General features: G+C 46.5%; 3 protein-coding genes across 3 annotated transcripts; 2 read left to right on the top strand and 1 right to left on the bottom strand.

The window, feature by feature from the left end:
- Positions 1-41,309: 41,309 nt before the first annotated feature.
- On the bottom strand, positions 41,310-49,847 carry LOC115325632 (BEN domain-containing protein 5-like). Its single transcript, XM_040210883.1, has 4 exons — positions 49,730-49,847; positions 48,888-48,976; positions 44,074-44,299; positions 41,310-41,422 (listed from the first exon to the last, which is right to left on the bottom strand). The coding sequence occupies exons 2-4, from the start codon at positions 48,960-48,962 to the stop codon at positions 41,370-41,372; spliced, it is 354 nt and encodes a 117-aa protein (XP_040066817.1). The 5' UTR covers positions 48,963-48,976; positions 49,730-49,847; the 3' UTR covers positions 41,310-41,369.
- Positions 49,848-75,008: 25,161 nt separating this feature from the next.
- Positions 75,009-186,510, top strand: LOC120840366. The gene is made up of 2 exons (XM_040210861.1): positions 75,009-75,743; positions 186,367-186,510. The coding sequence occupies exons 1-2, from the start codon at positions 75,036-75,038 to the stop codon at positions 186,508-186,510; spliced, it is 852 nt and encodes a 283-aa protein (XP_040066795.1). The 5' UTR covers positions 75,009-75,035.
- A 737-nt stretch (positions 186,511-187,247) lies between these two features.
- Positions 187,248-253,769, top strand: LOC115325639 (centrosomal protein of 135 kDa-like). The gene is given in 3 exon segments (XM_042289220.1): positions 187,248-187,769; positions 187,771-188,844; positions 253,563-253,769. Coding segments are annotated over 3 exon segments (1,803 nt in total).
- Positions 253,770-288,358: the final 34,589 nt, after the last annotated feature.

The following is a 288,358-nucleotide window of genomic DNA, read 5'->3' as shown; positions in this document are numbered from 1 at the left end:
CGTTTTTCTAAGTACGTAATTTTTTTTGTATTTTTTTCTCGTTCATCAACTTGGTCAATTCTTTCCACATGTACACAAACAAAAACAATAAAAATACACAACGCAAGGTCTCCATACTTCTCCCTCCTTCTCGATACTCTCGTCAGCCGTGTAACTCCGTGCTCACGTTTCAAATATGGTTTCGGAGAACTTGGAACTTTTTTTTTATTATTTTTCAAAAGAGACGTTATTTTGCTAAAAAATATTCATCGGATGCTGTCCTGACACCATATTATATCGCCAAACAAGTATTAAAAAAAAACGAAAACATTTTTTAAGGTGTAATTGTTTGTTTTTTGTTAACGTTTTATAAGTTTTGGTCACTTTAATTGGCACAGCGGCGTTCGCACTGAACAGATCTATCTACGAGGTGACGGCCAGATCTCAATTTTATCTAGTTCAGAGAGTGCGTTCGACACTCCTGCAAGAATCAGCGATGAATGTTGGATTGTGCCTTCGGGCCGGAGTCTATCGACAGAACTTCGCTGACCGACTAACCGAAGCAAGAAAACTGGTTCGTGTTGCAATTTTTGAGGAGCTATCAAGGTTTGCCAAGCCTCATAGCACAGGCAGTTAATTTTTGCTGTTTCCACGAGGTGCTCAGGGCCGGCTTGCTATAACTCGCGTCTCAGCTGAGACTGTACGAAAGAAAGCAATGATGAGGCTTGCATACGAGCGGAGTGGCACGTGCAGCCAATTCTGAAGTCCTCCGCGCACCGCAGCCTAGCGAGTGTTTCATTCAAACAGCCTAAGCTAAGACGCTGATTGTATACTTTATTGACGTTTATAGGGCCCGTGCAACGATCTAGGAATGTTTTTCAATTTACACAAGTTTACTGGTAAAAGTAAAACCCAAGTATAATCGCACGCAATGTCACAGACCAAGGAACTCCTTTGTTGCGGTGTAATTTCAAGGACAAACTCGAGCGTTTTCTTTCCTCCTGTTCTTCGTAAAACTTGATGACGTAGCTGGGGGTTCTCAGTATCCCCCAGTGACGACACTTGAATGCGGCTCATAGGTTGGACCCGAGCATCGCGTGTTTACGCGGTTTGGGCTAGTGAAGATCGATAGCTCGACAAGCATTCCGGTAGTATCCCGTGTCCAATCACTGGAATGACGACAATAGCCGAACGTTAACAATGTCAAACTCCGCGCGTGTATTCACGCTTTGCCAACTCCAGCGCATGGTTATGACCAACATGGGCGGAATATAATCGTCTCCAGATTACGTGGCCACTTGTACTGGTTGCGAGTCGAGGGGGTGAACGCTACTCGTTTTTCTTAATATTTTTTCTGCAGCTTCTATTGCGTGGGGTGAAAACGAACGCGTGTTTCATCGATCCTAAACGTCAGAGATTCGTTCCAAGCGGCATTGCTCAAAGCATAAGAATAGTTTTGCCACTCCTTTAAAAGAAACTTTATGGCGTATTTACGCTCGCCGATGCTTTTATTTGCCCGAAATAGTCGGACGGGCTCTCTTTTTTTATGGTCAGATGGCTTTCAACCTATAGCCTGAAGCAAGAAATAGGGACTCTAATCAAAAGTTTAATAAACATTTACCCGACGCTTCGGGTGCCAGTTTGGTCCTTTGTTCAGGGGTTCCTTGTTCACCCGTGAAAAAAAAGATCGAACTGGTCCCGAAACGTCGGGTGAATGTTTATTAAATTTTTGGTTAAGATCCCTATTTTTCGCTTCACTTCCACTCTTAACCAGACAGAGGGCTACCGAACGTTCACCTTAAAACCTGTAGCCTACCTAATATATTCAACGTCGTAAGTTACCTGAGGCTCACATTGAATATTAAAATCATGAAAAAAAAAAAAAAACATGAAACCCTTTTTTGTGGCCTCCAAGAAGTGAAAATACGTCGTCGAAAGAATGTTGCTGAGAACACAGAAAGTACATCCATGTACTACGTCATGTTCAACATGGCGACGCGTACCGCGGGCTGAGCGACGCGATGGCGGCGCGAGACGGTCCAACAATGCGAGCGACGAGCGTGGGGCCACTACCATGGTGTCTGGAGCGCGTCTCCGACTGGTGTGTTTACCACGTCCAAAAAAATAGTCCACCGATTTTTGTCCGATAACGTCATAGAAGTGTCATGTTCTCGCCAGCGGTGATCCTGGCGGCGTCCCAACAGCTGCCATGTATGTGACAGACGACTGTTCTGCTGCAGGTCGCTCTCCAGTGTGGCAGTCCACGGAAGTTTCGTCGGCCAGAAGTTAGGACGCCGTGACGACAGCGACACTCGCGTTTGGTCGTGCTACTCGCAGCTTCTCGTTAGCATATCCATGATAAACAGCCAAGATCGCGACATGCAGCAGCCTAACACTTCGGCTTCTGTGACGTCATTTGTTGCCACTTTGGGACACTTTTGATGTATGCGCAACCACGGCCGAACTGGAAGTGCGCGCTCTCTATCTCTTCTTACGGCCTATGCAACCGCCCAGGAGTCAATGGCATTTTTTCTCCGTATGTAGTTCACTTGCTTGCCGCAAGGGGCGCAACCACCTCACCCCACTTTAGCCCACTCGAAGAGTCCCTTCGAGCTGCTTTGCGCTGGTGTTCGAGCTTCGTAGGTTGTTGTTTTAAAAAACGGTTTATTGAACTTCGCTCCGATTTAAGTCACTCTGCCGCGTACAATTATGCACGAAGTTCTACAACTACTCATTGCACCCTATCTGAAGATGTGCCAATCCTAAGTTGCCCAGAGGGCATTGACAACAGTCATTCAAAGCGCTTGGCTGGTTTAATTTGCAACAAGTTCCGCAGAATACTTCTGATTAACCATGCAAAGACTATCATGGACAGAAACGAAAAATCAGCTTGATATCTGCACAAGCCCTCGAGGAAGCCCTTAAGGCTATGCACTGTACGAAAATTGTACAGACTACTACACCCTCGTCTAGAGCAGCTGACCGACCTCATGTGCGGCCTATATGAAATTATGATGCAGACCACGGCAATCGATATATTGGGCCTCCTTACATTTCACGAGAGTGTACGAATTATTTATCATTTAAAGTTCCTCCACCTAGAAGGGGTTCATCTCCTCCTGTTCTTAAGCTGCATCAGTAGTCCTGGAGGTAAAGACGAGTATAGTTTTTCCGCAATTGCATTCGCTGTCTCTACTTACTACTTTTTACTCCCGAATATCTCGGAGATGTAGTTCAAATATTCGCCGTTGTGGGCTCTTCAGACGCGCATTAGATAGTGGCTGAGGGTCTAAACGTAAGGATCACGTGTCAAAGGCGATAAAAGTTTCGGCTGCAAGCTGCGACAGCGTTGAGATGCACTGTCAGACGCGCTTTGTGCAAACGGCAAAGGGTAGCCCAGGGGTGAGGTGACAGCGCCCCCGCGAATTGCGGCGATAGGTGGCCATTGCCCCAATTGCAAAGGCCGTAAGAAGAGAAACAGAGTGCGCGCTTCCAGTCCGGCCGTGGAGCGACATAGGATGCCAAAGACACCATACCACCACTCCGGAACTGCCGTTTGTAGTACAGGCTAGTCGATTTGAAAGCGCAGAACATTAGAGAATTGTAGTAGAGCGTTTCCGAAGCCCGCTAAGCACCCGGATAGCGTTCCGTAATCCGCCACTAGACCTTGAACTATGCAGAGAAGGCTGGCGGCGCGCATGCGCAGCTGCGGCGTTTTCTTCGGGGATACCGTAGCGGAGGAGAAAAACGATCTACTACAACTCCCTATTGAGGGGAAGAGATATATATGGGAAATAAACGCGCGAGAAACGGTAAAAGCAGTTTCGTCGTTGGCTCGCCCACACGTCGGAGAAGCGAAGAAAAAAATATAACGGGGTCGGGTGTAGCCGCGTTACTTACGGGAAATCCCTCCTTCTACATTTTCCCCTCCTCTTCGGTACCCACCGTACAGAAGTCGCTGCCATGAGCTTCCGTGCTCATGTTTCGGTTTTGGTTTTGAGCAGTTGAGAGTTTTCGCTTTGCTAAACATATACGCGACATTTTAGCAAAATGTGGTTTGTGTATAAAAAATATCCTGGCAAAAAATATAAAAATAAATATTTCGGCGGAAGGGCGTGCGTTTATAGCTGCGTTCACAAAAATGCGATCGTAGCGCATCGAATAAACCAGGGATTAATCGCACGCATACTGTCTTCCTACTTCTTCCTCTCGACCCATCCGCTCCGTATCAAAATATTAAAATCTTGATTCAATGCACTACGTTCATATACTTGTAAATGCAGCCCGTGTTTTCTTAAACTGAGAGTGTAGGCCATGCCATGAGCGCGAGAGTGCGAGGTCACGGCTTTGGAATATGCTTTAGGTATACAGGCGCGTCTCAATGTTAGAAGTGAGTATAAGGTGTAGCGCGGGCGAGCTCGCGCTTGTAGCTTTGGCTGCAGTATTTACTAGTGTGTGAACGAAGTATAGCGAGCCAACCCTGGTATTTCAACAACGACCTAAAACCACTGTCACACTATTCGAAATGACAGCCATGGTGTTCGCTGCGGACAGGTTTCAAGCATGTTGGATCAAGTTTAACCTCGTGCTGTTCAGTGTAATTTTTATTAGATGAAGTGTAGAATTTGTTTCTATATTCAAGGACCGGCTACTTCAAACTCAATAAATAACATGTGTATTACTGACTTCACAGCGCAGAAATATCCCACAAACATTAGCATTTAGGACAATCACACTGCGCCGAACTCGTAACTCCAGTTCGTATTTCCTCTTTGTTTTCTTCTTCCTGTGCGTCCGCGTATTGTCGAGTTTCCTAGGTTGGGGTGCCCACAACAGCTGTGAAATGAGCGATCAACTAGTCCAGGCTTCCATGCAGAAAAACGTCTTTATCTCGTGCATTCCTTTGGAGCCGTCCGCGCGTGTCTCGTGCCAGCCACGTCGCACGTGGGTCACTCAACAATCACCACATCTCCCTTTTTTCAAAGCAGGGTAATTTACAACACATACAAAAGAGCTAGCCAAATTTAAACACATCACAAAGTAATATAAAATTTAAACAAAACCTCTGGCCAATTTTAAACACATCACAGAGTAATTTACATTATGTACAAAGAACCTGGTGAAGTTTAAATCGCACATTATCTGTCGAACAACAACTCGGACAACAAACGTATATGGTGCAAAGTATTTGACAAAACCTCTGTTAAAGTTTAAATCCCACATCAATCTTCAAAACCCAGCTTGACAGGCTTACGCGCAATTCGTCCTGACCTAGTCACATAAGCTTGAGGTACCCTTGTTACTTCGCCTACTGCCGTCTAGACTTTTGTCCGAATTGTCGGTGTCTTCCCCATCTCCTACGGGAAAGTCGTATGAACCGCCGTTCTGGTGGGAGGAACCAGAAGGAAGAAAGTGTGAAGCGTTTCTGCTTCGTCTCAGCTCTCTTCCAGAATCTGTTTCCAGCAAGTAAGACCGAGGTTTGGCAGCTCGCGCTACCACTGTGGCTTCCGACTTCCTGTCGTTTACCCACACTTTATCTCCCACTTTCTGCCATCAGTCCTCAGTTTTGGCGCGACGTGGCCACTTCTGACACCATGTCCAGGTTCCTAGGTTGGAATGCCCACAACAGCTGTGCAATGAGCGACCATCCAGTCAAGGCTCGCAGGCAGAAAACGTCTTTATCTCGTGCATTCCTTTCGAGCCGTCCGCATGTGTCTCGTGCCAGCCACGTCGCACGTGGTTTACTCAACAATCACCAAACGTATGTTGTGTGTTTGTCCTTTCTACTATTGGGTGATATTTGTGCGCTGTCAAATCAGTAATAAGTTCAGCTAATTTGCCCTAGCTGCAGTTTTGATAAAAATCATGTATGAATGTTTCGGTCATGTCTACCGACATGTGATCTACCGAAAGGTTTTGTATGGATAATGTAAGAGGACTATCATACATGGAATAATCCTGCTTCAGACATGGCCGGCAGATGGTCTTTTGAATCATCTATTAGCAGTGCGACGGCTGCTTATGACATTCACAGCGCTCGGAAATGCTACGGTCTAGGTACTGAGGACCGTTCAAGGTCATTTGATAAATTGAATTGGTGACGCACTGCCTCTAAACTCTTGACACACTGCATCAGCGAGCGCTGATCCGCACCTCGACCGCTCAATCAATTATTCTGAAACGTCATGTCAGACATAAGGGACTATTCGTAAGTTATTTCTACCATCCCGCAGCGCTCTTCGCAACGGAGATGCCGCTAGTGCGCATGCGCGGCGCTAGCCTTGTCCGCAGAGTTCTGGGTCTCGTAAGGGGTTGCGCGCAGCGTTGCTTGACGGCAGAAAGAGGCAACGTAAACCCTATATATTAAATATGTTGTCCTCGCCCGGGACGGATTGATGTCGGCCAGGACCGGCGAGGACCGGTGAGGACCGTCGACGAGTAGGAGAAAACAAAAAACTGGCACGAGATACATAAAAAGACGAATGTGTTCAACTTGAGACTGGGTTCTAGGGCGCGCGTTTTCGCATTAGCTGAGGCACCCGCAGCAGCGAAACTCTTGTGTGCGGTACCCTAAACGAATTATTAGTACCATTCGACAATTACTAAAACAATCAAAACCGTTACCAAGAAACAACAAAGAAAAAACTCTGCTATTCGATACGCGTTCTCTGTCCTGAAAGAAATAGGTAGTGGACTTTGGCACGTTTAGTTCTCTATAAAGGTTTGGTTCTATATGTTTAAATTTTTGAATAATGACGGGGATGCCTTGTGGACTACAGGAAAGCATAGGTTCAAACTTAGAAATATTATGCCACATTATTAAAAAAAACAAAAAAAACTAAAAGTTTTTCTCACCCATCTGCAATCCCAGAGAGCACATCTGTATATGAGAAAGGCATACTTTTATCAATGAGGGTATAGCGCGAATTGTATTAACAGTTTTAAGCTGCGATGTTTCCTCTCTGAATTCTTATAAAGCAGATCATGGAAGAGTCAACAACCAACCCATACCACGGCTTATTTTTTTTAAATCTACAATTTGTATACTGTTTTCAGTTTTTTAAAACCAGATTTTGGCGAATGGCTACAGGTTGCGAATATTTAGACATATCCACTTTATCTAGATTGTAACAAAAATTACGAGGATTGCTTCTGGTGCGTCGCAAAATTAATTATGTGACTTTAAAAGAGTTAAAACTGATTACGAGGGAATTATAATGAGCCTTTCAGGAAATATATTTTGGTGTGCCTAAATTGCGTTTTAATTGTATACTTTGCGGATAAGTTATCTCTCGTCTGTGCTTACTGTCACAATGAAAGCCATTTTCAGATCTGCTACTATGAACAAACCATCAGCACATTATCGTTGTCGAACCTACTACATACCGTGTTTTATTTTAATTGAAACATACCAAAAGTGGGTTAGAGTCAGATAAGTCCCCCTTTTATCATATATTCATCAGGCCCAGCGTACTTTAGATAAGGGGATAATATGCAAGTAATTTAACTAATTAGATAAATCTTGTTCAATAGTAATTGGGTTGTGTGTACGTTTATACAGCCTAGAACTTGGTCTGCCTCACAGGGTCGACGAGTCTCCCAGCTGTAGATGAGAAATTTAGCCAGTGCGGTACAGCCGCTAGCCTGAGGTCTTTAACGTGCATCACGCAGTAGTGATACACGACCGCACGCCGGTGCAATGCTCATCCAGATCGAAACGGGCAGGGGTGGGGCTCGAACCCAAGATCCCTGGGCTCTGCAGCGCGAGCTTTCGCTCCACGTGCTCCGAGCTGGTGTGCGCTAGTCCACTCGGCCAATCGGAGCGCATCTCGGCTCCGACGGCACCGCACCCCGTGGAGAAATAGTGCAACCAATTTCTGCGGCGCTGTCATCCCGCGAAGCAGCAGAGGCTGGTTGCACTATCTCTCCATGGGGCGCGGTGCCGCCTTGGCCGAGATGCGCTCCGATAGCTTACCGAAACTTAAAAACCCGTCTAATTTGTGCGGTTTTTTCAGAAAGCCGAAAGATGCTTCGCGTCTTTCTATGGTTCTGCAGTTTGTTGATTTACTGTTTTTCGATGATGCTGAGCAATTTTCTAATGAACCATGTCCTTAAACACAAAATAAAAAAGTTAATTACGCAAAAATAATTAACAATTTAATTATCAAGGACTTTAATAATTTTTCTGAATAGGCCCCTGGCTCAGCACAAAAACGCCACGAGACTTTTTTTTTTTGTTGCGACGCGTAGCTTTCACAATATAGAATTTGTCCACCTTTCGTGAAACACCCTGTATATATATATATATATATATATATATATATATATATATAGATATATATATAATAAAATATTAATACTCACGCAACACCATTGCACCTATAGTGTACAAAGCCGTGAGAAAAATCATTGTAGGTTATTTCCTGTTTCTGGGGAGGCGTTCAACTGCTACATAAATGAAAATATATCCTTGGTATGCACGCAAATTAATCGTACTCCTTCGAGGTAATATCTTTAATTATATTTTATTTGTCATTTTTTAAGAGAGTGCGCGTTCTTCTGTCGGGTCACGCGAGGATCGTAATATCGAAGCGTGATTCATTATACCTTTTACTCAATACAATTTGAGCTTTTATGGCACTTTCATACCTACATTTGCTATTATCGGGGGCTCTCCAAGTGCGTGTTCCTGTTTAGTAATATTCGTCATCCATGAAAATATAAGTCCTTAACATAATTGAATGCAGCGGAACTATCTACAGGAAACAGGCGTTTATAGATCCTTTATGAGAAATTTCAAATATGATATATGAGAGCTTTATGTCCCAAACCAGCGAAAAACATCTGGAACGCTCCACACAGTGACGCAGAATTAATTTCGACCACATGGAGGTCATTTAGACGTGCAAGTGTAATATCCGTTAATCAAAGTTATGACATAAGCCTTTCTTCTTTTAATTATTAAAAAAAAAAAAAAAAAAACTTACACTTGCACCGAGAGCTAATTTGGCAAGTGTTTAATATTGTTATTATATTTTCAAATAAACTTGCATAGCCGTCCGGGACTATTGCAGGATCTGTGTAGGTTTTTTTTGATATTTTCTTGAACATGCCTATGATAACAAAACAAGTTACATCTGAACACTTATTCTCTAGTCCATAAAATCACTTTAGAACCAAAAGTATTTCTATGATATGTGGCACTGTATATATTGTGCTTGGTTGGTAAATAATTCGATCAATCCTGACATGATAAAGTGATATAGATGAAAACATATGTCTGTATGAAGGACCTGGGTTTTAGCAAAACATTATACTGGGTGAATATTTGATTTGGCATGAGGTTTCTGAAATTTAATTATGATAGAAATGTAACGCAACACACGTTAAGAGGGACTTTCGGTATTTTTTACAGTTGTTTTTATTTAATTAAACCGTGAACCGAATAAGGGGGCAATATTTTCATAGGTGGAGGACGCTAGCGGTGAAGTTTACCTTGGGTCCGACTATTAAACAACTGAAAGCGATATCTCTTTCTGCTGCGTATTCGACGTGGCACCACACCTTGCGCTTTAAGGGGTATTCACACGAGGGAGAAATCTCGGGGATTTCTCCCCGGCACGCGCGCATCACGAGATAAAAACACGAGGCTTTTGCACATCGCAAAGCCTGACGTTTTCGTCGTTGGATGCGCGTGCCAGGGAGAAATCCCCGGGATTTCTCCCTCGTGTGAATACCAACCAATAAGGCACTCCTGACCCGTTCGCGAGAACGTTTCAACAACGTACGAGGGTTTCTCAAAAACGCCGGCCACTCTAGCACTTTAAATTTTCAGAGGTGTTTGAAAAAACTTAGTTTTATCTTTCTCTATCATTTTAAACTAAGTTGATTTTGTTCTGCCACAAAAAGTTATGGAGATAGGAAATACATATTGGGGGGTCTTGCGCGGAATGAAAAAAAACAGCATTCACAAAGGATCTCGTGGGGTCGTTTGTTACTTAGGCGTTCTTTTCTTCTGTAAAACATTCAGATTGTTTTGAGAAGTTACAAATTATGAACAATAAAGCCACAAGCCTCTCAATAATTGTCTGGTGATTTAGTCGTTTTCAAGGTGGAGACGTTTTCATGTAGAAGGCCTCCTGTAAAAAGCGCCCAAAAAGGCAGCCCACGATGAAAATGAGTCGGCTGGGATTGTGAGGGTGAATTCATCGGTAGTGATCTCAGAGGTGTCGCGCTACGCGTAATAAAGAGGAAAGAGGGTATTACGTTGCGGTCAAGTTGGTCCGCCGGAGATTTGATGTGGGTACATTGTTGTGAAGAGTCCTTTCCTTTCGCAAGTGTATAAGGATACCTTCACGTTTTGACAAAAAAAAATATGTTCAACTAAACGCTGGTCGCTTGGTTTTCCTGATTAGCAAAATAAAATTCGATACATTCTTTCCCGTGCGTTCGACGTTTTCGCGAGCTGGTGTAAAATTAAGTAAGGAGCTCATTATTTTAATACCTTCGACACAGCGCACCATGGCAATTTTAAGCGGAGGAGTAGCGCTCTTCAAATAAGTTCGGGAAATACCTTTTTACCTAGCATTAACTTAATCCCAAATAAACTATAATTTACGTCGTGGAATAAAAAAAAAATAAAGGAACCCAAACTCAAAATGCGAAGAAAGCAGCTATACAAAATCACAACCATGAATGTAATACGGCTAATGTTTATTTTTGCAGGCGATTCAAAAGAAACCAACCTCCTACTATCCCAAGAGTACTCTCTGGTATGGGTATTTTTTATCTCGAACCTTCCTGGGTTAAAGACCACAATCTCCACAACAAAAAACCCACAACGAATCTCCCGAGAGCCTCATCGACTTTCCTCCTCACCCCTAGCTCCACCTTTTCGCTTCAAGAAGTCTATTTTGCTAATCTTCCTCTCCGTCTTTCTTTCTTGCCTCTTTTGGGGCGTAGTACGACGCCTCTGAGGTCAATACCGGCGAAAGTTACACCAAAGAACACGAAGAAACTATTGTGTGTGCATTTCACGTGAATTCGCAGAAATTTGACAGCAAAACGTTAGAGAGCGAAAACTCGGTCAAATGGGCTCCTCAACACTGACAGCAAAGCACAAGGAATCCCGTGTTATATTTAGCTGCCCGTGCCTTCAAAGATACAAGGAAAACAAGTCTACAGCTGGGAAGCAAGTCGTGACTGGTGGTGAGACCTGAATTTACAGCACTGGCTCTGATGCCAAGTTTTAATCTATGGTGCAGCTGAGAAAAGGAGCAACGAAACCGAAGAATATTTGCACCTCCACATCAACCGGCACAGCAATCTTTGCCATTTTTCAGATTCAAGGGAGTTGTAACCTCCACCCTCCCTCCCCCACTGAAGAGAGGAGAAATGTGAGCTCTGAAAGGTACATGGAAGTGTGCCTGCCAAAAGTTCTTAAAAGACTTCTCGGATTTAGCTCTAAAAAGTTTTATGGTAATAAAACCCGAGACTCAGGAACACAGAAGGGAACGAACACAACACAACGCCTAAGAAGGTACTGGGTCTTCACACGTCTGGAAGCACGTTGCACTTCATCCCTGACTATCGAGTTGTTCTGCCTTCCCCACACGTCCATTTCCTTCACCTGACGCACTGCGACTTTTTACTGATTCCCAAGCCGAAGAAGCTGCTCCGTGGAAAAATGTTTCAGACGAGAAAGACATGATTTCAGATGTTAAGCAGCCACCTTTCCCCGTGAAACCTGAAGATGTCCAGCGTTGTTTTCACCGATGGATTCATCAAATAAAAAGTCTCTTGAGGTGGCTGGTGGTTATGTTGAGAAAACTTCCCCTGTGGGTTGGATATGTCAGAGAACACGTTTCCTGAGATTTTAGTAACATTTCAGGGGTGTTAGGATGACGGATGGGTTTGTCTTTAGTACTCCCTTATCCCCCAGTCGATATCAACTCATGTACGTAAAAAGACAACATTAAAAAAATGTATTTCTAAGCTCCGAAAATTAGGAAGTCCGAAACTTGTCGCAATTTTATGTTATAAGTTTCACGTTTGTAAACGCTTTCGCACCTTTCGAACCCCTTGGCTCGATCTTCGAACTTCCAGTTAACAAAATGCTCGCAGCATCTCTAGTATACATACTCCGGGCACTTTAAATTGACTTTAAGGGAAGTAAAGTTTACTCAGAAATGTATGCTATTGGTATAGCTTGTTTTGGGGCATTCATAGCCCAGGGTGTACTCCAAGAAACGTTACAACTTTTTTTTTATCCGGAAAAATAAAGCATGCGTTGCCGAGAGCTCATTCTTCGTTCAAATATAACACTGGAGGCCAAATGCCAAAGGTACGGCACGAATGGACATTGTATTCCAAAGTGAAGTGATTTTCCAAAAATTTCAATGAGAAAATGGGGCCCATTTTTTCCGTTTTCGGTTTCTAGTGGCAAAGAGCTCCATGAATTTGAGAGCACAGTCGGCCGCCATTTTCCAACTAAAGTTTTCAGAAAACCGCTTATGCCTTTTGAATAAGATAACGGTTAGTGCTGAAACTTTAGAATATGGTTAGGACCTCTTGTGCTACATTAGGCTAAAGAGTGGGCGTTCTGCGATGTGTGGTTTAAGAATGGCAGTGAAAAAAAAAGAAAGAAACGTGTACGTATATATGGGGACACCTTGTAGTGTCTCAATACAATTAGGGATGTCTAGGTACGTGTACAAGTTTTGTATTTGCAAATGTACTCTCAGTACTGTCTACAAGAGCACCTTTTTACACTTAAAATACACTTTGACATAAATGAAGACTGCTTAAAAACCCGGTGTTCGGCGTCCAACGTTCATCGCCATTCCCCCCTTTTGTCGCGCCCTCCCCATGCCCTCCTTTTCGTCATCTTCCAACTCATAGCACCCTCATAACACCGCCACCCCGACAACATATGAACCTCGCCCCGAGGTGGTAAAAAACATATTTAGTCGGGTTGATAGGGAACCAGCCGATCAAAATGAACTACGTGAACTTTCCGGCTGAGCAGATGCCGAACCCGGTGAACGATGTCGTTGAGTCGCTTGACAACTTTGTAGTGGCCTTCAGGACTGGGCAGTGACCTTTGGTGCGGTGTGGCTGGTGCAGTCATACTCTGTCTTCAGGTTGGAGTATGCGACCCGAGAAGTTTCGGTTGCAGCGGGTTGTCGCACTTTCTCTGCTCAGGTGAAATTGTCTCCGTGCTAAATTGTGTAGGATATGTAGGTTATGCAGAATAACCCGCACAATCTCTCACACGTCCTATAGACCCGTAGTCCTCTCTCCACAGGGTGTGTTGGTCACCTAGAGACACCTGCACAATCTCCCGCATGTCCCAAAGACCACAGACCCACAGTCGTTTCACCGTAGGCTGTGTAGGTTAGATAAACCAACCCGCACAATCTGTCACACATCCCATAGACGTGATAGGGGCGCATCCACCCTCAAACTAATGTCTTCACATATTTACATATCTACAGGACGAACTAAAACGGAGTCGCTTGAAGCGATGTCGGGTGCTGAAATCCTGAAAGCTGGTCTTCGTTGACCCGCGCTGCGTGCCTCGTGCCGTTTTTATCTTCCTCTTCTGCGCTTCGCTGGAAGCTCCTACAGACCCATAGGCCTCTCCCCACAGGGTGTGTTGGTCACCTTCTAAAATCCGCACAATCTCCCATATTTTCCACAAACCCGCAGTCCCACAGGGTGTGTGGATTACTTAAAGCTACACGCACAATCTCCCACGCATCCCCTAAACCGACAGTCCTCTTGCCACGGAGATTTTGGGATACACACACAAATCTACAGGTGTCCCATAGAGACCTGTATGACCCCACTTAAATTATATGTGAGTACTCTGTGGGAATTCGGGCCAGGGTAGCAGACGCACAGACGTCGAGAATCATGGTGATGCACATTTGATGCCGCTGATTTGCTTCATCGGATCGTAACGTCGACTGCTGACAGAGTTAAAATAAAACGGTAGCGCCTCCTGAGAGGTCAAGTCAACCCCAAGCTGATCGCAGTCCTGCAACTTCAATACTTCGCTCCACAGAGGGGAAAGTCTCCAGCCTGTCGGCCACTTCTCCCAAAGATACAGAACCTTCGACAAAGGGAGTACGAAGAGTGCGCAAACGCCAAGACTGCGGCGGTCGCATAGCATGCGCCGAGCACCTGTACATTTTGGTGACATTGTGTATTACTCAATTCCTCAACGTCAGCTAATCGTCAAAAAACGCGGTTGCATGTCGCGTGGTATACAGAAATGATTTTCCTCTCAGGAGACACGACATATTCGAACCATTTATGACACTAGTATTTGATTCGTTTATGCGTTGGCGCAGCGCTGACTACATTTTGAACTTCATTGCGCGACTCCACAGGAACACTAATGAAAGAACAAAAAAGATACACGGGAGTCCCACGGAAACTGCCAGACCGAAACAAAACATATGATAACGCGGATAGCAGGTTTAATCCCTACGTTACACAACAAAGAAAATACTTGGAAAATGCAAAGTACCATAATTATGTGGTCGCCCAGTCTTGGATGTCACGTATGAGACATCTGATTCCATTTTTAAAATGGGTTTTAAATGAGTTAGCCGCTTCACTACGATATAATATTGCGACCAAGATCATTATTCATGCCACTGACAAGATTCCAGTAATTTAGTTTCGCTCAATTTCGGAGTGGAATATATGTTTAAAAATATATATCGAATTGATCCCTTTTCAACTGGTTACAGTCAATGTTTTTTTCGTTCCAGTCTCTCTGCAGTTTTGATTAGGCGGTGACACTTTTGGATCGGTTCAGTTCTAGTTCGGCTATAGACACTAGTTCGGTTCCGGTTTTCGGTTCAGTTTAATTCTAGATAGACACTCTGACTTTGCTGCATGGCAGGGGCGCCGAAAACCCGGTGTTCGGTTTATAATACGTTATAAACATGTTAAAACGCTTTATAAAGCGTTATAATGCGCGAAAGTAGTGGGTAGATGATATTGTTACGAATGATAATTGATGATGCAACGAATGACTGGAGGAAACCAAACGTTTAATGGGGCACACTTGTGCCCAAAACAAAATAGAATAATGCTAGCGTCGCAGGCATCTATGGTGGCGTTACAGCAGGACCGAGCGCGGAAGCGAGACTGACTCCGTCTCACCGCGTGGCGCCCCTTATGCACACGCGTGGGCTTCTGGAACAGTTGGCTTATAAGGTTCGGCTTGTTGAACTTGTGAGCCGGAATTTTCAAATACACAAGAACGCGACATTTTTAGAAATAACAAAAGGCTACGTCCGCTCCCAGGCACCAAATCTTGGCCCCTTTGCGTGGGAGCCAAGCACAATAACCATTCGGCAACAGGCGCGCTGACTACTTCGCTAGCTGCGCGCGTGGCATTACTTCACCCCTTAAAAAAGTTTATCTCCCCGACGCAACACAAAAGAAGACAAAGCAAAAACGAAAGTAAAGGTGAACTGAAGAGTAACCTGGAAAACGAAACGTCGACAGTAATTGAACATAGAACTCTATGAGGACAAACTACGTTAACCACCTCGGGTCGCGCCTGGCAGCGTAAAGAAAGGGGGTTCCTTCAGGCGCCACTTCGTAGTTCAAGTCCCCTAGGCGGCGGAGGATCTTATGGGGCGCAAAGTACCGCTCTAACAGCTTCTCACTTAGGCCGCTGCGACTGATTGGTGCTCCCACCCATACCCTGTCTCTGTGCTGGAAGTGAACGTACCAGAGACGGAGCTTGTAGCAGCCAGCATCGATACATTGCTGGTCTTGAATCCTGAGCCGGGCGATCTGGCGGACTTCTGCCCGTTAAGCAACCATTTAAGCGTCGTCGCTCCCGTCGGCAACTGGCTCATAGAGCAGCATCGCGTCGTGCATTGTCATTACCTTGTGACCGTGAACCAGCTGAAATGGTGTGACTCCAGTGGTCTTTTGAACCGCTGTGTTGCAGGCGAAGGTAACATACGGCCAAACTTCGTCCTACGTCTTGTACTCCACGTCAACGTACATTGACACCATGTCGGCGGCGGTTTTTTTTAGCCGCTCCTTCAGCCTACAGGTCTGGCGAGGGTACGCCTTCGTTCGACGGTGGCTGGTGTGGCTGAGGCAAAACATATCTTGCGTCTGCTGTGCCGGGAGCGATGATTAACCGTCTGTAATCAGGACAACGGCTCGTATGAGGCTGACAAAAGAAAGGAGGAAAGAACCGTCTGTTCTGATCTCAAAAGGAACAGATACACGAGCACGTTTTTCCAACGCGTTGCCCGTCGTCTAGCTCGAGATCACCGACATCCGCAACTACAAGCCTGTACGCAGCCACGCTCCACCTCGCGCATCCGCGTACGCTTCATGAAAGAGCCACTGACACCCCGAAGGTCGTATTTTTTTATTGTCTAAAACGATGCAATTTGTAGTCATACAAGCGCAAACAAATGCCCCATCGCGAAAAAAAACTCCCCCCCGCGCGCGCGCTTCTTTAATTTTGGCGTTTATATCTCCCGCCGCTCACCTCTTCTTTCGTTTGATCGGTGACGTCAAATATCAGGAAATTTAGAAGCTTTGTAGGCGGCTTTTCTATAACATTTAATAACGGCAATCGCAAAACATGTTTTTAACGCAATAGACCCTTTCAGGAATTCAGTCTGGCCACTTTGATCACTATCATCATCTGAAAAATGGCATATGTGCTATACTAATGGCAGCCTTCTGTTTACTGATGAAGGAAGTTGAAGGTGCGCCTAAGTAGATGATTCGAGGCCTATACATTCTAGACGCTATCGCGACGTCAATCAGGAAGTGGATGCAAGAGCTGCGTAGGCGTTCATTTCTAACTCGGGCCCAGTCAATCTATTTGTAGCACACACTCGGCTTCAAAGCCCATTAAAGCATAAAGCTTTATCAAGACATCTGTGTGGGTTGGCGCTTCGTTGTGACTGCCTGCATCTTTTTCGCCATCGACACTGAAAGAGATTGAAAAATAACTGTACAGTGAAGCGCGCATTGTCGTTTATTGTTGACTTGCGAAAGTGACGGTGCCCATAAAATACTACAGACCAGGATAGCTAGGTTCGACATTGTACATGTACCTTTTTTTAGTACACGGAAGTGACGTCATCACGTCTGATTGGTTGCAAACAAAAGTGACGTAATTTCCCTAGAAAAATGTGGGCGGAGTCGGCAAAACTGGGCGGAGTCGGCTACCGGACGTGACAACAAAATAACGTTTCGTTTTGTACCGAGTACGTTTCAAAAGGTACTTGCTCGGAACTAGGTGTCATTGGCAGCATGTGTTCGGCGGCGAGGCGTCGCCGTCTCGTCAATTCGTCTTTTTCTTTAATGGAGCTTTTTTTTTCGCCAGAAAGGCTGTATCGGGAACACCACGATGCATTCGAGCTCCCGGAGGAGATCTTTTGGAAGCAATACCGCCTGCCCAAGATCGTGGTGCGGTGGTTGTGCGACGAACTTCGCGAGGAACCGGAGGTGAGGAGAGTGCGTACCTCGTCATGACTGTGGAGCTTCAAGTGTTGTGTGCACTGCGCTTCTACGGCACGGGGAGCTTCCAAGGCATGGTGGCGAGCGACGAACACGTAGCGCGGGACCAAAAGACAGTCAGCGTTGCGGTCCGCGCCGTGTCCGTCGCTATCGTGCGTCGTCTCGGGGTCCAGCGTGGCTGGATCCACTTCCCCGAGACGCCGAGCGAGAGGTTCGACGCGGAGAAGGGCTTCAGGCTGCTCGGCAGGATACCCGGCGTCATCGGTTGCGTGGACGGGACCATGGTCTCCATCGTCGGCCCGTCCAAGAACGACCCCACCGTCACGAAGGCGGCGTACTGGTGCCGCAAGTACTTCTACGCCCTCAACGTGATGGTGGTAAGTACACTCATGTTACGTTGTCAAAACGCGCCCCAAATCTGTAGAAAAAAAAAAACGTATTGCCGATACGGTTTAAGTATGCCGTTTTATGACTGCGGGCTGTGGGGTCTCACGACTGCGCGAGCGTGTGCTCTACGTAGCATGTGAGCCGTGAGACGCTTCTCCCAAAAATAATACTTGTCTGTTAAGGCGTGCAAGCTTCCGTAAAAAAAAGCAAAAAAAAAAAAAAAACAAACATTATTTTTGTTTTAAGGTAGGTAGTTGTACCTTGCATCCAGGAAGGTGTGTTGACATGCATGTGTCAGACAAAATAACTTAAAAGGTTCTGAAATTGCGACTGCTTTGTGAACCATACGTAGAATCTACTACTTGTGGATTCAGGTAATTACGTGTCAATATCTCTCTCACTTTCAGGTGTGTGACGCCGACTGCCGGATAATGTGCATCGACCCACGGTATCCCGGGTCGGTGCACGACTCCTTCGTGTGGCGATTTTCCTGGCTCCGAAGCCAACTCGAGCAAGGGCAGGTGCCACGCGACGGCCGGTTCCTGCTTGGTGAGCATACTAAATTCATTCCTTACGCACACGGTGGCTCCCACTCCTTGAAAGCCACAGTACCACACGTACTGTGCTTGTTGTGAGGCACACAGACACAGTTGCTGGAACTCCTTGAAGTGAGACAACACCCAAAGTTTGGCCATTAATCTCTGTTTATGTCCACATAACTCTCACACTCTGCAGGCTACGAAAGCCACACTAGACCAATCTCACGACAGTGATAGACTATGCAAGGCATGCAAACGCAGTGCGAGTCGTTGTCCGGTTCGGCCCACTCACTGTTACTGTCTGCCTGTACCCTCTTGCTGGTTGGTTTTTGCATGAAGTTGGAGCTCTTTCGCCGATCCCTGAGGGCTCGCCTGGTCCCTTTGACGGTCGTCAGTTTGTACGGAATGGGATCAATTCCTCCTTGGCCACTTGGGGCTCGCCAAATCTGTCCTCGGGTCGTCTCTGTCCCACACACTGGATTCTTTTCCCTGACCCTTCTTCTTCGGTCTGCCTATATAGCTCCTCCTATTAGACCCTCCGTGTCCCAACAGGACCTGACTCCTTTCCAATCTAACCACCCCCTCTCTTTTCCCCATCTCCAACTCCCCCGAGGATTAGGAAAGAGGTTCGTCGAACTGGCGCCTTATCCCCTTGCTTGCCAAAGACAAGGCCAGCGTGTTCTGCTCTGCCCGTGCCTAAGGTCACGGCCACACTCCCAAAAGCAACAGAGCTTTTATCTGTCGGATGCAAGGGCCTAATAATGCACTTGCATACAACACAGCACCCCTAAGGAATCGTGCACACATCCCATACAACCCACCAGGAAAACATATAGTTACATGAAATAACAGGGAATTTGCAGGCACGCTGGTGCTACTTAAATATAATGTAAACTGATACTGTAGTGCAGAAATATTAACACACTTTTAAGTCACACTTAAGTTACATTATAATTGACATAGTTGCACACAGCTGTTTTCTTGCCTTTCATTTTAAAAAGTAAAGAATGTAATATGTTCCATCCTCTACATGTGCAGGTGACAGCGGCTACCCCTTGGAGCCTTGGCTCATCACCCCTGTCCCCGGGAACCACGCGACCTCCACCGCTTGCGGCCGGTTTAATAAGGCGCATTCCTCGATCAGGTCTGTTGTGGAGCGCTGCATCGGGCTGTTGAAAAACAGATTCCGGTGTCTGCATAGGCACCGGGCTCTGTATTACCACCCTTCAACAGCCACCGCCATTATTTCGGCATGTGCAGTGCTCCACAACATCTGCCTTGCATCGAGCGAGCCAGAACCGGAGTCAGACTCCGACCCTGAAGAGTCAGAGTTGGAGTCTGAGCCGAGCTCGGACGGTTCTGAGCCGAGCTCGGAGAGGTCAGCGTCGGCTCCCGAGAGGCTGGCTCCTGCCGGCCCTCCGGTCAGCCTTCCGGTCGGCCTCTCGGGCAGGGGGAAGGCTCTGAGGCAGCGCCTTGTCGCCCGGTTCGGAACCCGCCGCAGACGTGCCCGTGCGGAGCGCCACACGCAAGGAGTCCGCCGCCACGACGGTAGTCCCGACCACCAGGGACACCGTCGGGAAGCCCCTCAGCGCCCTCGCCGCGGTGGTGCCCAGCATGGACGCCGCCAGCGACAGGGAACCTCTCGCCACCACGACTGAGGTCCTGACCACCAACGACCCCGTCACATCCTTGCCCTCAGTGATGCCCTCCCCGTGGAAGCTGTAAAGTGCACACTTCGCTTCCTGCTCCACAGTCATGGCCGTCCACAAGCTACATACTCTCTTCAGCTCCTACACCTTGTGAAGTTCGTCGCACAGCCAGCGTGCTGCCTCCGGATACGTGTCGAGTGCATCGCGGTGATATCGATACAGCCTTTTTTTATTTTTATGAGCAGAAGGCACGAGACGCATTCGACAGTGACAGAAAAGGTTCGCAGGTGTAGTTGCCAGACCAACAGGTCATCTGGATTGCCCTTGCAAAGAACTCAGAAGTAATTTAGACTACCTCTAGAAAGAAATGCTTGCTTTTGCATAGATTGCTTTCTTAGCTGCTGATTGAACCAGGGATATTGTTGTCATGGACATTGATTCATTTTACAAATGCTTCAAAGCGTCTTGCCTTCTGCTCCATTTTATTATCTCTTTTATGGTACTTCATCAAAGTTAGGTGATTGTGAAAATAATCCCTGGAGAAGGGGAACAAGAGGGACAAGGGACAAACATAAATCTCCAAACACAGCTAGGTGACTGGTGAGCGACCGAAAAAATCCGCCTGGTCCGGGTATCGAACCCGGGACCTCTCCATTACAAGTGGAGCGCTCTACCAACTGAGCTAACCAGGGGTTAGACGTCAGTAGAGCAAACGGGTTTTATCAGCTGCCACCAGTCTAACACCAACAAGGGTGAAGCTTGCAATTTAATGTTATAATTATAATGCAATTAAATGCAAAGGGGCAAGCGAGCTGGACAATAATGAAGAAAATAATCCCTGGAGAAGGGGAACAAGAGGGACAAGGGACAAACATAAATCTCCAAACACAGCTAGGTGACTGGTGAGCGACCGAAAAAATCCGCCTGGTCCGGGTATCGAACCCGGGACCTCTCCATTACAAGTGGAGCGCTCTACCAACTGAGCTAACCAGGGGTTAGACGTCAGTAGAGCAAACGGGTTTTATCAGCTGCCACCAGTCTAACACCAACAAGGGTGAAGCTTGCAATTTAATGTTATAATTATAATGCAATTAAATGCAAAGGGGCAAGCGAGCTGGACAATAATGATGAAAATAATCCCTGGAGAAGGGGAACAAGAGGGACAAGGGACAAACATAAATCTCCAAACACAGCTAGGTGACTGGTGAGCGACCGAAAAAATCCGCCTGGTCCGGGTATCGAACCCGGGACCTCTCCATTACAAGTGGAGCGCTCTACCAACTGAGCTAACCAGGGGTTAGACGTCAGTAGAGCAAACGGGTTTTATCAGCTGCCACCAGTCTAACACCAACAAGGGTGAAGCTTGCAATTTAATGTTATAATTATAATGCAATTAAGTGCAAAGGGGCAAGCGAGCTGGACAATAATGATGAAAATAATCCCTGGAGAAGGGGAACAAGAGGGACAAGGGACAAACATAAATCTCCAAACACAGCTAGGTGACTGGTGAGCGACCGAAAAAATCCGCCTGGTCCGGGTATCGAACCCGGGACCTCTCCATTACAAGTGGAGCGCTCTACCAACTGAGCTAACCAGGGGTTAGACGTCAGTAGAGCAAACAGGTTTTATCAGCTGCCACCAGTCTAACACCAACAAGGGTGAAGCTTGCAATTTAATGTTATAATTATAATGCAATTAAATGCAAAGGGGCAAGCGAGCTGGACAATAATGATGAAAATAATCCCTGGACAAGGGGAACAAGAGGGACAAGGGACAAACATAAATCTCCAAACACAGCTAGGTGACTGGTGAGCGACCGAAGAAATCCGCCTGGTCCGGGTATCGAACCCGGGACCTCTCCATTACAAGTGGAGCGCTCTACCAACTGAGCTAACCAGGGGTTAGACGTCAGTAGAGCAAACGGGTTTTATCAGCTGCCACCAGTCTAACACCAACAAGGGTGAAGCTTGCAATTTAATGTTATAATTATAATGCAATTAAATGCAAAGGGGCAAGCGAGCTGGACAATAATGATGAAAATAATCCCTGGAGAAGGGGAACAAGAGGGACAAGGGACAAACATAAATCTCCAAACACAGCTAGGTGACTGGTGAGCGACCGAAAAAATCCGCCTGGTCCGGGTATCGAACCCGGGACCTCTCCATTACAAGTGGAGCGCTCTACCAACTGAGCTAACCAGGGGTTAGACGTCAGTAGAGCAAACGGGTTTTATCAGCTGCCACCAGTCTAACACCAACAAGGGTGAAGCTTGCAATTTAATGTTATAATTATAATGCAATTAAATGCAAAGGGGCAAGCGAGCTGGACAATAATGATGAAAATAATCCCTGGAGAAGGGGAACAAGAGGGATAAGGGACAAACATAAATCTCCAAACACAGCTAGGTGACTGGTGAGCGACCGAAAAAATCCGCCTGGTCCGGGTATCGAACCCGGGACCTCTCCATTACAAGTGGAGCGCTCTACCAACTGAGCTAACCAGGGGTTAGACGTCAGTAGAGCAAACGGGTTTTATCAGCTGCCACCAGTCTAACACCAACAAGGGTGAAGCTTGCAATTTAATGTTATAATTATAATGCAATTAAATGCAAAGGGGCAAGCGAGCTGGACAATAATGATGAAAATCATTATTGTCCAGCTCACCAGCTGTGTTTGGAGATTTATGTTTGTCCCTTGTCCCTCTTGTTCCCCTTCTCCAGGGATTATTTTCATCATTATTGTCCAGCTCGCTTGCCCCTTTGCATTTAATTGCATTATAATTAGGTGATTGTGTTATCTAAAGACAGTGCACATGTAGTTTGTTTTGAAAATTGCTTTATTTCTGAAAGAAAAACCTGTGACTTCATGAATAAAAGTGTGATAACATGGAATGTAATATTTCCTTCTTGGAAGTAAAACTGAGCATCGACTGGAACCATGTAAGCAATTGGGCAATCTTAAGTATATATCACAGATATCTTGTTGAACACTCTGGTCTTATTTGAGCACAATAGTTAAATTTCGAAAGGAAAAAAAAAATATATATATTCTCTGACTAGCATACCACCATATAAACACTTGACCAGTTTGAAAGAATTATCACAGATGTTTCGGCAAACATTCTTATTTGAGCACAGCAATAGCAAGTTCTCGAAAGATAAAAAAATTGTTTCTGACTAAAGCAGCCGTCACTCGCGCGCTCCCCGTTGGTTCCGCCGACCCCTCCGCTGCCCCCGGCACACCCGGCTCCTCGTGGTTTGACATTTTGGTTTGAAGAAGGCGCGTAGCGCACATCCCGCATAATATTGGAACAACTTTCTCTCCAATTAATTCTTAAATGTATTGCAAAAGGGTACAAAAAAGCGGTTTGTTTTAACAACGCCCAAAAGGTTTTGATTGTTTTTCAATACTTTTACCTGTACTAGAACAGATGCGACGGCCAGCGACGCACAGGATTGGTTGCCGTTCCTTCGCTAAACGCAGGAACTGCTCCCCGCGTCGTAGTAAATCCTACTTCGTATCCCGCGCGTAGGGACGCCTCAGGGAATGCGTAGCTACTTCCGCTCGTCGGTGGTTGGCTCCGGACGTCGCTGAAACGGGTGACGGGTGTCAAGTTTGCGATGACGTAGCGGCGTCAAAGTGGGCAGAGCCGCCACGTGAGTGTTGCTAGGATACGCTCCTCCTTTGCATTACGTCGCTTCCATGTACCTTTTCTCAAATGTCCAACCGTCGCTGGCCGTCGCATCTGTTCTAGTACAGGTAAAAGTATTGAAAAACAATCAAAACCTTTTGGGCGTTGTTAAAACAAACCGCTCTTTTGTACCCTTTTGCAATACATTTAAGAATTAATTGGAGAGAAAGTTGTTCCAATAATATGCGGGATGTGCGCTACGCGCCTTCTTCAAACCAAAATGTCGAACCACGAGGAGCCGGGTGTGCCGGGGGCAGCGGAGGGGTCGGCGGAACCAACGGGGAGCGCGCGAGTGACGGCTGCTTTAGTCAGAAACAATTTTTTTATCTTTCGGGAACTTGCTATTGCTGTGCTCAAATAAGAATGTTTGGCGCAACATCTGTGATAATTCTTTCAAAGTGGTCCAGTGTTTATATGGTGGTATACGCTAGTCAGAGAATATATATATATATTTTTTTCCTTTAGAAATTTAACTATTTTTGCTCAAATAAGACCAGAGTGTTCAACAAGATATCTGTGATATATACTTAAGATTGCCCAATTGCTTACATGGTTCCAGTCGATGCTCAGTTTTACTTCCAAGAATGAAATATTACATTCCATGTTATCACACTTTTATTCATGAAGTCACAGGTTTTTCTTTTAGAAATAAAGCAATTTTCAAAACGAACTACATGTGCACTGTCTTGAGATAACACAATCACCTAACTTTGATGAAGTACCATAAAACGAGATAATAAAATGGAGCAGAAGGCAAGACGCTTTGAAGCATTTGTAAAATGAAACAATGTCCATGACAACACAATATCCCTGGTTCAATCAGCAACTAAGAAAGCAATCTCTGCAAAAGCAAGCATTTCTTTCTAGAGGTAGTCTAAATTACTTCTGGGTTCTTTGCAGGGGCAATCCAGATGACCTGTTGGTCTGGCAACTAAACCTCCGAACCTTTTCGGTCACTGTCGACTGCGTCTCGTGCCTTCTGCTCATAAAAATAAAAAAAAGGCTGTATCGATTTCACCGCGATGCACTCGACACGTATCCGGAGGCAGCACGTTGGCTGTGCGACGAACTTCACAAGGTGTAGGAGCTGAAGAGAGTATGTAGCTTGTGGAAGGCCATGACTGTGGAGCACGAAGCGAAGTGTGCACTTTACGGCTTCCAAGGGGAGGGCTTCACTGAGGGCAAGGATGTGACGGGGTCCTTGGTGGTCAGGACCTCAGTCGTGGTAGCGAGAGGTTCCCTGTCGCTGGCGGCGTCCGTGCTGGGCACCACCGCAGCGAGGGCGCTGAGGGGCTTCCCGACGGTGTCCCTGGTGGTCGGGACTACCGTCGTGGCGGCGGACCCCTTGCGTGTGGCGCTCTGCACGGGCACGTCTGCGGCGGGTTCCGAACCGGGCGACAAGTCGCTGCCTCAGAGCCTTCCCCCTGTCCGAGAGGCCGACCGGAAGGCCGACCGGAGGGCCGGCAGGAGCCAGTCTCTCGGGAGCCGACGCTGACCTCTCCGAGCTCGGCTCAGAACCGTCCGAGCTCGGCTCAGACTCCAACTCTGACTCTTCAGGGTCGGAGTCTGACTCCGGTTCTGGCTCGCTCGATGCAAGGCAGATGTTGTGGAGCACTGCACATGCCGAAATAATGGCGGTGGCTGTTGAGGGGTGGTAATACAGAGCCCGGTGCCTTTGCAGACACCGGAATCTGTTTTTCAACAGCCCGATGCAGCGCTCCACAACAGACCTGATCGAGGAATGCGCCTTATTAAACCGGCCGCAAGCGGTGGAGGTCGCGTGGTTCCCGGGGACAGGGGTGATGAGCCAAGGCTCCAAGGGGTAGCCGCTGTCACCTGCACATGCAGAGGATGGAACATATTACATTCTTTACTTTTTAAAATAAAATGCAAGAAAACAGCTGTGTGCAACTATGTCAATTATAATGTAACTTAAGTGTGACTTAAAAGTGTGTTAATATTTCTGCACTACAGTATCAGTTTAAATTATGATTAATTAGCACTAGCTTGCCTGCGAACTCCCTGTTATTTCATGTAAGTTTGTGTTTTCCTGGTGGGTTGTATGGGATGTGTGCACGATTCCTTAGGGGTGCTGTGTTGTATGCAAGTGCATTATTAGGCCCTTGCATCCGACAGATAAAAGCTCTGTTGCTTTTGGGAGTGTGGCCGTGACCTTAGGCACGGACAGAGCAGAACACGCTGGCCGTGTCTTTGGCAAGCAAGGGGATAAGGCGCCAGTTCGACGAACCTCTTTCGTAATCCTCGGTGGAGTTGGAGATGGGGAAAAGAGAGGGGGTGGTTAGATTGGAAAGGAGTCAGGTCCTGTTGGGACGCGGAGGGTCTAGTAGGTGGAGCTATATAGGCAGACCGAAGAAGAAGGGTCAGGGAAAAGAATCCAGTGTGTGGGACAGAGACGACCCGAGGACAGATTTGGCGAGCCCCAAGTGGCCAAGGAGGAATTGATCCCATTCCGTACAAACTGACGACCGTCAAAGCGACCAGGCGAGCCCCCTGGTATCAGTGAAAGAGCTCCAACTTCATGCGAAAACCAACCAGCAAGAGGGTACAGGCAGACAGTAACAGTGAGTGGGCCGAACCGGACAGCGACTCGCACTGCGGTCGCATGCCTTGCATAGTCTATCACTGTCGTGAGACTGGTGTAGTGTGGCTTTCGTAGCCTGCAGAGTGTGAGAGTTATGTGGACATAAACAGAGATTAATGGCCAAACTTTGGGTGCTGTCTCACTTCAAGGAGTTCCAGCAACTGTGTCTGTGTGCCTCACAACAAGCACAGTACGTGTGGTACTGTGGCTTTCAAGCAGTGGGATCCACCGTGTGCGTAAGGAATGAACTTAGTATGCTCACCAAGCAGGAACCGGCCGTCGCGTGGCAGCTGCCCTTGCTCGAGTTGGTTTCGGAGCCAGGAAAATTGCCACACGAAGGAGTCGTGCACCGACCCGGGATACCGCGGGTCGATGCACATTATCCGGCAGTCGGCGTCACACACCTGAAATTGAGAGAGATATTGACATGTAATCACCTGAATCCACAAGTAGTAGATTGTACTTATGGTTCACAAAGCAGTCGCAATTTCAGAACCTTTAAGTTATTTTGTCTGACACATGCATGTCAACACACCTTCCTGGATGCAAGGTACAACTAACTACCTTAAAACAAAAATAATGTTTTTTTTTTTTTTTTTTTACGGAAGCTTGCACGTTTTGAAACCAAAAATAAGTATTATTTTTGGGAGAAGAGTCTCACGGCTCACATGCTACGTAGAGCACACGCTCGCGCAGTCGTGAGACCCCACAGCCCGCAGTCATAAAGCGGCATACTTAAACCGTATCGGCAATACGTTTTTTTTTTTTCGACAGATTTGGGGCGCGTTTTGACAACGTAACATGAGTGTACTTACCACCATCACGCTGAGGGCGTAGAAGTACTTGCGGCACCAGTACGCCGCCTTCGTGACGGTGGGGTCGTTCTCGGACGGGCCGACGATGGAGACCATGGTCCCGTCCACGCAACCGATGACACCGGGTATCCTGCCGAGCAGCCTGAAGCCCTTCTCCGCGTCGAACCTCTCGCTCGGCGTCTCGGGGAAGTGGATCCAGCCACGCTGGACCCCGAGACGACGCACGATAGCGACGGACACGGCGCGGGCCGCAACGCTGACTGTCTTTTGGTCGCGCGCTACGTGTTCGTCGCTCGCCACCATCCCTTGGAAGCTCCCCGTGCCGTAGAAGCACAGTGCACAAAACACTTGAAGCTCCACAGTCATGACCGTCCACGAGGTACGTACTCTCCTCACCTCCGGTTCCTCGCGAAGTTCGTCGCACAACCACCGCACTACGATCTTGGACAGGCGGTATTGCTTCCGAAAGATCTCCTCCGGGAGCTCGAATGCTTCGCGGTGTTCCCGATACAGCCTTTCGGGCGAAAAAAAAAGCTCTATTAAAGAAAAAGTCGAAGTGACGAGACGACGACGCCTCGCCGCCGAAAACATTCTGCCAATGACACCTAGTTCCGAGCAAGTACCTTTTGAAACGTACTCGGTACAAAACCAAACGTCATTTTGTTGTCACGTCCGGTAGCCGACTCCGCCCAGTTTTGCCGACTCCGCCCACATTTTTCTAGGGAAATTACGTCACTTTTGTTTCCAACCAATCAGACGTGATGACGTCACTTCCGTGTACTAAAAAAAGGTACATGTACAATGTCGAACCTAGCTATCCAGATGCCACTGAATTCCGGAAAGGGTCTATTGCGAACGCAATACGGCCCCTCTTTTTGAAATACCAAAAATCAGAGTTCAGCGTGATGTCGCTTCCTGGATTTGTATCCTCCCTCGGAAAACTTGGCGACGCTCGAGCAGAGGATGATCGGCGAGTCGGGGAAGAAACCGTTTTTTTTCCCGCGCCGGAGCCCTTCTGTCCCGCCTGCTCACCTCCTCCTCGCTTCGGGTCGCGGTGACGACGGTGCTTCGCTTCATAGCGGGGAGCGGAGGTTCGAAAGAAAGTCGAGTCGCAGGAGACCGCAAAATTCGACTCACTGCACTGGCGGGGATCGCGCGGGAACTTCAAACTCGGCATTTGGAAATTGTCTTTTAATTGGGGGGATCAGTGGCCGAGTGGGCTAAAGCGCACACCCAGCTCGACGCGCGTGGAGCGAAAGCTCGCGCTGCAGAACCCAGGGATCCTGGGTTCGAGCCCCACCCCTGCCGGTTTCGATCTGGAAGAGCATCGTACAGGCGTGCGGTCGTGTATCACTACTGCGTGGTGCAGGTTAAAGACCCCAGGCTAACGGTTGTACTGCACTGGCTAAATTGCTCATCTCCAGCCTCTGACTCGTCGCAACTTTAATGGCTGACCAACTACACGCTGTCTAAATATCCCTACAACCCCCCCCCCTCCCCCCAAAATATTATTGTATTTTAATCCACAAATACTGAATTCCCAAATTTTGAATTTGGAGAGTAATGTCCCGGCATCGTTTTCAATCATTTCAGATAATGAAAAAAAAAATATGATTTTGATGTGTCAGTGCCCCTTTAAAGGGGCGGTGCAACGATATTCAATTCGAGTGTTTTTCACTTTACACGAGCTTACTGGCGCAAGTGGGACTCAAGGATACTCGCACGCAACGCCACTGGCCAAGAAACTTCTTTGTTGAGGTGTAATTTCAAGGACAAGAACGATCATTTTCATTCGATCTCTCCTTTGCATAATTTGATGACATAACGTGGGGATCGCAGTATACACCAATGACGATATTTGAATGCGGTCCATAGATTGGATCCGAGCATTGCGTGGTCACTCGATTTGGGCTCGTGATAATTACTAGCTCGAGAAGCATTCGGGTAGTGGCCCGTGACCAATCGCTGCAATGACGACAATAGCCGAGCCATAACAATGTCTGGAACTCAGCGCGTGTCCCGTGCTTTGCGAACCCCAGCGCGTGGCTATCATTAACATTTGCGGCATTTAATCGGCTCATGATCACGTGGCCGCTTATTCTCGCTGCGAGTTGAGGGGGTGAACGCTGCTTGTTTTTCTTTATTTTTTCTGGGACTTCTATATATTGGGGTGAAAAGTGAAAGCCGTTTACCACTCCCTGTAACGCCGAATTGGAGCGCAGCTCTTGAGGAGGAGGAGGGAAGGGTACTGAGGGCCACGGTTTTTCGGGGGGCTCACGTGACATAGGGGAAAGGGTCACGTGACCCCTCCCCGGAGGGCACGTGACCTTGTTGGGGTCACGAAACCTCGGGGGGTCCCCGTAGAGGGGGGAGTCACGTGCCCCCCCCCCCCCCCGAGGTCAAGTGACCTCGGGAGGAGGTCACGTGACCTGGGGTGTCACGTGACCTCGGGGGGAGGGGTCACGTGACTCCCCAGGTCACGTGAACAAAATTTCCCGATTAGATTTAGCGGGGAAATTTTCCGCTAGATTTAGCGGGGAAATCTTTCCACTAGATTTAGCGGGGAAATTTTTCCGGTAGATTTAGCGGGCAAATTTTTTCGCAAGATTTAGCGGGGAAATTTACCCATAATGCACCGCGCGGTTACGCCGACGGCGACGGTGACGGCGACGCCGACGCCGCTGAAGCCGGGAATGGGTGCCTAACCCCCCATTCACACTGGAAGCGGATCCGCGTTCGCGAAGCGGTTGCGAAAGCGGTTGTATAAAGATCCAGTGCAATTGCACGCGCATTTGATGTCATCGTGTGCGCGTGCAATTGTACTGAATCCTTATACAACCGCGTTCGCAACCGCTTTGCGAACGCGGATCCGCTTCCAGTGTGAATGAGCCCTAAGAGCTGCGCTCTAAAACGAACGCGTGTTTGGTCGGTCATTAACGTCAGGGATCCGTTCTTAGCGGTATTTGCGCAAAGTACAAAAATTGTTGCATTGCCCCTTTAAAGGAACAAGCGAGGCGCTTGCACGCGTGCTAGCTAAAGAAGGAATCGGGGAGGCCCACAAGCCAATGTTCACTCTTGAGATACTCATGCCCCACCCAAAAATAGCCTTCCGAGAGAAAAGACGAAGGGCGTGGTTTATAATATTCCTTGTGCTTAATCTCTAGCAACTTACATCGGCGTGACAAAGAACTTTAACGAAGGAATACGCCAACACAAAAACGACGTTCGCAAGCTCAACCACAAGCGCAGCGCTGTCGCTGATCACTGCGAAGCCAAAGACTACTAGACTTATTTCGACAACACCAGCATTATCGACGCAGCGACTAACAACCGACATAGGCTTTTCATCGAGTCCTCGCACATTCAAACGACGCCAGGCAACATAAATAGGTGCCTTGGGGTTTTACCAGCAGTGTATGTAAACGGGCTTCGCCACATCCGTGAAAGAAGAAGATCGAGAAATACGCCACATCCCTGAAAGAAAAAGACCGAAAAACGGCGCTCCTCAACAGCCACAGTCACCCTTGACGAAGAACCAAGTCGGTTCAAAACGTAGGGCTCCTACATGTTTAGGAGTCGGTTGGTTGCCTATTTTAATTATTGTGTCTCCCAACCAAAGATTTCTCTCGAATGTTTAGTTTCAAATCTTCTTACGGCGTTCTTGCCAGATGGCAACGTGAATCTACGCCGCGCGATTTTTTCTTTTTTTTTGGTAGGGGGGGGGGGGATCAGGGCAAGCACCTTTGTTGCTCATGACGTGGCTACTGATCTTTAGTTCACTATATGCGAACTGTCACGTTGTAGGTTCAAGTGACAGGCCGGCGGTCTTGACTTGAAGCGCAGCTCGAAGTTGTCTCAGGTGTTTGTCGATATCCTGTGAAAATACAATACATCGTCGAGGTAGACGAGGAACCTATGCCATATCTAACCTTCCAGCCCAGTGTCCATGACCTTCTGGAAGCTGGCTAGTGCTGTACCAAGTCCAAACGGCGTCTCTTTGAACTCGTAAAGTCCATCGGGAGTGACAAAGGCAGTCTCCTCGCGGTCGCATTCGTCGACTTCAATCTGCCAGTAAGCACTCTTCAGGTTCCTCAACAAAAAACTTCGGGAGTGGCTCAGTCGGTCCAACGTTTAGTTGATGCGAGAGAGCAGATATACGTAATATTTAGTTAGTGTTCGGTTGATGATAGCCCAGGCAGAACCTCAGAGTCCCGTCCTTCTTCTCTACAAGGACGACTGAGGGCGTCCACAGACTTCTTGATGGTTGAATGATGTCGTTGCCCAGCCTTTCCTGCGGTTGATCTAAGATCACCTCCATTTTATTCAAAAAGCATTGGTACGGCGACTCGTGAACAAGTGTGCTTCGTCGTGAATAACGATGCTTTGCTTCTTTGTCGTTGTTTTTCGCACCTTTGACGCAGTGGCGAAACACTCGCCAAACTCGCACGGACCGTCAAGCAGCTTTTCTCGTCGAGTAGACGGAAGCTTCGGGTCAATGTAAAGTTCCGAGGGCAGCGTCCTCTTGTGCTGCGTTGGAGTCGGGTCTGCAGAAAGTGCAGCGACCGCGGCTGAGTTCCGGAGTTTGTCAATGTGGCCCACGGCGGTAGCTTTCTAAAGGTGTAGGGCTCTTGTCGAAAATTCGTAACCGGGACCTTGGCTCGCCCGTCTGAAAGTTCTGTTGCTCCCCTTACGCAACGAATACTCCATTCTTGAAGCAGCTTGACGCTTCCCTCGAGCACGCTTCCACCGCGGTTGAGGCTTCATTCACACGAACGCGGCTGTAATTTCACGTGGTTTGCGCGGACTGGGACCGCGGATGACATCGGTTTGGATTCCTCCGGTGGTCGAACAGGTTCTCGTAGTGTCAGCCGTTTTGCTCTGAGGTCTATGACGCCACCTACTTGGAGGGAAAGTCCATTCTGAGGATAACGCCCCTCGCACAATCTTCCTAACAACGAAGTTCACAGAGCACGTGTCACCGTGGATCTCGACGTGAGCAGTGCCTTTCCCGGCTTTTGTGATAAGGTGCCCTCCGGCGGGTCGTACTTCAGGGACATCCCACGGCGTTGTCACTTACCGAACGCGGCGTGAATGCCTCCCACTCAAGGCGGAGCAGTCTGCTCCGGTGTCCACCAGTGCCGACGCGTCGGAGCCGTCGATGATCACGTTGAGCCTGGTGGGCACCGTTGCAGAAGCGTCGCTCCCGTGGATGGCGTCGGTCGAGGGGCGGGTCCCCATCGTTTTTGGTGCTCTTTGCGTCGTCCGTCAACAGCAAATCCACCTCCAAGGGTTGCCGCGCTTAGTTTTTCTGGCGCGACAAAAGCGACAGTCTCTCACGTGGGGGTCGGTACATCGGCGAAGCTGGACGTCGTGGTGACGGCGACCAGTATCCGCGACGAGTGGCAGGCGTGTGAGACTAAGGTCGTCGAAGGTACTCTTTGATCTTTCGCGGTCACTCAACGTAGCGAAAACCTGGGTCGTTTAAATCGAAGTCGAGCAAGCCCTATTTGGTGGTAGTGGAAACGGCGGTAGATGTGGTCGGCTTTCCCGTTGTGGGCGTACAGGGGCTGCCGGTCGGCCGTTCGCCAGATGTTCTTCCCATAAGCAGCTTGTTCTGAGCAGGAGTGGGCCCGATCTTCTTGGCCTCGGGGATACCGTATTTACTCGAGTAATAGCCGCAGAGTTTATGAAGAAAACCCGAGGGTTCGCTTTTGCGCGAAGCATGCGGATTGCCAATCACCGCGATCGACAGCATGACTCCAGCGGTTTACAGGACAGAGATAACATCCTCTCGACGAGACGCCATCTATGAGGATCGCATTTGTATGGAGAATCGTGTTCTAGATTTGATTTTTCCCTATGTTATTTATGCGAAACGCGATGATTGTCTGTATATGTGCTTTGCGGGGAAGTAGAAGCAAGGGGCCTTGTTCATAAATAGTGCGGATATTACTCAAGTACATACGGTAGTGCGGCATCGGAGTGTTTCGTCGGAGTTGCGCTTTGGCTTGTCGGTTAGCTTGCAGCGGTTGTCGGGCCATGGAGACGTAGCTAAAACCACGGTTCTTCCGGCGTTGCTCATGTTGAAGAACACTTTAAGTGGAACCCCCCTTTGGACTTCCTCGCGCACAGCCTCGGCAGGGGAGAGGGTCACAGGACGACTAGCGTCTGGCAGCGACCTTCTGAGTTCCTCCCAGACGATGGCGCAAATACTTTTGCGGATATCCGGGGTAACAGGGGTGATGTCGCCGCTACGCAGGCTTGGTGCAGCGACGCCTGGATGTCACTGTATGGGGAAGAGCGAGATTGGAGGACGCGCTCATTGTGGATTGCCTCAGTGACGAAAACTTCGACGGTTGTCAGCGGGTGGCGGACGAGGCCTCCAAAAATATTGTCTCTCACCCCGCGTATGAGGACTCGCAACTTCTTGTCGTCAGTGGCTTGTGGGTCGGCACGGCTGCTCAGGGGTAAGAGATCTTCAACAAAGCTCGTAACGGTTTTGTAGGGGCCCGTATTTGCATTGGGAGAATGTTCTTGGCCCTCTCCCGTCTGCGTTGAGTGGTGAACATCCGCAGCCACTCGCTCCTGCAGACATCCCACAAATGTTACGCTGGCTCATAGTTCTGCAACCAGCGCTTAGCGCTGCTTTGTAATGCAAAGTAGAGGTTCTTCAGGCGCTGTTCTGTTTTCCAGTTGTTTGACGCGACAATCGGTCGTACTGGTTGTGCCGATCTTTCAGGTCATCGTGATTCCCGCTGTAAAACGGTGCCGCTGTCTGAGACGCAAAGGGCATATAAACGACGCAAAGGTCAGCTGGCGCCTTCTCCGTCCCGGTCCCCATTGTCAGCGTCTTTGTCTTCCTCCGCTGCTCTGAAAGTTGACCGTACTCTGAAAACTGGCCTTGGTTGCGGCGGCTGGCTCGTGTTTAGGGTTCGTCCGCGGGGACAAACTTTCCGGTACTTGAAAAAGATCAAGGCTTACAAACATTCTCAGTGGTACGTTTCACGGGCATGGAATGTGGTACCCAGCACCTCCACCAAATCTCACGAATGACAACAGATGAGGCAACGAATGAAGGAGACTAAATGTTGAATGGGGCGTAATTGTGCCCAAAACAAAAAATAATGCTAGCGTCGCCGGCATTAATGGCTAACCTCAGGATTGAGCACTGGAGCGGGACTGACTCCGGCGTGCCCCGTGGAGCCCCTTATGTACACGTGTGGGCTTCGGGAACAATCAGCGTAGGAGGTTAGGCACGTAGAATGTTTGAACCTCGAATAAACAAAATATTTTCGGATACACCGGAACGCGATATTAACAGAAATAACATAATATGTATGTCCACTCCCAGGCATCGAACCTCGGCCCCTTTGCGCGGGAACCAACCAAGTTAACCATTCTGCCAAGGGCGAGCTGCCCGCTTGGCTATCTGCGCGCGTGGAGACATCGCGAGAGGCAAAAGTTATAGCGCCATTAAAAGCGGGTTAGTGCAAATGTTTCCTGTTTTTTTTTTGGCAAAAGAAACAGCTTTATGCAAAAGGTATAGCCTACATCATTTATTTATTCATACATCATATCATGGAAGAGATACTCTTGTTGGATCGTGTTCTGGTTGCTTTCACGCGGCCTATCAATATAATGAAGCGGACTTAAGAGGACATCGCTGAACAGAAGCGGTGTCACGCAGTGGGCCTGGCAGCAACTGTTCCATCAAGATGCCTATGTATTTCGTCGTCTCGTTTCAGCTGCTGCTCACTCTCCTGGTCCCGTCACGGCCTACGCCAACCGGCGTAGGCCGTGACGTACTCTCATTGCTGGCACTCTCATTGGCGGCAACATTACACACTCTAAGAAAAAATGACTACCCTGGCGCTTTGCAGGTTTTGACTACCCCAAAAGGCGAGTTACTAACCTTTGGGCAAAGTGACGACCGGAAACTGCTGTGGAATGACAATCTTTCTGCAGGTGACGACACGCGGGTGGTCACTTTCGAATTCGATATTCACGTGCGGGCAGTCGTAAATGATATTAGTGACATAGTTATCTACAGAAAGAGTATAAATTATATTCTTCCTTAACTCTCGTGATCATTTAAGATTCGCCAAGATCACATATGTTGTTCAATTCGCGAAAATTGGTGGATAAACTTTTTGTCAGCGCGAGCAGCAACGATAGCCTCGACAGATGTGGACGGAGGTATGATGTAGTACCTGTGGCATCATAGCAAAAACGAACGACGTGGTTGTTTGCCGAACTGAGGTGAGGATATCTTTTTGCCGTATTTTATTGCAAAGAACATTAAAAAAATGATTAGTTGTATCTCTGATCGTGTTGAACCATTGAACACCGAGAACGAGAATCAGCAGGGTAAACATGCTCAGAGGTATGTTACTGTGTCCCCCGTACTGTTTTCATCAATCTGGGACTGGTTGAACTTCTGAGCTGCACTCGTCGTGATTGTGATTTCCTGGCTGTACGTATGAAGTGTGCGAACTTTCCAATTCAGTAGCAGGTTGAAATGCAGTGGAAGCGTAGTAAGTGGCTTTTAATATCGGGTGATTCAAGGAGTGGCCAGGCTCTTTAAATCGACCTCAAAATTCGGTTTCTTATCCTATCGCGTTCCGATTTCGTACAGCGTTGGACACAGGTGCTGCTTTTTTTCTATAAAATTTGAAAAGAGCGAGCTTACCTGAGGAACACGTAAAAAAGAAGAAAAAGGCATAATTCCTATGAAAAAGCATTGAAGCCACCGGTCTTCAAACCATTCGGCGCCCTGTGGTTTGAAGACCGGTGTCTTCGCTGCGTTTCCATAGGAGCTAAGCCTTTTTCTTTTTTTTTTTACTGTTTTCTCAAGTAAGCTCGCTCTCTGCGAATTTTATAGAAAAGCATGCACCACCTGCGGCCAACGCTGTACAAAATCGGAACGCGATAGGGTAAGAAACCGAATTTAGCGGTCCTTTTGAAGAGCGTGGCCGCTCCTTGATATCAGCCAGTCGATTGTTGCGTCGTCACGGGCGCTATTGGTGCTTTTACAAGCGCCAGAGCGAGCCCGAACTTGCGCCTTTTTTGCCGTTTGCGTTCTTCAGTTTTGATGTTCTGCTTAATGATTTATTCAACCTAAACCTAAAAGTCATTCACCTCTGCCTCGTCACCCGTCGGGGCACCCCATAGCGCTGCCGCTCTACCGGCCGTTCCTGGATGTCTCCTGCTGCCAAGTAGCAGCCGGATCTTCGAACCACCACCATCGTCGCGTCTCTACCAGAGGATCACTACAGTGCGGCGCGTGAGATACCGCTATATTTTGGTGCATCGGCCAAGCCTGTCAGCCCCTCCCATTTTTTCGACTGTTTAACTCGTTTCTGGGTACCAAAAGAGCCCCTGCGGTTTTTCGCAACGTTTTTGTGCTCGTGCTCTTTCAGTTTTTTTTAGGGCAGCTTCGGAGGTCTTTTGCAGTGTTCCAACACTTGTGTTCCTTCAGTTCTTTCAGGACAGTAAATAAGCCCCTCATGTTCTTCACAGTGTTCCGACGATCGTGATCGTTCAGTTTACCAATCTGTCTTCCAAGACGTGGCCTTTCAAATCTTCTGATATTTTCCCCTTGGCCGGTCGTTCTGCTGTACCCGGTTTTAAAGTTAATGGAATTTCATTGCATTGAAACATGCTGCTCTATACTCCGTTCACCCCCAAGCTGAGACAGAGCCATATATGTAAAAAGTTTGGCAATTCGTTGGGAAGATTAGGAGACACATGAGGAGGTGCCATTGGCCGAAAGCGGGCTGGGCGTGTTCCAGGGCGTGTTCACAAATTCGAATGTAGCCAATCAGAGGCTGGAAATAATACCCTGGCAGTGGTCACGAGAAACAAAATTAATATGTGCGTAGGAGTAACTCTCGGTGACTGAAAATATGGTGCACGTGATGTTTCAAACACGGTCAACTGAAATTATGGTGGAAGAGTGCCACTGCCGGAACGATCGACATAATCCGTGTGCCGCGGACCGGGAATCTACAGTCCGAGCAGCCACACTCTCCATGAGCAGAAAAAAGTTAGCGGCACATTTGTTTCTTACATTTTTCTGCATGATCATGATCGTAACATCGCGTGCACCCTATTTTCGGCCATGAAGGCTCACTACACTTCACACTTACGTGCTTATTAAAACCATACACCAACATATACCTATGATTGAAACAGTTTCTTGCTACTACCGCTAGGGATTCTTTTAGGCTTCTGGTTGGCCAAGAGAGAATGTCAAGCCCACTTTCTGCTTCTGGTACACGCCCAGGCTCTGCCCGCGCCTCCCATTGACCAAACTTTCCCTATACACGGCTCTGGGCTGAGACTGCAATGGGAACTACGAGCCCCCCGAACCAATGAGCCGCCTCCCTTTCATCGCCTGACTCAGTCCTTGGTGTGTGGGAATGAGCGGGTGCGTGATCACGTGGCGAAAGATTGATGTATGATGGAATATAGTCAGCGCACAAGATGGCCACCTAGCTCTGGCCTCTCAAGAAGTTGGTGTTTACAAGACGGCCCCTGTCTTCATTGGCCTCCTCGCTCGAAACCCTATGTCGAAGAACCAGCGTGCACCAGCTCGCGACACAAAGCTTCATCGACGGCTGCCCGTACGCCGAGGAGCTAGCATCTCCTCCGTTCAAGACGGGTGCTTTCGGTGGATCGCCGTGCTGTGAAATTAATTGTTCCTGTTTCGGGTTTTCTTCTAAGAAAACATTGGTATCTTAAATGCCTGTGACCTCTACAGCAGCCGTTAAGCCGATATTTTCCTCTGACTGTAACTATCTAAAATATGACTAACTTTCTTTGGATATGAAGTTTTTCAATATCATTTTTCATTGACTCCTTGTGTGTATCGAAAGATGAGTGTCATGTTCGGGTATTTTTATTATTGTAGTCTCCCTATAGCTACCGTTAAAAAAAATATTAAGAATGGGAAAGTAGTAGTTTTTTGTTCTTCTTTAATGGGGTACGGAAGCAAAATTTTAGCGCCTATTTCTTTGTGTAGACATGGACTGCTTCATGACAGCAGCTCACAAACAGCCGTCTTTCGTCTGTAAATGCAAGAAAAGCAATTTAAAAACAAATAAAACAATTTTCTAATACCACCTGGTAGTTGAGGTCACAGCTTTGTTGGAATGTCTCGCGTCACGGGCCCATCAGGAGGTACCAATCGGTGTGTTGCGTCCGATAGAGGCGTGCGGGAGCGAGCGGCGCTTGGCGCACCTCTCAGGTCTAGTCACTGATATCTACGTCTATTTGCTGGACCGCGTTTGCCCGCTCCGCGAATGCGGCCACTGCCGGCCAACTTTTTGGTAGAGTTATATTACCGCTAGCCAATGTACAGCTGATGCAGCCACTACCATCCATCTATGGCAGACAGCGCTGTGTCAAAAATAGTGGTAGTTTATATTCCGTTCTTCATTGAAATTGTTTGACAAAACATAATGTTAAAACCTGGCGTGAACGGTAGCTCGATCTTTGAGGACCCGGTGAAAGTTTCACCAAATCGCAGCACCGGAGAGAAGCAGCACAGCACGCGTCGAAAGTCGCATTGATAGAAACCTCAAAAGCAGACGCCGGTACGGCGTCTGCCTTCAATGTGAGCTACGCTGCTTTTTCTCGGTGCTGCGCTTTCGTAGAAGTTTCGCCGGTTCCTCAAATATAGGGCTACCGTTCACACCGAGTTTCAAGAATCTGCTTCGTCGAGCAACTTCAATCATGCACGAAATATCACCCACGGTAAAGTGTACTAGATCCACGGCTATTTTATGGCACCCTATTGAAAAATCCACCAGCCCGGTTCTGGTGTGTTTCTGACGTTTACATCAGAGCGGAAATTCAGACACGGGTCTTGGCGTGTTCTGATGCCTTGGTGTGTTCTATTGTCTTGGCGTGTTCTGGTGTCTTGGCGTGGTCTGGTGTGCTCTGGTGTCTTGGAGTGTTCTGGTGTCGAGGCATGTTACGTGTCTTGCCAAGTGTGTTCTAATGTGACCCGGCTGATCTAGTGTCCTCTGGGGTGACCCGGTCATGCATGCACGGTATGATTTAGATGTAGAAAGGACTGCTGCTGACAACAGCTAGCAAATCGTGCAAAAGGAACGCCTATTTTCAAAGGTTTAGGTGTTCATTCTGCCATGAAACAAAATTACAAAGACGGTAAAAAGAATGAAACTTACTATTTTATTTTCTTTGCAACACGCAACACTCGTGCACATTCCTTTGCACACAGGGCTGTCCATGGCTCTTTCATGGCGTTTTGGCCAGAACACTTGGATGAATCAGATGATGGCTTGGGCAAGTTGATAAAACCTACAGTGCGTAAAAGAAAACAAATACACGAGCAGCAAAAAGACAGGAAATAACTCGGTACATTATTTTATGTGTCTTTTTTCTGCTTATGTACAGTGTTTGCACGATTCTAAAGTACCCCCATTTCTAATGCGCAAGCATATTTACCTCCCGAATATTAAAAAGGTTTGTTGATGAAAATTTTACCACGCAGATAAAATAATGGAGATCGTATGCTACATGCCTATGGAACGTTTCATAGAACATACTTCCATAATAAGAAACAAAATATTACAAACTAGTCACCATCACAGTCCCAGCGTAATTCTTTGTTACCAACCAGAAACTCCAATGGAGTCGCTGCTCTCCATTCAGGGCGTTTAAAAATGTGCCATCAGTTTTAAAGCAGTTTTGTTTTCTCCAATCATGCATGCAGTCTCTGGAAAACAAAGGGAGTTATATAAATGTGCCTAATCCTTAAACATCCTACCACCAACCAATCACAGCTATTAGTTGCTGAGCAACTAATAGCTGTGATTGGTTAAACATGTGATTGGCTAAACATGCATTTGCAACATACTGATTGTCCAGTTTTTACGAAACTGCAAGGAATGTGTTAGTCATATTTCAAGCATACTACAGCGTATTTGCAAGATATCAAAGGCTTGAAATATATATAAACTAGCTAAGGGCCCGCTATATATGTATGGTGCGTGCCCCTGCTGAAGGAAGAGGCACATATTGGACCGAAGTTTAGAAATTGTTTCTTCAATTTCAGAAATAACAATTTTTCTAAAATTCTGTAATTTCTTGTCTGGGTTCTGAACTATGTAAAACAATAAAGTAATTATTTTTAATAATTTTAAACCGACCACCTCTGCAAGTTAATCAGTCTGAATATTGAGCATTTTGCCATTCCTTCAATATTGATGATTATTTTAAGAGAAAACTAACACAAATTATATACCAAAACAACTTTTAATCAAGACCTCTTGTGAAGTGCTAGTAATTTAAGCAATTTTAAGGCATTACGACCTTCCCACTTGCAGAGAAGTAAATGGCGGATAGCATCATTAGGGAGTTTCATCAGATTGTTTTTGAGCCTGATAACGATACCATAAAAATACAACGCATGCTCAAGGCCGTCGGAGAGGAGGTATCGTTATCGGGCTTATGGGAACTGTTTACTAAAACTCCCTATTTCAAGGAATTTTTAACACCGCTGCCCTACCGCAGATAGTTAAAAAGCCACGATCAAAACTATTTCAACGTACTATGTAGGGACACGTTGACTTGCTAAAACTGTGTTTAAATGATAGCCTTGTTTTGAAAATTTTCAGGAAAGAGAGTAACTTGTATACCCTAAGGTGCATTTTACACAATATTCAAGGTGGCACCAATTTTATATCACAAAATATGTTGAGAAATGCTCTTTTATATAATCATAATGCCTGCAAACTTTTACAACAGAATCCGTAATGGTCGATTTTAGGCTAGATCGTTTGGCGTGGAATGACCATGCATAGAAAGAACCGTACACGCGCGGAAATCAGATGCTAAGAATTAAAAACATAAAAGTAAAACGAAAATGTGATCACGAGAAAGGTTGTCTATGGAAGTGAGGATAGCCACCTTACACCAAAAAGTCTTAGTTTAGTTTTTCGAGTTGATTTTTGGGCCCAATTTTAAAATGTACATTATTAAAGGGGCCCCTATTTGTGTGAAAAGAGTAAAATTGTGCAAACACAGTTTTTGTTTTCCTTTATGCACTGTGGATTTTATCGCTTAGAGATTTTTCAATTACTTGACAGTCCTTGCACTGCACCCCTCTGCCTCCTCAGTTCACATGTCTTCTGCGACAGCCACAGCCGCACATTCTTCATAGATCCTGAAATCTCCTCCTTGCAGAGGCCCTTTGCCTCGGCATAATGCCTGTAAAATTTTGAGAAAAAAATCACTCATTAGTTCAATGCCAACAGAAGTTTTCAGCTTAACTGATGACAAAAAGTGCGACACCCATTGTGCAACATAGTTAGCAGACCAAATCATCCCAACAAGCACTTAAAGCTCATATCCAGCGAGCACTGCAACTTAGCCACACGGGCACCGGCGACCTCGACTGAAGACGCGCCCATTGTTTCTTTCTGATTTTGATGACCGAATGCTGTCACATTGCAGAAAAGTTGTTGTTGCCGCCCTTGTTCTACTACTGCTTCTGTAGTCCGACAGAGCAAATGCCCAACAAGTTGACTCAATGTTGATAAGCTAGTGGAGATATTGCTGCCGCACAGATGACGGTGAAGACAGGGTAGAGACTCCTTGAGCTTCCCTTTTTCCCCGATGATGCATAGCAGATCTTGTTGTAAGCCGACGTGGTCGCACTCACAGAGATGTGATTGGCCTAAGCCGCCTTGGAGCACCTTTTGGAGCAGCCAAAACAGTGTTTTGGAGCAGCATAAGTGGCCCTTGGAGCAGCCAAAACAGTGTTTTGGAACAGCAAAAGTGGCTTTAGCAGCAGCTAAAACAGTGTTTTGGGAACAGCAAAAGTGGATTTTGGAGCAGATATTCTTAGAAAAAAATAAAAATAATTGTTTTAAGTGCTGGACAGACGAAGGACATTTTGCTCGCCGCAATAAAGAAATTATAGTCAAGTTAGACCACCTGGGAGTCTTTCAACATGTAACTGAAATGCCTATGACATGACATATTTTGCAAAGCTTCAGTTAAATTATACATATATATGTACCCATAATAGTTAAATACGACCCAAACTGCACATATCAAAATTTATTTGAAAATGACCAGCGTAGTAGTAAAGAACACAGTTTTAGGTAGACTAGTTATAATGAATGAAAGCAGTCTCCAACTGATTGAATGAACGAAAGCAGCCTCCAACTGATTGCAATGCAATGCAAAATTGTCGCGCGAGCGGAGATGGCTCTTCGATCGAAACCATGCCACTCTGCTCCGTCGCCATGTGATTCCCAAAATTGTTTGCAAAATGTAACTGTCCAGCATACGACAAAAAACAGTCCAGCGCTTGCCAGGCCATCAGGCGAGGTACAAGCTAAACACAGAGAAAAAAAAAGAACCTGAGCACATCGATGCAAGCCATCGCGAGCCACGATCAAAAAGTTCTTCTGAACTCATGGCAAACAAGTGCGCTGTGCGGGTTCACAGTGCAGACATTGCCTTCTTTGCTTTAGCTCACTTTTTTTCACCAACTTTCTTTCGCGGCAGGTTTTTCACGTACCGGGGTCCCTCCCGAAAGAAGGCTCACCGAGAGAAACCTAGGCAATCAATATTTGACACATCAGTCTTTGAGCTAAAGATAGATTTTTGTAGTAATGCGTGATTTAAACAAGAACATGAATATTGATGAACTTGTGGCGGTACATAGTTTGTTTTTAGAAAGCGCCATAACTGCAGCGACGTGGGGACGGCATCACCTGACGTCGCGCGACCACGGTGACTAGCAGGCAGGGAACAAACATAGTTTTCCCACGGCTGTTGCTTTCAGGAGCGAGTACCTCAGCTCTCAAAGCAACTCCCGCCGCACAAAAACGTAATTTTGTTTCAAAGCATGACGGCATGGATGGTACCCGGCACGCTATAGCCTCGGAGCGTCTGCACACAAACATGTCTATCGCTGATTTAAAAAAAAAAAAACGCGAGACAACGATAGCGCGAAACGAGAGACAGCGGGAAAAACCACGCAAGACCGAACGACTGATGCAGGGTACTTTGTGTCGGGCGGCCGCTCGCGCCACCTAGCTCACGTGCGCTAATTTACGGTACTCAGTTTAGTTCCGGTTTTGAAAGGTGACCGAAATTTGTCCTTCGGCGCAGGCTTGGCGCAGATTACTCATATTTTGGCGAAATGTAGCAGGATGTAGCAGGGTTAGCCCCTTGGTGCATTTTGGCGCAATCGGCGCAGCAATCACATCACTGCACTTGGTTATGCTCGGCATGACTGTGTCAACCACCCTTTATGTTACATACAAGCCGTTCCACTTAAGTGAAAAAAGTATTAAAGAAAGCGAATTGCGTTAGGGGATATTAGCTTGCCTGAATTGACGGCCACGAAGAATAAGACTGCTTGTGCAATTAAGGGCCTATTTAACGGAGATATATTAATTACAGTCGTCGAGCAATTTTTGTACTTCATAAAGACCGAAAAAGCGTCCGAATAATAAAGCAGTTTAATCATCCTTAGATTACAAAACTTAGCTTTATTGAGTCTAATTGGACTTGAAAAAGTCGCGAAGAGTACCTTGTTTTATGTTCCGTCTGCAGGCAATCGCATCCGCCTGCATCCGCGCCAGCGTCATATCAAATACCATGTAAGCCAATACTGGCAACTCCCGCGGATCGCGGGCAAAAAGTGATCGCAGTGCCCCTGGCGAGCTCGGAGTCTCCGCTAGCAGACGAATTCTCCCCAATGCATTGGTTTTGCCTATCTCCGTGTCAGGTGAGCAATGAAAAAAAATTGTCACGGGTATTCGCTGCTTTGAATGTTAAAAAGTAGGTTCCATGGTATATGAAAAGCACCTGTAATGAACTTTTAAAAATGATGTGCTTACTTTTGAGTGCATCCACCTTGTGCGGTGTCAGCGGCTTCTGTGGGACCCTGTCCCCTCCCCCTGCGATACATCGATTGGAAAGCGTTCCCGTGAAGCTCCGTTGAACGAGCACCTCGGTGGACCATATGGCTACGGCTGCCCGCTTGACGAAGTGGGAGTCCTTCTGGAGGGCCATGAGCGTATCATAGGAGCTTTTCGAAATTGCCACCTCGTTCGAGAGATGTACCTGCAGATAACAACATGAGTGTCATGATTTGTTTAAAGAACCTGCCCAAGAAAGAAAATACAGTTAAACCTTGTTGGTGCGTTTTCGAGGGACTGCGGAAGACAAATATGATCTGGGAAATCTTAGCAAGTGATACCACTCTTATGAAGCATTTCGATGAGACAAGAAGCAACTCTCACACAACAAGCGGCAGTCAAGCTTCTTTTCGTCCGTTTCCTCAAATGAAGAGCCTACCGTAGAATGCTGTGCAACCACCCATACCACACTAAGCGCCCATACCAAAATTTGTAAGATCTGAGAAAATATGCATAGTACATTGATATGTAAAATTGATGACCAGACAAGCGCCCATCCCCCATTTTTTCGCGATTATCTCTAAATCTTGAGTGGGCGCTTGCCCGTATTTTACGGTATTTATAAAAAAAGAAATTTCCGAGCCACTACACCAACCCAGGTGCTCGGCTACATGAGTTGCTGCTCCTTGCACACGCGTGCAGAGCGGTGATGCTTGACGAGAGTGGCTAGGTGCAAGGGCTACATCGTAGAGGCAAGGTTAATATGATAACCAGCTGATATTCTCAGGAGACCCTGTTTGTCTTATCATAGCATCTGTGATCCTAGCATTTTGCCCTTCTCTACTTTTTAGCTTGATGCTCGCAAGATCACTGACATTGTGGCAATGGCATCACCACCACCACCATCATCATCAGCTGAAAATTCAGTTGATGCGGCGGACTGATGTTTTTGCGTTTCCTTTTTTCTCCCAAAACTATAGAATGGATTAGGTTGGCTAATGAGGGACGTGTTTAACGTTTATACAAGTTTGTTTGTGTTTCAATGTTTTTTGTTAGAATTTTATGGATCTTATGTCCTCACCCCTGCTATAATGCCGAACAGCGATGCAGGCCTCTATGGAAATAAAAAATAAATAAAATGACAACGTAGCCTGCACGTTCGACGTGCAAATTTCAGTCAAAGCAAATTGGGACACCGTGAAATAGCTTGTAGTTACAAGTCAAAACCTTTCTTTGCAGCGACGCCATAATTGCCAATGTGCACAAACTTGTTGGGACTCCATGCAAAAATAAACTAGTGTCGCTAGTATAAGCAAGGAAACCGAGGACATCAGAATGCATGCATCGGAGAAAAAGAAGGAAAGATGGACTGGCTGTTGTGAAAGCCCCCTTTGTTTTCCACCCATTTCCCTCAATTTGCCTCTCTGCACCATGCGTCTTGACTAGCTGGGCATGACCTTGGGCTCGGCTCGGGAAGGAGTCTAACTTTTGCAAAAGCAAGTTTATCTCTTTTTTCTTTCTCTTTCTGCTGGATCCGTGAGTACTATGGGTGTAAGATAGGGAACCCTTGCCGTGTCGCCTGCGTCAAGCTTCACAGCAGTAGCGTGTGCCAGCATAGCGAAGTTCACTGCGTTGCGCCAGTGTGCTAGGAGCAGCAGCTCATGCCGTAGAGCACACGATTGGCTTGATGGCTCAGATTTTCCTAATTTTAGCGAGGCAGCCCTTTTTAGTTATGGTTATGGATTGACCCCTTATAAAGTAATGTCTCATTAACATAGACCCCGATAGTGTAGACAAAACGTTTGGGACTGGTGGTTGCTTGCCATGCAATTGTTCCTCGTTAATATGAAAACTCGCAGGTCCAGACTATGGACGGCCACTTTGGGGATGGAATAGGTAAATACAGGCAACTTTGTCTCGTTACTATGAACAGGAGTTGATGAACACAAGGAAGAAAAAAGATTAGTGACCCACAGGTGTCCCAGTGTCTACCTGGAATTTACTTTTGTCTGTTCGTTGCCCGTTTTGTTATTTTTGGAGGCGGGTCAGCAACCGCAAGCCTAACAGAAAAAGAAAGAAAAGGTTATTGAATTCGAGAGGTTACGGCGTGTACCATGAATTTACTATTGTCCGTTGTCTGTCTTCAGATAAGACCTGCCGACCTCAAGGTGTCAGGGTTTTTTTTTTCAGGCTTTTTTCAAGTGGAGAAGTACCTATATCATTCCTTCCCGGGGTGACATTCATGATGAATCACATTCACTGTGCATAATACGCAAGGCTGGTCGCTTCCACGATTAGTTCAAAGGTGGAAAAGACGATGATGAAGCGTAAGCAGACAGGGCTACACCTGCGAGTTATGCTTGTTAGTTCTCTAACTTACTTTCACCAATGGCTGCACAGCGGCGCGCCGATCACCATCCACGGACTGTATAGCAACTCAGCAAACAGGTGTAGCGAGTTGTTTTAAAAAAGCTTGATCAATGGTGTATTGTTACATATGTTACCTGGGTGATTCCATGAGATCGAACCTGCATGTTCACTCAACATTTTTATCTTTTGTGGTTTTTTTTTTATATGTGATGTACACACAAATGCATCGCACAAAACTGAACTTTTTTTTCTCCAAAACGCGTCTTCAATACGAGAAAAAAATTTTTTTTCAAGATTGTGCAGAAGCCTTGCTTTCACCGCGGATTGCATTAGTTGCCACCTTTGTGGTCCTGTGGAAGGCAGGCAAAGAGCGGTAGGTGAGAAATGTTTTCTGTTTCATGTAACACACCAAAGTTTAAGTCAACTGTATGCAATTATTATGTGCTTTATGAATTAAGAAATATATAAAACATTCATAACTTTAGACCAGGTGCAACAAATACACTAACTTTCAGGCCTTCTACCTCAATGTGATGGCCTTAGCGACTTTGAAAACTAGACATAATATAGGCCAGACATCTAAATTATTCCTGCAAAATATGAACTTCCGATAAAAATATAAAGATAGAAAAAAGTTATTTTGAAAAAATACATTTTAAAATATGTTAATATTGAAAAAAAAAAGAATGGTCTTGATTTTTGTTAAAATTTGGGGTACAACTCTCCTTAGGCCAGGCAAAAACAGCATTGCGACCCAACTCGTCGGTCGCAATGCTGTTGCGACCGACGAGTTCCCCCGCTGACGACCAACGCCAGTGGCCACGAACCAGGCAGAGTCAAAGTTCACGTGCAGTGAAGCTCTGCATCTGTGCCTATCCTGGGCATACATGCACAAACACACAAATGTCCAGATGACATCACTGGCGCGCCAACACCAACTCTGCCACCGCGCATTCGAAAAGAGTCTAGCTGAACTGTCACAGTAATCCACCTTGATGCACCCAAAGTTGTGGATTCTCTAAATATTCTTCAAGGAGGAGGCGTTTATGAGCCATCATATTTAGGTCGTTGTAGCGCATCGACAACTGTTCGTGCTGGAGTTAGGCTGAAGTCTGCTTGAATCTCGTTTATTAGAAGTGTAGAGAATAAGGGCACAACGCCTCAGGTACGAGGGTATGGGGCGCTGATGTTACAGCGGAGCCAAGGGAAATGTGTATGTTTGCCCCATGGCAAACGTGAGCTCATATCTTACTCCTGACAGCGACAGCGAACCACCTATATTCCTCACTGGCAAACGTAAATAAGCCTCCTTGGCTTCGCCGTAACACAAGTGCCCCGTACCCTTGTACCTGAGGCGTCGTTCTTTTATTCCCTACAGTTTTAATAAACGAGACATGCGAAGTCCAAGTGTCGATTAAGGAGCGCAAACTTTTATGAGTGCCCGTAAACAACCACAAGAAACAACCACAAGAAAAAAAGTTAAAAACAAAAATTCTGGAAAAATAGTTTTTATTACAGCAAGCTACAACAAATAAATTTCTTATTTGTGGCAAAAATTTTTTGTACTCTTTCCAAAAAAAAAAGATACCAGCAGCGAGGTAAAGCGAAAAACGCCAGAGTCAAGGCGCTTTGCAACCGCCAATTTGACCACTCAGAACTTTTGTACCAAGCAAATGATGCAACATGTTTTTGTACATTCTTTTTGCCTGGCCTAAGCAGAGTTGTACCCCAAAGTTCTAAAAAAATCGAGACCGTTTTTTTTTTGCTTGTTTTTTCAATATACCCCAAGTTTTTTTCTAAAATGTTTTTTTTTTCTAAAATTTTTTTTTTTATGTTTCCATTTTTATTCGAAGTTCATATTTTGCAGGAATAATTTAGATGTCTTGGCCTATGTTATGTATAGTTTTCAAAGTCGCTAATGCCATACATATTCGGGTAGAAGGCCTGAAAATGAGTACTTGTCGTACCTGGTCTAAAGTTGTGAATTTTTTAATTCATAAAGCACATAATAATTGCATGCAATGGACATAAACTTTGGTGTGCAGTGGACATAAACAGGAAACATTTTTGGCGTACTACCCTTTGCCTGCCTTCCACAGGACCACAAAGGTGGCAACTAATGCAGTCCGCAGTGGGAGCACGGCCGTCGCACAATCTTGAAACATTTTTTAACTCGTAGTGAAAATGCCACATACAAAAAAAAACGGAAAAAATAAAAATGTTGAGTGGACCTGCAGGTTCGATCTCTCGAAGAATCAACCACCTATCATTTGTCAGATCAGTGCTGCACCTGCATGCTTTCTGCACTGAGTTCGCTCTGAAGAGATGGGGGTATCTGTCCGATAGTTACTAGAGGAAGTGCACTATGGAAGATTCCAGTCAGCAAACCCACATCATGCTGCTTGAATTTTAGATGCTCTCACCTTGCCGTCTCCTGTGACTGCACCAATTGCTCTCTCCACGGCAGGGGCCTCCTCCCGGCATACAGGAGGTCCCATGGCAGGTTGCAGCTCTGTCAATGGTCAAAAATACAGGGAAATATTTCCTAGCAAACTAAATCGAATCTCCACGTAATGCGGCAGTCTCACACTTGCCATCTTCATTTCTGGAGTTTAACTTTATTTTATTTATTGTTTTTTGGGCACTTAGAAAGGAGCTACCAGGCTGTCGTTTTACAGAAATGTTTCTAATATTGGTGGGTAAATTACGACCAAACTTTATTGACATAATTTACGCAATTAGAAAAGTAAAAATTGCTTACCAAATTGCAGATTTTTTCACTAATAAGGTCAGGATTACCTTTTTTATGCATTCAAACTGCCAGGGCTCTGAGCTCATTCTGTGTAGAGCACTTTTTTTGCAATTTCAATTTTAAAATAGACTTCAAAAAAAGTTTGAATTTTAAGTGTTCATAGATAATACATTTTTTTCGCCTTATTCTTCTACAGTCGAGCCCACTTATAACGATATCCAAGTGCCAAGAAAATACCATCGCTATAACCGATAATTGTTATAAGCGGGTTGAGAAAAAAAAGACAAAAGAGAGATCAAAACATTTTATTTGCAGGCAAGTAAGGTAGTGCAAGTGCAACTACTTGTTTGCAGAAAAGCCAGAGTATGTCAGCTTTGATTGATTCACGCGAAGCTGGCACACATCTTTTTCTAGAGCATCTAGATGTTCCACGTAGGTTAGCGGGAGGTCCTTCGCGAAAACAAAGTCCCGGAGGGACTGTATCATCCGCTGGGCATCCTGCGATGACAGTACCTGGATAGGCTCCTCAACCGCGTCGTCGGAGTCGTCGGTCTCACCGCTGTCAGCAGCACGTACACGCGCGACAATCGCCTCATCACTGAGGCACTCGGACGTTTCCACAACATCGTCTGTATGAAGAAAGTTGTCCAGACCCAATCTTGCGTAGAATGCGCCGCAGGCACATCGGCCATGACGCCCCGTCCGCAGTGAAACGTAAAACAAAGTCGGAGAAAGATAATCTAAGCAGTGAGCACACAACAGTCGAGTGAGCAAGCGAGTGGCGCCAGTGCGCCCAGTGCGCCAGTGGCGCGCGGACGAGGCCAAAGCGGCGGCTCCGGGTGGGGAGTTCGGAAGGAAAGCTGCTCCTCCTCTCGCTTCCTTCCTAGCAAGCGGCGCAGTCGAGTCGTTTTCTGAGGGGTGGAAGGGATGCGTGGCGCGGGGCACAGCATGCCGCGGAGAGCCAGCGGTGGCTGGCATTTTTGGCGCGCGCTGTAACCGGAATCAATCGCTATATCTGATATCGCAGCCCTGGAGCATCGTAATAAGCGGTTTATTTTACCATTGAAAGCATATAAAAGTGGACGGTGCTATCGTTATTCATCGTTATAACCGATATATTGTTATAAACGGTATCATTATAAGTGGACTCGACTGTTAACATATCATGCGGGCTGAAAAACTGGGTCCCATTTCCTCTTTTAAATTTCGTATTTGTAGAAGCTGCTACTAAAGCAGTTTCCACAAGATGCCATGGTGTGTGCAACTGAGAAAGGATAGATGAAAGCTATGTGGCAGCAACTCAATTGCATTTTCAAAAGCGATTGAGATTTACTGTACCTTCATGTCCCCGAGCTTGTTGGGAAAAGCGCTGGGTGGCAGCGGTAGCGGCGTGCCTCGTGTGAGCGGCGTGCCTCGTGTGAGCGGCGTGCCTCGTGTGAGCGGCGTGCCTCGTGTGAGCGGCGTGCCTCCTGTGTTGCGACGAGCTGGTTAAGCTCACAGACTGCAAGAGGAAGGGTCCATTATTTTTTTCCCATACATTTGTTCACGCTTCATCCTTCTAGAAAAATCTCATGTCATGTTAAAAAAAGAAAAAAAAAAGATCCAATGAGATTGGGCAGGTGATCCTTCCATTTGATTGAACTTTAGAATGAACCGATGATGAAACGATTGATGTGCTTAACTTTTTCCGATCTAAATGACATACAAAGCTTTGTACAATTTCATATTGCATTATGAGTGAGTCATTTCAAAGTGGAGTCTAAAGGCTCGTTCACACTCTTGCAACCGAGTACGACCGAGAGAGACCAGACCGGTCTTTAAAGGGGCCCTCCAACAGTATTTGAGCGTCGACTTTTTTTTGCGGTTTCTACACGCTAGTGGTCCCCGAAACCCAATGGACAACGAAAGAGTTTGAAAATATTAGCGCATCATATTTTAATTTGACAACTCGGAAACACCTCCTCCGACGGTGGCGCCGCGAGATGCCGAATGCGCGCGCAAAACGGCGCTCCCTTTCACTATACGTCACATTCTCTGGGTTTCGTGATTGGCGAGAGCCGTCCCAGGAATTTTGAAGTGAAATAAAGTATATCACACGTTATCCGTCATTATTTCTCAAACAAGTCATTCTTACAGAGCTAATAAAGTTGCAAAGTAAAGTTCAAAAAGGGCGAAAACAACGCCTTGCGCCTTGTCGCTCATGCGCGCCTCCCAGCGGCGTCCGCGACGTACCATCGCGAGCAGACGACAAGTGATCAGTGCAGACAACGTGCATCGTATTTTCACTTGTGCGCCCCCGGTCCCGGTCAACTAAAAGCAGTAAGAGGAGCGAGGGGAACCCTTATTTTCTTTTAGTGATGTGACAGACTTTTCACTGTTCGAGTGAAGTGCGGCGAAGCTCCCCAGTTTGTACCTCCTACTCGCCCGTCTCCCGCAACTCCGGTGGCGGAGTTGCGGGAGACGAGTCTTCCGCGGCTGTCGACGCGGACTGAGACAGAGACGCGGCGCTTGCGTGGAGTGTCCTCGTACGGCGCGACGCCCAGATCCGCCCTCAAAATCCGATAAGCCCTGTAAATTCATCGATGATGGCAACCCGATCCCAAAGCTACGATGGTTGCAACTAGGCCTAATGGCCGACAAGCGAACCGGGCCGACGGGGCCGACGGGCAATCAACCAAACTCGCGTCCAATTGGCCAACCGCTTTGCTCCAATCGCTGAACTGTTTCATTTTACGTCATGAAGCGCAATGTTTTGCTTATTAAAAGTTGTTTTCTGCAATATTTATTTTGCTAATAACTCGCAAGATATTGCAAATTTCTGTAATATTTTTTTTCCTCGGTGTTCCTGCTTTCATGGAGCTCCGTTTCAGCGCGAACTTCAAACCGGTCAAAAAATTGTTGGTGGGCCCCTTTAAGCCTCTTGCGACTTCTTAGGAGAGGATGCGCTGCAGCGGAGCTGGTCCTAAGAAGTCGCAAGAGGCTTAAAAACCGGTCTGGTCTTTCTCGGTCGCAAGAGTGTGAACTTAATGGATACAGAATCACACTAACTGAAGAAATGATATCGGGCTTCAGCCTTACTAGGTTTCCCAAAAACAAGGGGTACATTTTTCCCTAGTGGATTCGTCACGCACATCTTACACACCTCAAAACCCCTCACTCCGCACCTGGGAAGGGGCACTGAAATGACGCCAAGAACCTCTGTACAAAAACAACTCGCGTCTGATCGGAACTAAAGTCGGTCACACACATGAAACACAGATCTTAAATAATTACCAAGGAATATCCATTGGAACAGTCATACTAGCAAAGTCGAGGATGCGTGCTGCTGAAGAACAAGGCCTCGCTGCAGCTTGCTTGGTGCACCATTGGCGACAGTTGGCTGCACTAGAGCCTTTCAGAAATTAAATGTGGCAACTCCATACAGGATCATCACTACAACCTCTGATGGAGAAGAGCGAAAACGAGTGTGAGCTCCTTGTTTAAGCGTACTCGCTCAATGTGCCGGTTATTACGTTAAGCAGCCACAAACGTAGCTCTTAAGTGCTGATGGGAATGATTTCAAAACAAACATATCCACAATAAAAAATGCCTCGGCTATAAATAATAATTTAAAATTTTCCTTTTAGGAGATTTACTGTACCTTCCACTTCTTGGTCACAGTCAGAAAGATCCTGGGGCGGCGGCACCTCGGGTGGGCAATGCCGTTCCGTTGCCCGTGCTGTGCGACGCTGGTGGCACTCACAGTCTGCAAGAGTAAGACAGAGCGTACGAGCCATTGTAACTTTAAAGGCAATTTTTGAAACAAGAAGCCTGTTTTAGTGCACTTCATATCAGAATAGCTCATAGTTCAGAGCAGCACGAACATGATCGTATGAAGGTCATCAAGCGGCCGGTCGTTACAGTTATAGACCCATAAGTGAGATAATCAGTGGTCCACTCGAAAGCTGAGACACTAAGGGTGCGTGAAGAGTGGTCCGAATCAAATAGCGCACTGTCATCCATAGCCGTCGTGGTGCAAAAGAACTCCAAAACGTACCAGCACACTTTGCAGCGTTGAAGGTGGGATGGCGTAGTGTTAGTCAATTTGATCTATTTGTGCATCCAATGGGCAGCTCTGTTTGTATTGTATTATATTTTATTTTGTGTTCTATGGCGAATAGAATTTCTCGGAGTTTTTAAGAATGCACTGTACTATTTTTGGGAACAAAAACAATGAAATGAAAGATGTTTTGGTGAGTTTGTGCGTGACAAAACAAATGCAACTGGAATGTTTGTTTCATTTTAAGTTTATCTTTTTATGGCACCATACACTCAGCCGTGTCAATCTGCAAAGGTCTTATCCGTCGAAAATATTTAACCGCACAGGATATCCGAACTGCATGGATATTCCCCGCCCACAACATGAAATTCAACGAGTCTCATCAATCGAACAACATATATTGTGTGTACCCCACGGTGCCGCGTTATCCAAATAGGATTTGAGAAAGGTCTCAAATAACACAGAATGTCCAATATACAGTGTCGACAATAGTCAATTCACGACGATCGGACGGAATACGGCGTGTTTTGGGGCACGTGTAGAAGAGAGCTGCTTTTTTGCACAGCTTCAAAGCAAATGAACGAACGTGTCTATTCCGTCCCCACACCCCGGACCCGACCCTATCAGCTATTTTTCGCAGACCCGAAATATAGCCAGGAAAGCTTTGTGGAGATTATCTCAACGGAAATAATCCGCCAAGAACGTCGAACTGCATGCATCACGTGCCGCTTGTCGTTCGCTGTCTTCGTTCGTTTCCTGCGAAGGCCGAGCAGGCTACGAGCCCTGCTTTTCCCTGGTTCTCGCAGTGGAAGATAACACACAAAGGTTAAGCATCTTAAACAGGCAAATAAAGTAAAAGCTTTCAAGAAAGGCCGGCGAACTCCGAATGCACAATGCAGGTGGGGAGTCACGCTGACCGGGTTTCCACAGCTCAGGCGGGTGGCAGATATTTCTGGCTGATAGAGGTCGCTCGATTCGCAAAATGGCGGCGGCCAGAGAGCTCTATTTGCAAACGTCTATAGAAAACCGCCACAATTTACTTTTAGCATTGACCTAAGTGAAAGAACCAATCTGGGAGAGGCATAGCTGGACTATCCAGGCTTTTTATTCCATTATTTGGAAAGAATAAAATACTTTTCATTTTATTCTGACCTGCAATCTCATAGTTTTCTCATCTATAGCAACTGTTGTGCAATGTCTAACCTGCATCCAGCACTAAAGCATAGTGACATTTGAACCCTGTAGAGGGGAGAAAAGAGGGGACAGATATCACAAACCAGCACTGTGAAAGGCACGTAATGCTTTTTTGAGATTTGTGTTATCCGTCCCTTCTTTGCCCCGCTCTCCAGGGGCTAAAACGTCAGTAGTGAACCAGCTTGCCTGCACCCTTGCATTAAATGAAGCATATGTGTGATGCCAAATAATTAAAAGACAAAAGCTTTTCCTTGGGGCGTACCTCTTACTGAAAGACGCTCAAGCAGTTGTTCTTGCAGGCGCATGTTAAGCTTCCTGAGCCGGGAGTTCTCACGCTGGAGTTCTGCGAGCTCGTGCTTGGAGTGGCCTTCTTTCGAGATCTCTCGAACCAGTTCATCGGTCACAGAGGCCTTGGCAGCCATGCGTAGTCTTTTCAGTGGTTTCGAAAACTGAAATTGAAATGAATGGCTTGGTACCAATATGTTGAGGCAAATATAAATCGAGACATGTCATTCTTTCACAAAAAATCTGCTGCATGAATGCCAACTTTTTTGTTTTCTTTTCAAGCAGGGCACATGTTCTTTAGTCGAGACACAGAAAGGCTTAAAAAATATAGAACCTCATTTGATATGTAGTCCCGACTGTTACATTCACTAACACCGGTCCCCTATTAAAGGGGCCCTGCAATTACTTTTTTACTAAATTTGAATTTGCACCGAACCTTAGCGCACTGAACGTAGTAACTTAATCAAACTTTTATTTTCTTGAATTTCGCTTTATTATAAAAGTTATAGGCAAATTAAAATTACAAAAACAAGCAAAAAAAAAATAACCTTCTTCATGACGTCATTGGTTGCTTCGGTGGCCATGAACTAGAGGAGGGATAGTGAGCTTAGTGAGCGCTCACGGGCTGCCGCACTCCATGTTGACGGCGCGAGAGGATGCCACTAAAGCATGTTCTGGATAGGCTGTATACAGCGGGCAGCCAGAGGGGCTCTCATTGCATTTGCTGCGTGATTGAACACTAATTCGGCGTGACACTTCATTGGCCACAAACGACAGGAAACACGGGGTAAAGATCAGTTCAGAATGGGAGCCACTTCGTGCTGTCATACCACGAAATGGCCAAACCGCCAGACAAAGCTGCTCGCCGAAGGCCTTCGGAACGCTCGGAGCTGGTCGGATCCTCCAGTCCCTACAACCGCAGCGCCGCCGCATACATTCGGGACCTTTCCGTGTCGGCGCCTGCTCCCACTACTCCTTTCTAGTATGCGCCGCTTTTTCCAGCGCTTGGTGGCGGGTATGTCGATGGATCATTTCCTGTTTCCGTACTTTATAAACTGCATTTGTTTCTTCTCTGATCTAAAATACTGAACAAAAATTACTTTTATAAATAATTAAAACGGTTTGCGCAACTTATATTTTGTATTTCGACTAAAAAGAAGCTTTTTAGCGGCTCTGACCAGTAGTAAGCCAAGGACCAAAGACGTCACATATCGTGCCCTTTCGGTACCGCGGGTCGCCCCCGTCGGTGGAGGAGGTTTCCGCGTCGTCTGGTTAAAATATGACGCACTGATATTTAGTTACCCTCTCCGTGCCTGCTGGCTTGCCCGAAACCCAAGAGACGTGGAAACCGCAAAAAAGGTAGTCGGTTAAATATGATTGCAGGGCCCCTTTAAGGCAAATGTATTGGCTCACCACCTGTTACTTACAATTGCTTTCCCGGTTGTTACATCCAAAAGCTGTCACCTGGCACTGCTGACACAGCCAACATTGCGCTTTTGGGCCGCATGCAGCGGACTTTTAGTCTTGTACTGGCAACCTGCACCTCTCTGCTGGGTTCTTTTAAGTACTGAAGTGAATCCAGGGTCAAATTTGTTTGAATTCATATCAGCTATAATCCGATCACTCTAAGCTGACAGCACAGTGCAAGCTGCACGTTTGCTGGACCAATCAACGGTCTGCTTCTTATCGCTTGACCTCGCTTTCTGCCTGTGTGCATGTGGAGACGAGGTGATCTCGCGGTGCAAGGCCAACAGTTGACTGGTCCAACGAGCATGCAGCTACCACGGCACTAGAGTCTAGTTATCATTATCGCCGCTCCAAGTCTGTTTAGGGTAACTCAACCAGCTTCAAAATTTAAAGGTTTAAATGCGCCGGCCTCTAACGTGTGGTTTAGTTTTAGAACGTCAATGGCTTCGCTCTTGTCGGAATTATAGATGGAGCCAATAACAAGGCGGGGGGCTCAGTGCGCTGCCCGGTTCGATTTGGGGAGAGGAGCAGGAGCTGGGAAACTTGGTCGCTGCTAGACGTGAATGAGTGTAGTTGTCAGGTATTGTGTTGGAAACGATTTCTAGCAAAATGATCGTAATGGTCCCCTGAAAAATATATCAGTGAGGTTCTACTGTACTCATCAGCATAAACCTAAGCCTGCATAACCACTACTAGCTCTACCGAACTGTTTAATGAGCACCTACGGATTCCGATGACACCTTCCTCTTCTTCGTGGCTGAACGTTTCTCCCTGAGAAAGTGGTCCATTTCTTCTTTAGTCTCTAAAAGCAGCAAAAAGAATGCCCGAGTATGCATATTGCACGGTGGTTCAATTACCCTCATTTACCACGTTAAACCAGGTATGGGTATTCGTCGCAAGCTAACATCTGATGAATTCACAGAATGACGTTATAGCAACAACTATATTAGTATACTCATTAATTAACACAGGAGTGGTGAGGTATGTCCCAGCATTCTGAATTTGTGTGGCACGACTGGACAGCAGTGACACACTGTAAATGACATCACTTTCACAAGCTTGGTATTTCGGGATTGTTGCGAAATTTCGGGAATATTTCGCAGGCAGAAAATTTGGCGATTGGGAATGATATTTCGTGGATTCGTGTCCATCCAGTGACTTATTCATGTGTCCAATTTTTTGCCCTTTTCATAAAATCGCAAAATTCAGGAAAATTAACTATACGTCTGCAGTACTGACAAAAGCACTGGCACGAGGGTATGGTTCGGGCCAGTGCTAATAATAATGTTCTGATAACAAAAAATTATACTACAAGACTACGGTCTCGCACCGGTGGCTTTTTAACAGTGCTGCAAATGTTTGTGAGACGCAACATAGTTTACAGCCTCTCAATGCGAGTTTTATTAATGGCTGTGTCTACAGTGTCGCCCGACGGTCCTCCACTCGTGCCTGCAAGCGTCGTCCGAAAAAAAGTCAGACGGCACGTGTATCCCAGTATGCGGCTGTTAATTACAAAACTATTGACCTACTTGGCCCCGCCGTATACGCTGCTTCGCGCCGTCCAGCGGGGGAAGGGTGTCCCATACCATTCTGTTCAGCGAAATCTCATCAACAACATTCATTAGTTTTTTTTTCAATGTTAATAGCAAAAAAGAAGAGTAAAGCTATACGCACTATGTTGTGCACTTTGGCCAGAAAGGGCTACACGCACTATGCGAAAAGCTCATGCAATTCGGGTCAACCTTTTCGAACAGCGCGTGTATCACTGGTGAGCGCGTTCCTTCCCCTCCCCTCCCCCCGCTTGCATTCACGCCACTTCGCAGCGACAGTGTGCGGCTGCTAATTACAAAACTTAACCCTGTGGGGACCCTCTCCCTGGCTCCCCCGCGCTCCGTGACCTTCCCGGTCCCCGCCGCCGTATTGTCGGGCGCTCCTTCGTTCCCTGTGACCTTCCCGTTTACAGTCGCCGTCCTGTCGGGAGGGACGGAGCAACCGCCCCCTCACCCAGCGCTGACGTCGGAGGATCGGCTCGCAGCAAGGTTCCCGATTGGACGGTCGGCGGGACAAGGACTTGGGAAGGTCTTAAGAAGGGCAACGGAGACAAAGGAAGGGGTCTTTGGTTTGGGCGGCCGACTAGACAAGGGACCGGTCACGGAGGCGAGCTCGGACGGCGCCGGACGCTGGCTGCGGGCACTACGTTGAGTGTCGGACTCGACGAACGGACCGGACGGCGACCCTGGACGACAACGTCCCCATGACGCGGTGGGGACGACCACCGCTGGGACTCAGAAGCTGCTATGGCAGCGGACTCTCCCCCGGCCTCGCTGATGACCGTCCCCCGATCCCGAAACCCCCCCAGGCAATGAGTGAGTGAATAAACCCTTTTGCCGAGAGCGAAGTATTGCAGTGTCATATTCATCCGGAGACAGGGTCTGTGGGAATCGGAGCTAGAAGATGCCCGCAACCCATACACGCCGCTTCGAGGCTTCCATCCGGCAACCCAGGCCCCGCTGTCCCCACTTGCACCTCTGGAAAGGGAGTCCCATACCATTCAGTTATGCAAAATTTCGTCAACAACATTAATTTTTTTTTTGTCTTAAAGGGGTTTTGCAACAATGTTTTTGACTGGTTCTTAATTTGCACCGAATCTGAGCGCACTGAACGTAGTAACTTAAAGGGCAACTCCACTCAAAAAGTCGACCCTACCCAGGCAGCACAAAACGTCGTGGAAACGTCGAGAAAAAGTCCCGGACGTCCGTGACGTCCCGCATGACTTCGATCACGTTTTTTTGATGTTGAGGTGACGTCCTTATATAACGTTCCATTAGAGTCCAATCAGTGACGTTGTGACGACGTTTTATTTCAACTCAAACGTCGTCAACGTTCCCACGACGTCGATGCACGACGTTCTCACAACGTCCAACGCTCACGTTTCTTCGACGTTGAACTGAAGTTCATAAATGACGTCCCATTATCGTCCAGTCAGTGACGTGCTGGTGACGTCACGTTTCAACTTTAACATCGTCATCGTCGCCACGACGTCAAGACAAGACGTTTTAGCAACGTTGAACACTCACGTGTCTTCAAAGTTAAAATAAAGTCCAGGGTGACGTTACATTATTGCCCGTCAGCGACGTTTCAGCGACGTCGCGTTCACACCTAAATGTCGTAAACGTTATACAAGACATGCTGGCAACGTCAACCACTCACGTTTTGCTCGACGTTTTTAGATTTTCCAGCTCAATCTCCAGCCGCAGAATCACTGTGGTCAAGGTGATAGTGCTCAAGAGCCGCAAACAAAACTGAATTTTTGAGAGGTTGAAAAGTTTAATTATTGATACATTAATTTGCGTATTTCAAAATGCTATTAATTGCACATCGATGACGCTAAAGAGGGCATTTACAACACTCAATGTACACGGAAGAAAAAATAATATGAAAGCATGTTGGGAATATCATTCCTTTTAGATGTGCTTGTTATAATTTTGGTTTGTTTAAAAGATTGTTACGGTTTTAATTTGCGAAGCCCATGGCGTCTAGAACGGATTGAATTGTACCGTTCTTGCTTTTTGCACGCGCGTTGTCGTCTTCCATGGGTCCTGGGCCCTGGCACGCGCCTCAGGGGCGCCGCTACACTATCCCCTCTCCAGGTGATTTCAGGCCTGCATCCTTTCCTAGGAGCATCCATACTGCTCCGCGACCACCCGAGGTTGTTTTAAGGTTCGTCAATTTCTCTTCGTATTTTCTAACCCATGCTCACCTGCGCACAACCAAAAAATTCGCATCAACATCACAGTTCATCCATAATACCAACTTACAGCGCCTTAGCGCCTTCGGTAGATCGGGACGCAAAGTCTTGTCACGTGACTGTCAGTACAGATCTGGCTTTCGCTGCCACTGGTGACGTACCCAAACGAAAATCGCATGCCAGCACACACTATATCAGAGCAGAACTTCACCGCACACTTGCGCATTTTTGGAGTTGACTCAAAAAAATGCCCGGCAATGACGAAATCCGGTAGATACTGTCAACGGTTTGTGGAAATTGACATTCATGATGCCAACCCCTGAATGGCCCAGATGACGGTCCAAAAAGCGTTCAAGCCCAGTCCGCACTTACGTGCCGAAAAAAAAAAAACGCAAAAAAAAAAGAAAAAAAAAAAAAAAACAGCCGGCATGGCACGAGAGAGAGGGGAAAAGGCAGGCAGAGGAGATGCCAGTGGCATCTGCATAGAGCCTCATGCGATGCGTCGGGAAACTCGGCAAGAAGAGGGCGAGAGAGAAAAGTGGGGGAAGATAGTGACGACGAACAATTGACAAGCCTAAGTTCCGGGTGCACGTATTTTCTCAGTCGTTCCCAAAATATTTCACTGAATGTTCTGTTCTTCGAATCCGCCCAGAGAGAACAGCTCTGGGACCCAGTCCAGCTTTTTCCAAAAGCCATTCACTAGCACCGGCCGTCACGTCTACGGGTCTCCGAGGCAGGCTGCTTCGTCGCCGTGATTTCTTTTTTTCGAGTCTGCATACAGCATAAGTGCTGCGATTGGATGAGTCGTTCAAGACGCCCCCATGAAGAAGTCGAAGTCGGTGATCGCCATAAACGCCGTCGTATTCAGTCACGGCTCGAGGACCTTTTTCAAGGCCATAACGCTACACACGTTGAATCGTACTACTGCTCGGATCAAGGTGCCTGTGAGGATATGAATGACGCCCCCCAGAAAACAAGTGGCACTGCACATAACGGCGCGTCAAGTCCAGTCTCCGATCAAGACCCTTCAGACGCCGACGCCGATCCCAATCAAGAACGCCCAGCGGACGGCATCCCATTCCCGTGCACGCAGCGAGAGTACCAGCTACGCGCAATGGGACGGCTAAAGCACGCGTGTCAATGCATTAACCAGAAGCAGAACGAGGTAAGCGGCGGAACATTCCGCGCCGCGTGACATCGTCTCTTGCTCATTTATTTACGTGAATTTTTTTTTTTTTTTTTATATCTTTGAGGCTGGCAGATACAGGAACGTCTTTTGGGGGCGCTCCGTATTGCATCTCGTGTCTGAACCTGCTCAAATAAACAGTTCGTACCAAACCTGTGTTTTAGTTACTCCCTTCGTACTTGCATTGCATGATAGAAACTTGCCTTCGCAATAATACTAAAAAATACTTTTTTTTTTTTGGAGGGGGGGGGGGGGGGACACAACGTTTTCCCACGACGGCTAGGAAACGTAATTTGGAAAGGTTTCTCGACGTTCTGGGAACGTCGTTGGTAGTCCGGATGTCGTAAACACACGTATCATAAACGTCGAGGGAGGACGCATCGGCCCACTGAGACGTGCATGTGACGTGCAACAAACGTCATTTGGAACGTCCCCTCGACCTCCAGTGCACCTTTTCTCGCGGACATTTAAAGGTTTCATCGACGTCGAAGGAAGGTAACGTCCGGACCTTCGACGTTTTAGGACGCCACGTTACAGACGTCTTCGACGTTCTTTCGACGTTTTCTTCACGTTTATGTGCTGCTTGGGTATCTAAATGACTGATATCGCTTTAGGGGGTCAAAATACGGTCATACCCAAAATATCATGTCAAACCGACGCCGCATTACCAATTAAAACCAATATTGAAAATGTTCTCCCGGCTCGGTTAGCGGCCCGAAAGCGGGTGAGCAACGCTGGCACCGGGTGAGCTAGTGAAGCAACACTGGGCAATGACGTAGGTCTAGTCCTACGCTCTCGTATAGACCCTTTCAGGCAACATTTCATGGGCGCCGCCATCTTGACGTCACGTGACCCTGCCGCCATAGCCGCCCTTCAGTTTCTCGCCGTTCCTCCGCGTTGTGTGCTGCACCGGCCACTACCGGAGCTTTGTTTTCGCATCATTTTACGGTCCGCGTTGAAATCGTGTGTCTTCTTTAGGTCTTTTCGATATTTGGGGCTTTCATTTAATCATTTGATATCTATATTTCAACATAGCTCTTGCATTTTCTTATTTATGAAATGGAATCGGACAGCGAATGGATCGACGATACAGGATTATGGCTTCAGAGACCATGTAAGTTCATCCCATTCTAACGTTTTTCTCGCTAATAAAGGGCAGTCAACACCCATGCGACATATACAAATTTCAACTGACGCAGTAAGGCAGTCCAGTCGTGTTTCTCGCTGCATGTGCGCGCTCGTTTCCGTAGAGCCGACCCGCATGTAAGCGATTTTGCGTGCGATGAGACGAGCGACGGCGGGAACGACGAGAGTCAGCGACGAAGATTTCTCACTGCCGCCTGTTGCATCGCTCGGTTTTTTTGGGTTTCTAGAAAACGTCGCTCACCGTCTTGGTCGCTTGCTCCCGTCGCTTCCATGCGGTTTGCCTCGTCGCGCGTCTGCCTGAGTGACGGCGAAGCGGGTCACCGTCGCTTGTCTCGTTGCTCGCCGAATCGCTTGCATGCGGTTTATACTAAATATCAAAGCGCCAATGGTTCAATGCTGTGTGGATGGAAATTAATTGAGTATAAACCGCATGTAAGCGATTTGGCGAGCGACCAGATAAGCGACGGCGACCCGCTTCGCTCTCACTCAGTCAGTCGCGCGACGAGGCGAACCGCATGGAAGCGACGGAGCAAGCGACCAAGACGGTGAGCTACGTTTTCTAGAAATCCCAAAAGCAGGCGATACGACGGGCGACGGTAAAAAATCTCCGTCGTTCGTCTTGTCGCACGCTAAATCGCTTACATGCGGGTCGGCTTTACGGAAACCAGTGCGCACATGCAGCGAGAAGCACGACTGTGATAGCCTTACTGCGTCAGTTGCGATTTACATATGTCGCAATAATGTTGACTGCCCTTTATTAGCGACAAAAACGTGAGAATGGGAAGAACTTACATGGTCATTGAAGCCTCATAATTTTGTTTCGTCGACCCATTCGCTGTCCGATTCCATTCTATAAAAAGAAAATACAAGAGCTATGTCGAAATATAAATATCAAATGATTATATGAAAATCCTAAATATCGAAAAGACTTAAAGAAAATACGAGATTTCAACGCGGAACGTAAAACAACACAAAAACGAAGCTCCGGTAGTGGCTTGTACAGCACACAACGCGGAGCAACGGCGAGAAACTCGAGGTCGGCTATGGCGGCCCGGAAAGCGCGCGAAGGGCGCGCCGACTGGTGGCAGCTCGAGTAACTAACTCGCTGAAAGCGTCTATACGGACGCCGCGGACGCTTCGTTTCCCTGGCATTCTGCGATTCTGCTGACGGCAAGAGTGCTTACCACGTTATCCTGTGTTCTCTTATTTTTATTAGCGTCCAAGCAATTCATTTAACTCCAGCATTGCTTCCGTGACAGCGCGGAAGAGAGCGAAGCGGTACTGCTCGTTCACGCGCGTGTCGTGGAGCCGGAGAGACCCGCAGGACTCGCGTTGGGCAATGTCGACACGACTTGTAGTGCTGCGGGTTGCACCGACAATCCGGTGCGCAACCCGGAGCTGCGATTCCACCAGTTCCCAAGAGACCGGAAGAGACACAAGGTGTGGGTCGGTGCGGTTCGCCGGATAGACTTCGGAAGACCGCCGACTCCGAGCTCCAACGCGAAGCTTTGATCCCAGCACTTTACATGAGACATCTACACGGGATCTGCGGCTGCTGACTGTTGCGGGTTTCTCCACAAAATATGCGTCTTTAAAGAACGATGTGGTGTCGTCGCTGTTCGCGTACCGTCCGCCGGCTGCTCCGGCACAATCGGTCGGACGCAGCAGGTCGCGGCTGATTTAACTAGCGTGCACATAAAGGCACCTTAGCTTTCTCAACTTAGACCGCTTGTGGATACATCTGTCCATCTATCTCCCTTTACTTCTTTTTCTCTCGGTCCGCGAGCAAGAAACAAATACAGTCACGCTGCGCTGGCACTGACCGCGTCATATTTATGGCAGTCGGATTCGCTTTTCGGCCGGCAAATTTACAAATACACACTCAAACTTACTACTTTTGGTGCATATTAACAAAGTGAAGCGGCAAAAAAAGAAAATGCGTGACTTAACTTCTGTTTTGAAACTCCACGTGGGGCTGAGCCGACATTGTCGGTGCGTCGGCTCCGGCAATGTCGGCGCGGGACCAGAACTAGGTCATGCCGACGACGCGCCACTAATATCAGTGTTGCTAAGCTGCTTCAGCCGGTAGTTTCGGTTTCGCCGTGCCGCCGGAACGATATTTAGATTCGCGATATCTACAAAACTATACACACTACCGAAAAACAAATTATATCTCGTGATTCAGGGTCGCCGACTTCGACTAAACAGATCATAACCCAAAAAAGCGTAAAAATGGAGTGGAGTTGCCATTTAAAGAAACTTTCCTTTCCTCGAACTTCACTTTATTTTAAGTTAAAGGCAAATTAAAATTACAAAAACAAGCAAAATATAACCTCTTCATGATGTCGTAGGTCTTGACTTGAGTGGCCGTGAACTAGAGGAGGGGTAGTGAGCTCATGGAGCACCCACGGCTGCCGCCCTCCGTGTCGACGGCTGGAGAGGGTGCCACTAAAGCATGTTCTGGATAGGCTGTAGAAAGCGGGTGGCCAGGGCGGCTCGCATTGCATTTGCTGCGAGATTAAAGACTAATTGGGCATAACACTTCATTGACCACAAACAACCACAAACACGGGGTAGAAATCAGTTCAGAACGGGAGCCACTTCGCGCTGCCATACCGCCCAACGGCAAAACCGCAAGTCAACCCTTCTCGCCGAAGGCCTTTGGAACGCTCGGAACCGGTCGGATCCTCGAGCACGACCGCAGCGCCGCCGCATACATCCGGGACCTTTCTACGCTCGCCTCTTGTCGGTGCCTGATCCCTCTACACCTTTCTAGTACGCGCCGCCTTTTCCACTGCTTGGTGGCGGGTATGTCGACGGGTCATTTCTTGTTTCCGTATCACCTGCATTCATTTCTTTACTGATCTAAAACACTGAAAAAAGAAAAACTGCCTTCATAAATAATTAATACGGTTCGCACCACTTATATTTCGTATTTCGACTAAAAAGAAGCTTTTAGCGGATGACAAGTAGTAAGCCCAGGACCAAAGACGTCACATATCGCGCGCTTTTGGCACCGCAAGTCGCCCCCATAAGAGGGAGGTTTTTGCGTCGTCCGGTTAGAATATGACGCACTGATATTTAGTTACTCTCTCCATGCCCGCTGGCTTGCCCAAACCCCAAGAGACGTGGAAACTGCAGAAAAGGTAGACGATTATATACGATTGCTGAGTCCCATTAATTGTGAAAAGGAAATATCGTAAATATTGCCAAACGCAAAACAAAAACAAGAATGTTATAAAAAAAAAAGGTATGCACACACTGGGGATTGAACCGGGGCCCACTGCATATGAAGCAGACACCTTAGCCACTATGCTATGCCACTGCTTCACAAACTTGTGGTAAACATATGTTTTATATGAGTTTGCATAGTGCATATAGCCATTTCCGGTTGAAATGCACGACATAGTGCCTATAGCTTTCCTCAAAAGAGTAATGTTGCAAAGTATTGCCAAATGCCCCCAACAAAACAATGTTGGAGAAAAAAAAAAGTATGACAACACTGCGGATCGAACCCGAGTTCACTGCGTATGAGGCAGACATTTTACCACTAAGATACGCTGCAGCTTCAAAAAACAAATGTTGACAGGCCAAGAAAAAAAAAAATGTGGTTAATGTGGTTTTGACAATTTGCTTTACACAAGACTTTCAGATGGCACTTGAAGGCGCGAGTGGAGTGCCATCGGACAGCACTTGAACGCTCTGCAAAAGTGCTGTCGCTCAGCACAGGTGTCACAAAAGAAAATTTACACGGTCTTTTTTACCGCAATAATAAACTAGGCATCGCCGAACGCTCATTCTCCGCCCAAAGGTAGCGCTATAGGTCACAACCAGTTGCCAAAGTTTCAGCCCGATCCGATAAATTAATCAAAAGTTATAAGTGATTTTCTGAAAATTTCAATGGAAAAGGGAGCCCATTTTTGCCCGTTTTCGGTTTCTGGTGCCATAGAGCCCCATCTGTTTGAAAACTCCGTCGGCCGCCATTTTCCCATTGAAATTTTCAGAAAAGTACTTATAACTTTTGATTAAGTAATCAGATCGGGCTGAAACTTTGGCATCTGGTTGTGACCTCTAGTGCTACCTTTGAGCGGAGAATGAGCGCTCGGCGATGCCTAGTTTATTTTTGCGGTAAAAAAAAAAGTGTAAATTTGTAAGCAGTGAGAGAGTGCAGGCGAGCTGGTAATCAATCGACATCTTGTAAACCCTGAGATGGGGAACGATAAAAAAACGGACGAACACAACAAAATCTCTTTTGTGACACCCTGTACTCTAGACTAGAGCACTGCACGGGCCAGAATTTCTAGGCCCGGCCCAACCTGGCCCAGTAGACACGGCCCAAGCCCGGCCCAAGCCCAACAGAATGTTTTATTTCTAGGCCTGGCCCGACCCAACCGGGCCTGGTAGGGACATCGCCTGGGCCCGGTCCGAGCCCGATGGCAATTTAAAATATGAGCTCGAGCCCGGCCCGAGCCGGAAAACTGGGACCAAGTTTTGTTTACACAATAAATATGCCGACTTAAAAATTTCCACACATTGTAACCATTGGGTGTGCAGCACATGGACTGAACCTGCTCCTCAACGATATCATGCACCTGAAAGTTTTGGAAGAAATTTATGAGATGTCCAGGAAAATAATCAAATATGTGAAACATACTCACATAGTTGCTGCTGCGCTCCAACAAAAACAGGACTCAAGATACGCAAAAGAAATTTTACAACACTTAAATTGGCTAGTAAGACAAGAATGGGCGAAACACCCTCTCGTTGCATAGCCTTCTCAACAAGGAAGCACTGCAAGCGACTAATCATGAAAGATATCGGGGTGACCAAACCAATACGCTAGGCCATCTTGGATGAGGATGTGTATTGGAAAGACCTTCGCAGCTGCCTAGACTGTAATAACTTTGCACTTAGTTTTTTTATTCGATGAACTTAGAATTTTCTTTCTAACTTTCTAAATTGTTGATAACTTTGTTATCAACAATTTAGAATTTATGGAACACGACTGTCCAGGTACGGCCCGGGCCGGCCCGAGCTGGCGCGGCCAGAAAACGTTTTTGTTCAAGCCCGAGCCCGGCCCGGGCCCGAAAATATACGTGCTACCCGGCCCGAGTCATGCCCGCGGGCCGGGCCGGGCTCGGGCTTTCGCGCTGGCCCGAGCCCGTGCAGTGCTCTACTCTAGACACTACGTTTCTTAATACACTCACAGTATAACTTATGACAATATAACCGCCTGAGAGAACGCCATAGACGGGGGAAGGTAGAGAGGAGGTTCCAAGTTCCAACCAAACTGGCGTTATGAATGGCCCGCTTACCTGTCATGTGTAAAAGCTCTGCCTCGTAGTAACCACCACGCGTCCTGTCATCTCCTTCCCAGTAGACGCTGTATACATCTCCAGGGTTGAAGTCCTGTGCGTGCTCTGGATGGAACCTCTTGACGTTGCCGGATGTTGTAACTTTCTTTACTTTGTCGAAAAGAAACTTGACGTACACGAAGTACTCCATCTCGATCCTAGAGTGTGGGGACGCAGTAAAAGTGCGCAGCCTGGGGCGTAGTAAGATGCTGAAGCCCGAAAGCACAAAAATAGAAACAGGTTTAAACCAGAGCAACAGAGCCGACGAAGCGCCGAAACAGTCAAAAGGCAACGCACAAAAACAATAACAGGCTTTGCTGCTTTTCGTTAAGTCTCGCGGCATGATTCAACTGGCGCTGCAATCTAGCTGACGTTTAATATTTCGTACACAACGTTTGAGAGTCCAGACAATGCGAACACAACTGATATTTAGTAAAAAAAATACTATCTAATTAAAACAAGTTTCGTTGTGTAAAAAAGACAAAACATTTTTTGTTTTAATTTTTAGATAGAGTTTATTTTATTTTTGCTCGCTAAATTTAGCGTTTTGAATTGGCTAGCGGCAAGTAGCACTACTTTTGGCGGCATTTCGCATTTGCTAAATTTTTCTTTTTGTTGTCGTGTGAGCAGTGATTGTGTGTTCTGTTTTCGTGTTGTGCGTGAGAAAGGTGGTGTACTGTGAGGCCGTTGTGGCTTATCTGCATACGCTAAAAGACTCCATCAGCGGAACATTTTGTTTGATGCAGCATGCCTCCCAAAAAGCGCTACTGCTCCTATTTAGAACCCGGCGCGTCGTCAACAAAGGTGCCGCGCCAAACAACGTGGAGTCAGCGAGAGAGGAAATCTGCTTCAGGGGTAGGTTGCAGTCTTCTAAATCAACCTCAACCGCATGTAAGCAATGGCGAGCGACGGACCGAGCAACGGGCTGGGCATGCGGTTTGCCTCGGCACAGGGGCGGATTCAAAACTTCAAAACACAAAATTTTTTTTTGTGTGTGTATGTGGGGGGAATTTAAAGTAAGATAGGCTGTGTCTACGGTGCCTTCTGACGGCACTCCAATCGCGCCTACAAGTGCCGTCCGAAAGAGAGTCGGACGGCGCGTGTATCACTGGGGAGCTCGTTAACACACCCCCCCGCCTGCGTTCACGCCGCTTGGCGGCGATTGTGCGGCTGCTAATTACAAAACTATTGACCCATTTGGCCCCGTCGTACACGCCGCTTCGCGGCGTCCAGCCGGCAAACCAAGCCCCGCTGTACCCCATGGACCTCCGGAAACGAAGTCCCATACCATTTCGTTCAGCAAAATTTCGACGACTACATTATTTTATCCTGTGTTAATCGTAAAAAAAATTAATGTAAATATTGCCAAATGCGTAGGCAGAATAAAATGTTCGAGAAAATAAAAAAAAAAAAAAGTGAGCCTGCACTGGGGATCGAACCCTGGATTGCTTGGTTATGAGACAGACATCTTACCACTAAGCTGCACTACGCTTCGAAAAACTCGGTTTGAGATATCGTTTTCTACGAGAGTTTCGGACGGCACTTGAACGCTCTGCAAGAGTGCCGTCGGACGGTACTCTAGACACTATGAGTAAGATAAACAGGACTCCGGTTGCGCTTTTTGTTTTAGCCGCTGCAGAACCACACTGCGCCAACGGCCCCTGAATGTGCGCCGCTGCATCGACTTATTGGCTCCAAGCCGTGCTTAGAAACCGACGCTGCGGACATCAGTCTCGGTTGAAGCGACGGAGTGGTTCCCCAAGTTCAGAGTACAAGTGTGCCTGCTAGGGCGCGACCTACCCTATTTTGAATCCTCGTCCTTGAGTACCGAGCCTTCTACCACGTGGCAGGCCGGTAGTCGGTTTTATTTCGGGGGGGGGGGGGGGGGGGGGGCGGGGGCGGCCGCCCCCGTCACCCAACTTGGATCCGCCCCTGCCTCGACAAGCTACGGTCCGGCGACAGCGCGTCGTCGTCGCCTCTCTTGGTCTCTCTTCGTCGCTCACCCAGACATATCGCTCACATGCGGTTTATGCTCCCTCCGTGTGGGCGTTTCTTATTGGAGTGCGTTAGCACTATGCGGGGTCATTTCCCGAAATTGTGTGTGTCCGTCTAGGACTCTAGGTGAAGCCTCTTGCGGTTAACCCTGGCTCAGGCATGTAATTCCATAGAATCATGGGGTCCGGGTGATCCAAGGGTTTCGCGCACGCAAGGAATCATGGAATACAGGGTTAGTTTCTGGGGAAGGGTTAGAAGGCAAGGGGAGAGGAAAAAATCAAACTAGAAAGTGCCTGTGCACAGGGTATCACAAAAGAAAATTTACAGGGTTTTTTTACCGCAAAAATAAACTAGGCATCGCTGAACGCTCATTCTCCACCAAAAGGTAGTGCTAGAGGTGACAACTAGATCCCAAAGTTTCAGCCCAATTCGACGCCTTATTCAAAAGTTATGCGTGACACTCTGAAAATTTCAATGGGAAAATGGCGACCGACAAAGTTTTCGAATACATGGGGCTCTATGGCACCAGAAACCGAAAACGGGCAAAAATAAACTCCATTTCCCATTGAAATTTTCTGAAAATCACTTATAACTTTTGATTAATTTATCGGATCGGACTGAAACTTTGGCATCTGGTTGTGACCTCTAGCGCTACCTCTGGGCAAAGAATGAGCATTCGGCGATGCCTAGTTTATTTTTGAGGTAAAAAAAAACCTGTCAATTTTCTCTTGTGACACCCTGTACTTCCGAGTGAAGCCGGAGGCGTAGCTGAAAGAGCGCCAAGTGGAGAAAGGGTATCCTTGGAGAAGGGTATTCTTAGCGCATGTGCAGTGCAAGGGCGGAACGAGTGCTCATGCGTTTTAAACGCATTTGAAAAGAGATCCTCCAAATTTTGCTTGAAGCGTAAACCCAACTTTTTGGCCCGCATAAGGAAACTACGGATCACCGATTGCTAAAACTCTGCTAGAATGTAACCTTAGTGATCCGAGCAAGATGCCAAAGTTTCAGAGCATAGCGTCGATGAATTCAAGTTATTTATTTATTTGCGACGCCTACCAAAAGCCTAGGACGGTACAGCATCAAGCCAGAAAAGGTAAATCTAAAACACAACCTGATTACAATATACTATTTGTCACAAGGTCAATACTTCTTTTGAACAATTATAAGCAATTTCCTGAAGATCTCAATGAGGAAATGGGGTCGTGTCCCGATAGCGTCTCCTATTCATTTCCATGTACTCGCGAGCTCCGTCTGCCGCCATTTTTTCGTTAAAAATGTTCTATGGTTACTCATAACTTTTTAATTCAATCATGCTACGTTCCCAAACCTTGGCATCTTGCTTCAACCGCTAGGTTACATTCTGGCAGTTTCAGCATTGGACGATCCATAGTTTTTTTGTGCAAACCAAAAAGCAGGGCTTACTTTTCTCAATTGGACCCTGTAGAGTGCCTCCATGTTGCTGGCTGCGCCTCTCCCAGAGTTGAGCCATCTTTGTCGTGTGCTAGGTGCGTTGGCGTCTTTACGAGCAATTGACAAGGTTATTGGGTGTGATACTTGTGAAGACGGTAGCACAATGTTAAAGGGGTAGTGAAACGAAATTTTAGCGCCGATCTTGTTGCATAAATATGGGCTAGGGACAGGCACCACCTCGGAAATATAAATATTGCGCTGTAAAACACAGGAGAACTAATTTTAAACATAATTAAACGATTTCAAATTCTCATCTGGTGGATGGGGGGAAGTTCTCGTGACATCACTTGTGCCAAAATAGCAGCGCCGTTCTGCGGCAATACGGCGTGCCGGCAGAATTCGCCTAGGCCTGAACACATTTGCAAAGCCTTGGCGGAGAAAGCCAAAGCGTAGTTGGCCACAGTGAGCTCGTTCTCGTTGCGGCTCTTTGCACGACACGGCCCGAGCATGCTTCTGGCACGGCCGGTATTAGTTGCTGCGAGTCGCGAGCTGCAAGCCGACGATAAAAAGGATATGTTTGAACTACGAGGGTGTCAGCAAGAGCCACGCAAATGCCAAATACCTGTTCATACTCGGAGCGGACACGCGCGTTTGATCGAAGTGCTGGATTCGCTCTGTTAGACCGCGTTTCGGTAAGCGCTTCTGGAACGATCTTTTACGATTGCAACTCGATACTGACATGACACTCGGCAAAGAAAGGTTAGACCGACATCGCGTAGCTCCCACGAACTGCTATAGCTCGACACTGACGTAGCGTCGAGTCAGAATAAAAATGGCATACTAATAACAGAGTGTACATACCGAGTTGCCAAGGTAATCCGTATGGCTTTTATTTGAGTTCTATATCACACAAAACAAGGAGATAGAATCAATGAGAGTCCCTTTTCGACGACAGCGTTCGTCACCGCTGTCTCGGAAAACAAGGAGATCGAGATGACAAGGGGAAAATATTGACCTCTGAAATTTAGTTCAGGGATCAAACTACTCATCCGGTAAGGGTCCACAAGGGTCGCGCGGGCATATTCCATTCAGCAGGCCAGCCGGTCATGGACAGACGGTCTTGGCCAAGGACCGCCGGAGCCGAGCTCGCTCGGTCGGCAGAATCGTGGCTGTTGTAGCTCTTCTCGTGTGTTTGTGGATCCTGCGTTCTTGATCGTCGTGGTCTGTTTTAAGTACTGCTTCCTTTTTTCTTGCTGGTTGAAGTCGGGACGCACGAGAAGAGCACGAAGAAAAATAAATGTCCGTTGGTGGCCGATACCAAGTAACTGAGCGACGCTGTCGGCCTTGTTGATTTGATCGTAAAAAGTGCGTAAGACAGCTTCGGAGCTGTCGTAGGATTCTGTCGAAACCTGCGCAAAGGTTACGACAATTTCGTTTCGAGAGCACGGGGTTTCTCTCAAATTTGTCGTACGCACTTTTTTCGTCGTGAATTCGCTTTGAGAATCCGGCCTCAGAGCTGGTTTTGTCAGTGCTGCCGTGGTTGCCGACTTGCCGTGGTCCCGTGGTGCAGCGTGCATGCAGCCCTTGCACATCTCAAACGGCCACGTTGTCACAGGTCGTAAATCGTCGACGCGCCACCAAGTGGCAACGCTCGTAACCACAACATTCACGCCGTAGCCTTTCCCGTCTGGCACAAGTGACGTCACGAATGCGCCCAATATCCCAAGACGCATCGCGCTCTCCGATGGCCGATTTTTGAGCGCGCGCCCATTCGGGCCCATTAGGGTGAAAAATATAGCCATCCGTTCACAATACAAACGCGCGATTATGATTTATGAATATCATTGATCATATTGAACCTATTTCTGACCATAATAGGTGTATTTCAAGTTTCGCTTCAGTATCCCTTTAAGAAAGTGTAACACTAGCTTCCCATCAAGTATCTGCTTGTTTAACAATTTAAGATCGCATTCTAGACTGCATGTAACATAGACTTGTTGGCGACAGCCCGATTGACGGTTGCTTGCATTTGATTATGATCGAGGATTGCTTGTATGAAGAAACATGTTCTTATATAGTTGTGCCACGTAGTCCTTGTTGTACTTCTCTTTCAAGCGATACTGCCCAGTATCTTAATCGACCGCTCCCTTATAGCCTCATACGCACTGTTTTGCATACACCCAATATGCTGAGTGGGAGAGGATATGGCGGCCCCATGAGCAGATGACAGAAGACGGTGGCACTTGCCCCGCCAAACAATGTTTCCGCTCTTGCAGGCACAGCTAACAATATTGAGGTACTCTAGATTGAAAGACTTTTTAGCGACCAAAAACAAAACATTTCATTGAATGACACTTTAGCCAACAGCGGCATTCAAATTAGTGAACAGATCTATTCTTTGGTAGCCTACCTTGCCGAACTCTTGGCAGTAAACCCTAGGGCTTTGTATGGAAGCCTGGGTTGCTGCCGGCTGCAAACGGCCTATTCTCTAAAACGTTGTTTGCGAAAATTATACTTAATCGTTAAAGTGCAATTCGCTCATATAATATGGACCCGTTTCGCTGCTGAATATGCACTCATTGTTAAACTGTCTTTTGCTTCATATTTTTTCAGTGGAGTCCGGAGATAGAGGCCCAAGAAGATGCTGCCGAGAACAATGCTAGCCAAGAGCATGATCCAAGTCTGCAAACGGAGAGTACTACCTCTGACAGTCAGCTCCCTGGGCATGTGGAAGACATAAGCTTGTCAACTGAACAGGGTGCTCAGGAGGAATGTGATCTTGGCAGGTGTCCAGACATTTCTGACCCCGATGGGGATCTTTCAGAATTCATTAAGGTGAACTCTGAAACAACACTGCCTCACCAATCTGCCACTGTGCTACAGGCCATGCTACTCATCCTAACATTTGTTGCAGCTGCTGGCCTTCCATGGACTCAGGTTGATGGTTTGTTAAAGCTCATGAATGCAGTGTTAGGCCAAGAGGTGTTTCCTTCCACAAAGTATGGTTTCAGAAAGCTCTGGGAGCTTCAGCAGTCAAAGAGAGTGGAAGTCCATACTTACTGCCCAACATGTCATTTCTTGACAACAAGCTGTGGAATTGAGCATCAGCGCTGTGCCATCTGCGAAAAAGTACTGACTTTGGCACAGCTATTGAAGAAAGGAAGCTTTTTTGTAACGACGGACCTGAAGCAGCAACTCCTGCACTTGCTGAAACACACTGGGGAGCTGGTAGGCAAGAACCTAAAGCAACTTGCTTCTTCGCCTCATCAAGGACTATACCGGGATATCACAGATGGTGCGCTCTACAGGAAATGCCGCAGTGAAAATAAGATGACATGGAGTGACTTGACTGTAACTGTAAACAGTGACGGATCACCAGTTTTCAGGTCAAGTAAAGGGTCCTTGTGGCCAATACAAGTTTCATTGAATGAGTTACCTATCCCACATCGTTGGAAGAACATTCTAGTGGCCGCTGTGTGGTTCGCCAAAGAACATCCACCTGCTCACTTATACTTGAAGACCTTTGTGGAAAAGTTCAATGCGATTGGCACGCTGACATGGACTTCTGCTGGACAAATTGTGCAGTCGACGGTCAGTGTCCTGTGCTGCTGCGTTGACTCACCTGCACGGGCTGCTTTGCTTAATGCAAAACAGTACAACGGCTACTATGGGTGTTCGTGGTGTTTTCAGAGAGGGAAACTTGTTGACGGTGAGACTTCTTGCAGCCATACTACAAAGTGTTAGCTTGTTCATTTTTACATGAAACATAAGGCCAAAGCAATTGTTTGGTCTTAATTTTGTCCTCGATGAAGGCAACTTTATGGCTTTTAATTTAGCTGCCTGTCAAAGAAACATAATTCTCGTAGAACCTTGTCAGGCTGTAACCGCAGCTTTTTGCCCAGGCTTTCACCTTTTATAGTAAAGTCAAGAGGAAAAACTTATTGTCATGCTTCTGCTTTTCAGGGACAGTGAAATACACTTTCGAAGGCCCAGACATGGTAGAGAGATCCCACAGCACGGTGATCAGTGCAATGACTATTGCGGCTGCAAGGGGACGTCCTGTTGACGGCATAAAGGGACCATCAGCCTGTGCTAAGCTGCGCTCACTGGACATGGTGTGGGGTTTCCCCCCAGATTATTTGCATTGTGTTCTGGAAGGCGTAGTTTCACAACTGATGGATCTTTGGTTGTGTTCAACTGGACAGCGGTGGTATATTGGAAACAGGCTCAAAGAGCTCGATGAGCAAATCGTAAAGATTCACCCTCCAATCTCTTTCACAAGGCTTCCCAGACCACTTTCAGAACGATCATTTTGGAAAGCCACTGAATGGAAATACTGGCTTCTGTATTATGGAGTGCCGACCCTCCAAAATCTTCTTCCGCAAAGATACCTAACACATTTTTCTCTTCTTTCTCAAAGTGTGTTTATGCTGTTGAAGACGACTATTCAAGAGTGCGAGATTATCCTCGCTGAAAGATTACTCAAGCAGTTTGTAGAAGAAGTTGCTACACTGTATGGTGAAAATCACCTAACATTTAACATTCACCAGCTTGTTCACCTCGCTAAATCAGTGCGAATGACCGGACCGTTGTGGGTCACTTCTACATTTCCTTTCGAAGGGGGCAATGGTGAAATTTTAAAGCTTGTTTCTGCAGCCAAAGGTGTGCCTCAGCAAATAGCCGAACGCTACATCATGCGAGAGGTACTAAAGTCACTAACACGGATAGTGAAACTTCCACTTTTCTTGAAACGCCAGCAAGAATTAATTTTGGGTAAACGAGGAGAGCAGCACCAATCGCGTGTGTTGGGTGCACCTTTGCCACGCCCTGTGCTCGAAAATTGCATAAAGGTGCTAATAGAAGACACAGTAGGTCATGTAGCATTAGTTAGTGAGTACCTGAGGGCCCGGCTTAATGGAATCATTGTGCACAGTGCCCAGTACCGAAGGCCAGACAAGACTTGCTCTGAGTACCTTGAAGCCAGTGACGGCAAGCTTTGTAGAGTACTCAGAGTGTTTGCAGTGGAGGCTAGTGTCCTGTTGCTGTGCCAGGAATTGATTTGTGGAGAGAGTTTAATGCCTTTTTTGTGTGAAATTGAGCATCCCCCTACCAATGTTGGTCTGTGCTTGCTTCGTGAAGAAGACATTGCTTCACCGTGTGTGTTGGTGGAGCGAACCAGTAGGTTTTTTCTTGCAAAAATTCCAAATCTTTATGAAAAAGATTAATGAGGTATGCCCAGCACTTTTATGGTTAAGCTATACTTCGTTTCAGCTTCGGTCCGAGCGCGGCCGATGTTATGAGCCGAAGGACCAATCAAAAAGCGCAGCGTCATGGCATGCTCTTTGCGCTTAATAGGACTAGCCGGCGGAGGAGCACGCACAGAGACGGCGAATACCGGCTGGTCCTATCAACTGCAGGGAGCACGCCATGACGCTGTGCCTCTTTCGCTGTTTTATTGGCCCTTCGGCTCGGAACATTGGCCGCGCTCGGATCGAAGCTGAGACAAAGTATAGTTACAAAAGAATACATTCAATGAATATGTTGCTCATAAGGCTCAAGATTAAAGAAAAGCTTAGTTCACATCCTGTAACATTCAATGTAAAATACCAAAAGTACACCCACCCAAAATTTGGAGGTAATTCTGAACTGGAAGATGGCTGCTGTGGAAAGGTTACAGGCCATTTTTTCAAGTATTTCAAAAGTACTTGCTGGGTTCCTATTTTTCACACGTTTGAAAGTCCATAAGCATGTGACTGGTATTTTACAGTAGGATAAAAGATCAATATTGTGCACTGATATGTTGGCAAAAACAGATTCTTGCATTGTTTATGAAAACTATGGCTTGGTTATAAAATCAGTTAAAATATGCTTTTCCGAATTAAAAAAAAAATTAGCCTCGAAATTTTGATAGAAAAGTTTAAACTTTTCCATCAATATTTTGAGGCTAATTCACACAAATATTTGCAAGAAAACTTATGCAATCTCTTAATTTTTGGTTCTTAATTCCCCTTGGCTTATCTATTGAGAATATGTTTTTCAAGTAATAAACTTGATATATGAATTCAAACTCCTTGTCTTCAGTGGCTAAACAGCTTAGTCCTATGAGGTGGAGTTCTGATGCATGAGCTTTAAAAGGGCTGTGCAACCATTTTCTCACTTGCTAAATATTGTGCTGAAATCATCTTTGAGGCTCATAATGAGTAAAAAATGTGCTACTTCTCTATCCGCATACTAGCAGTAGCTCTAAAAATTAAAGTAAAATTATCCGTTTTCAACCCCTCAACTCGCACGCTGATCAAGCGGTCACATTTTCTGGTGCCACACTTTTATGCCTCTAATGTTCGTCATAGCCACGGACTTGGGTATGCAATGTAGAGGACGGGTGCTCTTCCTAGACATTGTTAAACTTCGGCAATTTCCGTCGTTGCAGTGAATGAACACGAGCACTAACCTAATTCTGTACACAGCCTTTCATTGTTCTCGAGTCCAAGCCGTGCGATGATGCCCTGTTCGTGCCCAATCCACGAGCAGCGTTTGGCTGGCGTGCTCTGGGGATGATTCCTAAAGTTTTTGCAAAGGCTATAGCTTATCTGATGGGTAAACGAGGTACCCCCCCTGTGGCCGTGGACTATGTCATCAAGTTCTGCTAAAGTGAGAAGAGATATGCCACTTTTATTTTTGAGATTACACAGCAACAATGGAAGTTGTGGGTCGGTGCCTTACGTACGGGTACAGTAAAACCTCGTTAATTCGGATCTCATGGGACCGGCAAAAATGTCCGAATTATCCGAAAGTCGAAACATTGAAAGGGCAAAGAGAACAGCGCGAAAACGTTTCCCTGTGACATACCTTTATTTTGAGAAGAAATCTGTTATTACCGCCTGCTTTCTGGACAATACTTGGGCGGAGACGGCGACTTTCCTTAGCGTGGTCGAGTGCTCCACCGCACTCGCACTGTCGGAGCTACGCATCCCGTGGACCGACAAGATAGCACAGCAAGGCCTCTTCTAGTTTCGGGTGCACCACCTTCCAAGGCCGCTTTCTTTTCGCGTTGAACTTCTCGCTCTCGATATCTGCCTCAATTTTCACGTACGTGGCCAAACTGCTTCTCTTGACGTAACTTTCCGTCACTTGTCGAGAGGCACCGTCCTTCAAGGCCCTCAGTGTTTTTACTTTCGTCGCTAAATTCTTAGCCTAGTACAGCGGCAACGGAAAACGAGTAGCACAACTGTCCAATAATCGGAGTGCCAAAATCGCGACACCCGGCGCTATTGTTCCCGAGCGCGCCGATAGCGAGAGTGCGAGTCGCGTTGCATTTTTCAACGCGGGGGTGGCCGGCGAAAAATTGAGGGATAAGATAGCTGTTAAAATGGCGGGCTTTAGGATCCCCGCGTTGAGGCACAAAACGTGACTGTCACTCGCTATCGGCACGCTCGGGAACAATAGCCCCACGTGTCAGGATTTTGCCATTCCGGTCGTCGCTCACTTGTGCTACCCTTTTTCCGTTGCAGCTATGCGTCTGCCGCTTCCATGCCAGGAGAGTAACGCGCTGAAGCACAGCAATACAGAGCAAAACTGGTGCGAAACACGGAGAACCGGAAGAGTGAAGAGCCATGGGATAACCGGAAAAATCACGTGTGCACCTCGGATGGATAGCGATTATACCCTTTGGAACGGACGGTAGCTAGGGCCAGATGCCGAATTTGTCCGAATTAACCGCACTGTGCACCGTTCCTTCCGAATTAATGAGCGTTTGCTGCCATTGACTAATACATACGTTTGACGGGACCGGATCGGCAGTTCAAATTATCTGAATTTCCGAATTAGTGGGGGCTGAATTAACAAGGTTTTACTGTACATGTTACACTGTCAGTGCACGATCGCGCGAATTCGTACATATTCAAACTGAATCAATTGCAACGCCCCTTCAATTAAGCACCTTACAAAATAAAATGTTGTATTTGAGCTCTATACATCCTATTAATTTTACAAAAAACATGTTTTCATTCAACTCCAGACATATATCCTTAATGTATGTCACCAGAGGCACCCTGGTGTGCATATCAGGTGAGTTTAGTGTGCCCTGGTGTGCACAGTAGACTGGTCTGTTGTGGTGTAGTGTGTACATCATGCCGTTCTAGTGTGCTGTGGTGTGCACATCAGACCAGCCTAGTGTGTTTTGATGTGCACATCAGACCACACTAGGATGGTGTGACGGTCACATCAAACCAGCCTGACGTGTTCTGGGGGGCACACCAGAATACATTAGTCTGGTTTGATGTGCGCACCAGACCACATCAGGCCGGCCTGATGTGCGCACCAGACCACATCAGGCCGGCCTGATGTGCGCACCAGAACACGACAGACCGGCCTGATGTTAACGCCAGAAAACACTAGGACACACCAAACCGGTCTGGTGGATTTTTCAATAGGGCAGCCTGCCTCCATAGCGTTGTCCGCCATATTACTATGATGGCTAGAGATAATATAACTCTAACAAAAAGGTGGCCGACCATGGCCGCATTCTTGTCCATAGGCGGACCTGGCCAAACGCGATCGAGCAAATAGACACAGAGATAGATCAGTGGGTCTAGTACACAGTACCGCGGGCATTCCCACTTGGCAGAATTGTAACGCGCTGACGATAAAGCTGGCACCACCTAGTGACGACGATCGTAATCACTGTACCCTTGGCCACCGGCAAATATCTCGAGATGTGTCGTGCCAACTCGATGGCTGATTTTGAAGTGCTTGCCAGAATCTGTCGGTTGAAACACAAAATATAGCCACCTGCTGAAAATACAAGCGTGTGATTATCGTTTACGGATATCATGGATAATATTTCGCTCATTTCGAAGTGTTCTGGGAATATTACAAGCTTTGATTCTGTACCCCCTCAATGTCTTTCTTGGGACTTTTAACAAAAAAAAAATATAAGGAAAGGAGAATCTAATAATTGGCTTTTACTAGATTGTTACGTCGTCACGGGCACTATTTGTACTATTATGAGCGCAAGTTGGAGCCTCAGCTTGCGCCTCTTTTGCCATTCTTGTTTTTCAGTTCTGATGTTCGGCTCGATATTTAATTAAACCTAAACCTAAAAGTCAATCACCTCTGCTTTGTTGCCGGTAGGGTTCGCGCTGACTGTGAACTCCGGCCACTACTTGTTTCCCATCAGGGTACCCCATCAACTGGCCGCCCTGCCAGCCCCTTTTGGATGTCTCCTGTTGCCAAGGAGCCGCCTGATCATTAAACCACCGAACCTCCAACATCCTTGCCTCACCGTCAAAAAATTACTAAAGGCAGGCCGGTCTACTTGTGGCTAAGCTGTGTCCAGAGTTGATCTGCCAGCTGTTGGTGCTGTCCTCTTGAGGTGCCTACAGTTGTCATTCGTATATCATCAAGTGAGCAGACAATTTCAGGAATCCACCATAGACCTAATGGCGCGCTCACACAGTCAGTCCCACACCAAAAGGGTGATTGCCTCCCACGTTTGAGGACGAGTCCAAATGCATGTAGACAAAAATCAATCTGGGATCTGATGTGGTAGCCAAATAACAGTTAAGAAGAACACTTCCTATCTTTTTCTGAGGTTCTGCAGCAGTGGAACTTCACAACAGTGGGGAAGTGCCCGGAAGCCTGGTTCCAAGACTGTGAGGTTGAACCTCATAAATTCCCCCTTGTCTCCACATACCGCATACTTGGATAACCCGATGAAGTGTGGGTGATACAAGGTGGTACGGGGGTGATGTACATGACCATTGTAAAAACTGTGTGAAAACAATACAATTAAACTGGGTCCGTTGTCAAACACAAGTGTCCATGGCTGTCCAAATCAATCAAAGATGTTGCACTGGGCTTCCACTGTGGTCTCTGCCGATGCTTCTATCCTCTTTGTGTCCGAGTGGACCGCGATCAGTATTATGTAGCCCCCCAGCAGTACGGTATAATATAAGCCATGTTCAGCGTTGCTTGGTATCCAATCAGCTGACCCAAACCTGCACAAAGGGCATTTAAGAGGACTGGGCACATGTTTCGCACCTTGGCACATGGTCTTAAATCTCTTTGTCAACACCGGGGTACCAGAAGATAGTGCGTGCCAAGCCTTTCATGACTGACCTGCCTGGATAGGTGTCATGGAGCGTAAGTATAATTAAGATTTTATTGGTCATAAGCATAGCCTCCTGTATCCTGATAACGCCTGCTCAATTGCCAGTTGCCAGCTGTAACCACGACGGTACGTCGCTTTCCTATAGAAGGCAGAAAATGTGAATGAAACAAAGCCTCTCTTGGTTCGTTCTTGTATTCTTGGTGCTGTTTTTGGCATTTTTCGTAGTGCCTGTGGGAAAGAACTTGCCAAGGCGGTCATTTTACGAGACCCCAAGCAACACCCGATATCATGGAAGGTTACTAAAGCTTATTGTGAGGAAAGACTGCGTCCCAAATTGGACCTCTTATATACTTAATAGAGTGCGGTAGGCACCTTTTTGTGACGTAAGTAAAGGAAGGCCTGTCTGGTCCTCCTTAGTGCATTCTGCTCATGCTCCACTCAAAGCCCAGCTTGGCTCAGGAGTCTCTGGTGTCAAAGCTGGATGAGCCCATGTACCCTTCCAGGTCCTGTTTTGGTGCTGCTTGACCTGCTCTCAGTGTTTATTTACGCACATCTTTCCCGCACTGCTCGAGGTGTATAGTGACGGGCACCTGATAACAGGCACAGTGCGTCATTATGAAACATGAGCCCCGGCATAGCTAACACTTTCAACAGTGCTTACGTGACTTCGTAGCGGTTGTTACCCCTGAGGACCCTGGCCGTTGCAATTCCTCTTCACCTTCTGAACTTTAAAGCAGAACCAATTATGCAGCAAATCCAAAATATACACTACCTTTCAGCATTTTAGTACCGCTTTTTGGCATCATTGTCGTTGTTGCAAATGCTTTGTTTGTTTGTAGTTGAGATGGTGATATCACAACACCTTCCTTGTCACTCATGGTGCTTGCAGTAACTTCGCAGAACACGAAAACATTCGAACTGAATACAACTCACACCGCAGTGGAATGACCATAATATGCGGTTGCCACTTCTGCTTGCGTCGGCCAGCTCACCACAATGCGACATCGGGACGGGTCATGTCACAGTGTCATAGGACGCCAGCTACAATTGATGTGGGAACCATCATACAATGCCTGTTTTTGTCGTGTAGGTGTTTTACATCTACTTTGCCAACTGATGCAGTGAAAAGAGTTTTTGTTGAAGGCTACCGAGTTGGCAGGTTAGAAACGCCTAAGCATTCAGCTAATTGGTGATTTCACTTGGCTATTCGTTTCAGTGTAATGTCTAATTTCGATTCTGTTCGTCCATAATCTATTTATTGGCTGGCTTGTTCGAAAAAAACTCAGTCGGTCTGCATAAGGAAGCCTCAAGAAAAAGCTCTGCTAAAGCAGCAGTAGCCTTGACGATTTTTCTTGAGACCGAGATAAGGATACCAAGTTTCATTTTGAGCAAGCCAGCACACTGCAGAGGAGGAATGACTCAGATTTAGCATGGAGTTATATTTTTCACATGAGCACATTTCATTTGTAGTTGAAAAAGAGGTGTCACTTATCTAGAAAGGCAAGTAAAACGAAAACATTTTTAGGTATTTCGGTTAAGAAAGCTGTGCACACTTACACTCAGCTTTCAGTATTTTGGGCACATTTTTCTTTGTAGCTTTGAGTTTATCTATGATAACTATTAGTTCACTTGTAGCATGTAAAATACATTGGTTTTGACTGACAACCGCGCTTCGGCATCTATCATATGTCTGAGCTGAGCCTTTATTTTTTTTCAGTTGAAGTGTATCTCTCGCTTGGATTGATCAGTATCTACTTCATGTACTGAATGCCTTTTTACAGAGTTGCGTTGCCACAGGAGACCTGTGCGCTTGTGAATGTTTGGTGAGTGGTGTCACCAATCACCATGAGCCCCGAGCCCAGCGTGGGTTCAGACCCCCTGCATGCCTGGCTGTGCTAGGTGTCCCCGTGTCTGGTGAAACTGGGTCCTGTCAGTGGAGCCAAGCCCGGGCTAGGTTTCCTTCAAAGGCCCCCCAGGTTAGGCAACACGCCACCCCAGCCGGTGCTACGCACAAACAGGCGTCCTGCGTTGGCTCGCCCAGGACGATCGGTCAGTCGCTTTGCTTCACCTCTCCTTTTTTCTGACGTTCTTCTCCATCCCTCTTTTCATTCTCTCATCTTTCTGGTGTAACAGAATTCTTTGAAAGTGAAGAGGAAATATATATCACATTTGTGCTGAAAACCACCAGGGTGTGACATGACGACACCAAATACTTTACTATAAAAATATCTCACCCCATGGGAATCCCATGGCCTTGGCACGAACAGGCTTTGCGTGGTTGGAAGGACTGGATGTGCAGCAGCCTCAGGTTTTTGCCTTTGAACAGGCCAATCTCACCAGCCAGTTTCGTTAAGCCGCCGCTGCCGCAATGCATCAAAGGAACTTTAGTGTTCCTGCATGTGTGAAAACCCCCCTGGAGCTTTGCATGGGACGAGACGACACGAGCCGTCTCGTGCACTGCCTCCTGTTAACTAAAGTTATCGCGGCATAACGCTTGCGTAGAATGCTTAGTGAGATCCGTCTATTGGGACGAATGATGGCAACAATAGATGATTGTTGCCATCTATGGTTAAAGACACCTGCAGCACTAGTCGAGACAGCTGCGTCTACTGTCTCGGCATACCCGGTATCTCGGTGTGCCCACGGCAGCCCTCTTCCTTGGTGCGGCATGACTGCTGTACTGTGTGGACGGTGTGATCCTCATGCATTCTCTCAGATGCGTTCTGTTAGACTCTTAGAAGAGCAACATTTGGCACTGTGGGTGCGCTGGCGTAAATCAAAGGCGACAAATGTATTTTTCCTGGTAAAGTATTTGGTGACACTGTCAACTGGCATGCTTGCAGCCAGGAGCAATGGCCGTGGTAAGGTGACTCGCATCCCAATTGGCACACGATGTCTCTGTCACATTTCCATGACTGCGTTGGATGTGCTCGCAAGAATGGGACATTTACAATAAGAATATTTCTATTAATTCAAGATAGATATTAAACATAATTTTAATGAATCTGTATATGCTTGTAGTTTAACCTCATTATCATTGCAAGGTCAGAAGGTTATTTGACAACACATTTTATTGGTGTATTTTTCTGTTTTTGTAATTTATGGTTCCAGGTGCATCAACAAAAGACATAGGCACAGTTGCATGTTATAACTCCAAAAGTTGGGGTCTATAGAGCATGAACTAAGTGTATTTTTGGATGGTGATCATACCAGAAATAGCATGTTGCTATTTCAGCGGTTGCTGCTCGTGAACTCAAGAGACTGTAGCTATTGGGACTTCAAGATGTAACGAGACAAGGTGTCAACAAGGTGTAAGGTTGGGAGAGTTGGTTGATGGTCATAATGAATGGATTAAAACAGCGCAAAAACGTCGAAGGACGCGTAAAAGGAAACACACAGATGTAACGAGATTTCAGCCGCTCGTCGGACCATGGCCTTGCGGTTGAATGCATCCTCAATCCTTTTGCGGTGCTGGCTTGTTGGTTTAGATTGTGAAACTTCCAAAATTCTGTTTCCCTTGTGATACGGAAATGTTGAAAACAATTTTTCGTGTGAAGCCAGCCTAAAACATCTCTGTTTGCTATATTGTTCCAGGTTTGTAACCCTGTTTTTTATATAGTGATTTAGAACCGCTGTGGGCAATACCGGAGCTCAACGCCGAGCACAGGACTTCTTGTGGCAAGCTCCAGCAAAAAGATGCAAAAGAGGGTTAGCAGACAAGGCCCATCATGTAATCAATGCCACCAACCCAACAACCCACTAGACCACGTATTGAATGCAATAAATCAGTTATCGTCATTAACCTGTCTCGACCACGACATGCCGGCAGCGGTGGGATCCAGTGCATCCCATCAAAGGAACAAAGGCTATGTAAATATGATAGGAGTCGAGTGAACATTGCAGTCTGCACTTCTGCTATTTGTATTGCAGCCACCAACAGCTTGTCAGCTACTCTTAAATAGACCGTTTTGAAAAGCGAGCACCATCTACACTATGTTCACCTTGCCGGACGAATCAGCCACCTCCCCTTATCACCCAGTGATGTGATTGCTGCGCCATTTGTGCCAAACTGCGCCAAAGTGCTTATTCTGCTACACTCGCTACATTTGAGAAAATGTGAGGAATTTGCGACAACATTGCACAATAACTTAATTAAATTAAATAATACTGAAAATATAACAGCTGCAGGCTTCGCTACCGGGGTGAATCGCTAGTGAAGGCTCGTAGCGGGTTTTCAGGACTTTTGATAATAGCCTCAAGTAACGTACTATTCAATTTGATTTCACGCCAAGCACTGACAGTACTCAGAAGTTTCGCAAGAAGTCTCGTGTTCGTGTTCTGTTCTGGTGGGTTAGTTAGCTTTGTTGAGTGCGCTTCTGACTGCATACTGGTATAATGCAGTGAAGCAACAATTGCAAACTAAGCGTCGCAATGTTACGTGTCTTGCTTTGCCGCAGCGCACCCTCGTACTGAAGGGAAAGGTACGCCTCCTGAACGAGATGGGGTGCAAGAACTCTTGTAGGTTTATTTTTTATACGTTTTTTTTTTTTTTGCCTGAATTAAGAATTGCATTTTTGTTATAACTCCCCTTAGAACTTGACGGATACATAAATCTAGGTCCTCTAAATGATTATATTTTAGCCTTTTTTTCAGTGGAATTTCGTACCTAAAATAACCATCCACGGCAGTTTGCGCTGTTCTTCATCCATCGTCCTCTTGTTACCGTATCTGGTGCTTCCACAAGCTCGTGTTTGTTCTCCTAATATTTGCCATCCCTCCTAGCATTTGCAGAGATATAAATAAAAATGAAGTGTGCGGTTATGCTCCAAAAGCTCTTTTTGCTTCTCCAAAAGGAACTTTTTGCTGCTCCAATAGTTGCTCTAAAATGGCTATGACCAATCACATCACTGCTCTTATCACCTGACCCAACCCTTTGGCGTGGATATGGCTGGGAGCGTGATGACTGGCAAAAGAGAGGAAAAGACTGGTATAACGAGGACGTAGCTTCCACCATATTCTCAGCTTAGAGGTGAACGGAGTATGGTAGCTGCAGCACCAAATATCGAAGTCTGCCATTCTTTGGACACACACTGTGGCCGATGTTGCTTGATGTTACAGAGGAAATCGCCTCAACCCAATTAACCTTATTCGAAATTGCTTGGTAGTCTGACAGCACTGAGAGCGTCACTATTTTAATGTTCGCAAGCGTTGTCGGTACCGAAGCACAGTGGAGGGCAGTGTGCAATGGCGCGGCAGCTCTGTTGTCCATCTTCTGACCATGGAACGTGAACGAACAGTTTAAACAACCTACCGCAACTGTCTGGTGAAACTTTCGGAGGCCTGTGCACACGCTGGCAACACCTCGCAGTGTGTAAGCTTTCACAGCAAAGGCGTAGGACTTGCTCCACTGCTTCAACGAGGTTGTTGCCAGCGTGCACAGGCCTCCTAGAGCTTCATGAGACAGTTGCGGTAGGTTGTTTAAACTGTTTGGCCACATTTCATGGCCAGAAGGCGGAAAACAGCTGCTGCGCTACCGTACACTGGTCATATGGCTCTCCCTGATGCCTCCACCGTGCTTTGGTACCGACGATACTTGCCAACATTAAATTGGCGACGCTCTCAGTGTTGTCAGATCACCAAACAATTTTTCATAAGGTCTGTTTAGTCTATTTGACTAGTTGCCATACTTTCTTCTAAACATGGTATATATCGAAAGTTTTTGGTGCAGTGATTCGTGGCAGGGTGGGTTCAAAAGTAACCGGAATGAATATCTGAAAGGGGGCTGTGTGTAGTACCAGCTTCCGCCGGTAGGAGCGCTTTGTCGGGGGTGGGTTTTTCTCTGACACACATGGAAGGAGGCGCAGAGGTGAGGTGGATGCTGCCGGGCCTCACCTATGCGGACGATATTGTACTGACGCCGGAGACGGTGGAGGACCTGCAGCGTCTAATTTGTAAATGTGAGACGGAGGCGGCTACGTTGGGCCTTCGTTTCAACGCCAAAAAGTCGGCAGTCCTTCAATTAGCCGGGTCCGATGAGGCTAAATTAAACAGTCTGGTGCTGAACGGCGAGCGAGCACAGGTACAGGAGTCGTACAAATACCTGGGAGTTGTAGTGGCCAACAAGCCGGAGTACTTGTCCGATCATTACACCCACCTCCGACAGGCAGCCGTGCGAGGTACGAATGTACTCCGAATACGTAATCTTTGGAGTTGCAATCGTTTTCTGGTGACTCGCGAACTCTGGAAGGCGGTTGTGGTGCCTGGACTAACCTTCGCCAACGCGGTTCTTTGTGTCCCTGGCACAGTGCGGGAAGTAATGGAACGTTGTCAACGAGAGGTCGGGAGGCAGGCTCTGGGCTGTCACGGAATGGTGGCCACCGAAGCGGTCCAGAGAGATCTTGGGTGGTCGTCGTTTGAGGCCAGGGAGGCGACCAGCAAGATAACCTACGACAGTCGTCTCCGTCTCATGGACCGCGGCCGGTGGGCCAAGAGACTCTTCGTCTGCACATATCTCACGGGAATGCAGACTGGCTGGAGGAAGCGGCTGTATCAGTTAGAGAAGAAATACGGCTTCTTTTCAACCCCTGTAACTATTACATCAGACAGGAAGTGGGAAATGGAGATTCGAAACACGGTGAGAGAGGAGGAGGCAGCTCGGTGGGCAGAAACGGCGAAGTCCAAGTCGACGCTATATATGTACAGTCGATATAAGCACAACATTTCGGCAGAGACTAGACTATACGACAACAGCCTGGGCAGCCGGCTCCTCTTTGAGTCACGCGCAGGAGGGCTGCGAACGCAGATGTATCGCCGTCGCTTCGACCAGACGGTGGAATCTGCAGCATGCCGTGTGTGTAGTCAGGCGGATGAGACAATTGAACACCTTGTGCTGTCGTGCACCGGTCTGCAACCAGTTCAACCGGCGGAGTGTGGACAGGCAACCCGGGAGCTCGCACTGGCAGAGGCACTCGGCTTTGGGTCTGCTTCCAGCTCAGTGGCAGACTCTGCGGGTGGGACTAACGGCAACAACAACACCGACGCTACACCGAGAACCAACGGAGGGTGGCGTGAGCAGGTGGAAGCCACGAAGCGAAGATTAGAGAACTGGTGGATGCTAGTTCACCAACGGGGATAACCGAATTCCCACTGGCTAGGTTCCAAACTCTACGGGACCGCCCGATTCAAAAGGGAACAGCCGCAAACCATCATCATCATCATCATCATCATCGGAGCGAGTTTTCAGACTGGCATCGCCTGCTATAAATAGTTTTCCCAAGCACTTCAAAATCATTTTTTTGCAATGTCTGATTTGAAGGAACAACATGCGGCTGGGAAATATTGCTTTAGGTAAAACTGTGCCGGCAACTCTTGTGATGCTTTAGAAAGCTTACAAAGAAGATGCTAATAAGAAATCGCAACTCTATGAGTGGTTTTCTCGCTTTAAGACTGGTGAATTATTGATCGATGGCCAACTTCGTTCTGGGCGACCCTCAACTGAGGAAAACACAGAAATATTTGAGCATTGTTCACTCCTAGATTTTTTCTCTAGGTGAATCTGTTAATGAGGTGTTTTACTAGGAAATTTTGCGAAACTTGCGAAACTCAGTAAGACGGAAATGCTCCAATAAGAGGGAAAGGGGGAATGATAGTTTCATCGCAACAATGACCCTGCAGACACTGTCCTCTCAGTGCAGCAATTTTTGATCAAAAATGGCCATGACACCGCTTCTCCACCTCCCGTATTCTCAGGACCTCGCCCCGTGTGACTTTTTTCTGTTAACCCATATAAAAAAGTCTTGAAAGGAAATCCTGTTATAAATGTGGAACGTCCTTCAAGTAAGGCATTGCGAAAATTGAGGAATGATTTTGAAGCGCTTGGGGAAAAAAATTACAACATGCCGCTAGATCCTGAGAAGACGACGGCGGTCGGCAAACTGACTTGGGAAGCGTGCCGCACATTACTGCAAGATGTGGATCCTGGTACTACGAATGCCTGGCCTCCTGAAATTTATTCCGGTTATTTTTGGATATTCCTCATACTTTTTTTTTGTTGTTCAAATTTTGGTTCTATGACCCAGTATCTTGCTTGGTGTAAATCATATCCCTTTTTGTGTTATACGTATTTTCAGGTATTTTTTTAAATTGGTGAAATGACTGTGATGTTGCATAGATTGATGATTTAATATGTTTGTAATGCATATATAACATTGTTTTTTTTTGTTAAATGTTCCCTGTTTTCATGTAGGTTTTCTGGTTAGTTTCATATTCAAAACTGCCAATAAGAAAGCTGCAAGGTTGTTCCTGGCTTCCGAAAGTATCATTACTATAATTATCATAATTTCAAAGTCCAGTGCTGGAAAAATACAGCTTTTTTTAGATTTCCATTTCCACAGTGCTTCAAAAGTACCTACAAGGTTGTTTTAAAAGTTTGATTTACTTTTTAGAGGAAAATATTTTCAATATAAAATTGTACTATCAGCTTTGAAAAATAAAAGAATACAAAACATTTCCACCTGAACACTTTGTCTTCATTATAGCCACTTTATATATATATATATATATATACATACATATATATATATATATATATATATATATATATATATATATATATATATGTATGTACATATACGGTATAGTTTTCCTTGTAATTCGCTAATGGTTTGAGATTAACCTTTGATATCAAGTTTCCCCATACTTGGAACGTGCCAACCTTTTTTGTCAACAGAAAACTGAAAGAGATAAAATAATTTGATATGGGTGTATATGTTCTCCGAATGCAGCAGAAGAACAAAAAAGAAACCTCGGCTATGCTAGTTGTTTTTGTTTCTTTTACAAGTACTTCAATCTTTTATTTTTTTATTTTTTTCACAAGTATAATTTAGGGGATTTTAAAGTGGATCCTTTAGAAGGACTCATCAGTCACTCCATCAACACGGGAAAGCATCCCGCCAGCGCTTTCCCGCTACAATTGTCACCTATTCTCAAGCGCTAAATTTAAGTGAAGAACGAATTAATTAAACAACACAAGACTAAGAATTGTTACCTTTAGCCGATTACTGACTAGGAATGCAGATAATGTTGTAATTTTTGCTGTTATTACAGGCGCGAAACGAGCATGGGGCAACACGGCTTTAGTAAGCTTATCGCTGCGTGAATCTGAAACCGAAACTTGATTGGGACCATGCCGTGCTGTGTTACTTTAGCCGATTACTTTCATATTATGTTGACCCTCGAAGCGCGAGATTAAGAGAGGTTGCCAATTTAAATACACAGAGCACCTATATACTAATAACACTTGCAGACACTATTTGTATTTATCTAGTAAACAGCGGGAGTTACTTGCCTAATCCTTGTCAGAAGATGGTAGGGCATATATACGATTAGGGTCGGTGGGGTGGTTAGAGCAGAGAGTCGCGGAGGTGTTGTGTTGCAGTTGCTTGCGCCTTGTTGTACTGTTGATATGAATGTGCCTGTACCAGTGTACGGTGTCGTGGTTGGTGTGTGTTGCCACGTGAGTTGTTGTGCCTGCAGTACGCAGTTCGGCTGTAGGAGTCGGTGAATGAGCTTTTTTTTTTAGTACCATCTAGCGGTTGCTACCACACTTCCTAGATGGCGCAAGCTGCCGCCTGATTCAATAAGCCAAGTGTTGTGCAGTCCTGTAGCTATTGATTACAAACAGCTGGCATGCGGTACACTGGGCTCCCTACGTGCCTCTCAGCTTGATAACAATCGTAATAGTTGTGCCACTCGGCCACCTAAATGATTGTTCTGTGTCGAAGAGCTGCGAAATGAAGGCAACAATGGATAACCACGTCGGTTGAGGTAGGCACAAACAATAATAGATTGGGAAAAAAGAAAGATAGCGGGGTGTTGGTGCCAGTTGCGGGGCGTTGATGTGAGATGAACGCCTCTCGTCGGCGTCGACGAAGGTGCCCAGAGATTTATCGCCGCATACGACAAGCATGCGTTGTCTTCAATAAAGTCAGCATGTCCATTCCTTGCGTTACGGCTTCTTTTTTGAGCGTTCTCTGTCGGCGGTAAAAATACAGTCAATCTAGCGGGCTGCCGTTGGGTGGGGTGCAATCGCGTCGATTCTAGCAAACACGCTGCTGTCCTTCCGGCTAATAGGTACGGTACCGGTGTCTAAGGACGGATGTTTAGAGTGTCTGATGGCGCTTGGAAGACGTCGAATAGGCTTAGGCGCCCTATTCTCCCACTCGGCCGAAAATCCGTGCTATTCGCTAGGCCTTAACACGAAATCCGAGCCTCGCTAACCTTCCGCCATGTTGTTTTGGGGGGTAGTCAAATTTGACTACCTGCTTTTTGACTACATTTGGAGTCGTCATTTTTACCCTAGGGGTTGTTATATTTGGGACAACTTTTTACCACCCCAAAGGTGGTAAAAGGTTTTTTAGAGTGCATAATCTACTTCCGTGGAACCTGCTGGAAAAACGTGCTTGTCATCAGAAGCCTACTGTTTGTGGGTTGTGCCAAAAGACCTATCCACTGCGGCACCGTTTCCTACGGTGCCGTTACGAATCAGCATATCTACATCTACTATCACTGCGACCTCAGCGCCACCGAGAAGAAGAGTGCCTGCTTCCGTCAACTTTGTCAGTGGGCCTGGCAGCAACTGTTTCGTCAACATGCCTAAGTTTTTCTTCGTTTTCTTTAAGGTTAGTAAATTTGAATATCTTGAATTCAATGGAGCAATGAATTGTGTTGTTTTCTGCTGTCGGGACCCAAGGCATGCTTTGAGCTGTATCTTGAAGGTACAGACCTGTACGAAATTGCCTGTGCATCTATTTCTACATATGTCGGCAGTGTTAGATTCAGGGGGCTCTTACTCCTTGGTGGCGATATTGAGTCTAACACTGGACCAATGACCAAATAACAGGAAGCTCTTCGAATCAAAGTTCTTGATATTTTAACGACACTTCAGGCAGGCCAAAATAACATCCTTCAGGAAGTTAGAGGCTTAAAATAAAACAAAGGGGCTCCGATGAATCAGTAAATCTGCTCACTATACGGGTCAACCAGTTAGACCTTTTCGCTACCAAATTTACCGGCGTTAACAGCATGGTGAGTTCGGCTCACTTGAAGAAGTCTGCCACCACTGAGATAGCTCAGCTAAGTACAGGCTGTGATGACGCTGAGAGCAGAGCGCGCCGAGCTAACTTTCGTTTCTTTGGCTTCCGCGATACTGAGAGAGAGATGGGTGCAATCCGAAAAGGCTGTCCTTGATGTATGCCTCGGAAGATTAGGTTTACAACTTCCCGCGTCATGTATCGATAGAACTCATCGCCTTGGCCAGTTCAATCAGCAAAGTGTCGCCCAATTTTTGTTAAAATGGCTTCTTAAAAATATAAAGATGTGATGCTTTCAAATGCCTATAAATTCAAGGGCACCAGCTTCTCAGTAAACGAATATTTTATCCCCTCGGTGAGTATCGCTCGGCGTAAACTGCTCCAGTTTTTGAGGACAGGGGGACAACCTTCTAAACGGCGGTTTTACAAGTTCCTAACTGGGAACAAAGCTATATCTATGTACCTGCCTGTGGCTCTGTTATTGAATTGAACTCCCGGGAGCCAGAGCACACTTCATTTGAACATAATACCGGAGCTTCCAACTTTCGTTTAACTTCTCTACCACACTTTAATTTGTCTCCACATAATGCCTATAATCCCAATCAAACTCCGCAATAACAAGAAGTGAGGGGTGGAAGCTGTGATGGGCATCACGTCTACTAGTATTATTCCTGTTATTTTTACTAACATTAGAAGCGTCATGAAAAAGAATGATGACTTATCTTCTATCATTAATTCTTCTAACGCTGACGTTGTTGTTCTTACTGAGACCAGGGGCGGATCCAAAACTCGATTTTGGGGGGGAGGGGGGCGGTGTAGGGAAGGTGCACGGGTGTGCACTGAAAAGCGAGCAGGGACGGTGTAGGAAAGGTTTAAAATTCTGCAAATGACCAAAATTGAATCAGAATAACCGCCTATGGAGATAGAAAAAAAAAGGCGGAAGTCGTGCAATTCGCGATTGCAGTGTGTGACCTTCGCACTGTAGACGAGCTCAATCCTCTTCGCTTTTTCTTTTCTTGAGGAAAGAAGTTATTTCCCGCCATTCTGCAAATTATCATAGAGCTGCTGTTCTGGTAGTTCTCCCTGCCCTGAATGAAAAGCGAGATTCGTAGAAGAATTAACATAGCTACACGTGCTGGCATATCAATAGAATCCAAATATAGATTCTAGTGGTTAACTATGCATATTTTGTGTTCGGTACGAACGGGTTCATTTAACTACACGATTTAACAGCAATTTTCAGGACCCTCTCCCGGTGATTCTTTATAGCTGATTTAACTCAATGAATGCATCATTTAATTCAATCGAGTGTGCACCTATCGGTGCAACGTCGGTGGAATTTTTGTTAATTTGCTCACGTTGGTGAGCTAAGCAAAAATTGATGTTTAGTTGATTTAATTTAATTATTGAAGACGACATCGCCGGACGAATTTTTTCTCCAAAAATCGCTGCACGTCGTTCAGCACCACTGGTGAATGGCATGTTTTATTTTAAAGTTACCGGGAAGGAACGCCGTATATAGTCCACACAGGTACAGGTACCGAAGTAGGGTTTATTTTTTACATGACGCTACTGCTATGTAGCAGTGCATTATAGGGTGGAATTCACACGGAGGCAGTAGGCTTCTGTACTCAGAAAACAAACTAAGATAATCACAGCCGTTAATATATCCAGAAATGTCAATTCACCATGAAACAACATGCGAAGGCAGGAACTACCAGTTCTGTTTACAAAACAAAGTCAAGCCTTCGTCGTCCACTGCTCCTGCTTCAGAAACGATCGATCACGCTTTCGTTCTTAATTGTGATGTCTGTGTGGATGTTCAACAAGGACAGGCCTGTCAAACAAGTCTCGCCGATCTCTGAACGCAGCCATGTTTTTAGTGAACGGAGCGTTGAAAACGACCGCTCTGCGCTGGCGACGCTCACGGGAAGCGTGGCTGGAAGCTACAATAATGTCTTGACGGATGGATGAACTTCATGGTCGCACATGCCGAGTGCGCCGATTGTAGTAGAAGTTGTAGTCGAATTGTGGTCCAAATGCCCATAGAGCACACACAGAAAATTTATGTGGGGTCCTAGAGGTCTTTTATGGGGCACCCATGGGGTTGTGTGGGTGTCCTAAAATCTACGTGGGGTCAGGCCTGTGGGCCTATGGGACATGTGGGTTACTGTGTGGGGTCCTTTGGGTAATCCACAAAGCCTTTAAGGGCTCCTTTAGGTAACCCACACAGCCTATTGGGGCTCTTTTGGGTAACCCACAAGCATGTGGGGGTTCTTTAGGTAACCCACAGTGTCCGTGGGGATATAACCAAGGCTTTTATGGGGAATGTAACAAATTCTGTGGGTTGCTGTAAGTTCCCCGCAGCCTGTGGGGATAGAGCCTAGGATCCTGTGGTACAAGTACGACATTGTGCGGGCTGCTGTAGGGATGCCTCACGCGAGTGGAGCGCTCTGTGTTGTTACACGGGACATGCACGAGGCCTATGGTAAGCCTGTGGATGTGCGCCTCAAGATATATTCTACAGAAGTCATGCAAAATATAACTTTTTCGTAAGCTTTTTTTTTTTTTTTAAATTACATCGCTCGAGTGCGCAGAACACTAGGCCGGAGACGTCGACCACGTGGGTGTTTCTTCGAAATGGGGCTTCTAAGGCTCACGCATTAATGCGTTATGTCAATATTGTTCCGAAGTTGTCAGTTCAGTGTTCTGTGCTCTGGCCTTATCAGTCTTGTGTGTTGTGTATTCTAGCGAAAAAGCGTGTGGCCAAAATGTACAGCAATATATGTATATGTTTAGGCAAGAGACAAACTAGATACGGGACATGACTTATGAGGACTCTTATAAAGTTTATTTTAGAGATGTCCAATGAACCGCAATCAAAACAAGACAAAAAGGTAGTGCACTGAGCAGTATACATGAACAAATGCAATCATCTTGCAGCGGAATAGTGATTAAGTCTTAAAGAAGGGCATGCTTTGAAATGACAAATTACGTAGACTGACTGAAAAACAAAAAGCAAGCAGTTTTTCTTGAGTAAAATGCATGTACCCAGGTAGCACACCGCGTCGGCCGGTATCCGGACTACGCCGGCCGGTCCTGTAACAGGATGGCGGCGCCCGGCTATGGGCGCCAGTAAGCTACCGGCCGCGGCCTGCGTCGGCGTTTCGTCTTAAGGCTCTGTTATACTCCGACGTAACGCGTGCGCGCGTGCGAGCACGTCACAGCGACGCCACGTCGGCGAAAACCCGCCGCGTAACCGGCGCGACCGGAGACGTTCGACCAAAACCTCCCAGAAGAGAAGGCCATAGCGCTCCGAGCGGGCACGTCAAAACGGCGGAGGAAGGAAGGCAAGGAGGTTAGAAGTAATAGGAGGGGGCACGTTGCGATATTGGTGAGGCCTAGTCATAAAAGTTTAAACGATTTTGTGCCCAGCGTGACCGCAGATCTCTCTGGCGAATGGTGCGCGTGACATGTCACGTGTGAGATGGATGGTTGATTGTAGAAGGACCCCTTGCAGGCTTGCGCGCGCTCCGTCCGGTAGATTTTATCAGATCGAAGTCTAGACTGTGGTGTATTCTAGTACCCCATAGCAAGACGAAGGAGAGCTACGGTCACGTGATGTGGTCACGTTGGCTTGGTAAGTGAGGAGAGTAAGGGGGAAAATGAGAAAGAGGCAAGGCGTCAGGGGAGCATGGCTTATGGAGGCTACGCGGCCGACGTCATGCCCTCTCCTACCCTTCTATTCCCCATGAAGGAAGGCCATGGCGCAACTACGTGGGAAAATGAAGCTGTCGACGCGTATCGGCGCATTAATGTTCGTGCGCGTTTATCCGACATTAATACACGTTTTAAAAGCGCAGTCTTGTACAATTTAATATACATATAATATAAACGTAATATACAATGCGTTATCAAGGTTGAAAGTACCAAATTTATATTTTTGATTATCCCCGTAACCGCGGGACTAAGCGCAGTCCCGCAGCTCCCCACAATTTTCGAATCAACCGGCTCCAAATTTCCGATGCGACATCTTCCCTCGTGCGGGCTCTGATTCTGGAAAATTTACTTTGCGTGTGAGCTGCTGACTGCATGCAAAGGTACGCTGAGACATTTCAGCAGGGAAAGGAACCGAAAAAGAAATCCATTCATCGCAGCTGGGAGGAAGCGCACACAAGGAAGAGATGGGTCGAGAATGTTAAGCCTCTCGTCCCACACTGCTGGTGCTGCTCTCGCGCGTGTGTGTGCGTGTGGTTTTGTCCTTCAAATCGTTTTTTTTGTCGTCACCGCAGCCTCGGGTAGATTTGTTTGTGTGTGTTCGCTTTATACTACGGCATTTACGTTTATTCACGAAACAAGTCCTGCTACGGTTTGACTGACGTGTGTGGCAACTAGTCAACGATGACACTGGCCGATGACCTCTCTTGACAGAGATAGACTTCTTGAAGTTCGTGTTAATATTTTTTTGTGACGGATCGTGTGGGACGTATGGATACGATCGACAGGTGAGGAACAACTTACTACCGGATTTCCTGGGGCGCTGGTGGACCACGTGGGACATCTAAGTTACCATCCAGGGCTTTAGAAGCAAGCCGCATCGGCGACCCTGTCAGTGGGCAGTTCGGCAGCAGCGCGGACACTATGCCTAACAGGCTGTTGTATTTCTTTGTTCAGGTACGTCTTGAAGCTAAAGAATGCTTCTGTTATCGTTCCGACAACCGTTTCTTACTGCTGCTGCCCTGCCCACACTTTTTGTTGCCGCATGTCGAGACTCGTGTCTTTTGTTTTCTGTCATTGCTTCGCTGCGGCGGCATAGAGTCAAATCCTGGTCCCATGAGCGCCGAACAATTGTCTCAATTTACACAAATGCTACAACTTGTAAACGAACTTAACGCAAGGTCGCAAAGATTCGAGGCAGGCCAAACGACTATAATAGGTTCCGTAGAAGAAATAAAGCAAAAACCAAAAATCGATCGAAGAATATGTCACAGATATTGAGAAAAGGCTTACGATTGTTGAAAATAAGGCAGGCGCTTTAGAGAAAGACTTGCACGTACTAAAGCAAGGAAACGACGACCAAAAGAAACTACATATCGTGCTACGATCAAGACTTGACGAAATGGAAGACCAATCAAGGCGAAACAACCTTCTTTTCTACGGGGTGCCCGACGAATGAGTAGAAAATGGGGTCAAGCTGAAGAAAAAATAAGAAAAGTTTTATCGGACTGTTTTGATAGGGGAAGAACTGACTCATCATCGTCTTTTACTCTCGAGCGTGCTCATAGGCTGGGTGAGTTTGCCGCAAACAAATGCGGGCCGATCCTTGTGAAGTTTGCTTTTTATAAAACAAAGGAACAAGTGCTGCAATTTAGGGCGAAACTTACCGCCGAATTCAGAAACCTCAATCAGACTACACTCAAACTGAAGGGCCCCTCCACTTCCTCGAGGAAGGCGCGAGGGCCGGCGCTTGCCAATCGCCACGGCGGATCCGTCCTCGCGATTGGCCAGCGCCGGCCCTCGTGCCTTCCTCGAGGAAGTGGAGGGGCCCTTCAGTTTGAGTGTAGTTTGAGTGAGGTTTCTGGAATTCGGCGGTTAGACTTGTTAATATAAGCGTTGGTGAGAATTTTTCTTTTACGACACGTTTGGCGCGGCGAAACTTAATTGAGTTTGGTAAATCGCAAGGTTCAACTTTCAAACTTAACTATGACAAATTGTTCATGAACGACAAATGCTATATCTATGATCACGAACTGGGCCGTGTCTCGGAACTAGCCCGTCCGCATGCCTCTCTTGATGCACAGCGTCACGTTTCGAGACCTGATGGTGCAACTGCCTCTGATTAGCAGTTACTGAGGTGCATTGGTCATCATGATGGTCTATGTAAAGTATCCGTCTTTTTTTTACTAACATACAAAGCCTAATAAAAAAGCTTGACGAATTATGTTACATGATCCATACTTGTGACGCCAGTATTGTTGTGCTGACCGAGACATGGCTTTCGGCAAAGATAAGAGACGCAGAGTTGTTTCTTGGTCAAAATCACTTCAATACATTTCGCCATGATAGGGAGCAACGAAGTGGCGGTGGTGTGTTAATCGGCGTTAGAGACTGCATCTCGTCATTCATCGCGAATATTAACAGTTCTCTGGAAATCATTTTTGTTTGTGCTACCATTCAACACCAAAGGATAATTCTAGGATGCTGTTATCGCCCGCCTTCATGTTCAGCTGACTTTGTTGATAAATTACATGGCGTATTAGATACAGTTGTAACACGTTTTCCTAACGCACCACTACTGTTATTAGGTGATTTTAACTACCCAAACATTGTATGGGGATTGAGTTGTCCTTATCCCGATCCTTTTTTCATTTGAGTGCGCTAATTTTTTGGGTGTTGCATCCGAATTTCATTTGTCTCAACAAGTCAACACGCCCACAAGAATAACGCCAACTACCCCAAATATTCTGCATCTCATTCTGACTTATGAGCCTAGTCTGATTGGTTCAATCTCTTATCTTCCTGGCTTTAGCGATCAGTCCCTACTACATTTTGTGCTGACTATTCTTTTAAATTGTGCTAGTAATAAGAAGAAAATGATTCGCGACTACAGCAAAGCGAAATTTGATTCTATCAATGATGATTTGTGTTATTTCTTAGATATATACTTCGGAAGGTTTTCGGAGCGCTCCGTTGAGACAAACTGGTCAATTTTTAAAGAAATGATTAACAAACTTAGTGAAAAGTACATTCCTTTAAAAACTATTATTGTTAATGCCAGTTCACCATGGTTTAACAGAGTACTCCTCAGATTGTCTAAAAAAAGAAACGCCTATTTAGAGCCGCCAAAGGTACGCTCTGTCCTGTTCGCTGGCAGAAATACGCAGACGCTCCTGCGTGTTATAATAATGCGATTAGTGATGCGAAGTCTAGGTTCTTTAACCAAGTCTTGCCATCTATGCTTGAAAATAACCCTCGTCAATTTTGGCATGTTATGTCCTGCCGTGATAGGCAGTCTGTTATTTCGCTTAAAGACGGTGATAACTTTGCTCAGGTCGATAAATCTTTATGTGCCTCTATTTTTAACGAAGTTTTCACTAAATCTTTTTCTGACCCCCTCAGCAACACTGATTCGTCTTATTGTGCAAGCAATTTTTCAATAATGGACTATGTGATCATTAATCCCGATGGTGTTTCAAAAATTATAATGGCCTTAAGTTGTCTTCAGCTACTGGCACAGACGATATCAACTCCAAATTTCTCAAAGAAACTAATCAGTACTCTTCCCTCGTACGCGCGAGAATATTTCAACAGTCCCTTGATATCGGGGTTTTACCAAATGACTGGAAAATTGGGAAAGTAATTCCTCTCCACAAGGCTGGTGACAAGCACTCCCCGTACAACTACAGGCCTATTTCACTAACCAGCATTCCTTGTAAAGTCTTCGAGCACATCATATACACGCAGCTAGTAAGCTTCCTTGAATCTAACTCCTTCTTCACCTCAGCTCAACATGGGTTCAGGAGAATGCTCTCATGTGAAACACAGCTACTTTCCATTACTAATGATTTTCATGTTGCTTCTCACCAGGGATCTCAGGTGGACTGCATATTTCTCAATTTTTCAAAAGCTTTCGGTAAGGTATCCCATAGACTTCTACTCCATAAATTAAGCAAACTTAACATCGACCCTAACGTGTTTAATTGACTGATAGCATTCTTAACGAATCATTCACAATTTGTAACCTGTAACGGTGTTAACTCTACCCTCACATCTGTTTCTTCTGGAGTACCTCAAGGGTCTGTTTTAGGTCCATTACTTTTCCTGATTTACATTAACAACCTGCCCAATGTTGTATCCTCCTCTGTAAGACTCCTTGCTGACGATTGTGCCATCTACCGTATAATATCTAATGACTCGGATTCCCGGCATTTACAGCATGATTTGGATTCTATTTTGAAATGGTGCGAGCTTTGGTCAATGGAACTTAACATTAAAAAATGTAAATTAATGCGCGTAACCCGCAAAGTTTTTTTTCCTACTACTTACAAACCGAATAACATACCATTAGAACCTGTGGACTCCTACAAGTATCAGGGTGTAATCCTTAGCTCTGATCTTTCCTGGAATCTGCATGCTACTTACGTGACTAATGACGCTAACCGCATGCTTGGTTATCTTGAACGGAACTTTTTTCTGGCCCCTTCATCCTTAAAGCTTTTTCTTTATAAAACTCTAGTACGCTCTAAACTTGAATATGCAGCTTTCATCTGGGATCCCAACACGACCTTCCTTAGTGACCTAATCGAATCCATTCAGAATAAATCCGCACGTTTTATACTAATTAATTATAACCGTACGCAAGTGTGACATCAATGAAGAACACTTTACTTTTACCCAGCCTCGCACATCGCCGTAAAAATTCTAACATTGTCTTTTTCACAAAATATTCCACCACAACCCGGTACTTAGAAATCAGCTATTAACCCCACCATCCCTCGTTTCAGCAAGTCTAGATCATCAACACAAAGGAGGAGTTCCATCTTGCCGTTATAACAAATATTTTAACTCATTTATCCCGAGAGTCTCAAAAGAACGGAACCAGTTACCCTTGCATCTATTCTTGATTGTGACCTTTTTCGCACAGGTGTTAGTAACAATATTTTTACTATTACATAACTCATGTTTCACTGTTGTTTTATGCTGTTTTTGCTTTGTTTGCTTTTCCCACTCCCCTCTGTAATGCCCTGGCCCTGAGGGTAGAATAAATAAATAAATAAATTAACTTATTTACGGGCTTTCTTCGTTATTTAAGACGCAAGTAAAGTGCTGCAGTCGATTTTTTTTTTAAATATCGTGATAGAATGGAGTTTTGTTCTTCGTCATTATCCGTTTGCTATTGCGTCGACATTTATAATTATGCGTGGTAATATTCTAGTTTTTACTGGAAGGTAAATAACACGTTTGTGGGATTATTGAAAGTGCGTTGTTTGTGCTTACGTGTTTATTTATACTAATGATATTTTGTTGCCTTTACCGTGTTTATATTATAATCTTAGCTGTATTAAGGTAATAGTATTATTGTATACAGAATAGGTTATATTTTGTTCGTAGGCACCTCGAGCCCATAGGGAGAAGTAAATTAGTTGACTGGAATTAGTAAGTAGTACCCCTGCCACACGGAAAAGTTAATATATCTTGATTAAATAATACGGGATTTAATCATCTCGCTGTTATGAGTGATTATATGAGCGTCGCAAGCTGATTTGTCGGCCCCATATTTTCATTCGATCGAAATTACATTACTTTTGCCTTGTGGCCGTGGTATGATGCAAGAATTCAGTGTCTGCACGCAATAACATCGCTAACATGATCGTGACATTCATCTAGCCGTGTCCGCGTTGACTTCGTCTACCTGATTTTTCAATGTGACCTGTTTTGCTGTGTCCAATTACTGCGTGTCTTGCCATTTGGTCAAAGTATTTCTGTGTAAAATGCGCATTCCTGCAGCAATAATTGCGTGAATCATTGTTTTCTCTTATACGCCTTCCTCGTACCATTTCATACCGATCACTTAGCGGTGTAATATTTTGCCCGGTAATGAAATGTTTTCGAGACCCGTTGCTATGTGCAGCTTTCAATTTAGCTAATAAGACACACTCATGTGACTAAAAGCACTTTACGACGATCGATCCACGCGCGTTGCTTTCGCTTCGCCGCGCGCCCCCGATGGCCTTCCCTCACGACGTCACGAGTAGAGCGCTACGGCCTTGTATTCTAGAAGGTGTTGGTTCGACGCTGCCTGACCGCCTCGACGCCAAAATGGAGCATGCCATATTCCGCGCTGGTAGGGTGCCTCGATCTCGAGGCACCGTACGCGCCCGCCGCGCCAGCGACGCCGGACCAGGATGCATCACGCGCTGGCTCCCGGCAGCCCTCACGCGGGAAGCGCGACGAATACAAGCAATAGCAGACGACGGGAGCACCACTCCGTGTGGCGTTATGTTTGAAGAATCGAACTCGGTCGTCGAGAAGCTGATCGAGAAAATTCGTTTTCACCCGTGTGTCTACGACACGGGGAAGCTTGAGTACCGTGACACGGAGAGGAAAGGCAATGCTTGGGAGGCTATTCGGGAGCTGTGCGGTCTCCCCGCAGGCAAGCTATTTCGTTGCTCCGTACATCACGTCTGTGCTTATTGCAGTGCTGTGTTCTGCTGCTGCAGCAGAAGCGATCATGTTTTGTAAATTTTGTTTAAAGGGGAAGCTTTCTATGAAAACGCTCCTCTCACCTTTCGTGGTGAACGTGGCGGTCGTGGCCGGATGAAAAGAGAGAGCGTTTAGACAACGGAGTTTCTTGGCTAGAAATAATACGTCGTGGTAGTTGAGGGCTGGGTGAGCGCGGGAAGCGACTTTGCGCTATCCCCTTGTGCTTATATAAATTGTAGACAAAATCTAATGTGCCCCAAACGAAAACGTATAGAGATGAAGAAAAGCGTGCGCGTAAGCGGCGGCTGACGAACGACGAGTGGGCCCGATTTGGACGTGCACCAACAGCGCAAGCGCGAGTTTTCGTCGTGCACGCTATCACTCAAACTTCGCGCTCAGGAAGCGCGAGAATTCTCGTCTGCTGTTCGAAACATAGAGGTTCGAAACCAAAAGGAGCCGGAAATGGCGCACTCTCGAAGGAAACGGGCCCTCGTAGACAGATTCTGCGCATGCGCCGCTCTTGTGGCCCACCGACGCGTGCCACGGGACTTACGTGACGTAGCCGACTCCGGTGAGCGTTCGCTGGCGCGCGCGTTACGTCGGAGTATAACCGAGCCTTTACTCACTAAGGCACTTAGGCAGAGGTTACAGTGACTGGCCGGAATTGTGGTTTTGCTGTCTTTGCTGGCCAGTATGTCCATGGAGGTTCCAGTAACTGGCCGGCATTGTTATTTTGCTGTCTTTGATGGCCAGTATTTACATGAAAGTTCAGTAACGGGCCGGCATCACTATTTTGCTGTCTTTGATGGCCAGTATTTACATGGGAGTTCAGTAACTTTCCCGAATCTGCGCTTTGCTCTTCAGGCTGGCGAGCCCCGCCGTGGAAGTTCCGTTTACTGACTGACATCTTCTTTTTTTTTTTTTTTTGCCGTTTTCATTATGCAGTCAGGTCATTGAGATTCTGACGAACTGCGGCATAAATAGCATAAATAGCGAGGGTAAATGTTTGCGTTGATAAATCATTTGTAAATGACTACCGACGCTGGCGTATTTGATCCCAGCATGGCAAGGGTGACGTGTTTTACTGCGAAAACGAGAAAAAAAAAACAATGCGGTGAAGAAAGAATGTTCAGGATATTGAGAATCTGAACACGTACGCCACGAAAAATAAATTTTACAACGCCGAACGATACTTTTTCAGGAATTTTGTTTCATTTAATGTCGTCCGGCGGTATACGCACGTGCTTGGCTCAGATAAAAAATAAAAACGGTTAAACAGAGCCTTCGAATGAAAAAAAAAAAAAAAAGACACGTGGCAGGAATGAGCACGCGCTTTGAGCTCCAAAAAACAATAATAAACAATACTCTCCAGAAACTAGAAAAAGTAAGAAATGTGGTTATTGCTTTCGACGCCACGAGAGGTACATAGCTCTCCTCAGATCATGTTATTGGTGATTTTGATTGACTGTGAAAGTATGCAATTTCAGGCACGAATCGACTAACTGCTGTGGTAGTTACGATCATCTAACAGAAATAGTTTATATGTTCACATATCCAGACGATCTGTCCCCCGATAGCTTATGTTATACGACATACCGCACCAGAAAAACAAAAATATAAAAACTTTTTTTCTAGCAGGAAAAAACTAGTAACACCAATGCGTTGTGGATGTTTACACTGCCGGGTTTTAGAATCTGACTTCTTGGCGCTACGAAACAAATGTTAATAACACCGAACGATACCGTTTCTGAAAGCTGGTTTAATTATCCGCACTGGTCTTGGTTGTCAGAAATAAAAACATGTCTAGGCCTAATAAAAAGTAAAACTGCGGTGTGCAACCTTGATTAGTAAAATCAGGATGTACCAAACAAAATTATATCCTACTTTCCGGAAGTCATAAAATAAGAGACGTGCTTAACACGTAGCGCGCTATGAGCTCAGGTAAATAACTGCCTTAAAATAGCGGTATTTTTGTTTCAATAGTGGGTAAGGATGACCACCTTCCGACAAACTTTGGCTGTATCACTGTGGCAGTTTGACCACTTATACATCTTCTCGTTTTGTTCTCAATATTATTACCTTCCTTACTTTGTTAAAAGGACTTGTGCTGTTTGCCTACTACGCTGACCCATCTATTAGCACGAAGGGAGCGAATTATCCCGGCAAAACAAGACGGCCACGGTTTGTGCATTGCACCATTTCAACCTTGGGCTCGCACTCCCTAGTTTCACAATCTGCGTGATTTCTACCCTAAAGTAGGTGGCCGGCGACTGCGAAAAACATAGCAAATATTTAAAACAATAAAAACAAACAAAAACATACTAAAATAAGTAAAAAACTTCACATTTCCGGGATTCGCACCACCGACCATATGGTCAGCAGCACCGCACGTTAACAAGGAAGGCCAAAAGCCCGACGGGAACCGTTTTTTAAGAAGTTATTTGTCTGCTCAATTCGTTCGGTTACATTGTGTGGTTAGTCTCGTATTTATTTTTTTCTGCTACCAGTTCAGGATCGTAGTTCTAATATTGTGGCAATGTTGACATGCTAAATACTTTATTATTGTTGTGTCTTCTAATAGTTTTTAATGCGCTTTGCTGATCGTTTCATTGCAACTGCGTAGAAGATACGCGAACATAGCCTCCGTAAAGTCGCTAGGCGTCCATAATAGCCAGCCGAATGCAATCCAACCCAATCCACAACCTTGTTTTGCACAGTTCGCGGGTCGTGGTGGCCGTGTGTGTTTCATATCTCTGCCTTAAGGTAAATTTACCGATTAGTCGTGATGCGTGGAGTTCACCTTAGTTTCAAATGCGTCCGAAAAAAAAGGAAGCGACTGTGAGCCGTGGAATGACATCGAATCTGCTCGACAGCCAAGATCGTGGCAAGGTCGTTCCAAAGTAAGTTCCTTTCTTTGTTCGTTAGGGCTAGATTATGCTTTCCTCCCTTCAGAATGCTTGATATTGTCTCTAGATCACTAGCTTTTACCATTATTACTAATTGTGCGCAAATGGTGTTATGCGAGGCCTTTTTCTTCTGTTTTCTTTTTTTTGCCCGATACAGAGCACTCCATCCTCGCGCTAATTATCGGTCACAGATGAGCGCTTAGGTTGCGTACTCGGTCCAGGTCCATCAATAGCGGCGGAAATTTTGGGGACATGGGGTAGGGCGGGCGGGCAGGAAAGGCGGAAAAGGAAAGGGGAGGGGGTTGATTGTCTCCCTCCATTGTATTGTTTACTGGTAAACTAGAATGTTTGAAAGAGCGCGGTGCCGCTCCATCGCCGAAGCTCTAGGCTTGACACTACGGGTGGACTCTGTGCCCCCATTTGCGTCCGGAGAGCTGGGCCAGGCAAAAGGCAGCGATTGATTGATCGAGCAGGCTCGTAGCTTCCGCCGTCCAGTTGTCTGCAAACGACTTCATTTTCGCGAGACGTAATCAGAGAAGAAGTTCCAAAAATTGGTGTCTAGCTAAATTCACCCCATGCTGATTAATGCATGGCATACCGCTCCCGATTGCAAAAATTTGTGCCCGCGAAATAATTTTTGACGCCACTTCTATGATTCTGGGGTAATTTACACGCATGTCCTTAATTAAGGTAGTGTCTCGCCAGTTTATGGGAGGTATATTTTGTTCAGTGTAAATATATAGTGTTCATACCTCACCCTATCCCTGTTTTTTTCCCCTTTGGTACTGCCTTTAGCGAAGTGTAGGTTGTAATTGTTTTGGTTATTGCATGGTTGTAAAAAGGTGGTAAACTGGTACCAATTGAACACCTTGAAAAGTGGTCCACAAAAAGTCAAAAAGTGTAACACATAGACCACATGCAAGTGCAGACTCTCAACTCGCATAAACAGAGAAGAAGGAAATAAAGAATGCGGAAGGAGCTCGAGCACAGGCCCAAGTGGAAAGCGCTAATTCACCCAGTAGCAAGAGCAGATTTTAGAAACATCATTTTCTTGTCAGTTAAGGTAACATATGAATGGCTAATACATTAAGACAGCTCAATCTCTCTCTAAAATTCCCGATGAACTGTCAGCTATCTATGCACTGTTTACACTGCGCGTGTAAGTCATCCTTAGAAAAAACGTGAATAATTAGCATATACTATGAAAAACATACAAGAGGATTATTTTAAGCCTTTATCATTCGTAGTATGGGCAACCAATGTGTCCGAACATTCGTTTCTTACATGAGCTACCAAGGAATTTTTTTTTGGTCTTGTGCATTTGGGTGAATTAGCACGTTCCACTTGGACCGGCTTAAACTTTTGCTAAAGGTCCTTCCGCAGTCTTTATTTTTTGCTTCTCTGATTTATGTTACTGGGGAGTCTGCACTTGCATTTGTAGTGTAAGTATTCCTCCCCTTCATTCCTTGTTTTTTCGGGTACTATTTTTAAGGTGTTCAGCTAGTATGAACTCATCACTTTACTGCATGGCAAGGCTGTTGTTAATTCTAGAGTGTCTGTAGAACTATCTATTTGACATCTTTGCCTCGCGCCCCGGTTCCTGAAGCTGAGTTCTCCGAGCACAGCCTGTCTGATTTCTCTGATCCTCTCTTCTTTTTTGTGTGTTCAATGGATTGAGTTGCTTGTGTGCACCTGGCTGTGTCCTACGTGTTCCTGTCCTTTTGTCTTTGTCTTTTTGTGTACTTTTTTCAAGTTGGTTCATGATATTTTTTATTGTGTATTCTACTCTGTGTTTTCATCATTATACTTAGTGCAGCCCTTGCCAAGCGGAAGTTGGCATTTACTTTCACCATCCTGATGCGAGTCCTGAGACGACACAGGATGACGGTCTCCTCTGCTGAAGTCCAGGCTTCATGGAAGACTGCCAGGGCTGTTTATGGTAAGGTGCTCTACATATTGGACAATACTATAGCAACTTATTGCTGCTAGTGTTCTTTTCAACACACTGTGTTTATGGGCTGGCCTTTAGAAATTCTGATGCCACTCGCTTGGAGTGAAAGCCTGTAGGGAAATTGCGCATTTCATTCGTAGGTGGGATGCAGAGTTGACAACAGAAGTGCCACTACTTGCATGCAGTGTTGCTATGTGTGTTGTATTTGTATTTTGTATTTGTTTATTTAGTGTTTCCAATACAGGCTAAATCCTTCCCATTGGTGTGCTTGTTAGTAGCAGCACGCGAACACAAACGAACGGCAAGAGTGGTGAACAGCGCCACTCTTCTCCTTCGCCACCGTGCCCATTGGTTTTCTGAGAAGTTTCCAGTATTGGTTTCTATGATATTTTATCATATATCGCACATGGACACAACTAGGGCACTGTACCTACAATTCAACACTCACAAAACTTGCGTGAATACACCCTGTAGCTGCTCGCACTTACAGAGTCATTTTAATTTTGCAAAAATAAATAATGACGTTGGCATATTTGCCGTGCCGAATTCTGCCACACCTCTTTCAAACTCTGATCTCCAAGAGCAGCGGACTTTTTGCGTAGATTATTGTACATCTCTCCCTTACATACGTCCGAAAACATTTTACTTGGTCTATCAACCCGTGTAGTCAGGGAGCTATGATCTGTAAAACTCTCCAGAACATTCCTGAGTCGCGAAGCTTTGCTGTAGATTTTTATGAAAAATATTCCGTGCTATTTCCTAACCACGAATACTTGACTACAGGAGCATGGTATGCATTCGACATACTCTCTTTGACAAGCTACAGCATCATAAATGTAACGTCCATGACCCTTACCATACCTATTAACTTTTTGGCTGACATTGTCATAGAAGCTGTGTATGGGCTGGACCAAACTGCAATCAACCTTGTGTTATGTGGCACTGCTCTCCATGTATACACAGAGCAGGAGTGCAGCCGCATCGCTCCAAGTTGGTGGGTGGTTGATTGAATCGTTATATTCTTGCCACCCCATTCTCAGCTTTCAGTGTAGCACCACGCACATCTTGTAGCAGTGCTGCACATTTTTCTGACGCATGTCATATATTTTTTATATTTTTCACAGAACAACTGGGTGCAGCATCAGCTCCTGTGACGCAGAGATTGTGCCACACAGGTGCAGCCTTGGGTGGTGCAGCTGTAATACCTGCAACCTCAGATGGAGCAGCTGGTAGAGTCGGACCTGCATCCGCTCAGGCAGCTGCTAAAGCACCCGCTGAGGTGAATTTCTTATCAGCTCCTTAGCTTCCCAGAACGTGATGTTGTAAGTTGATTTGGTAATTTTTTGCTTTATAGGAGATACGTCTGGATAGAAAGTATTTCTATGCTTGCACGATCTCTTTATGATGAAAGGGCCTTGTCTATTTGTCATTGACCATGTACATCTCAATAAATGTTGCTCAAAAAAGATCTCTCTTTCAGCACCATCGCCACAAATATTGTTTTTCGGTGTTGCATCACTTCACCAGCACTGGTGTAAGAACCAAATTTATAATGTATAGAAAAATATATCTAAGGTGACACCTCTTTGTAGAAAGTTTATACCTGCATCTCTAACATTCTGCTCAACATTTTGAGTGCATAGGGCAGAAAAACGTGGAGCATCCTATTCCCATTAATTTCCTTTGGCCCATACTATAGACCCTTTTCAGAAGTGTGTGCATGTTCAAGGCCGCCATTTTTTTAAACGCGGTCCCGAGTACGCATTGGAAACAAGCGCCGCGTCAGTGATTGGCGACGATAGACGTGAGTGCAACGTCAGCGTTACACGTGGACTTCGATCCAGTCACAGCTTTCGCGTCCAAGAAATGGCGACCGTCAATGTTGCTTGCTTAGGTTGTGAAAATGGTCTATTCTTCCTATGTTCACCAGGTACATGGGAATGAAACTAAAGCAATCTTGGAGGATAAAGTGGCTTATTTTTTTTTAAGGCGTCAGTGTTATAGTTCCAGCCACGCTCGAGGTTGCATATCAGTGGGCACATCTTCACATGTTCTCTATCCATTACGCCGACCGAAAAGTTCAGGAAGCGGGGTGGGGGACAGGGGAGGGGGGAGGGGGATTATGGGACATTACCTAAGGAGCTGGGCTAGTAGGCAAAAAGGGCTGAAAAGGGACGAGCGAAATCACAAGGCGTACGGTCAGCCAGTGAGCGCACTGTCAGGTTTTTCTGAGCCGGCCAAATAATCTTCGCCAGCAGCCGACGCTACAAGAGGGCTTGCCATCCAGTACCCCCTGCAGTTCGACAGCGCAGAATCAGGAGACGTAACAAAGGAGCTTGATAGCTCGAGCAGCATAGTAGTGTTGTATGGGCGCTCCAGGATGTTTGAAAATGACTTGATTAAAAAAAGGGGTTAAACTAACGAAAGCTTGCTTTAATCAATATGCACAAAGCAGCATTTCATGAAAAGAGGATCTCACCACCAAATACATGGGCTTCGCCTTCTCTTTTAAATTTTTTTATGGGTGCATTTCTACGACGGTTGATGTCAAGGCGACGTGGAAAGCCTGGGGTGACAACATAGTGAAGCAGGATATAAGGCCAAGCGTTGCTGTGAAGAACCTGGCCATTGCTCTGTGGGGGTTCAGTGTCCTTCTGCAGAGGACTGTGACCGAAGTGGCGTCGAATGCCAGTCTTAACATGGACGGTAGGATGCTTCTGACACCCAAGAAAGTGGCATTCCTAAGAGGCGAGCGCAAATTATCTCAACTAAGCACCTAGACAACCTAAGCAGTTATTTGAAAAATCTTCCCAATCAAGGCATTATCCTGGCAGTTAGTTGGTATTATACTGGGAGCTCACAATGTTTCGGTGGTCTTTAGATGTACCGCATAAGATTGACGGAATTAAGCACACAGGTGTAACGTAAAGATGGAGGCTTTAAGTAAAATTATGGGAAGATTAGGTAATCTCAGTAAAACACAAAAAGCTGTTTTTTTATAGTTTACGTGCAAACACCAGTTTTTTTGTGCCACTGGCCTTTAATTTGGCTATATGAAGTGAGCAATGCCGTAGGGCATTTCCTTTTTATTCCAAACATTTGCAGTTGCGATGCATTCCACAGTGGCCCTGAATAATATATGATGTCTTCACCAAAAAAAAAAGGCTCTGCAAAAATTTTTTTCTCAAGAAGAGAATTGTTGCAATTCGCAACAATTCTCTTCTTTCTTCTTCTTTTTGACTAAATGGGGTTTATGTCATGATCTTTGAAATGCTAAAGCCACCGCTTTCAGGAATGCCCTTTTAATGAATCATAGCGCAATATGCCCATTTATGTGGTCACTTCGCTGTGCCTATGGAACAGTGTGAACTCCCAGTAGGTATTGTGTAAAATTACAGTAGCTGTAACTACTTGTCATGCAGTGAAAAACAAAAGCAGGGTTATATTATGTGATGTATATTAGTACTCTCAATGACCGGTAGAATGTTTGAACGCTCTTAATCACTTTCTCTAAATTGAATTCAGAATCAGCATTGTACTTACTTTTTAATGGTTTGATCCTGGCTTGCTCAAACATTAGATAGGAGAGGGGCACCATATGTCGGGTCTCAAACACGCGGTCGGCATGGCGTTTGCTAGCGGCTCGCGCAGCCATGCATAAGTGTAAAAGCAATTATATTAAGGGTATAACCAGCACTTATTTCTAGGGATTTTGGTTGTGGAAAACGGTGACGTGGTGACGGTATCTTTCATGAGCCCAATACTTGTCAAAACCAGGAACTGGACGTAAAAAGCTTTCAAAAGACGATGATTGCTAATTGCTATACAGCCATACCCACTTATATGGAATTCGCAAAAAACTGTCTACCAGTTCGATATAGCAGGTAATTCTACATGAGATTGAATGATTCTCACAACAAACAAACACGACATTTAGAAATGTGTTTACTCTCGAAGAAGAGTCTGTACGTCATAAGGGACGCTCCACGTGGCTATTCAGTAGACGCTTCTTCGTTTTTCAAGGTCTCACCGGCTCATCCTCTCCCCACTTCCGGGCGGTCGACGCGGTTGCCCAAAAGAAAAAAGAGCCAGCGTTTTCTGCAAGCTGGCTTTCCCCCTATGGCGCGCGTATGTTGGGCGAAAGCCAGCTTGAAGGGCTAGACTGCGCTCTTGGCAGTTCGACCTATCTGGAGATGCCGCAATTTTCGTTCAATGTAACCGCATTTTTCGCTATGCATTTTTATTGCAGATATTAATTCGTTCGCAACGAGTTTGATACAAGGGATATTCTGATATAATCGGGTCTTACATCATACAGAATGTGCAATTTTAATTCGAACGTAACGTTTAAAAATAGGGCGCGAGAGTTGCGTGGATGCCTTTTTCACTGTGTATTTGTGGTGCTCGGCGGACAGAGATAAGGGGATAACCGTCACAATATGTTAAATAATGAACCAAGATTTGTGAATTAACTTCTTAATTATTGATTTTATAGGGCATGTCGCAATTGCAATTTTCAAGTGCATTATTATTAAAGGCTATTCCAAATGAAACAGTTCATAAAACTGATCGAGCATGGGATTTTAATGAGCATTTGTTTAAGCCTTTTGTCTACTGGTTGTGCTCCTTTAAATATTTCGTCATTGCATATTTTTCAGAATACCTAGTGATGAAGCTCCGTGGCCAAAAACATCATGGGGATGTCATTGCTGTAACGTCGAAGACAGCAAAAGAGAACCACATACTCGGGGAAAAAATAAACGACCGGCGAGAGCAAGAGAAATGAAAAGCCGTGCAGTAAATAAAGATAGAACCAGCCGGTTTTAGGCAATGATCTGCAGTGAAATACGGTGTCAGGCATGCATTCCCTCACAGGTTCCCACGCAGATTTCCCACAGAGCATGGGGTTATGAAACCCTATGGGTTACCCACACGGCTCCCAAAGGACTTTAGTCCAAAACAGCTCCTTTAGGATCTCTGCAGGACGCACACAGCTCCCGTAGACCCACACGCACTTTGCTGGGAACCATGAGGACATATACACTCACACAAACTTTGTGGGGACCCACACACCCAAACAATCTGTGCGGGGACCCATAGGGACTCAAACACCCAAACAATTTCTGTGGGAACCACACGGTTTCATAACCCCATGGGTCTGCGGGTCTTTAGAGAGGAGACGGTCGACCCGCCTTTGCTCCAGCGCTTCCACTTCGCCTTTCACAACCGCAGTTCAGCTCCGATGAGCTTCTTGGCAGTCGTCGCCTCGTGCCAGACGTACGAGCTGTATCGTTCAGGGAGAGAGAGAAAGAATTTTTTTTTTATTTTCTCTCCGAGTCCAGAGCTCCCTCGTTCAGCGAGACCAGCGATTTCTGTGATATAGTCCTCTTCTGTCGTGCTTCGCCGAAACGACGGTACAAAGACGAAAAGGCTTTGAACGCTAAGCGCTTCGTTTGACAATCTCGACTTGAAGTCCTCCAGCACTTTGTCTAGTAATGGCAATTAGACACACTGCTTATTGTAGTCCTCCGGGTTCGAAGTAGACACGTTAAACCTGTAGGTTTGTCTTATCGTGACTCGCGGTGGAAATATGTCCGCATCAAGCGCGTCTGCGAGCACTACAGCTTGTTCGTAAAGTGGCGCAAACGCCTCTTGGTCGTGGCTTCCTCAATCAGCAACGACTTGTACTGTATCTCCTAGAGCATTTCTTGACTCGTGGATGTCTACACACTTCTTCTGATATAGACGACTTAGTAGCAGAGTGCCCGCCAGCAGGTCCGACAAGGAAACAATGGACACTATGAACTCGTTATCACTAAGCGCGATGTGAAGCATGTTTCCCCTATTAGCGGTTTTCGTTTCTCGTCATTTGGCCACGACGTCAAGGGCCTTGCACACACTTGGTAGAGATTATCGAAATTGGATGACGTTGTCATGTCTGTCCACCCACCTCGTCTCGAAGTGTCCCTTCAGCTGGCTTCCAAGGTTGTCTTTAAGCACCTTGTTTCGCTTCGATGATGCCGTGAACAAAATAATTACTTTCTTCATGGTTCCTGCTGCGTTTCTGGCAGCTTGCACTCGTGATAACTTTGACAACAACAAGTTGAAGGCGTGGTTGAAACAGAGGCAGTGCACTGCATTCGGAGCTTGCTGCCTGATTTCGTTTACGGCACCACACAATTCCGACGTCATAACACTGCAGCCATCTGTTGCTATGCCGATACACCTCTCCAGGTCAAGCCCCAAGTTTCTCAACATTTTCACGATCTTTTCACCAAGAAATTTTCCGGTCAGGGCAGGCTCAGCAGTGCAAGAGTCCGAACCTTCAGCATCATCACGAGGGTCGACGAACTGAACGAAGTCCTCTCGTACTTTGTCTTTGTACACGTACCGCAATACGAGACTCAGCTGCGATGTGTGTGACAAGTCAGTTGTCTCGTCAAACATTACGTTGTAAATACCTGCCTCGTGTACTTGCTGCATGAGTATCACAAGTATCTCGTCTCCACAACACTCAATCAGTTCCTTCTGGGTCATCTTGCTGATGTATGTTGCTCTAGATTATGAACCCAGGAGGTGCTCATGAAGTGCGGTGTCACCGCTTGGTACCCGGAAGCGAAGGATCTCGCTGATATTCCCATCGTTGAAGGCCGATGAGCCTTTATTTTCACGTTGAAAAAGCGCGCCGTTGTCTCTGTGTCCCCGGAATGCTATGTTGACCCAAGAAAATAATCGACCGTACGATCGGAGCAAGTCTACGACAGTTTTCTTTCACTTGCTGCAGCAGCTGACTGCAAATCTGGTTCGCCCCATCGTTCTCGTGGTGGCGAATGCACGCGAGGAAGTCCTTCCCCGGCTGCACCGCTTCCTTGTGGTACTTGTTCTTTTGTACGGTAAGCGCGCCGTCTTTATCCAGTAGCTTGTCGAGCGACACAAGTGGCTTCGTGACCAGCCTTTGGAGTGGCATGTTTTTTGGAAGCCTCCTAGGCTCGCCGCGGTGAACAACGAGCAGTATTTGCAGTAGAGACCTTTTTGGTTATCTGAGAGCAAGAGCCACTTTAATTTCTTCAAATGTGAGTGGTTCACATATCGCTTCTCTTCTCTGCCGCTTTTCATGCGCACCGAGAACGGGAAAGTAATCCTCGGGAGGACTCCAATGGTGTTCTAATAAATGCCGTTTGGCGTGTTCGTCTAACTGCTTCCCAACGAAGTTCCTGATGTCGCACGATGTTGTCACCACGAAGCTACCGCTATGTACTGAACTGCCGTGTCCATCGCTGTGTTGGTCTTCTCCGCCGTTAGATGAGCTTGCAGGCACTGCACAGTGGTTCAAACTATCGCCCTCAATAGCTGCCGACGGACGACAGGACCCCGGTTGAAGAGCTCCAGACCGATCTGCTGGTGTCTCAAAGGTTGTAGATGACGGTGCTCCGTCGGTGTCGTCAATTCCAGTTAGAAAACGTTTCTTCGGGGCCATGCAGAGAAACCTGTCGATTGTCTGCAAATTTTTTCTCTTCGTGTTTGACTTGATCCTTAAATGCCTCCAAACGAAGGAATGCTGTTGTCAAATATTTGAATGCTGCAGCACTGAACATTAGTAGTAAAATTGCATGCTGGAGCTTTGGCGGTGTTCTTGTGTGCTTTTTGTATGAAGGGAAACGGAAATCTTCAGAAAATGGACACACCTTTTCGCGTCTAATCAAATCGAACAAAATCAAGCGACTATGGCATTAGGAATCTTACAAATCTTCAAGAACTGGCGAAGAAGGCAATGTGTGTGATCGACACGTTGATAGGGCGCCGCAATAAGAGTTCGTGTCAAGTGAATAGCAGTCACGTTGTGGTCTCGGTTTTATGTTTCACGCAACACCGGGGAAGTGGGACGAAACATGCTTCGGAAAGATCGGTTCCTACCCTGTACGCTGTGTGGCGGCCTTAAATGTGAGGCACACACACACACACACCGTCGCCGGGACTGGTAGTCTAAGTGAGACAGACCCAAGGGCTAAATAATAAAGATACGTTTCATAAACAGAAATGAAATGAGCTCACACTCGGTAACTACAGAGATTAAAAGGCAGCAATGACCACAATTGTCTAGCAACAGCGGAGGGTTTTAGTGGGTACTGTTTTCGTACAACGCTATTTGTTACGGGAGCTCGCGCTGCCACTTCGAAGCATTCTCTGAAGCGCGCGCCCGGATTGATAGCGGGTCTCTGAAAATAATATTAAACCGGCAAAAGTACTAACCTTTCGGCATCCACGATTCTGAGGCAGCGGGACGAGTCGCGTCACGGGTGCACAGTCCATTCTTAGTCGCCTAGGTGTTCTCTCCCTGGTTAGCTCGAGTATAGCATGCAGAGTTCATACAACGACCGATGACCACCCAATGACTCTTCTTTTCCAACAGTCCCACGACGAGTTGCTCCGCTTGGCGGAAAAGGACTCGCTGAAATGACGCCCCCTCCGGGACAAGGCAACGCACTGTCTTGCGATCCCGACCAGAGTCACGGCCGCCCGCTACCATTCATGGTGGCATTTAACTTCCAGCAATTTCTCCTTCCTTACGTAATGTCTCCTCTCTTTCTCTCTTCATCTTTCAAGCGCGCTTTTTTTCTTCCATAGTGCAACAAGGCAAGATACAGACCAACACACAAAGACTGCCCCCCCCCCCCCATTACAAGCCTGGGAAAAACCGCTATTTAAAAAAAAAAGATTGAAGAAAGGAATAAACAAAAACAGAGGAAAGTTGTCTCGATGTTCCGTTTCTCTTTTTGACTCAATTAAGAACGAAGAGTAAAGACCGCGGCAAACAAACTACGGGCACGCGACCCCTGGAAGGGGAACGACGGTCGCAAGAAACACCGACTCTGGCACCTCGGCCTGTTTTATGTAAAGGAAGCCTGGACACTAGCTTCCCAGCAAGTGCTTCGCAGCGGCACTTGTAAAAGAAATGTATTCTAGTCCCTTCGTCGGACACTGAACGCAAACCGGTCGTCGTTTGTGTCGCTTTGCAGAGCCGCAGAGGAGGCGGCGGTGTTTGAGATGATCGGGATGCGCGAAGACGGGGCGAGAGCGTCTAAAAAGAAACAAGACCTCGTTTTGTTTCTTCCGACGCACCCGTCTTCACCGCGAAGAGACAAAGCAGGGGACGCGGTGAACCTTGCTCGTGCGGAGGCGGACGGCTCATCTTTAATACGCGCGGCTATGAAGCACCTGCTCGGAGTCTGGCGGGCTAGCCTCGATGTCTCCTTTGCAGGTTTTTCTTCTTTTTCCTTTTGACAGTCATACTAACTAGTATACTAACTAACTAGTATACTCTTCTAAAGTAGCATAGACAGGACTCTGGTTGCGCCTTTTGTTTTACCCGCCGCAGAACCACACTGCGCCGACGGCCCCTATATCTGCGCCGCTGCGACGACTTATTGGCTGCAAACCGTGCTTTGAAACCGCCGCCGCGGACTACAGTCTCGGTTGAAGCGACGGAGTGGTTTTCCAAATTCAGAGTGCACGTGTGCTTGCTGGGGTGCGACCTACCCCATTTTGAAACCTTGTCCTTGAGTACCGAGCTCTCTACCATCTGGCAGGTTGATTGTCGGCTTTATTTCGGATGGAGTCCACCCATACCAGATTGACCTCCAAGGAGGGGGGCGGGGGGGGGGGGGGTGTCGATTTCGTTTGGGGGAGGCGGCCGCCCCTGTCGCCCCCCCCCCCCCCCTCCCTGGATCCGCGCCAGACTGAGACCTGGTTGTCCGGCAAGATTCGTAACAGCGAGTTTTTAAATTTTCTTAAATATTTTCATATATAGCGTCATGAGAGGAAAGAAGCGGTGGTGGCGTATTGATTGCGATACACCGTCATTTCATATCAACATGGTATCTGAATTGGAAATAGTGTGGGTTGGTCTCAACCTGAAAAGGAAGAAATACATTTTAGGTGCGTGTTATCGCCCTCGCTATAGAAGTGAAACTTTTGTTTCTAAATTTCACGCTGCAAGCACCACACTCACTGTTCACTTTCGAAAAGCTACAGTCATTTTTTTGGGCGATTTTAATTATCCTTCCATAGTTTGGTCAGATGTTTCTGCTCATCTTACTTCCTTCTCTTCCGAGTGCAAGGAATTCCTGAGCTTGTGTATTGATTTTAATTTCTCACGAATGGTTAACCAACCTACGTGTTTGCGGCCTCGGCGTGTTTTGTATTAGACCTCATCTTAACAACATCGCCCGAGCTCATCTCTTCGTTAACTCATTTGCCAGGTAGTACTAATCATTCCTTGTTGCATTTTCCCTTAGATCTACCTACGTGCTTTAGGTCGAAAGTAATTACGAGAATTTCTGATTATGCACGAGCTAATTAACCTTTGCCTTTTTCTTGATTTGTACTTGAATTGTTTTGATGAGCGCTCAGTTGAGAATAACTGTTGTTTATTTAAATGACAAGCTGCGTAGCTCATGAAAGTGCATGTGCCAATTTGCACTAACTCGGCCTCTCCTAAATCGCCTTGGTATAACGTGCTTTTAAAAAGGCTGGCAAACAAGAAAGAAACAATATTTAGTGCTGCGAAGCTATTGCACAACGAACAGCGATGATCAGGGTTCCGTACTGCACCTAGTGAGTATAAAAAACACTTCTAGATGCGAAATCCCATTATTCTAATAATACGTTACAATCCTTGTTGGTAAATAACCCGCGTCAATTTTGGAAGTTTATTAATCTCTCTTTTTCTTCCAATATAACGCTTTGGAGTGCTGACGGAGATTATTTACCTCATGATAAGTGTTATTTTGTTTTAAATGAATTGTTTACTAAATCTTTCGCTATTCCAATTAGTTCTTGTTTCCCTGTATTTACCCCCTGTAATTTTTTGAATATGTATCCTGTTGTTGCAAACAATGAAAAAACTGCTAGGTATATTGATAATCTAAAGATGTCTTCTGCGATAGGTACTGATAACATTAACACAAAATTTTTGAAAAACACTAAAACATATTCTAGCATTATCCTGTCCAAGATTTTTTCTCGCTCACTTCAACATGGTGTCTTGCCATTAGATTGGAAGGTGGGGAAGGTGGTTCCTGTACACAAAGGTGGCGATAAACAAAATCCATTTAACTACCGCCCCATCCCCGTAACGAGTATACCGTGCAAAATCCTTGAACACGTAATCTACTCTCAACTTGCAAACTTTCTCGATTCTAACTCTTTTGTTAACACAACATAACATGGTTTTCAGAAGCTTTACTCATGCAAAAACCAACTTACATTTACTCATAATCTCCATGTCACACTTGACCAGGGTTCCAGAACTAACTGCATATTCCTTGATATTACCAGAGCTTTTGTTAAAGTTCCTCACGCCCTTTTTCTTCATAAACATAGCTGCTTTAAACCTGCCCATACATTCTCGCGTGGATAGACGCCTTCCTAACTAACCGGCTTCCGTTTGTCCGCGACAACGTAACTAATTCTCCATACTCGCCTGCCAACTCCGGTGTCCCACAAGGTTCTGTACTTGGTCCACTACTATTTATTATTTACAGTAGTGATCTCCCTACGCGTGTCTCCTTTTCTATTAGCCTTTTTGCTGGCGACTGTGTTGTTTACAAAGAAATCCTTAGTAACTCCGACGTCTCTGCTCTCTAGACCTGTATTAACAAAGTAACCCAATGGTGCAACGACTGGCTTATGGAACCTATTATCTCTATATGTAAATCCACGTCTGTCTCTCGTAAAATTAACATTTTCCCATCCTACTTCATCAACAACTCTGCCTTCCTTCTAGTGTCCTCCTACAAATACCTCAGTGTTTACGTTTCAAATGATCTGTCCTGGAATATTAATGTCGACGATGTCATGAAAAACGCTAATCAATTATTAGGATACATCGAAACAAACTTTCTCCTTGCCCCTCTTTCATTAAATCTTTTAATTTATAAAACCTTAATTCACCCTAAACTTGAATGTGCCGCCTCAATCTGCAACCCTGGTATCACCCTTGCATCTGCCGCAGGATCCATTCAAAACCGCTCCGCCCGTTTTATACTTTCTAACTATCACCGCACACATAGCACCACTTTAATGAAAGCATCTCTATCCTTGCTCTCTCTTTCTCTTCGTCGAAAGATATCCCGTCTATGCTTGTTCCGCAAGACATGTTACTCTAACCCTGCTGACCGCCAAGCACTACTTACTGAACCATTTCACATATCATCACGCACCGATCATCAGTTAAATTTGCGATCCCTCATTGCAGCAAATCTAACTTTAATTCCTCCTTTTTGCCTCAAACCTCGATTGACTGGAACCGCCTTCCCGCGACCACTGTCAGAATCGCTGGAACAGATAAATTTAAGGTTGCCATTACTAACCTGTTACATGATGTTTAGTAGTAATTTTTTTGTGTTCTTGCCTTTTCATTGCAATTTGCTTTATTCCATTGCTAACGTGTTAAAGGAAGTTTAGTAGTTATTTTTGTATTTTTTGCCCTTTCATTGTTATTTCCTTTGCTCCATTTACTGTGCCCCACTCCTCTCTGTAATGCCTTCGGTGCCCTGGGAGACATAATAAATTAAATGAAATGAAAACTGAAGCTGAGCGCGGTCGTCGGTCAATGATACGCCTGAAAAGAGAGCACTGCGCTTGCCAAGAAAAAGATAAACTTGAGTGTCTCATACAGCTAAGACCAAAGGCTGAGTAAAGAAAGGATGTTTATCGCAGCATAATCAACGGCATTTGGCTCTTATAGAAGAAACCTCAAAATCTTATAGCACTTCGGCCTAACCTTGAACAAAACACCGCAAAAACAGTCTTTCTTCTTAATTTTTTTTCGCTCCATCATGTGTCACCCAGACGGCTGTTCTCTTCGCTTTTTGGCAAAAAAAAAAATTGGGTTGTGTGTGTGTTTATACAGCCTAGAACTTGGTCTGCTTCACAGGGACGACGAGTCTCCCAGCTGTAGATGAGAAATTTAGCCAGTGCGGTACAGCCGCTACGCTTTTTGGCAGAGGAGCATTGGTTGTGTTTTTATATAAAAAAATCCTATGGTGCATGAAATGCAGTGTTTACGAAGTCATAACTTTAATTTGGTTAGAAGACTACATAGTTTTGTACAGTATAGGCCACGTCACGTCTTGTCACATGACGTCAATTTTACCGCTAAATTTATCAAGGAATCGTCATTAGTGTATAGTTCACGTGACGTCAGGTCACGTGACATCAAATTTTGCCACTAGATCAAGCAGGGAAATTAAATTGGTGTATAGATCACGTGACATCAATTTTCCCGCTGAATACAACGAGGTAACTGAATTTGTGTACAGTGGCGTACCGACTTGTTTTTGAGTGGGGGGCAAACCAGACCTCCCCCTCCCTTCCCCCCTCCTTCTCCCCTCTCCCAGATATTTCACTAGACCCCCCTAAATTTCCTGGACACCCCCCTTGAATCTAAAAAAAAGGAAAAAATAAAATAAAATTGTTTTTTTCAGATTAAGTAGAAAACACCACCCGCCTTCCCCAACCCCCCCCCCCCCCCCCCCCCCGAGCCATTGGGACACCCCTTCTTGATTAGAATCCTGGGGAAACGCTTGCCCTCCCCCCTTCGCAGGGCCGGGGGCGGTGCCCCTGGGCATCCCTTGGGCGCCACCGGCCACTGTTTGCCCTGCCTGGTAGCAGTAATATGTACATTATTTAATGGTGAGGAACGGTTTTCTGCACGGCAATTCTTTCGTCCGATGGCGTCAGGAACCCACGCTCGAGCACATTGTTCGTGAACGAGCGCGCTCACACCCCGCGCCCGTTGCGTCACACATAACATCTCTCCAACCTCAGACGTAGTCACCATACCGGTCTGGGGGACGTATAGTCTTTGGTGGAATTATTCTACCTGGTTCTGTAGCTATAGATCCGCAATTCCCAGCTGCTGGGTCTTCCTGCAGAGGAGCGTCTTGTTGGGGTCGACAGACGTCAGGGCGGTCAAAACCGTCAATTTCCCACGCAGCGGGCAAAGTCGACGAAGATGAACGGCGTCGTATGTGGTTGAGGTACCTCCGGGTCCTTCGCCAAGCAGTTTCTATCAGCCAAGATCGGTAGCCAATCATTTTCACAAGTGTGCCGTCGATCCATTTGGGAGTTACCCTGAAGTTAACGATCCTTCCTTGAAGGCTTTGGATGCAGGCGTCTTTTCTTGCAGTTGTCATTATCGTTCTGGGGACGGCATCATCCTGTTTAAGTTTGTAGCCAGTTCGCGGCCGAACATCATGAAGGTTGGCGTTTTTTCGGTTGAATTAGATACCGTTGTATGTTGATTGTACAGTAGTCGCCACTCTCAATGACAGAAGTCCCTTCTTGTCCCTTGCCAATCCTTGTGTTAGTTCGTAGACCATCCGCTCAGCTTAGCCATTTGTAGCCGGCTGGTAGGGAGCAGTGGTAACGGCTTGAATTCCGTTTTTATGATAGAAGTCGGTCATTACGATACGCTTGACACGAAGAAAGATTCATTGTCGGACACTACATTCTTTGGTAGTAAGAATGTTGCAAATAGAGCTCGCAACTCTCGAATGACTGATGCGGATGTGGCAGAAGTCATGCAGCGCACCTCAAGCCGCTTTGTATATGTGTCTACAATGACGAGAAACATCTGCCCCTCCAAAGGACCCGCGAAGTCCAATTGTATGGTATCCCAGGGCTCAGACGGTTGATCTCACGTTGGCAAGGGTAAGTTGTGAAGAAGCGGTATGGACTCCTGACAGGCAGCACACTTGCCGACTGTTGATTCAATCTCTTTGTCGACGGCTGGCCACCAGAAGTGGCTGCGAGCTGTAAACTTCATGGACACAATTTCCTTGTGTCCTGCGTGGAGCAGATTCATTGGTTCGGTGCGTGCAACGGTTGGAATGACAAACGTGAACCCCCAGATCAGACATCCTCGCTGTGTCGACAACTCGGCAATTTTCTTTTTAAAAGGCAGGAACATCGCCTCTTTTATCTAATGGAGAGTTCCTCGCTGTACAGCTTGAAAAACTCGCGAAAGAACTGGGTTCACATGCGTCATTTGTGCTATTCTGCTGGCCGTAAGGGGTGAACCCATTGGCACCTCAATCATCAACACATCAAGTGGAGGACACGGTTCACCGTCGCTGTCGGGCAAGGGTACCCGACTTAACACACCCGCGTTCTGGTGCTTCTTTCCCGGTTTATAGACCAGCTGGTAGTCGTATGCCGATAGCTTAATGCACCAGCGTCGCATTCTTGGGGAGAGAACCTGAGGCACAGGCTTCTGGGAACTTAGGATACCGAGCAAGAGTTGATGATCAATGGCAATCACCACATTGCGCCCAGCGATATATTGGTGGAAATGTATGACTCCAAAGACCACAGCCAACCCCTCTCGGTCCAATTGTGAGTAGTTCCGCTCAGCCTCGCCCAGTGTCTTGGATGTGAACGCGAAGGGAGCTTTCATGCCTTCTTGATCCACCTGAGCCAGGACTGCTCCCACGCCGCACGGTGAAGCATCACAAGACAAAATAAGCTGCTTTGTGTGACCGTAGTGAGCCAGAGTTGTCTTGTCTAGTGGCAGCATCTTGAGGTTCTTTAAAGCAGCAGCATGCTGTTCTTCCTATATCCAGGGAACGTCCTTTTCCAGCAGCTTGTATAGTGCACAAGCCTCCATGGCTCTGTTTTCCAAGAATCGATCGTAAAATGCAAGCATTCCAAGAAATTACTGTAGGGTGGCTTTGGATGTCGGTTCGGGCAATTCCTTGATTGCCCTCAGCTTGTCATCTGTGGCCTGGATCCCCACTGAGGTGATTCGGTGTCCCAAGTAGGTGGCTTTTAGCGACACCAAAACGGCACTTGGCTTTCTGTAGTCGCAGGCCGGCTCCTTGAAGCCGGCAAAAGACGGAGTCTAGACGCTGAGAGTGCTACTTCGGTGTGGAGCCACAGACGACGACATCGTTCAGGTAGGCGCTATCTGGCTTCTGGTAACCCTGCCAGTATGGTATCTGTGCATCGCTGAAAAATTGCCGGTGCTGCTGACCCGCCAAACGGCAAGCGCTTGATCCGATAGAAACCCCTGATAGTGCTTATCGTTAGTATGTCAGCAGTGCTCTCGGTGACCTTGAGTTCCTGGTAAGCTTATACAAGATCTAACGTAAAAAAATATCTTGCCTCCATGGAGCTTTGCCAGTACTTCTAATATGGTTGGTAGACGGTACGCAGCCTTCCGTGTGACGGCGTTGATAGTGCTGCGGTAGTCAACGCATAGTCGAATTGTGCCGTCCTTTTTCCGGACCACCACGACAGGTGTGGCCCACTCTGAGTGTTGAGTTGGCTCCAGGACGGCTTGGTCTGTGAGGCGCTGTAATTCTGCTTCAACCGCTGGTTTTAGTGCAAACACCACTGTTCGTGCTTTTAGAAACTTGGGCATAGCAGTTTCTTGCAGCTCCAGACTCACGGCCGGGCCCTTGTACTGGTTCAAGTTCCTTCAAAAATTGGGGCGTGTTTTTTGATGATATCGATCAAGCTTTTGTCGTGCAAGATTTGATGAACACTGCTCAGTCTGATACCAAGAGGTTCAAACCAATTACGGCCAAGCAGAATGCAGCCAGGAGGCCCAGGACACTTCATCACGAGGAGCGGCAGCTTCACTCTGAAGCTCTTGTACTGCACCCACACGTGTACTGTTCCCAGAGATTCCAGACCTTCACCCGACCAGGTACGCAGGGCGACGTTATCACATGAGAACCGTGGCGGTTGCTTGGGCCATGCTGCGCGAAACGTTTCTTCGCTGATAAGTAAGCATGTCGCCCCGAGTCCACCTCAAATTGAAGAAGAACACGTTCCACATGGAGGCTCACCACGAGTTTTTTTGTTGCCGTCGGCCCACGTTTCAACGAGTTAATGTCGTACAGTGAGCTTAACTGGCTTGACCCTTGGGCAGCCGAGCCAGAAATCATCTGTGAGTCAACGGACGGCGCTCTTGTCAGAAGCCTTTTTTTTTTCTTCGTGAAAGCTTTTGCGATATGACCCACCTTCTTGCTGTTTCTGCAAGAAGGTGGGTCATACAGGGCGAGGTCCTGCAAGTTCTGCCGGGCGGAACTTGCAGGAACTTGGGCTGTGGAGCTATTCACACCGGTAACACGGCGCTGAAGATGTTGCGGTGGCCTCGTCGTGCCGTTGGTGTGTCAGACGTGATTTTTCTGTGTTGACTTCCTGGAAGTCTTGCTTGATCTGTCGCTGATGGTCCTTGGCGTTCTTTGCTCGTACGGCTATATTAAATGCCTTGAGAAACGTCAGGTCCCTTTCTGCCAAGAGGCATTGTTGCAGGTGTTCGTCCCGAAGCCCGCAAACAGAGCGATCGCCAAGCATAATGTCCATAAGGAGTATTCTCACGTTGACCGAGGTGGTAGTCACATCACTTGCTGCGGTTTCAGCCGATTCCACGGCGTTCGAACGGCTTGGTAGGTCAGCTGTAGAGGTGCTCTTCGCAGCCGGTTGTACCGTTAAAAAATTGCAACCTGCAGCAAGTTTTTTTAGTGCTGCAACGTATGCAGTCACGGTCGCATCCGGTAGCTGGTCTCTTCGTTAAAATCTGCACCGGCTGAAGAGCTCCGATGGGCGTGGATCGAAGTGAACTTGGAGCAAAGTGACAAGTTCCTCGAAGGAAAACTCACTTGGCGTCTTTGGTGCCACCAGTGCTTTCACTGTTTCAAATGTGGTCGGATCACACAGTGTCAGGAGCACGGCGCGCTTCTTTGGGTCGTCCCCGATGCCGTTTGCTTCGAATTAATATCGTAGCCGTTCCGCCCACGACGACCAGCCCTTTCCGGAGAACTCCTCCATGGAGCCGTGGGTAGCCATGTTTCCCGAGGCCACAGGTCCGTCGTCCTACTCGTCACCAGTTAATATGAACATCATTTCATACGGGGGAACGGTGTGCTGCCGGGCAGTCCTTTCGCCCGATGGCGTCAGGAACCCACGCTCGAGCACACTGCTCGTGAACGTGCGCGCTCACACCGCCCGCCCGTTGCGTCACACATAACAGGCAGCTGTATAAGGGGGGGGGGGGCAAAACATATGCCTTGCCCCCCCCCCCCCCCCCCCCCCCGGTTGGTACGCCCATGTTGGTGTATATGTCACGCGACGTCGATTTTTCCGCTAAAGTTAGCTAGGAAACTAAATTAATTTGTAGTTCCTGTGACGTGAAATCTCCCACTAAATTTAGCGGGAAAAGTGAATGCGTGAAATTCTCACGTGGTGTTAATTTCTCAGCTAAATTTTGCGGAAAATGCACGAACCGAAAGCCCGAACGCACTGGCAAAACTTTGCGGCTGGAAGGTAACATGAAAGCATTTCACGGTTTAAAAAAAATAGCGCAGAGTGCAGTCAGTACTGCGCGACTGCAGGAATATGCCTCGTTGATTTTTTCTGTTTTTTTGTGTCAAAACGTTTATTTTAGCTTCTACCTTGCTATCCCGTTGTTTGACGAAACTGAGTGACTATTCTAAAGTAAATGGGGGCAAAATATTTAGCACCGCAAAATAATCGGGCGATGCTCAAAGCATTTCATACAAACTTGCCTCGTTCCGAAAGCTTCTGGCATTCACCGCTGTGTGATATAACGAATTTTGTCTATTATATTTTGTTTCAACTTGCCGAAAGGCCTCCAAGGAGGGAACCGCGTGTAAATGGCCACCGTTGTCACCGAAGGAGACGTCCTCCAGTCCTGCTGCCGAAGGTGCTGTTGGGAACGTAATCGTCGTGTGAATACGTCGGCCACGAAGCCGCGACAAGCGAATCAATAGTTGATGTTAGCTGAATCCCCAAAAATGAAAAGCGAATTTATTGCCTATGTCAAAAAAAAGTAAAAAAAAAAAAAACCTCAACGATATGAGAACGAAGGAGCCAGCAATAGTCCACGGTTCGCGCGAAGACTCCACCACGTAACTTTAAGTGACAAACTTTAACTGCACCGTTGGTTTCAGTCACTCACCTTCTGAGCGGCGTCCTAAATTACTCGCTTTATTTATGACGAACGAACGTGGAATCCCTACACAACTTATTGCTCATGCCAGTCAGTGGAGACTAACTTCGACCCGTGTTCACGAGGGTATATGTCATAATGGCAGTGCCTTGCCCGATCTTACTGCCCAGCCGCACTTTGGATCACAATCAAGGCAGTGTCCCGCGGTTGAGCAGAGCAATTTCGAAGAGGGACCTTCAGCGAATTTTCAAATCATCGGCTCCTAGCGTAAAGAGATAATTCTTGCGAATCGTTTTCACCGTTGCACGTAGTTTTGCGTGACGGCTGACTCTCTAGTCAACTGTGGAAATCATAAAGATACTGTTTTCCTTCACCTTTGAGGGTGCGTAAACGAGTGACATGCTGGGGCGTCCGTGGTTTAGTGGGGAGTTGGCTTAGCCCCCAAGCTGAATGAACCACAGGGTTCAATCCCGGTCGCGAGTTCTCTTTGTTATATCTTATTGCCCCTACTTGGACGTTCCGGTACCGTTTAGGTTGCTCGTGTGTCTTGATTTTAAGTATATTTCACCCTACAAGTCTACAAAACCAACCGTGACGTTCTACATTGGGCCAGTCTTGTGTAGTAAGACATTAATATTCGGGCCCAGTTCATACTTCTATCTTAAAGCTACAAACAGCGCAACAAGACGAGAGAGTAAGAGAATGCCAAAGGCACGGCAAAACTAGCAGCATGCGTGCCACAAGGGCCCGCCGGCCGAAAGGGTGCCGTTGCGGCATCCTGCAGTGAGAAACCCATACTCTCCTCTGTTTCCCCGCAGGGGGCACCTGTGAAGGCAGGTGTTTGGAGAGTAGCGTCTCCACGGACCCCGAGCCATGCGGGTTCGCCCGCCCACGTCTGGCTGTGCGTGGTTTTCCCGTGTCCGGGGAAACGGGCATCCCGGTGGTTGAGCCGAGCCCGGGGTAGGGTTGGACCCTTCGGGGCCCCCCGGGTGAGGCAATACATCACTTCGGCCCCTGCTTCTCGTAGACGGGAGTCCTGGTAAGGCCCGGCCATGATGATTCAGCCTAGTCGCCTTTTGTTCTACTATCCCCTCCGATATTTCACTCCCACCTTTTTTTCGCAGTTCGCAAAGAAGCCACCGTTCCTTTAAAAACTACAGATAACACTCAAGCCTTCTCAAAGTTTCTAGTAATGCGCTGCGAATACGAACTTCCACTTGGAAAGCTCTCCCCATTCCTTGTGGCAAAAACCCTGGAATCATGTGTTGGAAAATCTTACAAAGCAAAGAAGCTTCACTCTGGAGACCTCCTTGTCGAGGTTGAAACTGAGCAACAAAGTAAAGCGCTCCTTGGACTTACTAGTATAGCTGATCACAAAGTCACAGTAACGCCACACCGATCTCTCAACACCATTTATTTATTTACATACCCTCAAGGCCCTGGGGGCGTTACAGAGGGGAGTGAGTGAAAAAAACAACAAGCGATGATGAGACACACAACGGCAAGTCATTGATGTATATGAGGAATAACAAAGGACCGAGAACGGAGCCTTGAGGGACGCCAGAAGTAACAGAAGACACTGAAGAATTAGAGTTATTTACATGAAAAAACTGCGAACGATTTGTAAGAAAACACTCAATCCAAGTTAGTATCTGAGGGTCGAGGTTGAGTTTGCTAAGCTTGAAGAGTAGTAGTTGGTGAGAAACTTTATCAAATGCTTTGCTGAAATCAAGAAAAATACAGTCAACCTGGGATCCATGATCAAGTAATGAAAATAAATCGTTAGTAAAGACGAGAAGTTGTATTTCGCAAGAAAGAAATTTACGAAAGCCATGCTGTGAGGACGAGAAAAAAGAATTGGATTTGAGATATTTAACAAGATGTGAATAAATAATATGCTCTAACATTTTACAAGGAGTACTGGTTATGGAAATGGGTCTATAGTTGTCGTGGCAGTGTTTGTCGCCTGATTTATGAAGTGGAACCACCTTGCCAGTTTTCCAATCTTCAGGAAGGACACCAGTAAGAATAGATTGCTCAAAAATCTTAGTAAGAAAAATTGCATTGTAAATTTTAGTATGCTTTAGAAACTTAGTGTTAATATTATCAATACCACATGACGAGGACACTTTGAGGTTGTCAATCAGCTTAACAATGCCATCAAAATCAAACACAAGCGGGTCCATTGGAAAGAAATCATGATTAGGGTAAGTAACAATAGAACAGTTTACGTCCCTAGAAAACGATTGAACAAACACCTCATTGACGATTTTCGCAGACTCATCGTCAGACATAACAATGCCATCAGAGTCATAAAGCAAAATAGCCTTGTCTTTCTTGCCATTAATAACACTCCAAAACATTTGACACTAGTTGATAACAGACGGGGCAAGGTTTGGCTGAAGAAAGTTTGTTTAGCGTCCTTAATTGCATTTTAGTATAAATTTTCTGGGTTGTGGTAAACCGTCCAGCTCTCAACAGTGTCTGCACGGTTAGCAGCGCGGAACAGGCGTTTCTTTTTATTTGAAAGTCTTTTCAAGGCATTATTAAACCATGGGGACGTGGAGCTATTAGTAAGAAAGCGACGTGGGACGAAAGAATTGATAAGGGAATTGACTTTATTTTTGAACATTGTCCAATTAACCTCGACAGAGCGTTCGGAAAAATTGGATAGGAAGAAGTCAAGAAATTGCGCTAACTCGCGGTTTATACCCTCAAAATCAGCTCTGCCATAACCAAGAAAAGAGTTATTCTTCGCTTTTGCAAAGGCAGATACAGGAGCGCTTAGGGGAAAGTGAAGTAAACAGTGATCGCTGATGGCAGGTAAATACGTAAGAGAGGATGCAAGATCAGGTGCGGTAGAAAGAATAAGGTCCAGCACGTTCTCAGAAGTTGCCGTAACACGAGTCGGCCTAGTGACTATCTGCGTTAACGAAAAATCGGAGCAGAGACTTCAAAACTCGGAACACGCAGCAGAATTTGAAGATATGGTAGGATATAGACCAGACCAGTCAATGTCGGGGAGATTAAAATCGCCCAAAAGAAACAAAGGCAAGGCAGAAAACCTTGTACAAATTGTATTCAGAGCATCCTGTAAATCTATAAAAACGTTTGCTGTGGCATTGGGAGGACGGTAGCACGCGCACAAAATAACCTGTTTATGGCTAAAACGCAAGCGCACGCCAATAAACTCAAGAGATGTAACAATGTTGATAAGACAAGACTCAATGCTATCATTTACCGCGATTATGACACCACCACCACGCCTAGATAGCCTATCGCATCGATAAAAAAAGAAACGCTTCTCGCAACAAAAAATTTCGCTGTCGCGTACAACACTAGATAGCCAAGTTTCAGTGAGTACAACAATGTCGGCGAGTGAAGAATCGATGGCTGAAGACAAGTCATCACGATTGCGAAGAACACTTCGAATGTTAGTGAAAAGCACTGAAAGATAACGACTAGGATTGTTCCGTATCAGGTTATGTTATTGTGATGACGTTGACAAATCAACCACAGGGTCAGCATTAACACGAAGGGAACTCGTGCTCGGCGTGATGAAATCGCGGACCTCACAAACGGCATCGCTGGCCGCAGAGTAAGAAAAACATTTGTCATCAAAAAACACTTTGTTATAGCGTAGACTAAAAGACTGTGTATTAGCCTTAGCAAATTCGAGCAGCTTTCTTCTAGCAAGACGAGTGGCAGGGGAAAAACCCTCTGCGACGGAAGTGGCACTACCGCGCAGTTTGCCTCTTGAGGAAAAAACATGGTCTTTCGTTTTGAATAATGACAATTTCACTAAAACTGGCCGACATTTACTGGGGTTAAAAACACGACCGAGCCTATGTGCACGGATGATACCCTCAGGGGGAACGATGATCTTCATTTCGTTTGCAATGATGTCACGCACTTTGCTTTCAGATACAGCCCAGGTCTCAGAGTTTGAGTCGGGAACACCGTAAAATATTAGATTATCTCTTCGAGACCTCTCCTCAAATTCATCAAGACGTGATAGCAGACTGGCGTTCTCGCGTGACAGGAAGGTTACAGCTTCTTTTACATCTGTCAACTCACGCTCCAAAATGTCTAAACTGGCTATCTTTGCTTCCACAGTACTAAGCCTCCCTTGAATATCGGTTACCATTAATTCAATTGACTCTTGCCCAGTCTTGATAGCTTGAATGTCCTCCATGATTCGGTTCTGTCCAGCTTCAAAATTTGCCTGACGAGCGTTTAAGCCTCTCAGTAAAACAAGCATCTCAGTCATCTCTTTTGTCTGAACTTCTTTCTTATCTGGGCCAGGATTAAGTTCAATATCACCAGACAGGAGAAGCTTCAGACCCGAAATACATTCGCAAGAACATAAAAACAGCACTTGTGGGCATGGGAACACCAGTAGACAGAGGTTGTTGGACTTTTTACAATGCAAAGAGGGAAACGGACCAACCTGTACGAAGAAAAAGCAGAAAGCGTTAGCTGACTGCATGACTGGTTGTTCCACATGCCCACTGAAGGGCCGAGGGGCGTGCCGGCAGTTTAAATCCAGTGACGATGTCAATGTCGATGCCGTTGGACTGCTGTGCTGTGCTGAGGCGACACGACGATTGGTAGTGCAGCAGAAACCCAAGGTTGCCGGGAGGAGTAGATGTCTGGTTGTGGCAGCACTGAAACCTGCGGCAAGCGCGCTCTCTCCAAGGCATACCACGGGCTTGATAGGGCCGGACAGCCGCGAAACATCGCCGTGAACTGTACGAAGAAAAAGCAGAAAGCGTTAGCTGACTGCATGACTGGCTGTTTCACATGCCCACTCTCGGATCCCAATCAAGATTCGGGGCGTGATCTCCGAAGATGATCTGTTGGAAAGTACTGAAGATGAAATCCTTGAAGGACTAAGCAATCAGGGTGTGGTTGCAGCGAGGCGTATTACCTTCGTCGAGATTACCAAGAGAAGCCTTCGAATCACCTTGTGCTTACATTTAACTCCACGACCCTCCCCCAGGCGGTCAAGGCTGGCTATCTCAACTGCAAGATTCGACCGTTTATCCCCAATCCGAGACGTTGCTTTAGCTGCCAGCGTTTCGGACATGGGGCAGCCACTTGCAGGGGACGGACAACCTGCGGAAAATGTTCAAGCAATGATCACCCTACTGACAACTGTGCAAGTGATGTTTCCTAATGCGTGAACTGTGCAGGTGCTCACCCTGCATACTCCCGCTCATGCCCAAACTTTGAAGAAGAAAAAAAAATACTAACACTGAAAACTAAAGAAAATCTGACCTACTTTGAAGCCCGAAAACGCCTCTCATTCCTACAGAGAGGCACCTACGCCGCTGCGGTCAGCAAGGGGGCTGCACCGACAACGGCTTTCGTGGGGACACAGGTCTGCCTTTTAGACCTTTCTGCCCCGCGCAAACCTCAAGCCCCCAAAGTCTCACCTGGAATCCCTCAAGAACAGAGGGATTCAACTCAAACCGCATCCTCAAAGGCGACGGCCCCGCGCCGAATGCCCGCACATCCTCGTGAGAGAAGTGTGACGACAAAGTCACAGTGCTTTGCCTCAACCTCGCATCGCGAGGTTGAGGCAATGGATGTCTAAAGCAGTCTGCCGGAGCCTCCACCTGCCCCGAAGGGTGATAAAATCTCGTCAAACATTGAGAACCCAAAGAAAAAGACTAAAGCGACCGGTCCAGAAGCTGGCACATAGCAAGTGCTAAGTCGTGGATGCTGTTTCAACTCCCCAAAATTTTCATTAACACTTCACACACTTCACAGCATCACTGTTCTTTGTCGCTCACCTGCATTACCTCACTCACTCTTAGGGATCAGTTGGGACAGAGGAATAATGGCGACTCCCTTGCCAGTGGCGTTGGCCCAAAGTCTCGACCCCTGGGAGGTAAGAGGGGGCAGTTCCTCAAGGATGAGCCAGAGGTCTATTGGCGACTTCCTCGCCTGGGACACTACCTCTATTTGTTTTTCCCCGAAGGTTTGGTCGGAACTGCCCTCCTGTTGACATCCACACCCATTCATGTCCTCTTTCGTTTTTTATTAAATTAGTTTTTAGATGTTTTCTTAGAACCCTAGTTTGTGAGTGGTGCATTACAGGTTTAGCTGCTTATGCGCTAAGGCTACGAACTTGAGGTCCTGAGTTTCATACTTGTAACCGACAATGACTCTTATTCAATGGAACTGCCGAGGTTTCCTACATAATTATAACGATGTTTGCTCCCTTTTGGAGGAATATCGTCCACTGGCAGTGTGTCTCCAGGAAACTCACCTGAAAAGGGGAGCCAGTCAAGTGTCCTTAGGCACTTTCATTGTTTCCGCAAGGATAGAGATCACTCGTCTTACTCTTCTGGCGGCGTGGCCATAGTAGTGCGAAAATCAGCTGCATGTGTTGAGGTTCCCGTGCAGACCGCCTTGGAAGCAGTGGCTGTTCGCATTCTGTCAGACCGCCTGATAACCCTTTGTTCACTTTACATTCCTCCAAACTTTCATTTTAGGTGTGAAGATCTTGAGTCACTCATCGCGCAACTCCCCCACCCATTCATTATTCTTGGCGATTTTAATGCACACAATCCTTTATGGGGCAGTACTAGACCCGATACTCGTGGATCAATTGTCGAACGGTTTATTTTATCTACAAATTTGGGTCTGTTTAACGAAAAGAAACTTACATATTTTAGTGCACCCACAAACTCGTTTACATCAATTGACCTCTCTCTAATTGAACCTATTTTATTTTCACTCTTTTCATGGCAGGTTACAGCTAACCCTTTAGGTAGTAACCACATGCCGATTGTTTTAAGAGGAAATAACCCAGGTGTGACCCTCCCCAGCCGAACTCCCCGCTGGAGATTTGAGAAGGCAAACTGGTCACAATTCAGCGAATTCTCACTGCTCGCATGCACATCTCTTGACAAGCTTTCAATTGATGAAGTGAACGAATACTTAACAAATTGTATCCTTCAGGCAGCCATAACGGGAATTCCCATGACCTCGGGACGCCTCCCACGCTGTCCCAAGCCTTGGTGGATTGAAGAATGCTCAGAATCACGAAAAAAACAAAACAAGGCATGGAGCATATTTCGACGGTATCCGACATCAAGCAATCATTTTCACTTTAAGCAAATGAAGGCCCGTGCACGGTGCATTCGCCGGCAATCGAAAAGAACAAGTTTCCAAGGGTATTCGACATCAATAAATAGCCACACATCCCCGAAACAGGTCTGGTACCGAATTAACAAAATCAGTGGATCTTATAGTGCTTTCACCATCCCCCTGTTATCCTGCAACGGAACCCGTCCAGAAAGTCGAGAGGAACAAGCCGATATTCTCGGGAAACATTTCCAGTTTGTTTCAAGTTACAGGCACTATTCACCATCATTTCTTCGGCTATAACAACAGAAAGAAGCCAGGACCATAAAGGCACATGGTGGTGCATGGGAGCCATACAATAGATTCTTCACCCTTATTGAACTAAAGATGGTCCTTCACAACGTGAAACCCTCGGCAACTGGTCCTGATAATATCCACTACTTCATGTTGAATCATCTCCACCCGTCTACACTTGATCTGGTTTTATAAATTTTCCACAGAATATGCGAGGAGGGACGTTTTTCATCAGCTTGGAGAACGGCTACAAATAACCCTCTACTTAAACCTGGAAAAAAATCGGATGCTGCTACTAGTTACAGGCCAATCGCATTGACGAGCTGCTTGTGTAAAACCCTCGAAAAAATGATTAATAGACGACTGATGCAGCACTTGGAAAAACATTGCATCCTGGATAAATACCAGTGCGGTTTCCGCTCGTCCCGCTCAACGCAGGATCAATTGGTTCGATTGGAGACAACTGTTCGAGAGGCCTTTGTCAATAGACAGTACTGCCTCTCTGTGTTTTTCGATCTCGATTAAGCATACGATATTGCCTGGCGGCATGGAATTTTGAGGGACTTGACTGACATTGGTATCCAGGGCCGCATGTTCCATGAAATTGAGAGCTATTTAGGTAGACGCACCTTCCGAGTAAGGCTGGTGTCTGTACACTCACGACTGTTTGTAGAGGAAAACGGTGTTCCACAGGGTGGTGTCCTATGTGTTATTATGTTTGCTATAGAAATATATTCTATCGCGCGTGTCGTACCACCATCAGTCCACTATTCGCAATATTTCGATGACCTCCAGATCGCTGTTCCTTCATGTAACCTTGCAATCTGTGAACGGCGTGTTCAACTGACTACTAATAATGTGAGAAGGTGGGCTGACAATAACGGATTTAAGTTTTCTACGGAGAAGACTGCTTGCGTTTGTTTTTCAAGAAAATGTGGTGTTTAGCCGACGCCTTCGTTGACCATATAGAGAGCACCAATTCAGATAAAAACGGAGTTTAAGCCTCTAGGGCTTATATTCGACTCCAAGCTCTCTTTTAGCCAGCATATCAAAACTCTAAAACAAAAATGCCATAAATCCCTGAACATTTTGATCGTTTTCTCCCACATGACTTGGGGCTCCGATCGACTGTGCCTTCTAAGAATCTATAGGTGGATTGTGCGGTCACGCCTTGATTATGGATGTTTGGTGTATGAATCAGCGAGTGCATCAACACTGAAAATGTTGGATCCAATCCATCATGTAGGGATCAGACTTGCCACTGGTGCGTTTCGTACATCCCGTGTGGTGAGCCTCCTTGCTGAAGCTAATGAAATGTCTCTAGAGAAAAGGCGAGATGTCCTAGGTCTATTGTATTCCCTTAGGATACGGTCGGTAGCACAACATCCGTGTCGGCAACTAGGCGAGGGAACACGTTTTGAACGAACCTTCCAAAGCAAGCCGGCTGTTAAGTGTCCCTCTTCATTGTGGAAAAAACTGCGGCCGCATCGGCTAGCATTCAGACAAACCCACCTGTTGCTCAGCTTTTGGGAACAGTGGCACCATGGGAACATGGTCTGCTCATCACAGACTTGGCACTTACTGAGTACACTAAGAAAAATACCCCACCAGAAGTCTTAAAATAGGAATTCTTTGAGCTACATAATACATATAAAGACTACACCAGCTTTTATACTGACGGCTCAAAAACCGATTCCTGTGTCGGCTGTTCCGCGATTGGACCATCACTTAAATGTGTGCGGAGGATTAATTCCAGTGCAACTATCTTGACTGCCGAGTTATACGGTTTACTATTGGCCACAGACTATATTATCAAAAATAGGCATACATACTCTGTAGTTTACACTGATTTACTAAGTGCTCTGAGAGCAACCTGATCTCTTGAGATAGCGAAAAACCCTGTAATAACTCAGCTACAGTAAAATTCTGTTGCTGCGGCTAGGGACAACAAATTGCAGAGAGTCTTTTGCTGGGTGCCTAGTCACGTGGGTATTCCCGGCAATAAAGCTGCTGATCGTGCCGCTTCCACATGTGCTACAAGGAAGGTTGATCTTCACGAGATACCCTACCAAAACTACAAAGCGACCATAAAGAAAAGTATCAAGTGTAAATGGCAAGAGGAATGGTCCCGCGAAACCAACAACAAACTTCATGTTGTGAAGCCGATGCTACAGGAGTGGGCGAGTGCCCGTCATAGGGACCGTTTTTTCGACGTAATCCTTTGTCAGTTACGAATTGGCCACACACATCTAGCACATGGGTATCTGCTTCGCCGAGAGGATCCACCTGCATGTGAACACTGCTCAGAGCCATTAACTGTAGTTCATATCCTTCTTGAGTGCCCCGAATATCACAGATACCGCCAATTCTACTTTGCCAGTGTTATTCAGCACAAATGCCTTTACACCTTGCTCTTTTGCTTGGAGATGAACCTTTTATAAATCATACAAATGTTTTTAAATTCTTAGAAAGCACTGGACTTTTACATCGACTTTAAACTTGCTTTGCAATTTTTAAATTTTTTATCCACGTTATTTATATACAGATTCATGCACATCCTTTTATTCTATCACTGGCCAGTAGAGCCCTCTTCCCTCTCTAGAAACCATTCATGAAATAGTCACAGACTTCGGCGCTCCATAGCCTTAGATGCTTTTGCGCCAATAAAACTCAATCAATCAATCTCCTCCGTTTTATAGTTACGGTGCGATAATAACGTGCCACACCTTATAAATACACCGAAATTATTGTTTTAAATATTTTAAATGGAACATTTAGTTACAACATAAACATTTTTCGAAAACGATTCCTAGCGCAAGATGTAATTTAAGTAGAGTTCTATTGCTAGTTAATCCCTGTTTTTCCGCTTTTATTGGTGAAAGAAATACTTGACGCGTGAAATTATTGTTGTAAATAGTTTCTCCCTGCCGCGGCAGTCTTTCATTTAACATTTGTTTCTGTGTGTTTAAGAAACAAAACGAAGTAAAAAAAAAGTCATTATGATTTTCATAAATTTCATGAAATCGCCTTTTACGCTTTGGTTTTAAACAATAACACACATGACCGCCAACGCCTTCGGCGACCTTCACGTCCAACCGCGCAATACTACGTTCCCACTACCGACACAACACGCCGACCTTTCATAACACACGCAAACGTAAGCGAAAGAAGCGGAGCGAGTTCGTTGAGAGGAGAATTCCTGGTCAAAGCGAACTCCTTTCGTTTGTTGCGCTTACGTTTGGCATGCGTTTTGAGAAATCGGCGGTTGCTTTCGTAATGTGAACGCAGCAAACTTCGTTGAGTTCATTCATTTTTATGAAAGCGAGTTTTTTTCGCGTTAACCGAAATGTTCAAAAGGAAGATCTTATCCGACGTAGTTGGCAGCAAAGAACTGTCGCCAGTTTTTTTCGCGTTAACCAAAATGTTAAAAAGAAAGATCTCATCCGTCGTAGTTGGCAGCAAAGAAGTGTCGCAAGTGCAGGGTGTGAAAAAAGATTTAAATGATTTTTTTTTTACCGCAAAAATAAACTAGACATCGATGAATGCTCATCCTCCGCCCAAAGGTAGCGCTGGAGGTCACAAGATGCCAAAGTTTTTAGCCCGAACGGACACCTTACTCAAAAGTTATAAGTAATTTTCTGAAAATCTACTGGAAAAAGTGAAGCCCATTTTTGCCCGTTTTCGATTGCTTGTGCTATAGAGCCCCATGTATTCGAAAACTCCGTCGGCCGCCATTTTCCCATTTAAATTTTCAGAAAATCGCTTATAACTTTTGAATAAGATATTGAATCGGGCTGAAACTTTGGCATCTGCAGGGTGTAACCTCTAGCGCAACCTTTGGGCGGAGAACGAGCGTTCGGCGATGCCTAGTTTATTTTGCGGTAAAACAAAAACCCTGTAAATGTTTTTGTGACATTCTGTACATGCGTTCGGAAGAGCTGTGTAGTGGTTATTTTCGGAGCGGCACTGGCGTAAGCTTAGCGTGTCGCGTATACTGGTTTGCTCGATCTGGTTGGCTAAATGTGTCAGCTCCCGTAACAGTGGCCCCCCTACTTTCAGAGGCGTGCAGCAGTCGTGATTGTGACCATGGTTTCCGTACTTTCGCTTAAAGCAATCCGGTGTTCGCCTTGCATCAGGTTTGTCCATGTATGTTTTTGTCATTTCGCTTTTGGAAGGCCCGTAGCTCTCATAAGCACAGCATGTACCTTGTTAAAGCCAATGGAAACTTTCAGGAAACCGTTACCGTATTCCGCGTACCGCACTACCGGATCCTTTCAAGCATGATTTTAAGCGCGAGCCTTGGTGATACAGTGACTACGGGGCCTTGTTTAAAAGCTTGCTTCAAATGCTCCGTTAATGGGGTACGTGCGCGGAGCACGGCAGTGGCGGATCCAAAGAGGGGGGGGGGGGGGGCGACCTTCCCCCTTCTCGGAGGGCAGTTTGACATAGGTGGACCCTCCGGTGCACACGAAACAATGGGAAAATAGCATACTTACAAATTTTCCGCCCAAATCCCCCCCCCCCCCCCCTCAAAAAAAAAAAAACAAAAAAAAAACGGAGCTCTGGATCCGCTTCTGGAGCACGGTAGCGGTTCGCTAAAGGTCCCAATATTTTAGGTCGCGTATTAATTGTGCACAATGACGCTCACCCACCTTTTTCGACGACACTATGCAAGGAAAAAAAAGAAAGCTAAAGGCAGCATAATTCTTATATTTAGTTAGGCATTTCGATCTCGTTTTACCGCATATCGACACACAATGACAGAGGCTTTCTGGAAGCTGAGGTCGTGCATGACGGAACGCTAGAAATCCGCTTTCGTGGTTGCGTATTGCGAGCCCCGGTACAGTTTTAAACAAAATCGAAATACCAGACGGACGCAAGCGATGGCGAACACGCTGCTTTCATGGCAGCGACTTGCGAACGTTGTATACGATGATAGACGGCGGTGGCTCGTGGCTCAGCCGACGGTACAGGAAGCTGCCACGCGTCTGCCCGCAGCACTAGCAGGCGTTGTAAGAGGCCACACTAAACGCACCGAAGGTCTCGACCAGTCGCGAGAGGGGACACTAGGTTTGCGAGCGTGATCGGCCAAGCAGCCAAGCCAATCGATTTGAAATGGGCGGTGCCGTTGATCTGAGGGTCGTGTTAGAACGAGCCCTGAATTCTATCAAAATGAATGTAGCGGTGTGAATATTGGACGAAAAAAAAATGTTTCCATGAAAATAATATAACAAAATACACGAGTCCATCTGGGCCTTTTCAAAATATTTATTATATATTAGCGCTCTTTTAAGAACACGTGATCTTTCAAGCTGCTTGAGTTCTCACGATCTATCGGGCATACTCGAGGTTTCTTGAACATCGGCTTCGTTTATGCATGATAATTTGGCGTCAGCTCTCGATCCGCTAGGTCATTTTATGCTTGCTCTCGATCTATCTAAAGCAACTGTCTCGAAACGCCATGCTAGTTTTACCATTCGTTGCCTGAACCATGACGAACGTTAATATTGTTATCATGAAAACCGTTAATGTGGACCCGCCACTCTGCTTTTTGATTATGCCAGGTCGCCGAGATCAAATGTCAAGGCAATGCAGTCTCAGGTTTCGGGCCAGTTGGTGGATTTGAAGTTTATTTCCGCTACAGAAACAGTGCGCTCGTGCGCTTGTCCTTGTTCTGAGTCTCGCACTTACAATAAAAGGGAGTAGGGCTTGCGCGCTCCAGCTGAGCGATGCGACAGATTGTGAAACTTAAAAGCACAAGCTGGCGCCAGAAAATTACTGAGATTTCAGGCGGTCACTACAATCTATATTAAAGCCAAACAAGCGATGAAAGCATGTGCCTTTTTGACGTCACGTAGCGACTTGTGGAGGGCGAGGTCGCTTTACACGGTTTTCACACGAAATTTGCGGGGCTAGAACGGCCGCGGTCAATCTCGTTTCGAAAAAAGTGAAAGTGCGTCTCGTCGCCTTTGAGCGTAACATTGGATCACTACGCCATTAAATCGTCGCCTTTCTTTGATGCCATATTTTGGTTCGGAACGGGAGGCGGAGATTTATCACAAACCATTCTTTCGGCGGCGAAGAAACCTCGCTGTCCTGCAGCAGCCACCCTACCAAGCGGCCAAAAATATCTTGGCGTCACGTGGTGTTAGGCAAACAGCGCGCGCCACGAGTCACCGCTCCTCTATGGAGACACAGAAAAAAGTCACGCTGGTTCTGCGAGCTATGCTCCTTTAAAATATGCCGGCGTCGAGATGCTGAGCCTTGCCATTACATCACTATCATCGCAACTACAGGGACATCCTGTAATTTTCCCCATTTTTGTGGTGCAACGCAGCGGAGCTTTTGATTCAACCAATTTGTCGTCCGACCAAGAAGTCTTGCTGTCCTCCGTCTAAACCAGGCTTGTGCGACGTGCGTCGTGCGGTGAACTGCCATTGACGTAGTGTGTCCATGCCCTAAGAAAATACGGTACTGTTTTCTGTCAGTGTTATTTTGCACTGTCCGTGTCATTGCACTCTATGTACTTGCGTTATAATTCGGTGTACTTGACTCTGTGTACATTCTTTTTAGGCACTGGATCCCCTAATTATGTATGAAACCCCCCTAGGTTGTTCAATGTCTCGTCACGTGACGTTTTGGGAGAGGTTCGGGGTAACGCAACCTGCAACCGCCATTCCCCGCCCCTGCACGTTTCGATCTGGATGAGCATCGCACCGGCCGAATTCCCGTCCTAACTGCTACTAGGAGCAGTCAGACAAGTTCCGTTCACTCCATGCGGGGCTAGGAGAGCGTTGTTCTAGGGATCCGACATTTGGGCCAGCCACCGCATCCAGAGAGATGCTCCAAAAGTCATTTAAAGTGAAGGCGAAAAGTTCGCCAGAAAAGTGTTAGAGATGCAAAAGCAAATTGCTGTGCGTATGTTTATACAGCCGGAAGTTGGTCAGCCTCATTGGGCCTTTGGTGTCTCAGCTGTAGATGAAAAATTTAGCCAGTGCGGTACATCCGCTAACCTGGGGTCTTTAACGTGCACCACGCAGTAGTGATACATGACCGCACATCGGTACGATGCTCATCCCGGTTGAAACGGACAGGGGCAAGGATTGAACACAGGATCCCTGGGTTCTGCAGCGAGAATTCGCTAATTTCTGGAGTATTACACGTGAATCTGAACATCGCGTTCGTTTTCCCCAAAGATAAACCAGAAAAACCTCTAACAAGTCGTTATGCCCTATCCATATATTACGGCCGCCAAGAGCGTGTCGCTCGTGTTTACAGCGCGTGCAATTACACGCTTTTCAGGTTTACACGTTTTGAAGCAGCCAACATTACTATTTTTTGTTTCAGCTTCGGTCCGAGCGCAGCCGGTGTTATGAGCCGAAAAGCCTATCAAATATCGCAAAAAGCGCAGCGTCACGGCGTGCTCTCAGTGTCTGATACGACTAGCCGGCGGAGGAGCACGCACAGAGACACGGCGAATATCGGCTGGTCCTATGAACTGTACAAGTCGTTAAGCTTAGCAGCGGTCTTCGCGACGGTAGCCTTCGCGGGTTGCCATAGGCTGCTGACTTAGGGAGCCTTCATGTGCGCTTTGCTAGGATGATGCCACCCTTTGTAATACCACTCGCCGACAAACCAGCAGCCATTTTGTTCCTCGGCGATAATCCGTGGGGCTTATAACCCTCCCGGAAACAAGCACCTTATCTCAGAAGTTCGGAGCAGCGTTGTGGAACCCACGGAGGGAGGATTAGTATTTCCCCCCTCGGATGGGATTACCGATGGACACAAAGGCCACTTTCCGGCGCACGGGGAAACAATGAGAGAAACAAAATGGCGGTGGAAGAGGGTGTGGAAAGGAAAACAGGCAGTTGGCATCACTCTATGCGAAGCGCACATGAAGGCACTCTATGCTGACTTCTAGCTGGCCAGTGTCGAGCGGCTGGCGCAGGTTTGCGTGCCCGGCTTGAAGACAAACCGGCCGAATTTCCAGCGACGCAGGGAGCCCAGCACCCCCGTGGTGAGGTCCAAAGGTTTGAGCCGATTTTGGCCGGGTGGCGGTCTTCGCGAAAGCCGGCCTTGAAGTCTCTCTTACGGTCAAACTTGTAACCAACCAGCGGTAGCAGACTTTCGATCGAAGACATGGTGTGTGCCACTGGTCAGGCTGGCTTTGTGACGATGGAACAAAACAGCAAAAACATGAAAGTATAAACCAACTTTATAGATTTTACTCGTCCCTAAAGGGTGGCGCTATTATCATATCTAGTTTGGTATCGGTGGATTTCGAGCGATTAGGGTTTCAAGGGTGATTTTCCCAACTGAGAGTTTTAGTAACGTTGCCAGCAGCTGTGCATGGGCGCCGCCATAACCGACCTACAATTTTGTTTCCTTTTATTACATTTACTTCACTTCATGACGACCCCGAAGAATGGGTCATTGACATTTTAGATTCTACAGTATCCTCCTTCCCCTCCCACCTCTCCCCCCCCCCCCCCCCCCGCCGTATTGGCCCTTGTAGGAGCTCGTCAACGACCACTCCACTGGATCGGTATCTTAGTAGGACAAGAGGTCAGCAATGGAGGCTCTCATCTTGCGCGTGTCACGTCTATATTCTTCAGCACTGACACCAGGCATGGCGTGTTTATCTCGCCTTTCTGCAAATAGCAGCAGTGCTCGTGCAGATGTTTGATAGGCGCTGAAGGTGAGAGAGCGCCGATATTCCGAACACTCTTAATATGATATCATTTTTCCGGAAGGGGACTTCACTGGGACTCTATATCTTTTTTTTACAACCCCCGCGCACAAAAAAACAACAAAAAATATCAATATTTGTGATTTTAAAGGAAAAATAAAGACGATTTAAGCAATTTTCTTTAAATGCAGAATGGCTTAGCTTCCTTTTAACTAGCGCACCTAAAGGATTTTGTTGGCAACGTTCCACGCAGGCTTCAGCGACAACGCCGAAAACTCGGTGAGCCAGAATAAGCGCGCGTCCTTGTTAAATTAGGGGCTGAACAAGGCCTCCGAAATGTCGCGCCTTAAGGAACAGCTTGGAACTGGATTTAAAAGAACGAAGCACACATTTCATTTTAGCAAACCTTCAGTACAAGCTGCGACGAACCTTTTTTGACCATCATCGACGACAGTGTACCCATGAAGTTCTGCAGAGAAGCAGCCAAAGACTGGACGAGAACATTATGAGCTCTGTCGAATGAGTTCTATGCTTTATGCGTCTTGCCGATCCCTGTGCTAGGGTGGGAATGAAGATGGACCTCATTAAGAGGTGTATGAGAAACGACATTTTTAAATTGGCTCGCTCGGAGCTCACCGGTAACCTTCGCCGCATTCATGCCTAAGGCGATGAACACTGAGCGAGCCCGAACCGTCATGCGAGTCGTTTTCGTCGAGTCACCCATGTCGACTTCAATACAACCGTCATACTACATCCCCGAATCCAGCGCTATGCGTTAGCTTTTAATCATTCTGAGCACAGGTCTACCACGAGAATCTTCTAGTTTCCTCAAATATTTACTGCTGTGTCACCTGTCATTTGTTCTTTTATTCTTCTAATATTTACTTACTTATTTTTATACTTATTTTTATCTGATTATATATTAGAAACACAACAGTGCTTACGATCTTGCTGTTATAAAAATGATCCATCTTTCCCGGCTTCGGGACTGCAATGATGAAGAGTGGCTGTTTGGGCTAGTTTCTTGGATATTTCATTGAACTTGTTGGCCATTTCATAAAACAGAACACAAAAGACTCGCGTGTATCCTGCCCTGCCCTCGTCCTCGTCTCTGCTGCGCACGTACAAGCCTTATGAAAGACAGCAATCATATGTCGATTTTGCGGCAAACGTTTTGAAGAAAGGAAGTTGTAGGAATGATGAAAAGGTTGGTGGCGCATTTCAGTTCATTCAATTTTATTATAATGAAAACCATTCTCCAAGTGGCTCAGGGGGTTTGTGTTGTCGCATTTCGGACGCAACAAGCCTGACAGTCTTGCGAGCCAAGAGACTGGGCTTACGGAGATATTTTCTTCATATTGTCCTCGACACAGCGCTGCAAGAAACAAAAAAAGAATACTATAATGCTGTAAAATTTTATCCATATCATGTTCAACGAGCATACTCCCGGTGTAAGAGGCCTTTTTCAAAAGTGCACTCAATACAGAGGTGCATTCGCACTGGTATTCAAATCGCAGTCGGGAAACGGATCTGCTCCTATTCGTCACCAAACGTGCGTGAAGTTGTTTAAGCAACGCGTTCCCAACCGTTTTGCGAATGCAGTTAAGCCGCCAGTGTGAATGCGGAGTACATATTAGCTGTGTCTCCGATTATCGGACTCTGGCATTTCAAGTGTGCCCACTTTTACTACATGGAGGTTGGAAGCTTCTGGAGGTGACATGACGTCAACAGAGGTGAAGCCAGAAGTGTGGAGAAACACGCCCCCAATGATGACCGAGACCATAGCTGTTTTGGTCACCCTCGGGTGGCCGGCGGGCATCCGAGGGTGACCAAAACCTTATCGTTGGGGGCGTGTCCCTGCACGCTTCTGGCTTCACCTCTGGTGACGTCATGTCGCCTCTCGAAGCCTCCTACCACCATGGTCTCGCATTGATCGTTCACAAGGCCAGCCAATTAATGTTGCTCGAAGGGACTTTCTCAAAGGGTCTAATGACTATTTCTGGGCGAATAAAAGGGATGTTAGTGCAACCAACAACATTCACACGTCAATGCCGCCGGCTATGTAGACATCAATATTTTTGCTTACAGAGATTGCTTGTATATCACTGGTCACGGATTAGTATTTTCTTCGAAACTTGATGGTGTTACAAATATAACTTCGACTCATTTAAATGACCATGGGCCAGGTTCTCCTATCGATTTTTAAGAGACGCGCACGCGTTAGCAATGCAGCATTTCAAACTTTTGTGTTCTGGTCGTATCTACGTAACTTCATCTTGTTTTCTCTGGATGATCGAACAAAAATACCTCCACTTGACCAGATTGCGGGCACGACCTTTTTCGAACGTGTCACATGCGCGAAAATAACTTTTGAAAAAAAAACTCGCAACCGTACTTCTTTTTATGTGAACGCAGCATGCGCTTTGTTTGCTCAAAGTCAGCTTAGGCTAAAACAAAAATATTCCTCAGTGTCCTGTAGTCAGTCATGAGCGTCTACATTTTGTGAATAGAAATCCCTTTTAGCTTATTGCAACATGTTTTATTTGTGTTAAAAAAAAACTCATCACTTCTAAAGCATGAAAGGCTTTTTAACAGAACCCCTCAATTACAACGGTGCGTCTGTCTCTAAGTCCTGCCATTCAATGCCCACATAATTTAGCCGGAAAACTAAACTGGGGTATAGGTCAGATGATGTCAATGGATGTCATGTGACCTGACGCTAAGTGACCTTTAAAACAACTAAGTCTCCCTCAAGTCTGCGGAAAATTGACGTCACCTGTCATCACGTCACGTGAACTCAACACAATTTTATTTCCGTTTTAATTTTGGGGGAAATGTATGTAACCTGGCCTGAAAACATTCCGTTTATCGCTACATTTGGCATGGAATTTTTACGTCACATGACCTTAGGTTACGTGAAACATCGATTCAATTTCTTAACTCAACCTAGTGGTAAAAATGAATACTTGTGAATTTAGTTGCCGTTCTAACTTTAGCGGCGAAATTGACGCCCCGGGACCTATGCCCTCGGTTTCCCACTCAGTGTACAAAAATAATAATGAAAATAATATTTTTTCACTATTCAAATCAAGTGTGATGTCTTCTGTTTTAGTTGTGTTTCGATAATTACCTAACCTTTAAACTTTAAAGGATTGCACCTTAGATGCCGCAGTTCATGCATTATATACTTCAAACTTTGAAGTTTGGTCGTTGTGAATTATATGTGTTATATATTATATTAGCCTCTCACAATTTACAGTCCAGAAGGTATCTAAGTTTCCTTGTTAAGTTGTGGTAATTTTCATTATAGAACTAAAAATGAAAGCCGTTTACAAATCCCTGTAACGCCGAATTTGAGCGCAGCTCTTGAGGAGGAGTAGGGAAGGGCAGTGAGGGGGGTCACGTCACCTGCGGCTAGTCACGTGACCCCGGGGGGTCACGTGATCTCGGGGAAGGGGGCCATGTGACCTCGGGGGGGGGGGGGGGGGGGGGTCACGGGACCTCGGGGGGTCACGTGATCTCGGGGGGGGGGTCATGTGACCTCGGGGGGGGGGGAGGTCACGTGACCTCGGGGGTCACGTGACCCCCCCCCCCCCGCCCGGTTACGCCGAAGCCGACGCCGACGCCGCTCAGGCTGGAAACGGGCCCCTAAGAGCTGCGCTCTGAAAATCGGTATTCATATTTCATCCTGACCTCGAAATACATCAAACAGAATGCAGTGATCTCATCACGTATTCCTATATATGTGTATGTAAACCCAGGCATCAATTGATTCTATTATACAATATTTTAGGTGGCTATAAGCAGCAATTCAATTTAAGTGTAAACGCAGAAAGATATGATCAAGCTCAGAAAGTAATCGGTATATGATGTGCTGGATCTGAGACAGGCAAGAGGGTTTATATAAAAGTTGGGGCCCTTTAGATACCGGACTCACCTCCTAAGCCACGGCTCCGGAACCACCTTCTGTTGTATTCGTTCTCGCAATACTATCATCATAATATCGAACGTCCTGAATAGTGTTTTGTGGTAGATAGGTATACATGTACACTATGTACACATGAGCTGAAGTGATGAATATAGTCCGTCAGAAACTATCCCGAAGCCAGACACGAGACAAACACGAGACAGAGGCGCGAGACAGAACTAGCCCAAAACCAGACATGAACTACCCAGAAAACAGAAACGTTTATACGCAACCTGACGTACGACACGTATACGTCAGACACAAATTATAATATGCCACTACCATCTGGAATATCCATCAAATGTACCTAACTAGCAATCTCGAAGCAGTTCAAGGCAGGGTTGCCCGTTACATCTTGTCTACCTATGATCCATCGTTTAGTGTCCCCGCCTTGAAAGGCCAACTAACCATGAAGGGAAGGTTAAGGCGCGAGTGAGCTGGTGGTGGTTAGACTTTTGACTAAAGAACCCGAGACGGGGACGGGAACGAACGCACAAACACAAAGTCTCAATTGTGTTTGCCCGTCTCTTCGTGTCCCAGCCTCGGGGTTTAAATCAAAAGTTTAACCGACTAACCATGTTCTCTTTGTAGCTCCCGAGGAAAGTATTTTAGCTCTGCCTTCTTTTTAAAATCTATTACCACATTCCATACCTTAACAATAGGTTCCTATCAACCCCCGACCGAACATCTTCGTGCCTTAATAACACATGTGCCATCAAGTGTATGTCAGGCTTTACGAAGGCATTTAATCGAACATTCCTACATCAGGCCATCAGCGACTGGAACCACCTCCCATCATTTATACTCACCGCTGTGGACCCGAGTAATTTTCTGTGTTGCTTTAAACTTCATTTCTTTGTTTTACCAGTTGTATTATTTCTGTAATTCTGAGCAGTCCTGACTCGTAAAGTTTTTCGAACCCGTTCGTAATTTTTATGTATTTGAGTGTTTTTATTGTATAAGTCTTGAATTTATATCCCCCTTCATGTAATGCCCTTCACGGGCCCTTAAAGAGTGAATAAATGAAATGAATTAAGAAGGTCTGGGCTCTGCATCTGGCGTTTCGTAGTTTGCCAGGTATTCACAAGAAGGAGAAACCTCCGGACGTAGCTGCGCGATGTCAGCCGGGGAGGGGCCTCCTCCTCTCCGATGCGGAGTCACTGTCGGAGTCAACGAGTGCTTGTACCGTCTGACAATTTCCACCGCTTTCCCGACGCGGAGCCCAAAGTCATTACACCGCCTCAGAAATGTGTCAAGTTGCGATCACTTAACGCAGAAAATGCGGAGAGGAGTGCCGGATTTTCTCTCGTGTAAATACAGCATAACTGGGGTACACAGCATATAGTACACCAACTAAGCAGGTGAGCAAGATACACTGATTATATAGATTATGTAAAACATGCCCGCCCACAGCTCTTGCCCTGACACACGGTAGGCGGTGGAAAAGTACAAGCTAGAACAAGGTGTGCTCTCGTTTAGCCGAGGGCCCCACGCCCCCTGCATCAGACTCGTAGTCGCAGGGTCGCCATACCGCCATCTGTTTGGCAGCATCAGAGAGTCCTAGCTGGTGCTCGAATAAGCAAGCCACTGCTCAGGTTATTCTGGTGCAAACTAAGTACACTGAGGGAGCTCTGTATCGTATGTCTGGAAAGGCCTTAAACTTGTAACTGACATTCGACACCCCAGGGTGCGTGGCTGCTTTCACTGCTCCTTGGCGCTGGTGGACGGGATTAATTGGCTGACACCGATCGGTAATTAACAGTGAATTATTCAAGTACTTGTAGGATCGAGTTAAGTATTGGGGTCGGGTTCTCACAGACTCAGTGCCAAGCGTTGTCTTTTGTGGACCCGCAAATACCACAGCTGCTGACTCGTTTGTGCCGAATTTCAAGCCAAGCTCTCTAGCTTGCTTAGTGAGCAGGTGTAGCAATGTTTGCACGTCCCCCATTGATGCCTCATTTAGAAGCACGTCGTCGGCGTAAGTCAGTCCCGACAATACCCACTGTCGCCATCTCCATACTGCAAGTGGAGTTGCGGAAAGCCGAGAAATGTAGCCTCTGTGTGTCTAATACTTTTGATATAAAAAAAAGCTAGAAATATTTTGCAAGAGTGCAAAGTTCACGTGAATACCTGCCAGCGAACTGAGGTGGCATGGTAGTGCCCTCTCTAACGTGGAACGTTTCATATCTCGCGCGTTTTCCCAAGACCTCGAAAATATTCACCACAAGATGACGATTATTATAATGAGCGCACGCTTAAATGTTTCAACACACGCTCTATAACTTTTATACTGAAGGCTTTGCGCCGAAATTCTTTTCAAAGAAGTTGTGTAGTAACTGTGAGTTAAATACCCAGATTTACCCATGGCAAAATTATATTGACTAGTTTAAGCGGACAGTGAACAAAACTGGCTGGTTTGACACACCACCTCTTTTTAGGCTTTGGTACGAGTTAGTTGAATCAACCTGTATATTGCGCTAATTATGGTAGGTTCTATGTAGTTCCGAATCTACTTAAGTTCACAGCACTTTTTTCACCAGAACTGTTGTGCCGCACCTACAGTCACGAAGAATGGCTCCTGTTCTAGAGACAATGTTATTGCAACCATCTGCAACTGGTCCCCGGAATCTTTCCAGAGGGCTTTTATGGCGGTTGCTGGTATTTCATCAAATCACTGGTAGGTGTTTCTCGTGATGTGAGACCCTGGCTGATCGTCTCGCAAAAAGAGTTTTACTAAATCGTATTGATGCCTCCTAAAATGATAGCCGCTAACGATACGCAAAGGCGACGCCCAGTGCTGGATGTTGTGAGCAGAGTTACGTGAACGAACTTCGTCAGCACGCACTTTCCTGGGGACGGAGATGTTCTACTGCACCCGTAGGCGATATCTTCACTACCAGGTGCTATGTAAGGGTTTATTCCATTCTCTTCGTTATCATGCCATGTCTCCTCGTCTAAGGAGGTTACTCTCAAATCTCTTCCGTTCTGAATTTCATGATAAAACCAAAACTGTCTGGGTGCGTATTTTTTTGTTTTACTTGCAGTGGCGTATATTATTGTGTCTTAAAAACTCTGAGCCATTTTTTTAATGAAACTCCTCTCGTCGGCTTGATGGCGGCTTGTACCCCCACGTGCAGGCAATACTTTTTTCTGTCGTCGCCCAGCATGATGTTTCACTGAACTTCGTCTGAATAGTCGCATTAGTTCTTCAAGATATTTTTTTTCGGGCAGCCCCTTATTTTAATGCTTTTTTGGGATACCTCTTCGACCCTCTTCTAGGAGTAAATCGGGGAAGTCGGTGCCGTTTGTTGGGTGAGGCTCGTCCTTTGGTATTTTTGACGTTGTCTCTTAGGCCTCTAAATCTATTAAAATGTTCGGGTTAATCAGGTTGTACATACAATCTAGTTTTGGCGGTGAGTAAATTTCTCTAACAATATTTTGTACTTAAAAGCTTGGGTGCCAACAGTAGAACCCGCAGAATTTCACTCCAGTGATTTTGAAGGCACAAACCACTGAATAATAAAAACGCATACATGCCTTGAACCTGTACCTCGTCCCACCCAACAAACAAGCCAAGAAGGGAGTTGTGCTCACTTTCTACGTCATGTACATGCCCCCGCGGATTTCTCCTCAGTGTGAATAATATTAAAGCATTTTTTTTCTTATTTCAAGCGCCAGCACAATATACGAGCAATGCTGATGTTTATTACCACTCCCCATCCCTCTCATCGTGATTGAAATTATTGCTGTCTCCTTCAACCTTGCTTCCAGTTGCGTAGGTATGCATTTCCCGTCGTCCACGAGGTTAGCTCTTGACTGGCGATCCGTCCTATTTGCTTCTTTCGCTTTCCCTTGTACAATCAGAATATTGAGCGAGTTTCTACTTATTACTGAGCATAAGCGTACTCCATTAGCACAAAATGTAATCGTAATGCTGTATCTCGTGCTCTTCGCATCTGCCTGCCCAAGAAAACGGTCAACTACACACTATATATATATATATATATATATATATATATATATATATATATATATATATATATATATATATATATATATACATATAAATGTATATGTGTATAGGGTGGTATAGGGTTTGGGCCTAAGCCATCCTATATATATCAGAGGTTTCAAAACGTTTGAAAAAAAAGTTTTTGCTTTGTTTTTTAGCAAGTAACTTTTTATTTGTTCATTTAAGTCCATCGTTTCGATTAGTAACTTACTGGGCATAAACAATAACCCCAATATAACGCTTTTTAGACGAGTACAATGCATTCCGAAGCATTTTACCATGTCTTGAAAAATCCTTCAATTCTGACGTGTACTCTGGTTTCGAATTCTTATCCAAGCGCATCTTGGGCCGTGTTCCAAAATTTACTCGATCTTACTCCAGGGTAACAGTTTTGTACCTTGGCGTTCCAAAACCTACCCGAGTCCAGCGTTCTTCAATCTGTTTTCACATGACACGACCCGCCGGAGTAACTCGGCTTCATTTGGGTAAGATTTGGAACACAGCCTTGGTGGCAGCTGTCCTGCCCACCGACGGCCAAAGCGCGGAACCAAGGCGAGACAATTTGCATTTCTTTGTTTCAGCTTAGGTCCGAGCGCGGCCGATGTTATGATCCGCGGGGCAAATCAAACAGCAAAAGACGCACAACGTCATGCCGTTGTGCCTCTTTCGCTGCAGTTCATATGACTAGACGGCATTCGCCGTCTCTCTGTGCGTGCTCTTCCGCTGCCGTTCATAGGACTAGACGGCATTCGCCGTCTCTCTGTGCGTGCTCTTCCGCCGGCTGGTCATACCAAGCGGAGAGAGCACGCCATGACGTTGCGCTTTTTGCTGTTTGGTTTGTCCTTCTGCTCATAACATCGTCCGCGCTCGGACATAAGGTGAAACGAAGCTCTCACCCAAACGACGACCGCCTCCCTTCCCACCTCGTACCCTCGTATAGTAAAGAAAAGTTTTCAAAGAACAAAGAACAGGTGATAAGGAACACCTTGCTGTTCAAAAGAACATGACATTGCAAGATTGAGCTTTGACTTTTGCGCCGGCCTTGGTTCCACGCTTCAGACGTCGGAGGGCAGGACAGCTGCCGTTAAGATGCGCTAAGATAAGAATCCGAAACAAAAGCACAAGTCAGAATTGAAGTTTTTTTCAAAACATTATAAAATGCTCGGCACGTTCCATACTTCTCTAAAACGGGTTAATATATGGGTGATTGATGATGCCTTGTAAGTTTCTTATTTAAACTGTGACGTTCGAATGAACAAAAAAAAAAAGGTTTGCTCTAAAAAAGTAAAAAAAAAAATGTTTTTTTAAACGCTATTAATTTTTCTGAATGGGCTCTTTGGCAGAAATCAAAACGGCATCAAACTCTTTTCTTTGAAATGCTTAGTTTTCACAGGAGCGATTTGGCCTGCGTTTTTTAAACACCCTGCAGGCATATATATATATATATATATATATATATATAAATATGTGGGTTTGTGTGCGTTTGTGTATATACAAGGTGATTGAAGCAGCAGCGGCGGCAGTGGCGGCACCGTGAACACGGCCTAAAAACAACGCTGTGTTCTTTCAGACTAACACGTGCCGGACCCTCCGCCACCGGGAGCCCAATCTCGGATCTGCTTCCGTGCAAGTCATCTTCCAATCCAGTCGAACCTAACGACGTCACCGGGTGATACCCATGAAAGCGTACTCATCGGTGGATCAAGCTGAGGGCATACAGCCTTCTACGTCATCCTCAAGCTCTTCTACCCTCCACAAGGTTGTGCTCGAACCCCGACGCTACAAAAAAAGATGTTTTCCGTCCGACGCCGGCACAGCAGCAGCGGCGGCACCGTGAAAATGGCCTAAAAACAACGCTTAGTACTTTCAGGTTGGTACACTCGTTTTTATTCGCCCATCTCTGTTTGCCGGTGCTGCTGCCATACAGCCATAGAGTGCGACTAGAACCACGAAAGACGCGTGTTTACCGTGTGGGAAGTCCCTTCGCATTGATGGACCTGTCGCGACCGGCTCTGAATGTTCCTATGGTTACCATTTAAGAACATGCAGCGGGATATCTGAAGCCACCTTCGAAAAGAATGGAGAAAGTGCTAGAGTAGAATTGAAATGCCCGACTTGCCGGAAGGGCAAGCAGAGGAGTCAATCTTTCAGGGAGACTAAACAATCGGAGACTGACATAACAAAGATGTTCGCTTCAACAAGTCAAAAACTCGAAATTCTCACAAATTTAAAAGTAACTGTAGAAAGTATCGAGCAGTATGTAAAGACGATGTGGGATGAGTACGACGAGGTCATGTCCCAACTGGCAACGCAAAATGCTGACATCAAAGACTTAAAAGCACGGGTCAGGAAACTTGAGGAGAGCAAAAATTATGTTTCCTAGTTGAAAGACAGACTGAATGACCTCGGGTGGAGGAGCAGGCGTCAAAATCTAAAATCTCATGGCATTCCATTAAATAATAATGAAGATTTGCTCGAGAAGATAAACGACGTAGCAGTTAAAATTTGTGTACCAGATCTCACAGAGCCGGAGGTGGTGTCAGCACACCGGCTCGCTCAGAAACTTGGAAAGGTTCCAGCAGTCATTGTTCGCTTTGCAAAACAGCAAACTCGAAATCAATAACTCGATAGAAAGACGAACTAAGAAAGCAGCGGTGTAAGATCTACATCCAAGAAAACATGACCCGGCAAAACAGGGAACTGCTTCGCGTCGCGAAAGACTGGGCGAGTGTCACATGTTCCAGTATGCATGACACAAAACCGGAAAGATTTTTTGCCGCGAAAGAGACAGAGATCGACCTTTTGTTGTTAAGAATCTAGAAGACCTTGCGAAGATTCGATAATTCAACATTCTTGTCTGTCTAGTGTGTTCATTCCGGTCATCTTGCGAAATAGCGACTGCCAACATTCTATTGCCGAGAGAACTTAAACTATTTTTGGGCGCTACATGCGTGTCCTCACTGAAATGTTTTCATATAAACACCAGATCTACCAAAAATAAATCTCCTGGTTTTGGTTTGGAGCTTTTTTGGATGAGCTGGATGTCTCTTTCGACATAACCATGTTATCGGAAACTTGATATAAATGTGATAGTCATGCTTTCAAAATTCCTGATTACAATACACATTTCGTAAATCCGCCATCTCAGCGCGGTGGTAAACTTGCCATGTTAATTCATAAATAATGAGTTACGAGCTTTTATCTCATTATTGCCTCTCTACCGATGACTATGAGGTACTGTCGATAATTATAGATGAACATGTTGTGTCAGTATTTTATCATCCCCCAGATGGAAACTTTTATGGAGTTTTGTGAATTTTCGGATGACTTTTTTGTATATAGAAGAAAAATAGTACAATGTAATTTGGGGAGGGGATTTTAATATTGACATGTTAAGCGATAATAGTTAAAAAAAGAATATTACTACGATTTTTCAAGTAAACGGTGCGTGAACGTTATTGATCAACCAACACGTACTACTATCACGTCAGAAACGTTGATTCCTTTATTCATTTCCAATCATGAGCTATGTAAAACAAAATCAGGTGTGATAGCTTCCGATAACAGTGGACACTTTGCCACTTTCTTTTGTTTAGATGAAAATATTAGTAAACGTAAATACCCTAATCTTCACACTCGAGTACCAAGAATTACCAACGACAGCCTAGATCGCTTCAGAGATAGTTTGAGCACTGCAGACTGGACTCAGGTCTTGAACAAAGCTGATGCGAATCAAGCTTATGACATATTTCTTCGAATTTTGAAGTCATTTTTATAATAAACACTTCCCTTGTGTAAACGTTAAGCGCTTCACGAGAGCTCGAAAACCATGGATAACATAAGAATTAATGGCGAAGATTCAGATAAAAACGAACTATGTCCATCTTTCATCAGAAGTAAAGACCCCGAGAAACTTAATATTTTCAGGGCATACACAAATAGTTTGAACAAGAAATTGGCGGAAGGAAAAATTATCAACTACCATATTTTTGTTTATTACGGTATCCCACCGGCACTGATGTGTACTGTGGAGAAAGCTAAACACTGTTTTGAGTTGCAACGCAACTCGATGTAACATGGAATCGATATTCCATAATGACGTCAAACTGACTGGTCGTTCTCTGGCTAATGTTTTCAATGATTTTTTATTAACTTAGGATGGAATCTAAACAAGGCCGATGCTTGTTCTTTTATCCATCGAAACGTAGATGAAACGATATATTTAAATTCGGTTACTGAAGAAGAGGTGGCCTCAGTATTTCCCACCGTCAACATAAGTCATAGCTGCGATGCCAATGGTATACAAATACGCCCAGTTCTGCACGTTCTGGACATCAGCGCTCACTATTTGGCATATATCTCTAATCTTTTTTTAGAAACCGCCATATTCCCCCCAAAAATGCAGATAGCTAAGGTGATTGCACTTCATAAGAAAGGGGATCGAAATGATAAGCAACTACGGGCCTGTGTCATTTCGCCCAGTGTTCTCGAAAGGTTTAGAAAAAATAATACATAATCGTCTAACCCTTTTTATAGAAAAGCATAACATCATTACAAAATCCCAGTTCGAGTTTAGAAAGAAACTGTCTACAGAACTAGCTTTACTGGACCTGGAAGCATGGATTTTAGGCAACATATAAAAGAAAGGAATGTAGTTCCAGGCTTCTTCATAGACTTTACAAGAGCATTTGATTATATTAACCACGATCTACTCATTCGATAACTTGAGATTTATGGTATCAGAGGACATGTAGCACTCCTAATTAAATCATACGTAGAAAGTCGCCAACAGTTCGTTAATATTAGCGGCCACTTATTCGATACAAAATCAATTAAATCTGGAGTACCAAAAGGCAGTATACTGGGGCCACTACTGTTCAATATATACATCAATGATATCGTTAACATAGCAGCAAACGTAAGTTTATCATTTACGCTGATAACACCAGCCTCTCTTTTCAGCTAAAAATTGCGATGAAATTTCTTGTCTTGCTAATAAACCATAAAAAGTCTAGAAACCTGGGCTAGTTTGAATAATCTTATCATAAAAAAGAAAACAAGTAAGGCGACCTTTTTCAACCCCAGAAATAGGAATGTCATCCTAACAGGCGACATTTTCTTAGACTAGTGTCCAATTGAAATAGCAAACACATTTAAAATTTTTGGGGTAATTTTCTCAAAGCACGTGTCTTGGACCGAACATGTGAACTATTTAATTTATGAACTTGCAAGAATAACTAATGTGTTATATAGACATCGTCATATTCTTTCTATTGGAGTTAAGTTGATTTTATATAACTCATTATTTTTATCTCACCTCAACTACTCTCTTCTAGTCTGGGGTACCACCACAAAAACTAATCTGCAAAAACTAGTTTCAGTGCATAAAATATTGCTAAGCGTCGCCATATGCAACGTGACATATAATTTCCATACTAACGAAATTTCTGTTGGGCTGGGTGCTCTGAATGTGTTTCAATACTATGATTTTAGACTGTGTGTAAAATATAAACAAGAATGTCAAGATATAAACAGCATTTTGATACGCTTAGCATCCCTCGGAAACAAACGTATAAAATATTGCACTCGCCATTTCCATTTCTGGGTCGTAGATGCATCTTGTACTGACTATGGTTTACAGATGATTCGAAAAACACTGCCAACGTTTCTGAACAAATTGATCCGGTCTAATTTTGATATAGAATCCTGTAGCATGTGTGATATTAGGAGACATTTTCTATCAAAGTAATTATGTGATTACACTGACTGCCTCGTAGGTGTTTTTCTTTATTGCTCTTTGCTTTGATATTAGCAGATATTTTTCTATCAAAGGAGTTATGATTCCCTCGTAGGTGTGCTTTGTTTGCTCTTTGCCTTTATTGTTTTTTTTTCGTTTATATATTTTTGTGTGTGCTTTCGCAACCGCTGTGTACCTGTGGGGGCTGAGGACCAGTCAAGCTGCTTATACAGCTTTATTCCTCAGCTCTCGCGATACGTAAATAGAGCTTTTAATATATACTCTATTACTTATTTCTTATAGACCTTAAGATGTTAGTTAGCCCCAATTGGCGCCCGGTGTCACCACTCTTGATGAGAACTTTAGCAAATAAAGTACTACCGCTTGTCTGTAGTCTCTAAAATGCATCACGTAGTAGTGATGCACGACCGCACGCCGGTACGATGCTCATCCAGATTTAAAAGGGCAGATGTGGGGACTGAACCCATGATTTCTAGGTTCTGCAGTGCAAACATTCACTTTACTTGCTCCTTACCTGGGTCCCTTAACACACCCAGACACCGATTCCCACAATGGATGCACTGAGTGGCCCTCCAGTTGTCACTAATGAGCAGGTATGTTTACTCACTCAAGTTATCATGACAATTTTTTCTATCCGGTAATTTTTAAGCTACTTTATATTTTGAAGGAGATTGTGAACGCTTCATTATCTTGGTCTTTTTCTCTGTTAACGTTTCTTTTCTTATTTTGGTTCTACAAGTCGACAAATATTTCAATATACCGCAAGCAATATGGAAATCTTGCCATCGTATTCTTATTCTGTCGATTTTTTTGTAACTAAAATTCTGATTGAGATTTTGTTTAGTATTTAGGACATATTAGTGTTTTCTTTTTTGTTGCTTTTTTTTAGAAAGATATTACGGAACTCTCTCGACGCGCCAAAGTGCTTCCTACTACTCTAATATGTGTTACATAATAATAAAAAAAAGCAAACTTAGTTCTACTCAAGTTACCTAAAACCCCACCCACCTACTTTGTCTCGCATTGTGGAGCTTTAGAGAACTATTGTTTTCGTGAACCTTGTGCAATAGCAGTAAGATATTGATAGTGTGAGAAATAATAGTTTCAGTTGCGGAATCGCCAAAAGGGATAGCGCGTCAAGTACGAAACCAAGGCAAGACCAACAGGCTTCCTAAAATGTCAAATTTGGGGGTTTTACGTGCCAAACCAACGACGGGCATCTGGCACGCCCCAGCGGAGGACTGAGGATTAATATGGACCACCTGGGGATCTTTTGACGTGCAACCGAAAGCTCGGTTACACGGCGTCTCCTCCGCAATAAACCTCCGTCAGATTGCGGGCACCTCGGCCGGGATTCGAGCCCGCCACATGGGGATGCGTAGACCAGCGCTCTCGCCTCCGAGCCACCGAGGCGGCTGCAGCAGGCTTTCTAAACCAAGTACAAGTCGAAAAGGGGAAAAAAGTATCACGACAATGGCGGACGTGGACGAACGTCTTTTTCTTTGCTTACCTTTTTCTCACAAACAGAATGTCCAGAGCCTTTTATACTGGGAGAGTTCGGCGGTTCTTTGGTCCAGCCGCCAGTCTGGCAGCACTGATCAAACAGTCTGGCAACTGTGCGCATCCGCCATGATGTGCCTTGCCGTCTAGCTTGATTGCACCTTTGCATTTAATTGCATTATAATTATAACCTTAAATTCCAAGCTTCACCCTTGTTTAGTGTAAGGCTGGTGGCGGCTGATAAAACCCGTTTGCCCTACTGACTCGAGCCGGCAGTCGGCTCGCTAGAGTCCATGGAGCGAGAGACGACGATGAAAATGATCGTTCTGCGCTGCGCTCTGCCAAACGTTAGATGAAAAAGAAATGGGGGGCTGCAGTGCCGTTGGGTGCTGGAACAACGCGAAAAAGGGGTTCAGGATGTACCGGTTCCCGCAAGGAAAAGAAAACCGCGCAAGCCACAAGATCTGGGAAACCAAGAAGGGCTGACTGGAAGCCGAGTTCTCAATTGTGCGAGGTAAGTTTATGATTGACGTATAATATATTTTTATTTCCCATTCTGGTTGGTACAAAAAGGGAGGACATCAGGACAAAAAGCTGCGGTTGCAGCTTGACGAGGTCTTGGCGCCCTAACACACTTTGGCGGGAAAGCAGCATTGGAAACACAACGAAAACACGAAAATGGACACTAAAACACAATAACAACTATTCACATTGTTGCACTCAGCTTGAATGCATCAAAACAAATATTTTTAAAGTTGAATAAAGTTTCATCACAGATACAAAAACTCCAGGCACAAGAGGTAAAAATTATGCTGTCTGTAATATGATTTTTGCCAACATCCGATTTGATGTCCCATAGATGCTGATACCATTGGCTTCGAGTTTATTAAGTAAAGATGGTAATGCGTATTTTAATGATGCAAAGCCGTAATTCGTACGAGGTATTGAAACGCTCCAAATTTCGCCATGACGTGTGACATATTTATGGTCTAGTTTTGCTAAGCCCGACACTGCGAAAAGGAAAGAAATGTTATGTTTTAATGCCATATTATACATCACCAGCAGGCGAAATTGGTACAAGTGGTCAATAGGAATGACGTTATGTTTAAGAAAAAGCTGATTAACTTAACAAAATGCTTGATTTTTCGACTTTCTCCTTACGCCAACAAAAGCGGAAACGGCAAAAAGTACACGCGTATTCATCGCATGTCAATGGGGACCCACTCGCCGGGAGGCACATCATGGCGGAAGCGGCGCCCGCTGAGTCAGCTAGACCTAGCGGGCCGTAAGCCCCTCCCACCCGCCGAACTCTCCCAGTATAAAAGGCTCTGAGAATGTCATGCTACAGAAGTTAATAAAGTCATTTTCCTAAATTTAAAATTGTATACAGTAAACGGCTTTTCCTAGCACAAAGCGTTTAACAGGCTTTGAAACTATTCTTAGCGTTGGTCCGAAGAGTGTCAAAAGCCCTGGACGTTTTCTGTTGTCTCGCGAGAGCTTCTTGTTCTTCAATAACAGCGCTTGCACACCAGCAAAGTTTCTAGGCCGTTTGATCTGGAAATATTTCGAGATTGTAGATGATTAATTACACAAGTCGCACGTTCAAATATCTTATTTTGTAGATTTAATGCCAAAAGAATTATTTAGATCCAGCCATAAAAAAACAAGAAAACTCTGACCAAACCACCCAAGAACCTGCCTAAAGCCCAAGGCCACGGATAACATCTATTGCACACTCAACTTTGGGTACAAGTGACAAATCCTCCCGTTGCATCCATTGTTGAGATGCCCCTGAAGATTAGCCTTTGTAAGCGCACTCCAGTTCTGGGCGGCTTCCTTTCTACTCCCTCTGTCGTTTTCTCTCTCTCTCTCTAAGCTGAACGCGTGGCAGACGGTGCGTACTCGCCGGACAAATGATCCGTATACGTTTTGTCGCCTGACTACACTCTTTGTGCATGGGTAACGGCAGAAGCGTCATCACCTGGTTGGACAGATGACAAATTTGCCGTTCTCCATCCCGGAATGCCCGCTATGGGGAAAAGAACACGACCGAATCGATTGGTGCTCGGGCTCCGACTGCCCGCACGTTCTTAATTTGCGCGTGACCCGCGTCACGGAGCTCGTGACCCGAGCTCCGTGCTGCGGCAATTGTTGCGGGCTCCTACAGGGCTCCCCCCCTGGTAGCATGGATCGTAGGAGAGAAAAACTAATTGATCCCATGCTGGCAAAAACAAAAAAAAGGAAGAAAAATAATGAGTAGATTCGGTTCTGACATTAAAGTACAAGAAAAGCTATATGGAGCTATGTGGCCCATTAGACGTGCTTTCTTGTGGGAGGGGTCGTGTTCGCTCGCAGAGACAGTAGGTGTTCTGTGGATAGAGACTGGCCCTTCAATTCTTGAAATGCAGGCTTGAGTCCGTCCATCGCTATGGTTTCTGTATGTCCGCTGACGTCTAGAGTCATGGTTTTCTCGGTGTGTTTGAGCACCTTGAAAGCTCCATCATAGGGCGGAGTCAGACTTTTCTTGCTGCCTTCTTTGCGGATGAAAACATGTGTGCATGTTTGGATCTCCTGGCTGACGAAAACTTTCTCAGAATCAGGATATCGAGGTAGTGTCGGTTGAAGCTCTCGGATGAGCTCTCGCAGGTTGTCCAAGTACGTTTGGGATGGGACATTTTGGGAATTTTTGTTGCTGTTGAAAAATTCACCAGGAAGTCAAAGTGTGGAGCCATAGACGAGTTCCGCTGCGGCGCATCCGAGGTCTAGTTTGAGCGCGGATCGAACGCCGAGGAGGACGAATGGTAGGTGATCGACCCAGTTGAGTCGCCCGTCTCGTGCCGTAATTGCTGCCTTGACTTGTCGGTGCAGTCTTTCTACCATGCCGTTAGCCGAGGGGTGGTAGGCGGTAGTATGCACATGGTGAACTCGTAGGAGCTGGGCTAGAGCGGCAAAAAGCGAGCACTGGAACTGCCGTCCCCGGTCCGTAGTGACGGTGGATGGACAGCCAAAGCGGGCGATCCAAACCTCAACAAACGCCCTGGCGACAGTCTCGGCAGTGATGTCGGGTAGGGGTATAGTTTCGGGCCACCTGGTATAGCGGTCAACGCAAGTCAAGATGTAAGTAAATCCCCGGCATGGGGGCAGTGGACCCACAATGTCAAGATGCACAAGGTCGAACCGTGCAGAATGAGAGCGCAACGGTACCAATGGAGTCACCGTGTACCGGCTCGCCTTAGAGAGCTGACATTGCAGACATGTTCGTGCCCAGCCACGTACATCCGCGTTGATGGTAGGCCAGATGTAGCGAGCTGTTATCAGGCGCTGTGTGGCTCGGATGCCTGGGTGACTGATGTTGTGGAGGAGGTCGAAAACCTTCCGACGAAAAGCTAGCGGAACAAGAGGTCGAGGAGTGCTGGTAGACATGTCGCAGAGGATGGTACCGTTAGAATGAGGGAGAGGAACTTCCCTGAGTACCAAGGACTTCAGCATGTCAGGATGGGCAAGCAACTCCGGATCATCCCGTTGTGCCGCAGCAATGCTCTCAAAATCGACAGCTCCACGACTTGCCGAGACAGCGTCGACACGGGAGAGGGCGTCCGCCGCTGAGTTGTCTTTGCCTTTTACGTGGCGAAGATCAACCGTGAACTCGGAAATGAAAGCAAGTTGTCGTATCTCTCGGGAGCAGTAGGCGGTGTGGTTGCCATGGAAAGCATACGTTAGAGGCTTATGGTCCGTGAGGATGCGAAACTCGTGACCCTCAAGGATATACCTGAAATGTTTGACAGCCAGGTACACTGCAAGAAGTTCACGTCCGAACGTGCTGTAACGTGTTTCGGCGGGCTTCAGTTTCTGGGAAAAAAATACAAGTGTTCGCTCCTCGCCGTCAAGCATCTGTTGCAGGACAGCGCCGGCAGCAGTGCTGGAGGCGTCAGTCATGAGACGGGTGGGGGCTCCAGGTTGTGGATAGAAAAGCAGGGCTGCATTGGCCAAGGCTTCTTTAACGATGGAAAAAGCAGACGCAGCTTCTGCGTTCCATGGAACTGTTGATGATGGCCCTTTCTTGGTTCTAAGAAGATCCGTCATGGGCTGAATCATTTCAGCACAGTGCGGAATGAATCTTCGATGGAAATCGATCAAGCACAGAAACTCGCGAAGCTTGCGAAGTGACGTGGGTTGGGGAAACTCGCGGATTGCCCGGACTTTGTCTGCGAGTGGTAAGATGCCCCTTGACGTAACGCGATGGCCCAGAAAGTCCAGCGCATCAACGCCGAAAACGCACTTCTTCGCGTTGATGACGAGACCGTACTCCTGCAGCCGCTCGAACAACAGTCGCAGGTGTTGCTCGTGTTCTTCCGCAGAGGTGCTGGCCACGAGGATATCGTCAACGTACGCGAAAATGAAGTGAAGTCCTCTGGTGACTTCGTTGATAAGGCGTTGGAACGTCTGCGTGGAGTTTCGCAGGCCGAAGGGCATCCTTACGTATTCGAAAAGTCCGAACGGAGTAGTGATGGCAGTCTTGGCCACGTCCGCTGGCTCTACGGGAATCTGGTGGTAGGCCTTTATCAGGTCTACCTTGCTGTAGATGTTGGTACCAGCAAGCCCAGGGGAGAAATCGTGAATGTTCGGCAAAGGGTACCGATCAGGTACCGTGCGTGCATTCAAGGCTCGATAATCTTCGCATGGTCTCCAGTCATTCGGGTCCTTTTTCGGGACCATATGTAGTAGCGACGCCCAGTTGCTGGAAGACGGACGGACGAATCCGAGCTCCAGCATATGTTCGAACTCTCGACGCGCGATGTTTAGTCGCTCGCCAAATAGGCGGCGAGGACGCGCGGAGATGGGCGGGCCACTGGTGATGATGTGATGTGTCACACCGTGCTTGGTTGGTACCTCCGTATTGCAGGGCCGGGTTATGGCAGGGTATTCTGTGAGGAGGGCTTCGTACCTCGACGTCGTCGCCAGGGGACGCATCGGGGAAGCGTTGAATGACGACAGGATACCCTGGATGGTCAAGGATGTGGTGGCATCGGTGAGGCTTCTGCCACGGATGTTGACGGCAAGGCCAAAGTTTGCCAGGAAGTCCGCTCCCACTATGGCTTCACGGAGATCCGCGACAACGAAGACCCACCGGAAAAGTCGCCTTAGTCCTATGTCGATGGTTAGGGATTTCTGGCCAAAAGTGGCCATTGCCGAGCTGTTGACGGCTCGTAGGGGCGCGGTATGTTCCACTTGCTGACGGTCAAGTCGTGACGCTCAGGCAAGACGCTCACCTCGGCCCCGGTGTCCACTAAGAAGCGGTGACCAGAGATTTGGTCAACAACGTAGAAAAGGCGGCTTGTGTGTTGGCCATCGTAACTCGCCGCTGCTAGTGCCGGGCCTCGGTGTTTTCCGACCAGGAGCATGGTTGATGGCAGTGTGTGGCCCGTTCCGCGTAACGCCGGTGGTACCAGCACAGGCCTCTGCTGCTTGACCGCGAGGCTCGTCGCGAGGATGAACGGGCGTGAGGTGAGGCTCGCCTGGATTGTCGAGGTCTTTCGTCTGACGCTTTCATGGCGGAAACAGCGCAGGAAAGCTCTGCTATGCTTGCCTTGATCTCGGCTACTGTTGCTTGCCAGGGCTGGGGCTCGTGAGGCTCGTGAGATGCCACAGCAGTAATAGAAGGGGCTGAATATTCAGCAGTCCGATCCGCCAGCATAGCAAGGCGATCTAGCGGCATATCGCCAGCAGCTGCAAGAACCATGCGCATTCCTTGCGGAAGTTTTTGAAGAAATAGCTCCCGCAGTATACGGTCTTGGGAATCGGTGGCTTGGGGACCCACAAACTGTCGCATTTGGTGGAGAAGTTGTGATGGGCGGCGATCTCCCAGCTCCTGGGCTGTCAGCAGCTGCTGGATTCGTGACCGCTCCGATGCCGTTGTTCGTTCGAGCAGAATGCTTTTTAAGTGATCGTATGCGTCCTCACGCGGTGGCTCCGTCAGCACGTCGTCGATTTCGTCGGCCACGTTTGGCGGGAGAGAGGCAACGACGTGGTAGAATCGTGAGAGCTGGGTAGTGATGCGCCGAAGATTAAACTGCGCCTCGACTTGGGTGAACCAAACTCGCGAATTCTTCGGCCAAAAAGGGGGAAGGCGCAAGTTGACCGCTGCGAGGTTGGCGTCAGAGGACTGAAGTGGCGCGCCGTCGCCAGTGTGAGCGTTGCCTTGATCCATGTTGGTTCAGGCTGCTAGAGAAGGCGACGGGGAGCCTTCAGATTCCGGGTCACCATTTATGGGGAAAAGAACACGACCGAATCGATTGGTGCTCGGGCTCCGACTGCCCGCACGTTTTTAATTTGCGCGTGACCCGCGTCATGGAGCTCGTGACCCGAGCTCCGTGCTGCGGCCATTGTTGCGGGCTCCTACACCCGCGAAGACTTGACCTAGTCTCGAGTGTATGCGGCCTGCGGGCCTGCTGTGAATTTCACTTGTGTGGTAAATGGTATCGCGTTCGAAAAGTCCCACCGGTATCGATTTTTTCAAAGAAGCTCAAGACATTCTCGTGAATCATTTAGTGTTCGGTTCGGCAAATGGCAGCGTGTGCTACATCATGTTGAATCTTCATGGGTCACTTCCTTCTAGTTTTTTTGTGTTTGAGTGGTTGTTCTGCAGTGCCTGTGTTGGCATATTTGTCGGATTACAACTTTCAAGTAAGGTATATTGAACTTAAGTGCGCTGCAACCTGCTTCGTGATCATTGTCTGTTCTTCTACGGGCACTCTTCCGGGTAACCTCTTGAATTAGGCAGTGCCTACCTCCTGGCAGGCGGGAGGATATTTTCCCCGAAATCTTACCGACAGCCGCCTGCCATTATCTGTCTAAAACAATGTCACAACCGCAGGTAGAATACAGACTTTTTTTATTCTACCATGCGCTTCATGGCCACCTTTTCATGGATACACGTTTCGTCGACATTGCTCGCGCGAATCGCACGCTGTAGGGGCACTTCGTCGAGCGTGTACTCCTAAGGCGCGTGCTCACAGACCCAGCCCACCCGTTCACGCCGCTTCTTTATGAGACTGCAGCGGCTTAATACAATATAAAAAAAAGCTATTCTGAGTTTCTTTTTCATAAAACATCGCGTGTTAATGAAACGATCTGTCGGTTAAACGTCGTTCGATGAACTGCTTTCACAGCCTGTGAGGGGTGACTGCCTGTGTAATTTCGGGGAAAAAATTCTGCCGGCTGCTGGGAGACTGGACACAATCTAAGAATTAACCCACTTTTTTTTTATTTGCAATCTTCTCAGTTCTACAACCGCTGAGTAGTAGCGTTCGCATATTACAAATTGCTTAGTTTGTATTTATTCAGAGAATAGGCTGTGTAATAAAATCCTAAATTTAAAAACAATCACTTGTGTTTGTTTACATTCCTTTTTGCAAACAGCTTGGCGAGTGCATTTGCAAAAGCTGGGCGAGTGAAAAGATGACCCAACATCACTAGCAATGACGGCCAACATTTGATCGGGTAGTGCTTACAGTATTGCCCAATATTACGCCGGTCTTTGTCAATGTGGGACCACCATTTGCTGGAACGATGGTTGAACAATGGCCCAACATTGGCACCAATGACTGGGCCGACGTTGGATTGGGTAGCGCTTCCAATGTTGTCCGATAGTGATGCCGGTCTTTGCCAACGTTAGGACAAAGTCGGACCAATATTCGTGTGCTTTCTTGGGCAGCACACCAACATGTGGGGTCCTGGCCAGGTGCCCAAGACCACACCAACTTGTGTGGCCTTGGGCAGGTGCCATAATCTGCCTTATCACCAGCTTCGTGTCTATAGTCATGTGACCATAAACTAAGACACGATTGGCCTAATACACCCCTAGCGTCTAGTCTGCTGTCTATGCCAGGTGAAGAGGGCAGTTCTATGAAGGTCAGCTTTTGAACTTCTGAAGGCTTTTGTCCAGCCCTACAGTTACCCAAAACGATGCAAGTATGAGGATACTATGTTTCCGTATAAGCCGAACTATAACTTGAAGCGAAGAACTAAGCGCAACTACTTTTTGCGCACGATACCCACAAATAAATAAATAAACGTATATAAATAAATTAATGTATTTTACCAATAAATTTTAAATTATATGTAAACTGTTAGGTTCGCGTTTTAAACTTTAATTTTTTTTCACGAAAGAGGTACACATAAAAGGCACCAGAGAGAGCACATCGTCCAACTTTCAACACACGATGAATCGCCGACGCTCGCAGACGGAAGGTTGCGATGCTTCGCGAACGGCTTTTGAAAGATGCTGCGTAGGGTGCGCCGGGTGTAGCGGCTGGTTTCGCAAGTATTCAAAGGGCGAAGGATTCGCGACGACAAAGTAGCGTCTTGCATCTTCAGTAGTCTAAAGGTGCTCGAGAGTCCCACGCTCACATTTCCGCAGAGCGAGCGCCGGCGGCCAGATCGAGCTGCTGTCGGCTCTCGCGTTGCGATTGCTGTGTCGTTGCTCTGCCTACACTGATGACATGTGCACTGGTAGTGGAAGCAGCCCTCCGAGACTTCATTCGAGTCCAATAGACGACTTCATAGCGCGATACACTGTCGTAACAAGAGTAGAACTCATTTCGGTAGCGGCGTAAGCAGCGCTTTATGTTCGTTGACGCCTGCGTGGAGAACGACGAAACATGCACAAAAATATTAAATGTAAAAAATAATCCCACAGAAAGAACTACAAACATGGCAGGGACACGGACAAAGTAGAACATGTTAACGCTACGAAATGCATATACTTACAAAATACACTGAATGTTTAATTGAGAGCTAAAAGAAAAGAAATAAACCTATCACTCTCAACGTGCACTGCCAAATGTCATAACAGGTTTACACCAATAAAATAAATAAATAGGGCCAGATGACCGAAATTAAATTTTTTGTAAAAGTCAATTCGAAAGAAAAACTGGGGAGCATCGAAACCATATTTTCAGGAACGGCTTGGAATTGAGTACGGGCAATTACTTTTTTATAAAGGATTATTCCTATTCTACAAATTCTATTGCTTCAAATATAAATTTGTTTTTCTTGGTTTCTGCTCTATCGATCTTCTGGAAGAAGACGACAGCGATCCAACTTCTTCATGAATATGTCGGATATGAGAATAAGAATATGGATAACAGTTCAGTGTTAAAATTTGTTTTTTGTTTTTCCTTTTTCCCTCTTCTTTTTTCTTCCCTCTCCTTCTTTCCTCTTCCCCTTTTTTATGCTGATTATTTCTGTTTATTTAGTTATGTGTTTCCTATGTTGAATATAGATATTAACCTGTATAACTTATAGAACCATGTTTACCATACTCGGCAGCTTATTTAGATACTGCTTAAGCTAAATTAATGGTGTTTTAACCTATATATTTCTTTAGATGTGAATATTCCAAAGCATCGTGTCCATCAAAAAAATAAACTTTTTCTTTCACTTTTCGTCTTCCATTCCCCCAACGCCAGGAAGGTAACAACTAGGTGAGAAAAGAGCCAATGATGTCTTTCTGTGTCTTGGATTGCGAACGAAATCTATATTATGTTTTATGATCTGACTTTTGCTTAAAATTTTAAACGGATTAAAATTGTCTATGGTATATCGTATAAAATTCCTTTAGTGGTGTTATATAAGTTCAACTGGTTAAAGTTATTAATTCATTTCTTGACAGTGTGTTAATATGAACGTTTCAGTAGAAATTTTATTTTAATGGTGTTTCATTTTTTTTGTCTCATGAACCATGACCATGTGGGTTTCTTTCCTGTGATTTTAAGAATGTGATTTGCATTCTTAATCTATGTTTATTTTGCATCTACCTACCACCCTTGCCATCTTGAACACATATTACCAATTATTAACTTATTAGCTCTTTAAATTAGTGCATTATATAGGATAAAAATTTCCCCTCTTTTTTCCCTCCCCTCCTCTTCCACCTTTTTTATCTTTGTCCTCTTTTACCTCTTTTCTCTTCGTCCCTTCCTCCCAATTCTTTCGCCGTATCTATTGTATTTTTGTAACGTTTATTTATGTATATTCATTATTTTAGACCTTTCCATTAGCTTAAATCATTTTGAGTATCATTTCCATTAGTATTTAGCTAACTTGATTCCCTTTCCATTAGTATTTAGCTAACTTGATTTAGATGTTTTGTTATTAATTGAACAAGAGAGTAAACCTTTGAGTTCGAGCGATTATTTTATATGTCACGAATCGGCTTCTCGATTTCTATTGTCATTTTTGTATTAGTTACATGCTCATAAAGATGTGCTCCCTATCAAAATGAAAGAAGCAGTTTTGTTACACCTTTCTTTTGTGCTTTGCCTTTTATAATTTCTAAGTAGAAGCCCAGTGATACAGATCAAGTCTGCTCCCTACTAGATGTCAATTGGGTCTTCTGTGGCATGCTTTTACAAAACTAATAGGAAGCCTAACACCCCGGAACTAGTCCGTGTCTTCCTCTCACATAAATTTAAGGTCTCCCTTTTTTGCATGAAATGAGCCCATTTTCGTTAGTTGCAGTTTTTGTAGATTTTATGGCTATTGTCATTGAGATAGGGTCGGGATGTCCTGTTTTTGTTTTAGCGCAGTGTCTTGTTTCACCGTAAAGGTTTCATCCGTTGTTGGACACTTTTAAAAAGTAGGATGTCCCGTTCTGTTTTGACTTAAAACGAAAGAAACACACAAGAGGAAAAACAGACGACACAGCTTTCGACTTGCAACGACAGATTTACTGGGGCGGCTCGCCGCTTAGAGCTCGACTTGAGGAGGTGTTAAGGAAAGGGGGGATGGGGATGAGGGGAGGTGTAAGAAACACAGGGAGACCGTTGCGGGGACGAACACAGCGGGGGGTCGGGAGTCTGGTCCACGGCGTGGTCTGGTCTGTGTCGCCTCTCTCGTGGATGACACCTTGCGTCGCCTCGTGCCGTCGGGGGCGCGGCGGAGAGCGGGGGAAGGGGGGGGGGAGGCATCGGAATTCCTTGGGGAAGTCGCAAGACGGACCAGAGCACCAGAGGGTCAAGCGAGAACAGAAGGCGAGAAGTAAGAACAGAGGGCGGCTTTCCGGGGTTGTTTTCGTTTGCTACTGTTTTTCCAAATCTTTAAGTTTTGGTGCCGCGTGGGCTGGGGGGCTCCCCACCCTCGCAGGAAGCTAATCTCTCTCTCCGAGAGGGAAAGGAAAGGGCTGCAAAGGTTTGTTGTCGCCGACTTGATGCTTACGGATTCTATTATTTCCCTTCCGAATCGAGATCGGTGTCCCCCTATGATTTTTGTTTGGGTGAAATGGGGTGTGCAAGAGGATCATTTTTTTGCGTAGACAACAACCGGATGCACGGAATCCTCGGGCGGGCTCATGATCTCCCTGTCGTGTTCACGGAGACGGTCGTTGATACATCGGCCCGTTTGACCGATGCACTCCGCTCCGCACGAAAGAGGGATCGTGTACACTTTTTCTCGCGCGCAGGACCGGAAGCACTGAGCGTGTTTTTTAGTGCAGGAGGGCGGAGGTTTGGGATTGCTGATGCGCTTGCACAATCCACCCAATTTGAATTTGCAAATGAAAAGAACCCGGGTGTCGAATTTGCGTGCGAGCGCACTCAAACGATGGGATGTGTTTCGCATTAAGGGAATGCATGCGGGGCGGGAGGAGAAAGATCTGGGTGGGGGATTGGGGGGCGGCTCCCGGACTGCACGATCAACTTTTTGATGTTGTTTTCAATCAAATCCGCGGAGGAGGAGAGAAGAGATTTCACGATGCCGGATTTTACTGTTTTCGAATGATGGCTAGTGAAAGGATTTTACTGTTTTCGAATGATGGCTGCATGCATTCCCTACGTGCACAACACATCCCATTGTTTGAGTGTGCTGGCACGCAAATTCGACACCCAGGGTTCTTTTCATCGGCAAATTCAAATTGAGTGGAATGTGCAAGCCCGTCAACAATCCCGAACCTCCGCCCTCCTTCACTAAAAAAACACGCCCAGTGCTTCCGCCCCTGCGCGCGAGAGAAAGTGTACACGATCCCTCTTTCGTGCGGAGCGGAGTACATCGGTCAAACGGGGAGGTATCAACGACCGTCTCCGTGAACACGCGAGGGAGATCACTAGCCCGCCCGAGGATTCCGTGCATCCAGTAGTTGTCTACGCAAAAAAATGATCCTCTTGCACACCCCATTTCACCCAAACAAAAAACATAGGGGGACACCGATCTCGATTAGGAAGATAAATAATAGAATCCGTAAGCATCAGGTCGGCGACAACAAACCTTTCCAGCCCTTCCCTTTCTCTCTCGGAGAGAGAGATTAGCTTCCTGCGAGGGTGGGAATCCCCCAGCCCACGCGGCACTAAAACTTAAATGTTTGGAAAAACAGTGGAAAACAAAAAGAATCCCGGAAAGCCGCCCTCCGTTCTTACTTCTCGCATTCTGTTCTCGCTTGACCCTCTTTTCCGTCTTGCACCTTCGCCAAGGAATTCCGATGACCCCCCCGCCCCCTTCCCCCGCTCTCCGCCGCGCCCCCGACGGCACAAGGCGACGCGAGGTGTCATCCACGAGAGAGGCGACACAGACCAGACCACGCCATGGACCAGACTCCCGACCGCCCGCTGTGTTCGTACCCAAACGGTCTCCCTGTGTTTCTTACTCATCGCTCATCCCCATCCCCCCTTTCCCCAACACCTCCCCAAGTCGAGCTCTGAGCGGCGAGCCGCCCCAGTAAATCTGTAGTTGCAAGTCGAAAGCTGTGTCGTCTGTTTCGTCCTCTTGTGTGTTTCTTTCGTTTTAAGTCAATGTAGATCACCAACACCATCAAGTCTTTAATCACCGTTCTGTTTGTTTATAACTTTTACCCATTTTGTTGTCTGCATTTGACTCGTTTCGTTTTACTTTTATATTTTTTTTCATTTATTAAATAAAAGAAAGTTGTATTTTAATACAGTATGAGATTTGAGAGCTCTTCTGCCAACTCTGTTATTTTTTTAACACAAATACCAGGAAGAAATATATATATATATATATATATATATATTGTGATGAAGAATCTCATCGTCGTCATCGGGAATTATCATACCTCCCCCATCATCGTCATCACCGATAGCTCGCGTGGCCTGTGCTCGCCACCGCGGGCCAGTTCAAATATAATCACCACTGAGAGCGGTCGTTGAGCTTCTGTCTTCCTGAGATTATTAAAGGAGGTGCGGAACGCACGACCTGATTCTAGGCTCGGATTTTCTTCAATCTGCTGAAGCTGTCACTTATTGCAAAGGCGTCAGTTTGGGCAATTCAAATAACCGCGAGTCTGATTCCATAATTGTTGAAACAAAATTACGGGCCTGTGATGATACTGTCATTCCCCCGCTAGCATCTTTCCTGATGAATTTTTCGAGCGAACCAAGCCTCTCGGGGAGTTTTCTAGTAACTCTTCTATCTACCATCTTGCTATCGCACGAGTTCATCGTACCCTATGCCCTACCTAAACTTACCGACGGTAAAGCAGTACTCCCGGTATGTAACGTTACACACCAGCCACTTATTTTCGTAAAAGACACAGTGGTCGCAAGTATCAAACCACATATTGTTTGGAACTTGCTTCGCGCGATAATTGGATAGCGCCCGAAGCGCTATCCAATTTTCTTCACCTGACTTTGGCTCCCCTCGTTGGAAACACGTCGACCTATGGAGAAAATGCTGGCCACTTCGTGGAACGAGCCTCGAAAATACATTTCAGCGACGGTGACACCATGGTGTCTTTCGACATGGTGTCCCTCTTCACGAGTGTCCCAGTTGCCCTTGCAGTTGCCGCAACCCGCGAAGCCCTAAAAAAAGACAGCTCCTTGACCACAAGAACCAACCTCACTGTAGAGGAGCTTTGCCGTCTGCTCGAGTTTTGTCTTGGCAGCACACACTTCACCTTCAAAGGGGAGCTTTTCAAACAGGTCACTGGCACTGCAATGGGCGGCCATCTCGGTCACAACGGCGAACCTCACGATGGAGACAATCGACCAAAAAGCGCTGATGTGCTGGTGAACCGACGGGGACAAGATCTGACGTTTGCGGTGTACCGAAATCCAACACACACCGGACGCTACCTCGATTTTGACTCCGACCATCCAACGAGTCATAAGGCTTGAGTGGTTTCGACCCTGCTGCTTAGGGCAACGACTATCTCCTCGTCGGAAACCGATAGAAAGAAAAAGAAGACCATAATTGAAGACCTAAAGAAAAATGGCTACTCTAGTAGCTTTATTGGGCGCATGGCCCGACGCCAAGGTCTCGCTAGACAAAACCAGATGCTAGTAGAAGAACGACAGCTCCATCGAGTCGTGCGCATCAGCGTTCCCTACGTAAAGGGAACCAGCGAAGCGCTCGCACGAGTACTGAGAAAGGAAGGTATTCTGGTGGCTCACAAGCCCACGTCCACACTGGGAAGGTTTATGCCAAGATCGAACGACCGTCTACCAAAAGAAAAAGCACAGGGCGTGGTTTACACCATTCCTTGCGCAGAGTGCCCGCAACCTACATCGGCGAGACGAACTTTGCCGAGCGTATCCGCCAGCACAAGAACGACGTGCGGAAGTTTGACAGTGAGCGCAGCGCCATCGCCGAACATTGCGATATTTAGACCATCGCATTGACTTCACGAACGCGTACGCGGTGGACACAGAGCTCAATTTTTGAAGGAGACTTTTCTTGGAATTGTGGCAGACCCAACACACGCTAGGAAACCTAAACAGGTCACTGGGCGCTCTGCCCTCTGTGTACGCGCATGGCCTCCGTGACCTGACGGAAAACCTAAAGACACGACCATCTCCATAACTAAAAAGTTATTTTACAATTTTTTTCAATTTCCTAACTCTCCTTTTTTAATTTTTTTTTTAATTTTTTTCCTTTTCTTTTTTTTTCTTTCTTTATTATTATTTTTTTTTTTGAAAGCGAAGAGGTTAGGAGCTGCTGCTGTGTCCAGGTGCCTTCAGTCACCCCTGAAGAAGAAACCGTGTTGGTTTTGAAACGTCGGGTTGCCTTTCAAATTTTGGTTGGAGATACATTTTCGGACTTTTACTCTCACCCAACCAGGCAGATATCTGTTGAATATGTTTACTTTCAAAGTTGCCTGTTATTACCAACCAAATACTTTTGAATGCCATTGACACTGACCTGGGAGACGTTCATTAAAAGCAATTAATTAATTTATTAACTCGTTTCCAATTGTGATTTGACGTTTACATGTTCTTCACAAGCACAACAAAGTCGGTAACACATACAATCAAAACGCCTCCCGGAGAAATAGTTCACCAACGCCCATGTCGCGTGTCTCCTTCAGAACGCCGTATTATTGACCAAGAGTTGTCAGAAATGCTGCGTAAGTGGATCATCCGTCAATCAACAGGCCCCTGGTCTTCACCAGTAGCTCTTGTAAGAAAGGAGGACGGCAGCATACGTATCTGCGTTGATTACCGTAGATTCACTCACTCGCAAGGACGTATACCCTTTGCCACGGATTGATGACACATTGGACACCCTTCAAGGAGCCGAATATTTTTCATCCCTGGATTTAAAGTCCGGTTAAGGTGTATCCACACGACGGACCAAATTGCTGTTTTCGTCCGCGGGCCGCGCATCACGTGATCTTACGTCACCGCTTTTCGAGGTCCGCCGGCGGTCGGCGGCCCGCGCTTGTGAGAAATGCCAAGCGCTTTTCTTGCCCGGACCTTGGCGGCGGACCGCGGCGTTTTTAGTATAATTGAGTGCTAAGTCTGGAAACAAGCTCACTTTTGTTGTTTAGATTGGAATCCAAATCCAAAGTAGTGTTCTTTTGGCGCCAACTGTTGACGACAAAGAAGACGAACCCTTTGTTGTGCGACGATGGCGGCATGGTGCTACGATGCAACTTTTTACTTCATCGCGCTCGTGGAGCGATTCCCCGCTGTGTGGGACAATAAATGCATGCCCTATTCAGTTCACCTATGTCCTCCTCGTCCTCAATAGTCAACGCCAGGGCCACCGCGGCCAAAAGTCACTTTCGTTCAACCTCCATCTTGGCTGCTTAAAAAGAGCCTCAAAGCAGCTCGCTGCATGCGTTTGGTGGAGCTGTGAGGTCGAGGGTTAGACCGGCCCGTTCACACTGTCGTCTGCTCTTTTGGTCCGCCGTGTGGATGCTCATTGCAGCCGGGCGGCCCGCGGGCCGCGCATCACGTGATCAATCGGTCCGCGGCCCGGTCCGTCGTGTGGATACACCTTTACTGGCAAATATCAATGAAGCAAGAAGACAAAGAAAAAAAGCAGGTTTGATTACAACTGGCGGTCTGTTCGAATTCAACGTGATGCATTTTGGCCTTTGCAATGCGCCGGGAACATTTGAGCGCGTGATAGATAACGTTCTTCGTGGCCTTAAATGGCACATACGCTTTGCTACCTTGATGACATTATTTTTTTCTCGTACGTTTAAGGACCATTTCCTTCGCCTGTCCGAAGTGTTAGTTTGTGTCACAAAAGCTAACCTCCTACTAAACACAAAAAAGTGCCGCTTCGCCCCTCGACAAATTGACATCCTTGGGCATCTAGTAGATAAAGATGGCATTCCCCCCGACCCAGACAAGCTCAAGGGAGTAAACGAATTCCCTGTTCCTCTTAATATTAAACAACTTCGATGTTTCCTAGGACTCTGTTCGTATTTTTGCCGTTTTATACCTCACTTCGCCCAACTGGCTGCCCCACTTACACGGCTGTTACAGGACAATGCACCATTCATCTGATCCCCTGAATGTCGAGACTCATTTCACTCTCTCAAAGCCACTCTCCCGTCCGATCCAATCCTGGGGCACTTCAGTGACTCTGCCCGTACAGAGTTGCACACCGACGCCAGTGTATATGGCCTTTGTGTTTGTTAAGTAACGGAGGATTTTGTTAGAAATAAGTAAGATTTGTTTTAGAAAAGTCTATCTTTCAACAGTTGCGTCGGCATCGTTTTTTTAGCTTTCTTTGTGAGTGTCGGCGTTTTGGAGGGAGCATTTGCGTGGGCAGTACGGCCGGGAGGAGGGAGCGGTTCCCCCGCGGTCTTTAAGAAACGTCTGGGGTTTCGGGATTCTGCTCGGAGAGATCCCTTCTTACAGCTGGTTGTGGCTTTTAGCCGAATGTGCCTGTGTATAGAGGGTTTTGCCGCTTAGTGTAAAATTGTCGCTTTTTGCCCGATGCAATAACTTGGCGGTTGGCGCCAGTCACACTGGGAAAATTGCAGAGAACAACTGTACCAGCAATTCAGGTTTGGCGCTTGGAGCGCCAGGATGACAGCTCGCCGACCATAGGATAACAGTGTACCACGTGTGAGTGGTGGAATTTGAAGTGAATGGTCCGTCTCTGGAGGGAAAGGAGGCCCCTACGTGTCTAGCAAGGGCTGCCGAAAGGATTCTCGGGGATTCGGCTTTTGCGATCAGGCAGATTCGGCTCTTTAGACTGTGGGACTAAAGTATGGGTTTTAATTTTGGGTGTTCTGTCATGTAAATTACTGTTGACTTGTTGCCGTTTTGTTTTTAAATAAATGTGGCCACACTGGCCATCGTAAACCAAAGAACGTCGTATTTTGTCCAGCGGGATCGAACAACTTTTAGTTTTTTTTTCTTATTCGACTTTCCGGGGGACTTGCATCGGGCGAATATCATTTTCTTATTCGACTTTCCGGGGGACTTGCATCGGGCGAATATCATCGTCGGTCGTCACCATCCTGACCGACCGGCCCCCCCTGCCCCCACGGAAAGTTGACTGGCGCAGTCGACAGGATCCGATGACTGCCCGCGACGGGCGGTGAGCGAAAACGACAGCATCAACAGAGGTAGGCGGAGCATACCTGTGCTCTACGCGACAAGTTTTTCGTCTGCTGGATTCAGGACAAGGGTCGCGTCTGCTCGACTGCGGACAAGGCTCGCTCCTGCTGTAGTGAGGACCGTGGCAATTTCTACGTGAGAAGCGCGGCGGGGTACAGCTAGCCAAAAGAGTCGTTGCGTCTGCTGGACCGCGGATAAGGCTCGCTCCTGCCGGAGTGAGGAGCGTGGCAATATCTACGCGAGAAGTCGGGGGGGGGGGGGGGAGGGGGGGTAGAGTTACCGAAAATTAGTGGTGGCAGCTGACAGGTGGTCCTGGGTGTCACCTACGTCGGAGAACAGGATAGCCTGTGGCTTCACCTGTGGACCGGCGAAGCATCTTCAGCGAGCAGTGCCAGAATATCGGGGCAAGCATCGAGAGGAGAGACATGATCGTCGCTGCAGTGCTGAACTTCGTTGTGGTGCCGGAAAATTGTGCGTTTTTTTGTGTGTGATATTGTTCTCTCTTCTTTTTGGGGAACCAAGAATAAACCGAGGCTTTCGAACGACGGGCACGATCGCCAGGCCGAGTGGGGACACTGCGGCAAGTGGGTGGCGGTGACTGGAGGAGCAGCTAATTGGATGTCGCCAGACAACAGTAGGTGAGTCACTTTCACGTTTTCTCCGAGGTTCACCATGACCAGAGAGAGCGTTGGCTCGCGGACCTGCCGCAGCGTTTACGAGCTCTTTGGAACGCGCAGGTGTGGCGAAACAGATTCAAGAGTAAATTAGGTAAAGCATTTTTGCTTCTGCTGGCTTTTTGGATTTGCTTGCCTGTAGCCACAGTTAATCTTTTTTCTGCTTTTTTATAAATACTGGTCATGGTGGAATTTGGAATGTGCGGGTTTAAGTCTCACCATGTTTTTTTTTTTTTTTTTTTTTGTCGTTCAACAGGTCTTTTTGCGAGGGGTATAGCTCCTTTGTTGTTCTTGTTGGATTCTACGGGCCTGTATCCGAAAGGGGAACAGATGTTGCGCGAACAGCAAGTGTACTTGCAACATCCTTGGTGGGGAGGTGGTAAGTAACGAAAGATTTTGTTAGAAATAAGTAAGATTTGTTTTAGAAAAGTCTATCTTTCTACAGTTGCGTCGGCATCGTTTTTTTTTTTTAGCTTTCTTTGTGAGTGTCGGCGTTTTGGAGGGAGCATTTGTGTGGGCAGAGCGGCCGGGATGTGGGATCGGTTCCCCCGCGGTCGTTAAGAAACATCTCGGGTTTGGGGAGTCTGCTCGGACAGATCCTTTCTTGCAGCTGGTTGTGCCTTTTAGCCGAATATGCCTGTATATAGAGGGTTTTGCCGCTTAGTGTAGAATTGTCGCTTTTTGCCCAATGCAATAAGTTAGCGGTTGGCACCAGTCAGACTGGGAAAGCTCAGAGAACAACTCTACAAGGAATTTAGGTTTGGCGGTTGGAGCGCCAGGATGACAGCTCGCGGACCATGGGATAACAGTGTACCACATGTGAGTGGTAGAATTTGAAGTGATTGGTCTGTCTCTGGAGGGAAAGGAGGCCCCTACGAGTCTAGAAAAGGGCTGCCGACAAGATTCTCCGGGATTCGGCTTTTGAGATCAGGCAGATTCGGCTCTTTAGACTGGGGGACTAAAGTATCGGTTTTAATTTTCGGAGTTTTGTCATGTAAATTACTGTTGACTTGTTGTCGTTTTGTTTTGAAATAAATGTGGCCACACTGGCCATCGTAAACCAACCAACGTCGTAATGCGTCCAGCGGGATCGAACAACTTTTCTTTTTGTTTTCTTTTTCGACTTTCCGGGGGACTTGCAGCGGGTGAATATCATCGTCGGTCGTCACCATCCTGACCGACCGGCTTCGTCTGTCCCCACGGAAAGTTCACTGTGTTGTTCTATTGCAGAGCGATCCCAACACACTAAAAGAATATGTTGTGGCCTATCCGAGCCGAATGCTCTCCGCCGCCGAACAGAATTACAGTATAACCGAGAAAGAATGCGTAGGTGTCGTTTGCGTTATTAACGAATTCCGGCCATATCTTTACGGTAGACATTTTACTATTTTGACCGATCACCACGCGTTACGTTGGCTTTCTTCCTTGAAAGTTCTCAATGGCAGACTTGGTCAATGGACGCTTGCGCTTCAGGAATACAATTATACAGTAGCATGCAAATCTGTCCGCACACATACAGACGCCGACAGCCTATCTCGATGTCCAGTAGACGAACCAGATGAACGGCTTGAAAACATGGATGACGTTTTTGATGCCTCAGCACTCCATTTCGACTCTATTACACATGAGCAATCCAAAGACCCATGGATCAAAGGCATCATTGACCACCTTAATAAACCGACTAACTACGTTCACAAAAAGTTGCGAAAAGAGTTAAAGACCTTCTCTCTCCAAGATAGTGTACTCTACCGGCATAACGTTCCCCCTTCAGGGAATTGCTGGCACCTCGTAGTTCCTCGCCAAATGCGCACTAACATTCTTCGATCATTTCATGATGACCCTACTTCACGACATATGGGGTTTAACGAAACGCACGCTTGCCTTAGGCAGCGCTACTTCTGGCCGCAGCTTCAGACAACTGTTTTTAATTATGTTCAGTCCTGCTTAAAATGCCAGCGTAAAAAACGTCCAACCACTGCCCTTGCTGGTTTGCTGCAACCATTAGTTTTCCCAGTGCGCCTTTCAAACGAGTAGGAATCGATTTGTTCGGTCCGTCCCCCTTTCCTCTCATGGTCATCGCAGGATAGTCACGGCCGTTGACCACTTAACTAGATAAGCCATGACTGCCGCGCTGACATCTGCGACATCTGAAGGAATTCCTCAATTATTTGTACACTCCATACTTCTACGTCATGTGGCGCCACAAGTCCTCTAAAGCGACCGAAAACGGCAGTTTCTTTCGAGTACACTTACAGCTATTGTGAAAACCTGTAACGTAATTTATAAAACAACATTATCATATCATCCACAGACAAGCGGTTTAACCGAAAGTTTTCACAAGACCCTTGCAGACATGATATCCATGTATGTTTCCTCTGACCATACGAACTGGGACACTGAACTCCCGTTCGTAACATTTGCCTATAATACTGCCCTTCAGTCTATCACGGGCTACTCTCTTTCTATTTAGTGTACGGACGCGAAGCATCATGCACCATGGACACCAACTTTCCTGTCGCTCCTTCAATCAACAATCAAAGTCAACTCCTAGAGAACTTCATCTTTCGGATGTGAAACGAAGCAAAGAATGAAATTTGTCGACTGTACAGATGGCGTGGTTTATCGCATTCCGTTGTCCTTTGGCAGGCACTACTTCGGGCAGACGGGGTGCTGCCTAAATGATCGGCTTCGCGAGCACAATAACAACGTGCAAAGAAAGAACGGTGGCTTTCTTTTTCCTTTACTTTTGTCGTTTTGTTGTCATTGTGACGATGGTTGAGACAATATATACCGGAACACGTTTTCAATAAAATTCAGTCGAAAGTTGCGCCTTGTTTTGTCCTCTTCTCTGCTTTTGTCCTCGGCTTTATTGCGCACAAGATTGTATAAGATGTCAAACCAAGTCGCCCAAACAACCACTCTTTATCAACAGGTCACCAAGGACCGCTATGATAAGCACCACACGAACACTTCTTACTCCCCTAGTGACCTTGAGTGGGTTTGGACACCAGCCCGACAACCTGGCCGAGTGGACAAGTTCCTCCACAAGTACATCGGTCCCTATCGAATCACCGAGAAAACAACACCTGTCTCCTACCTCGCCGAGCCCATTTCTTCCTCCTCGGATGGCCGCCGTCGACCTTCGAAAGTTCTACACGTAAACCGCTTGAAACCGTACCACCCACCTCTGCAATACCTCCCCCCCGCCCCCCCCCCCCCCCCCCCCCCGAGGATGGGGGTAATGTGACGAAGACCCTCATCGTCGTCATCGGGCGTCATCATATCTCCCCCATCATCGTCATCGCCGATAGCTGGCGTGGCCCGTGCTCGCCACCGCGCGCCAGTTATATATATATATATATATATATATATACCCATACCCACATTCATTTTTCTGTTTCATACTTCTTATTAAATTTTATCATTAATTAATTGAATCATCTCCTTTAAAAGGCCTATTTGTTTGTTAAATTGTTGTTAAATGTTATTCCAAGTTTGTTTTATGATCATTTGTATTTTGTCAGGTTGCAAATTGTGGTAAATTGATTGACATATCATACCACAGAAACATTGACTATGATTTTTAATATTAAATCGCTGAAAATAAAGTACAAAATACACTGGAAGAAACAGAAAATATTAAACCTAAAAAAACGGAAAATTAAGATGACGCCAACGCCGAGGTAAGGCAATACGAATGGAGAGCAGCCGGAAAAGCTTTAATAGTTCTATAGGCAGCTAAGGACGCTTTTCTGATCGCGGTTATAAGGCGCCCGCGAGGTATGCTCCATGAAGCTGGCTAAATAAAATTCTCGCCCCGAGCGAACGCATGAATCACTCTGTTCCACTTTCTTACCTCTAAAGTGCAAAGAAGGTCGCAGGTCAATGGCCTGGGCCAGGAATCTCAAATACGCGGGCCGCATGCGGCCTGCTGGGACGCGGCCAGTAGGCAACCGGCTACGAGTTCGGATCTCAAGTCTAGAGCGCTAGAAATCTCTTGAGCCATAGTGATCTCTTCTCGTCGATTCATATTCGCTCAAAAAGTAGCTATACTCTTTTAAAGTATTAACACAGTTTATAATTATGTATGTTAATTTACGCTTTGTTTTTGACTTTATTTTTTGCTTCCCACCTCTTCGCAGAGTACTACGATTCCGCTATTAGGCTGCAAGCACGAGGTTTTCTTTGAATGATGCATTTCGGCTGCGCGGACTCTCGATCAGCAGGAGCACCTGCCAAAGATAAAGCTCTTCTCCTTCTAAAATAATATCACCATTTAAAGACACGTATTTGTTCAGACGGTTCTAATCAAAATCGTTAGGAAGGCAAAAGCTGCCAAAAATATTGTTACGAAAGAACAAATGAGAAAACAAAGAATAAGTGGGGAAACTGAAACGCTTATTGGGGGCCAACTTGTGCCCAAAAATAAAAAGGAAACTGAAGATAACAGCTGAGCCTCACGGGCGGCGAAGTCAGCGTGAGAGCAGAGTCTAACGCTGGGGTGAAAAACTGACTCCGCTCACCCTGCGGAGTTCCTTATTTACCCTCGTGGGTTTCTAGATCATTCGGGCGTAGAACTTTTGATGCGCAGAACATTTGGAGCTCGATCAGACGAGAATGTTCTCAAACTTACGAGAAGGGCAAGTTGAAAAAGTAAATAAAAAGACTGGCTGGAATCGAACCCCGACTTTCTCCGTAGAAGGCACGCGCGATAACCGTTACGCCACGAGCGCGCTACCAACTTAGTCAGCTGAGCTCGCGGAATAATTTCCCCCTTTAAAAAAGTGCATCGTCCCGATGCAGCATAAAAAAATACACAAAAAAAAATGGTGGCAGAGTCGTCAGTTGCAGTTCAGAGTTCCCTCTTTGATGAGAGTCCAAAGTTCTCGTTCGTAATACTGCTTGAGCCGGACGACGTGCACCACCTCGGGTCTTGGCTGGCGTCTTGCAGATGGGCGCGTTCTGTCGAGTAGAACTTCGTAGTTCAGATCGCCGAGGCTTTGGACGATTTTGTAGGTTCCAAAGTAGAGTTTACGAAGGTTCTCGTTGATCCCGTTGCGCCGTATCAGTATCCACACCCATACCCGGTCTCCAGGTTGAAAGTGGACCTACCCGGGGACGAACGCTATAACGGCGTGCGTCGATTGGCTGTTGGTCAGAAATTTTGATTCTTGCCAGTTGGCGAGCTTCTTCCGCGCGTTGCGAGATCAGTTGAGCGTCATCGTTGCCATCGTCGGCCGGAACGTGAGACAGCATGGCGTCGAGCATTGTCGTAACAGTCCGCCCGTGTGCCAGTGGAAACGGTGTCATTCCCGTGGTTTCTTGAACCGCTGTGTTATGCGCAAACGTGATATACGACAACACATCATCCCACGTCTTGTGCTCTACGACGATGTACATGGAGATTATGTCGGCGATTGTCTTGTTGAGCCGCACCGTTAGCCCGTTAGTCTGCGGATGATAAGCGGTTGTTCGCCGATGGCTGGTATGACTGAGCCGAAGAACTTCTTGAGTCAGCTGCGCCATGAAGGATGACCCGCGATCTGTGATCAGCCCTTCGGGTGAGCCGTGTCAAAGGAGAATGAACTCGACGAAAAACTTGGCGACTTCCACCGCTGTTCACGATGGCAGGGCTTTCATCTCGGCGTATCGTGTAAGATAATCGGTCGCGACAATAATCCACCGAGTTCCTTGCGTCGATGTTGGGACCGGCCCAAGCAAATGTATCCCGACTTGCTGGAAGGGCGTAGACAGTGCAGGTATCCGCTGCAGGAGTCCTGCTGGCTTCGTTGGAGGCCTCTTACGTCGTTGGACTCATGGCACGACCGTGTGTACAGGTTGACTTTTTCGGGAGTCTCGGCCAGTAGTACTTGTCACGAATTCGGGCGAGCGTCCTGCTGTAGCCAAGGTGTCCAGCCGTCGGGTCGTCTTGCTATGCTTGAGAGACTTCTTCTCGCAGGCTGGCCGGAACAAGCAGCAGCCAGGCAGGGTTGTTCGTTCCGAAGTTTTTTTTAAAGAGCACGCCTCGCCGCAGAACGAGGCTTGGCGACTCTCGGGCCGAGACTCGCAGAACTAAACTTCCTTGACCTTCGAGGTGGTCGATCACGGCGCGATGTTCATGGTCGTCTCGTTGAAATGTTCTCATGTCGGTATCAGTAATTGCTCCGAGGAAACGGGTGTCATCGTCGTCGTCGGTGCTGTCGGGAGGAGATTTGACTCGGGCCCTAGACAAAAAATCGGCATCATTGTGCTTGCGGCCAGACTTGTGCGCAATTGTCACGTCCAATTCTTGCAGTCGAAGCCTCCAGCGAGCGAGGCTTCCCGACGGGTCCTTGAGGTTGGCAGGCAACAGAGAGCGTGGTGGTCCGTGACAACGCGGAACGGGGTCCCGTACAGGTACGGGCGGAACTGGGTTAACGCCTAGACAACAGCGAGATATTCCTTTTCGGCAGTTGAGTAATTTTTCTCTGCCTTGGACATGCGTAAGCGATTACCCTCTCTGCTCCGTCTTGTTTTAGGACGAGCACAGCGCCGAGTTAGTCGTTGCTGGCGTCTGTGTGAACTTCCGTTTCCGCTGATCGATCGAAGTGTCCAAGGATAGGAGGCCACTGGAGTCTGTTCTTCAGTTCGTTGAACGCTTGTTCTTGCTCCTCCCCCACTGCAAGTTCACACTGTCTTTCGTCAGATGCGTGAGCGGTGAAGAAATCTTGGCAAAATCGCGAAACAAACGTCTGTAGTATGCGCACAGCCCAAAAAATCTTCGTACGACTTTCTTGTCCGATGGCGTCGAAAAGTTTGCGACAGTGGATGTGTTTGCAGGGTTAGGACTTACACCTTGAGCGCTCACGACCCAGGAATTTGAGCTCGCCGTAAGCTGGCCAATACCACGACGTCGTCGAGAGAGACGACACAACTTTTCCATTTCAAGCCGGAAAGAACGGTGTCCATTACGCGCTGGAACGTTGCTCGTGCCATGCAAAGTCTGAACGGCATCACTTTAAATTCGTAGAGCCCGTCCGGCGTGACGAAGGCAATCTTTTCACGATCTCGTTCGTTGACTTCGATCTGCCACTAGCCACTCTTCAGGTCCATCGACGAAAGGTATCGGGCGTGGCGCAGCCTGCCCAGGATGTCGCCGATGCGTGGCAGCGGGCAGACGTCATTCTATTGTTACGGCGTTCAGTCGGCGATAGTCCACGCAGAACCCAAGGCTCCCGTCTTAAATTTTTCACCAGAACTACTGGTGAAGCCCACGGACCGCTTGAGGGCTGGACAATGTCGTCATTGAGCATTTTGTTGGACCTGCTTCTGGATGACTTCTCTCTCTTTAAAAGAGACACGGTACGGCGAACGACGAACAGGAAGCGCGTTGTTTTCAGTGACAATTCGGTGTTTCACAACGGTCGTTTGATGCACCTTTGACGACGTGGAGAAGCACTCCTTGAACTCGTCGAGATGGTCACTGAGTTGTGGTCGTTGCGGGGTAGGCAGGGTTGGGTCGATGTCAAACTGTGAAGGTGGTGTTTTCTTGGGTGGCCACGAAGAGAGGTCTTCTGATAATCCGGCGATTCCGGCTGAGTCCGGGAGTTCCTCGGTGTGACCCACGGCGGTGCCTTTCGTAAGGTGTTGGGCCCCCTATCGGAAGTTCGTTACGACTGTGACAGTGTGTCCGTCTTGGAGCTCTCCGACACCTCTGGCGATGCCAATCCTTCTTCCTTGAAGCAACTGGAGGCTTCCTTCGAGCAAAACGTCGCCGCAGAAAGTCTCATCGACCCCGATGGCTACGAAACCACTTGACCGCGGCTTTAGGTTCACGTGGTTTGCGATGATTCGTACCGCGGATGACGTCGATTTGGGTTCCTCCTGCGGAGGAGCAGGTTTTCGTAGCGTCAGCCGGTTCGCTCGGAGGTCGATGACGGCTCCATACTCGCAGATAAAGTCCATTCCGAGGATAACGTCTCTCGAACAGTCTTGCAGAACGACAAACTTGACAGGGCACGTCTCACTGTGGATGTCTGCGCGAGCATTGCATCTCCCGAACGGTGGGATAAAGCGCCCTTCGGCGGTTCGTATTTGAGGTCCATCCCACGGCGTCGTGACCTTTCGAAGGTGGCGGGAGTGCCTCCCACTCAAGACTGAGTTGTCTACTCTGGTGTCCACGAGTGCTGATGCGCCGTGGCCGTCGATGACGACGTTTAGGTTATTGGACACCTTTCCAGGGGCGTCGTTTCGGTCTCTGGTAGCGTACGAGTGGGAACCCTCAGACGTTCGTGGATAATCTTGTCGTCGGTCGTCTTCGGCAACTTCACTTCCAGGGGTTGCCGCGCTTAGTTTCCCCAGCGAGGAGCAAGGGGTGACAGGCTTTCACGTCGGGGTCGGTGTATAGGCGAAGCTGAACGTCGTGGCGACGGCGACCGGAACTCTCGGCGGGACGCAGTCTCAGGGGACTTAAGTCGTCGCAGGTACTCGTCGATCTCCCGGTGGCGTTCACCGTAACGAAGGCGTGGGTCATTCGGGCGGAACCCGCGTAGCCCGAGTCGTTGGTATGGGCACCGGCGGTAGGTGTGGTCCGCTTCCACGCAATGGAAGCACAGAGGGCGTCGGTCGGGCGTTCGCCACACGTCGGTCTTACACCCGAGGCTCCGGGCACGCATACTGGACCTGGTCGTCGTGGCGTCGGTCGAGCTGCGGCGCAGGTGCGAGGAGGAGGAGGTGGCCGTCGGGCCACTGCTGCGTAACTCAACATTGGTGGTTCCTCAGCCGTGCTGACGAGAACCTCAGGCTGCAGCGCTTGCTGGACTTCTTCCCTGACAATCTCAGCAATTGAAGGCGACGCTGGGCTTGCGACGGCAGGGAGAAGCTTCTTGATCTCCTCCCGGACGACGTCCCGGATTATCTTGTGGATGTCCATGGTGTTGCAGCCGGAAGACGCAAAGGCAGCGACGCCGAGAACTCTGTGATAGTAGGCGGCTCGTGCTTGAAGGGCTCGTTTGATGTTGGTGGCCTCCGTCATGAAGCCTTCGACGGTGGTAGGCGGGCTCCGCACAAGACCACCGAAAATGTCTTCCTTCACACCGCGCATCAAGAATCTGAGCGTCTTTGCTTCGGATGCTTGAGGATCGGCGCGGTTGCTGAGTCGTAGGACAAATTCTACGAAGCTAACGGAGCTCTCGTTAAGGCTTTGAATCCTCGCTTGAAGAAGCTCGTCCGTGCGTTCTCTTCGTTGTTGGTTCGTAAATGTTCTTCGCAACTTAGCCTTGAGTTGCTCCCAGGAGGTGTTCGATGCTTCGTCGTTCTCGAACCAGTTCCGGGCGGTTGCTTCCAAGGCGAAGTAAGCATTTTGCAGACACTGTCCCGGTGTCCACCTGTTATGACGGGCCACTCGTTCGTGCTGTTGGACCCAGTCGTCGATGTATATCTTCGTGGCTTTAGCCATGGAAGGGAGACGGTGTCCGAGGAGCGACGAGTAGGTAGACTGTTATGTTGCTAGTTAAGCTCAGGAGGATGGTTTAAGCAAACTGTTTAATATGTAACATACGTGATCAGAGCAGCGGCTATGGCGATTGCTCGTCAGTTCCAAACGCAACAGCGCGTGCCACCTCCTCCGAGCGTGCTCACTGGATGTCCTCTTCTTCTAGGATCGGACAGCCTCATGACATCATAACATGCCCCCTTCTTTTTTTCTTTTTTTTTTGAAGATAACGCAGTGCGATCACGGCACTTGTCAGTCTCTGTATCAAGCGGCTTCACCACGACGCGTCGACTTCTTGTTTTTTGGTTATCATGTTGACCTTGTAGACGTGGAAATGTGTTCAAGTGATTCGCCATTTGAAACTGTATGGACACAGTCTTCAGCAGCTTCGTTTGAGACTGTAGGGAAATAGTTTTCAGCAGCTGTATTTGTTTCTGCTGTTCCATGTGCTTCTTTGGTGTGGTACCGGTTGCGCCTGTAAGTCCTCAATGTGTTTCTGCTGCTGCTTGTCCTGGTTCCACTTGTTCTCCTCGGCACGAGACTGTTTCAAAAGGGACTCGTACTACCGGGAGAGTTCCTCAATCTCGACTCGGCTTGCTGGTGCCTCCAAAGTTCTCGCTGTACCCCCAGTGCCCTCGGTCCCTTTTGAAACAGTCTCGTGCCGAGGAGAACAAGTGGAACCAGGACAAGCAGCAGCAGAAACAATATGGCATCTGCTTTCCTACAACCGCCGGCTCCGTTCCAGCCTGGTGACGACCCAGCAAGAGTATGGGAGGAGTGGAAATCATCGCACCTTATCTTCGAGGCAGCCTGTGAATATGAATCCAAGCCTATCGCAACTCGGAAGGCTTTTCTGCTCCACTGCCTTGGACCTCAGGCAAGACGAATTACGCAAACCTTTCCTCTGCAGCCAACGGGAGATGGTCAGACCGGGCAAAGAGAAAATGCAGTAGATTACATACTGCACGAATTCGATAGACTGTATGCACCTTACAAAAGCGTCACACAAGCGACAGCCATTTTTAACACAATGAGCCAAAAGCCAGAACAAACCATCGACGAATTTGTAACTGAGCTATAACTGCAGGCTCAGAAATGCGACTACGGAGCTCAAGAAAACAGGCTCATTGGTGATTGTATCATCATTGGGATACGAGACGGGGCTTTGCGCGAACGATTGTTTCGTGAACCAAGTCTAACACTAGACAAAATCATTTCAACCTGTAAAGCAGCGGATATCTCAAGAAAACACGTGAATGATATTCAGAAAACTGAAGACAAAGTTAGAGTTGATGAACTCTATCGTCAGCCATCTAGCTTCAGAGCAGCGCAACGAAGGTATCAACCATCCGAGCCACAAAGAGACCAATTCAGCAACCGACAGCAATGTTCATGTTCGAGATGTGGTACTTCCCATCAACCCCGAAACTGCCCAGCTTACGGAAAGCACTGCATTTCCTGTGGAATGTTCGGACATTTTTCCCGAATGTGCAACCAGACACAGCAGAAAACCTACGGATATCGACGTGTTTCTGCAGTAGAAGAAACTTCCAACTCATTCATGAACAATGACCCCAATGAAACGATCCATTTGGGAGGCATAACGATTGGGCCTCTTCCATCAACCAAATCACCCAAGCTTGCGCAAACTGCGACAGAGCTGGAGAGGCGGTCAAAGAAAAAAAGGGGCATGCTGGCATCTCGCCCCGAAAAGAGACAATGCCTGATTTCAGAGTTGATGTTGGCAAAGGCAGAAATGCAGCGAATGTCTTTGGAGCACGAGAGAAATATCGAAGCGAGCTTTGGCCGTGAGCAGGCCCTTCAAAGCGAGTGCAAGGCAGCTTCGGCTCTCCTGGGGAAGATGCAAGCACGGCAAGCAGAATTTTCTCATGTCAAGCATCAGGAGTCTGAAGCATTGAAAGCCCAGTTAGTTTCTCTAAGTGGGGATCTGGCAAAGCAGCTGCAGCTTGTAGATCCCAAGGTGGAGGAAGCGGACACCCTGGAAAAGAAATTTGAAGCATCTCAGCTTGAACTCGAAAGGTTTTCTACCGAGTACTGCATCTTGCAAGATGTCCTTCTTCAAGACTGTGGCGAGTACTTGCCGCTAGTTGTGAATGATTCCGAACAACGAGAGTTCAGTGCCTTTCAGTACCTCAAGAAGCTGCTGGACATCGCAAAACGCAAAAGAGAGGCCCTGGAGAACCAGCTTGCTAAAAAAAGAGGAGCAGTTCAATCTACTTCAGCAAAATTATCAGTACTTAAAGGACCGGTACCAGTGGCCGTTACAAGATCTCGGGGCATTTTTCCGGAGCATCATCGGGGCATTTGTCCGGAGCATCATCAAGCACACCAACCAGTCGTCAGAAGCTGCAGTGTCTCTTGAAGCAAGTCAGCTGGAAGACTTCAACTGTCGGCTGGCAGTGCTTCAGAAACTGGTCACATCCTTGAAAGTTAGGAACGAGCTCCTCGCTCAAGAAAGTCAGCAGTGGAAATCATCTTGTGAAGATGCGAGTGAACAAATTAGATGCGTCTCTGATAAAAGTCGCCTCTGGCAGCAGAGACACGAAAAGATGGCGGAGACTTTGAGAGAGAGAGAGAATGCTGTTAAGTGTAACAATTTGTCGCAAACGGAAGCAGACGGAACCTCCTTTACCGAGAAGGCAGAGACAGAGTGCGATAGGTTAGACGAGAAAGTCAGCAGCCTCCTAAAACACAACGGAAAGCTAGAAAGCGAAGCCGACATTTTGTGGTCAGAACTTTCCTGCCTGGAGGAGCAAGCTGAGATGCTCGTCAGCGACAACAAACATTTTCAACAGCTAGCTGAGAACTTAAAACAGGCACGACATTGCATCGAGGAGGAGCTGAAGACTCAGCGCGAGCAGCAGGTCAAGGCCACCAAGGAGATGGAGAACGAGCACTGCACTGTGCTGCACGAAGCGGCCAAGTGGGAGGCAGCACTATTAGCGCTGAAGACAGACCACTCCCAGCTGTTGGACAAGTATAACCACATTGTATACAGACACAGGAACCTGCAGGAAGAGTTTCACGCGGCAGCCCAAGAGAAACGTAGTTTGGAAGACAGCTGTGCTCAGCTCACAGAAGAGTGGGCAACAGCCAGACGAGCTCTCGCAGTCTTCGAGGAGCAGCAGGGCGCAGTGGGACAAAAGACTATGCAGGAGCTGCAAGAGCTGTGGCAAGCAAACCAGCAGTTACAAGAGCGCTTTCGCCTCCTCAAGGACAAGCATCTCAAGGCTGAAGAACGGTTGGTACAGGCGCCAAACCAAAAAGTGGAGGCCTCGATACGACGGCAGGAACGGCGGGGATCTGCGACTGTTTGGCGATCGTCGTGTTCTTCGGCTTGGGACCGGCGACGTCGAGGCCAGAGAGGAACGAACACACACACGCGCCTGGTCCGGGTGGAACGAAACAAGTAACTTCGTCTGCCTCAACTTGAACCAAAATGAGTTGCTGGGCGAGTAGGATAGACACCTTGACATAAACAGCGCAAAATTACGTAACTTTTTTGCGCTGTTTAAGTCAAGAATTCGTCTGCCTCTTTTTTCTCTCATATATATACAACCTAATGTTAGCGACCCCTACCACAACACCCCCCTTTCTCAGAAACAGCACTCGTGGATGAATACATCAGGGCATACTACCTCACTACAAGTTCAGTCTCTTTGGAGCTACTACTCGACGGCCAGATCTCGTGCGTGGAGGAGTGTGGATCCACATAGAGCCACTAAATGAGCTGCGCTTAGAGTATCCGCACTCCGTACCCCGACATTGTTGCGGGCGCCGCCATTTTGGCTCGTATGCAGAGCAGACGCAACTGCCGATCGTCATGATACAAAAGTGTGACTTAATCAGCATTAGACTCGGTGTTAGGAAGGTCATGTATTATTGCTTTGCTCTGTCGCGAACTGTTTAAACATTTGTGGAGCGCGGAAAAGCGTTTCCTGGGACTTCAGATGGAGCTTCAGATAACTGGCAACCATGATTTTAAGCCGCAATATGGCCAAGTGTCGTTACTCTGAAGCGTAACTTATTTAGTGGCACTAGATCCACACATTCGCTGGTGCCTGACTCGCATCAGCTCATGAACTTGCCCTTGGCTCTGCGCGAGCTTCCCCGGCAGAAGGCAGCGGAGAGGGAGCTGTAACCAATCTTCGTTGTTCAGAATCTCGGGGTTGCAGGCCCTTGGCTTCATCGGCGGCAGGAACCGGCAGAACGGGAGCTGGCAGGCCGGGAACAGGCTCCGTAGGTTGGCTCCCGAAAGGAACCAGGTGTCGCCGATTTCTCTGCAATACACCCCGCGTAGTTTCGACGACATAAGAGCGTGGGCGTTGCGCTCGGCTAAGCACTTGAGCAGGGCACTGTGCGTCTGTCACCCACACATCTTCGCCAGGTGAAAGTTCCCTGAGCTCGCGCACTCCATGACGACGGTCGAAGTCGGAAGCTTGGCGTCGCTTCGCCGCGCTGTCCCGCTCCAGAAAGACCTGTGACTTCGGCCACGCCGGTCTTCTCCGAGGCTGGTGCTCGCGCTTGCAAAGAGAAAAGGCGCTTGCCGCTCACTTCTGACATCATTTAGAGACCGGCGACCGTCGAGGCCAGAGAGGAACGAACCCACACACGCGCCTGGTCCGGGTGGAATGAAACAAGTAACTTGGTCTGCCTATTTTCTCTCTCATATATATACAACATAATGGTAGCGACCCCTACCACAACACAGCAGCAAACCGTACTCCGGATCCTTTTTCTTGATGCGGCGGCTGGTCCGAGTTTCAGGTTCCGCGTTGAGTGGTCTTCTCACCGAGCCGGGAATCGGACTTGCACGGCAGGCCCTTGGAGGGGAACGCTGCACGGACATGCGGTACTCCGCACCTCCACCAAAATGTCACGGAGGAAGAAACGAAGAAACAAAGAATAACCGGCGAAACTGAACTGTTTAATGAAGGCGAACTTGTGCGCAAAAATAGAAAGGAAACAGAAGATAACAGCAGAGTGTCGCGGCCCAGACAACACCCGACGTCCTCAGGACGTCCTCGAAAGGTACAAACGCCCTCACGGCTTTCAAGACGTCCTCAGTATATGCTGAGAACGTCAGTCGCTGGATCATCCTAGAAACGTCATTCCGAGGACTTATTGAGGACGAAGGGTACAAAGTTAGACGTAATATATACGTCCTCAATTTGATCGCGTTTAAACAAAAATGAATAAAATTGCGGTAATATACACAGTTCACGGTCACAGCTCAACTAAATTTCACATACAAATTATTACATGTAGTTGCGTAAGTTGAGGACATCTTTTCAATATAGTTTTCATCAAACAATTCTTTAATAAAACGAGGACGCACTACAATTATTATTAGTTTTGTATTTGCGCAGTATTTCGAAATTCGGTTCCATTGGCAACATTCAATCTAGGTGGCGCAAGCTACTGCCTTCAACAAGGCAATTATCCACCCATCCGAGAGACTCAAGCAAGCTAAGTCTAGCCAGGACAGAGACAGAACAACGAGGTAGAGGGGCTTAGAGCGATAAACCGGGGTTCCGGTCTGCACTCGAAAGTGACCCCCATAAGGAGGCTGCCATTGTACGCAAATTTGACCACACGTCACATGACCAAACCAAATACGTGACGTCACAGGAAAGATGGCAGCGCCCATGCAGCGGCTGGCCCCAGCTGGGCCGGAGCTTGTCGGATGCTTTGTTGGTTGTCGTTCGTCTCGGCGAGTTGATTTCAGACGCGGAAGCCGTCGTATGAGGCCGGTCGAAAGCGAGTTCAGAGTTCAGCGTGGTGTTTGACGTAGGTATAACGTGAAAATACGGAGAAACGGTGTGCATTTCGCTGGTGACCGACCGGGATATTGCCACGGAAGAGACAATCTGACCTACGTTGCTCGGACCTCGGATTGATTCCGATACCGCTAGGATAAAATTTAAGGCGACGTTTCTGTGCTCTCGTTGACCATCGGAATCTTCGAGGTTTGCAGTGAAGCGTGTGCAATATATTTGGATACACAGTTTAGCGACGGAAATTGCGTGAGTCGTGCTTGGCGGTGTGCAATCGTGGTGCAGCTTCGATCAAATGACCGAGGGCTCACTTCGGTTGTGCGGCGCACCGGAAGGCTGCCTCGAAGCTGGTAGTTCCCGTGCCGTGCTGAATGATGCTGTGCTGCTTACAAATTGTTCCGGCGTAGAAGTGCACCTTCACGGAGCACAGGTGTGCGGCGCACCGAAGAGCTGCCTTCAAGCTGGTAGTTCCTGTGCCATGCTTTAGGTGATGCTGTGCTGCTTCCGAAATTGTTCCGGCGTAGACGTGCACTTTCACGGAGCACAGGTGTTGCAGTTGGCATTGATCCCGCTGGTCTGTCGCACGTTTCGTCAAGACAAACGTTTCATCCACACTCGTTACGCGAATTGCAAGCTGTCCGGACATTTCACCGAGCGTGTTACGTACCCAGCTCACGCCGCTTACATCCATTTCAGTTCAGTTCGTCCACGGCAGTCGCCAAACCCCGAAGGAGAGGATTTATTCGGACAGAATGCCACTAAAGCGCAATGCAGCTTCTTCAGTGGTCAGGATAGATTCTCTTCTGCTAGTTTTGTTATACTGTCACGGATCCTTGTTCCAGTCCTATCTTCTATCAATATTCACTATTCTGGGACACTGCAGGTCATGCTCAGCTGTAATCGTGTGTTCAGGTGGAGGTGCTGGGCACTTTACCCGTAGCCCTTCACTCTGTGTGAACCCGGCGGCTCTTCAGCCGAGTTACCCGATAATGGGACACGGCTGGCAGACTATTCTGCGTCTTATACCCCTGTCGAGCCGTAGGCAAAGTCCTGACCCGAGCCTGGCAGAACAACCGCAAGACGACCGAGTACCACAAGGAGTAACCTCGGAAATACACCACGAAGCACCTGAAATCCGAGCCAGTTGCAGCTACCAGGAAAAACCACCGGAATTCGGTCTCCTGTCAGAAAATCCGAAGCTGACTCAGCCAACAATGACAAACCTGTAGCAGCAAACCGTGTCCCCTCCCACCATTGTTTGCATGCCCGTCGCAAATCACACTCCGACGCTTTTTCACGCATGCTGTATGAAGACGTCAAGGACTGGATTGAACAATATGACAGTTTCGCCCGCCACATTGGGTGGACAGACAACCAGCTCCTGCAGAACCTATACTTCTCGTGGAAGCAACTGCCGGCGCTGGTCTGAGAACCATGGATCCTCCTTAACGTCATGGGAAGTTTGCAAGATCAAGCTGAAGCGCGCATCCGTCAGCCAACATCAACGAAAGAGAGCCGCATTCTTGATTCTGTCCAGGACACTGCCCCAATAAGAGCGCCACCGCACTCGTGGAGGATGTTTTGCGCTTGATCGAGCGCCCACGCCCACGCCCACGCCGACCTTGATGCTACAGAAGACAAGAACCTAAGAATCCCATGCGCCTCACGTGAGGAACAACGCCTTCGGCAGCCTTGTCCGCAACCCCCCAACAACAGTCTAAGTGTTCATATCACTGAGGCTTCCAACATAGAATGTGCACTGCATGCCCGAGCCTGCCACTATGAACAACTTCCCGGCGTCTCGACACTCGAGTTATCCAGCTACTACTTCGACGCCAGCCTCCCAGGCATCCACGACATCACCCACGACGTTGTCTGGGAGGAGATCAGGAAGCTACTTCCTGCCATCAGTTGCCCGGCTTTTATTTTGATTGCCGAGATTGTTTCGGAACAAGTTTGACAGGTATTTCAACCGAGACTTCTGCGAGCGAAGCGGCATCTGACAAACCAGGGGCAACTTACACCACAATGGCACGACGATCGCCACCGGCTGCCCCTTAGTATTCAATGCCAATTCAATGAGACACTCTAACGCCGAAGCATTCCCGACATCGTGTGTAGGACTGTGCTCAACAAAGTACACCGAGGAAAACGTAGGTGATGCGAATGTGCGACCGAAAACCACTTTGCTACCACTGCATGAAGCCGACCATGTCTACCAAAGCAGCCCGTACCAACGAATTGGTCGGCGAGGGTTCGTGCCAAACGACCCTGAATTACGTCTCGAGGAGCGACCACGGGAGATTAAGGATTATCTTCGGCGACCTTTGTCCCTGATGCCGAAGGTGCTGAATCGAAGATTCTGAATCCCTGATTACCCCAAAGCTCCTCATGTCCATCACCTCAACAAGAGGTAAGCACGACAAAGCAGGTGAGCGGCGATGCAGTGACAGTGGATTTGGTGTCGGTTGTCGTCCAAGGACAATACCTAAAAATTTGCTGACACCAATTTTCTGTGTCCACTCCACGAAGCACACAATTTTGAACTTTGAGGGAGAATGCCCCTGAGTGACTTGAAGGAATAGTATGGTTGGTTGCTCTCAAAAGTGAACTGCAAGCATCACCAGGCTTGGATAGCAAACAAAAATTGTTGCCAGCTTTCAAGTCAACGGTACAGCAAAAGGCACAGCCACGGAAGCAATACATGCCCGAGCTTGCTACATTAATGCCGAAAACTACCAGGAAAATTTTCGGATTAGAAGCCAGCCCTGCAGCTTCAGTGCACATGACGTATGATTACAAGACAGCATCAGTCGGTCAAAGTTGCCACTCGACCAAACTGAACACCGACGTGCCAGGAGCGTCATCCGACAACAAGGTGCACAGGTACTACGACTGAACGCCTGACACGAGACTGTCGCAGAAAGAGCTCGTTATGGAACCATTTACTAAGAATCAATAATTATGTAATCAAGTGGAAATAAACATATTTGATACACTAACCAGATAAACATATTTTCGCTTGCCTTCATGCATTGAGTCTACACACCAAGAATTGTGTCCATTGCACGCTCTGGACCTTACGAGGACACTCGCTTCTCTGACCCTTCAATATTAATTAAGGGGTCATATCAGACTGGCAGACTTCTTGCAAGGGGCTGCACTCGTTCAACCTTTCCTGAACATGTGGTGCATCCGAAAACCAACTCCAGTGATGTGAAAAAGTTATTTATTAATTTATTCCTTCCAGGGGCCTTCGTAGGCATTGCAGAGAGGATACTTAAAACTACACACATGATAATAGCATTAAAGCACACTGCTGTAACTTGTTAATTGGAGAAACAAACACACTTCTGAGCATATAGTTTAATAGCATGTGTTGATGCATTGTTATATAGCATGACACTTCCTATATATATATGACACAATAGACCCTTTGCAGAACCTTATCAAGCAACACAACCGTCACCATTTTTTTCGGCGCAAAGCACACGAATGGGCCCCAGTTCACGTCGAACGCCAATGCAGCATTCGAGTCCAAGAGGTGCTGAGCCGAATTCACAGGGATGGCGGACATAACATTCTTGTCGAACAAATACCCAAAGTATGAAAGCCTGGGGTAATTACAGTAGTAGCTACTGTAATTTGCTTCATCAGAATTTGGCAGACGGCAAAGGCTACGGTCTCGGTGAGTCAATACACACATTGGAGAGAGGCACATGACAGCATATCACCAGAGTGCTCGTCTGCACAGATTTGTCACACACCTTCGCTCCGTCTCTCTCTGATTGGCTCGAGGGGGCTGTGGCGGTTGGCCTTTTCCAAGTTACGGTGATGCGAAGTATAGACAGCCCACACTTTTAAAAAGAGTCTATTGAAGAGACCGAAAGGAATGGTAGTCAACATTTTTCAACAAGACTGCTCTCCAGGCAAGGGATGAACACAAATATGAATCATCTTATCCAGGTAATTAGAAAAATTAAATAATTGACCGACTAATACAATGCACTCTTGATGGAAAAGAGTATAGCTGCAATAAATCCTTCAAAACAGAAAAAATGCGCAGTTAATCTATGCATGCAACAAAACAGTTGTTCTTATAGCAAGTCGAATAGCTTTGAAGCAGGTGCCTGCAACGATTTATTCTTCCCCATACTCAATAAAACGCCAACCTCGTAGCTGAAAATAAGGGTGCACTTCGCACTCACACACACACAAAAAAAAAAGGAAGAAAAGCGATCGAATGTAGAATCGTGGATTAGCACAAAAGGTTAAAATCGCAGGAGCTTCCTCGCTAAAAGTTGCTAAGGTTTTTCGGTGACGGAGGGCTGAAACAACTTCCCTTAGGCCCTAACGCGACGTATACACTTCGCGTAGATTCTCAGATATTTCAACGTTCAAACAAAGCTAAGAGAATGCGAAAATTTCATGTTAAAAGCACTCAAAGTTCTATCGATCCTCGGACACAACCCGGAATCCAAGCACCAATACGGCGATGCACATCACAGGCGTTAATATCCAGATGATCCAGAGCGATCTTGCGCAAAAACGGTATAAAGTCTCATTCCTTCATATTTTCACATTATACCTGCGTCAGCGAGCACGAAGAAGCCCGAAGTCGTCGGAAAGCAGCTGCACATCACGGCTACCCCGCGCCGAACAAACCCGCATCCGCCAGCTCTGGGCGCTGCCATCTTACCTGTGACGTCACGGCTCTTGAGAGGTCACGTGACGAGTGGTCACATTTGCGTAAAATATGGCGGCAACCGGGGGGGTGCCACTTCCGAACTTCCGGTTTATCACTCTAAGCCCCTCTACCTCGTTGAAACAGAAATAGCGTCGAGGCTGATGATGGCTTCATAATGTGGATGCTTGGGCTAGTTGGTAATTCATGCTTGGATGGAACAGCGCGGATACAGTCACACTCGCAGACACACAAGAAGGAAACAGACTCGCAGCGCTGATTAACAACTCAGTGATACATTTCTTCTTCCTCATATCGTCATTTTCTCCTCCTTCGCCGTTAATGAGAACATCTAAAATTTTTAAACACCAGAAACCGAATAGCCAATAAACATTAATAAATAAATAAAATGACAACTAAAAAGAAATAAAACTTAAAAAATTAAAAGAAATAATTTTTTAAGTTTAATTTTTTAACTGTAATTTATTTTCTAAAAATATTTTTTAACTTTATTTCACTTTTTTATTTTCTTAGTTTTATTTATTTTTAGCTGTCACTTTTTATTTATTATTTACTCATTAATGTTTCTTGGCTATTTGTTTTTTTTTGTGTTTAAAAATTTTAAATGTTCTCATTAACAGCGAAGGAGAAGATAATGAAGATTTGAGGAAAAAGAAATATATCACTGAGTTGTTAGTCAGCGCTGTTCCATCCAAATTGATGATGGCAGCAATGCAAGACAATGACAAAGGTTAGTGTGTTTTAAAATCTAGTACTTCTTCGAAATGGCGGATAGCAATGAACGGCAATTTCGGTGGAAAGATGCCGGCGCGTAAACAAATACTTCGAGCTTTTTAATTGTGCGAAAGTAGACTCGGTAGCAAGGGTATCTTCCTCGCACGAACATTAATTCAGATTTTTTTCTAGGCCATCTTTGCTTTCTGCAGCGACTGTCACCACAAATCAATGTTTTAGGAGCACTGAAAGCAAATGCTGAGTGCGCAAACAAAGCTGACGTGGAGACCATCCTCAAAGGATGGCTGCGCCACGCTGGAGAGAAACTGAAAAAGCTGCAGTCAAAGGCCGGAGGTGTTCAAAATGATGGTAAGTTTCTCAAATTACCTGTTTTTATTATTAATGCTTATGGAATTGATTTTTTTTTTAGATCCCGCTGACTATTCGGACTAGTGCTGGCCAAGATGCGAAGCCAGGCTGCACGTCTGGTGCAGACATTGAAAAAGTCATGTATATCATTTGCTCTCCAATAAAGTATTTCTTGAACAGTTACCTTTGTTTGCCATAATGAATGGCACGATCATGCTCATAGTTACAGGCTAAGAACATAGCGCAAGGAAATACACAGAGGAGAAAGCCCACAGGATGCTGGAGGGAAGAAGTTTTCTTCTCTCCTCTTCAGCATTCCGCCAGCTTTCTTCCTCCTTTCCCTTGCCCTATGTTGTTAGCCTCTCACTGACTAGTAATCTAGAGTTAGTGTTTGAATTTCACTTTAAAATAGTGCACAACAATGCATTTTTTTTTCTGCAGGCAGCTCTTGCAGGCATCTTCAGGTTCAAAATCCTCTTTGAGAAAACCTAGAAACAATAAAAATGAAAGCATCCTAACACCTCAGTGAACAGCTGCACCTGCAGCGCATTGTCCTAAAAATGTACTAGAAAAATTCTTGGCTGCCCTCTTGAGGACGCTCTGAGGATGTCCTGAGGCCGGACAATAGGACGTTTTTAGGATGTTTCCAGGATCATTTGAGGACATCCTCAGGACATCATAATGTCCTCAAAAGGTTGTCCTGAGGACATCCTGGGGATGTCCAAGTTTTGTCTGGGGGGCGTCGAAGTTGGCGAAAGGGCAGAGCCAAACGCTGGGGCGAAAAACTGACTCCGTTTGCCCTTTTGTACCATCGTGTTTTTCTGGATTATTCGTCGTAGAACTTTCGATGCGTAGAACTTTCGATGCGTATAACTTTCGATGCGTAGAACTTTCGATGCGTAGAACTTTCGATGCGTAAAACTTTCGATGCGTAGAACTTTCAGAACTTGATCAGACGACAATGTTCTCGAACTTACGCGAAGGGCAAATTGAAAGAGTAGATAAAGGAACTAGCTGGAATCGAACCCTGGATTTTTGCGTGGAAAGCACGCGCGATAACCGCTACGCCATAAACGCGCTGCAAACTGAGGCAGCTGCGCTCGCGGCAATATGAACACCCCCCCCCCCCCCCCCCCTCCTTCCATCTCACGTCTGCGCTCGACCTTTCCGGTATTGGCCATCTGTCCGCCACACACAAATATGTTGGAGAACACTGGCCTAGGCGATATAAACAACCATTGAGCCGGCTAAAAAAAGGTGGAATGGTTGCGAGTCTATAGCTCGAGAAACGTAGATCCTTCTGTAGCGGACAAGCAAACTGGGGTGGTGGAGAAAGAAGAAGCGACACGCGGGCAAGGTGGCTCGAGACAGAACACACCGACGGGACAGGTCTGCGATGGATATTGGATGTTGATATTTCTTATTGTAGATACTCTACGCTGTAAATAAATTGAAGAGACCTCTGGTTACTTCAAGTGGTGACCCGGATCACGCCTGATTAATCTGCTTATGGCGACCTCTGAAGACCCCCACCGTCTGACCTTGCTGCCCTTCATCAATTACGCCTTCCGAAATTCTGGTTGTCTGATCCTCAAGTATGGTTCGCGCAAGTAGAGAGCCAGTTCACCACCAGCAAGGTAATTTCTGAAGTGCAAAAGTTTCATCACGTCGCGGCCGCATTACCACCCGAAACCGCCATGGAAATACGAGACATCATCCTCGACCCGCATACTGTCTCTCCCTACAACGTTCTGAAAGCAGAACTTGTGAAAAGGACTTCAGAGTCAAAACAACGTCGACTCCAGCGACTTATATCGTCGGAAGAGTTGGGAGACAGAAAACCTTCCCAACTACTTAGGCGCCTTCAACAACTTCTGGGCGCGAAGGCTCCAACCTTCGACACAGCTGTTCTACGAGAGTTGTTTCTTCAACGGCTGCCTGTCAACGTACGGATGATCCTCGCTTCTGCATCTGGGCTGGTTTTACCCGAACTTGCCCAACTGGCAGATGCTGTCATGGACGTCTCGACACCAACGTCCACAAGGGTCGCCATTCTTCAAGATCAGCGGCCACACCTCTCGGAAGCGGCGCCTTGCGATACACCTTGCACACTCGAAGACATACGAGCGGAGTTCCATCGGGAGGTGCAAAACCTCTCAGTGCCGATATCAGCCATCGCAACCCGCTCTACTTCACCATACAAGCAACGCCTTTCAACTAGTCCTCACCACGGGTCACCGGCCGCAACCCGGGCGAAACGACCGCAGACTAGGCTTTGCTGGTATTACCAAACCTTCGGAGAAGACGCCCGCAAATGCGGCTGGCCCTGCTCAGCCTCGAGAAATGCGTCAACCCACCACTAGAGGCGGCGAGTGGTGCCGGTAACCACCCTAGCCGCTTGTTCTTTATAACTGATCGTGACTCTGGTTTCCGTTTCCTTGTCGACACCGGTGCAGAGGTAAGCGTGGTACACAGCTCTGGTGTTGCAAAAAGATCCAAGCAAACGCCTTCCACACTACAAGCCGCAATTTAGACGCCCATTGCTACATACGGCGAACAGACCATGACTCTTAACATCGGGCATCGGAGTTTAGTTGCGGACGTGTCGTATCCAATTCTCGGCGCCGATTTTCTTCGGCATCACGACCTGATGGTTGATATGCAGGGCAAACGACTAATAGATGCTACAACAAATCTGGTAGTGCAGGGAATCGCGTGCACCACTCCCATCATTGAATGTGTGGGATGCTTGACCCCTCAGTCTCCCTACCAAAAGCTACTTCAAGAGTTTCCAAGCTTAACCCGCCCAAGCAATTTCCAACGTCCTGTTAAACACTCTAATCTCCCGAGCTCTTTGCACCCGACATGCCTCGAAACCCCTCGGAAACGGCGACCGTCTGTTACGTGGCACCCGAGACTACTCGCAAGCAGATCCTAATCTGGACCTTCTTGCTAGGGGGGGAGCTTCTGTAGCGGACAAGCAAACTGTGGTGGTGGAGAAAGAAGAAGCGACACGCGGGCAAGGCGGCTCGAGACAGAACACACCGACGGGACAGGTCTGCGATGGATATTGGATGTAGATATTTCTTATTGTAAATAGTCTCCGCTGTAAATAAATTGAAGAGACCTCTGGTTACTTCACTTCTGTAGCCGGCTAATGCAGATTGAAAGGTCGGAGGCCTATGGCTTTGTTGGCATAGAGCACCATTAAGTCGGCTAAAGAAAATATAATGGTTTAATATAAATCAACTTAGGCCAGCATAAATTCAATATCGGAAAGCCACTGGCTTTGACAGTGCAAACTTGTACAGATATGCCGGCGTATATGCAATATTAAAAATCCATTGGCTCCAACAGTTCGATATTGGATAGCTTATGCCGGCGTGTATACAATATTGGAAAGATTTTGGTTTTGAAAGTCCAATACTGGACAGCTTAAGCCGGCGTATATTCAATATCGGAAAGCTATTGGCTTTGATAGTCTAATGTTGACCAGCCAATGCAAACGTAACAACAATATTGAAAAACCATTGGCTTTGATATACCAGTATTGGCAAATGTGATTCCAATATTGAGAAACATTGGGCTTAGTTGGGACATATTTGGGCCATTCTTTGCCACGTTAAACCCAATGTTGGCCCAATACTGTGTGCTGGCTGGGAACGAGTTAAGGTCAAAAACACAAATATTTAATTAGTAATTGCTGAAAAAAAGTCAGTTCATTTAGCCAAAAAACGAGGAGATGCGAGTCTGCACTTACGGCTTTGATTCTACTTTAGTGCCCAGAAATCGTAACATGTCAGCCACTTGGAGTGCACGTTCTCCGTCGCCCTCCTGCTCAAGGTGGGTGATCGCTGTCTTCAAGCCCCAACGAGTCATGCCGAGTAACAGTTGGTCTCTCTTCTTCTTCCGCTGCTTCTGTCGGCGTGAAGTTTTCTTCAAGTTGATGTGGTTGTTAAGAGGATTCGCTGACAAGCTCCAGGATCTGCTCGTCGCTCACAGGCTCAGAGTTGTTGGTCTCTTGGTGTATTTCAAAGAATGCCGATTTCTCTTGATCTGGGTTTTTCCCACCGAGTTGTCGAAGAGCCTCTTGAAGAGTCGCGAGCGGAAGGTCATCCATTAGATTGTCCGCTCCGTACCTGAACATTAGGCTAAAATACCTGCGTGCCGCCAACAGTGCAGAAGCTTTTGAACACACCACCTCAAGTCAACAGTTTGCTGCTCGTTGTGTTGACGGCACACGGCAAGCTGAAAGAATAAATAAAAAAAACATTCTGCACACAGGAATCGAACCTGGATTCTCCGCGCGACAACCAAGCATCCCGCAATCATTCGGCGACGCATGCGCTCGCTCGGCGTCGCGCGTGGCATTACTCCACCCTTCATAAAAAGCATCGTTTAGATGCAACATGCCGCGAAATGAACCATCAAAACAAACAAAAAAAATGGCAAACTTCGGAGACTTGTAAAACACAATCCTATCGAGCGTAGAACGAAACGCGATTCACAGTCCTATTGATCGTAGTACGGCTTGAGGCGCACGACATCGACGACATCCGGTCACGGAGGCTGGCGTTTTGAAGTCCATGTTCCGTCGGGCATCGCTTCGTAGTTTAGATACCCGAGTCGACGAAGCACTTTGTAGGGTCCGAAGTAGCGCTCCAGCAGTTTTTCGATTAGACCGCGTTGTCGTATCGGGGTCCAAACCCACACACGGTCTGCGGGTTTGAAGCGAGCGTCGATCCGGTCAAGGTTCCAATGGGTGGCGTCGACACGTTGTTGATATTGAAATCAGAGTAGGGCGTGCTGGAGAACTTATGCGGCTCGTTGAGCAACCACCTGAGCGACGGGGTTCTCATCGTCAACTGGTTTGCGGGGCAGCATCCCGTCGGCGCATGGTCGTTTTCTATCTGCCATATACCAGCTGAAACAGTGTTACTCTTTTGTATTTTGCACCGCCATGTTGTAAGCAAACGTGAAGTAGAACACTATCCCAGGTCTTGTGCTCTACATCAACATACAGGGAGAGCATGTCGGCGATATTTTTTTTCAGCCGTTCTGTTAGTCCATTTTTCTGCGGATGGTACGCAGCGGTTCGACGACGGCTACTGAGACGGAGGATCTCTTGCGTCAGCTGGGCCGTAAACGATGGTCCACGGTCTGTAATGAGGGCTTCGGGAACACCGTGCCGGAGGACAATGAACTCGACGAAAACTCAGTGACATCAACAGCCGTACCTGAGGGAAGGGCTCTCGTCTCGGCGTACCGTGTGAGATAATTGGTAGCGACGATTATCCATCTCTTTTCTTGCGTCGATGGTGGAATCTGAGATACAGTTCATAGGAATGAGGGGCGATACCATGCTTTCTCAGTCCCGCTTGTCTCCCAAAATGGGGCTTGTCCATGGAACCTAACGGGGCAGGCCCATTTTCTTGGTCAGCATTTTGCTCGTGTATTAAGTTCCGAGCACTCTTCCTCTGCATTTCTTAGATATAAAGAGCGAGCGGAAGAGCAAGTCGTGAAGGTTTAAGATCGTGTCAGTGAGGCTTGCAATGAACCCCTCGCGAAGCACGAACTCGAAATGGTCTGTCGCTTTACAAAGCCTTCAGCTCCTGGACCTGATGGTCCAGAAGCTGAAGCTAAAGAACTTCGCATCCGTCTACCTGGCCGCCTGTCGCTAAGCCTTCCGACCGGCATGGCACCAGCCGTGCCATCCCTCACTACTGGGTGCTTGCGCGCCTTCATTCCTCTAGTACACGATATTTTGTACCTTTTCAACCGCGTCTGGCAAGAGGACAGATTTTCACAGGCATGGAAGGTAGCTACAGTCATACCTCTTCTGAAATACAGGAAGGATGCTTCTTCAGCATCCAGCTACCACCCAACTGCCCTCACCAGTTGCCTAAGCAAGACATTTGTATGTATCGTTATTGAAAGGCTAATGTACATTTTAGAAAAAGAAAACATTTAAAACAAGAATCAATGTGGCTTCCAGTCCTGCCTTTCATCAGTTGTCCATTTGCTACTCTTGAGGTCATAATTTGTAAAGCGTTTGTTAAAAAACAACTTTTTTGTCAGTGTTTTTCGACTTCGAAAATGCATATGACACACCATGGCTCTCTGAAATTATTCGTGACTTGTATAAAGTAGGTGTGTGTGGGAGGATGCTGGCGACCATAATGAGCTATCTGTCGGAACGAACCTTTTTTTTGTTAAGTTGAGTACGACTCTTTCCAGAGAATTTGTTCAAGAGACAGGAGTTCCGCAATGGGGTCTCTTGAATGTTATTATCTGTATAGTCAAGACGAACTCAATAGTTCTCTCCATACCTCCGTCTGTTCAATATTCTCCTTATGTCGGCGATCTTCAAATCTCTGTCACATCATGCTTTCTTTACATCTGTGAACGTAGGCTTCAAGTTGGAATCAACAACCACGTGAAGTAGGTGAACGAAAATGGTTTTAGGTTTTTACCAGAGGAGACAGTGTGTGTCTTATACTCTCGTAGAAGGGTAATCACCGTACAGCCTTTCTTGCGGATGAACCAGGCTCCCGTACTTGCAAAAATAACTCATTTCCCCGTCGTTTTTCCGACCGTCAGCTGTCCTTCCCATCTCATATAAATAATCTGAAGATAAAATGTCAAAAATTACAGAAACTCCTTAAAGTTCTGTCCCTCAAGACATGGGGCTGTGATCGTCTACGTCGTTTACAAATGTATCGCTTTTCTATTTGCTCCCGTCTGGACTACGGTAACTTTGTATTGTGGGAGCCGATGGTGAAAGACGAGGCAGAAGGCACGTGACAGGCGGTCGGTGGAGAAGGCACGAGCTGGCGCGAGACAGTGCGGGCTGAGCGAGGCTGGAGCTGGGCAGGAACGACGGAGTCGGTTTGCCTGTTCTGGCCCATGGCGAACCCCGGATCGGTCCACCAGTAAGGTTTGGAGACGGACCGGTGGAAACACCGAGCCCTGGCCATCTGGCCTAGGCCGCGGCGATCCCGGGGTGGTTCCGCAGTGAAATTCGGGCTGTGATATCCCTGGACAGCCATCCTACTCAGCGCTGGCGTGGGAAGGGCGATCCGCAGGCCTGGACATGGACTCCGACTGCGAGTTCTGATCGACGGGCGACAACAAGGGTCGGCGTGCCTTGACCGCCTGCTCTCGACGACGGGCAACTGGGATGTATAGTAAACCCATTCGCTGTCTTCTCGTTGTGTTATGTCACTCCCTGGGTGACGAGCGAAACGCATACCAATCGGGCGGCGATTATTAGTAGAGGGAACTCCTCAAAGAACGCCCACACTAAAATTGCGCATTCAACGTGGGCCCGCTCGGTATGCCTCTGCGTCTAGTCGTCCCCAGGGAGTCCCACGGATTCGTTTAGGGGCTTGTTCAGTAACGCTAACGATGCCGGTTGAGACAAAGTATGTTGGAATTTTGGCGGCCTGTCTCACAGCAGAGCTCAGCAGGTGTCTTCTCGAATCAAGTACTTAAAGGGCTCGAAGGAGGAGGTTGCGGACGCGCTTTGTCGGGTACCCCAGAATAGTGGTTGCCAGGAAGTGATGCAACCGGGGGAAGACAAAGAGCGCGGTTTAGATGTAAGAAAGTCGTCTCCCTAGGAAGAGGAGAGGCACGGCATGTCCGCTGGAAGGCAGGATAACGATTGGCAGTAGGGGAAACAGCCAAGACTCATTGCAGATTGAGTATTTAGGCGTGGGGTTATGCGGTAGGAAAGTAAGCGCTTGTCGAGGCCCGGGTTGCAGATAGGTTTTTGTAAGTGGGTGTCGGAAAGATTGCGGAAATGGCAGTCGACACAGGGAACACAGGTGGACGATATTGTCAGCGGGTGTCTGAAAAATTGCGGGGATTGCAGTTGACACCGGGATCGCTGGCACGTGCGTTAATGAGCACAGTGATTTGTTAACTACTGGGCCAAGACAGCTAGTTGCTTCGCGTCATTCCAACAACTGACGAAGGGCAGAGTAATGGCTCTCCCTTCAGGGGGGTCGTCCCTATAGAAAACTGCAGAGCCGACTTAAAGGATGCTTTTGCGACGTCGCTCTGGCCGGTCGTGGCTGTGACAGCAAGACTTTTAATAAGTTATGTCGCGTCACGACCTGGCCGGGGATGTGGCGGTAGACATTTAGGTGGTTTGTAGCTGTCCAGCTTGCCTTGAGGAGTGAACGGTTCAAGCGGGTTTGCTCGCTGAGCTGCCGCCCCCTCCGAGGAAGGAGCAGTCTCCAGAGCTCGTATACACGTGTACGGAATGGGACGCTGCCGCTTACATCGAGTAGCACAAGGGATATGTAGCCGTTGCGGAACGCAGGCATGGTATATGGCCGTCCCGCCGCAGGCTATGGATCCCTTGGCTTGAGCGAAAGATGGACTAAGTTTACACCATGGCTACCTGTTCTGAAGGAAACTCACGCTCTGAGCAACGCAGCTAGTGGTTTTGCTGCATCGCTTTCTCCGAGGTGCAAAGGGCACCCGAGGTATAAAGACACGCGTGTCGTGTCTTACTTCTAGGTTTACTTGGCGCGATAAAAACGAGGAGTCTTGCCCGGTTCACATCGGTCACTTGAAAGGATACTACCGTCGTCGCGATGGAGAACACGATTAACATGAGGTTGCGGTAGGACACAAGAAATGTCCTGTTCCTGGCGGCCCAGGAGGGAGCTCTGGATTTCGGACTCGCGGAGTTAGCCGCATGCTACACGAACCCGTCGGCAAGCAATTTGGCGGTTGAGGCTTTTGCCACGATTAAAATAAGAACACCGACTTCACATAACAAGAAAAACAACTTCATTAAACGTTTCGCCTCCCATGCGGGAGGTATCATCAGTACATACACAGGAATGAGAGAGCTTCGGTCAACGCAGTCCTATTTATCGGGAAGGTCCATATAAGCTTCCGGGAGGGGGCCACGGTTCTTGTTGCACGCCGTCTTATCTCCGCGGATGAACCATGACTCGAGTAGTTTGCGTGGGCCCCACCTATCCTCCTTCGCCAAGGTCGTCGCGGCTGTGAAGTTGAAGGTGTGTCCTGTGGTTCACCCATGGTCGACCAGCTCCGTCTTGAGACGGTTGGCGTTCGTGGAATACTTGACGTCACGTTGGTGTTCTTTCATCCTGGTTATCGTCTTGCGTCCGGTCTCCCCAATGTACGGAGAGCCGCACTCCTGGCAGGGGATCTTGTACACAATGCCTTTCTCCGTATCCGCAGGGGTGGGATCCTTTGGCTTAGACACAGTGATTGCTATAGTTCGGTACGGTTTATACACAGTTCGAATACCTACAGGTTTTAGGGCGCGGCTTAGCGGCTCAGACACTCCCTTAACGTACGGATTGCACAAGACATTACGTTCTTTGTCGGCTGGAATGGAGTGCGTTTTTCGTTTCGTCTGGTTGATTACCTCATCTACAAAGCGCCCGGGGTAGTTTCGCTTTTGCAGAGACTCTTGTACACGTGCGAGCTCATTAGCGCAATAGGTCGCGTTAGAGGGCACAGTGTTTGACCTGTAAACAAAAGTTCGTACAACAGACTTCTTATGCTGTACAGAGTGGCGCGAAAGAAAATCTAGAAAATTACTACTTTCACATGGTTTACGATACACCTTGGTTTCCATCCTGTTGTTCGGCTCGTCAGTTCTGATTACGCGCACATCTAAGAAGGACAACATGTTATTTTGTTCAGGCTCGTAGGTAAACTTAATCGCGGGGTGGACGCTGTTTAAGCATTGGTGAAAATCATCAAAAAAATTCTTGTCTGGGATAACGAAAGTGTTATCAACATACTTACGATAAAACTTGACAGGAAATACAATCTCACCAAACACTTTCTCTTCGATATACTCCATTACAAGATTAGTTGCAGTGACAGGGACAGGGCTTCCCATTGGACAGCCATTCACGTGATGTTACACCTCTCCACGGAAGGCAAAGAAACATTGGTTCAGACAAAAACACAAAAGCAAAATGATATCATCTACATGCAGAGACGTGCGAGTAGAGAGCGTTCGGTCATCAAGTAAGCGTTGTCGGGCGATATCAACTGCAAGATCGTTGGGAACATTTGTGAAAAGGGAAACAACGTCAAACGAAATTATGCTTTCGTGTGGAAGAAGAGTTTGAGCGCGAATCAATTGTACAAACTCTTGAGAATTTTTTAGACAAAAGTTTTTGTTCCCTGTCAGGGGTGTTAGCAAATCTACCAGATACTTCGACAAATTGTACGTGCGGGAGCCAATAAAAGATACAATACAACACACTGTCACAATCAGCGGCAGGGTATTTGTTCGCTGTGTGTTCTTTTAACACTGTTTGGCGCAGAATAGCTTCTTGAAAAGACGGCCATAGATGGCGTAACCAGAAAGCCCACAAGGAGGGAAGATGATCCCATTCGCTTTCTGAAGTGCTTAGGGTGGCTGACAGTTGTTCGGCCTGACGAACGGTTCAGGCGGGCAGTTCTAAGCCCGCTGCGACCTCTAAGCGGAACGGGGCAGGTCCGTCCGCGTCGGCCGATCCAGCTTAGAGATTCCCACTGCTGGATCGCGGTGAGTGGGACAGCGAGCGACGGACAGGTTGGCATCGTCTGCCGGCTTCGCTAGCTACCACCATTTACGCTGCTTTCGGACGCTGCAGCGTGGCCACTCCGGCAGCAGCGACAGCGGCCGCTCATGAAGCTCAGTGACTCCCTGATACCCATGAATTCCCCCGAAGTCCGGGCCTTAAGGGGGGAAGACTATGGGAGCCGAGGATGAAAGACGAGGCAGAGGGCACGTGACAGGCTGTCGGCGGAGAAGACACGAGCTGGCGCGAGACAGTTCGGGCTGGGCGAGGCTGGAGCTGGGCAGGAACGACGGAGCCGGGCTGCCTGGCCTGGACTATGGCGAACCCCGGAGTGGTCCACTAGCAAGGTTTGTAGACGGACCGATGGAAATGGAAAGACCTGGCCCTCTGGCCAGGGCTCGCCGTTCCGGAGTAAGACTCGGGATGCCATAGCCCTGGACAGCCAGCCTACGCAGCGCTGGCGTGGGAAGGGCGATCCACAGGCTGGACACGGACTCCGACTGTGAGCTTTGATCGACAAACGAAAACAAGGGTCGGCGTGCCTGGACTGCCAGCTCTCGACGACGGGCAACCGGGAGCTACAGTAAACCCATTCGCTGTCTTTTAGTTGGGTCATGTCACTCTCTGGGTGAAGAGTGATACGCATACCGATTGGGCGGCGCTCATTAGTAGAGGAACATCCATAAAGAACCCCACAGTATATGAATCTGCAAGGCGGTCAGCTCCTGAGGCACCAGACCCGATCCATCATCAGGGACTTCGCTTTGCGAGAGGAGCCTTCAGAACGTTGCTGCGCTCAGTCTCTATGCTGAGAGAAATTAGATGTCCCTTGACAGACGGCGATTCTCCTTTGAATTTATTTATTCGTTAAGGATAAAATCAGTCACACAGCATCCAGCACTTGAGGCAGCGGAAATCACGAAATATCAGAGGACATTCGAAAACAAGCCTCGTATTATCCCGCCATTAGCGATGAGAGATGAGAATGTGCAGAGTCAGTTGGGATAAAGAGGAGGCTTCTAGTGTCTACATTTCCAAAGGCGGTGGTGCCTTGGGATTTTAACTGCCTCCGCTGTGATGTTTCGTTAGCAAAAGTTTATTAAGGACACCCCAAGTGAAGTCATGCGACAAGAATTTTACGAACTCCAGAAGGAACATTGTTATCATTCCCAATACTACACAGATGGGCACAAAAACCAAATCATGTGTCGGCTGCGCCATGATCGGCCCTTCAGTAGGAGGTGTTCATAGGCTAAATTCGTCCGAGACTGTTTTCACTGCTGAACTGAGCGGCTTTCTTCTTGCTGTCGATTTTATTATCCAAACAACTAATTCACGGATGCTGGCAACAAGTCAGTAATACTCCGCCACTCCTTGGTGCCCGCTCTTATTTGTATTTTTCGTGTTACATAGGATAATTACTGTAACCACTGCTTGAGTCCTCACCAGGGACTTGCTAGAACTCTTGGACTGCATGCCAACCCTGTCCGTGCTATGTACGGGACCAGTTCGCATCCGTCAACCTGGCCGCCTGTCGCTAAGCCTTCCGAACAGCATGGCACCCGCCGTGCCAGCCCTGCCTCCTGGCTGCTCCTGCTTGTGCTCTCCGGTGATGTAAGTCCGAATCCTGGACCACCCACGCGACCTGTATTTCCGGGCTCCTAGCGTGCTGTGTATGACCACATTGCTGCGCTTCAGTGTGACGGCTGTGATCGCTGGCTGCACCGGTCATGCGATGGGGTCTCCGTCGGCATGTATGGCGGCCTTTCCGGGTCGTCCTCGACTTGGTGTGACGCACCGTGCTAACTCCCAGCATTTCCTGAGTCCCTTTTTGCCGGAGATCCCGGCAGCGCATCCGGCAAGTCACCCATCCCTGGCCCCTCCTAACTCCACTGTTCCCCAGCGCTCTATTCCTTGCAGTCCTATGATCTGGCTTTCGAACGCCCGAACTATATGGAACAAGATACACTAACTGCAAGCGACGATGACATCAATACCCAACCCGATCTTCACCATCTGTGAGACCTGGCTGCATGCATCAAATCATGACGGGCAACTCGACGCGCTTGGCCAGTATACTCTGTTGCGCAGGGATCGCTCCACCTCCAGTGGTGGTGTGTGCTCGTAGTGGTACCGAGCTCGCTGTTGTATCGCCAGTGCCAGAAGTTTGAAATACAAAGCCTGGAATCGATTTACATCGAGGTCGCCATCACGCACCAGAGATACCTAGTAGTCTACGCCTACTGCCCACTTGGCCGGCGTGCCGAAAAATACAGCCTCCTCCACTCGTCGATTAAACGTATCATGTCCTTGCGAGGCACTTTCCGGAACGTTACATTCTTGAAGGCTTTAAGGTTCAGATCGATTGGTTAACCTCCTCACCCAAGTTCCACAGGACCCTGCATCAAACTCTTTCCTTGAGACTATCGAGTCGTCTGGCTTTTTTCAACAGCGCGCCGAGCCTACCAACACCTCCCCTACTGGTGGGACTTCTTTAGACCCCAGACTCGTCCCGGAGTGCGCCATCACAGCCGGCCTAAGTTCGTCTGACCACAGTGCCCTTCACCTGACCACGTCCACATCCACCCCAGCTTGAAGCCCCCATGCCAGGCTCGTTCATTCATATACGACTTTAGATTCTGGTCATCTGCAGCGACTTGTTGCCATCACTTCGTGGGATAATATGCAAATTTGAGCCGAATATCAACGACATGGATGACCTCTTCACCACTGTAATGTGCTCCCTGGCACCCGACGCTGCTCCGGTTACACGTTTTTGTCACAAGAGCCACGCTCCGTGGATTACACACGACATCATTGAAGTCTTCAGGTCCAATGACAAGCTGTTTCGCCGTGCCAAGAAGAGCCACTCGCGTGATGACATCCTAGCTGCTAAGCAACTGCAACGGGAAGTCATGAAGCAGATTCGTATGGCTCTTCGATGCTTTGTTGAGCACATCGCCAGCAGAACGATTAAGGAGCAGAAGCTTTTCTGGGCTTACGTCGATTCCCAGCGGGAGTAGTCCAAGTATCCTTCGTTTCTCCTCAGTGGTGATGCAGTATCTTTCCCGTCTCTCCTTGAACAAGCATTTAGCCTTCACTTCCCTTCGGTGTGGACAGCTACTCCTGACCCATTTTTCACCGTCGTCAGACCTACAGACGCCGATGGTCCCCCCGTGGTACCACTCTCAACCAGACTGCCCACCCTGAAAATAAGCTTTGACGGTGTCATAGAAGCCTGTCTTCCTGATCAATACATTACAAAGTCCTGGTCTGATGGCATCCATCCTTTGATCTTCAAATCTTATTTTTCCTACCTGGCCCACTTCTTCTGTTTTATGCCCCCCAAAATTCTGGGACTCCTGCATGATACCCGATGCGTAGAAGATTGCGTACATCACACCGGTTCACGAGGGTCACGGTGCCCGAGCAAACCTGATGTCATCGTATCGGCCCATGGCCTCCGCTTCAATTGTCTATCGCACCTTTGAGCGAATCCTGAAGACAGCGCTCCATGCCCATCTTGAGCAGTAAGAACTATTGTCCCCGGCCCAGTATTGTTTCGCCACAACCGCTGTTGTGAGACTGCTCTCGGGGCCCTGGTTCATGCAGTCAGTTCCCACCTTGATCGGCGCATCTTAAGCGAACTCGTACAGATTGACTGGTCACGTGCTTCTGACCGCCTGCTTCACGCCGCTCCGCTTGGTAGCATTGAGTTCAAGGGCATCGCAGGTGTTGTGCTTTCCTGGCTTGTATCTTTAATCGCACTCTAAATCTCCGTTGCGAATATACAGGGTGTTTTCTTTTAGCTGCATCAAATTTTCAAAAAAAGAAGAGCCGCGTTAGTGCACTTTTAGTTATGCCATTAGCATACCCGACCTGGCGCCCACTAAGAACCAACTATTTTGTGGAACTAGGCGGCTAATTAACGGAGATCTCTTAATTAACTTTCTAATTATTGTTTTTAGAGGGCGTATTGCATTTACGAAATTGAAGCCCAACCTTAATATGCTCCAACCCCGCAGCGAAGTAAAGGCACAAACAATTTCTGCGCGCGTTTCTGGCTAAATTATTTAATTCCCGCAGGCTCTCTCAAACCGAAACTGAGCGGAACAGGAGCGTCAATGACGTCGATATCTTCACCCTCCCTTGGCGTCACAGAAGTGACGTCACCTTTGATACAGGCACTGCCGTGTGCGCTTTTGCGATACGTTGCTCTCTTCTTAATGTTTTGCTTACCGCAGCAGGTGTAATTTACGCGTCTGGGGTCGGCGTGAGCTGTGCTGTGTCATATCCCTCTTTTGACCCGCGGGCGTCGCGACGCATTCGTTGGTACGATAAATGCTGTTGCATGCGTTACCAACGGTCGGCAACGTTAGACGAGCTTCTTGTGTTTAATTTGGGAAAAATATTTTTTTAATGCTCAAGACTTCTGCAACCTATTATTTGCGACCGCTGCTTTATTTCTAAGTCTTGCTTTTTGATGCATTTAACTAGCCAGGTTTAAAAAAAAAAAAAAGTAATCATGTTTGTGTAATATCACTCGTTGGCCTTTCTGGCAGTTAAACTATTGCAGCATGTAACAAAGTAATCTTTTTTTGTTCTATGTATTATGGTCTCTTAATAAATGAGGAAGGAGCCTTGCACCGTCGTCCTGCCTCACGTTACGCTAGTCGTGTGCTGTGCGCGGCACAGTGTGAACACGGCATCGGCGCTTTTTCAAGTGTAGCTCACACAGGGCACTGTTGAGAACTAGGTTTTACTGCCTCACTCAGAGCCCCAAATACTACTGAAAGAATAAACAGAGGGACGGACAGAACAACGCATCTTTCGTGCTTTCGTGCCTCTGTCCGTCCAGCTCTCTGTTTATTCCACTGTCCGTCCCTCTGCTTATTCTTTCAGTATTGTTTTGTTTACCAACACGCTGACGTCTAACTCAGAGCCCCAAAATAGCACTTTTCACAGCACCAGGTTTTTTATTCGGAAACCTTTTAGTTCGTCGAGAAAAGCAGGCAAAAATATGGCTTAGCGCTGTTTGGTACTTAAGAAAAAAAAAGAAAGCGTGGCAGCCAAAGCGATTTGGTCATGTGCTAAGCCACCCAGCGTTTGCTGCCGCCTGGCCCCTTTATGAAGTTGGAAACGGTTGAGTTCAAAGCAAGTACTTGAATTGGAGTCCATCTACAGAAACGCACATCATCCGTCATTGGAGTCCATTTACAGAAACAGACATCAACACAACACGAGCTCGAGCATTTCACGCGCTCGAGCATTCCACGCTGGTGGGGTCCGTGGCGTAGACTTCATTCTTGACTTAACCCCCCAAAACAAAATCCAACTGGCTCAAATTTGGTGACCGGGCCGGCCACGGAACTGGACCACTGCGTCCAATTCACTGCTCCGGAAAAGTTCAGTGTAGAAATCGAACAGCAAACGAAGAAGAATGCGCTGGAGCGCCGTCCTGTTGAAACCACGTCTCCTTCAGCACGCTGAGAGGCAGGCCGGCAATAAACTCTTCTATGACTCACCCAAAACAAAATCCAACTGGCTCAAATTTGGTGACCGGGCCGGCCACGGAACTGGACCACTGCGTCCAATTCACTGCTCCGGAAAAGTTCAGTGTAGAAATCGAACAGCAAACGAAGAAGAATGCGCTGGAGCGCCGTCCTGTTGAAACCACGTCTCCTTCAGCACGCTGAGAGGCAGGCCGGCAATAAACTCTTCTATGACTCACCCAAGGACTCTTTCCGTGAATAGCGTTCCGTTCAGAGTGCCGTCGAAGAAATATGGGCCAATAATTGTATCATTAATTAGTCCACACCATATGTTAATAGACCATCTCACCTGATGGTTGTGCTGACGGAGCCAACGAGGATTTACGCTTGCCCAGTAATGGGCATTGTGGAGGTTCACCGTTGAATTTCCGTAGAATTGAGCATCATCACTCCAAATAAATGTTTTCAAGAATCCTGGATTCCGGTTCATTTCAATAAGGGCCCAATTGCAAAAGTCCAGTCGTCGTTGGAAGTCACTGCCATGTAGCTCTTGGTGCAGGCTAACATGAAACGAATGCATGCGACGTTTCACAAGCAGTTTCCACACTGTAGAGATCGTTGTCCCAGAAGACCTCACAATTTCGCGCACGCTTGCTTCAGGCTTAGCTGCTACGTACGCGAGAACGTCAGTCTCGAATTCGCGGCTAAGGACATATTTTTTCTGTCTTCGCTCACTCACCACCGTGCCACTTGATGGAAACTTGTTGAAAACGCGTATGAAGGACGTATGGGCAGGAACGAAGCGACCTGTGTGCCGAGCGGCATAAACTTGCGCAGCATGACTAGCATTCTTTTGCATAGTTAAATATGCGATCACCATGTCTCTTTTTTCTTTAAACAAAATCCTTGTCAGAATGAGCGACGCCATTCAGATGTGTTTCTTGCCACAGTTAGAGAAAGAAAGGCGCAACACTATGAATCGCATAGAGCCTGCGTTATTTGTAGCCTTCGTCCTTCCAAAGATATGGGTGCAAACCTGCGTCTTTTACAACGGAGGAGCAAGTGACGCAGCGTTCATCGCTTTGTAGCACCATTGGCACAAGTCTTCAGAGCAGCTTCTATCATATCAGCGAAAGAAAAGGGTAGCGTCACGATGCCCGCTGCGACAGCGTGATTTACACCTACCTTGGTAAGCAAACCACTAAGGAGAGAGCAACGTATTGGAAAAGCGCTGACGGCAGTGCCTGCATCACAGGTGACGTCAATTCTGTGATGCCAAGCGAGGGCGAAGATATCGACGCCATTGACGCTCTTGTTCTGGTCAGTTTCGGTTTGAAAGATCACGCGGGAATGGAATAATTTAGCCAAAACGCGCGCAGAAATATTTTGTGGCTTTATTTCTCTGTGGGGTTGGAGCATATTAAGGTTGTGCTTCAAAATGCAAAAGGCCCTCTAAAACAGTATTAAAAAGTTAATTACGAGATCTCCGTTAATTATCTTAATAGGTGGGAACAGCGCAGGAAAAAACCGACGAAGGAGGAGTAGAAGAAGTGCACAGACACAGCGCTGACTAACAACTGAATGTTTATTTTCAAGCGAACCAGAAAGTAAACACTAGGTGTGGAGAGGAAAAAACACAGAAGCCAAAAAAAGGAGGGAACCCGATAAAACAAGACACTACCACGCCAATCACTTTCACACACGTCTGCCACAGTTCTTGATAAAAAACACTTCGTCAGCCCCCAAGTTAACCGAGGGAGCACTGACGCATTCTTCCTCCCCCCTTGATAAAATATAAAAGGCCTCATCAATCTCCCACAGACAGACAGGGAGGTGTGTGAACGTGACAGACAGGGAGGTGTGTGAACGTGAGGGCGAGGGAGCATTCCCTTGCTCTCCGTTCCTCACCCTCTGGCCACCTTGCGGTACACTGTAGTAGGTGCGGCTGCGTTCCCCTCTTCAATGAGTTGACGATCTTGGCGCGCAACAAAAACAAGACTGCCCGGGAGATTGATGAGGCCTTTTATATTTTATCAAGGGGGGAGGAAGAATGCGTCAGTGCTCCGTCGGTTAACTTGGGGGCTGACGAAGTGTTTTTTATCAAGAACTGTGGCAGACGTGTGTGAAAGTGATTGGCGTGGTAGTGTCTTGTTTTATCGGGTTCCCTCCTTTTTTTTGGCTTTTGTGTTTTTTCCTCTCCACACCCAGTGTTTACTTTCTGGTTCGCTTGAAAATAAACATTCAGTTGTTAGTCAGCGCTGTGTCTGTGCACTTCTACTCGTCCTTCGTCGGTTTTTTCCTGCGCTGTTCCCACCTATTAAGATGCTTAACCAACTCGCCCAACTCTCTGCTCCGTTAATTAGTCGCCTAGTTGCACAAAATAGTTGGTTCCTAATGGGCGCCAGGTCGGGTATGCTAATGGCATAACAAAAAGTGCCCTAACGCAGCTCTTCTTTTTTTGGAAATTTGGTGCAGCTAAAAAAAAAACCCCGTATAGCGAATAAAAACGCTTGTAGCGAATATATTTGGTACAACAGCGATGAAAAGTCGGCTTCCACAGTCCTGTATTCGCTACAGACAGAAAAAAGGAAAACAACAACAAAATGTCGAGCAACCTAACACACAAAAATATTTACGTAGCGAATGAATCAATCCAAAAAGATACAATTCTTTCGTAGCAAATATTTTTCCCCGCGCTGTAGCGGAAAGCATTTTTCAATGTTAAGGGACCTTGTTTATTTTACATTTTGCGTTTTGGTTAAAAGGGATTGTTAGCGGATGAATCTCAGAGCACATAGCACAACACCTGACTTGTGGTCGAAAACGAAGAAGCAAAGAAGTATAATCTGCGGCCAATCGTTATTTCCTTTTCTTTCTTTTTTAACTATCAACGTATTGTCGGAACAGGGGGGAGGGAGAAGGATGGGAACGAAGGGTTGGCTGTAAAGAGAGAGCCTCAAGCCAACATTAAAAACAAAACCAGGCTATAACACGACGCCTTTCTCGGGAAAACTCGAGCCAATGGAAAGCCACGAATTTTCAAAAGCGCGGGAGATGTACCGAAAGCGAGAAGCGATATTCAGACAAAAGGAGCTATAACGGAGGTAACAAGTGTTGACCTTCGCGGCGCTTTGCGCCTTGAGTGTGCTGAGTGTCCGTGCAAGCGCTTCGTTGAACGGTGGAGTTAGTTCAGCTTGGCACGGGCAATCTAGTTGGCGCTGGCACTGATTGCTGCCATCGTCCGGTTTAGCACAGCGAATTGGGGAGGATCTCAAAAGTAATTTCTTTACCTTTGATTTTGCAAGCATGTGTGTAGAAGTGAACTTCTTCTCGCCTAGCAAAGGTCTAGGGGTATAAGTAATTTAACTCGAAACAGACTTAATTAAGCAATATCTTCCTCAGTGTCCTGGATTCCGTTCGCGCTTGTGGAAATGAAGTGAACTAACCTAATATGTATTAAGGTGGTGCCAATCAGTCATCACCAAGTCGTCGATGTGCGACGTTTTTTTCGGTGGATTTTTTTATCGAAAAGCTTTCCGCGTTCGTCTTGTCGACACTCCTCGGGACGGTTCGTTGCAAGATGTGTCGACGAACCGTCGCATTTTGTGAGCAGATATCCGCCTGGAAGAAATTTCGGAGGAAGATATGTGTTCAGAAAACCATGCAGCGTCGACGAAACGTGTGTCCATGAAATGTTGTGCACGAAAAGCAGTCCTACAAAACGAGTTTTGATAAAACGATAGAGACCCTTTCTAAAGCGTTTACGGAGGTCCGCACGCCTTGGAAAATTGAGAGTTTGTTGTCTTTATAACTGCGTGAACCCGTCGACTGAGAGAGAGGAAGAGAGTGAGACATACGTTTTTATTGTGCCAATTGCGGCCTAAAGGGGTGAAGGGCTACGTAGGGCTGTCTAGGCCAAAGTCCTTAGACACCCTGGATATGTGCTCCAAGAAGTGACACTGGGAGGGCTTGCAGTGCATACTTAGGTAGTAATTCAATAATTGTAATTGAATAACTGCAATTTAATTGCTTTTCTTGGTAATTTGTAATTGTAAATAATTACTTTTGGCTAAAAGGAATTGTATTTGTAGTTTTATTACATCCTGGCGTCAGTAATTGCAAAAATTAAGGCATAATTACAATTACTTTTGCAAAACTTTGCGGCGCCGACCGAACCTCTCTGAAAGCCTCAGTGCTGGCCCAAGCGGCCTAGCTCTGGGTGAAACACTTACACACAGACAAACTCACACACAAGCAGAACATAAACAGCGTCGCATTGTTTGTTGTTTACACAGCGGACTGAGAGACATTTTTCATTGGAGCCTACCTTAGCGGCGCCGTCTAGCGCCGTCCGCGGAGCGAGAAGAAAACAATAGCGTAAACATGCCAAAATATTGAAAGAAAAAAAATAGTGCGTAAACTTTCAAACGAGGTTGGGAATTTTAATTGTCTATGAAGTTATTTTCCTTTCTTTTTTTTGCAGTTTTTTTGCGTCCCTCTTACAGTACTGTTGCATATGTGTATCTTGGAATTATTATCCAGTTTTTTTTTGTGTTGGTTGTACTTCGGATTATATTTGCATAAGCACTTGGGAGACTGACCTCGCGCCTGTGAATATTGTCTCCAATGATTCGGGAGCCCCGATTCGCTACTGAATTATTTCAAAGCCATTAGAGTTTCAACGCAATATAAATAATTTACAATACCATGATATTCGTATGTGAATGTGGTCGTATTAGCGCGTGTGGAGTTTACGTCTAATTAACACTTATAAAATATTCCTATATGACTAATTGCCACCATTTTATTTGCCTGGCTATCTAAAGTCTGTCAACCCAATTTTTTTCTTTAGCGATCTGGCTGGCGGCTTGCAGCCTATCAGCTAATTTATTATTACTTATTAAAATAAAAGAACGTAGTACTTTATTTCCCCATACCGTCAAGTTCTGTTTTAGATTTACCAAAGTTGATAAAAAGAAAGTTCAATAAGTGAACATTGGAGTAAGGAATGAACACGTACGTTGCATTCTATAGGACTCGTTTAAAGTGATATGGCCCAAGTCGGGTCGCTCTCAGAAAATACAGTGTAAGGGGAGAGTGAGCCATTCCTTCCAGGTGGTGGGGGTGGGCGAAGTGTGTGTGTGTGTGTCCCAGGCAGCACAACGTGTTAGGCCAATATTGGAAGAGCATTGGCAAAGAAAGGTCCAATGATGGTCCACTTTAGCCAATCTCCTCCCTAAACTGTCTATGCCACTAAATAGAATCTTTAGTGATGGCCCAGCGTCTCCAATGACCAACCAATATCGGAAGCACATAGGCATAAAATGGGCAAACTTGCGAATATTGGACAAACACTGGCAAACCATGGACAATGTTGTCCTGACAGTTCCATTGGCTTGCGAATATTGGATGGACACTGGCATAAAATGGGCAGTGTTGGCCTGTCAGTTGCATTGGCTTGCGAATATTGGATGAACACTGGTATAAAATTGGCGATCTTGGCTTGTCAGTTCTATTGGCTTTCAAATATTGGACGAATACTGGCGTAAATCGGATAATGTTGGCCTTTGAGTACCCTTGGCTTGCTAACTTTGGATGAACACTGGAATAAAATGGTCAACGTTGGCCTGTCCGTGCGTTTGCATTTCAATATTTGATGGGGACTGGCATAAAATGAACACTAACTGTTGGCTTGTTTGAAGTATTGGCTCGCCAATGTTGGATAAACACGAGCTTAGAATGGTTACTGTTGTCTTGATGGTACCATTGGCTCATCGTGATTTAAAGAACACAGTGGCATAAAATGGTCAGTGTGTGTTAGTCTGACAATACCATTGGCTCAATAGCGGAAGCAAGTTGAAATAGGCTTGTTTCGGTGTTTTGCTTTACCTCAACAAGTTGAAATTGCTCGAGCGCTGGTTAATTTTATGTTATTTTTTCAAAGCAGTATTCAGGTTCTTTTCTGTAAAGTAATCAAGACAATAACAAGGTACAGAACTTAATGGCGAAGTTTTGCTCCCTCACTGTGCATACTCAGGAGTCGCCAGCGATATGGGCCAATCAGGAGCGCCGACTGAAAAAAAAAAGATGTCCGCGTTATAGAGTCATCATAATAGATTATTTTGTTGACTCTGTGATCTCGACAGAAAAGATTCGTACACTAACTCGGGCTTGAGGACTGCACTTCGTGTCAGGTGAAGAACTTCTTTGTGATTGATTCGAACAAGACTCTAAAATGTGGTTATACAATGACGGCTCTATGACTTTACGGTACTACTCGTGCCACAATAAGAGCCCTAATGCCTCCTACATGGCGCCAAGGCACTGACAGCAGACGACAATGTTAGTCTCGATTTCGAGTCTAGCCCCTTTTTTCCGCATTTGGTTTAACACTGTCTCTTTTTAATTTTGATATTAGGCTGCGAGTTGATTTCAGAGCTTCGTGTCTGACAGTCCCTTTTCGTCCTCTTGCCGTAGAGTTATTATGTCTAAGCAATCTCTACTAAAATGGCTTTTGGAAATCCGGATAGCAAATATAAGCAGAAACAAACAAAATAATTTGAGAGAGAACTGTGCAAAGGGAGGGTCGGGCGCCGACGGCGTCCGAACAACTTCGGAAAGTTCGAGAGAGGGTGGTAAGAGTACAGTTCCTCACGCCGTCACTAATTGAGAGTTTTAGTAAATTGTTCCGATACCTCCGATAGCCCCGATAACGATACCATGCATGCACAAGGGAGGCGGTGGCGGAGTATCGGGTATCGTTATCGGAGTCATGGGAACCATCTACTAAAACTCTCTAATGTCTCTAAATCTCTTTGTGAGCGAAGAGCACTCGGCGTCCTTGAGGGAGGAGGACACCGCGCATTCCTATGCTGACAGCGCCGGGGGAGCTACGCGCCGGCCGGACCAGTCATCACCTGCACCGCTCTCTGCGCGTGGTTACGGGAGAGAGCGTGATCACGTGATAAAAATAGACCTGCGATTGGTTCACCGAGCTTTTTAGCTTCCTCTACCCTCTCAGCTTAGGGGTGATGGAGTGCAGCCCGCGAAACACACGCACACACATGCACACAGAAAGTGGGAGAGTGTGCTCTAAGGACACACGATAAGGTAGCGACTGGAAGACAGTCTCCTCAATTTCCAACACCCGCATCCGCGAACTGCAAGCGGGCAGGTGCGCTTTGCAATTTATGCATGCATTTTTTTTTTGATGTGGCAGAAATAGCTGTTTTCTCCGAGAAACAGGAACAGCAAGCTAATCATGCAGTGCATTTGATTGCTTAGCAGACTGTTTTTATCGGGCGAAGCGGCTCGGCATCTCCGCTATCCACGCTACCCAATACTGGAACCGGCAAGAACGGTGGTTTTGGAGTTCCGATCACCAGCAGCGCATTTCGTCTTAATGCCAAGTGCGATCTTCAACATGCGGATTGCCAGGACCATGGATATTCTTTCGGCAGCACTTACACACCGGTGATCTTCCTTTGTTGTGGGCATACATGTCACCACTAGATTCGACAGACCGAAAACACGACGGACCGCCTTTTCTTCCATGTGAGTGACAAGGAGATGTCCTCTTGACGATAGGGAAAGGTATTCATGCTTCGCAATGCACGTTTTGTCACTATCCGATGAGTTTGAACCGTATCGAACTCCGTGTTAGGAATCCCCGACGAGTTCAACGTGTAATCCTGAGCGATTGGCCCGAAAGGCCCTGTACAGCGCTGTTTGTAAGTGCATTTTATTCTGATAGACCGTGAGAGACGCTCCCATTTTTTTGTGTTCGAAGTCATTTTTATATTATTTTTCTTGTTAAAGTATGGCTGTCGTCTTGGCGGTAGATGTGTGCTGTAGTAAAAACTCCTCCCGTTATGTTCAAAGCCGAATACCACACAGCGTTGAGTAGTCCTTATTTGCCAAGGTTCGGCTTGTTGGGTGCGAGTGGAGTGTCAGTTGTGTCGCCGCGCTCTGCGAGTGTAATTGCCAGTAATTGTCTTTACACGAAAAACTATTTTATGTGCGTGGTTCATTTTAAATTCTTTATGGATTCAAGCCTAAAGTTCTATTCAACTCTCATGCTCTTAGGTATAACGGGATATTGAACTGTTAATTTAGTAGTGCGTTTGACACTGGCGAGCTGAAGACGGAGGCTAGCGGTTGGATTTGTCAATTGTAAATATTATGGAGGCTATATATCATCATTTATAACTACATATTTCCGTACCGCAAAAACAACAAATCGTAAAAACCTTTTTTTTTCAAGACAACGTCGAAATATCGGTGTGAACTTAAATGGCGAGATTGTAATTCTTAAGACTTCTTAAAGCTAGATGAAAGGTTAAGGAGCGCCATGAGGTTGCAAGTATAGAGCTAAGCAATTTATGAAATAACCTTTGTACTATTTGATTAATTTTAAATCACTATGAATATTTTAATCTAGATCGATCTAGCTCTGAGTAAGGACAGGTCGGACGAACAAAACAATAGTAAACGCCCGGGCCGTCTTCCTAGAAAGAGCGTCTCAGCTGAGACGGGGGGGGGGGGGGGGGGGAAGAAAGCACTGTCAAAGCCAGCGTACGAGCTGAACGGAACTTAAACCTCGACTCGTGACGCTCGCGCGTCCCACCCTTTTAATGTGCTTTCTTTCACCCAGTCTCAGCTGAGACACTCATTCCAGCAAGCCGGCCCAGGTGTCTTACCTGCGAATCTATTTATTTTAGAAGGCAGCACTAAGTTTTTTTACATACAAATTAACAAAAATAATTCACTGGAAAAGAAAGTTTACAATATGGAAAAGTGAACATAAAAAATTTGGTAGGCCTTTCCCAGATTTTTTTTATTAGAAGAGCAGGTGAACCGATTTATTGAATACTTAATTTAGGGGCGGCGATTAATACTGAAGCTATGTTTTTTTATATCCATTATTGACAAGCGTTAAAGAGAACTGAGAGCCTCTGAAACCCTTCGCCTGAATCCAAAGCTCTGCTTCTGTCTCTTTCAGAATCCTGTGGCTAGGACCTTGCGTGGAATTCCTTTGCCGAGCCCTTCGCCCAACCCTCTGCCCTGTCCACTACCGAGCCTGCCGCCGAGTCCGCCTAGGCCCCCCTGATTGCACAATGTTTTCAATATTTTTATTCGATTTAAACAAACGATGAACTATCAAACGTTCTGAAGAATTTATTTTCATTCTTAAAATATTTCTAAAGTGTCCAAATAAGGTAAAATTGCTGCATGTATTAGATTTTAGTATCAACGAAAACCGTGCTTGAGGAAAAAGGGCAAGATACTTGTTTGGCTTCCTGCACTGTTTGTGTGACGCTAGTTAGAGCACTGGCTGAAAAATGGCATCCAATAATGGCATAGACAATGGATGCAAAAAATAGCCAGTGTATTAAACTGTATGCCAATACTGAAATAGCCATTATTTAAGCCAATGTTTGAAGAGCCAGTATGCAAGGCGCTAGATTTCAATGTTGGTTCAGCCAACGGTGAAACCTCTATGCCAATATTGGATAAAAAAAGCGCAAACCACGTTGGTCCAACACGAATTAGAACATTTGCAAACCAGTGGTCCAAGATTGGCACCAAAGTTGGACCACCATTGGATCGGGTGGCGTTTTCGAAAATGCCAACTTCAGACAAATATTGGAACCATTTTCTGTCAACATTGGGCCACCGGGGGTCCAACAATGGTGTGCTACCGGGGCTGTGTGTGTGTGTGCGTGCGTGTGTGTGTGTGTGTGTTGGGGGGGGGAAGAGAGGAGGGCTGGGGGCGTGGACAGCTGGAGGAGATATGTTCAGAGGTAGAGCAGGATGGGTGTCCGGGGAGGTTGATAATGCGGTGCATCCAAACGCGATGATAATCTAATCATCCGCGTTTAGTCCTTGGTAGCTTTGCGCCTGCTGTACGAGTGGTAACTTGGTGCGCCCCTGAGTTTCCCGGAAGCTTCAAGTCGTTCTAAAAAAAGTTGACTTAGTTGTTCTTGATGACGCTCGGTAAGTTTCTAATTCGAACTATAGGTCTATTTTCACTAAATCAAAGTTAATTAACGAATTCTAATTAATAACCCGCCTTATCGCAAAGATTAGCCACCCACATAATGTCCCCCTGGGCGTAGAGCTCCCATGCACAAACAGCATAAATGTAACTTTCACGCTTTCTTTTAAAAAAAAATATGTAAAGCTTAACTAACAAACACAAAGAACACAGCGTATATACACATTTATAACACCACCAAACTGCAGAATATAATATGTTCAAGGACACGCGCAAAACCCCCATCACAAACGAAAAAAGAAGAGTATTAAATAAAACCATTAGCTGAGCTAGGCACATCTGCCCCCTGTTCCTTTTCCAACCTCTGTAAAAGGTTTTCCTCCACCTGCCCCGTCACGGGATAATTTCGTCGTGGTTACCTTCGACATTAAGTTCCCTAACAAAACGTCGGCTGCACATCTGAAGCTTCCTTGACACCGTTTCAAATGGTCCAGTTGTTGTGAGTAATTTATGTTAAGTCCATGAAAAAGATCGGAAGCTCATCTCTTTCTTTTTTGAAGTATGAGATACTAGGAACATGTTCACAAACTGAAGCGTGGGCCGAAATCACGTGATATAGGGCGTCTAAACCGAATTTTTCTTTTCTTAATCGTTGGCAAAAGAGCTTTTAAGAATATTACCTGATGTAATAGTAATTGTTTTAGGATTTTCATGGTCTTTTATTCTACTTGCGTTTCCCTAGCTTGCCATTGAGCTGGAACTGCAATTCGAAAAGGAAACGACTGAAATGGAGACAGAAATAATGCAAGTGCTCGCGGTGTTTCGACGAGACCAAGGAAATGAATTCAGCTCTTTTGTCAGCATCGACAAGCATTTTAGGTTTCAGGAAACCCGGTTTGAGCTCTTCAGTCTGGTAAATCACACTGTTCGCTATTTAGTTTAAACAATAATCATTATATATTATGAATCGACTCAGCCTTGACAATATTATTTTGCCAACGGTGTAAGTGAGTGTGAATGTTTGTTCAATAGTCCACCTAGAATGTCCAGAGGGCAACGTCATGGAACCTGGAACGAAACTATTTCTTGGCATATACAGAAAGGTCAGCTGGTGTTCAAGCGACCTAGAGGTCGTCCTCAAGACAACATTGATGGAACCAGCACTGGTGCTCTGCCTGGGAGTCTATTATGTAGAAAGCATAATCTACCCAGTGACGTTTTCTTTGCTCCTAGCACCACCTCAAGTAGTGGCGGCGGGCGACGCCAACTGTCGCCAAAGTTGGAGAAGGGTACGTCTGAAGGCCCTCTTAAAATCTTTGAAAGCCTGAAAGAGTGAAGAAGCTAGACCACGGTGGAAGAAATACATTTAGGGGATGACTCTCTGTCTCGCGCGGCGACCCCATTCTGTTCGGCGCACCGAGCGCGCTTCACTCGCACCGGGATAGACGGCGCCCACGTATAGAGGGCCTTATGAAGGCTGGTATACTCCTTGCAAGTGGGCTCATTTTCGTCTTCTGCGCATGAAAAAGGAAGTAGCAGTGACGTCAGAACGCCGAGCCCTGATTGGCTGATCGCGACCCCCTATCTGAGCGTCGTCTGCTCCTTTGCAACGTCGTATGCTGGCAACGTCGTCTGCGTCTGTGTTACCTTTCCTGCGACTTTCGGAAGTCGAGCGAGCTCGACTTCGCCTTTCAGAGGGGGCAGACGAAACAACTCGAGCGGTACGTTGTTTTTGTCTAACAACTTGCCGACGCGCATCAAGGAGGGAAGTCAAAGGAGTGACTGGCGAGGTGTCCCGAGGCCCCGAGGTTTGTTTGCTAAGAACCGAGAGTGAGGGTGGTTAGTGTCCGCAAGTTTCCTCCCAAGTACTTTTTCCCTCCTTTCGTGTGCGGCGAGACTTCTCACTCTTTAACGGCGTCGGCGGGTCGGCGCAGTTAACGTCGTCTGCTTTACGTCTGCTAGCCAAAGCGATGGCTGCTTTACCTTTCCTGCGTCTGTCGGAGATCACCGCTTTTTTACCGGCGAGAGTCATCGTTGCCTCGGAAAACAAGGAGATGACAAGAGGAAGGGATTGACCTCTTAATTTAAAGTTGAAGTCAGCGATTAAAGTATAAGACGGGAAGGGTTCACAAGGGTCGCGCGGGCATATTTCATACAGTACGCCAGCCGGTCCTGGGCAGACGGTCGCCGAGTCGGAGTGCCTGCTAGGCCTCTCTGCCGTGCTCGCTTGGTCGTTGTCAGTAGAATCGTGGCCGTTGGAGCTTTTCCCGGGTGTTTGTGGATCCAGTGTTCTTGTTCCTCGTGGTCTGTTTCAAGTACTTTTTACTTTTTTCTTGCTGCTTGAAGTCGGGACGCGTGAGAAGCGCACGTAGAAATATAAATCTCTGTTGGTCGTCGCGACCTTGACGCTGTCGGCCCTGGTGATTCGATTAAGACAGCTTCGGAGCTGTCGTAGGATTGCGTCGTAAACTACGGAAAACTTACAAAAATTTCGTTTCGTGAATACGAATTTGTTCTCAAGTTTTGTCTTACGCATACTTTTGGCGTATAAGATCGTTTTGTGAACCTGGCCTCTGCACTTTTGAAAGTCTCAGGAAAGGTAAGACAGACGCAGACGACGTTACGTTGCAAAGGAGCAGACGACGCTAGGATAGGGGATCGCGATGAGCCAATCAGGGCTCGGCGTTCTGAAGTCACCGCTACCCCCGGGGCAAGGAGCAGACGAACTTGCCCTCCGCATAGAGGGGCTTGTGAATTAAATTATGGATTCTTTACTCGGTCGCTGTGTACTGTGTAGTGAAATGTTGGATTTATGTTGCGCACTGGCAGTGATTGCCTTTTCCCCCGTGCGGTTTTTTTTTTTTTTCCAGACGAGAACATTTTGAAGAGGACTCAACGTGATAAAAATACTCGTATAAATATAAAACTTCCCGGCATAATCTATTGGGCCTTCAATAATTTAGAGTAATTGAGAGTGAACACTTGGGTCATACTTGATTGTTTTGTCAAAAAACATGTTTGGTAACAGTTCATAAATTGTTTACACACATTGCGTGGCTTTATATGAGGTCGGGTTATTTTTTCCACCCTGCTCCTGCGTTATTGAAAAAAATAAATTCTAATAATGTTACATAGTGAGGCCTAAATAATTCTTTACATGCGCATAAAGGTTTTAGCAATACAAATGGTTTATACATACAATGTCAACTTGCACTGTGGAACATAAAACATTGTGAGCAGAAAAAATTTCCATTGATGATGACATAGTGACTGAAACAATGACACAGCATGATGACATACTGACTGACATGATGACAGAGTGACTGAAAGTCAAACAATAGCAGTGGTTATAAGACATAAATCACTTTTCGTCTATACTCGCACAATATGGTGTCACCCCGTCTTACAGGTAAAGAAAAATACCTAACAAATATTTTGGCTTTAAAATGTACATAAAAGCTGAATTCACTGCATACTACCAAAGAACGCCATCCCCTACATCCTGTGTTTCTCGCCCATGCCCTTAAACTAAGACGACCGCTGCTTTGCTGATTTATTTATCTCTTGAGCTTGCTTGTTCCTACTCATCGTAATATGCTTACAGTGTTGTCGCATTCGCATGCTGAAGTAGTAGTGGAAAAACTGGGTGATTGTTTCTTCTTTGTGTTCAGCGCATGGAAACGTTATTGTGCATGTGTCAAAAACACTGTCGGTTGTGTCCCAGTAGACAGTCTTGTGGATTTTATTTTGCACGAAGAACTGTTACGCTTTCTTCAGTAGCTGCGAAAGGTTCTTGTTGGGGTGTCTAAGGCCTCCTCTGTTCTTGACGTTCGTCAGTGCTGCTTCATCTGAAGTGTTCTTGTCGATGCTGAAAGCGGATCGGCATGCAGGGCAGCCTATAGCTTTTTTTTTCGTTTTGACACTCAAAAACTAAGTTGCATAATATAGTATACAGTTCACAGCCTTGGTTTCTTCAGCTTTTTCTGCCCAGACATCTTCGCCACCCGAGCTTCGACAGAAATTAGTGCCAAGCTTGGTCTTCACTTGGTCAGTGAGATCAGGAGACTAGGTAGTAACTTGCGATCGGCTCTCGGGATTGCACGACGCCACTGTTCCAGGCAAGCGTCATTCGATGGAGCTTTAAACAAGGACTCGTTCTGCACAGTCCCGGTACCCCGAATTGCAGTTGGGAACGAAGCACGTCTTTCCCATCCTTATGGCATAACTTCTTCTTCGGGTTAAGGCTCACCTTCGTGCACGATGGTGGCACCGGTGATTGACACAGCACCAAAGCAAACCATGAGGCCAGCCACTGACCGCACACCACCACCACACCGCGAAAAAGGCGAGCAAGCTACGCCCCCGACTCCGTGGCCGCCGAGGAGATACCTCATACCCACGGTGCTCACACCTCAGCCCCTCCGCTGCGGCGCAGAACAACTGCACATCGTTTCACCCTATGTTGTACCGCAGCGAAGGCTAGAAGCGCGAGCTCATAGCGTTGGCAGCTGCTGTTAAGTCACGAGACCTTGTGCGCCGGGGTGTGCACCAGAGCAAGGAGCTCGCACTTGTAGCCTTTCCATCGGTACATCATAAGGCGAAACAGAGTACACTCCTTGTTCGAGGCTAGCTCCGAACACGATGTGGTTGCTCGCTCCCCGCGGGAAGAACGGCCAGAGTCACCACCTAAATGTATTTCTTACACCGTGAGCTAGACCAACGTTCCTATACAGTTTTTGAAACTAATCAGGTTTCCTTATATATAGGGCTCCGTGTTTTCGGAGTTTATTTTTCGTGAATTTCGGAGGGTGTTTTTCGGAGTTTATTTTTTAGCGAAAATTCGGTGTTTATCGGAGTTCATTTTTCATGAATCTCCGGTTCTCCGAAATTCGGAGAGTAATTTTGCAGTGTTCCCTATTAAAAATAATAAATATTAACCGGATGCAAACGGATGCTTGATAAAAAAATAAAACACGCTTGTATCTTTTATGATTTCTTCAGTTTAATTTGGCGTTGGTGTCACTGGCAATACTAATTTGTCCCACGACAAAAGTCGCACACAAGTGTGGCTTCGATAAACGTCGATACCTTAAACTCAATAAACTGTCGGAGATAGCCGCAAGGAAGCTCGTAGTCATCCCATCAATCTATCCCGCTGCCACACGAGGTGGATGTAATAGAAAAGTTTAAACTGCCCCTCTTCCCTATTTTAGACAATCTTTATGGTCCATAGCTTTTACTGTTACAGAAACATGCCCTCCTTTCTCTATATCCCAAGTCCCATGGCCCAAACTGAAAACCAAAAGATAGGCTTTTGTCGTGACATGAATGGTACGATGACCTGTTTCCCTGAACCGACCTTGACGAGACAAGTCGTAAGACCCCCTTTTGACAGCCGTCCGAGGCTTGAAAGATAATTATAATGTCATTTTCCCAGGACCATTAAGCCTGCGCTGCCGAAAATGTAAAAAAAGAGGCAAAACTAAATCTTTTTTTTTTTTTTTGGGGGGGGGGGGGGGGGGGGGGGGTATGGACACACAACAATGCGGTGTTTATCGGATAAATCCGAATTGTTACAAAGTTAACCGGCGGGTGTTTTTCGGAGATTTTCAGATTTATCCAAAAACACGGAGCCCTACTCATATACGTAAAAAATCTCTGGAAGCTCACCAGGATTCACTGTGCCTATATTTAAAGATAAAATAAATACATTTTACATTGTTTAAACTTTGCTTCACGTATCTATTTGTTACGTTCTTTTGGCTGATTTAGTTTGATGTCCTACTTTTTAGTACCTGTTGATGGTAAACATAGGTTATCAACAGTTGCACAAACACTGAATATTCCTATGATCTACCTTCTATACAGGCTGTCTACCGGCCTAACAAACAAAACAAAAACTGTAATTGTCAGAGATTTTGGCGAGTTTGAAAAAGTCAGGGAATTTACACCAATCACGGAAAAAGAGCTTTTCCTTCTCCGAGCGACTGCAAATCACGGGCGTGTGGTGTGGCATAATTGCATGCAACACGACAATCGTGCCGACGCCAATCTCTGAAGCTCCTATTGCATTCTCTGGAAACGTTCGCACTAAGATGAGCTCCACTCCTTGTGCTCGCGCTAAAAGATTTGTTAAGCGAGAAATATCAATGATAGACTGACAAGGTAGCATGATATAATGTTTGCCCACGACTTGTTGGCCGTCAGATATACCAGTGTTCTCTTAATATAAACTGTGCTTCAGAGTCCAGATACATCTTGTCCCTCTTGGAATCAGGCAGGGAATTACGATAAAGTAGAGGAAACGTGGAAAAGTGGGCGAATTTGTAAGCGCCATATTGGTAGACACCCTGGTATAGTGTATAAAGAAAGCTGATTAAGTACACAGCGCAACACTGCGCAAACACACAATCACTGTGGCTTTTTTTGGTCCTTTTAAGATTTTTAGGGCTTTCTTCCAAACAAGTAGTTTGGTGGAAAATGTTTATTTGGGGCACTATCCTAAGCGTTCATATTTTATACCTAGAAATTTCTAAATAAATGTGATTTTTTTTTAACTTCTGACTGAGTGTGCAAAAAGGTAATAGTGATTAAAATATGCTAATATGCGCTAAATGTAGCTATGTACTCTGACTACCTTTTTCAATAATCATTATATAGTTTAAGACAGTTATTATGACGTGGTGCAAGCCTGTAGATGCCCCCCCCCCCAAACGGGGGCTTCCACAGGCATTGTCAGCCCTTCCAGCGAACTGAATAAACAAAACAAGAGTGCTTAAAAATATTTTATTACACAGAGAATGTAGATACATACTCTAGATAATCATACAAATAATCACCAAGTCGTTGTGACGTGGCAGGAGCTTTTGTATTCTTCCTCCCTTCCGTATGCCGTCCCCTTTTTCTTTTGGTTGGGGGGGGGGGGGGGGGCATACGAAAGCTTATGAAATGCTGCCATAATGGCTGCCTATATCCATGCGATTATTATATAATAAAGTGGCTAAAGCTTGTATCTGCAATATGCATATACAAATAAGTTTAAATCGCTTCAGTTTTCTTCCCATATTTTCTCGGAAGTCGAAAAGAAAAACAGCTCTGGTACGAACAATTGCTAATGTACCCGTGCTCACAGTCTCCCGGAATTTATATACATCAACATATGGAGTCGTACATAACATAGAACCAATCCGATGCGCTCACTTCCAACAACCGCCTCTTAAGTGACATAGTATAGCAACAAGGCATGTCCTTCCCTCATAATGTTAGATGAAAAAATAGAGCATCGTATGTGAAGCACCGTACCATTTATTTCTTGCGTCTCACGTACTTTTGAAGCTTTTAGATATCCCTGTACATAGGAGCAAGAAAAATTCAAGTTGTAAATATATTCAGCTTCAATCATTTTTACCATCACTAGTGTCGTCCTCATCACTTAAATGCCTGCTTTCAGTCGTGCTGTCTGCATCGCTATATTAAAAACATTTAAACGTAAACATATTCAAAAGAGGTCTGTCTGGTTTGGGAGAAATTGACGTGGTTTTTGCGGACTCTAACCAAAGTTTTACTAAAACCTATAAGCTCGACATTACGGCACCCGTTCGGTCCCTTGGTCACGTTTGACTGTAGGTAGGGGCGCGGTGGGGAAGGTTGCACAGGTGGTTGGCCTTGCTAAGGCTTAACCCAGATGGCGCGATAGGTATTGGGGGGGTGGGGGGGAGGGGGCGCGGTGTGAAAGGTTGCCTAGGCGTTTTGCCTTGCTGAGGCTTAACCCAGAGGGCGCAAAGTCCAAACACGCACGCGCTCGGGAAAGTGCCTTTGGACCGGTTCATGTTCTTACTCGTTGTTTGGAACTGTAGATGAAGGCGTTTGCTCCAATGTCCCTCGGTGGCCATGATCTGGGTCTCGTCGAGGGAGAAAGAGTGCCCCGTTTTTTTTGCTCGTGCTCTGCCAGGGCGCTGGCCTCAGTGTCTTTCGTTCTGACGCCGTATTTGTGTCGTCGAATACGATCCGGGAAGTGTCTCGTTTCCTCCACATAAGCGACCGGACAATCCGTGCAAGGAACGCGGTACAGGAGACCTTGAGCCCTTTCGCTTCCTGGTCTGTAGTTGGGAAGAGGAAGCCGCCGGCGGATGGTAGACACGGGCTTGTGGGAGACGGCGATGCCGTGTTTCCGAAGGAACCGTTCGACGGTCTCACTCACATTCTTCACATAAGGGAGACAGATCCGATTAGGCGGTCTCGAGGCCGGAGTTACAGGGGGGCGGCGTAGGCGTTTTTAGATGTCGTTAATGAACCGCTTTGGGTAACTGTTGTTAACTAGACCAGCTTTGACCTTCTTAACCTCTTCTCGTAGGGCATCCTCCGCAGAACACACGGACAGCGCTCGTCGGAAAAGGGCGCTGACCACTGAGGCCTTGTGCGATGTGGGGTGATACGACTCGAAGCTCAGGTATCTAGCGGTGTGCGTAGGTGTTCGGTATACCGCGAAGTTGAGCGCGTCAGATGCTCTCTAGACGCTCACATCCAGAAACGGGTGCACGCCGTCCGTCTCTCGCTCCACCGTGAACTAAATCGACGGTTCAACGGAGTTCAAACACTGGCACAGGCGCTCAACCTCACTGGCTTTGACGATGCTGAAACAATCATCCACATACCGGAGGAAGGTCCTGGTCTTTGGATTAAAACAAGAAAGAGCTTTTTGTTCGATGTACTCCATCGTAAGGTTGGCCATGGTGACGGCGATTGCAGCTCACATGGCAGTTGCACTCGATTGCTTGTAGAAGCGTCCATTGAACAAGAAGTATGTGCTCGAGAGACACAGCCCCAGAAGAGGCGGCAGATTTTGTCCACGGACAGACAGGTTCGTTCTGCTAAGCCGGAATCGGCCGAAAGGGCCGTCCTGGCCACAAAAAGTGCTAGGGGCACCGGCACACTCGTGAGGAGTGACTCGACGTCAAAGGATACCAGAGATTCGTCAGCGTTCACCTTTAGCCCTTTGACGAGGTCGATGAAGTGACTCGGGTCTCGTAAGTACGTGCTCGTGGTCTCCTGTAAGGGGGGAGATGAGCTAGTGCAGGTAAGCCCAAACTGCACGTAGTGAGGAAGTAGTGCAGTCCGCAATGGGGTGGAGGGTGACCTCCGGCTTGTGGATTTTTGATAGACCGTAAAAAGCGGGAGCGGACCCTTTGCGCCAAATTAACCTAAGATAAACGGTGCGTGAGACCGGGTGCTCCTTGAAAATGAAAGACAGGGCCCCCCTTATGGTATTCTGGATCTTGCCGGTGGGGTCTTTTTGTATGGGCGCATAGGCCAAAGTGGAGAGCATTTCCGTCACCTTTCGGTGGTAGGAGCTATAGATAAAGCATTTTCAAGCAGACCCAGATATATTTCTTACAAATATATACACCACAAATTTGCAAAAAAAGTGATGGATAAATACCGGATACATCCGCTACCGGGTTTAGAGTGCAGCGACAGGAGTAAACGCACCATATACCGTGGCACAGTATTTACGAGCACGGCTCTCCTAAGGGAGTACCCCAAAGTAGTGTTCTCGGCCCAGCTTTTCTTAAGTTTCATATCGACAGCTTCATCCACATTCTCAGCTCAGTCCCCTCTCGCCGCCCCGCTGACTATGTCTCCCTCCAAGACGACCTTGAGATGTGTCACCGGTAGACCAAGCAGCACAACTTGCCCGTCAACGCTGACAAGTACTGCTCAATGACTTTTAATGGACTGTGTCGCGCCCAAGAGCACCCGCACTCACTCTTGGGGACAGAGAAATTCAGCGTGCGTCCTCTGTGACGGTGGTCGGTGTCGTGTTCAATACATGACTGTCGTTCGCAACCCACGTTCACTGAACAGTCACCAAGTCCCGCCGCATGCTTGGATTTGCTGCTCGCATCACCACTGGCATGCTACCAATGGCGTTTCGGCAGCTCTACACCACCTTACTGTTACCCTGCCTAGAGTACTGCTCTGCTATCTTGAGTCCCCACTCCGCTAGTCTCCAGGCTCACCTCGCCAGGGTGCAGCGGCGTGCTGCCTACACATATTACAGCCGCTGCACGCCTTCGGCTTCCCGCCAAGTCGCAGCAAGATGGATTGCTGCGATTTGCCTCATGGCAGCCCTTTGCATCGAGGGTGCAGGGAGCCACCATCCGTCGGCTTTGTCGATGCCTGGCCCTTGGTCACCAAGGACTAGTTGATGCTTCCCGCCTATACAACCGCACAGCCCGCCCCCAGCCTCTCCTCACCCGAACAGCAAGGCATTGTTTTTCGTGGTTCCCTCGTTCTGTACACTTTGGCAACAACTAGCGGAAACATTTACCCCTGACTTCTACAACCTTGGACCTATCGTGAAGGCCGCGCAGAACGCTTTATGGATTCTGACATTCCTCCCCCCCCCACCACTCCTCTTGTCTTTTGTTGTTGTTGTTGTTGTCGTGTATTTTGTTGCTTTTTCTTTTAACTTCAGTTTTGCACATTTGTGTGTGCAAAAAAGTGAAAGCCGTTTACAACTCCCTGTAACACCGAATTAGAGCGCAGCTCTTGAGGAGGAGGGAAGGGTACTGGGGGTGAAGTGACCTTGGGGGGTCAAGTGACGATGCCGATGATGTCATCAGTGACGTCACTGATGACGTCACCCGTGATGATGACGATGACGATGCGGATGCCGGTGACGTCATCAGTGACGTCACTGATGACGTCATCAGTGATGATGACGACGATGCGGATGCCGGTGAGGTCATCAGTGACGTCACTGATGACGTCATCAGTGACGATAACGATGCGGACTCCGATGACGTCGTCAGCGATGATGACGATGACGATGCGGATGTCGATGACGTCATCAGTGTCGTCACTGATGACGTAATCCGCGATGATGACGATGACGATGTGGATGCCGGTGACGTCATCAGTGACGTAACTGATGACGTCATCAGTGATGATGACGATGACGATGCGGATGCCGATGAGGTCATCAGTGACGTCACTGATGACGTCATCAGTGATGATGACGATGTAGATGTAGATGCCGGTGACGTCATCAGTGACGATGACGTCATCGGGGAGGTCACGTGACCTCGGGGGTCACGTGACTTTGGGTGTCACGTGATCTTGGGGGAGGGGTCACGTGACCTCTGGGGATCACGTGACCTTGGGGTGACCTTGGGGGCCACGTGACCTTGGGATGACCTTGGGGGGTCGCGTGACCTTGGGGTGACCTTGGTTACGCCGACGGCGACGCCGACGCCGCTCAAGCCGGGAACGGGCCCCTAAGAGCTGCGCTCTAAAATGGGCTCCAGGTTGGGACCGCAAGCCTCCGTGGTATGGGCATCACTGCATTTTGCGACCTTGTGCAAATGGATCAACCCCTCCAATCTGCGAATAAAATATTAATATTAATATTATTGATATTATCATTATTAGTGTTATTATTACTAATTATCAATATCATTATTATGATGAAAGAAAAACAAAGTCGTCCGGCCCCGCAGTCCCTTTTGACCGCTGCCAAATATCAGCTATTTCGATGCTTTCGTCGACTTAAATCCTGTGCGAGGTCCTTTCATCTGGACAAGAAAGAGAGTCTCTACGGGGCTGTTGATCGGCGTCGTCACATCCAAGTAAGGCGGGCAAATCGTCTGAGGCGATCGCTGAACCGCCTGTACGATCGCCGCCGCGTTCCCTAAGGCCAGCTGGTCCCAGTACCACTGACGCCACTTGCATGCCTGGCATCGGAGTTTTCACATCGCTCCAGGCTACCGCACCACGTCGACTCCATTGTTGTGTTAAGTTAGGGCTCTCGTCAATCGCCCTTACGTTCAGACTTCATGGTCTCTGGACACACTGTTTTCATGGTGGGAATCGTGCGCTTTTTACGCGCACAGATCTCACGGTGTGGTACGATCGCTTCCCCTTCGCATCCTGCTGCCGCTAGTTGAGACCTGCCGAGGCTCTGTCGACTGGCGCCGAGGACACGACTTGGTTCGTCATCTTCTGCAACCTAATTCTACGGTTGAAACAGGGTCCCTAATATATCGTTGGCACTGTCGGTGGTTAGGTTTCACTGGTGATTACTAACTTCACCGCTTTCGGAAAGTGCTCTCGTGAACGCTCAGCTCAGGACGACCTACGTGTCACAAAAACTGCATCTCAATGGCCACAACCTCGCCACAATACAACCAAAAGACGGCCTTTCCAAGTATTTTGCGGTTCAACTTGGTGCCGGGCAATTGTGCTGCTCTTCACCACAACGCGGCTCCTTCCTGGTCTTTGTTGGCCAGTGACACACCTCCTGCCATTACGCCGCTGGTTTTCGGCGGTTTTTTGTTCACGACCTACGTTGTCATCACCGACAACTTCCGAGTTTCCGCTCATCTTGAGTAACTCTGCTCCAGCGTCACCCGCACTAACTTGCGTTGCAATGGGTGATTCCAACAAGTGCATCTCATCTCACAAGCCAACGCCTGCTGACGGTAAATTCATTAGATGTTCTGAATGTTACTGTAGCGATCATTTAGCCCTAGGCTGCTTGGGCATTGCAGCGTACACATTTAATGTGACAAGTGATACAAAACGAGATGTGTAGAAGTGCAAGAGCTGCACGCATGGCAGTAGGCGAGGCCTTAGTAGCCAAACAGACAACACGCAGTTTGACGCAAGCGTTTCACCATAGCTATCTGCTATTCAGGCTCAGCTTAAAGCTCAACCTGCAAATAGCTCGAAGTGAAAGCTCTGATGAGCCAGAGCAAAAACCTGCTGCACCTAGCAGCAGAAGACGCAGTGACATTCGTCTCCAAGAAATATAACACCGTGATTGAGGGTTTGAAATCTGGCGAAACTTCTCCAAAGGCTTGTGAATCTGAAGTGACAGCGTCGAAAGCTACGGATGCTGCCCACGCATCACAGCTCGCAAGCCTACACGCGAATATGGGCGAATCTGAACTGTCTGTTCTGAGAGATACTGTCACTGCCAAAGTATCACAGCTTGAGATATTACGAGCTGAAGAGAAAATCGGAGCAGCAGTGTCCCAAAGCCAAAATAGAGGTTTGCAGCATTCCAGTTGTTGAGAACGAGAATCTGACAAGCCGCTTGTCGGAGATCGCGGACTAACTCGGCCTGCAGGGATATCTAAATTCGTACATTGAGTAAATTTACCGCCTTCTTGCAAAACCGACCGCAATCCCAAAAATCCTGGTTAAATTTAAACATGTCGCAATCAGGGAGCGATGGTTTCCAGCTAGAAAGAAACTGCGCACCCTTTCTGGGAAAGACGCACTGCCAAAAATGTTCTTCAATTAAACCTGAACACAGCCCTCTTGAAAATCGCTCTGAGGGGACTTCAGGAATTTTTTAAAGGGTGTGAAGGGGACTTCAGGAATTCTTGTGATGTTTGAAGGGGGCACTGATATTTCCTGGTGGGTTCGTTGGCCCCGTCAGAGGCTCTCCTAAAATGTCTGAAGTTCCCTTTACAATGCCTTGAAATGTCTGAAAGCCTGTCAAGAACTTGTATAATGGGGTCGAGAAAACCTTCAGTGTTCTTGAGATGTCTGTGGGACCTCGGCCTAGGTGGACAAAAACACATTTCGCAGAATTAAAACATAGCTACGTGTTCTTCACAAAAATAAAAAAATAAGTTTTTGGAGAATGTCCGTGTGTGTGTACGGTCAGTTTTTTTATTACTGCTCTTCTATCAAACACGACTGGGCTCCTCGACCCGTCTGTCACTGGCCGGGTGTTCGGTCGCCAAGGTGCCTACGGGTTCGATCGCCCCATGTAGAGAATCGACAAGGCGCGGGCCGAGTGTTGTTGGCCGAGGGGCGTTTTGAGGCGAACAAGTTTTACTTGTACTAAGAATAATAATAAAACAGGGCAAGCCGAGAGCAGTGCGTTGCCCAAAAACAGTGACGCGGCCGGGGAGATTGCGAGGGCGAAGCGGCAGCGACTCGTCCTGGGAAGCGTTTTCACCGCTGGGGACGGTCCCCAAGAAGGGAAAAAAAGAATAAAGAAAACCATTTTGCTTTTCACCAGAGTTGGAAGTCCTCTTTTTTTTTTGTTGTCGTCGTGAAAAACACGAACAGGCAACTCAAATCCTCCCTTCTCTTACGAAGCCTACAGACACACTGCGCTTCTCTCTGCCCGGCAATGCGGAAAGGGTGCAGAACCGCCAGGGCCGGGTAACACGCTTCTCCAATGGTCGGCGGGAGAGAGTGGTGTGAGGAAGCCGAGGAAATCAGGAGGCCGCTATAGCCATATTCTTTCTCACAGCCATGGAGATCTGGAACGGACCGGTTTCCTCCATCCAGAAAGGTAAGCACAGCTTTGAGGGCTCGCCCCTTGGTCTGTTTTAATCCGTGCCGTTTCTTCCTTGGTTTCGCAGGTGAACACCAGTTCGGCGTTGGCCGCCTTCAGCACCGCTCGAGCGCCATCGTGTTGGGCGGATTCAAGGAGATGGTGGCCGGCGTCGGCCTACTCTCAGCAAGCCTGGCAGTTGGGATCAGAGTCCCATTGAATGTAGTGCCTGCTCACCGGGATCATGGCACTGTTAGTCATGAGACAGTGGATGACGGCTGCTGTCCCTCCATGTTCCTTGCGCCTTTTCGTCCGACCAGCTTCAGAAGCATCCAGCGAGCGAAACATACGCCGAAGACGCCGCCCCGACGACATTATGGACGAAACCGTGACTGTGCTCGGGATTTTTCAACAGTGACAGGGTCTGCTTGCGAGTTTGTGGTTTTCGCTAAACGTGCTTACTGAGACTCTGTATGTGTAAGCCAGGTGCACCTGCTCGGTTTTTATTAGCTGAACTACCGTACATCAGGAATTCACTCAACGGCATTGTGAGTACTTTGAAAGATATTTTTCGCTGTGATAAAGAAGTCAGTTCTTCCTATTTAATATGATCTCTTTCGTCTACAGCTGCTTGCACCCAAGTTTGAACAAACGTTGGTTTTTATCGCCTTTTTGAGGTTTAGTACGCATATAAAATTCCATGTCCGCAAAAACGTTTCAATAAAATTTTGAACTGAGTTTTTGTCTATGGTTCACAGTTATTTGGGCGTTTAAAGGGTTGAGGGGCTAAGGGGTTTGGGAAGAAGGGCTGTGGAGCTGAAGGGTTTTTCTGAGGGGTATACCTGAAGGGGTTTTCTGCGGAGTATTTTGAAGGGTTTTGAAGGCCTGTGAGGTCCCATAATCCTTCAAGGCTGATGGGCCCTTTAGAATTATTTTCAATGGGAAGGCAAAGCGGTAACTCTTCTGGCTAGCGAATGGGAAGGCACGCCTAGTGAATTATAAATTTGTTTGGACAAAGGAAGGTAGAATCCTCGTCAAGACGTGTAAGGGGCACAACAGTTATCAATATTGCCAGAAAGAGCGATTTAGACAAGACCAAGTGATTTTATGGGTTACAGCTTTTCCACCTTTGCTGATGTATGCGCATTCAAAGATTGTTTTAGCCGTGCCTCTGGCCATTCATTTAGACTGCTCAACATGAACGTTCGTAGTATAAGAAAATACTGGGGTGAGTTTTTGATGATTGCTCTGAACGTAAACGAGTTTATTGACGCTTTTGTTCTAACATAAATTAATACTCCCTCCGAGACGCTGGAGCTTTTTTGTTTTGCCTGGATACCGTTCTTTCTTCTATACACGCCCCGACCGACGCGGTAGCGGAAAGGCAGTTTTTGTTAGAGACGTATACACCACATCCCGAATGGAAGTTTCCTTATTTTTTGCTGAATCCGTCGCTTTGCGGATAATCACAATACATGCCTCGTTCTTGCTAATGGCAGTCTATCGCCCTCCGTCCTACAGTGCTTACAATTTTATTTTAGGACTTCAAAAAGTCGTATAATTATGGACGTTAGAACAACAGGTGTGTGTGGTGGGAGATTTTAACACAGATGCATTATCCACATCCAAATCGGTAGTAATTGATCACCTTCCACTTTTATATTCTCGTGGTATTGAAAGCAGCATTCAGTCTCCAACAAGGGAAGAGGTTTAAAAAGATCGGTAGTTGTATCAAATACAATATAGCTTCGCCAATACTGGAAACTCCTCCGAAAACACATAGGAGCGGCGGCGAACGTGACAGTGGCGCCTCTAGCGGACTCGGAGTCTACGGAAGCAGTCGTCGCAATGGAAAAGTATAGGCTCCGCGATGTCCTCGAGCTTTACAAGCCCCGTATCGTCACCCTAACAGCAGAAACAATTTATTACGGTCAGTTCGCTTGCAAAGCGGAATCCACTGATCGCAACTGCAACGACAATCGAATAACAACGCGCGGATAAACAAAGATAGAGCAGTTTACTTAGCGGTCTCAAACGCCTCTCAGGGGATCACACGCGTTTGAAACGCACCTGGGAAGCGGAAAAAAGGCGTTTAGCTACTCGAACTACGTCGTAATTGTTAAAACATGCAAAAACGACATGTTAATATTATCAGAGCAAGCGCACGAGCTGCTGGAGCATAAAAACAAAACAAAAAGTAAGGATAAAAATGAACGTGCAAACACTTACCGAACTTTGCAGAAAAAATGGTGTCGCCATTCCCGACGAAAATAAGAAGAAACGGAAAAGAGAAGCGAACAACGGCGAATAAAACAAAGGAGCTAGCAAAAAACTATTTCAACTACGACGATCGTTGCGGCGCTTGTAGAAAAAAAGAAAGAAAAATGGAAAGCAGCAAATGAATAGCTGGTGGTCGCCACCGGTGTTGAGTTTACGACAAACAAAGAGGAAGCAACAGACGAAACTAATGAAAAAAGAAGAAAGCGACCCTTTTTTTTTCAGCTGCTTGTTTTCTTTATTTGCTTTCGCGGCGTAGGTACGGACTAAAAACAAAACAGGGGAAATAAATAACGTAGTGCAGCTCACACTGCCCGGTAAAAAAGAGTCGCAGAAATGTTTTGGTCGCAGGCAGCAATCTTCTATATGTGCTAGCAGTGAGTAACCTTTTTTTGCTTTCGAATTTCTTTTTCCAGTGACCTTGGCGGCTTGTTCGTTCGCTCGCTTGACGAAGCAGTTTAAAAGTGCATTCAAGTGCTTGTTGACGTAGGTGTCCGTAGGTCGATGTAGGAAGCAGAAGAAAGATTTTCCCCCACATCGCACAAACTTGTTCCTGAATGCGGCCGGTTGATCAACAAACGATGACCCGTAGCAGACGTGCCGGCCGGAGTTCACAAATTAAATTCGAATAAAAATGGGTAACGAGCTTACACTTCTTAAAATATTTAATAAATATCAAAAAGCACGTATGACGATTTTGGATTAGAAACTCAATCGAAGGCGAAAATAGGAGGTTATCGGAGACGACAGTGGAAGAAAAAAACAAACACAACAGCAAAGTTGCAGAAGGCCCTCAAAATGCCCGGGCCTAGTGCAGACGAACCGGGGGTAGTAAGCGCCGAAGCGAAGGAAAGGGAGTAAAAACTGAGCCAAACAAAGCAAAGATACGCGATTGTTTACACGTCGGGGGAAAAAAAAGAAGCAAAAAGCAAACAAAAAATATCACAGCAACATATAAGCAGAAGGAAGAAATAACGCGGCAGAGTGCCGTCGCCTCAAAAATATAAAAGAAAGAAGACTCAAAAATGAAAAGAGTGGAGACGGTCCAACGGGTGTCGGCCTTTATCGTAGAAGTAAAGAAGCAGCGAAGCAGAAGATGTTGGTCGTCCCCGCGCTAACAATCGGAATTTGTGCACTGTAAATAACGTGACTGAAATCATCTTTTTTCGCGGGGCTACGACGCTCTCCCCTTCTTTCTTTGCAAGCGCGAGAAGTCTGCTTTTTTCGTAACTCCGCTTCTGTTAATCTATAATCGCGTCAGTTTTGCATATGCACAACGCCTTCTTTCGGAGCATACTGACATCGCCGTAACGTACGTGGTTCGAAATTGACTTCTGCTTCTTCATCCGGAGACGATCTTAACGGGATTAGCCAGCTCGCCTGTTCGACGAAACGGTTATAAGCAAGACACTCATGAGAAATGGGAATTGCAACGACAAAACAAATTGACTGATAAGAACGATAAAGTTGAAACGAAGCTATGTTCTGAAATGTTTGTACATTTCCCTTTTTCACGAAACAGCGCGAAGGCATACATTCGTGTTTTGCTTGGCTTACATAAGTTGTGACAGAATGTTTTCTTCGGGAGAACTCCGAAATAGCACCCAGAAAGCTGTAACATCTTTCCCACGGGAAGAGAATGTCTTTCACTCACGAGCTGGCACCCATTTTTTAACTTTCAAAGCAGCGAATGTCCGTGACAATTTTTTTTCCTTGGTCACCTCGCACGGAGATAGGCAAAACCAATGCATTTCGGAGAATTTGTCTGCCAGCGGAGACTCCGAGCTCCCCAGGGGCGCTGCAATCACTTTTCGCCCGTTTTCCGCGGGAGTTGCCAGTATTGGCTTCCACGGTATTTGGTTGTATCCTGTCATGATCACATAAGCGTGCGTGGTCCAAGTATTAATTATCAATCCTGCTAATCAATGAAAAACTGTGAGACTAATATTTTTTAGCAAGGCAGTGGGCATCCTTATTGTCCCGTTATGATACAAAAAAGTCTCCAGGTGAAGATAAAACAACTAAGGCTTGACTCGTAGATCAGCGGAACCTTGACTTGTCTATTAAATTTTTCACTTTGTTCTCGTTACTTGACTCAAAGGACGCATGCAAAGTGTACAAAACAATTTTCGAACAAATCCAGTTTTTCAGAAATGAGGCGAAGTTTCCAATCAGTTTTTGGGAAAGAAAAAATGAAAGCCGTTTACAATTCCCTGTAACGCCGGTTAGAGCGCAGCTCTTGAGGAGGAAGATGGAAGCGTACTGAGGGATAGGTGACTCCTTGAGGTCACGTGACCTCAAGGGGGTCACGTGACCTCCGGGGGTCGCGTGACCCCCTGAAGTCACGTGACCTCAGGGGCTCACGTGACCTTTGGGGGTCACGTGACCTCGGGGGTCACGTGACCTGAAGGGTCACATGACCTTAGGGGGTCACGTGACCTCAAGGCGGTCACGTGACTTCTGGGGGTCACGTGACCTAAGGGGGTCACGTGACCTCAAGAGAGTCACGTGACTTCTGGGGGTCACGTGACCTCGGGGGTGTCACGTGACCTTGCGGTTACGCCGACGGCGACGCCGACGCCGCTCAAGCCGGAAACGGGCCCCTAAGAGCTGCGCTCTAAAAAGAAAAGCCGTTGGATAACCGCAGCTATTATTAAAGCAATGGAATATGAATACCTGTTGATGAGACGATCCTAAAGTACCCCGAGCAATAACGCGCTCCAAATCGAATTTAAGATAAAAAGAAATAAAGTATGTTTCCTGATCCACGTTTTAAAGCGATGCTACTTTAGAAAACAATTTGACAAAGCCGCAAAATAATACCAAACAAAAGTAGTCTATCGTCAACCAACCCTACTGAAAAAACCTGTTGAAATTCAAACGGGTGGCGAACTGTTCGGACCCGGATTAATTAAAAGGTGGCAAACTTGTCGATCTGTTTTTGATCAAACGTGATTATGGGATACGGGTATCCGTTTGAAATGGCACCCGTGTGATACGGGTGCTCGTTCGATATGGTGCCCATTCGACGTTGCACGTGACCACACATTTGAACGCGCCATTCGGATAGGCAAATTATTTGCTAGCCCTAAATGGGTATCGTAGAAATGGTTGGTTATCTTAAACTTATTTAAGACATCCCGAAACTCATCAGCCTATTTATAACGGGGAGGAAACATGTAGAACAAATGTGCTCGTGCAGGTGCTGGCAAATGGGCAGGAAAACAGACACAAAAATTTGTTTTCAAATTCTCATAAAAGTTTATTACAGCCTATTCCGTAGACAAGTACAAACGTGCAAGCGATCTGTGAAATGCGAAGAGGCACTCTAAGCTTCTATACAACTGAGAAGATTGCAAAGAAACAAGAACCGAAGTAACATTATCACTATAACGGCACACTTTCGGAAAAATATTCTCCCGGCTGCCGCGAGAACAGACGCTGCATAATTCTATAGACAATCTCGACGTGTACCTGTAGAAGAACGGTCAATCGTTGCCAACAAGTAGGTAGGAATGCACTTAGCATAATTACAGCGGACTTGAAAGATGTAATCAAATATAAATGACCTATTGAAGATCGCTCTGATGGGACTCCAGTATTTGTTTAAAGGGTGTGACGGGGACTTCAGGAATTTCTGAGATGTTTGAAGGCGGCACCGATGATTCCTGGTGGATTCGCTTTCCCCGTCAGAGGCTCTCCTGAAATGTCTGAAGTGCCCTTTACAACGCCTTGAAACGTCTTAAAGCCTGTCAAGAACATTTCTAATGGGGTCGGGAAAGCCTTCAGGCTTCTTGAGATGTCTGAGGGCAACAGCTTAGGTGGAGAAAACACATTTCGCAGAATTAGAACATAGCTGCCTATTGTACGCTATAGGGAAAAAGTATTTGGAAAATGCCGATCGTATGTGTGTACGGTCAGATTTTTATTATTACTCGTCTATCAAATACGAGTGGGCTCCTGGACCCGACTGTCACTGCCCGGGTGTTCGGTCGCCAAGGAGGCCACTGAGGGCGACCGCCCCATGTGGAGAATTGACGAGCCGCGGGCCGAGTGGTGGTCCTCGAGCGACGTTTCGAGGCGAACGCGATCCTGTCCGCTGGAGGCGAAATCCGTGCAACCATACATAAAAAAAAAACCGAGAGCAGTGAGCACTTTCCAGGAACAAGGACGCACGCGGGAGGGACTCGTTCCGGGAACCGGTTCCCCCACGGGGTACGGTCCCCAATATCAAACCCACACGCGAGCCTCTCTCCGCCCGGCGATGGGGAGAGGGTGCGGGGCTGCTAGGCCAGCGGCAGACGGGGGAGGGTGGTGTGTGCATGCGGGGAGGCCAGCCGCCAGTATAGCCATTTTCTCTCTGCTCGTTTGCGGTTCGCCGCGGATGTTTGGATCGGACCAATTTCCTGAAGGAAGGTGAGCAGGCATGGCTTTGGGGGCTCACCCTTTGGTCTGTTTTGATCCGTGTCGTTTTTTCCTTGGTTCCGCAGGTGAACCATAGTTCGGCGCTGGCCGCCTTCAGCACCACTCGAGCGCCATCGTGTTCAGCGCATTCAAGGATATGGTTGCCAGTGTCGGCTTACTCGCTGCAAGGCCTGGCAGTCGGGGTCGGCGTCCCACCGCATGTTGTACCTGCGCACCGGGATTATGGCACTGTGGGTCCTGAGACGGTGGATGGCGGCCGCTGTCCGGACTTGTTCCTTGCGGCTCTTCGTCCGTCCGACTTCAGAAGCATCCAGCGAGTAAAAAATACGCCGAAGACGCCGGCGCGACGTCATCATGGACAAAACCGTGACTGTGTTTGGGATTTCTCACCGGCGGCGTGTGCTGCTTGCGAGTTCGTGGTTTTCGCTAAACGTGCCTACTGAGACTGCGTATGCGTCCGCGAGGTGCACCTACTCGGTTTTATTAGCTGAACTACAGTACATCAGGAATATACCCAGCGACATTGTGAGTACTTTGAAAGATATTTTTCTTTGTGATAAAAAAGTCAGTTGTCCCTGTTTGATGTGATCTCTTTCGTCTACAGCTCCTTCCGCCGGGTTTGAACAAACGTTGCTTTTTATTACCTTTTTGAGTTATAATATCCATGTAAAACTAAATGCCTCAAATAAATTTTGAATAATGTTTTGAACTGAATTTTTGTCTACGGTTGACAGTCATTTGGGCGTCTAAAGGGTTGATGGGCGAGAGGGTCTGACGGGTTGACGGTCTGTGGGGCTAGAGGGTTTTTCCGTAGGGTATTTTGAAGGAATTTGAAGCCCTGTGAGGTCCCATAATCCTCCAAGGCTGACGGGCCCTTCAGATATATTTCAACAGGGTGTAGACACGGTTAAAGCACGACAACCACACAAACACTAGAACGAGAAGGAATGCTCCTTAAAGTTTCAACACGATGCGGCGCACAAGCTGTCATTTGCCGAACCCAACGAAACTGCAAGAATTCCTCACTTTTATGAAGAATCGCTTGTTGCCGTTATACGCTTGGGACTTTTAGAACATTTTGTGTACATCCCATACATTGTCGAGAGACATCCTAATAAGACCACAGGGAAAGGCGGCAGATCGAAGCAGACAGGACAAACGAAGTTGCAACGGACAATAAGCAGACAAAGAAAAAGTCAAAGCCGGTTACAACTCCCTGTAATGCCGAATTAGAGCGCAGCTCTTGAGGAGGAATGAGTAGGGAAGGGTAGTGAGGGGCGGAGGAGGAGGGAAGGGTATTGAGGGGAGAAGTCACGTGACCCCGCGGTGTCACGTGACCTTCCGCGGTTACGCCGACGGCGACGCCGCACAAGCCGTAAACGGACCCCTAAGAGCTGCGCTTTAAAAACGACTGCCAATGCGCGCGCTGCCAGATCTGGCTACGCTTATTAGCGTGTGGCGTGCCCTCTTCTCTCTCTCGTCACGTGACAGAGCTGACCAGAGAGGAGGGAATGGGGCGACGGCGAGGTCAAGGCGCAGGACACCGGCCCCCCCCCCCCCCCCCCCCCCCCCCAAACCGTCTCCTGATGCATTCTATAAAAAAAGAACAAAAAACTCGCGGCCAGCTTTCCGTGGCAATGCAGTCAATGCTAGGGGAGAGGGTGCACCGACCGCTGTACACGCGCTTTACTCCTCTCTTGGAATTGCCACTGCACGCCACGTTTGCAGCCTCGGAAAGCAGGCGAAACGCGCATTTCAGCACGTTGGAACGCTGGAAATGGCGTCGGTTAGAAGCTCGGCTTGCGCCTGAGCCAAAAAAGCACCCAGCGCGAGCTCGTAATTTGGTTGCTGCAACGGCGAGCCTGCTCCCGCAATGCTCGATGTTCTTGCAGCCACGTGTTCGGGTGTGACCTTTGTTTAGTCTTGCATTAAGGTGAAATGGAGTCTAAAAATATATTCTTTGACGCGGTCGCGTCCTCTGCGCGAGAGATTCGAGCTGAATAAGTAAATTGAGGCAACAGAGAACGCCAAATTTTTTTAAGTTCTGTCAAAGATATCGGCTAGCCAACTTGGCACGTTTGTGTATAAAAAAAAATCGCGTATTTCAGTTTCAGTATAAGCGAACATCAGCGCAGTCAAAATATAAAATATCGTTACTTGCATTACGCGGACGATTGCAAACCGATGAACCGGCGCTCCCGCGGCTTTCCGGAAACAGGCTGCCACGGCTGAAATAGGCGTGCCCATGCCGCCGACCGGTACACTCAGTATCAAACGGGCACCGGAGAGCCGTTTGATTAAACCGGTACTGTTTGCCGGTCACCGGTCACCCGTCTGTGCAACAGGGTCGCCGGTTTGAGCAAACGTGCGACAACTTTGCTCAAACAAGTGACCCATTTGATCGAGTGACCGGTTTGCCAAAGGAGTGACCTGTTTGCCAAAATAGTCGACCGTTATAGCTCATACGGGGGATCCCCTTGAGCCATACGGGCGACCCCTTTAACAAACTGGTGACCGGTATGGCTAAACTGTTACGGGTATCAACACGTTTAAATTCATATAGGCGCCAAATGTTTTTTTGTTCGTTTTTTCAGTAGGGAACTCAGTGCGGAAACTACTAACCTAGAGTCTCCACTACACTACTTTAAAGATGATCCCCAGCTAGTTGCAAATCAATTCAGCAATTATTTTGCAAGCACATCACGCGTAACACCTGAGGCTTCTCTCGGCGTATGCAGCCTAAGGCTTCAATTTGTGAATCAGCCCTTTTACCAACCATCACTGATATTGACCTACATTCTCTGGTGTTTAGCTCCAAATATACGAAATCAACCGGAATTAATGACATACCGATAAAACTTCTACGGTGAAATTTTGCGGCTTGAACTACTGTTCTTTTATTCATGCTAAACGGTTTCATACCTTCCGGTGTAATTCTCCTGGTGTAATTCCCCACACCTTAAAAACACACTTGTTAAACCTTTATTCAAAAAGGGTTAAAAAGACAAATATGAAAACTATTGACCAGTCTCCATATTGCCTGCCATAGGTCAGCTTTTGGAGAGGCATTTGCTAATGAATATGTCAGGAGTTCTGTAAGGTTCTCAGTATTTTCACCGAGGCGATTCGGTTTTGTACAGGGTCTTGGAACTGTTTAATTTTAAGAGAATTTTTCGCCCTCCTTATTTTGCTTTTGACAATAATCTATACAGTTGCGCCCTATTTTTAGATACTTCTAAAGATTTTGACTCGGTCGACCACGGTATATTGCTTCAGGAATCGCCCAAGCTGGGATTACGTGGCAATTTTCACACCCTTCTTACAAATTCTTTCACTAATCGTTCCCAGGTTGTTGCTCTGGGACGTCTAAATATGAGTACACAGGTGTCTCATACATGTGGTGTTCCACAAGGATTTATAATCTCTTCCTTACTGATTAATATTTTTGTGAATATTTTAATAGGAAATGTCCTAAATTGTCATATATTTCAGTATTCGGATGTTACAGTTTTAGGTGCGTGTCACACAAACTACACATCAGCGTGTAAAATACAAGCTGCGTTCCGTGCAATGAAGTGGTTTCGTGACAATTGCATCAAAGCTAAGGCCTCAAAAACTAGTTTCATATGCTGTAGAAATCCTTTAAAACAAACTGTGATGAAAATTCCTTTGTTCATTTATATTTTTGATTGTGCTTCTTGTTCTTGTACCGCGGGTTCTTATGTAAATTCAATTAGATACATGGGCGTTTATTTTGACAGCGGCCTTGGTTGGAACACCCGCCTGTCTTATATTTGTAGCAAGCTCAAAAGTACTCCCAGGCTTTTGTGCACCATTAGACATCTTGCTCCGCTCTGTGTGCGCAGAGCTATTGCCAGCAGTCTTGCGTATGGCGTTTTAAGATATGGAATTACCATTTCTTCCAATTTTCCCATAAAATGGCAAGTACGAATCGATAATATTCTGCGGAACTTACTAAAGGCCGTGGCGTATAACTGTGATTTGACAGAATGCGGAAGAATCTTTAGTATCTTGGTTCACCTTCCTTCCAAAAGTTCTTAGTGAATAGACTTCTTCCAAAACCGACGCGCCCCATCGCGCGGCGAAATACCACGCAGTGCACTCTGGGAACCAGTTGGCCACTCAGTTTCGGTTTCGACTGAGCAGCTTCATCTCATGCAATCACGCCGCGACCGAACACGCTGCTTGCGTTTTCGACTATCTAACTTTTCACGAATGTACAATACACTCATTCTCGAGCAATAAAAAAAAACGAAGACCGGGGCACTTTCCTTGGTTTCCGAAACACCGGATATCGTGCGTGCGTATGCAAACGTAATAAGACGCGGCTGAGTCACCTCACCCCACGAGTGCATCTTTGAGCTCGTGTCAGTAATCCCGTCTAGTACCAGTGAGCTACAACTGAAATTTGGTCACCTTGAGCCCTGCACATATTTTGTTTGCCAAATGTCCGCTTCTTGTTAGTTCATGGGGCGAAAAGCAAGCCATTAACTCACAGGAGTATCAAGGTTGGGCCAGCGTTGGCGCATTAACTTTAAAGGAAACGCAATAAATTCGACCTCACTACTGCACAAAAGTTACTATGATTTCTTCCTCGTGTAATCACATATCTCACACTCAAATTTTATGCTGATATAAGATTAAGTTTTCGCAAACGCTCAGATCGGCTAGCTACGATGGAGCCTCTAACAAGCGTCCCCTACTCCTCGCTAAGCCTTTATGGACGACCTTTACTGGCGCCCAAGATCTGTGCCTCAACGGTGTGTCTGAAATGGACCTGTTCCGAGAAGCGTTCTGCGCACGCGCGAGCGCCCGATGCCAAACGGCGAAAGTCGGAACGAAAAATCGAGGAAATACGGAATGAGCCTGTGGATAAGCGAGTAGAACAGGTAATTGCAGCATATATATGTTCGGGTTACACAAAAAAAGAAAGTGGATGCAAGGAAAAACACAACGATTGGGTGGACGCTACGGATGCCCATCTTTAAGCTCGCGTTGGGCACGCGACGCAGCTCGGAGAGCGAAGAAACTGGTAGCGTAGCTCCCGGCAGACTTGTACACGTTACTGAAAAATAGTAAGGAATTACATTTACAATTACTCAAGGCTAAATTGTAATTTATTACAATTACAATTACCCTCCCACGAAAGTAACTGACTGTTACCCCAAAAAGTAATCCGCTACCTTCGTGGCGTTACTTTTAACATTATTGTCCTCAAGTAAGAAAGAAAGGGAAGAGGGTTATTTAGGTTATTATTCTTGCCACCTGTTCCATTTAATGACCTTGAGTATTTTGAGCAACAGCCTGTCTCGTCAGTAATTTTGCGTTATCTCTTATAGAATATTTCGCCTGCTACGCTGAACACCATTTGAGCTGAGGCACTGGATGGGAGTGCCATATTGTTCCTCACGAATACTTCATGCTCTGCATCGAGCTTTTTCAGCGAAGCAAGAGAAGTACTATGTACCTTGAATATGGAGCAAAGCTTCGTCGTTGCAGCCGTTGCCTACTATTCGAGAGATTTAGTAGATCCTTCCGATACCTCCGATACCCGCGATAACGGTACCCGATAACGATATGATGCATACGCAAAGATGGCGGCGAAGTTTTGGATATCGTTATCGGAGTCATAGGACCGATCTACTAAAATTCTCCGTTCTCTAAATTGCGAAGGTGTAGAAGTCATCGATAGCAAAACAGAGTTGAAACAGTAAGGTAATAATTAAATAATAAATAAGGGTTGGCTCGATGTTCTTCTTCCTTTGGTTCTGAACAGTTCGAGCCTCACTTGAGACGTTGGTGAATAAAAGAAAAGTTTTCAGTATAGAAATATAAGTAATAAAAGAAACAGGACACTCATAACAACCATTAATGAGAACGTTGGTTAAAACAGGGAAATGTAAACGCACGTTCACCGTGTGTACCTTTCTTGGTGCCGTTCAAGACGCACGGAGCACGAACCGACTGCATTTTCTTCGGTGTCCTCCAGATAGACGTCCACTGATGCCATGGGCACCAAAGTGTAGAGTACTAGTGGCCAATTCGTCTGGGCCCGCATCGCACCGGTGCAGTGCGGTTCGTCGTACACGGAAAGCTAGAGGGGAGCTTCCTTCTCTCCCCGCCAGTCTTTCGTGTACTAAAGTGGAAAGAGGTTACTGCACTGGACGGGTGCGGTGCGGGCCCAGACGAATTGGCCATGAGTAAGCCGCGCTATGGCCCCGCTCACGAATTTCACTCTCTCCTCAAGTCCAGAATATCAAGTCTACGTCAGCCACCATTATGTTTTATTTGTAAAAATGTCTGCTTGAGATAAGATGCGTCCTGGTGGGGCAAAGCAGGAAGAAGAAGAAAGGAAGACTATTACCATTTTCTAAATGTTCGCAAAAAGCTGACTCACAAAAAGGGTAGGGTGACGGAGCGTTGTCAACTGTTGTGAAATCATGAAAATGGTCGTAGTCACTATATCCGACAAGTACATTGTTAATTCTTTTCAGTGCACTTACCGCCTCGAGCCTCTCGAAGAGGCGCACAATCACTTGGTGTCCTCCTCTCCCCGTCTTCGATCGCAAAACAAAAACAACAAAGGGACTAAAAGATAGCGGAAATACTTGCCCCCTTCCCTTTTTTGTGAATTGTTCATTTGGATTTTTTTACATTGATGTCAGGGTCTAAAAAATGATAGATTCAGGGGCTTGGTGTTGCAAAAAAAGGTTTTGCGGAACTGAAGAGTGCCAAGCCTCCCTTTGCGCTGGTCGATTCGCGTGACAGTGTCACTGCGATCGACTTTACAAAATTAAAAAAAGCAAAAACCTTTATTTAGAATGGGGGCGGGGGGAGGGGGGGGGGGGTGGTTCTGACAAAAAAGTGTAACGGATTACAAGGAATCCGTCACGTCAAAAATGTAGAGGAATTACTTTAAAATTACTCTAGAAAATATGTAATTCTTCCTTTACTGATAAATGTAAGGGATTACAAGTAATTTCGTTACTTGCAACGGATTACGTACAAGTCTGGCTCCCGGTATCGATTGGTAGCGCAGGTAGGTCACTTCCTTGATTTTTAGTTCGTGCAGCCACCGCCTGGTGCCGTCAGTATATGGAAAAGGTCAATCATCTCGGCATACTCAATAAGGAAAAAAGCAAACACATAACAAATACTATGGCCATTAGCAACCGTCAAACGCGCTTTGAAAAATTTCGTTCGTTTGGCGCACCGGGGTTCATGGCCTGTCCGGCGCACTTCCACCAAATTGTACGACATTTTCACACAAGTGCTCGAGTTTTTCTTTCTTAAAACGGTTTGTATGTGTGAATGTGCCTATATGATTGGCAGGATAACTTTATGCGTATACGCGATGTTGAATATTAGTGAAATGCAAGCGAGTGGAGACTTCACGAATTCGTGCAGTGCTGCGGGGCAGTATAAATAAGCGATAAGAAGTGTGTTCAAACTGAGTTTTTCAATGGCGCCTCCGCGTTTTACCTCGCGTACTCAGGCGTATCAAGAAAAACAGTAATTTCAAAAAGTTATGTTTTGTCTATAGACGCACGAAACAAACAAACTTCCTGATCAACAACACTAATGTAAAGGCGCGAGCTCGATGTATGCATACTTACTGGTGTCTACAACTTGTTGATTTGCACACAAGCAAGATCCCCCATCTTTGCAGCGTCGAGATACCCATCACTGGCTAATCCACATACCTCGAAGCGCTAACAGAAAGGCTCAAGTACAAAAATACAACAAGCATGTGTTAAGACAAGCTATACGTCTCGAGCTTGTGCTAAAGCTTCGAAGTCTGGCCAGTTAGGTTATTTTAGAGATTATAAATGACGCTCTCGGGACCAGGAAACATAAAATAAAGCCGTTTATAGTCCACGCTTTGTGTATAATTTCTTGTCGACTTGTCGATCGAAACCGAAACCATGGCACTCTCCTCCCTGGCCAACAAGTTCCCAGAGTGCAACGCGCGCCGTGTTGCATGCAAGGCTTTATGGAAGTAGTCTATTCAGTAATGTTGTGACAGTTTTTGGATGGATGATCTAAAACAAACAAACATTCATGTCCTCCCGAGTTCTAACAGATTGTCCTCGCTATGTTGTACCTCGTTTTTATACTGGCAACTGACAAGATACTCGTGATATTTATGTTCTGAAAATATTTAATTCACTTCCTGATGGCATTTTTACGCTTCCCTAAAAAAAAAAAAAGTTCCGGATTGTTTATCTGTAAATATCTCCGTAGTGTTACTACCGGTCCACTGTGATTGACTATCTCTGCCCGTGGCATGTATATATCTCTGCATGTATACTATGTACGTGTCCCTATATGCACCTGTACATATGTCTATAATATTCCTAATGGTCTACTGTGATTGAATATCTCTCTTCGTGCCATGTACAAAGCGACTGACTGCCCGCCGCCTCCCCCCCCCCCCCCTTCCCGGACAACTATGATTGTTTATCTGTGTTAGTTTGTTAACTCAGTATGTATATAAGTATATAAGGACCTACTGCCTCTTCCGGGCCATGCACCACAAGGCCTATACGCCTACCTTAAATTGGCGGGCTTGAGAATATTGAAAACAAAAATGAAAGCGGAATAAATATTATTATTGATATTAGTAGTAGTAGTAGAATTACAAATAATATTACAATGATTATGACGAGGAAGAAGTCTCATTGTTCGGAAGGCCGTTTCACCGCTATGAGATATTTGCCTCGCCTCTCCATGGCTTCCTCGAATTGAGTATCCTGGCAATGTTCTTCCATCTACACCAAGTGAGGAGATCGACTGGGGCGACTACTCAGTCGACTGGAAGATCACCGATATTATGCCAATGATCGATCTCAACCTGGCGAGACCACTCGCGGACCAAAGCACATACGACTGTCCATTGATTTCCTCTTCAACCAGACTTACACGCATCACCGTCGGCGCCTTCATCAATATATGTGTTATGGTATTTGTATGTGTAGGTGTGTGCCTTCACACTTCTTCCGGTGAGCCAGTACTTTTACATTACAGCATTTGCATCTTTTTCCTCGTCGCTGTCTCTCGTCAACTGGGACTTCCGGTCTTCGTTATGTCCCCACCTTTTGCATGCGGCATGTGTGCTATGTGTGTGCCAACGGAGGGTAGACGTATAAAGTGCATGCTCTGCCAAAGTTTTGTTAAGTTGGAACAATGGCTCGGGATTGCAGAGGGTACCTTTACTACGATGGGAGCAGCTAAACGATAAAAGTTGCGCTGCAAGACTTGGCGCAGCAGGGAGAACCCGATGGGCGCTGGAAGCTTGGAGGCTATATCTCAGGATTAACTTCACTCTTTCTCCGCGCAGATAGCATTCGTCAACGAAACGCTAGACGTACTGCTGTCGTTAAAACATAACGTTGATTCGCTTCTCACACTTCCAGCGAAGGTCAATGTCTTGTTGGCCTTAAAACCCACCATTGAGTTTCTACGTGCAACCGTCCAAGAGGTCCAGGACTGCGTTGTCTTCCTGAGTGCTCAGTACGAGTCGGTTCTCACTGGTATCACCAAGTAAAAAAATAAACAAGGACCTTGGGGAGGAAGTCACGTGACTCCAAAACACAGTAACGGAGCAGGTAAATGCTATTAACCTGCTTCGGGCAGAGCTGAATGACACCGAGCAACAACACCGCTTACCTAATATGTAAACTCAAGGCATGCCTTCCACGTAAAAAAGAAAACTTGAACATGGTTCTTTTGTGACCTAGCCTCTAACATTGGCCTGTCGCAGTTTGCGCCATCGAATGTTCTTTCCGTCCACCGTCTACCCCCAAAGAAGGCTGACAAACCAAACACTGTTCCATTGATGCTAGTCAGGTTTCCGTTGGTTGCCCTCAAACAGCAATGGATGAGATGCTGTGGGTGACTAAGAGAGCTCAGCAACGTCGGGAGCCGGTCCGAACTATTCTTTAATGAGAATCTCACTCGTTCCAACCATGAGCTTTTCTGGCTGGCGAGGAACAAGAGAAAAGAAAGTCATTACAAGAATATCTGTGTAAAACATACACACATCTACGCAAAAAAACAATGAACGCTCACTTCTCCTACGGATCAACTCTATAAGGGATTATGCAAAAATTGTTTAAGCTATCAGATCCACCTTTTTCTAGTGTAATAATGTTTTGTCTTTTCCAACCTTGCTAGGTAAGCCAAAAGGTGCGACTTTAAATGCTTGCATGTTAATATCCAGAGCCCTCGAAAATATCGGGATCATTTTCTCATCATGGTACAAAACATGTTTCATGTCGATGCATTTATACTTGCGGAAATTATTGTCTCAGACTCCATGCTCTATCAATTCGCTCTCAAAGAATACCACTTCTGTTTCACGCGTTCAGATCTTAGTGGTTGAGGCATTGCAATTTTTGAACATCAAAGAAGACAAGTTTCCCTCCTTAATGTAAAGTTTTCTAAATCGAAGATCTATCTATCAAACTTGACAATTCCATCGTCTCACTTTCTCTGTAATGTTTCTACAGGCCTCGTTCAGAAAATGTTCGAATGTCTCTAATTGAGCTTCAGGGAACTCTCTCCGCATTACATTCAATACAGGAACATTGTTTGCTGTGTGACTTGAATATAAACGCAATGAACGCAGCCAGTTCTATCGCATGCGACTATCTTAAAATATTGTCAAACATTGGCTTAGAATGCGTTTTTGATGCCCCAACCCGAAAATAAATTTTAGGAACGAAGTTCCTTCTTGCATTGACCATATTTTATTACGTCCATTAGGTGTCTATGTGGAATCTGCTGGGATTGAGGAAAAATAAGCAGATCACTATTTCGTGGGGTGTCAACTATCACACACAGTGGCGTCAAACTCTAAATGCTAAAGTTAAAGACAAGCCCAAAATATTGATAGTGACAAGTAAGTTTCCTCTCTGACTGGCACGCCTTTTTAAGTACGGTCAATAACACTAATCTATACTCAAGTTTTGTTCAAGCTTTTTTCTCGCTTACTATTGCAATCCGTAGAACTCTTACTTTAAAAAAAGCGGACACCTCTTCATAAATGTCTGCACAATAATATACTTAATATGATTAAAGAGAAAGAGGTCCTGTGGAGTCGGCGTCGCGGATCTCCAAACAACAAAGATTTGCAAAATTAATTCAAGCAGTTAAGACATAACGTAAACGCTGTCATTCATTCTGCAAAGAGAGAGTTTTCAAATCACAATTCGAAGAATTCAGATTTAGTTCAGACAAAACATGGTCACTGATAATTCAATTCGAAGGCGCTGGTTTTGGAAATTCTATTGACCAAACACTCGAACAAACTTCTCGGCCACTTATCTTAGAATTAGCAAACGACTTTAACAACTTCTTTAGTAAATACTCAGGCGTGCCAAGTATAACTGCTGTGAACTCATGCGCACTAAACAATAAATTTTTGGCGTCAGCTTTCCTTTCTTCCTTGGACGAGAAGGATCTACACTCCCTTTTATTTAGTTTCAAACCCAGCAAATCTCTCGGTATTGATGGTGTGGCGATAGCCACTGGAAAAAGAAGAAGATCGCGTGCAATTAAAGAGCCAGACCAGTTCGATTTCGGAATGCGTCAGACGGAGTCACTTTTCGTCTCTCTTTCTCTACATTGGTGACCCGGACGTCCCAGCATGGAACGTCACAACGTTCCCCGAGCTGATGCTGGGCTTCCTGAAACCTCTGTAACAACCGTCGTCACCTACGCTGTTCGCCTGCCTCCATTCTGGGCACAGCACCCAGAAGTTTGGTTTCTTCAAGTCGAGGGAAGCTTCCGACTGGCCAACATAACATGCCAAGAGGTACGGTTCAGCCATGTCCAGGCTTCGCTGCATTCGAAGTGGCGCTGGAGGACTGCGACATCCTCGGACAACCGCCTGCGACGAACCCGTATGATTCTCTCGAGACTGCCATCTTAGAAACCACAATACTTTCAGAACGCAAGCTCCTCCAGCAGTTAGTCTCAGCAGAACTGGGCGACCGTCGCCCATCGCAACTTCTGCGCCAAATGCAGGCGCTCCTCGGTGACGTGCTGCAACGTTCGACAGCCAGTTCTTGAAAGAGCTGTTCTTGCAGCGACTTCCACCATTGCTGCAAATGATGCTGGCGACTGCATCCGACTTGTCCTTGTCTGCCTTGGCTCTCGACGCCAATAAGGTCATGGAGGTTGCCAGCCAACACCCGTCAACATCTACCGTCTCATCAGTACAGCGCCTCGAGCCCGCCACTCCAGCGACCCGCGGTTACTCGGGATGAAATCGCAGCACTGCAGGAAGACGTGCAAGAACTACAGGAGCGTGTCACAGGCACATTGCGCCTTTCACGACCTCGCAGACCTAGGCGATCCTCACAGTCCAGAAGCTCCCGCCATCGTTCTCCCTCGCCACAGGCGAACCACCAGCCGAGGCATAACGAACAGCGTGGAAGCCACCTCGAGTTCCACAGTAGCACCCGCGACCCGCATCAAACACTCCAGGACAGTTCACTGGGACGACTCCGTCTCCGAAAAGGGGGGGGGGGGGGGGGGGGGCTATGTGGCGATAGCCGCTGGGAAAAAAAGAAGATCGTGTGTAATTAAAGAGCCAGACCAGTTCGATTCTGGCATGCGTCAGACGTAGTCGCTTTTCGTCTGTCTTTCTCCACAATGGTATTCGAGCGTTTTATCTTCAGAGCAATTTCACATATATTAAAAACGTTCAGCTCGCTATGCTGAACGGTTTCATTAAGTCTGGCAGCCTACCTGATGAGCTCAAGGCTGCTATTGTGCGTCCCCTTTTCAAAGAAGGAGAACGATCCAATGTTTCAAATTATCTTCCTAATTCGGTCTACCTATTTTAAGACAAATTATTGAGAAACACCTCTTTCTGATGATGAGCAGTTTTTTAGATAAGAACAAAATATTTTTATTTACTCAGTACGGATTCATTACTGAGATAGGCACATAACCGGCCCTTGATAATTTTTCTCATTACATATATTCATCATTGGAAAGTAATATGGTTGCGTGTGCTCTTTTTCCCGATGTGCCCAAGGCTTTTTACACTGACAGCCAGGAGTTGCTCCTCGCAAAATTTTATCGCCTTGGTGTTCGCAGCCCATTTTGCTCTTTACTGGAAAACTGTCTACCTAAAAGGTCCCAGTTTGTCCTAATCGGAAACCTTCAAACCGCGGCTTTCTTTACTGGTGGGAGTGCCTCATAATTCTGTTCTTTTTTTTTTCTTTACGTTTTAATATTTTTGTGGACGACATGGCCCAGCTTATCAACGGGTTTAAAATTTACCAATATGCCGACGATAGTTTCCTTGTGTCACGTCATATTAATCCTTCTCACTCACTCCACACACTGGAAATAAACGCCACTCATATAATTGGTCGGTTCGATGATAACTTCCTAGACACAAACCGCTGTAAAACAAAGCTGGTAGGTTTTCACAATCCTCTTAAAAAACGCCGGGCTCAAGTAAAGTTTGTGCTTCACCCTTCCAGTTGTGCTCAACGCAACTGTGTATCCATCGAGTCTGTCCATCAAGTGAAATACTTAGGTGTACATTTAGATTTTGGTATGCCTTGGAACACGGATATGTCATATATTTGTAGCAAAGTACGAATTCTGTCTTATATGCTTTATAACACTAAATTTTTTATGCCAGTCAGTATCAAAATCATTATCGTCCTCGCGCTTGTTTACGTAACCACTATTATGCCGATGTTTGACAACTTTTCGGGTCATTGACAGTCCAAAGTCAATACTTTATTGGAAAGAAACTGACAAGCGTTGAATATAATTCTAATTTTTCCAGCAACAATGATATTTTTCTAAGCCTTCAATTGCCTATCCTATGTTGTCTTTTTATACAAGCGGTAGTGCAAAGTAGCGTTTAGAAAAATAAGTTCAAAACACCATTTCTGTCTTCTAAATATTTCGTCGCGTCCCTCGTTTTGTAGTGCCGATTTGGTTGACCAGGTACGGTAAATTCACTCGGGATTACTACGTCCTGTGTTTGCTCAACGCCCTTCCTGGCACTTTGATTGACACTACACCAGTGAAACAATTGAAGAAGTAACTCAAGTGCACTAAATTTAATTTAATCTAGCATATCTCTGCTGGGTCTTTATTCTTCGAGCTTAAACTGTAAATAGTTAGGTTAATTTTAAACTAATTTTGCCTTTTTAAATTTGTTTTTCTTCCTTGACTTTGTTTTTGTTTGACGCCTTCTTGTTTTTTTTTTCCATTGTGCTTTTTTTTCTTCTTGAGTGCTTTTTTATAGTTCGACTTTCTGTCTTACGTTGTGGAATCGCGATAACAGTCTTTTGAATTTTTTTTTTATTGGCGTCATCATATGAGCCCTCTGCAGGCTTTGATATGGTCGTATTTAATACTTGACTTCCAATGTGCGCGAAAATAAAATATTATTATTATTATTATTAATTACACATCGCTGAGTATCTTACGAGCTCTGACGTCAATTAAAAGTTTAAAGAACGCCCTTGTTGTTTTATTACAAAACAAACTAGTAGCAGCGACGAGGAGAGGATGTAATGTTGTATACTGCTGGGTACCGAGCAATCTCGGAATCCCAGGGAATGGAGATGTAGATCGTGCTGCGGGTACTGGCACCCGTGCTGTCGACATTAGTAGTATTCTATTCAGAGATTTCTGTGCCCTAATTAAGCATCATGTTAGAGCTCAGTGGCAAGCAGAGTGGAGCCCACAGGTGTCTAACAAACTGCACATGATTAACCCCGTTCTTAGTGAATGGCAGAATGCTAGCAGAGAGACATGTTTTATGATGTAGTCGTCTGTCGTCTACGGTTTGGGCACACACGGCTCACACATAGACATTTGATGCGTGGGGAGGACCCGCCTGAATGTGAACATTGCCAGGAGCTTTGAGTGTCTTACATATTCTTCTGGAATGTCCTGCTGATGACGATAAACGCCACCACAACTTCTTTCAGCTCAACAAAGAGCGTGTCCCTTTACACCTATATGCTACCTGGAAGTGAGCCACTACTTCCACCCACCCAGATATTTAAGTTTTTATAAAGTATTAATATTTTACCCAAATTGTAGCCTTATTATTACAGCAAGGTTTTGCACATATGTTATACATTTCCCATGTTCATAACTTGGCGCATCATAGCTTTAAGGGCTGTTTATACTCCGACGTTGAACGCAGTGAACGGAGCACAGCACATCGCGCGCCTTTCATTGGCCGGCGACCAGGAACTCGATATTGTCACGAATGACAATTGATGAGGCGATAATAACTGAAGAAAGTAAACATTTAATGGGGTGAACTTGAGTCCAAAAATAAAAAGAAAACAGAAGAAAGCAGATCGTCGCGGGCGTCGAAGTCGACGAGACAGCAGACTTGAACGCAGGTGTGGAACTGACTTCGGCTTGCTACGCGGAGCCTTTTTTGTGCACGGGTAGGCTTCTGGAACGTTCGGCGTAGAGGGTTCGGTGCAGAGCTTTCAGTGCAGAGGGTTCGGTGCAGAGAACATCCTAACCTCGAATCAGCAAGACGGTTCTCGAATTTACCAGAACACCACAGCGTCAACACAAATGCGTAGACACGGCCAGGATTCGAACCCTGGAATTCTGCATGGAACACAACTTCGATAACCGTTATGCCACGGGCGCGCTGCCGACTTAGACAACTGCGCCCGCCGGCATTATTCCCCGCTCTAGAAAAGTGCATTGTCCCGATGCAGCACAAAACGAAAAAACAAATCCTCAACTAAAGGACAGCAGAATCGCGAGCCAAAGTTCACAATTCACTCGTCGACGAGGGTGGGAAGTGCTATCGTTCGTAATATGGCTTCAGGCGGACGACGTGCACCACCTCGGGTCGTGGTAGACGTCTTGTTGATGGTCGGGTTCTGTCGGCAAGAACTTTGTAGTTCAGATCTCCGAGGCGTCGGAGGATCTTGTAAGGCCCCAAGTACCGCTTCAACAGTTTTTAGCTGAAACCGGGACGACGAATCGGCGTTCACACCCACACTCTGTCTCCGGGCTGAAGGTGGACGGCGCGCCGACGAGGATTGTACCGGCCGGCGTGGACACGCTGTTGATTGTGGATTCGAAGGCGGTCTGACTGGCGTGCCTCTTCTGCTCTCGAACTGACCGCATGGGCATTATCGCATCCGTCATCCACAGGCTCATGGGGCAGCATCGTGTCAAGCATGGCCGTCACTTTTCTGTCAAGCACCAGCTCGGAAGCTGTAACCCGGTTGTTTCTTGAGCTGCGGTTTTGTAGGCGAGCGTGATGTATAGTAATACCTCGTCCCACGTCTTGTGCTCTACGTCGACGTACATGGAGATCATGTCGGCGATCGTCTTGTTGAGCCGCTCCGTTAACCCGTTGGTCTGCCTTGGTCCAATAATGGCTGGTGTGGCTGAGCCGAAGGATTTCTTGCGTGAGCTGGGCTAAGAACAATGACCCTCGGTCATTTATTAAGACTTCGGGGGCGCCGTGTTGAAGGAGAATAGACTCGACGAAAACCTTGGCGGCTTCCACGGCTGTTCCCGAAGGAATAGCTTTCGCCTCCGCGTACCGGGTAAGGTAATCCGTGGCAACGATTATCCCGCGGTTCCCCGATGTCGATGGCGGGAAGGGCACAAGCAAACCCATTGCAATTTGTTGGAAAGGGGTAATGGGGACCGATATAGGTTGCAGGAATCCCGCAGGTATCGTCGAAGGCTTCTTACGCTGTTGGCACTCGTGGCATGATCGTGTGCACAGATGAACAGTCTTCGGGAGTTTCGGCCAGTAGTACTTCTCATGAATCCGGGCAAAGGTCCTGCTGTAGCCGATATGTCTGGCCGTTGGGTCGTAGTGGCGTGCTTGAAAAATTTCTTCTCGGAGACTTTTAGGGACAACCAGTAGCCAGGGAGTTTCGCTGGTTCCGAAATTCTTTCTGAAGAGCACGCCTCCCCGTAGGACAAGTTCGCTAAATCCCGAGAAGAGACCGGTGCGACAGAGCCTCCTCGATCTTTGAGGTGGTTGATGACGGAGCGGAGTTTCGTGCCGTCGCGTTGCAGTGCCCTAATTTCGGTAGCGTTAGCTACGCCAAGAAAACGTTCGTCGTCATCGTCGTCGGCGCCAGAGATTGGAGGTTCCACTGCAGCCCTAGCGAAAGAGTAAGCGTCATTATGCTTGCGGCCGGATTTATGCGCAATGGTTACCTCGAATTCTTTCAGTCAAAGGCTCCAGCGGGCGAGGCGTCCTGACAGATCCTTGAGGTTGGTGAGGCAGCAGAGGGCGTGGCGCTCTGTGACCACGCGGAACGGATCTCGTAAAAGTACGAACGGAACTTGGCTATCGCGCAGACGACTGCAAGACACTCCTTGTCGGTCCTTGAATAATTTTGTTCTGCCTTAGACAGCGCCTGGCTTGCGTAAGCTATTACTCTCTCTGCTCCTTCTTGTCGCTGAACGAGTACCGCACCGAGACCGGTATTGCTGGCGTGCGTGTGGACTTCTGTCTCCGCAGTCTGACTAAAATGTTCGAGGATAGGAAGCGACTGGAGCTTTCTCTTCAGTTCGTCGAACGCTTGATCTTGCTCCTTTCCCACTGGAACTGCACGTTGTCCTTCGTCAGATGCGTCAGCGATGCAGAAATTTGTGCAGAGTCACGAACGAAACGTCTGTAGTAGGCACACAACCCAAGGAACCTTCGGACGGCCTTCTTGCGTGATGGTTTTAAAAAGTTCGACAAGAGCGGACGTCTTTGCAGGATCAGGGTTTACACCCTGAGCGCTCACAACGTGTCCCAAGAATTTCAGCTCACACAGGCGAACCGACACTTGGAAGGTTTGAGTGTCAACCCGGCAGTCTTGATAGCCTGTAGAACAGACTGCAGTCGTCTCAGATGCTCGTCGAATTCGCTTGGGAACACCACAACGTCGTCGAGGTACACGAGACAGCTCTGCAACTTCAAGCCCGAAATGACGGTGCCCATAACGCGCTGGGAGGTTGCCGGCGCTGTGCAAAGTCCGAACGGCATTACTTTCAATTCATGCAGTCCGTCCTGCGTGATGAAGGCCGTTTTTTCGTGATCTTGTTCGTCGACTTCTATCTGCCAGTACCCGCTCTTCAAGTCCATTGGCGAAAAGTAACGGGCGTGGCGCAGCCGATCCAGGGTGTCGTCAATACGGGGCAGCAGATAGACGTCCTTTTCTGTTACTGCGCTCAGCCGGCCATAGTCTACGCAGAACCTCAGGGTTCCGTCTTTCTTCTTCACCAGGACTGCTGGTGAAGCCCACGGACTGTTTGAGGGCTCGACGATGTCGCCATCAAGCATTTCCTGAACATGCTTCTGAATGATTACCCTTTCTTCCACGGAAACTCGGTACGGTGACCGAGGCACAGGAAGTGCGATTTCATCAGTAACAATTTGATGTTTCGCAAACGTCGTTTGGCGCACTTTTGATGACGTGGCGAAGCACTCATAGAACTCGGCGAGGAGGTAAGTCAGCTGTCGTCGGTGGGGAAGGGGAAGGGTTGGGTCAATGTCGAGCTCTGAGGATGACGCCCTCTTGTGTTGCCGCGAAGGGGAGTCTTCAGAAATTCCGGCGATTGCGGCTATGTCCTGGAGCTCCTCGATGTGTCCCGCGGTGGTACCTTTTGTAAGGTGCTGAGCCTCTTGTCCGAAGTTCGTTACAAGGACAGCGGTGCGTCTATCTCGGAGCTTTGTTACGCCTCTGGCGACACCGATCCCTCTGCTTAGGAGCAGTTGAACATTACCTTCCAGCAGGGCGTCTCCGTAAAATGCTGTTTTGGGTTCCAATCGGCACCAGCACACTCGAGAGTGGTGGCAAGTTCACGTCCACGGATAGCACTGTGGCTGGGGCGGCCGACGTTGTTTCCTGATCCCGAACGTCATAACAGGTTTCCGCAGTGTCAGCTGGCTAGCTTGCAGGTCGATGACAGCGTCGTATTCGCAGAGAACGTCCATGCCGAGTATAGCAAGAAACTTCACCGGGGCATGTTTCACCGTGGATCTCGACGCGAGCGGTGCAGCTCGCGACTGGTGTGATGAGGTGCCCACCGGCAGTTCGTATCTGTGGATCATCCCATGGCGTCGTCACTTTCCGAAGGCGTTGGGAGAGCCTCCCACTCTGGGCGAAGTAGTCTGCTCCGGTGTCGAGGATGTCCGACATGTTTTGCCGTCGATAACGACGTTAAGGTTATTCTTTACCGTCGCATGAGCGTCGTTTTTACGTGCGGCGTCGTTAGAGTGGGGCCCTCCGACGTTTGTGTATGATGTTTGCGTCGCTTATCTTCGGCAACACCACCTCCAGGGGTTGCCGCGCTTAGTTTCCCCGACGAGGGGCGAGGGGCGACAGGCTTTCACGGTGGGCCTGTCAACACCTCCTAGAAATGAGGCCGTAGCGCTCCGAGTGGGCACGTCACAATGGCGGAGGAAGGAAGGCCATGGCGCAACTACGAAACAGAATTTCGCCTGTCGAGGCATTTCGACGTGAAAAAAAATGTTTCTTCTAGAGCGGCGCAGTAATGTTCGTGCGCGTTTGTTCGGCATTAAAACGCATTTTAAAAACGCAGTCTCGTACAATTTAATATATATATATATATATATTATATAAACGTAATATACAACGCGTTACCAAGGTTGAAAGTACCAAGTTTATATGCATGATTATCCCCGTAACCGCGGGACAACGCATAGTCCCGCAGCTCCTCACACTTTTCGAATGAACGGGTTCCGAATTTCCAATGCAATATTTTCTTTTCTCGTACGGGCGCTGATTCTGGTAAATTTACATTGCGTGTGAGCTGCTGACTGACTGCAAAGGAACGCTCAGACATTTCAGAAGGGAAAGGAACGGAAAATAAATTGAGTCATCGCTGCAGGGAGAGAGCGCACAAGAGCAAGAGATGGGTTGACAATGTTAAGCCTCTCGTCCCACACTGCTGCTCTCGTGTGTGTTTGTGTGTGTGTGTGGTTCTTTTGATCCTCCTAACCGTCGTTTTTCTGTCGTCCCCGCAGTCTCAGGTAATTCTTTTTCTGTGTGTTCGCTTCATACTACGGCATTTACGTGGATTCGCGAAACAAGTCCTTCTTCGGTTTGATTGACATGTGTGGCAACTAGTCAACAATAACACTGGCCGATGTCCTCTCTGTCGACAGAGAAAGACTTCTAGAAGTTTGTGTTTATATGTTTTTGTAATGGTTCGTGTGGGACGTATGGATACGATCGACATGTGAGGAACAAGTTTTTTTATGGGCTTTCTTGGTCATGTAAGACGCCAGTAAAGTGATTCAGCCAATTTTTCTTTAAATCTCGTGATAGAATGGAATTTTGTTTTTTGTCGTTATCCGTTCGCAATTGCGACCACATTTGTAAATATGCGTAGTAATATTCTAGTTCCTACTAAAAACTAAATAACAAGCTTGTGTGATTATCGAAAGTGCGTTGTTTGTGCTTATGTGTTTCTTTGTACTTAAGCTATCTTTTTTTTGCCTTTACCACCTTTATACTAGAATCTTAAATGTATTAATGTAGTAGTATTATTGAATACAAAAGAGGTTATATTTTGTTCTCAGGCAGCTCGAGGCCATAGGGAGAAGTAAATTAGTTGACTGTAAATATTAAGTTTGGTACCCCTGCCACACGGAAAAGTTAGTATGTTTTTATTAAATAATATGGAATTTAATCAGCTTGCTGTTTTGAGTGATTATATGAGCGTCGCAAGCTCATTCGTCGGCCACATATTGTCATTCGATTGAAATTACATTAATTTTAATTCAGTGATAGCAGGCGAAAACATCGCTTACATGACCGTAAGTGAAACATGTCGATCCCTGTCCGCGTTGGCTACATCTACCGGATATTTAACTGATTTGTATTGCTGTGTCCGATCACTGCATGTCTCGCCATTTTGCCGAAATATTTCTGTGTAAAATTTGTATTTCTACGGCAATAATTGCGTGAATCAATATTTTGCATTTAAAACAATCACGTTTTTCTATAGACGTCTTGCACGCATATTTTGTGCCATTTCGCATCGATTATTTAGCGGTCTAATGTTTTTCCCGAGTAAAAAAGTGTTTCTTAATCCCGTTGCAATGTGCAGCTTTCATTTTAGCTAAAAATGCACGGGTATCTGACTAAAAACGCGTTACGACGGTCGATCTACGCGCGTTGCCTTCGCTTCGAGGCGCGCCCCCGATGGTCTTCCTTTGCGACCTCACGAGAAGAAAACTACGGCCTTATTTCTAGGAGGTGTTGGGCCCGTGCATCGTTGAAGCGGGGCGTCATGCTGAGGGCGACCGGTATCCTCGAGAGAGAGCGGGCTCTGTAGGTTGTGCTCGATGAAGATATTTTTCAAAGTCTCGCGGTCGTTCTCCGCTCCTCGGGCGTGGGGCGTCCGCCGCAAACCCGCGAAGCCCGATATGCCGGTAGGGGCATCGCCGGTACACATGGTAATCTTCCCCGCAGTGTTAGCACAGCGGGCATCGGTCGGCGGTCCTCCAGACGTCCGTCGTCCTCGGCACAGTTTGCTCTGGGTGGACGTACGGTGGTTGCCTCGACGCTGAAGGCTCACGTCGCGGCTCTGGCGTAGCGGGCGTGTGTCGTCGGGCCATTGCGGCGTGGCTCAGCGCCGGTTCTTTGGGAGCCGGAACGATGATGGGAGAGTTCGTCTGGAAAGCACGCTGTACTTACTCTCGAACCACCTCGGCCATTGAGAGCGAAGCCGGGCGGTTGGCAGCCGGCAGTAGCTTCTTGATTTCATCCCGGACGACATCACGGATGGTCTGTCGCAAGTGTGCGATGCCGGCGCCATCTACATCGGAGCGAGGTGGTGAAACAGCCAGAACCATTGACACACCGGCGAATCGTTGATAGTGTACAGCTCTGGCCGACAGCGCTCGATCGATGTTTGTCGCCTCGGCCACGAAGCCGTCTACCGTCGTCGGGGGGCTGCGGACAAAGCCACCGAAGATTTCACTTTTAACGCCCCTCATCAGGAAGCGTAACTCCGTCTCCTCGGTGGCTTTCGGGTCGGCGATTGTACACAGTCGTAGCACGTTTTCAACGAAGCTTGTCACGCTTTCGTCGGGAGCTTGAGTCCGCGTTTTTGAGCATGCCTTCTGTCGCCGGTGTTGGTTTGAGAAGGTTCGCTTCAATTCGGTGGCGCAAATATCCCACGGAGTGAGCAAAGCCACGTGGTTTTCAAAACAGTGCGGCGCGGTGCCTTTCAGCAAAAGGTGGAGGTTCTGAAGGCGTTGCACGGCGTTCCATCCGTTGTGTTGGGCCAGGCGCTCAGAGTAAAAGATCCAGTTCTCGACATCTTCATAGATTTCGCCGATCGGAGGGCGCCGGGCAGGACAACGATGTTTGGAGTGGTCATCGTCGCGGTCTTCTTCTTTGATTTGTGCGGCAGGGTTCCGAGTTTCGGCGGTAGGCCTTGGTTACGGCGACTTCACCGATCCTTGGTCTGGTCTTCTGCGAAGGGTAGCCTCTCGGGGCTGAGCACGTCACTTGGCCGGCGTGTTTTTGGAGGGGTACGGTCCACGGGCATAGAATGCAAGTACCCAGCACCTTCACTAAAATGTCAGGAAGGACAATTTATGAGGCGATAATAACTGAAGAAACTAAACGTGTAATGGGGCGAACTTGTGCCCAAAAATCAAGAGTAACAGAAGCAAGCAGAGCGTCCCAGGCGGCGTGACAGCAAAGTCGAACGCTGGGCGAAACTAATTGCGGCTTGCCGCTCGGAGCCTCTTTTGTACACGTGTAGGCTCCTGGAACATTGGGCAACAACTTCGAATCAGCCCAAGACTGTTCTCGAATTTACCAGAACATGAGAGCGTCAACAAAAATGCGTAGACGCGGCCAGGAATCGAACCCTGTCCTTCCGCGTGGAAGACAAGCGCGATAACCGTCATGCCACGGGCGCGCTGCCTACTTCGTCAGCTGCACCCACGGCAATATCTCTGACCAACCAATATCTGTGCACGCTGCGCTACGCCGCACCCGTCAACGTTACGTTGGAGTCTAAACGTACCTTTAGTTGTTTTTGCGCCATAAAACTCCAATCTACTACTAATACTTCACCATGTCTCGCGCTTTTTTTCGTGTTACTATTGGGCTTAGTGTGACCTACTTGCATTGTTTTCTAAAATTCGGTGAGGGTCAAACCTGAGTCACACCTGGGGGTTCGGCATGGCCCAATGGATCTTAAGAATTACTCGGAGGTCAGTATTGTCTACTTCAGTAAGAGGCGCCTGATAACATTGTACGACAAGCGGCGAACGTCGTGATCGGAGAGTAGGTACCACTGGTCTCTATTGTAGTAGGCTGGACCGCGGACCGCGGCCTCTGCAGCTGGGGCCGAGTGTCGCCACCGGCGGCTATTGAATGACACCAGCCAATGCATGGGACCCTATGGGAAGAAGGAGAAGTGCCGTTTTCCCCCGTTTCTGAGCTGTTGTCGGCACTGAAACTTTTTGGGTGCTTTTCGATAAGCCCGTCAAATAGCTTGCGTACAAACATTTAAACGGACAACCCTCGCAATTCTTATAAATAAATATTTTGTGGTTGAGAGTGACTCCGCTGTAGTGCAGCTCAATGAGGCGAGTTACCTAGATTTACCGCGGAGTCGGTAGCGGTTTCGTTGAGTTGGGTTTAGCAGACGGCAAGCTCGAAGGCTTTGCTACGCGGAATTCGCTCACTCTCGGAAAGCCGTTGTCGAGATGGAACGTCTTTGTCATTCATCAACGTCTGGGCTTCCTCGAGGACGGTCTCATTGACGGCAAGTTCCTTTGTTTACCCCACTACGAGAGCAAGCTTGCCAGCTCAGCCGTAGGTGCTCCGGTTTGTTTGACTTTTTTATTCGGCGACCGAACGTTTGACAAATACCGATTCAATCTCCAAACACCCGACATAAGGATCGCAGCGCACCATAAAATAGTCGCCTCCGAGCACAGCGTACATGCTTCAATATTCTTGTTTTTGTGCGTTTCTCCCATAGACTTGCGTGTATTGCCTCGTGTCAAGCAATGGCCGCCGGTGGCAACACCGACGGGCTCCCGATCCGCCATCCAGCCTACTAAACTAGAGATCAGTGGTAGGTACCAGAGCCGTAAATGTAGAGAGTTTGGCCATTCGTTGGGAAGTATATGAGACAAATGAGGAGGCGCCATTGGCCGAAAGCGGGCTGGGCGTGTTCCAGGGCGTCTTCAGAAATTCGAATGTGACCAACCAGAAGCCGGAAAAATTACCCTGGCGGTGGTCGCGAGAAACAAACCTGATAACTGCATTGGAGTAACTCTCAATGGCTGAAAATATGGTACACGTGATGTTTCAATCACGTTAATCCAAAATGATGGTGGAAGAGTGCGACTAGCAGAATGATCGACATGATCCGTACGCCAAGCGCCCAGGGCCGCGAATCTGCCGTCCGAACGTCCGTGCAAAATAGAGTTGCGCGGTGCATTCGTTTCTTACATCTTTCTGCATGATCATGATCAAAGCAACACGCGCACCCTATTTTCAACCACAAAGAGTTACTACACTTCACTCTTACGCGTGTATTAAAACCATATACGAACATAGACTTTTGATCAGATCTGTTTGCCGCTACCACCGCTAGGGGATTCTTTTCGGCTTCTGGTTGGTCAAGAGAGCATGCCAAGCCCTCTTTCCGACTCTGCCACACGCCCTGACTCTGCCCGCGCCTCCCATTGACCAAACTCTCTCAATACACGGCTCTGGTAGGTACTCCTTAACTCGGCGTGCGGTCTGAGATTAAGCCGGGATCCCCCACGGGTGCCGCACCAGCACGCGAAGCGTGCGCGTGAACGTGGTCTTGACAGGCTTGCAATTGCATGTGCTTGCCCGCACGTGAAGACATGGCGGAGGCCAACCGACACCAGCAAGTAGTAATCACGAGTGGAAAGCACGCGAAGATATCTTTAGCAGGCTTCTAATCACTCGCGCTTACTTTATGAGTACTAAGAGACTGCAGTACAAACTTCGAAATGTACATTCCCGTGCACACAGCACGTGCATAACGCTTGTAGGTGTCGGTAATTTCTGTTTGTCTCTCTACCCACTAAGGCGACAGGCAGAAACAAATGGCACGAACATAAGTCAGAAAGAGTAACCGCTGACTAGGACAGAAGCCCAGCAGATGTCAGACTTTCGGGACAAACATCGGATTTCCGATGACTTTGCTCGCGTCCTGCTAAGAAAGGGGCTGAGTGCTACATAGCCCCAAATAGTAATGGTAGACGTAAATTTCAAATAGAAATGTGTTGTCTGAATCTCAAAGCCCATTGATTTCTTAGTAGGATGTGGGCAGAACTCAGAAATCTAATTCAGCAAGCTGCTAAAGGATTTGCTAAAATGTACGAACATTGTAGTCATTCAGGTGATGTTGAACAGCGATCTCCTCCATAGTGAACTGTTAAAATAAAGAAAATAAATGGACAGAAAGATTAGTTTTCAAGTAGCTTGTTTCTGATGAATAGTAGCTTTTTTTAAAAAAATTATGCAGATACCGTCTGCGAAAAAAGAAACAAAAGAAAAAAAACAACAGCAACCTCGGAAGAGTAATACATACAAGGTCAAAGGATATAAATTTATTCCCCTGTAAGTGTAGCTCGAATTGATTTTTTTTGTAATTTTTATTTAATTGGACCCCCGATATCCACACCTCCCAAGCTAATTTGCGCTATCCGAGGAAATCGTAGCCGGCAAGGTCAATATTTCTAACATTACTGATGTTAGATGGCTAGGGTTGCGAGTGATTTCGATCCTAGTTCTATTCTAGAAGGTTAGCTGTATTTTACCGCAAGCGTCTTTACAAGGCGAGATTTCGCAGCGATTCATTGACACGTGATTTATGTACAAAGGTCGTGGCGTGTGGCGTCACTGTCATATGACGTAACAATGTCCCTGACGTGATAATGCAGTGTGACGTCGTTTTATCCAATGCCGTCGTGGCGTCACCTAACATAACGTCACGGCGTCACGTGACGTGATGTCTAAGCGCCATACGTGTAACGTCCTGATAACACGTTACACGCCGCGAGCACGTAACATCAAAGTATCACGAGCTGTCATAGTCTCCAATCTCGTCATAATGTCGCGTGACATCACGCGGAGAAACTTTTCGCACTAAATTCATCGAGAAAACTTCTGGCTAAGTTTATCAAGAGAATTGTACCCGTTAAAATTAGCTGGGAAATGCCTCGCATATTTGGCCACCACGACCTCCAAAATTAGCGAAAAGTTGTTTTCTTTTTTTTTTTTCTCGTGCACTTGGCTGGAAAAAAAAAAGGTTTTTCTGCTAAATTTAGCGTGCAAATGTATACGAAATATATTGAGCAGAATAGGGAATTTCCTCTCATCGTCTCTGCCTTTCAGCGACGGCTTTCGCAGTCGAGGTTAACGTGGCTCATGCGCGGTTCATTGCCGAGGGCGTAGCGAAGTGTGAAAACGAATCTCCGAAAAAACCCTAATGCCTCGGGAAAGCTTAGCTAAAAAAATTGTTGCGCTAGATTAACTAAAGAATAACTGCACGCAGCAAAGTGTTCAGCGTCTCGGCATTCGCAGCAGCTATTTTTTACTGGAGACAGCAAGAAATCTGCATTTCGTTTCACCAATTTCAATAGGGATATCTTTCTCGTTTAGATTAACAGCAGTTGTCTCTATGAAAAGAACTGTACCTCATTTTTATCGGGAGACTGAACCGATAAAACGCAATATAATTGGCCCGTCTTAGTTTTTTCTCATATAAAGTAGATGTTGTATGTGCCAAATACAGTTTTTTTATAAGTTACCAGTATAAAGATTAACATATATTAAATTGCATCTCACATTTTGATACGTTTATGGCGTTATATTTTACAACGCGTTTTTGTTTTTATGTGTTTTATGCCCCAGTTGAAATGTAAAGTACTTGGTAATAATAGAAATATAAAAATATTAATCAATCAACAAATACCAAATAAACAGGAACATAATTGATACAAAAGCTAGTAAGTACTCTAAAAACAAACATGCGAACTGACTTGCATGCTAATTATTTAATAACTAAATTATTAACCATATATGAAAATAGCTGACCAACTAGTTAGCAAGCTAGCTAGCTAAGTAACTAGCGAACTAAAAAACGAAATATCTCTACTTGTTTTTGCTACGTTGGGGCCAATATATTATTTTCATATAGTCCTGTTTACGAAATGAGATTTATTAAGGATTTTATTAAATGTTATTGTCAGATAACTGGACGGAGAAACCCTATCAAAGAGAGGGCATGTTACATATCATGTGGAGAAATGATACTTGAGAAGTTTAAATGGAGGAAATAAGTTCATGTAATGCACACCTCGAAAGCACTTTTTAGCAAAACATGGGACAAAATTGTGCGTTTTCTAAACCCTGTTGCAATTTTAGATAAAGCTTCAAACTAGCAACTATATTCTAGAAATCCTATAACCGTTGAATTTATTTTTATTCAGAACTCAGCGAATAACAAGATCTACTCAACAAGGTAATTAAATTGTAGAAAGGGGAACGACCAGTTTAATTTATTTAATGAAGATGGCGCCACAGAAGGAACAAAATAACAGTTGCCATTCTGCCTAAGCTACAAGCGGTCGCTCAGTTACAGTTATATGTCGCCTGTTTCTTTCGATAAACAGCTTAGCGTGAATGTGTCGGTTTCATTAAGTTTAAATATCCAGCAATGTTATGAAGAGCTGAGCATCAACAGGCTATTCTTTGAGTGTGTGGTCGCGTGGTGTATATCCTCTAGATCAAAATTACCCGATGCTTTTAATGTATCACGTGTTTAATTATAATCAGTCAAACGAGCAGAAGGCTAGTGCGCGTGAGTAACTAAATTAAGTGTCTCCATTTTTTTATAATGGCATTAAACAACTGGCGGCTCTCACCATTTTAGTAGCCGCAACAGCAGTGTGAACGCACCTAGTAAGGAGCTGAATCTGGAAGAGATTTTTATCGTGTAAATTAAAGTTTTTCAATATTCGTAAGTATAGTACAAATGCCGCATAATGCCACACGTATTGCCTCGCCAAAAATTAAAATGTTGCGAATTAAAGCTAGAGTTAACACAAAGGCCGTCAAAAAACAAAATGTCTAAATATTAAAGGGGACATGATAGGAATTCGGGGCTTTGATAAAAGATTTTACCATGGGATTTTACTAATCACATATCGTTCAGTGAGCAACAAGAAAAGAGGATAGAAAGTCATAAACCAGCTGCATTTAAGTACAAACATTTTAAAATTTAGTGGACAATTTTGCATCTCATTACCTTCGAAACCTCTGCGTATTTTTAGTATGCTACATCCGCGGTACCCGAAGCACGTCAGCTGCGCACTGGACAGAACCGAGTCACTCGGACGTGTGTTCTTCAACAATCTATCATTCGACAGATCCCAGGCAGCACACAGTATTGGGCCAACATAGGGTTCAATGTAACAAATAATGGCCAGCAAAGGGCCCAACTGTACGATATGTTTACCAATATTGGAATCACATTGGCTAATAATGGACTATGAGGGTTAATGCTTTTTTAATATTGGGGATACTTCGGCATTGGCTGGTCAATATTGAACTGTCAAAGCCACTGGCTTTCCAAGATTGGATATATGTTGGCATAAGCTGTCCAATATTGGACTCTCAAAGCTAATTCTTTTTTAATATTAGAATTAAACCGGCATAAGCTATCCATCTTTCAACTGTAAAAACGAATGGCTTTTAAATATTGGATATACGGCGGCAGAAGCTGTCCAATATAAGGACTGTCGGAGCCACTGGCTTTGATATTGGCTATATACCGGCATATGCTCTCCAATATTAGACTGTCCAAGCCAATAGCTTTCCAATATTGTATATACGCCGGCATAAGCTCCACAATATTGGACTGTCGGAGCAAATGTCTTTTTGATACTGGCTATACGCCGGCATTAGCTGTTCAATATTGAATTGTCAAAGTAAATAGCTTTCCAATATTAGATGTACGTCGAAATAAGCTATCTAATATAGAACTGTTGGAGACAATGGATTTCCAATATTTCATATACGCCGGCATGCCATGTACACTATTGGTCTGTCATAGCCAATGGCTGTTAAGTATTGGATGCATACGATGGTCTAAGCTGGTTAATATTGAACTGTCAAAGCCAAATTTTTTTTAATATTGGTGATGTGCTGGCGTAGGCTTCTCAATATTATACTCCCATAGCCAATGGCTCATTAATATTGGATATACGCAGGTATAAGCTGCCCAATGATAGACAGTCGGAGCCAATCACATAGTGAAATGGTTTATGGATTTATATGCTAAATCCTATGGTGAGCCATCACCGTATATGCCCTCTAGATTAATCATCAGAAACCATCAAACACTCTATAGCTACGTACAAAACAGCCTCTCTTCAAAGCTATAGAATCTGGATAATTCAGATTCCAATAGCTGGATATAGAATATGTTGTGCGTTTGGAGCTATAAGCTGGCGACTATTCAGTTTCCTTTGGCGAGTTTTAGAAAAATGGATGTCCTTAATGGCTTTAGATTCACGACTGTTCAATGTGCTTCAGCCGGCTATAAAGTGGTGTGCGTCCCTAAATATACAGATTCGCGACAATTAAAGTTTCTTTAGCCGACTCAATAGTGCTTTATGCTACCAAAGCTCTATGCCTCAGACCTTTCAATGTGCTGTAGCCCGTTATAGAGGGATGTATGTCTCTCGTGCTATAGACTCGCGACCATCCCATTGTTTGAGCCGGCTCAACGGTGTTTTGTGTCCCCTAAGCTATAAACTCGCAACCTTCTTTTTCGCACTGGAGAGGTAGGAAGGTGGAAGAGAGTAATTCACCAGCTCGCTCGGGACAATAATTCTATTTACCCAGCTTAATGGGGCGTACGTCGCCAGTGCTTTATAACCCCTATCACGAAAGTGTCCTTACCTACCTATTGCAGTTTTCGCAGGCTGCTCTTAATTCGGTGTTGACGCGTTCCCTCGCTGTTGACGTCATGTTAATGTTCCGTTTTTTTGTGCTTTTTTTAGGTTTAATTAGCCATTTCTCTTCAAGTCTATTTTGTAGCGCTAACGTCGTTTAATTTGTCCGTGTCCCTGTCATGTTTGTATTTCTTTCTGCGTGCTGTTCTTTTTTTATATATAATGCTTCTGTGTGAATTTCGTAGTTCTCGACGCAGGCGTCAGCAAACATAAAGCCGCTGCTTACGCCGCTACCGAAATGAGTTCTACTCTCGTTACGACAGTCTATCGCGCTATGAAGTCGTCCATTGGACGCGAATGAAGTACCGAGAGGGCTGCTTCGAGTGCCAGTGTAGATGTCATCAGTGTAGACAGAGCAACGACATTGCAATCACGACTCGAAAGCCGACTGCGCCTTAATCTGGCCGCCCGCGCTCGCTCTGCGGAACTGCGAGCGTGGTACTCTCGAGCACCGTTAGCTTACTGAAGATGCAAGACGCTACTTTGTTGTCGAAAATCATTTGCCCTTCAAAAGGTAGCGAAGCCGTTGCGCCCGGCGTACCCTACGCAGCATCATCGAAAATATAATTAAAAATAGCTCATGACGACGGAGGGAAGAACGAGAGACAGGAAACAGCGCTAACTGACAACTGGCGTTTTATTTACAAGAGAAAAGAAGACGAAAAGAAGTGAGGCAATTCAAAGACAAAAAAGGAGATGGAAAAAGAAGGAAGATAAAAAAAGATCGGATAGGGAACAGAAGGATGCTTTTTGTAATTATATACTAAATATTATGAAGCAAAAATAAAAAATAAGAAAAAATAATAATAAAGAATAATAATAAACAAGAATTAAAGAAAGGAAAAAGAAAAAAGGAAGGAGAAAAACAATACAAGAAAATAATGAGAAAAATAATTCAGTGTCAACATAGTGTGTAGGAAGGATCTTCAGGGATGAAGGCTGAGGTAAAACTGTTCTTTTTCCGATAAGGCTACTGAAGGAGCACTGACGCAGGCGTCGCCCTTGGATATTATGACGTGTGCTTCGAAGAGTTCTCTACTCCTCTGACCATAAAACCGTTTGAGGACTTTCGTGTGCTCGAAGAGTGGGGTACACAGACAGTCTCTTACATGCACCGCAAGATGTCCCGCGGCAGATGACCTTAACGCTAAGGCATCTTCCCTTTGCCTAACATTTAGACAACGTCCGGATTGTCCCACATATACCTTTCCACACGAAAACGGTATTTCGTACACTACACCGCTGATACAGGTGACATATTGGTGTTGATGCTGTACAGTACATTTTGCAGTTTGTTCCTGCTTGTTGTTGATTTTTGGGCATAGCCTCCTTAGTTTATCAGGAGCTGACATCACAGCCTGTACATCAAACTTGGATGCCGCCCGCTTCAAGTTATGGGAAATACGGTGTATGTATGGCACTACAGCCGGTCGGCGTCCCTTGAAGTTATTTCTTGTTGGTCTTCCACTTGATGTAATCATGGATTCAGCGACATCGAACAGAATCGAATAAGGATATCCAGATGCCGTGAGTCTTTTAATTTGGGAATTAAAACTCTCACCGGCTGTATGTTCACAGGATTTCTCGAGGGACGCACTTAAACAACTCCTTACGATCCCTCTCTTGATTAGCTTTGAATGGGCAGAGTCGTATTTTAAAAGCATTTTCTTTGTTTTTGGAGAGTACATCCAGCACGCTTGATAATCAAGAAACGATAACCGCAGATCTAGAAACTGAAGAAAGGAGTTCGCCGGCAACTCATGCGTAAACTTGAGCCCCTGTGCTTGCTCTACGAAGGTGAGTTTCATATGCTGTCGGTTACTTCCGTGTCATTCTTATTGGGTCGGTCATTCAGGAGGACAAGATAATCGTCAACATATCTAAATATGACTGACACCTGGCCGGTGTTAAGTGTGTTAGCAATGGCCCGGTCGCATTGGGACAAAAAAATGTCACATAACACAGGTGCCACGCACGAACCTATACATATACCCTTCTTTTTTATATATGTATTGGCATTAAACGTGACAACAGTTGCGGAAAGATAGAACCTCAGAAGTTCTAAGAAGGACTCCACGTTGATTCCACATTCGTTTTGAAAAGATATGAAACCATTGGCCTCGATACACTCACTTACTGCCGCAAACAGTTTGTTGTGAGGTATAGAATAAAACATATCTTCCACGTCCAGAGAGAACCCGAAGTGAACCGTCGCAGCATTTTGTTGCAGGTATTGGATTACCGCTTCAGAATTTGGCACCAGAAAAGGATCGTCCAGTTGAAGGGCAGACAAGTGACGTAGAAGGAATTCAAAGACTCACGGCATCTGGATATCCTTATTCGAATCTGTTCGATGTCGCTGAATCTATGATTACATCAAGTGGAAGACCAAAAAGAAATAAGTTCAAGGGACGCCGACCGGCTGTAGTGCCATACATACACCGCATTTCCCATAACTTGAAGCGGGCGGCATCCAAGTTTGATGTACAAGTTGTGATGTCAGCTCCTGATAAACTAAGGAGGCTATGCCCAAAAATCAACAACAAGCAGGAACAAACTGCAAAATGTACTGTAAAGCATCAACACCAATATGTCAGCTGCATCAGCGGTGTAGTGTACGAAATACCGTTTTCGTGTGGAAAGGTATATGTGGGACAATCCGGACGTTGTCTAAACGTTAGGCTAAGGGAACATGCCTTAGCGTTAAGGTCATCTGCCGCGGGACATCTTGCGGTGCATGTAAGAGACTGTCTGTGTACCCCACTCTTCGAGCACACGAAAGTCCTCATACGGTTTTCTGGCCGGAGGAGTAGAGAACTCTTCGAAGCACACGTCATAATATCCAAGGGCGACGCCTGCGTCAGTGCTCCTTCAGTAGCCTTATCGGAAAAAGAACAGTTTTACCTCAGCCTTCATCCCTGAAGATCCTTCCTACACACTATGCTGGCACTGAATTATTTTCTTATTCTTTTCCTGTATTGTTTTTCTCCTTCCTTTTCCCTTTTCCTTTCTTAATTCTTGTTTATTAGTATTCTTTATTATTTTTATTTTTTTATTTTTTATTTTTTGTTTTTTTTATTTTCTTATTTTTTATTTTTGCTTCATAATATTTACTATATAATTACAAAAAGCATCCTTCTGTTCCCTATCCGATCTTTTTTATCTTGCTTCTTCTTTTTCCATCTTTTTTTGTCTTTGAATTGCCCCACTTCTTTTCGTCTTCTTTTCTCTTGTAAATAAAACGCCAGTTGTCAGTTAGCGCTCTTTCCTGTCTCTCATTCTTCCCTCCGTCGTCCTTGCGCTATTTTTTAATTATGTTTACCCAACTAGCCCATCAGATGATTTTATTGCATCATCCAAAAACCGTTCACGTAGCATCGCAACCTTCTGTTTGCGAGTGTCGGCGATTCATCGTGAGTTGGAATTCGGAAGATCTGCTGTCCGTGGTGTCTTTTACGTGTAACTCTTTCGTTAAGTAAATTGGAAGTTTGAACGCGAAGCTAACGGCGTACACATAATTTTAAATTTATTGGTAAAAATATAATTATATTTATATATATTTATTTATCTGTGCAAATCGTGCGCAAAAAATAGCCGCGCTGAGTTCTTCATTTTACGTTATAATGTGGGTTATAAGGCGTAAAACAGTATTTTTAAACTTGATGTGTTTTGGGTCACGTTTGGGCTGTACAGCTTCTTTGGATATCATAAAACAGGCCTTTATGAGGCTGTCCTCTTGACTGGGTACTGACCGCAGGGTAGACGCAATACGTGTTTTAGGCGAATCGTTTCTCCGGTTCGGGTCACATGACTACAGTCTCGAAGCTGGGGATAAGGCAGAACATGGCACCTGCATGAAGGCCAAAATTTAACACAGCATCCACTTCTCTATGAACCTGGGCTAAAAGTAACAAATCCTCTCGTGGTGTTCATTATAGGGATGCCCCCGAAAATTAGTCTTTCTAAGCGCACCCCCTTTCTGGCCTTGAAGGAGCTGCTGCCGTCCTACTCCTTCGCTCTTTTTCTCTTTCTCCCTAAGCTGAAAGCTTGGTAGAAGGTGCCCACTCGCCAGTTCCATCAACCATAGATGTTTTATCGCTTCACTCTGCTCTCTGTGCGCGGGTAACGGCAGAAGCGTGACGCAGTAGCCGTTGACAATCTCGGAATGCCTGCTTGCGGACCTAGTATCGCGTACGGTGCGTCCTGCAGAGCTACTGTGGATTCCCCTTCTCTGGTAAATGGTATCTCGTTCAAAAAGTCCTACCCATATGTCGGCAATACGCGATTCTTTGAAAGAAGCCCGAAAAGTTCTAGTGATGTGTTTAGTGTTCGGTTCGACAAATGACGGCTTGTGTTACATTGTGTTGAATCTTCACGGATACCTTCCTTCTCGCTTTTTGTTTGAGTTTGTTAGTTTTCTAGCGTGCCCCTGTCGTAAGTATGCTGCAACCTACTTCGCGGCAATTGACCGTTCTTCTACAAGAACTCTTGTCCATCTCCTGGCAGCCGGGGGAATAATTTTCCCGCAGTTCTACCGGAAGTCACCTGCCATCAGCTGTCTGTAATCATGTCACAACTGCAGGTAGAATACTGAATTTTGTTATTCTCTCTGCATTTCGAGAAAACACGTTTGACAGCCACCTTTTCGAGGGCCCACGTTTCATGGACACACGTTTTGTTGACATTAATGTTTCATCGACATTCGTTACGCGGATCGCACGTTGTAGGGGCATTTCGTCCCGTGTGTATTCCCGAGGTTTGTGCTCACCGACCCAGCCCGCCCGTTCGCGCCGCTTCTTGGTGGGCCGGCAGCGGTTCATTGCAGAAGAAAAAAACTATTCTGAGCTGTTTATGACACATGGAGTGTTGATAAAACGATCTGTCGATGAAACGTCGTTTGATGAACTGATTGTACCGCCAATGAGAAACGACTGTCGGTAGAATTTGGGGGAAAATATTCTGCCGGCTGCCGCGAGACTGGACAATACCCCAAAATTACTCCGATTGTTGTTTGCTTTGCAATCTTCCCAGTTACATAACAGTTGAGTAGTACCTCTTCATATAATACAAACTGCTTAGTTCCTAGTTGTCTGCAGAATAGTCTCTGTGTATTAAACTTCTAGCAGATTTCAAAACAATCCCTTGTTCCTGCTTGCCTCCCTTTTAGCAAACAGCTGGGCGAGTGCATTTTTTATTGGAAGGGTTTGTTCGATTTTTAGGTGGGTTTATCAAGGTCTAACCGACTTTAGTGAATATAAGATGACCAATCTTCTTTTATGTCTAAATACATGATGGGCGGTTTTACTAAAATGTACACTGTGAGTTATTAAAATGTAGATTTATAATTTTTTTTTACTTTCGTTTCCGACGTTTGCCCCTTTCCCGGCTATTCCCCACAGCACGGGCTTTCTTCTGAAGCAAAATAGTAATCGCAGTAGTGGAATAACGAGCAAATAAAACTCAAATAGAAGGCATACCAACCTATTTATTTGTTCTGAATTCGTGATTTGCATGTTAGATGTTCATGGCATAAAGCACAAGCTATTTGTTTTTGTCCCTTGTAGTTTTTCTATGCACGGGTTTGGACACAAGTGGAGGGGATTCAATGCACAATGCCATTATTATAATATTCATGTTGTAAGAAATATTTCTAACAGTAAGAAAGTGAATGTGGATTACTGGAATATCTAATGTTTCGGGTAAACTACTAATAGTTGTAGAATATATGGCCAACAGCAACAAAATGTTGGCTGAATTATGGTTGGATGATGGCCCAATATTGCTGCGAATGGCGTTCAATGTCAGCTGAAACGGTGGCTGGGTAATGACCCATCATCTGTACAAAATAAGTCGGCCAATATATGCTGAAAAATGGTTGAGAAATGGCCCAATACTGGTTGTAACGATAGTTGAGCAACGGCCTAACAATGACAGCAATAAAGTGCAAACATTGGTTAGATCGATGTCCAAACATCGGCACCAATGACCGCCAACAATGGTTCGGGTAGTGCTTCCAGTTTTGTACAATATTACGCCAATCTTTGTCAAAGTGAGAGCACCATTGACTGGAACCATGCTTTAGCAATGGCCCAACATCGGCACAAATGGTGGGCCAACATCGGCTGGAGCGATTGCTGAACAATGGCCCTACACTGGCACAAATGACAGGGCCAACGTTGAATCGGATAGCGCTTAAAATAGTTTACGATATTTGGGCCGGTGGTTGCCTATGTAGGCCAATGTCGAACCAATATTGGTGGGCTGCCAGGGTTATTTTGATTCGCCTGCGTGGTAAATGAGTGCCGTGACCGCACTTATCACTTGCGAATGCAATTAAGTTTTATGGCGTGTGGTTTGCTTAAAAACAATGTAGAAGCTTGGCGTTATCGCATTTGGTGAAATACAACACCTCGATTACGTGAATTCTTATTTCGATTTTGAGCTGAGGTGGAAAGCTAAGGAGGAAGAAGTTGAAAAACCATTTTATGGTCCTTTTATTCGCATCTAACTCGAGTTGCTAAATACTGCACTATTTATTTTTATCTCAATTCATTTTTGCAATTACTACGGTTTAATAATCAAGTAATCAAACACAGCTGGCCCAACTATCCGTACCTAAATTAATAGCCCAATAGTGGTTATCAATAAAAAAAAACCAAACCCAAAATCTGAAAAAAAGAAATTTTATTACTCAGACGAAACCAAAATGACATATGTACAATGTGTATAGTTTTAATTAAAACAATGCTTTGAAGCAAAAGGGTTGAATCTTACAGCGGTTCTCCGTCGCCATGTATTTATTATCGCGAATATAGCCAACTTTCCGCTCGAACCTAGTAATAATCAAATAGCGCCAAAGAGTGACTGCAAAGTTCAATATAAAAACAAGTACAAACACCAAAAGCTTATTTTTTTTATGTGTAATCTTTACAAAGCTGAACGTAGAATAGCTAGCACGATTAAATTTGTGTAGAAATCTTCTGTATTTTCAGAGCCGTATAAAGCACGAAACGCAGTAATTAGGAGCGGTTGTTTCAATTGTTTGGAAGACATTAAAAGGTTACTCCGGTCATATGTTGATCCGAAATAAATTACTGATAGTGACACGCACGTCTCCGAACAAGCGCGCCCGTGGCCGATTCTATTTTCAAACGCGGACGCAAGCGGACATGCAATCATGAGGTCAGTCGGAGCTGTTTTAGCTTACCGGCCGGGCTGCCTGACTATTCTGCCGCCCTAGCCGACTACTCCTGCGGTGTTAAACACCGTGCTTTTGCATGCTGATGTTCGTGCCCGCCCGTACGGAGTCGATGACCTCCGGGACACCCTGCAACAATCGGCAATGCTCCGCGAAGTGACCGCGTTGGGACCATACTAGATGAACCAGGTTTGGGGCAGTGACTCTCAAGTCACCCCAGAGTAAGCGAAAGGCCCTCGCCGCCAGCGATCTCTTCGTCAAGAAGCGGCGGTGCCTCGTCGTCGACCCGAGAAGCCGAAACATTCGCCTGAAACTGCAGTGGCTGCTTCACTATGTTCCTGACGACGTGTTGAGGGCGGCGCTGGCACCGAACGGCACGGTAACCGAAGTGGGCACCGAGAAGTGTGGGTACAGAGTATTGCGGGCAGCACGTCGATGACGCGAACGGCTGTCATACAGCTCAAGTCTGGTATTACACTGGACGACCTGCCGCACCAGTTGCGCATATCCGGAGGTCTGGGGCTCGTTGGGGGGCCGGGCAGTGCGCCGCTGTGCCCGCACTGCTAGCGGAGTGGCCATATCCGCGCCGAGACTGCCACGTGCGCAATTGTGAGTCCTGCCACCGTTTTGGCCACGACGCTGTCCAGTGTGTGAAAGAGGGCTGAAAACGGCACCGACCGACTGGGGCCCGCGGAGTTGTCGAAGATGGCGTAGGCCACGGCAGTGGGTGTTTGCCGCTACGAGGCTCGATTAGAAGGCACCATCCAACGCTGCGCCAGTGAGAGAGGAGGACGAGGCGAGAGCCGCCGAGCCATTGACGTCTTCTGAGACGCTGCTAAACATCTATGTGTATATGGCTGACACTGGCGTTCTGGCCAATGGAGCGACAGAGGCGAAAAAAATGCTTCCCGGAGGCGTTCACTCAGTGTGTGGTGTCCAAAGAGTGGCTTTTGCGCCGCGCGCCAAGCGAACGGGCCGCCGGGCGAAGTTCGTCGGTTCTTCACCGCATATTCACTTCATGCAGTTCAGCACTGATGTCTATGGCTATTTGCTGGATCGCGTTTGCCCAGCTCGGCCTATGCACATTAATGTGGCCACGGTCGGCCATCTTTTTGGTTGTTATATTATATCCAGATATCATACACTGTAAAAAAAATCCCGTCAAATTACGGAAATTGCCAATAAATTTTTGATGCCGGTACAATTTCCGTTGTCTTGCATAACGGTCACAGCATTACGTAGGTATTACGTGCATGACAGTAATGAGGCCCTACGGTTTTTGCCCGTAACTTGACCCGTAGAAGCATGGCAGAAAACCGTAACTCTCATGTACGTGATCGACAGATACGGGAATTGTTCCGGCATCGAAAATTAGCAGGCGTGTTGTCCGTAACTTGCGACGGCAAAAAACCGTAACGGTTAATAACTGAGCTTCACGTGATGTGCAACGACTGAAATTGTTCCGGCATCGAAAATTAGCTGGTGTGTTGTCCGTAACTTGCAGCGGCAAAAAACCGTAATTCTCAATCACCGAGCTGTACGTGATGTGCGAAAACAGGAATCGTTCCTGCATACAAAATTAGCAGGTGTGTTGTCCACACCTTGCAGCGTCGGCCACAGCCTGTTAAACTGCTAGCTGCAGTGACTTAACAAAATGGATGTCTAAGTGAACAATATAGCATTTTACTGCTTATTTATTGTTCACTGAGATATCGGTTTTGTTAAATCACTGCAGCTAACATTTTAACAGTCTCTGGCCATTGCTGCAATGTGCGGACAACACGCCAGCTAATTTTCAATGTCGGAACGATTCCCGTCGTCACTCATGATGTGCAGCTCAGTGATTGAGAGTTACAGCTTTCTGCCGCTGCAAGTTACAGACAACACGTAAACTAATTTTTGACGCGGGAACAATTCAAATTAAATATCTAATGGCCAGGGAATGTGACAAGGCTGCGGGTCCAAGTTCTTTCAGGAGTTAATGCCAGCTGCGCATCCCAGAGATTAACAGCTGCTTAAACACTGTGTTAGAAATTTCGAGGAAGTGCACACAAGATACAGTATTAAGTAAAACATGTTCATACCTTTATTCTTAAGAAATAATTAGTGGGCCATGTCCACCTTTCCTGTGAAAGGCAATCTCTAATTTTCTGAGCAATCAAGTCCATAGGAAGAATTACAGAACCTGGAAAACAAAAAAAAAAAAAATGTGGAATATGGTTAGGTTATGAACAGAATGTGATGACAGAATAAACGTCCCAATTTTCACAAACAATGAGTTACATGTAAGGGCATTGAAGGAGCCTCAGCTGAACTCTGGCGGGCACTAAACAGTGAAACCAACTTGTGACTCGTGGTATGAAACCATTTTAACAAGGGAAGTTAGAAAAATTCCTTTGAAGACAGAATTTCCGCATTCAATAAGTTACTTCAAGTTTGTTGTCACGAGCTAATTTCAGAAGTTACTGCCAGCTGTGCCTCCCAGACATAACTAACACCGTGTTAGTGGGGTTGTGCGAGTATTCGGAATTTCGGACTGTAGTTTCAAATAATACACTATTCTATATTCGCTTTGAGAAGAACTGTGCTGTTCGTGTTTTTTGAAGTGTTGGTTGCGTGCGGCGGGCTAGTCTCGTTGAGTGCGCTTCTTACCGAGCACCGTTGCACTGCGGAGAAGCAATACCTGCGGAAGCGAGCTCCGCGGGTGTTGCTTCTCCGCAGTGCAACGGTGCTCAATAAGAAGCGCACTCAACAGGATAACCCACTACGATAAACACTTGGGAAAATAGAAATATCGCAATTGCGTGGTTGGAAGAAAAGCATACATTGAACGCGGGGTGGTGCACGTGTGCCGGCTGTATTTGAAAATAAATGGAAACTTTGTGAATGTGCATATCTACTTTGTAGTAAAAGTTTTAAAATTAAACTGACTGTTATGCAAGAGTATACTATGTTAGGCAGAGATGCCCTTACAACCTGCGTTCCTCATGCGCGATTCATTCTTTTAGAGCACAGCTCTTAGGCGCCCGTTTCCGGCTTGAGCGGCGTCGCCGTAATCGCGCTTTGCATTATGGGAAGTTTCCCATAATGACGTCACGAAGGTTACCCTCGTGAGGGTTACGAGGGTTAGGGTCACGAGGGTTATCCTCACGAGGGTCACAAGCGTTACCCTCACAAGGGTTGCGAGAATTAGTTACCCTCGAAAGGGTTGCCCTCACGAGGGTCACAAGGGTTACTCTCACGAGGATCACCCTCACAAGGGTCATGAGGGTTATGAGAGTTACCCTCATGAGGGTCACCCCCCCTGAAGTCCCGTGACCTGCCCCCACGAGGTCGCGCAACCTCAGGGGGTCACCTATCCCTCAGTACCCTTCCATTTTCCTCCTCAAGAGCTGCGCTCTTATCCGGTGTTACAGGGAGTCGTAAACGGCTTTCATTTTTTAACTCAAATTAACGAAAGATTATTTTATATAGCAAGATTTGTAAATTCACTCAATTGGACATTTCTATAGGATTCATTTTATGTCAAATACTTCGTTTACTTGCCATTCCAAGACATCAGAACTTCTGAAGTCACAGTTCATAAATATAGATAGATTAAACTTCGCGTATAAACAAACAAGTGGAACAATGTTCACAAGTTTAGCTGGGTTTTCGTCTAAGGATTATGCAGTGATAGTAAAAAGCATGGAAAAACTATTCGATATTCAAATCGAAAATATTCGGCCAATACCGCTGTTCGCTTCTAACTCAAAATCATCTATTCGCACAAGAATACGTGTTAGTAAGCAATTTCGAGGAAGTGCACGTAAGATGCAGTATGAAGTGAAACATGTTCATACCTTTATTCTTGAGAAATAGTTAGTGGGCCACGTCCAGCTTTCATTTGGAAGGCAATCTAACTTCCAGAGCAATCAAGTCCGCATGGAGAACTACAGAACCTGGAAAACAAAAACAAAAAATGTGGAATGTGTTAGGTTATGAACAGAATGCGATGACATAATAAACCTCCCAATTTCAGCAAACTACGAGTTACATCTAAGCGCATTGCAGGAGCCTCATCTTAACTATGGCGAGCACTACAGTGAAACCAACTTGTAACTTATGATCCGAAACCATCTCAACAAGAAAGGTTAAAAAATTCCTTTGAAGACAGAATTTCCACATCCAATAAAATACCTCAAGTTTGTTGTCACGAGTTAATTTCAGAAGTTACTGCCAACTGTGTCTTCCAGAGATAATTAAACACCGTGCTAGTAAGAAATTTCAAGCAAGTGCACATAAGATGCAGTACAAAGTAAAACATGTTCATGCGTCTATTCTTAAAATAATTAGTGGGCTTGCTTTCCAGCTTTCACATGGAAAGCAATCTCTAACTTCCTGAACAATCAAGCTCATAGGGAGAACTACAGAACCTGGAAAACAAAACAAAAAATGTGGTATGTGATTAGGTTCTGAACAGAATATGATGACAGAACGAACCTCCCATTTCCAGCTAACTATTAGTTACACATAAGCAGAGCTTGAAGTCTCCCTTAGGTTGAGGGGGGTCCCTAAAAGAAGGGAGGAGGGCGGGAGGGGGGGTTTTGACGAAATGTATTAGATGCACATAAAATAACACCCACTGCTGACTCTGTCCCCACCGTACCTGCAACCCTCGAATTGCTAATCCCCAAATGTCACATTCCTGAAAACAAGCTATTTTATTGCAAGATATGATTTTGATTTCACAAATGCTGGGGCTGTGGAGGAGAGTCCCAGACCATCCGTTAAAATCTGTGGGGGACCCCCTGAGACGACCCAGACTTTAAGCGCTGCACTAAAGTGCAGTGCAGGAACGTCAGCTTAATTCTGGCAAACGTTAGACAGTGAAACCAACTTATGACTTATGCTACGAAACCATTGTAGCAAGGGAAGTTTGAAAAATGCCTTCAAAGATAAAGTTGCCGCATTCACGGAGTTTCTTCAAGCCTGCTGTCGTAAGTTAATTTCAGATGTTACTGCCAAGTGCACGTCCCAGAGATAAACAGGTGCTTGAAAACCATGTTAGTAAGAAATTTCGAGGAAGTGCACACAAGATGCAGTAGGAAGTAAAACATGTGCATACCTTCATTCTTGAAAATTAATTCATGGGTCATGTCCAGCTTTCATGGGGAAGGCAATCTTCATAACTTCCAGAGCAATCAAGTCCATATGAACAACTACAGAACCTGGAAAACAAATGTGGAATGTGGTTAGGGTCTGAATAGAATGCGATGACAAACTAAACCTCCCGATATTCAACCTATGAGTTACACGTAAGTGCACTGCAGGTGCCAGTGTGATTTAAGAAAGTGCACCTCCCAGAGATAAACAGGTGCTTGAACACCGTGTTAGTAAGAAATTTCGAGGAAGTGCACACAAGATGCAGCAGGGAATAAAACACGTGCATACCTTTATTCCTGAGAATTAATTCGTGGGTCACGTCCAGCCTTCCTGTGGAAGGCAATCATCATAACTTCCAGAGCAATCAAGTCCATATAAACAACTACAGAACCTGAAAAAAAAATGCGTGATGTGGTTAGGTTCTGAATAGAATGCGATGACAAACTAAACCTCCCGATATCTGCAAACTATGAGTTACACGTAAGTGCACTGCAGGTGCCAGTGTGATTTAAGAAAGCTGTAAACCCCAAATGAAACTACTTGAAAGGGGCATGGACACAGAAATTAGGCAAGTTAGAGTATTTGTTACATGACAGAACGATAGCTTATTGCATATACACTAAACAATTCAGAATATTTAAAACTCCAATAATTACAAAATTATTTTTTTTAATGTTCATCATGTTTATCTGGGGACCAGGATACCTTGACACAACTCCTACTGTGGCGACGGCAGCTCGTCGATAAACCATGTGACTCTGATCAAGACGTTAAACAATCTCTCTTTCGTTGTTCTCTACCCGCGTTCGCCACGCCACGCCTGTCCGTTACTCAGGCTCTGTACCTAAGTGACGTTGCATTCGAAGGGGCAAGCTGTGCCAGATATTCCAACTTCCCAAAAATTGGGAGGGAAAAGTGGGACAAAGGAGCTTAGTTGAGGCGAGGGACGCCTGGGCGCCTTCTGATCCATACCTGAAAGTGCATACAAGAGATCTACGAGTGGCACCGCCCCGCAGCTTGGGACTGACAAGAGACACTAAAGGGACAAGGCAGATGTCGTCACCAAGGCCTGGCTCGCTGAGTAGGTGGACCCAAGGGTCCCGCAACTAATTAGAATTTTTTGTGTGAAACTAATGCATTTTTGATAAACTAATTTGGCAGCTTTATAGTAACATGTAATGGGCTTCGGTGACATACTTAGATTTCATTTTTTCCATTCCTGAAAAATCTAGAACCATTTGATTTCTAAAATAATACCTACAGCTGTTCTTTTGTTTTACACATACACGTAAACAATTGTTTGTGTGTACGTGAAATTAATGCTTAACCTATTTAGAATGTTGTTATTGCCACTACAAATTCTTGTTCCCCCCCAATGCATTCCACGAGAATGCCCTTAAGGTAATGAACTTGAACTTGAGCTGAAGTAACTCCCATGAAACATAGCGTGGACTTTTATGGTACTCCAACAACCAAAACAGAGCCCAAGTGATCCTACTCGTCAATATAATTAGGATAAAAATGCATGGCGACTAAAATTGTAGACTGGCTTGTTGATATATCACAAAGGAAACATAAAAAACAGGTACGGATAGAAGTGACTCGGCAAACAAAAGGATCTCTCAGTGGAGGTTGCTACCAGGAATTACAGATAAAACAAAACATAGAAGATAACTTAAATCATATGGCACCACCTACCCCCATGGATATCAGTTTGTGTATTGAACAGAGAAGAGGAGAAAAAAAA

Source organism: Ixodes scapularis, unplaced genomic scaffold (assembly GCF_016920785.2).
Source record: "Ixodes scapularis isolate PalLabHiFi unplaced genomic scaffold, ASM1692078v2 PGA_scaffold12__126_contigs__length_90152505, whole genome shotgun sequence".
NCBI classification, from domain to species: domain Eukaryota; kingdom Metazoa; phylum Arthropoda; class Arachnida; order Ixodida; family Ixodidae; genus Ixodes; species Ixodes scapularis.
This window is presented reverse-complemented; position numbering and strand designations above follow the sequence as displayed.

Bases quoted from the DNA above. Each gene is read 5' to 3' on its own strand.
- LOC115325632 (XM_040210883.1), bottom strand. From the start codon at position 48,962: ATGGGACCTCCTGTATGCCGGGAGGAGGCCCCTGCCGTGGAGAGAGCA. The intron at 44,300-48,887 runs GTGAGAGCATCT...TGTTATCTGCAG, and splicing joins CAGTCACAGGAGACGGCAAG to GTACATCTCTCGAACGAGGT. The intron at 41,423-44,073 runs GTAAGCACATCA...AAAATTTTACAG, and splicing joins CAAGGTGGATGCACTCAAAA to GCATTATGCCGAGGCAAAGG.
- LOC120840366 (XM_040210861.1), top strand. From the start codon at position 75,036: ATGGTAGAGAGATCCCACAGCACGGTGATCAGTGCAATGACTATTGCG. The intron at 75,744-186,366 runs GTACTAAAGTCA...TCTTCGAGGCAG, and splicing joins AACGCTACATCATGCGAGAG to CCTGTGAATATGAATCCAAG.